Source organism: Acinonyx jubatus, chromosome D4 (genome assembly GCF_027475565.1).
Source record: "Acinonyx jubatus isolate Ajub_Pintada_27869175 chromosome D4, VMU_Ajub_asm_v1.0, whole genome shotgun sequence".
NCBI classification, from domain to species: domain Eukaryota; kingdom Metazoa; phylum Chordata; class Mammalia; order Carnivora; family Felidae; genus Acinonyx; species Acinonyx jubatus.
Window position 1 is genome coordinate 65,214,689 of NC_069391.1, and position 288,358 is coordinate 65,503,046.

At 44.5% G+C, this 288,358-nt stretch overlaps 1 protein-coding gene across 8 annotated transcripts; it reads right to left on the minus strand.

The window, feature by feature from the left end:
* Positions 1 to 4,563: 4,563 nt before the first annotated feature.
* Positions 4,564 to 191,377, minus strand: DAPK1 (death associated protein kinase 1). 8 transcript variants are annotated; one of them, XM_053205185.1, is made up of 26 exons: positions 191,262 to 191,377; positions 189,829 to 189,998; positions 92,340 to 92,561; positions 64,217 to 64,355; positions 62,147 to 62,276; positions 61,917 to 61,965; positions 61,803 to 61,829; positions 60,953 to 61,105; positions 60,541 to 60,586; positions 59,275 to 59,364; positions 57,816 to 57,908; positions 55,445 to 55,564; positions 54,901 to 54,999; positions 54,050 to 54,148; positions 52,620 to 52,718; positions 51,434 to 51,631; positions 49,405 to 49,602; positions 45,046 to 45,144; positions 37,798 to 37,875; positions 25,384 to 25,606; positions 17,907 to 18,095; positions 15,821 to 16,018; positions 14,506 to 14,644; positions 12,972 to 13,092; positions 9,977 to 10,165; positions 4,564 to 7,053 (listed from the first exon to the last, which is right to left on the minus strand). In XM_053205185.1, the coding sequence occupies exons 2-26, from the start codon at positions 189,888 to 189,890 to the stop codon at positions 5,821 to 5,823; spliced, it is 4,293 nt and encodes a 1,430-aa protein (XP_053061160.1). In that variant the 5' UTR covers positions 189,891 to 189,998; positions 191,262 to 191,377; the 3' UTR covers positions 4,564 to 5,820. The 8 variants fall into 8 exon arrangements, with proteins under 8 accessions (XP_053061160.1, XP_026903970.1, XP_026903969.1 ...); XM_027048169.2 differs by having other exon boundaries at positions 191,127 to 191,264; XM_027048168.2 differs by lacking the exon at positions 191,262 to 191,377 and adding an exon at positions 190,852 to 191,008.
* Positions 191,378 to 288,358: the final 96,981 nt, after the last annotated feature.

Here is a 288,358-nt window from a genome sequence, read left to right on the forward strand (position 1 = left end):
GACAGTCCTCACCCTGCTCTGTGAGTCTCCCTAACTGTGGGGAACAGGCACTCGTGGATGAATCGGTGAGGGTCATGGCTCTTGGCCAGGAGAACAGGTCACCAGAGCCAGAGAATCCTATATCTCATGAAACACAGACACAAATATACACACACTTAAACACAACACACACATACACACACATTTATAGACAAATGCACATGTATGCATACACACTTTCATGCTACACATATATACATGCACAGTCATCACACACACACTCAACACACACACACACACACACACACACACACACACACACTACATTACCATACAAATAGCACAGAAGAATAATGGATCCCCAGGTGTGGGCAGATGTCCTGGCACTTAGTCTGAATTGTTAGTAATAGATGGCACAATTTTATCTAAATCACTAAACCCTCTGTTTCTAGATCTTAAATGTGAGGTTGAAGCAGACCATCTGTAAGTCTCTTTCAGTTGTAAAACTGATTTCAGAGGGATAAGACACATCATCCACCAAAAGCTGACCTCAGTCCCCTCTGTGCCCCTGACAGGAGTCCCGCAGGCTGGAGTCACAGCCTTGGGCACCCAGCCAGGCCCCCTCACCCAATATCAGCCCCAAGAGGGAGGGCCCATCTCAGGGGAACCTCTGCTGTAGAAACTTGTGCAACTTCTTTCCTGCCCCTCCTCCCCACGCCCACACTCTTCACCCTTTTGGAGCAAAGACTTGGCCCTGTGAGCAATAGTCATGACCAGTAAGCATCCGAGGCTGGGGTTCTGGGAGATTAGCAGCTGTCCCCTGGGCCATTTCTCGCTCTTGCCACACACATTTCCAGAGGTGCCCATGAGAGGGGACTGACCACTCCTTAAAACCCCTTCCAGGGGCTCCTCCCTGGCCATCCCTCCTCCAGGGTGTTCAGAGGGGAATTGCGCTCCCGTCCTTGTCCTGGCTCATGTCTGGAAGCTGCTGAGTCCCCAGCCTGAGGGGGTTGTGGCTCCAGCCTCTCAGCAGCATGCAACTTTCGGTTGCAAAGCTAAAGTCTGCTCTGACCCTCAGGTGGCCAGCCAAAGCACAGGTACAATCCTTGAAAGTAGCCCCCAGAGCCAACTTTTCAGGCACTGTTGACTTGAGCCTGGTGACCCCCCTGGGTGACCAGGCACATGGGTGAACCTGTCTCTGTGCCCTCTTGTGAGCCTGGGCTGGCACTCACGATACCTGCTCAGCCATGGTCTGGAGACAATGAGTATGATAACCGCGCACCTAATAAACAGTTTGGCTCAGTTAAGTCCCCAAGAATCCAGAGTCCGGACAAGACTATGGTGCCATCCCACATATGGATTCAAACTGGAAAAAAAAAAATTGAAAAACAAAATAGAAAAGTGGCCAAATCAAATTCTTACCTTTTTCCTATAATAAGCACTTTAAAGATTTTTTTTTGAAGTAACAAATACCAAACTCTTCCAAACAGCAATCTGTCATTTTTTCTATCCCCTCACTCCACCGCACTTCAGAGCCCTGTCTTCTGGACGAACTAAACACAGTAGGTAATCATACGTGTTCCTCCGCAAGCTTAACTGTTAGGGAATATTGTTAGGTTTCAGCTTCATGTTTTTAAATCTCCGTTTCTTAAAATTGTGGTAAGAGAGGGGCGCCTGGGTGGCTCAGTCGGTTAAGCGTCCGACTTCGGCTCAGGTCATGATCTCGCGGTCTGTGAGTTCGAGCCCCGCGTCGGGCTCTGGGCTGACAGCTCAGAGCCTGGAGCCTGTTTCGGATTCTGCATCTCCCTCTCTCTGACCCTCCCCTGTTCATGCTCTGTCTCTCTCTGTCTCAAAAATAAATAAACGTTAAAAAAATTTTTAAAAAATTGTGGTAAGAGAGACAGAACATAAAATCACTCACTTTAACGATACCTCCCTGCAGCGTGCAGGGGTGGTGACTATACGCACAGCATCCGTCTCCGGAACAGTTTTCACCTTGGAAAACTGGAAATACATTCGACTCGTCAGGAAGACATTCCATTTCCAGGCTCAGCTCTCCTGATGTCCCTGTGGGTTTTATAGCCTGGCTGCCATCTAGGGGCTGTTTATGCAGGAACAGCCAAGCTGGCCCTTCATCTTGGAGGGGCTTTTCCAAGGTCACACCATGACCAAGGGCAGGCCACCCCAAAATGTGCCACTTTGGTGTATTGGTTACAATAAATAAAAGTTACGCAAGAGACAGCCTGTACAACAAGGGCACTCAGGGCCTCCCCGTGCCCCTGAGAATGGGAAAGGACTCTGGCTGTGAGAGACACCCTCCCTGTGCCAGGAAATAGAGATATTCTCGTCACCAGAGCCCAGAAGGCTGTATCCACAACCCTGCTACTTTTTCCCAAATCTCAACCAGCCCAAATTCCGTTCAGAATTCCTTACTAACTGAAGCTCCCGGAGTTAGCTTTTCCTGATTCTGTCAGTTCCTCACAGATCCACTCTCTCTCTCAAAAGTAAAAAAAGTAGAGAAGTAGAAAAACTGCACCTCGGTCATTTCCGTAGGTCCCGGTCTCAGGATTGGGCCTCAGTGTGCACATAATTGAACTTTGGTTTTCTCTCTTGTTAATCTGTCTGGTGTAAATTTAATTCTTAGTCCACCCTGGTGAACTTGAGGGTGGAGAAGAATTTTTCCTTCTCTTCAAGGGTTCAGTAAGACCAGGGTAGACTCAGGACACTAGGGGGAGCCGATCAGTTTCGACATTTCAGTGAATCCTGTAGTTGTAATGATACCCCTTTCCGCAAACTGTCCGCCAGAATTCCCACCCACAGTTCTGATTCGTTTTGTGAAAGGTGGGGAATCCAGGTTTCTGAACAAATCAGAGCCACAAAAGTCTGTCACCACTCCATAAAAGCTTGGGGTCCCTGGGAAGCTCCTGTCCATAAGGAGACCTCAGGCACCGCAGGGCAGCCCAAGGTGGACTTTGTACCAACAGGCAGCACAGCACAGAGAACACGTTCCCTGTGCATCTCACATCCACGCTCAGAGCAATGGTTCCATGAGAGGCTTTTCTTTCTGGCCCTCATGCAGGGGGTGGAGCCGGCTACCCACAATGGGACTTCACCAGACAGTTCCAGTCTCACCAGAATTCATGTCCCTGAAGACCCCAAAAGTCCCCAGGAATGCCGGCCACCACCTAATCCCAGGATGTGGCACTGAGCTCAGTCGCCCATAATCTCTTCAGATCTGGGTCGTAATGATTCTTACTATGGCTTCAACATTTCCGGAGCCCAGGTGGCCCAGATCCTTAAGAACACTGGCACCTGCATTAAACAAGAGTATAAAGATTTGCAGCACTTTGTGTTTTTTTAATGTTTATTTATTTTTGAGAGGGAGAGAGCACGAGCGGGGGAGGGACAAAGAGAGAGGGGGACAGAGGATCCAAAGCGAGATTCAAACTCACGAACTGTGAGATCATGACCTGAGCCAATGTTGAATGCTCAACTGACTGAGCCCCCCAGGTGCCCCGGTACTTTGTTTTTATTTGTTCAGCATCCTGCCTCTGCCTATTCCTCCTATTAACACAACTCCCTTCTCGGGGAGAATGGCTACTTTCCTCACTTTGACCCAGGGTCCCCGGGGCCAGGCCCTTGCAGAACTCCACCTCCCTTCCCTCCGTGTTTTGTGTAGGGCTGCTCTGGGACCCAAGGTTGCCCCAGTCACATCCTTCTCTGAGATTTTACATACAGGTGATACCAGAGACTTACTCTGTGCCTGGGGGTTTCAGTGGCCTGGTGTCATGTCACTCCCCTGTGACACTCTTTGAAGCAGGAGAGAGTGAAGTGGCCACTCAGGACAGAGGTGACACAGGATAAACGCGTCTACTTTTGTAAGGTGACCACAGCTTCGATCTCAGTGCCATCCTTTTCAGGCGTGTCTATGTAGCTTTTAGTTTTATTTCATTCATTTATTTTCCTAATGTAACTAGACCGTGTTTATTGTGGACAATTTGGAAAAATGGAAATGAGCCCCACAGAGAAAATCATTACCATTTTAATCTTTTTCCTTCCAAACTTTTTTCTTTGTCAATGTATTTTTAAAAAGTCTTGAGGTTTTACTAAATGCAGGTTTTGTCACTGAGTGCTTCCATGCAGGTCAAAGCTGGCATTTCCAATACATGGCCTGGGCCACGGGCTCTGTCCGGAAGGACAGAAGATATGCGTCTTTGGCAGTAGGTTTATCTCTTACTCCTGTGGGTTGGTCCCCGCACCTCTATACAGACAGAGAAAGCTCCCCACAGGCCTGGGGCGGCACTCAAGGACTCCAGTGGTGTTTGGGTCACCCAAGGACAACAGAAGGGATTCCCTGTTTCAAGTGACAACAGTGTGAAAACCATCTGGGCTCCTCCTGCTTCCCCCTACCATCCCCAATGTTAGTACTAATGCCCCCCCAATGAGCCAGCTGTTTCCACACGGGAGTTTAGGTTAACTGACTTTCTGGACTTCAGTTTGGTTTGCCCCGCCATGTGGGGTTTTGGTGACTGAAGAAAAAACAGAGAAAAAGGATTCCTTTTGAATTAAAGACCAACAATCAAATGCAACAAGCAATAGTTTATTTATATTTTTAAAAAAAGAAAAGAAAAAAAACAACAGAAAAGAAAAACCAACATCTTTTTACTACATTGTATAGATTAAGTAAAAATACCTGTATTCATATATATGTATATACATAATGCATATATATATATATATATATACACACATATACACACATGTAATGTAACATTAAAATTACACGCTTCTCAGGACAGAAGAATTAGGACATGTTCCCTCACTTCAACTTAAAACTCCATCACTACTTAAAACCACTGCAGGAAATCTTGCTTCCTCGCCTTTGTTGGACTTCACAGACAGGAAGTCATCGAACCAGGATCTACATGTGAAAACCATCTGCTCCACGCAAATGACAGCAGACTGCCACTGAGCAGGAGTCAGGGGTCTGCTGAGTCCTCCCGCAGACCTTCCTTTCCTGCAGCTGTGTCACCTTCTACCTGAGATGAGCGGGAATGATCAGCGGACACTCTGCGGATTCCGCGTGGACGTGCAACGTTGACGTTTACACAAGAGCAGCAAGGACGTGTCTTACCATGAAAACAACACTGTGTGTGAAATCACTCTAGAAGAGGATTCCTTCCTCCCCTTTCCGTGTGAAATGAAACACAAAAATTTCTGGAAAAACCACAACTCAGGGGGGGAGCACCTCAGGCGGTGATCAGCAGACAGCAGGGGACAGAGAGGGAGCGTTCCCTGGATGGTCTCAGACACAGCCTCTTCTGCAAAGGCCTCACATGTTGTCTGTTTGTCAGTCAGACAGTGGGATTCCACACATGGGAGTCTGTCCTACAAGTATCAAAGGGATAAGACGAGGACATGGTCTGACAAGGAAAAGACTATAAGAAACACATTTGGGATACATGTGCTTTTTTTTTAGGACAATTCATACGGTAGTTAAAAAAATTTCATTGAAAAGTTAGGAATTCCAGTAAAATTATCAGTAAGAAGCAAGGTGCTGGCGGATGAGAGATGATCTAGGACACAGGGAGGAGGGATACTGGCTTCTCAATTGGCCAAAGGACAGGCTGTGGTCTGCTCTGTAACTACAAAGACCATTCACACACAGTGGAATGTGTGGGAGGAGGGAGGTAGTGGCAGAGAAACTGGTGAAGCAGGAGGGAGGGCGGGGACCTTCAGGATGTGGGCACAGGGAGGGATGCCGGAATTTCTGCCGGGACTATGGGCTGCATCCCCCTGCTCTGCAGTCCGAAGACACCCTGCCCAAGCCAAAGGCTGCCCTCACCGGGACACGACGGAGCTGATGGAATTATAAGATGTGCCACTGTTACAGCTGGAGTCATAGGCCTCCTGGCCATTGCCATCGAGGTTGATTTTGAACACTGAGGACGCCTTCAGTAGAAAGTCTGCTGCGTCCCGACGCCCCAGCTCCCGCAGTTTGGACATGAGGACGCCGACCGTGCTCTCGGGGTAGGAGGCCCATTCCCGGAGCAGAGCGTGGACCGGGCTTGGGAGGAACTCCTTGGAAGCCCCGTTATTGGTGTTGTACTTTGCCACAAGGTCAGGGAGACCCAAGTTCATGGCCAGAAGGCACCAGTCCTTCCCCATGGGGTCGGGAGGGTCCAGCAGACGACACAGTTTCCTCCGGGTCAGGAGGTTCAGATCTGATGCATGGATGTCCATCCCTAGGCTGGCCTGTGAGTACACGTCGTGACACCCAAAGCACATGATGCTGCTGAAGCTTTCCTTGTACCCACCCATGGTATTAGTCAGCGAGGTCTCCTTCAAGGTCTGCGCCCGGAAGAAGTCCCGTGGCTGGTAGATCATGACAGGCTCATGGTGCTCCCTCAGCTGCTGGGGGCTCAGGTAATGCTTCACTGTCAGCAACCCTGGGAGAGTGGTGGCCATGACGTTCTCCATGGTGCTGCACACGGAGTCCAGGAGGAGGCAGCACTTTATCTTTTCCGTCTCCAGCCCTCGCACCTGCACCTCAATGCCCTGGCCGTGGTTGACCAGGAGCACCAGCAGCTCAGCCCCGCGATTGCTAATCTTGCAGCCATTCACCCAAAGGCGGATGTCCGCATCTCCCTCGGTGCTCTGCTGGTGGATCCACCGACAGAGGTTCACCTGGACCTTGTGAAAGATGCCACATGGGAAGGGGGTGAGGTGCTCCACGGGGACGATACGCACGCCCCCGTAGACCCTCCCTTCATCCTCCTCATCTGTCCAGGAGCGGTGGAGGTTGTCAGTCTTGATGAGGGCAGGGATGTCCACCATGGTCCCGCTGCTCAGGTCCCGGGCACAAATGTCCATGGCATCTAGGATCTGCAGCAGCTCCTCCACATCGCTGTCAGGCACCAGGCGCTGAACGTCCTCCACAGTGTAGCGGCCCCGGTAATGGTGCAGGGCCCGTGGGGTCTCCACGGACAGCAGCTTCCCCAGGACATTGGTGCAGAGCCAGCGGGGGTCCAGGAGTAACACGTCCTGGACCGTTTCACTCTGCATGATGTTGATCTGCCAGAAGGGACAACAGGAGGTCACACACGGGAACACAGAGGGCCAGAGGCACCAGCTGTTCAGAGCACTGAAGGAGGCAAGCAATGATAAAATCTGTGCACATGTTGCAAAAAACGACCCAGGGCATTCATGGATCTCAGAAATCACTGAGCCAAAACGCCAGCTTGAGAAGGTCATAAGAGAGATTCTGAAAGGACTACCTTCGACTTTTTAAAAAAAGGTCAAGGTAATAAATTCAAAGACAAAAAAGAGAGAGAGATGGCAGGTAAATGCAAGGAGTAAATTTTGACGGGGCTCTACATCCCGAAATACACGAATAAAAGAGAAATTATTGGGACAAGTGGCAAACACTGGAGAGCGAACTATACATTCAATAACAAGGTCACATCTATGTGCTTCTGGGATGTGATCATTGTATGGTTATCCTCAGCACTCCATCTTGTTCACGTCCACTCGCTGACGCCCTCGGCTATGTGTTCCTGGGGCTCTTGGAGACTGATATACATACCTTAGACGTGCCCGCCACCGCCAGGAGGGTGAGAAGCTGGCTTTGCCCCGCCCCAACCCCGGTAGATTTGTTAAAGATAACAAAGTCTCTCCCTTTCCTGACACACAGGTGGAGCCAGGAGATCTAATTTGATGTTAGAGGTCAGTAAGTTGCACACGGACTCTTTGATCTCACCGCACTGCCCTTCTGTGCAACCCTCGCTCTATCACATCTGTAGACTAAGGTCCAGACTTTGTGGAGAATAGCAGCACAGCAGGATCATTGCCTGCCATATCTCCCCAGTTAGGAAGTTACCCCAATTAAAACTGTGTAAACTATAAGGAGTCACCTGCTCTGTTTTTCTGGTCTCAATGTGGGGGATACTTGACTGTCCATCCTCCACCCTGTAACAGTGGGAAAACACCCCGCTGCTTAGGAGATCCAGGCTAAACTACTGAGGGGTGAAATGTCAGGATATTTGCAAAATAAATAAGTAAATAAATAGAAGAGAAAGAGACAAAGCCCATGGAGCAAAATGTAAACAACTGGTTAATTTAAGTGTGAAGTAGATGAAGATTCTTTGAGCTACTCCTGCAACTTCCCTAAAGGCTTGAGATTTTTCAAAGAGAGATTCAAACTGTTACATGAGTCCACGATATAAAATTTTAACACGCATAAGAGAAAAGGTCTGGAAAGCACCCTGGAGAGGGCAGAGAGGAAGGAGACTATAGTAGATGGCCAGAGGAGACTTGGAGCTTACCTGACCCCTTTATTTCTTTAGAAAGCAAAAGTCTGAAAGAAAGAAATATGACAAAAAGTAGAGACAGCTTTGGTCTCTTTGCAACACTCACCCTCCTCTCCTCCCTCCCTGCTCAGGGCCAGGTCTACACACAGTGCTGACCCAAGGGACACTCTGTTCTCACACGGAGTCTGAGGCTCTTCACTGTTTGTACCAAGAGTACTTTCTGGTCCACACTCCGGTGACAGCTTTGAAACACCCTCTGCATATGATTCTGTTCAAACCGGTCCCTAGGTTGACAGTTCCTAGAGGGTAGAGCATCTATTTCTTGATAAGGCATTTGGTGGGGACATCATCTGCAGTTCAACCCTGGGCACTGCTGTCCCCTCAGGATCACGGGAGACAGGCTGAGACACTGGCCACACTGGAGGAGGTTAAGGGGACAGATGACCAAGGGCAGTGAGGGATCCGGGAGCAGAAACAGGCATCATGAGGATAAGTGGTGAGATGTGCATAGGACTCGGGCCTTCCTCACTAGCGGGCAGTAATAGCACTGGGGGAGAGGCTGGTGGCCAAGCAGAGGGGGCCACCTGACCGATATCTCCCTTCCTTACTCCTACCATCAAGTCTTCACTTCATCACTCACTGAAGTCTCAAGGGCGGGGAAATCTACCAGGCAGAGAGAGAAGGAGACACAGAATCCGAAGCGGGCTGCAGGCTCAGAGCTGTCAACACGGATCCCCACTTGGGGCTTGAACTCACAAACCGTGATCTCGACCTGGGCCAAAGTCAGACGCTAAACCGACAGAGCCACCCAGGCGCCCCAAATTCAATGACTTTAAAGTACTGCTGGAGAGGTCTATAGATTACTGGTAGTTTCAGTGAAGTTCAGAGGCTCATGCTGTCACTGCATGACACTCTAGTTCAGTTGTAATTTCAGTTGTAATTTCAAGTCTCTATGATTTACACGCACTGGCCTCAAGTCAGAGATGGGACTGAGATTGCACAGGAAAGAAGCTCCTGGGGTCTAAAAATCTCAGAACTGCTTCTGGGCTTTCACGTTCAGAACTGCCTTTCATGGCCCGGACTAGCCTAAACTGTCCCCGGATGTCACAGGACAGAGGGATACAAAGGCCAGCTCCCCTCTCCCGGGATGCAAACAGAACAGCGATCTGGATGCCACATGAGTGGGAGCAAAGATTCCCATTTCTGGGAAAGGCTGTCATTTCTGGGGACACTGCTTGCTGGGCCTTAGTGTCTCTGGACAGGCTCTTGTCAATGCCTTTTTTGGACCATCTGTGAACCCAGGAGTCTGTGTGGAGCAGATAACAGCCCAGGCCAGAGGCTGCAGGAATCACAGCTAAGCAACAGACGCCCCCGGAGGAGAGGAGAGGCCCAGATGCCCAGTGTGGTAGAAACTGTGCTCCCTGACACAAGCTGGAAAACAAACGCATCAGAAGAAAACCAAACACCAGCTCTTAGGGTGCATGGGAGAGCAGAGAACCGCAGTTCAGAAGATCACCGAAGCCTCTGTGATCGCCACATGTCTGGATATATTATGGGTCATCGGGCAGTCTCCACTCTGCCTCTCCCGGCTCAAACCACCTTCACAGTGGGGACAGAAACCAATCTCCCGAGCCCCTCCCGGACCCCTGCCTGGTCTCCGGACCCCTGCCTAGTCTCCAGCCCCCTACCTCGCCAGCACTGTGGAGCTGCTGGGCTATGCGCCTGAGATCCCCCTCTCTGGCCAGGGGGTTCAGCTGGTCTTGCACATCGTACACGAACTGCTGCAGTGACATCAGTTGGTTGGGCCCGTTGAGCTTCCTCCAGGAAGGCAGCGTGGAGATGATCTTCTCACACAGGTGGGTCATCGGAGGGCAGACCTAGGACATGCAGCACAAGACAGGTCAATTTGCAGCTGAGGGGACTCCTTTGGAGATGGTAGAAAGCTTGGCGCTCTTTCCTGCACTATTGCAAAAATACTTCGGATGAGTTAGTGCTTTTTGGTTGGGTACCGGGCGGTTCTTTTGTTAAAGTGTTGCCTCTAAGCAAAATCCATTTGCAAGGGTAAAATGGTATGGATGCTTTCATTTCTTCTTCCTTTTTTTTTTAACATTTGTTTATTTTTGAGAGACAGACACAGTGTGCATGGGGGAGGGGCAGAGAGAGAGCAAGACACAGAATCCAAAGCAGGCTGCAGGCTCAGAGCTATCAGCACAGAGCCCGACGCGGGGCTCGAACTCATGAACTGGGAGATCACTACCTGAGCCGAAGTCGGACGCTTAACCTACTGAGCCACCCGAGCACCCCATGGATGCTTTCATTTCTATTGCTAATGATTAAACAGGTGGCAAGGCTTCACAATAATGCTCTTGGACTCAATCACAGTGTTCCCCAACTCCGAAAGTTGTGCGCCCCCTCCCCCCTCCTCGGGAGTGACTGTTTCAGCCAGATGATGGTTAATTTTATGAGCAAAGGAAGAGGAAAAGAGATGAACTGTCATCAGCAATACTGTAGTGGGTTTTTACCAGTATATTAAGTATTTGTGGGATTGCTGTGGAAATACTATTTCAAATTAGACTAATTCTTGGTAATTGGCTTGAAACAGCTTTCTTTTTTCGTAATTTGTTAAAATTCTTATTTGAGTATAGTTGACATGCAAGGTTACATGCGTTTCAGGCATGCAACACAGTGATTGGACAAGTCCGTAGGCTATGCTGGGCTCACCACAAGTGTAGCTATGGCACCTCCCACTATTACAATGCCATTGACTAGATTCCCTATGCTGTGCCTTTTATCCCTGTGACCTATTCATTTCACAACTGGAAGGCTGTATCTCCCACCCGCCTTCACCCATTTTGCCCATCCCCTCACCCCCCTTGAAATAGGTTTTTAATCTTTTAATTTGATGAAATAAATCATCTATGTGACAGGCCCATATAATCCGCACACCATCCTAATTAAAAACAAAAACAAAAACAAAACCAACCGCTGCTCTCCATCATTAACCAGGCAGTCTCTTCTCGAATCCCACCTTTATGTCAGCTAAATTCCACTCCCTGTTTCTAAAACAAAGTTCCCAAGGATAAAGGCAGTCTGTGGTGGGTTCTGCCTGCTTGGCCCAGGAATTGAGGGTTGGGGTTGGGAAGCAGACAATCTCACCACACCTCAGCTCAAAACTTCAGGGAACCCCTACAGCCTATCATAGAGGCCCTAACGCCACCACCACCAGGTGGGGAGGTGCTGGTCCTTCACAGACCTCTGTCTCAGATCACTGGCCACTACTCTCTGCGACTGGCTTCCTCTGAGCTCCCCCAGACTACTCCCCACTCACCCTCTATGCCATAGTGGGGCCCCCATCAGAAGGCAGGGGCCAGGCAGGCTTCAGGAGAGCCCAGAGTTTTCTTGAAGATTCCAAAAGCACGTCTGGAACTGGAGCCTGGTGCTGTGAATGGGGGCACTTCCCAGCAGAGAAGGAGTAAGCTGTAACTGGAGGGGCCACGCCCCACCCAGGGAAGGATGGACACAGCCTCCTCATCTACACGCAGGCTGGGGCAGCAGGAACTTTCCAGGGAACATTTTGCCCTTGGAGGTGTTTATCCTTTCTCATCAGTTGGGGAGAATTTTTGAATATTATAGATTAGAAACTTACGTGTCAGAGGCACTGAGAGTCATTTTTCCAGCCGATTTCTCCTTTTAACTTTGTTTATGGAGTTTATTTGCCGGAAAAGAAATTTTAGCTTTTGTAATGTCAAATAGGTATATTTTCTGCGAAAACTTCTAGGGTCCTCGATATTGCCGAAAGGGTTTTCCAAAGCACAATCAAGTTATTTTAAATACACATTCAAGATACTGCTGTTTTTTGTTTTTTTTTTCTTTTTTACATTTATATGTTTGAATCCACCCACAATCTATTCTGGGATTTGTAGTGAAAAGAATTCAATCTCACTTCATTCTAGACTAATAGCCAGTCGTGTCAGATCACTGATGAAATAAACATCTTCCCCAAACTGAAATAACACCTTTGTTTTCTATTAAATTTCTGTAGATGTTGTGCTTTACTTCTGTATTCACTAATTTATTCCATCTATTGGTTTCTTGATTTTGGATTTATTAGTTACACAGCCTTTACAATATGCCTTATTTATCCTTCCGCTGAAATTTTAAGACAAAACACCCAATTTCCTCATTCCCATGAGTTGCTGGCCGGTACCGGACTAAGTTTAGATAACTTGCGAAAACGAAACGTTGAGTAAGATCTTGCCCTCCACGAGCATATTTCAGTTCGTTTGAGTATCTATTACTTTATGTCCTTCAACAAATCTTGCTGGTGACGGTTCTTCTATTGTTCTGCATTTTCTAAGCATTTCACAGTAACTCACTTCTGGGCAGTTTTTATGATTTGTAAAAGGCAATGTCACTTATAAACTAACCATTAACACCGTCAGAATCCCATATGCTCTAAGGTGGGGCCCTCGCTCCTAACTTCCCTCATCTCCCAGCCACATCCTTGCTTCTCACTTTTCATTCCTTGCTGTAGACCAGTGGGACACAAACACAGCCATGCATCCGCCTTGTGCTGGGTCCCCTGAGAACCAAATCTAACCAAGAGGAGCACGAAGAGGCCAGCTCCGGGGTGACTGGATGGTCTGGGCAAAGGTGGAGCTACCGGCTCTCCAGCACACTCACCGAGACAATCTGGCTCCGAATGTCTTGCAGGTGACTTCGCAGTACCTTCATGTCCTTAGAGCCCGATGCGCCGGCATCCAGAACAAACAGCTTGTTTGAAATGTGAAGATCGTTCCCAAACCTAAGGGAAGGGCAGTGGCCTCATCAGGGTGATGCGGTCTCACCAGGTGTCACCATGGACACCAGGCTCCTGTATAGTGGACCTGAAGCCAGAATGTCCTGGTGACTTTGCAGAGGCTGCCCCCTCCCCACTGTCCACTGGCTGGTCATATTATGGTGGTGTGAGGCCTGGGACCCCTGAGCTCCTAGTCCTGTGGATGGGGGGGGTGGCTCAGGTTGCACAAATTGGCAGGGACACAGTATGGGAAGACTTCAGGTCCCCTGATGCAGCACAGGTGAGGCCCATGCTCTCACCTCGGATGCTGGGAGGACGGAGGCCACTACAGAGGGACGGGTAAGAGCAGAGGGTAGGCAAGAAGGCCACTCCCTCAATGGAAAATACTAGCATGAGCCTTCTTTTTCGTATCAGGAGGACAACAGGGAAGTGTCTGCATTAGATAAACCAATAGTTTGTGTTACTGGAGGATTATACAGAGATGCAGCTTCAACGTTTTTTGGCCAAACACGAAGTAAACCCACACGTTTCTACACCGTGACCCATGCACATTCATACTGCTCAGTGAAACAAAAGTTTTCCATAAATGCTTGCCGGGAAAGGCACTCTGGTATTTTCCCCTCCTGTCCATCCCACTTTCATGACCAGGTCAGGACCCCCAGGTGACTGTCACGAGGCCCTGGTGAGTGGCAACTTAGACTTTGAGAAGTACTGCTCGGTGGTAAGATGACAGTCATCAGAGGAACTGAGAGCCAACCCAACAAAAAGAACCGCGCATCTGTGTCAGGCATGGTGACAACAGTTGAAGCCACTGCATTATTCGACTAACACTTGCTAAGGGCTGAACTTAAACATTCTCACCCAGAATTCAAACTTCTGCCACGCCTGTGGAAATTTCTTACCATTTTCCAGGGGGTGGGGGACGGATTTATTGCCTACTTTTAGTGACTCAATACATGATCAGTTCTGAAGCCTCAAAAAAACAAAAAACAAAAACCATTCTCACCAAAAAATAAATAAAAGGCAAAGACAGAGAAACATGTGAGGTGACAGATGTGCTAACTAACTAGACGGGCGCGTCCTCTCATAACGTGCATCAGATCGCCGCGACACGCACTTCAAGTATCTTAAAATACGATTTGTCGATTATAATTGCCTCCACAAAGCTGAGGACTGACGCATGCAACTCCTAACAGAAGGTTCCCCGGGCAGTGGTACCGGGAGGTGAGGAAGGAGGTGATAAGTCTGTTGTTTTACATCCCGTGGCTTTTACTTTGGTTGCATTTGTTGTGTTTTCAGCGTTTTGATAAAAAATGAAATCTACGCCACAAAGCCAACCAAGCAAAGGAGGCCTTTGATTCCTTCCTCCGGTGTCCGTGAGCTCTGTGAGATGGCCCCTGTCCCCAGCGGCACCCTCACCTGTTCCTGATCTCCTTCAGCAAGGACGTGTCCTTGTCGTACCCGAACTCGCCTCCAGCCGGCCGAGGCACGTTCATGATGTCGGCGTGGGTGGCCACCAGCACGACGTGGAGCGGGTTCTTCAGCTTGCCACCAAAGGCTGAGGGCAGAGAACAGACGTTTCACAGGCGGGTTGTCCTTCCTGGTTGTCTCCAAGGCGGGTAAGACAGGGCGTGCTGGCCAGCCCGTGTGCAGGGTCACCTCAAGAAGGCCCTGGCCCAGCCAAGAGTGGGTTTCCTGGTCCTCGGGGAGGGCAGCTCAGAAGTGGACCAGCACCAGAACTCAAGACAGCTTCTCAGATGTCCCCCCAAGTGGCCCTGCTTGCCCAGTGAGAGGAAATCTGGCTCTGAGCAAAGGCACCTTTCTAAGACCTAGAAAGCTGTGTGAGTACAGCTACACCCAGAAATGTCCAAAACAGGGACTGTGGCGGTGCACACAGATAGCCTCTGGTGGGGAGAGTGTTTTGGAAAGAAAACACCAGAAAGAATGAGAAAGAGAGGCAGAGTGGATGTACCCTGAGGGGGTTAAGTCCACTTATTTGACTTTTATAGGAAATCAAAAAAAAAAAAATTGATAGCCCAGTTGTGTTTCCACCATGAAAGGCTGCCCAATTCTGTTTTTTTAAAAAAAATTTTAATGTTTATTTATTTTTGACAGGGGGAGGTGGGAGAGGCAGAGAAAGAGGGAGACACAGAATCCTAAGCAGGCTCCAGGCTCTGAGCTGTCAGCACAGAGCCAGATGCAGGGTTCGAACTCACGAACCAGGACATCATGACCTGAGCCAAAGTCAGACTCTCAACTGACTGAGCCACCCAGGCACCCCTCTGTTTTGTACAAAGGAACAAAAGCGTATTCCGCGCTATTTTCTGCTCTAGGAATAAAGTTAAGATAATGCCTTCAGTCAATATGGACCCTTCCGTTCTGGATGGAACCACAGAATGAAGGGGGTTCATTCTGCTTATTAATTACGTATCATTAGGTAGAGAGACACAGAGGCCATCTCTGGGAGGAGTCCACCTCTACCCAACAAAAGTGACCACAGCTCTAAAGTATAGGAAGAAAGCGAGAAACAGCTCTCTAGAAATCCCTCAGACTTGGTCTCTGAGGCAGGAGAATGCAATCATGTAACAATTCCCTGCGGAAACATCCAGAGTGGGAATCTTGTCACAGGAAGCAACGACCAAGGAAGCCTCACTGTTAGCCCTGAGCTGTAGATCCCCCAAGTGGCTGAGTGGCCCACGGGAAGGGCACTCTCCACCAGGACGTGCTGGCTTACCTATGGGTTCTTCAACCGGCACAAGAGACTTCAGGAAATTCAGCCAGAAAATCACTTGGTTCAACTGGATCTCGTAGGGTTCTTCCAGACTGAAAACGATGACGTGGATGGACGTGGGATCATTTGCAGCGAAATAGTCATAACAGCAGAAGTACACTGGATTTCCAGAGAATTCCCACACACTGAAATCACCAACTCCTACAGACAGAATGAAGATTACTATCTGAAACAGCACCAACAAGTGCCAATCACCATTTTGCTTGCACCTTAGTGACCACCAAGGGAAAGAGTGATGTCCGTAGCATCGACCTGTTTATCTTTGCATCTTCGGAGACACATGCATTCCATCTCTCCCCCCAGGGATTCCTCCTCACAGGGAAGGAGTCAGGGCAAGATGCCGCCTTGGGTTCCCCGTCAACAAACTCACACAGAGAACGTACATGATAAGATTCCGTATCCTCACATACGTATAAATTCTTTTTGGAACATGACAGGGTATACGACGTTGAACATAAAAGTCACTACGACATGTAACTTAATTCTGGCTTAGTGATGACCACATTCACCTTCCACAGGTGAGTTAGTGACCTATTCAGGTGGGTCAGGAGCCAGCAGGCTGCCTGCACAGGGGAAAGACACAACAGTTGATTCGCAGTTCCGCACCTGAAGGATGTGGGTGAAAGCGTGAGGAGGTGAGGGTCCGTGAGGTCACCCAGCGTGGGGGGCAGCTGCTCCCACATACCTGAGTGTGGGTGCAGAAGGTTTTTGTAGAAGTGTCTGTGGGTGAGACTCTGACTGCACTTCCTGAGGCACCTGGCACCTTGCAGTGACCATCCAGACACAGGACCGCCCCACCCCTACATGGCCACACCCCAGCAAGACAGTGACCACCCACCCACCAGCCTCTGGGGGGACATGGCAGGACCACTTACGTTGTAGGATTTCAGGCTCTCTTTCCCTAATTCTACCCTCAGTGCTTATTTTGGGCCAGAAATTCTGTAGTCAACAATTTGGAAGATCCGTGGCTCTTCTGGAGCCCCCTCTAGGAGCACACACACTCCTGGGGATAGGACTCTCTAAGTCTGGCAGCTGAGACCTTGGAGTGAGGGGTTCTGGAACATGGTCTTGAGTCCTCTGAGAATGGGGAGCACTCAGAGCCAGACCTGGGGCAGGAGGGAGTTATGGAGGAGCTGGGTGAAGGCTTGTGGGGTGCTGAGGACACACTTCTCCTCTCCCTATGAAGCATGCCAACTCAGCTCCAGGACCTCGGAGAGTACTCAGCTTTTAGGATAGCACAATGCCCATGGACTTCAATGCCACCTCACTGGGGCCAGCAGAACCTCCATGAAGATGCTCCCGATTGCCATTTTCTGAGCGCCTCTCCTGTGCCACTCTACCAGGCACTCGAATGAACATCGGCTCATACACTCTTCACAGATGAGTCTCGAAGTAAATGCTTGATCCCTGCTTTAAACTGCGTCTCAACAGGGCAGAAGCTGGTGTTCAAGTGACATGGGCCCAACTGGGGTTCCTGGGAGCTCGGAAGGTGCAGCACCAAGGATTCAGTGGTTGATGGAGATAGTAAACCTTCCCTGGTAACATTTAAAGCTTCACCCCTTGGAAATGATTGAGAACACTTGAAATTTTGCCTGTGGGAAAAAACTGCCTGTGCCAGTATCATAGCATCAGCCATGAGTGGAGATGTATTCAAGAATCACTCTTCTCATATTTGCATTTGTCAAACTGCTAATGGGATTTTATTTTATAAGTTTTCTCATCCAAGTGGATGTTTGGCTCTGCCTAGAAAATGTATTGATTTACTCAGCAGTCATTTATTAAGCACCTACTGTGTGCCTGGGGCTTTGCTAGGTGCCCAGGACAGCAGGGTGTCTGGTTTCACTAGGGGTATTGACCAGCCACGCTTCACTGGGTCATCGCAAGGTCACTTTGTGCGGCTCTTCCTCTGTCCTTCATGGGGCTGTGACACATGCAGCGGGAGAGGCCCCCTGGCGGGGGGGGGCGGATTTACAGTCCGGGCAAAGGGACTCTGGGCCCGCTCCCCGGTGCAGTGGGCGGGCTACTGTACCATTCAGATAGGCGTTCTGGATGTCGATGGCCTTGGTGGACTGGTCATCGGCCGCGCAGTGCGGGTGCTGGGGCGGGGCCACCACCACCTCTAGGGTCCCCCTGGTGAGACCCGGCTCGAACATCATGCTGCGGCTCCTGACGCTCACGTGCTCGCAGCCCGGGTACAGGTTACTGATGCTCACGGAGCCTGCAGGAGGAGAGGAGGCAGTGAGACCCCGCCCAGGGCGGCGTGTGTGCGTGAGCCCGTCCCACCTCACCATGTCTTGCCCCTTCCCACGACACTCTCTCGTCCCCACCCCCTGCTGGGCTGTGTGGACCCCTCCCGTGTGCTATGCGGCAGCGGTTCAGGGATGTTGCCTGGATTCTTTCTGGCTGCTGCACCTCCCACATCCCTTTCCTGAGCTGCTCTGGGCCCCAGAGACGGATCCCATGGGCTGCATCTCTGGGGTCCCCCGGCCACTTGGCTTCTGGTTGGGGTCAACCAATGGGAGGCCCTGGACAGGCTGCAGGGAGAGAAGGCCCAGGCGTCCTCCCCAACCCCCATCACTCCAGGCTGCTTCTCTGATTCCAGTTGTGTGTCTGTGACTCTAGACACCCGAGCGGCTTCACCCCTGGGGTCCAGCTTTCCCAGGAACACGATTTCTTCCTCTTGTCTTTACAGCCCGAAGGGAGGAACGGCTTCCTTCTGTTCCAGGCCTTGGATGCTTCACCGTCTCTAGAATGAGCCCCTGACTTTTGCCCAGGACACTGTCCTTCCATTAATGTCCCCACCTGGCCCCTGACAGATGCAGGTAAAGCGGTACCACTTGGTACATGAGATGGTGTTAGGTTGACTGCAAATAGATTCTACACAGTGGCAGGCTAGGATTGTCCAGGGAGAGCTGACAGGATTTGGTAAAAGGTAGGCATTCCTACACCTCGGTGAGTTTTCATTAGGAAAAAGTTTTTATACAATATTTTTAAAATAATAATTTCATGGTGGGGGGTGCCTGGGTCGTTCAGTTGGTTAAGCGACCCACTCTTGACTTGGGCTCAGGTAATGGTCTCACTATTCCTGGTATCAAGCCCCACATCTGGCTCTATGCTGACAGCATGGAGCCTGCTTGGATTCTCTGTACCTCCCTGTTTGCCCTTCCCCTGCTCTCTCTTCTCTCTCTCAAAATAAATAAATAAACTTAAAAAAATAATTTCACGGGGATTGAAATCATAGAAAGAAAACATGATTTTTTGCTAACTGCTGACCTCTAGTGGTGAAAAGTGGCAGGGCAGGCCTGACGGAGAAGGTACCTTTGCACCCTGGACAGAAGACCCATATAAGCTACCAAAACTGAAACAGGAAGAAATAGAAAATTTGAACAGACCCACAACCAGTAAAGAATTGAATCAGTAATCAGAAATCTCCCAGAAAACAAGAGTCCAGGGCCAGATGGCTTCCCAGGGGAATTCTACCTAACATTTTAATGCCTATTCTTTTGAAACTACACCAAAAAATAGAAATGGAAGGAAAACTTCCAAACTCATTCTATGAGGCCTGCATTACCTTGGTTCCAAAACCAAAGGCCCCACTACAAAGGAGAATTACAGACCAATTTCCCTGATGAACGCGGTCGCAAAAATTCTCAACAAGATACTAGCAAATCAAATCCAACAATACATTTAAAGAATTCACCACAATCAAGTGGATTTATTCCTGGGATGCAGGGCTTCTTCAATATCCCCAAATCAATCAACGTGATACACCACAGATTAATAAAAGAAAGGATAAGAACCACATGAGCCTCTCAACAGATGTAGAAAAAGCATTTGAGAAAATATGGCATCCTTTCTTGATAAAAACTCTCAAAGGGGCATCTGGGTGGCTCAGCTGGTTAAGCACTGGACTCTTGATTTCAGCTCAGGTCATGATCTTACAGTTCATAAGGTTGAGCCCTGTGTTGGGCTCTTCACTGGCAGTGCAAAGCCTGCTTGGGATTCTCTCTCCCCCTCTCTCTGCCCCTCCCTGGCTCGCTCTCTCAAGATAAATAAATATACATTAAAAAAAATTTTTTAAACCCTCAAGAAAGTAAGGATAGAAGGAACATACCTCAACATCATAAAGGCCATATAAGAAAGACCCACAGCTAATATCATCCTCAATGGGGAAAAGCTGAGAGCTTTCTCCTTAAGGTCAGGAACATGACAGGGATGTCCACTCTCATCACTGTCATTGAACATAGTATTGGAAGTCCTAGCCTCAACAATCAGACAACAAAAAGAAATAAGGAGCATCCAAATCAGCAAGGAAGAAGTCAAACTTACATTCTTCACAGAGGACATGATACTCTATGTGGAAAACCCTAAAAGACTCCACAAACTGCTTGAATTGATACACGAATTTAGCCAAGTTGCAGGATATAAGATCGATGTACAGAAATCTGTTACATTTCTACACACCAATAATGAATCATCAGAAGAAGAAATCAAGGAATCAATCTCATTTACAATTGCATCAAAAACTATAAGATACTAGGAATAAAACTAATCAAAGGGGTAAAAAGTCTGTACACTGAAAACTAAAGAAAGTTTATGAAAGAAATTGAAGAAGACACAAAGAAATGGAAGAACATTCCATGTTCATGGGTTGAAAGAATAAATATTGTTAAAATGTCAATACCACCCAAAGCAATCTACATATTCAATGGACCCCCTATCAAAATAACACCAGCATTCTTCACAGAGCTAGAACAAATAATTCTAAAATTTGTATGGAACCAGAAAAGACCCCCAATAATCAAAGTAATCTTAAAAAATAAAACCAAAGCTGGAGGCACCACAATTCCAGACTTCAAAATGCATTACAAAGCTGTAATCATCCAGACAGTACGATACTGGCACAAAAACAGACACGTAGATCAATGGAACAGAATAGAGAACCCAGAAATAGACCCACAAATGTATGGCCAACTAATCCTCAACAAAGCAGGAAAGAATATCCAATGGAAGAAGGACAGCCTCTTCAGCAAATGGTGTTTGGAGAACTGGACAGCAACATGCAGAAGAATGAACCTGGACCACTTTCTTACACCATACACAAAAATAAACTCAAAAGGGAAGAACGACCTAAATGTAAGACAGGAAGCCATCAAAATCCCTGAGGAGAAAACAGGAAGCAACCTCTTTGACCTCAGCCGCAGCAACTTCTTACTAGATGTGTCTCGAGAGGCAAGGGAAACAAAAGCAAAAATGAACTACTGGGACCTCATCAAGATAAAAAGCTTCTGCGAAGGACTGGGACCTCATCAAGATAAAAAGCTTTTGCGAAGGAAACAATCAACAAAACTAAAAAACAACCAATGGAATGGGAGAAGATATTTGCAAATGACAGATCACATAAAGGGTTAGTATCCAAAATATAAAGAACTTATCAAAATCAACACCCCAAAAAACCAAATAATCCACTGAAGAAAAGGGCAGAAGACATGAATAGACACTTCCCAAATAACACATCCAGATGGCTCACGAACACATGAAAGATGCTCAACATTACCCATCATCAGGGAAATACAAATCACCACAATGAGATACCACCTCACACCTGTCAGAATGGCTAACATGAACAACACAGGAAACAACAGGTGTTGGCGAGGATGCAGAGAAAGGGGAACACTTTTGCCCTGTTGGTGGGAATGCAAACTTGTGCAGCCGCTCTGGAAAATGGTATGGAGGTTCCTCAAAAAATTAAAAATAGAATTACTTCATGACCCACCAATTGCATTACTAGGTATTTATCCAAAGGATTTAAAAATGCTGATTTGAAGGGGCACATGTACCCCAATGTTTACAGCAGCACTATCAACAACAGCCAAATTATGGAAACAGCCCAAATGTCCATCAACTGACGAATGGATAAAGAAGATGTGGTTTATATATACAATGGAATACTACTTGGCGATGACAAAGAATGAAGTCTTGCAATTTGCAAGTATGTGAATAGAACTACAGTGTATTATGCTCAGCAAAATAAGTCAAAAAGAGAAAGACAAATATATGATTTCCCTCATATATGGAATTTAAGAAACAAAACAAATGAGCATAGGGGAAAGGAAGAAAAAATAAAATAAGAAAAACAAAGAAGGAAGCAAACCCTGAGAGTTTGTTCTTTGTAAAAATTTTTTTATGTTTATTCATTTTTGAAAGACAGAGACAGAGTACAACCAGGGGTGGGGCAGAGAGAGAGGGGGACACAGAATCTGAAGCAGGCTCCAGGCTCTGAGCTGTCAGCACAGAGCCCGATGCGGGGCTCGAACCCACAAACTGTGAGATCATGACCTGAGCCGAAGTCAGACGTCAACTGACTGAGCCACCCAGGCGCCCCTGGAGTTTGTTCTTAAATACAGAGAACACACTGAGGATTATGGAGGGGAGGTGGGTGGGGGGATGGACTAAATGGGGGATGGGCTTTAAGGAGGACACTTGTTGGGATGAGCAGTGAGTGTTATACGTAAGTGATGAATCACTAAGTTCTACTCCTGGAACCAATACTACACAGTATGTTAAGTAACTTGAATCTAATTTAAAAAGGAAATGAAAAAGACACTTCTTCCCACTTGTTCTTCTCTGGGGATAGCAGGCAGCAGCCCCTGCAGGGTGGCTCCTGGACACTCGCTCCCCCTCTGCTCTGGGTCATCTCCTTTCTCCTGCAGCCCCACATGCCACAGCTGTGATACTCAGCTGGCCACAGAGTGAGTGTATGTGTGGTGGCCAGACCACGCAGCGTGGGGTAGGGACCAAGTGACCTGAGTGCCTGCAGACACGGGTGGCAGACATGTCGCCTGGTCTTGGCTTTCTGGCTGGTGTCAGCCCCCAACCTCCAGCATGTTCAGGAGATGACCTCGGAAAGGGCCAAGTTGTTAACACGAACCAGCTCCCTGCTGTCTGCCAGGTATAAATGCACTTGCGTGGAACATTTATATCCGATATCGGGGATGTGAATCAGTGTACCCAGAGCTTCTAATTTTCCACAAAGAGCCCCGTATCCAAATTTCTTGGTGAATGAGTTCTGAATGTCAGCAGTAAATCCAATTTTCCTCCTCCCCATCTCTTGTATCACATATAGCTGGGTTTCAGCCTCTGCTTTAGACACACGTTATGTCTCTGAGGCCTGGGTTACTTCTCTCTAAAGTAGGTTCAAGAGAATCCAGTGAGATGACACATGTGCGGCACCTGAACCCAGGTCAGCACAGAGGAGGTCAACCACAGGCCGCTCTCCACTCTTTCTTGCTTCTAGGTTTTACTGTGGTCTCTCCAAGGGGCAGCCACTTTGCCAGCTGGATCTCCTTGTGGTGTTCCCTTGGCCTGCTCTTGTGTCTTTCCAGCATCTGCCACTTTCTTCACTCTTGCGAATCCCCAAGGGGACTTTCTTTCACACGAGTGACCAGGGAGAGCAGACCTGTGCCTCCTGAGAGAACAAAGCCGCCCGCTCCCAGGAGAAGGGACTACCACGTGATGGTCCCTCCCTTCAGCTGCTTCTGGTGGCAAAACCAGCATCGACGCCAGGGCACCAGGAAGATTCTAAAGAACTGAGTCACGTGGGACACAAGAGCGAGCAGTGATTACCTCCTAGCAGCCCTGTGGGGGAAGCCCGACCCCACTAACCTGTTATCTTGACAGAAATTTGAGGGTTCAGACTGGAGAGACAGCTCTGAACAATTCTAAACAGAGGAAGACCCTCTGTGTCTCTGCCGACTGCGGCCAAGTGGCTTCTCTGGTCCAGAGCAGACTTCGTCCTCCACAGAACCTTCTGTGACCGAGCCCCACGACCAAGTCTCCCTCAGCGCTGCCTGGAGGACGCTGCTATAACACCGTGACCCTGGCTGATAATGCAGCTTTCCTGAGGTGCGTTTTATCAAGGATCTACTTCCAGATTCTTCCAGATGTGGAAGATGAGTGGAGAGAGGTGAGGGATGCGCAGGAGATAGAATCTGTGGCTGGTTCAGTTCAGCTCATGGGCTTATAGGGCATAATCTTCATACCCAAAGAGGACTCACAGACATTGCAGACCCCAGGTCTAAATAGAGGTCTTTGTCTTTGTCTCTGTCCCTCCCCCTTTCCCTCTCTCACACACAGATACACACTCACAAACAAGGGCGTGGTTCACACACAGAGGCTGAACCTAATCATTAAATCTGGAAAACTAGTGGCTTCAGACAAGGTGAAACCCATCTTACAAACTGAGCCCAAATTATGGGAGACAATGGGAAAATGTGTGTCTGAAATGCCCTTATACTCCAGACGGAGTTGTAAGCATCGTCCCTAAGCACTGGCTCAGGAGTCAGACACATCAAGAATGCCAGCTGTGTGACACCGGGCAGCCCATTTGACCCCTCAGGGCTTCAGTGAAATACCCTGCAGGCTGTCGTGTGGATCAAAGGAGGTGTCACACGTACCACATTTTGTCCAGTGCCTGGCACACACTCAGTGCTCAGAAAGCACAAGCAATAGGTGTGAGCGACTCTGTAGTCATACTAATTATAAATCCATTGTGGTTATTATCTCAGCGCCTGCTTGTAACTCCACTGCTGTTCAGAGTAAAGAAGTTGAAAGGGCGTGCAAATCTCAGTCAACTGTCCCCCAGCCCTGATGAATGCTCCCCAGACGCTCCTCCTCATGGACAGAGAGACTGCGTAGAAACAAAACGGTAAAACTGCTGTTTTCAATGTGGGGGGACCGGTAAGACACCTTGTAATATCACGTGTAGAAACTGAATCCCTGCACAAAATGGAGAGTGAGGAAACTCTGTGAAGGGTTATATTCTTACCTTTGCAAAACGGGACTCCCCCAATCAGGCTGCGTGTGAGTGGATGGACCAACCGCAAAATCCTTAGGGAGCCTTTCGAAACCACCAACCTACTTGGAGTCGCACAGGGATGGAACCGAATTTTGTTGCTGTGTTCCTGAGTCACTGGGTGTGCCCAGCATTCCAAAAAAAAAGCCTAAGGGGGAGAACCCATCTTGGGGCCAATATTCGACGTGTACAATCTGGAACCTGTATTTGTTCATGTGACTTGTGTCTTCAAGGGCCGGGTACCCTGGTCTGTATTTTTACCCATGTAGCAGATATGTTCTATTCTGTCCCATTGCATTTAAAATACATTCACATAAACTGCACATAGCATACAATTCACCGCATTACCCATTTTAGAGTAGAACACGACACCATTCTGTGATCCGCGCATTTGCAGTCTGGATCTTTGCGTCTGTGACCATGACTTTGGTGAGGCCCTGTCCTTGCTATTACTGGGGCATCTGCACGAGCAGGCCAACACATGGCCCACAGCCGGGGCAGACTAACACCTAAAGCCACCAAGACAGTGAGATCTGGTCACCCCAGGCCAGGTAACCAACACAAAGCTAGCACTCCTCCTAGACCGTGACAGGAGACAAGCACAAAAGCAAGCACCTAGTGGAGAGGCAGGGGCAGGGGAGGAAGCGCCTACCTGCTGGTTTGGATGCCAGGGGTGAGGGCGGGAACCTGGTGGAGCTGGCGGAGGAAAGTCTGGGCCGGCGTCTTCTGAAGAAGCTTCTCAGCAGCCCACACTTGAGAGACTCCACCAGGGTGGTCTTCCCCGAGCCTGAGTGGCCGAACAGCTTCAGTTTGATTCTGGATTGGAGGTTCTGCGTGGGCCGCAGCTGCTGGATGAAGAGTCCTCGGTGCGTATCCTGCACACGGATGAAAAGGGGTGCATTAGCCACAGAGAAAGAGAAGGCTCTGAGCAAACAGCCAATGCCGACTCTTACAGTTAGGAACTCTCGCCGTGTCCTTCCTCAGAGTTCTCTGGTGATGAGAAGGTTTAAGAGCTACTCGCTTGGGAACTTTTAAATATGCAATACAGTATTATGAATTGTGGTCCCATCCTGTACAGCACATCCTGGCATTTACTTATTCTACCCCTGGAAGTTTGTACCCTGGTCTGTGACGCTTACCTGTGTTGCAGACATTTTATTCTGTCCCATGGTATCTATAAAAATGATTCATGTACAGTGCACATAACATATAATTGACCATTTCCGAGTGACCAAAGTTCTGAGGCTTTACTGCATGTACAATGTGTACAACCAGCACTGCATTGGGATCCAGAGCATTTCCACCCACTAAGGAAGCTCCGTAGCTATAACCAGTCACCGCCTTTCCCTGCCTGGGCCCTGGCAACCACCGGTGAGCTCTGTCACCAGGGAGGTGCCCGTGTCCATGGCATTTTGGTGCACAAGAAATGGGGTGGAGTAACTCCTGTGAAGCCATCAATTTAAAGGGGAACCAGGGCCAGCCCATCAAGAGTGGCGAGGGACCCCTGCTCCTCTGTGTGGAGGGGCCCCGTTCCCTCACGACACCATGATGGCGCCAGATGCTGAGAAGGGGCATCAGGAAGTACATACATGATGCTGTGGTGGGGCCGGGGACCCCGTAAACTTCCCACTGTCCTCTCTCAGCCCTGCAGAGAGAAGCAGGATAATTCACACATTCACTCACTCGCTCATCAGCACACATTTATGGAGGCCCCCATGGGCTGAGCAAAGTGCAGGGAACAGGAAGGTGTAGACCCGACCCAGATCCGTGTCCTGGGGACACAGAGACACGTGAACACTGACACCAAAGACAATAAGAGCACTTTGATAGGACAGTGTGGGCAGGTGTTCTGTGCACCCAGAGAGCCCACCTGGACACCTGCACAGTCAGGCACGGCTCTCGCCGCCCTGGCTCCATCCACCCTCACAGCCAGCCTGCTTTCCCACCCCCAGCCTGATCCTGGCCCCAGAACAGGGGCCTGTTGGAGTGTGGAGTGCAGGCTCAGGGTCCTTCCCCGACCCAGGATGGTCCCTCCGCTTTAACCTGTTAACTTCCATACATCCGGGGGACCGCTTTTACTGGGTTCTCTTCCAGAACGTTCCTCCCCAGGAGGCTCCAGCCCAGGTGGGGCTCTCCATCATGACCCCGCTAGACTGTAGGGTGTGGTGGGATGATCTTCCCCCTCAACTGGGAGCCAACTTGAGGAGAAAGTCGTGTCCCCAGCGCCTGGCAGAGAGGTGCTCAATAAAGGGGTGTGTAGAAATGACAGGACTCAGGGGGACCTGCAGGAGCCTCTCAGAGGGAACTGCCTGCTTTTAGTCTCCTGTGATCTCAGGCCTGGCAGACTCTGCTTCCACCTCTCACCCCGGGAGGGGGGGTGTCCTGCTGGCCTCTTCCCGCTGAGCCACGGTGGCTTCTTCCACTGACCACCCAGCAGGCTCACCTGTCAGACTCCACTCCTTCCCCATTTTCTCTGTGTGACCCTGACCTTCCTTCTCCACATGGCAACACTGCCTCCTAGTGGGCACGGTGGGAATGGGCGCTACGTTTTCAGTTCTTGATGTTGGGGGTGCTCGTGGATGTGGGTGCTAGGTGTCCACACACGTTTACACATGTCCTGGACGGTAACAACTCCCTGGGTCCACCTGAGCGCTGAGTGTCTGCTGAGCATTTATTTAAGAGAAAAACTTGCTTATGATTACATGACCTTAGGCTTAACTGCATGCCACATATGACCCAGCCTGTTTTGGAGAGTGTGTTATCTCAATAGTTGAGATTTCCAAGAATGCAAATGCTTAATAAATGGGTAAAAAAAAAAAAAAAATATATATATATATATAAAACCCTTCACGAGCTCCTACCCTCACTTGCGAAAATCAGGTCAACAAGCTGCTTCAGTGTCCACGTGCCATCCCAGCACTCCAGGATGCACGGGTGTCTGCAGGCACTTCATAGTGACTGTGCACGGGCCCCCATACCTGCCAATTTCACTACAACCCTCATGCCCTGGGCCCCAGCATTTATACACTGCAACACATTATATTTCACTATAGATATTCCCTTTGATGTCTTTGGTATGTCACAGGGAGGCCATTCCATTCACATTTAACATAATCTGTGCAGGTACTTGTCACCCCGCCCAGTGCTCTGTAGAACTTGACGCTGTCCTTATTCTAGCTTCTCCCTTAGCCGCAAATTCCAATAGGTTCAGACACAAAGCCCTGCAGGGGAGGGAAAGGGCTGGGGGACCCCTGAATTGTGACCCAAGTCAGTGCAGAGGCTGAAGATGTTCTGTTGTGACACAGTCACTCATCCCAGAGCTGCCCACCAGGCGGGAAGAGATAGGGCGCTCCCTGGATCTCTCCCTGATGCCATGTAGTGTTACAGATAAGCCCTTGACCCCAGAAGCAAATCTGCCTCCCAACCCTCTAATTTATCCTTCAAAGCCTGCCCTTTCCCCTTCCTTTCCAATCAGTCCCTGGCACTCCCTTCCCCTGCACAGGAAGCATCTAAACTGCAGTCACCATGTCCTGTGAGCATCACCATCCACTAGGAGTATCTCACCAAGTGGAATAGAACATTCTCCACCTATTTTGTAACACACAGCTTACTAACATATTGATTCTTTTGAGGACACCAGTGTCCTCTTCTCCTGTGACAGGGGAAAGGCAGAAAACCTGCTTCTGGCTGTAATCCAACCACCAGCTCCCAGGGACAGTGTGCAATTAGTTGGTTTGTGGCCCTTTTCTGCTTTGTGCACTTCTGATCTTGGCACCTTGACTTTGGCCATCACGTGCCCTGTGTGCCAGATTGAGGGTATGTGTGTCCCCTCTGCCTGAGTCCCTCAGGCCCTTGCAGTCTGAAGACCTAGAGGCTTGGTAACCATGGCACACTGCTGCAGCCCCAGCAAACTTCCAAAAGTTTCTTTGGCTTGCTCCAGGGCAGCTGAGGGAAGTCATGTATATGCTTTGCTCAGTGCTGCCCTCAAATGACTACAGTTCACTCCTTTAAATTCCATGCAGGGTATTGGGGGCTAGAAGCTGCAGGCAATGTGTTTGCTGCTTCCCCGGCCAGACCGAGAACAGAGGCAGGCAGGGATGAAAACTCTCGCTTGGTCTTAACTCTAGTCAAGGTTCTCTGTGTCTTGCCCTGTCCTTGGCCAAGTTAGCTTAGTTTAGCAAGAATCCTGTTCGGTCAGTTTAGTAAAAATCCCACTCCTTCCTATGTGATGAAATTTCTCACCTCTCCCCTGTATCTGACCACCTGGCCTGCTTTGGCAAGAATCCTGTTGAGTACGTCCCTACACACAGGCTCTGGGATGCCAGTGTGATAAGGTGAGCCATGCCTCACGTTTTCCTTCTAACCCCCAAATCTGACCCAGGGACACTCAAATGCTCCCAATGACATTCCTTGTATACCCCACGCTGCTCCCCCATGATGCCCTTGCCAGGGGTTCTCCCTGCTTCCCCACCTGCTGGCTGTGCTGGGACTGACTCATCCACCCTTCACCTTCTCTTTGGAAAGAAGACAAGTTTGGAAAGAGCTCCCCATCAAGATGGACAGATCTGCCATAAGGCAAGAAAGCAAAATATGAGTCTTCTCCTTTCTAAGGAGACCCAACCTGGTCCTGCAGGATAATCCCTCCTCTTGCTCACTAAGAGCCTTGGAGAATCTGAACACAACCGATTTTGATGCAGAAGTACAACAGAAGATGCTGAAATTTCTCCCGGACTGCAGGTGGGTGGCACATTTTCTCTTGTCACCAGTAGGCGGTGGCACAAAGACTGTTGGGGCCTAGAGCAGTGTCCCAGGGAAGGCAGCTGCCATCACCAGACAGGCGTGCTCTCCAAGGCTGACTGTGGTTCTGACGCAGAGAGGGCCTGAGGAAGACAGTGAGTTTGCCCCCCCTCCCCCCGCCCCACAGCTCTGAAGGTGGGAGAACACCGATTTCTTTGGAGGGAGCACACAAGTCCCTCTGTGGTCTCTACCTACCAGGAGATCCAAGGCCACCTGTGCCCTGGTGGCCACAAAGCCCCGCCTCATCAGACCTTCCTGCATTAACACCAAGGACTACCGTGTTTCCTAAATTCTGGCTTCTGCCTTGGAATATTCTCCTGTGGTTAGTGCAGAGGTGAGGGCTGGGGTGGCCATGGCGGTGAGCCTCTAGCAGGTGAGTCTGCCAGGCTTGGGGAGAGGTGGGGAAAGCAGCAGGGAACGTGAGGATCAGAATTCTGAACCAGTCCTGCCTTCCAGGTGGTCAGAAGGTGTATTTGTGTAAGTGGGAGGCACAACATGGACTATTTCCCCATTTGCTTTTGTTAACTTTACACTTTAAATATTTACCCAGGGATGGGCACCCTCCATCTGCACTCCTGCCCATGGGTCACAGTGTAACTGAGCCTGGAAAACCCCATCCAAGTGCCATCATATCTCACCTGGCTTCCAAGACCACTTCCTACCTGGTCTCTGTCAGGGCAGTCAGAGGGCAATTCCCAAAATGAGAGTCAGATTTTGCTGCCACCTGCTGAACACAACTGGACCAAACCCAGTCTCCTGACCTAGGTCTGTAAAGCCGCCTACCTCTCTGATCAGTCACCATTCTCTCCCAGACCACCAAGCTCAAGTCCTGGTGCAGGCCCATCCCCCTCCTTTTTGTTTTCTAGGACACACCCACCCAGCTTTTTACTGCCCCAGGCCCTTTGCACTCACTTTTCTCTCTGCTTCCTCCCCACCACCTTCTCTGGTTGCCTTCCCTCTCCAATCTTTCATGTGTTGGTTTAAATGTCACCAGCAGAGTGGGTGGAAAGTAACTCCCCTCCCTTCTCTAATTTCACCCTGTTTGAATCCCTGCACATACAGCAGGGGCAACCATCCTTCTATAAAGGGCCAGGTGGTCTCTCCTATGATTGTCATGTACGCAGAAACCGGCCATAGATAGTAGAAAGTCAATGGGTGTGGCTGTGTTCCAATAAAGCTTTATTTACAAAAACAGGTGGTGGACCCACTTTGGCTGGGAGGCCATTGTTTGCCAACCCCTGACTTACCCCATCTGGTATTTTTCTTTATTCGTTTTTTGGCTGAGTTTTGCTTCTTTTGTTCACTGTGGTCTCTCCTGTGCCTAGAATAGTTCTTAGCATATCTAGACATTGTGAATATCTTTTAAATGAATATTATTTGGTAACTACATTGCTCTTTGATGCCCTGGGGAATCCTGGTTTCTAGCTAACTTTCTTCCTGCACCTTTACCCCTGGCAATTTAGCTCCACTTTCCCATCAGCAAAGATGACTAAACATCAGCAGATTGACAGGGAAGACCATCTGAAATCTGGGAAAGCCAGATAAGAGCATAGGGAGGTGATGTGGCTTTCCCCACATGGCAGGATGCAATTAGACCCAGCAGGGAAGGAGCAGCAAGTCTTAATTATGCAAATGTAGTTTCCTTGTGCTGAATTTTAAATTCTGGGTAAATTCTACACTTTATCCTATTTTCCAAAATATTCCCAGGCACCTTTCTTCACTGTCTCATCTTAGGTGTAAGAACAGCAACTATTTTAATGTCAGCTTATTAAAATCTAATTGGAAGGACAATCAAGCCCCCCAGTGTGAGGGCACTGAACACGCAGGTGGGAAGAGACACGTGTGGTGGGCTCTGCGGGGGGCACCAGAGGCTCCAGCACACGGCTGCCCCCCAATCACTTCGTGGTGAACTGGGTCACAGCCCACCTCGCCCAGCTCAGGCCTGTCCCGGGTTCTTCCTTTCCCCACAAGCTCTGGCCTGGCCACCCCCACCCCCACCCTGCCCAGATGCACTGGCTGCAAGGTCTCATCTCTCCAGGGTCAGCCCCCCTGAGCTGTCTAAGGACCCAAGTAGACTCTCGCTGTGCTCTGGCCAGTCCTCTGCTGCCCCCTGCAGGTCAACAAGATGACTTAGATTTTATTTCTGGAACAGGAAGCCCCTGGCTTCCCCAGCAAACCTTTAAAAATCTGTTCCTAGGCTTGTCAACTGATTAGACGTGAATTCAAGGGGGCATTTCTGTTGCTAATTTGGTCCACTTGGAAACCTATTTCAAGGCCACCCCCCTGCTGTGCAGATACAGACTTATCCCCATGAATGTGTTTAGGATCCACAGGGAGGGGGATCTTACAGAGGATGGTTCTCTCCCAGGGGTGTCAGGAAATGTGCAGTTTTTGATTTCACAATGAATGCGGGAGGGGCCAAGATGACTGGAGCTGCTTGGGGGTCCTCTTATCTTGTAAGGACAGGAAGTCCCACCACCCCAAACTGCCCACTGCACCCTGCTGAGAAAGACTGGGAACATCAAGAAGAAATGACATGGAAAGGAAATTGGTGACATGATGCTCCTATGTAGAGACTGCCCTCTTCCTTTCCCTTATCCGCGGATCCTGGTGTGATCACTCTCCTCCAGGTGACCCGACTTATAACTGCAAATACATCTACTGTCTTGGCTTCTCTGTAGGTATCACCTGCTCCTCCTGACAACCTACCACAAGTCCTTGCTGACGTCTTCTCCAGGGTCACTCCTGTGACGCCTCAACCACTTTCAAGAACCAGATTCCGGGACCGGGTGTCCCCAACTCCAGGCAGTTACTTATTTGAAAATATATTTATTTTAAAAGACACGAATGTGGTTAGAAATACAGGGCAGCCAACCTCTCCCTTTCTGCCTCATCAGGAAGCTGAGTCTAGAGCCTTCTGAGGGAATGACTGCGGCAAACAAATCATGCATCTCAGTGAACACGGAGTCCAGGAGACTCCACTGAGGGGAGCAGGCCATGGGGACCCCTGGAAGGAGATCGGGGCTCACCGCACAGCAGGTGAGCTCAACACGGGGAAAGACCCCCGTCCCGCGGCTGGTGAGGAGTTGGCACTGAAGCCCGAAGCCCACTGAAGGCCAAAGGACATTCTTATTTCAGGACTGACTCTGGGTGCTGCACTGATGAGCGTGTGCGTAGCCTCACTGAGCCCCGCTTTCCTGCAGGAACGTCTCCATCTTTGGGATGTTGTAAAATCACAGCACCTGCCACACATGGACGGTTGAATGATGGCTGTTGTAACGCTGGCTCTCAAGGGGGCCCACTTGCCTTGCTGACACTCCCACATCTGCTCCTGGGTGCTCGGTCACAGGAGGGGCCACCACAGGGAAATCCTTATGTTTCCCCGGGACTCAGAGAGTGGTTTGCGGGCTACCAGCAACAAGAGCAAACACACGGTGCTTACTGTGTGCAGACACTGGTGTAAAGACAACATTTACGTCATCACCATACTGTCAGGCAGCTCTACAATTACCCCATTTGACAAACAGGAAACTGAAGCTAAGCAGCTTTCTATTTCCCGAGCCAGAAAACAGCAGTGTTGGGATTTGAACCCAGGCCATCTGACTCCTGAGTCTGTGCACCCAGCCATCACTTTATATTTTTGCTTCTCAAAGCAAACGGAGAGAGGAATCTTTCTGTGGACTCTGGGCACTAACAGGGATGATGTCCTTTGATCACAGGTATTAAAATGACTTTTTTTGCTCTGACCTCTCCTTAGAGAAAAATCCCAGGATAATGGCAAAATATCAGACATTGGAATATTCTCTCTCCCATCCGTCTTTTAAAAAGCTAGGCACCCTTCTCACTGCCACGTAGTACTCCATTGTGTATATAAACCACCATTTCTTTATCCATTCATCAGTTGATGGACATTTAGGCTCTTTCCATAATTTGGCTATTGTTGAGAGTGCTGCTATAAACATTGGGGTACAAGTGCCCCTATGCATCAGTACTCCTGATCAGTATCCCTTGGGTAAATTCCTAGCAGTGCTATTGCTGGGTCATAGGGTAGATCTATTTTTAATTTTTTTGAGGAACCTCCACACTGTTGTCCAGAGCGGCTGCACCAGTTTGCATTCCCGCCAACAGTGCAAGAGGGTTCCCGTTTCTCCACATCCTCTCCAGCATCTATAGTCTCCTGATTTGTTCATTTTGGCCACTCTGTCTGGCATGAGGTGGTATCTCAGTGTGGTTTTGATTTGTATTTCCCTGATGAGGAGCGACGTTGAGCATCTTTTCATGTGCCTGTTGGCCATCCGGATGTCTTCTTTAGAGAAGTGTCTATTCATGTTTTCTGCCCATTTGTTCACTGGGTTGTTTTTCGGGTGTGGAGTTGGAAATATGGCCCTTTGTAGCAACGTGGATGGAACTGGAGAGTGTCATGGTAAGTGAAATAAGCCATACAGAGAAAGACAAATACCATATGTTTTCACTCTTAGGTGGATCCTGAGAAACTTAACAGGAACCCATGGGGGAGAGGTAGGAAAAAAAAAAAAAGAGGTTAGAGTAGGAGAGAGCCAAAGCATAAGAGACTCTTAAAAACTGAGAACAAACTGAGGGTTGATGGGGGGTGGGAGGGAGGGGAGGGTGGGTGATGGGCACTGAGGAGGGCACCTGTTGGGATGAGCACTGGGTGTTGTATGGAAACCAATTTGACAATAAATTTCACATATTGAAAAAAAAATAAAAAAAACAAAAAGCAAAAATATATATGTAATAAATAAATAAATAAATAAATAAATAGCTGGGCACCAAAACACAAGGGCGCCAATTGGTGGGAGAAAATAAAGGAAATCCGAAACCGGGACAGTTCAAGAACGCACCTACTGTGATTTAAAGATTCTAGACTGGAAGACAGCCTACCGCCTCCCCTGGGCACACAGGTTGGCAGGATCACCATACGAGCTTCCCTGTATTTGTATTTCCAATCATAAAAGCAACGTAAGCACATGGCAGGAAATCTGGGATCAGATTAAGGGAGAAAATACTTTTAAGCCCCTCAGTCTGATCCCTCTCTGCTGTCACTGGAGAGCCTGTCCTTCATGTACTCCGGTCTGGGCTTTACTCACTGTTTCAGACCTGTCACCACAATAACTTCCGGCTTTGCACCCAGTGTGGCCATCCACTTTAAAACAAAAGAATGGGCCTTTCCTGTGTGTTAAACACGGCACAGCCCAAGGAAAAGCTGTGTCACCTTGTCCGAAGAGGATGTCTCCACGGGTGATCCACCAGACAGGAGGGGATCATGGTTTGCCACTGATTTCTGCTTAAAAATGAGTGTCTGTCCCATCCCAGGGTCGCAGCTCTGCGAGAAGTCTCTGAGATGGTGAGCAGCACTCCAGGTCCAGAAAGATTCGCCAGAGGCTTCATTGTGAGGAACGCGGCCCACCGTGACCGCTGAGCCCTCTACATGCGGCAGGGACGTCATTAGGGCTCAGATTCGGGTGGTGGCACCCCGCATGGGTGAGAACCCTCCTCCGTGGAATGTGGGAAGCCTGAGAATCCCTGATCCGTGAGGTGTTCAGCCTAATGAAACCTTCCTCTCCACCAGTGGACTCTAAGAGAGATCTAACAATTCACAGTAAAACTGTGTCCTCATCAAGTGAGTTGGGAAGGCCAGATTTCAGGTCAGTTTCTTTTTGCTGTTGATGGATACTACAATGAGTGATCGACTTACAACCACCCTTCTCTTGTGACATGTCACCTATAAACATAGGCTCTGCACTCAAATGCAGGGCACCTTGCTATAAAGTCCACCCAGAGTCAAAGGTTGCAAACACTGAGCCAATCCGGCTGGTTGTTGTGTTCCAGACTGTTCCATTCTTCCATGTGCTGACTGACACACTGCTTTAGAGACTTTGTGGGCAAGTTCCTGGTTGGTCTGCTGATAGTGACTCCCAGGCTCCACCCCCTCTCTTTCTGCTTGTAAACAAAACACTTTCCCTTGTTTTTCTAGTCCAAATTCTCCTCCACAGTGAGACAGTGCACAGCAGTGCAGAGTGGGAGAAAACAATGTCTACATTTAACGCATGCATTTCCTGTAAGAACATGTGAGTAAGGCTAGGGGTGCCTGGGTGACTCAGTCAGTTGGGCCTCTGACTCTTTTCATTTCAGCTCAGGTCATGATCTCACAATTTGTGAGTTCAAGCCCCACGCTGGGCTCTGTACTGACAATGTGGAGCCTGCTTGGGATTCGCTCTCTCCCCCTCTCTCTCTCTGCTCCGGCCCTGCTTGCATTCTCTCTCTCAAAACAAATATATAAACAAAAAACATTTTTTAAAGATTTAAAAAAAAGAACATCTGAGTAAGGCTAAGGACATTTTTCCAGACTCCTCTTTCTGGAATTTCCAGAAGGAAGGGCACATTGAATCCCTGCCGTGGCCGGGGACATCTGTTTTCACGGGTCGTCTTCCTACTGCCTTTGCAGCCAGGTCACAGACTCCAAAGCACAAAGGTGTGAAGAAGAATGATCTCCCCCAGCTCAACTCCAAGGCTGGGAAGGAAATTACTGCACCCATGTCCTCTCCCCCACCCCACGGCCAGGACCCTGGGACCATATGAAAATTCAGACTCTCAGTAGCTGTGGAGGGTAAGAGGTGATCATCCCTCCCAGGACACTTCCAATTTGTTTTTTTTTAAATATATATTTATTTAAGAGAGAGAGACTGAGGAAAGGGCAGAGAGAGAGGGAGACACAATCCCAAGCAAGCTCCAAGCTGCCAGCTCAAAGCCTGATCAGGGCTTGATCCCATAAACTGTGAGATCATGAGCTGAGCCATAACCAAGAGTCAGTTGCTTAATCAACCAAGCCACCCAGGCGCCCCCTCACTTTCCAATTCATATGGCAGGACATCTATGGGATACCCCAAGCTTATTTTCGATAATCCCTTTCCACTGAGCACTTAAATCAACTGAATTATTATTTATTTCTAGAAAGTCTGTCTTTGAAAAATTACTACATGATTATAGTCGGCCCTTGAATAACACAGGGATTAGGGGTGCTGGACCCCCACACAGTTGAAAATCTAGATATATTTTTGACCCCCCCCCCCAAACTTAACTACTAATAACACTCTACTGTTGACTGGAAGTCTTACTGATAACATAAACAGGTGATTAACACATATTTTGTATGTTTATATGGACCATGGACTATATTCTTACAATAAAGTAAGTTAAAGAAAAGGAAATGTAAGTAAGAAAATCATAAGGAAGAGAAAATAGATTTACAGCACTGTACTGTCTTTAAAAAACGTGCATAGAGGTGGACTTTGCACGGTTCAAATCTGTATTATTCAAGGTCACCTATATTATAAGGAATTTGGAAAAAATACAGTAGTGTTTACAAAAGGAAATGTTAGTTACCAAAACACCACTGTTAATATTTTCTATGTATTTCTATGTATACAGGAGAGATTATAATGTGCATATGTATAATTTATCTTCTGCTTTGAAACCCTGCAATATCCTAAGCACTGAACTTTTGTTACTAAAACCTCTTCAGAAATATTTTAGTGTTCAAAATGGTTCTACCCTGTAGCTGTATAACAATTTACTAGACATTATTGTTGGTCATCTGTTTCTGATTTTTATTATTGTATCATATATAACTATATAACTATATATATATATATATATGTATAACTATATATAACTGCAATGAAACCTGCATGCATAAAACACTTTTTCCTGCATTTCTTTCATTTCTTTAGGATAGAGTCTCAGACACAGAATTCCTTCCTTAAAGGGTGTGACTAATTCTGAGGACTCCTGATACACATTGTTATGATCTGGGCTGGAAAGACACACCTGCCATTTACTTCATTTTGTCCTGTGTCCTTAAACCTTAGAGCAACAGTGTTTCCTGGATCAGAGCGTATCATGTGATATCTGGGAGCTCAACACATTAAGAAGGAAAGAAGCAGTCAGCCTTCTCATTTCCTGTCTACTTTGTGGGGACGGTTATTACAGAGAGGGCGGGAGGAGGGAAACCAGGCATAGCAACTGTAAAGAGATCAAATGATTTCCCAGTCCAAACACAGAAGAGGAAACTGATAGGTAGCTGATGCATTGACGCTAACTGTATGCAAACCACAGGACAGGGACAGACACCTTTCAAATAACCCGTGTGCCCAAAGCCTCATTTTGTTCATCTCATTCTTTACAAAGAAAAAGGCAGACCTTTTCATATAAAACAGAGAATTTCAGACCAATAAACAGCATTTCTCACCTTCCGGAGCCTTGCAAGCAGACCTGCTACGTGCTCGTGCTGTTCTGATTTAGCCAGCTCTTCTGCTGTCTTCCCATCCTGTTGGAGAAAAAGGATTAGTTTCTTTCCTTCGCACAAGAGCTGTTTGTTCCATACATTAGCTCTGCCTTCGGAGGCAGAAACAGGCGTAACAGGCGTCAGAAACAAAGAAGGTGGATAAACAGTGTGTCCTAGATTCTTTCTCTTCTGTAGAATCCTTATTTCACTGGGCTGCCCAGGAAAAGAAGAGGAGAATTAGGAAAAAATTGTGCACTGGTGCCTTGAAGTCCATCGGTGCGATGTTTCAGACCCACAAGCTTTCATCACACTTGGCACCTCGCTGGCGAGCAGATTACCCCAAATCCTGAACCCCTCTCCAATAAAGCAGACACTGAAGACTTTCACAGATGCCAAATTCTAGTTAGTGCTAGCTAATGACTTAAATTCCTTCCAAGAACAAACCTCAGCACTCATAGGATGCTAGTTACTGGTAATAACTGTGCATTTCAAAGAAAAGGCTTAGTTTTATGGACCATTTTGACCTAAAGAGTTTCAGTGAACATAAAAGAAGGACATCAGAGTCTGCAGCACCTTTCAATTAGAGAATTTTCATAGGGCTGCAGTTTCGTAGCGAGCAAATTCACTTCCATTTCTGTGCCATGAATAAGCACGACACCGGCTAACACGTACGGAGCACCTCCTGATATCATGCGTCTGGCCCAGCTCTCAGGGCTGTGCCTGCACTGACCCTCGGAGTCGCCTGGGAGAGGCAGGCATGGAGGCTGTTCACGTGCCCGCAAGGAGGAAATGGAGGCTTTGGGACTGTTCTGCTGCAGTTTTAAAGACATTACAAATTCGAAAGTAGAAAATTGCAATTTCCATGCAAATACAAGCAGTATCTTTTCAACAAGAAGAGTTAGAAGCATCTCGGCCCCTCTCTCAATGTCTATCAGTAACCGCTAAAGTTCCATTCCCACGGAAGCTCACGGACGCCCGAATCTGATTCACAGCACATCTTTGAATTTCTCAACTCGAGTCATAATCTGAGCCATGCGCGGGGTTTCATGAGACCAGCGTTTCTCAGCCTCAGCACTGTTGACGTCTGGAACCAGATCAATCTCTACTGTGCGGGCGGGGCTGTCCTGCGCATGCGGGATGTTTAGCGCATCTCTGGTTTCTGCATCAGATGCCAGCAGCATCGCCTTCCCAAACACGTGACAACCCAAAGTGTCTTCATGAGACAGTATAGGGAAAGCAAAAGGGACTTAACTCCTATAAAGCCACTGGTCTAAGGCAAGGGTTAAATGTTTCCATAGGCTTAGAGACAAAAATCTCCTTCTGGAAGGGAGAACAAGGGAGAGATAAGAGCCATTAGGGAGTAACGGTGGTCTGGGCAAAATTAGAAGTAGCAATTTAAAGCCTCCTTGCACAAGTATTTCTGTTTTCCAGGAGTTCCAAAGGAACGTTGAACAAGGGGAAAGGCATCCTGTGATTGTCTTGTATCCACTAAAAAGTAACAACCACAAGATAATGACTGTGGGACTGAAGGATGCTTCCCCACTGCTTGCTCTCACCCTTTGGAAACGTGCCTTTATAAGCCTTGCATGCTGTCTCTTCTGGGAGCAACATTCCTCCTGCTTGTTGGCTCCCTTGTACACAGGCTATCTCTAATAAGTTCTGCCTGCCTACTTTCTCTCAAGTTTAGGGTTGAGACTCAAAAACCTGGTCTTGGGGGTCCAGTAACAACATTCAGACATTGCCAAGCGTTCCCTGGGTGGTGCGAGATGGCCCCGGTTGAGAACCACTGCCTTGGGCCGAAGCTGGAAGCTCACGTGGGTGCTCCGGGGAGGCAGTCTCCAACCCATCTCTCGCTCTCCCTTAAAGTCCCCAGGTGTCTCCAATGGGCAGGTGAGGGCTTCTCATTTGCTTTGGGGTCAATTAGGGACCTTGTCGGACACCACAGCCCAGCCAGGAATTCATGCCCAACTGCCCAGATCCTTACTGACATAACAAAAGGCTTCAGGTTAGTGGTTCCCAAATCTGACCGCACACTGGAATCGCTGGGGTCCTTAGCACCTCCTGGTGCCTGCACATGTCCACTCCCTCTGGACACTCTGCTTCCCTAGGTCTGGATGCCACCTGGACACTGTGGTTGTGAGTGCTCCCAGGTGATTCCATCGTGTGGCAAACTTTGGGAACCACTGTCCCCACTGGAAAAAACTGAGCCTTGACTGAAGTTGTGTGCCTTCTGGCCACAGCACTTCTCTCAGAGACCCCAGGTCTGCACATGACACAGGCAGAGGACCTTCACTGGCAAAAGTCAGTGTCCATCGCAGAGCCTTTCAAACAACAGAAAAACCCCCATCAACCACATGTCCTACATTTATACAGCACTTTACAGTTTGCAAAATGCTTTGCCCTAAGAGACACTATTCAGGCTCCCAAAACAAAAGCCTATCAGTGTAGTAGAAAGAACTTTGGAGTCAGGTAGACCAGGTTGAAGTCCTGAATGTGTCCCTCACCAGCTACGTGGCCAGTCACTCGGCCTCCTGGAAAATTCTTCATCCGTATGGCGGAAACAGACACCCTCACCACTTGAGCAGATTAGAGAAAACCAAATAGAAAGAACAGACTATCAGTCGTGGAAAAGGAAGCAGCAATAATTATTAATTAAAGAGCTGAGAATTCAGCCTTTCTCGGAGGGAATGGGGTAGGAGCTGGAAGTTTGCATTCTTGGCCTTGCTCTACCGTGGGCCCTTGCTGACTCCCACAAGCAATTCTAACCCTTAGTGTCTTCTTGGTTACAAACAGTGGTCTGGGAGGGCCTCATTGAGAAGGTGATGTTTTGAGTTGAAACCTGAAGGAGATGAGAGGGCAAGCCATTTGGATACCTGAAGAAAGTCCTGTGAAGAGGAGCAAGTGCAAAGGCCCTGAGGCAGCAGCATGGCTATCATGTTCGAAGAATTTCAAAGAAGCTCATATGACTCATGTGGTGCAGGGGGGTCAAAGGGAAGAGATGGAGCAAGAGATGGGTGTCAGGGAGGCAATGCGAGGGGCTGATATTTAAGGGAACCCCCAACATAAGGACTTCTAAATTGATGGAGGGTCTGAACAGAGAAGACTCTATATTTGAATAGAGTCACACAAGCTGCTGCCTGAGAAACAGACTGGACACGTGAGGGTAGAAGCAAGGAGATCAGTTAGGAGACCAGAACAAATAGCACATGATCATGGCCAAGGGTTCACAGCTTCATGGGGGACCAGCAGCCAATTCCAACAGAGCAAGAAAGGAGAGCAAATCACACCTGCCAGAGGGGGCTGGGAAAGAGGAGGCTGTCTGGGGCTCCAGTTTAATATCGAAAGATGGGAAGGAGTTAGTGTCCCAGAATCCTCCTGCCACTAATGTCATCTGCTACTATGTGCCTGGGTGCCTGCCACGAGGCATTAAAAGTCTCTTACTCTGGGGGCGCTTGGGTGGCTCAGTTGGTTAAGTGTCCAACTTCAGCTCAGGTCATGATCTTGTCGTTCCCAAGTTCAAGACCTGCATCAGGTTCTGTACTGACAGTTCAGAGCCTCAAGCCTGTTTCATATTCTGTGTCTCCCTCTCCCTCTCTGCCCCTCCTCTGCTCATGTTCTGTCTGTCTGTCTCTCTCAAAAATAATAAAATAAACACTAAAAAAGTCTCTTACTCTGAAAGAAGGAGCACATCATGTTACCTTATAGCAGGGAAGTGTGTGCACAGGCACCACATGCAGGGAAGGAGGGGGTGGAAACGCATGAGATTCCAGAGGGAAAAAAGAGCATGTGCCAATTCGATGAGGTGGGAGAGAGCGAGGGGATTCCCACGACCTGCAAAGAGCCCTGTTCTGCCAGGTCCAGCTGAGGGGGGACAGGGGTGAAGGGTGAGGCTGGGCAGTGGAGGTCGGAGTTCACTGGCTCTTTCCAGAACCATAGATGTGGCAATCCAGACCCAGATCTGAGGATGAGCTGGTCCTGGGGGAAGCACAGAGGTCCTTAACCAGACAGAGGCCAGAGAACACATTGCTAGCAGACCAAGAGGAACCCAAGATGTGGTCCCCAGGAGGATGCAGGGGAGGAGAGGCAAGCAGAGCTTCCCCTTCCCCGGACCGGGCGACATGCCACATGCTGACGCCCCCTGCAAAGGTCAGATACTGACAGAGACAGGCAGAGCCAGAGGGAGAGGACGAATGCGGGGGCTGGGACCCTGTGACGGTGGTGCCCCCCAGAAGGAGTCTGAGGGGGCGCTCTGGGACAAGCGGGGCTAGAGCCGGGGAGGTGGGCCTGAGCCCAGGAGCAGCTGCAGGCCTGGGTTGTGAGAAGGGGGGAGGCCACCGAGATGGACGCGTGGCTGGAAGAGGCGAGCAGAGGCAGGAAACGCTGCTGGCACGAAGACAGGCAGGGACACGGTTGCCCCAAAAGTCAGGGCAGGGTTATGCTGTGCGGAGGGTGATGCAGCGACTGAGACAGGCCCCAGGGTGGTGACCTTAAGGTTCTATTTCTTGACCTGAGTGCTTATAAAGGTGCTGATGTTATAATAACAATTCAGTAAGTTTTACTTTTGTTCATGTGCTTTGCAAAAAAAAAAAAAAAAAAAAAAAAAAAATCTGTGTTATATCTTACAATAAAAACGTTTTGAAGGAGAGAGAGACCAGGAGGTGATTGGGGACTGGACCTAGAGGCTGCAGTCCAGCAGGGACTGCACGGGGGGAGTGGGGGCCGGAGCCCCGGAAAAAGAGGTAAGGCGACCACTAGGGGGCGCTGCAGGGTCGAGAGCCGAGGTCAAGGACCGGAACTCTGGGGCTCAGGCAGCCGGGACAGAAGGAGAGGAAAGCCGCCCCCCCCCCCCCCCCGCACTGTTTTCTGCCAATAAGGAGGCGGCTGCTCTCCAGCCCTGACTACTCAGTGCTTGAAATGAGGCCCAGAAGAATGTGAAAGATCTCAATAGTTTTAAAATACGGATTGCAGATCGAAATGATAACATTTTGCATGTTTTGTGCTCAACAAAATATATTCCTGAAATTAATTTCTTCCATCGCTTTTGTTTTTGGATATGGCTTCTGGCACATTTAGGACGGCACCTACTACGCGTGTTAGGGCTCTGCTGGAGATGTCGTCAGCAGGGAGCACGGTCTCTCCATGATGATCCCCTCTCCTGCTGGACACCTAAGACAACTGGGAGAGGGAGACCTCAGTCTCCACTGCACGGCCTGGGAGGCAGGGCGCAATCCGGCCCTGTGCATCCCGGCCCGCCATGCTATACTACAGCCCACCGTCCTTCAGGCTCCTGGAAGGCCTTGTGGCTTCTCACAGGGTGCTCCCTACACTCTCCCTGAGGAGCACTCCCAACCCACGGAAACTCCCTCAGGGCCCTGGTACATAACCCTCTGGAGACCCCATTAACTGTACATTTACTGCTGTGGCTCGTGGGTCTGACTCTCTGTCAAGAGACTGGAAGTTTTCTGAGGGAGGAGAAATCACCTGCCTGTGCCCGTGTTCCTGGGTCCTAGCAGTGCTTGGTACACAGTACATGCCTAGTATTTGGGGAATGAAGAAAGGAGTAAGGCACGTGAGTGGACTCCTGGGTAGCAGGGAGGCCCAGTGGTGAGCAGAGAATGAGTGGGGAGATACAATTGAGGGCTCACTGGAGGGGGAGGCCACTCGCGGGAGGCAAGGAAATAGCTGCTGTGGGCAAGGGCTCACAGAGGTCGTGGGGCAGCACTGGGGACCCAGCAGAGGCCTAGGGCAGCACATGTTAGCGTCCCCAACCTGTGAGATGTGGCAGAATCAGCAGCTGGTATCTTCAGAGCCATCCCTGACAGTTTGTTTTTTATGAGGCAACATTTGTGACAACAAACAAATAAAAAAACTTCTCCTCATAAAAATGCACATAAATACTCTATTGTGGAGTAACTGAACTGAGTGCCGAGACATGGCTGGGCAGGGTTTGATAATGGCACACGAGGCCTAGAAGCCCATGCATGGCCATGCAGGGTTTTGTGATGGGCAAGGAGGTATCCTGAGAAAGGGACAATCCCATCTAGAGCACTGGCCTTCACTGGGCCTGCAGAAAAGCCCAGCACAGGGCTCGACACTTACAGAGAATGGGCCCACTACTTGTGAGGACAGAATGACATCAAAGGAACATCAGTACAGTCAGGGAGGCAATGTCTCCGACCAGAGGTCAGTAATTTTCTATAAGGGGCCAGAGAATAGATAACTTCGGGCTCTGTAGGCCATAGGGTCTTTGTCGTAACTGCTCAACTGTGCCCTTATAACGTGAAAGTGGCCACGAATACGTAAATAATGAGCCTGGGTGGGTCTCAATAAAGTTTGATTTATAGAAACAGCTGGTGGGCTGTAAACTATGAGCATGGCTGGGTCCCAGTAAAACTTTATTTACAGAAACCAGGCAGCGGGCTGGATTTGGCCTGCGGCCCGTGGTTTGCCAACCCCTACATGACTCTCCAAGAAATGAGGCCTTGATTTTCCCAAAGTTGGCTGCCATATTTTAAAATCCCAATGGATTTCCTCAGATGCACACTTTACATCAGCGAAGCATTAGTGAGGTTTAGCAGACTCAACCTACCATTAGGCCAGAAACAAGTCAAATGATAGAATTTCACTGTAGCAGTAAAATGACCATCTTATCGCATCAGTCCATGTATTTTCCCTCTTTGGTATTTCATGAACTGTAAATCAAAGGGCTCCTCCTGGAGGGTGGTGCCAGGCACAGAATGAGGGGTGGGGAGGCGCCGGGAACAAAATAAGAAAGGCAGACTTTTTAAACAAGAGAGAACAGCTCTTGTAAGCAGTTCCCCACCCTGAGACCTGAGACTCCTTCCTCCTTCCTCCCCCAGAGCCCAGGGCACCTCCAGAGCCGTTGTAGGGGAGGGGGAGCATTTAGAAAAGGAAAACACACATATCTAACAAAACACCCAAAGGCGCTGCTGTGTAGCATGGGAAAGAGCAGGCATTCCTGGCAGTGCGGGCCCCAGAGCGCCAAGGGCCCTGGCACCAATGAGCATAACCAGCTATCACCCTGGCTCTGTGTGGGCAACTGTCTACGGAACGGCACTGCAGGAGCAAAGCTTAAGAGCAGCTTGTCTGCTTGAGATGCAGTTGCCAAGCGATACCTTTCCCCGATGCCCTTGAGGCCCGAAACGTTCTCTACGGCTTTCCGTGGCTTTCTCCTGCCAGAAAGTGACTCACCGAGGTCAGCGCCTCCACGTTGGCGCCCGCCAGACAGAGGTAGCGGACCACGTCCAGAATCCCGTTGTTGGCTGCAAGGTGCAGAGGCGTTCGTCCATACTGGAAGACACACACAAAAAAAAAGCCCAAAGAGAGTCCTTCTCACAATGGCTGCTGAGGATGGCACTGACGGGAGTCTATCCCACGGGCCGGTACTGTGTGCGGGATCTGGGATCCCCCAGAAGAAATAGGACGTGTGGACTCCCTTCTCCAGAAACCCTCCCTCTCCTGGGGGGAGGCAAGCCAAGAGGAATGTGTTGAAGTATTTTCCAGTTAAAAGAGTCACTTTGAAAGAAAACTTCAAAGGATGAAAGAGTAGGAGGCTTATCATAAGATAACTAAATCGAGTCTCCTCCTGTGCTGGTAGAAAGGAGGCATGAATCAGGGTTCTTCTTAAGGGGCCCAAGGTTCCAGAAAGATCTGCACCACAGTTCAAATTAGACACTGCAAGGGACAAAGGGATGGAACAATAGCCAGTGAAGTCGTTCTAATGAGGTGACATTGCAAGGCCATGCCCACCATGCTCTCCACTGTTTATGTGTGTGGTTCCCAAACTGTGTGCCAAGGCACCTCAGGGCACTGCAGTGAATCCATGGGGTACTGAGGAATATTTTACATTGTTGATGGAACCAGCAGGTTCAGACATAAAGTGAACTACTCGCTCCAGGCAGCTTAGGGTCTCAGCATTAGATCACACTGCCTTCCTTTCAATGCCATCCTATCTGCACAGCGGGGGGTTGGTGATTACTGTGACAAGAAACAAGTACCCTGAGAACACGGGTGTAGAATAGGAATAATGCAGTGTCCAGCCTGGCTGGGTCCAAGGTCTGAGGAGCTGTGAGGTGACCAATCAGCACACACATCCCATCAGCATGCAAGTGTGGTTATGGAAGAATGAAATGAAAATATTCATTTTCTTTCCACTTGTGGGCATCGTTTTTTTCCCAATACCTACTGAGTCATTAGGACATAAATTCTTACTAGGTTGTTCGGACTGAACCGCTTAATAAACAGAACTGTTAGGTATTTCTTCTGCCCTGGGGGAACCACAAAAAAAAGTATCCTTGGTGGATACTGGAAGCAGAGGAAGCTCAGGTGTCTGTCTTATGCTGTTTATTTGCAAATGTAAGTTTTTGTTATGAAGTGAACACATGCTGACAGAGAAAGTGCAAAGGACGCCGCAGGACGCATAGGATCCGTGGTGGAGAAGAGAGGCGCTCCTTTCCTTCTGTCCCCTTCCCCAGGCTCCCCTCCTCAGAGCACTTCCGGCTCGACACCTTGGTGCCCGGCCTTCCAAGCTTTTAGCTATGAATCCACGAGAGGAAAGAAAAAATGTGAAAAGCCAAGACATATTCCACTTTCTAGGCTGTCACTTGCTACGTTCCCCTTAGTAATACATGGCACACACCTTGTGGGGCCTGTGACGATATCTAATTTGTCCTTTCGGCTACCTGAGTAACACTTGGCATGTGGATGTGCCACAATTCACTCCGCCAGCCCACTGAAGATGGACGCTTAAGGCGATTCCATTCCTGCCCCTTACAAATAATGCTGCAATGTGTGCACCAGCCTGTGCTAGTCTACTATCATCTAGAGTGATCTAGGGAGCAGAGATCAAATACCCTAGAGACACAGTGAGAAGGAAAAGAAGTTGTGAAGATGTAGCAAGGTGTTTGGATTTCTGTGTAAGGAAGAGGAGCCTGGCAATGGGAGGTATCGTTCATGCAAGGGAAAAAGGACAACAAAGAAAAAGGACTAGGAAGTTTACATGTTGAAGGCCCTGACTTCTGGCAGAACCAAATCCAAACTCCCAAGCCTTACGGTCAAGGTCTTGCACCTTCTGGACCCAATGTCCCCTTCCACCTGCATTTTCTCTCTCTGCCCCATTGCCGGCCTCCCTAAATGCCTACACTCCACGTCAGCTACAGGTGCAGCCAGACAGCGCCCAAACATACGCAAACACTTCCCCTGGTCTGAAACACACTTTCCTCTCTCCTTCATCCAAAAGCTCTCTCTGTTTCTTTCATGTGCAGATGTCCGCATCTCCATAGCACCTGGTGCCTCTTTCACAGCAGTGACTGCAACATGAGCCCGGCTACACCAAAAAACACCTGGGGGCACGAACCATTCACTATGCTATCCACAAGCCCCTCATCCTGCTCTGGCACAGTACTGTCAGAGAAAGGCACTAACACACACTTACTGGGCACGGAATTGTCACACATATGCCTGGATATGTACATGTGTGTGTGTCCGTGTACATGTCCACATGTGCGCGCGTGTGTGTGTATGTGTGCCCACTTGTAGATGTGAGTCTGTGCGTGTCTATGTGCATGTCCGTGTGCCCATGTGCACGTACACGCATCTGTGTGTTTGCGTGTGTGCGCATCTGTTTATGTGCGTGTGTCTGTGTATCTATGTGGGTGCACGTGTCTGTGTGCTGGTCTGCGTGCATGCATGCACAGGTGTCTGTGTGTGCATCTCTGTGTGTGTGTCTGTGTGTGCATGGACGCATGCATGAGTACAACATGCTTTCTGTCTTCACTGGGAAGAGGAAGAAAAAAACGAAGATGTCACCAACCCACTGAAGAAGGCGTGAGGCCCATGGAGTGATGGTGTGCCGAGTCCCTGAACACTGATGGCGGCCTGGGGACCTCGTCTCTGGCTCCACGTGGAGCTGCCAGTCACCTCGCTGCTGCACCAAGAGGGTCCCAAGTAACTGCACGAGGCTGCTGATTTTAGGAGGGTGACACTGTGGAGCTCCAGCTGAGCTCAACTCAGTGACAAAATCACCTACGGAATGCCCTCTCTGTGCTGCTGTGTGGCCCAATATGGTAAAAGCAAGTGTGTGTGGGTATGTATGAACTACCATCTGCAGCCTCAACAACGTAGAGGCCTTCCCGTTAAATAAGTCAGTTGTTTTCAAACATGAAGTCTAGGGTTATCTTGCTGGGTATTTTAAAGAGCAGACTTAGCAAGTGCACGGCTTGCACTTAGGCGCGGGGTGAACACCCATTCCCTTCTTTCACTTAGTGCCCAGTACCATGAGTCACCCGCTCTGCTCCTCCACCTTCCCAGGAGACAGTTCATCCCAGATTCTGTGCACACAGTAGGCCAGCTGTGTGGACTATGGCCAAGTCCAAAGGTATTCAAATAAGTACCATGATGTTCCCTGAAGCCATTTTTTATTCGTTTAAAGACTCCTAGAAGGAAAGCCAAGATCTTGATGCTGCTTAATATTACATTTGGCTTTCCCCTTAAGCCACTTTACCTAACAGACTTGGCAGGATTAGAATGGGATAAACAAAGAAAGCAACCAGCACAGCAGCTAATGCCTAAGACCTATGATCCTGCGTTTTCAAATTTGCAGAATGTGAAGACTGCCGATTTCAAGATTCATGAGAATTAATCACATAATAGGCAAGAGGAATAATTTTTTGTAGACGTGTAATTTTCCAGCTATTTTAGCTGTTAATTCTCTTACCTCAAACAAATCATGAGAAAATTCTGCTGGCATCGTGTCTGCCAATTATAAACAAACACTTCCCACAATCAAAATTTTAATTCAACTTGGACTTTGTCTTCAACACAATCGTGAAAGAGTAGTGCTTGCCTTTTGTACAATTACATGCCTGAAACCACATGAATATACAACTGTTCTGTCCTATTTGGTAATGAAAGTCTCTATAGTATTCAGGGAAAAGGAAAGGTGTTAGCTAACGTCTAGAAGTCAACATATGGGGTTTTTTTCATTTCATCGTGTGACTATTTTCATTTCTTTAATATTCACCAAATAGTAGCATTCCCTTGGTCTTACTAAATTTATTTAGCACAAAAAAGGTGTTCTGAATGTTTGACCATAAAAACTCTCAAGGGGGAAAGCCAAGAAGAGAAATCTGGTCCTAGGAATCTCAATGAGGTGTTTTCCTGGAGATTTAATACTGCAAAAAGATGTTCTAATTTGACTGATGTTCTGGGATTCTTCTACAAGAGGTCACACACACACACACACACACACACACACACACACACACTCCCCCTTTCTCTCTCTCCCTCTCTTGATGTTCATCAATAACAACCTGGCTAGGTAGGAAGTACTTAATAATGTAATGATTTTCTGTTATTTCACGAAGTTATTCAAAAGTCCAACGTAAAGTATGATTTAATGTAGACAGCTCTACAAGCCAGAACAGAACAGGTCCCTATGAGTAACACTGGCTTTGAATAATGAAGAGACGCGAAGAGAAACTTGGAGAAAACCCAGAAGCAGGTGGAGGGACATGCCCTGCTGGCCCCCGCAGGGATCCCCTCCAGCGTTACCTTGTTGGAGATATCCAAATTGCAGCTGGCTTCACAGAGGGCCACCACAATGGGCACATTGCCATCTTTGCAGGCCACGTGGAGGGGGGTGTTGCCGTGCCTATCTTGGAAATCGACAGAACACCCCTGGCTGATGAGAGCCTGGATGACCTCCATCTGACACCGTCTCACAGCAAGATGAAGAGCGATGTGTCCGTCCTGTAACAAACACCAGGGACCGTGAGCACTTTCCCTTATGCACGTGGGCCTGGCCACCTGCCTTTCCAGCCACCACTGGGCCAAGTTTACTTGGCCAATGGCATTGTTACTGCAGATCCTGAAGAAGGATTACAACACATTCTTTACTCCTGGCGAGTGGGGGAGAGGCTTCGTGTGCCCCACTCTGAACAACCACAGACTAAGCTGACCATCAGCCTGACTAATTCGGGCGTGGCCCGAACAGTCAGACAGAAAGACCCAACACTTCTTCTTGTCTCTAAATGTATAGAACTTACGTAATTGTTGGCTCTCCAACGGCCTGTTTTATCAAGCGCTTAAAAACCCCTTTTATTTTTTTAAAATCCTTGTTTGAGAGAAAGAGGGACAGAGAGAGCACGAGCAGGGGAGAGGCAGAGAGAGAATGAGAGAGAAAATCTTCACCAAGCTCCACACCCAGGGTGGAGCCTGACACGGGGCTCAATCTCAGGACCATGAGATCATGACCTGAGCCAAAATCAAGAGTCGGATGCTTAACCAACTGAACCACCGAGGTGCCTTGAAAACCACTTTTAAAAACATTTGCTCAGCAGTCTTCACTTACTTCCTAAGCAGAAAGCCTATCATTTAGGGCGCCTGGGGGCTCAGTCAGTTAAGTGTCTCTTATTTTGGCGTGGGTCATTACCTCAGAGTCATGAGATCAAGCCCCAAGTCAGGCTCCACGCTGAGTATGGAGCCTGCTTAAGATTCTCTCTCTCCCTCTACCCCTCCCCACTGCTGGCAATTGCTCTCTCTCTCTCTCAAAAAAAAAAAAGCCTGTTTTCTCTTACCCAGGGAGAAACTGGGAAAGCCACGGGAAGTGATGTGCTCAAGGGCTGTCATACATATCAAAGGCAAATAAAACATGCTGAATCGATGCATCCCAAAAAAGACCAGCCTGGGAATTCCCTCCACTTGTTACGGAACCCCTGGCGAATAGACAGGTTGAGTTTCGTGAGCTGCGTAGAGAGTTTGGGGACATGTCTGTAACTTATCTGTTCTAAGGGTTCTCTACCTCAGTATACTAACTGACATCTGGGGCCTGTGCTGGGAGTTGTAAGATGTGTAACAAAAGCACACGGATCTTCGTCCACTAGATGCCAGTAGTAACCCTCACTCCTGGCTGTGAAAACCAAAACCGGGCTCCAGCCACCACCAAATGCCCCCCGGGGGCAAGCTTGCTCCCAACTGAGAACCACTTCTCTGCACCAAGAAAACACTCCACAAATGGCAGTTCCTAACTTACCTACAGTATCCCAAATTTGACAATACGAGGAACACCACAGCCTCATTTAAGTACAAGCTCACAAACAAAAACAGATTATGCTGAATTTGCTTAATTAATAAAGGAGCACCTGGTCTAGAGTTGCAATTACCAGCCAACTAAGAGTGGTTTTTATCTTTTAACGAAACAGCGGGAGATAAAAGTAAATAAACCATCTATTTCTCTGTTTCGCTACAAAGTAATAGAGAGTTGCCAATTTTGGTCCTAACTGAAGATTGTCTTAGGCCCAGTGAACACTCCTATACCTGCTTCAAAGCTAAAAAGGCGGAACATAAAATAGACAGCTGAGCCATCTGACCATAAAGTGTTAACATGCCACAAATGAATATTAATTGTCAAACAGAATCTCATATTAATAGATTAATAATTATCAAACAGAGAAGAGAAAGGACCATTGTAATTTGCTACATTCGAGTTTGTTATTGTAGGTAATTAATGGAGGAGTCTTGTGGTCCCATCAGCCCCCCGGATCACCTGCCAGTGCGTGTGATACATCTACCCACAAACCACCTTGTCGGAGGCATTGAGGTCGGCTCCGTGTTCAGACAGACACTCCACGATGTCGTGGTAGCCCCTGGCAGAGGCTGTCAGGAGGGGCGTCTCTCCTTCTCGATTCTTAATGTTCACATTGCAGCCGGCTTCACAAAGGGCTTTGGCCACAGAATAATAGCCGTGCCAGGCAGCACAGTGCAGGGGGGTTTCTTCTTCCTGGCCAAAAAGACACACAGGTAAAGGAGGAGAACACAAGAGCACACCAGTACAGACGCAGTGAGTTCCAGCCAACATCAGCAGCCGAGTCAAGGCAGTACAGAAAAAAGAGCTCGTGGCAAAAAAAAAAAAAAAAAAAAAAAAGCAAATCTGAAATAATGGACGCAGGTCTGATGTCTCTCCTTCACTAATTTTCTTTCCTCAACACTTGGGTGTTGGATAAATTCAGTTTCCCCTGCAGTTTACTAACAACTGACTTTTAGGAGCCCCCTGGAACCACTGGTTCAGCTCTTCTACACAGGAGAACCCTGGGGTGGATGGATTTATAACATCTTTCTTATCAAAGTGCCTTCATTCAGTTCATCTGAGACTCCTCACAGGAGGAGAGCACTTATCTGAGCGGGAATTCTTGTAACAAGCTTAACACCTCAGGATTTCTGTCATGTGTATAACATAGAGATCACTCATATAATTTGTTATTGCTCTGGCAAAGACGTGCTGAGATAATTGTGCTTTAACAGGTCAGGGTGATGGCTGGCCACGAGATCTATAGGATTGTAAGGACTGTATATTCACAATGAACATCATTAGACACAGATGTCTGTCTACGAGAGGTTAGTACAGTGAAGTGTTTACAGGATGACTCTGGAACCAGACTGTTTGGGTTTGAGCCCCAGCTCCACCATTTACAGGCTGTGTGAGCTTCGGTATGTTACTGAACCTCTCTGTGCCTGGATGTTCTCTTCCGTAAAAGAAGGAGTGAAAATAATAGCAACTCACTCACAGGGTTGTCCAGAAGAGTGAATGAATGAATGAATGAATGAATGAATGAATGAATGGTTTGTGCTCCTGTTTGAGTCCCTGCCCTCAGAAATCTAAGCAGAAAACCTACCTTGGATAAAACCCCAAAGGACCCGACCATATCAAACGGCTACGGGTACAGCCACCCAGCAGGCGAAAGGAAGTGAGGTCGGCTACCGTGACCTACCTTGTCCTGGAAATTGGGGTTAGAGCCAAAGTTGCACAGTAACTGAACCACATCGGCATGGCCATAGCGAGCTGCCACATGAAGGGCTGTCTCTCCAGACTGTAAAAGAAACAGCCAAATTCAGAGCACTCTCCGGGAGCAGACTCTAGAAACTAAATGCACAGGACTGGAGGCCCACTCCCATGCACGCCTGGCTCCAGTCCTGCCCTGAAGGGGCCCCCACCACCCTCAGGCCACATGCCCCTTTGGTCCTGGGGTGGAGGGTCCACCACACAGCTAGCGTGAAACCCACATGTGTAGCCCCTCCTGCTTGTCCTAAAACCTCCTACATGAGAATGTTTTCCTTCTCTGTCATGGCGGTTCTCAATCTTCTTTATGTACGGATGCTTGTAGCCATGTGATTTTCTTTTCAAAACACAAAACTCCTGTTTTAATATTAAGTTACTTAAACACAGTTTTATTTATGAGCAAGTTTCTGATTTCATTGTCTATGTTGAGAATGTTATTTCTTACATTCTCAGAGATTAAAAAAAAACATCACTATTAGCCCACAGTGGCATTCTCTGAATTTGCAATAGGTGCAATTTCCCTATGATTTCCTTATGATATTTTACTTATACCTGTCCAAAAACTGTGAGTATAAACTGATTGATACAAAACAAGATGCTTGCTGCTACCTGACCGAAAACTGCCATCATACGTGTGTGTGTGCGTGCGTGTGTGTGTCTTTGACATGAATATCATCCCTTAGATACAGAGCAGTGCACAGTCCATACAACTGTATATGGCAGCTCCGATTAAACATGAAAAGTCAGTCTACAAGCACTAGGAGCAGACAGGAGTTGCACAGTAGAACGTATAATGAATGAGGAGGTAAGAATCCTTGGTACATGTTCAAGCCCTGCCAGTGAACTCACAGGGTTCTTGTGTGAACTGAATGAAACACAGATACATGAAAATAAGGTAACTTGCTAAATCAACAGCTTTTGTTATAATAACTTTGCTCCCCAAAGCCTTATTTTATATGCATTGTCTCATGAATTCTTCTAGTGCCAGGGACTGTAAGGTCAGCACTGGCAGCTACTTCAGAGGGGAGGAGAAGCGTAAAGAGATGTACACATGGCAATTCAATACAAGGGTCAGGACTCGGATCTGCTTCTGGTTGTCCTTCTAGTAGAACCTTGAGTGTCCAGGTTATGGGGCAGATAATTCACTGCTTGCATATTATGCCAACTAGCTGGCAGATTTCAGCTAAACGCAGATTTTAATATTAGACTCAGCCAGTAGCAGAAAGACACTTCTGAACTTCCCTGCAGGAAGATTTTGATCACAAACCCTTTTGCTTTGGATCCAGATGCAGGTGGCATGTCCACACTCAAACGTCGCCTCAAATTACTTCCCACTATCCCCAAGAAGAGAAGGAGCCTTACCTTGTCTTTAATATCCAAAGGGCATTTGTTCTCATTGAGAAATCTCAGGGTGTCCACGTGGCCATGCCGAGACGCCCAGTAGATGGCATTGGATCCCCCCTGCATAAAAACCAATGTGAAGTCACATTTCCAGATCCAAATGCACACGTCACTCAGACTCACTCCATTTCCCTTCCTGTGTGACAGCAAACTTCAAAGGAGCAACTTCCAAGAGGAACGAACTCTCATTTTATTCTTTAGTTTTGATAAAAAGACCAAGGTGATGTAAGATGTTAACATTCTGGGAAGTGGGGCGAAGGGGCTCCAGGAGCCCTCTGTCCTATCTTTGCACCTTTCTTTGGTAAATCTAGAATTACTTCAAAATCATGTTTTTGTTTTCTTAAAACCTTCATTTCAATCTCCGGTTCAAATTTCCTCCATAGTCAGGATCGGCTCTAGTCCATGTACAGTTCTGTAAAATCTATGGCCACATGGACCATCCTGACTTTGTTGCCCTAATACACATGCAGACAAATACATCTCTGATGAGATTAATCAGACGATGAAAATTTTCCCGGATGTGACATCTCATAACACTGTTGAGTACATGTGATGAGTAAGGAATAGATCTGGGGTAGCACGCAAGGAAAGGCTGATGCTGAGCAACCGAGCCAAGAGAAAGGGACGTATTTGCCTTTTTGTTTGTAACACGGGTCAGACTGGACCAGGCTATGGGACAGGTCATCTTCCTTTGTAGGAGACTGAGAAATGAAGTAAGGGGCACATGTGGTTTTCCTCTGTTATCTCTGTGATAGGAAGACATTTGGAAATACTTAGGAGGTAATTCAGTGGCAATAAAACAGAATTATGACCTTGTCCTGGACATCGATTCTTGAGCCTCTTTTAATGAGCAACTGTAGTATTTGAATATTCCCACAGCCAGCAGCGATCAGTAATGGAGGTGTCCCATGCTGGAAGAGACAAGAAAAACATTTTTTGAGGTTTGGTAGGCAAGGAAAAGCAACTGTCACCGTTGTCCAACACCACACAGCTTCTTAGGTCTCAACAGACGCACAACCACTGCTGTGTAACAGGAATGGGGACAGCCAGGGGAACACCCAGCCTTCCTCTGCTGGATTCACACTCAAAGGTGACAGTTTCATTTCCAGGATGAGCACATTCACAGTGTCGTGGGGAAAGGCTTTGCGTGGAGAAAGGCCCTCGGTGCATTCGACCTCATTTCTAACTCAATTCACTCTCTACGCAGAAGTGATTTCTCCACAGTATGGAGTTTGTAACAGCAAGGGGGGGATGGAGAAGCAGAAGGGATCTTTTTCACTGTGAACTTGGAGGTGTAAAGTCACGGTGACCACCCCCCACCCCCCGCCCACTACCCCTGGCAGAGCAGTAGCAGACCTTGTTGGGTTGGTTAACGTCATAGTTGGACAATGAGCCCAGGAGGTGCTGTAGGCCTGGGACGTTGTCATCATTGATGGCGTGGATGATGGCTTTCATCACAAAGGAGTCTTCCTCATCCTTGAGAGGGACAGTGAAGAGGGAAAAAGAGTTAGCTTGCTGGCCATGATCCTCTTATCAACATAAGAGAAATCAATGCTCATTTGTCAAGAGAAGCATCTAGAGGAAAGTAGGCCACTTAATCTACAAATCCACCGAGTCATGAAAGGAACCAGGAGGTTACTTTTTGCTCCTTCCATGTAGGAAACTAACACCACCTTCTTTTACCTGTGCCTTAATGTCACTTGCATTATAACCCAGATGGCAAACACCTTTCAAGATTCAGATTTAGAACAACTGATAACAAATTATCTTCTGTGTTTATCTTGGAAACCTTTCAAAATATATAGTCCCAGAAACCACTGCAGAAAATATCAGGCATAACTCAGAGTCTAAAAACCATAGAACCAAAGAAATGATACCTCTGAATTTTACAGCCTTAATTTGTAATTTGTCCAATTATAGAATTGTTATTTTTTGATCACTGGAATTTCTTCCTCCTCTAAGTATAGAATAACATGGCAAAATTCTCTGAAAGCTAGTCCCTATATATACATATATGTATATTTTAAAGATCCTAAAGGAGGAGTAATGTAAAAATAAAGGCCAGAAAAAGGAAAACAGATGCACTGCTAATTACAAAGAGAAAATAGAGAATGTCACACTAGTTAAATCCTTGCCAATTTGTCAACGTTTTCTTATAATAAGGTATTTACCAAATATGGTACATTAAAACTAAAGAATAAGCTAGAAAAGTCCCAAACAATATCTCTGGACTCACAGAGGTGTGGCTCCTCATATTTCAAATCTGGAAAAGCGTTATCACAGAGGCTGAGTCTCTGCTTGTGGGGTGGAATGGAAAAAGCATTTCTCTGATTTCTGCTTTCTCTTCTCTATGGGTCTGAATCCAAACCTCATGAGGGTTTTAATAATATTTGGACAGACTCCATGTTAAGAATGTCATAGGTTTTGCTTTTCCATTACAATTCCAATTGATGACTAAGAGACATTTGCATGAAAGGGACAGTCAAGAGAAACGAGGTGAATGGCGGGGGATAAGCAGATGGTTACGACAGGTCCTCATGATCAGTAGGACATCAGAATGATGAGGGAACATGAGTTCCAGGAGGGGTCATCCCACCTAGAACCCCCACGCACCCTGGGGCCCTCTCCCTCCCTAAACTTCGCACTGTGACACATGTTTTCCTCTAAGTGCTTATTCAAGATGATTTTAATTTATAACATTTAATTGTTCTCATCTTCCTTAGGTTAACAGATTTTGTCTTGTCCCTGGTTCCACTGTTACCCTCAAACAATTCCCAAACCTAGACTTTCTTTTCCATGTCCTCCTTCTCCGACCTTGCTTCTTTCCCATTCCTGTTTTCTCCTTAACATTTCTCCTTTGACTCTATAAGGCTACACCTGGAGGCTCAGTGAAGCAACTAGCTTCGGGGCGGGGATAGAGCTCGTGTCTGCTGATGTGTGATCCTGCCCATGGAGTCCCTGGAGTCATTCATGAAACACTGACTATGCAGTCACGGGAGCAGGTTGGTTCCCACAGAACCAACCTTTCTCCCTTCTCTGACATCCCCTTTACCACCAGGGCTCCCAAAGCCCTGTTGTCTGACTGTCAGGGGACAGTCTTATTGAATTCGGATGTGTCCAGTCATATCTGAAGAGTTAATCTTTGATTAGGTTTCAGTGTTCATTACGGGACAAAGTATGGAATTGTTCTCAAGGGTTTTAGGCACTCAATGCAATGTCAACAGAGCAAGTAGGTTTAGCCTTCTGGTCTACCACAAACTCCCCCAGCAAGCTCCACAGTATTTGCCTTGATTTTGGGGGGTGTGTGTTGGTAGGAGGAGTATTTGCCTCTTTTATGGTATTATGATCAAGTATTTTCCAAGGTCAGTGGCAATAGAGGACTCTCATTTTCTTCATGGAAATTAGAATAAACTCTTTCCTCTTCTGCTGGCCAGTCATTCTCTCACCAAACTGTGAGTGTGGGAGGAGTGGGGCAGGGCGTGGTAGTGTCAGAGGTAGTGGGTGTGACTGGGCATGGTGCCAATCCAAACAAAGAGAAAAAAGAACGAAAGAACCAATACCGTACATCAAATCAGCCACCTAACTCCCTACCTTGAGCAGAGGAAGAACAGGCCTGACACTTCCGTGACTTTAGGTTTTCTGGGTTGTTGAACAAATCAAACAACCTAAACATTGGAAATACACAGTTGTAAGAAAGAACTTCAGCAAGGCAAACAGGTGTGCTTACCAGAGTATCGTCGCTTCTGGCAACACTCATGTTACTCCTGGACAAGAACGACCTGGATAATCTTTGGCACAGTGATATCAAGCGAACGGATTGCTTTAAAAAAAAAAAAAAAAAAAAAAAGGCAGGGAGAGAGGAAGAGAGAGAGTTTACGTAAAGATATTCAAATTAGTACAAATGACAAAGTCTTTGAGACAGCGTTCACTGCTGACAGCATGTTCTTTAGGGGTGGGAGACCTTCCAAGCAGGTTGGATCATATACGCCTAAAGAAATTTCTAAAGGTCTTACAAATTAAGACAACAGGATAGAGATTCTCCTTCCGCATTTCATTATTAACTACACAACTGTATACTCTATACCCCTTCTCTCTTAATATTTTCTTCTCTACTTTTTGAGGAATGGAATCTTACCCTAACAAACCCCTTGCACATCCCCACTCAAGGGTCCTGTCCTGTGTCCTTGTGCCCAGGCAAGCTGGTATTAATAGTAATGTGACTATCAAAACTCATACAGTTGTTAGAAACAAACAGGTGGGGAACTCCTTAGCCTATAGGACAAACACCCCTGCATTTACTCTCAAAGGCAAGAACAACAATAGGTAAAAGAATGTGTGTGTTGGGGGTGGGGGGGTGAGTGTGGGTGTGTGAAAAAGAGAAAAAAAGAGAGAAACTTATGGTGTTCTCTCTACATTTTAAGCCTAGTCTAAGGGCTTCTTTCAGACTAAGTGTTAAGTCTTAAGTAACCCTAGTGCTGTGGTCCTCCTCATCCCTGTCATGGCACCCTAAACTTGATGGGTGTGAAAATGAGGTACACTTCTGGCCCAGTGCTCAGAGACATGGCAGGTATCTGCTTCCTCCGGGCTTCACATGATCCTGGGCATAAGAAGACATCCTGTCACCTTCTCAACCTTGAATTTCTATTTGTTCAAGGTTGACTGGAATGCCCTTTAGAGCCATGCCCCATACAGCCACTGCAGAAGCCATTCACATTGAAAAAGAACACGAGACCACAGTACAAATGTTCATGGCCCCACCCCAACCCCCATCCCAACCATTCATAGACCAAGGCTGGTTTCAGAGAACCATTTACACAAGTTCTACTATAAATGCACTCCCATGCTGCTTACCACAAAGAACAGAGTTATTCAAAATGTGGTTTGTTGAACTTAGGAAAAGATTACACTATAATTTTGTTGCACTGATTTAAAAATTTGCCTTGGGAATGGTCTTGATTTAAAACAAATGCAAAATTACATGCAAAAATAAGACTTAAAGAGGACCGAAATACTATTTTTGCTTATCTTTTGAAAATAGTGTTTAATGGTGCAGAAGACTATAGAGTCAATTGAAACAAACAAAAAGGATGCACTTTTGAAGGCCAATGTCAGAAGAGATGAGCCTGGCCACAGGGAGTGCCACGGAGAAAATAAATTAGTTATCCCTCCCTATCAAACAATCTTACTTTCCACTTTTTCCGGGCTGCGAACTTCTTAAACTTCTCCATGTTGACTGCCGACGCCTTTCTACTAAGCGCTTGTTGGGTATCTTTAGGCTAAAATCAAAGTCCAAGAAAGCGAATTTAGAACACTCCAAGATGGAAATGGGTTACATGACAACTTTTGGAAACCTGTAGTTAGTTAGGATGCTTACACACTCACCTTAGTAAAATAACAGAACAAGTTGGGATAACGTGCAAAAGCTAGGAACCTAGTCTCCGGAGGGCCACTCTTAGGGCTAAGGGTTTGATAAAATCCATAAAGACTGGGTCTTGGGAAAAGCTGAAGAGTTGGGCTCAGAACAGGCTAAATTTCAACTTTCTGGACTGAGAGTTTGGGAATGGCAAGATTCGTGGTGAGGTTATGTTATAAGGCATTTGAACTTAATATATCATCAAGTAATAATTTAGAGCTGGTAGGAACTCAGAGGTTAGCAAGTTTGGCCTGGCTGATAGCATTAGGATCCGTTGTACTGCATCTTTTTTGGGAGGCCATTAGTTCTACTGATGAGAGGAGACACCATTGCCTCCTCAGGGAACCCACGCAACTGCTAGGAGTTCATGCAGCAAAGCTCTCTGGATGCCCCAACCCTACTTCTGCGATGCAAGTTGTTGCATCATAATCCCCTCACCGGTTCCATGACTTTATTCTGTAATTGCCACATTCCCTCACCGTTGGTCCTTTCTGTTCTAGCTGGAGCACTTCAGTTCTTTAACCCAAATGGCAATGGGTGTTGCAGGTAATGTAAAGGTATATGTTGTGCCAGGGGGCGGCCGCTGGCGCTGGCCCTGGCCCAAAGGCAGCTGTGCAGGGTTTGGGTGGCCTTATGGAATGAGGGCTCAGTACTGGTAGACATTCAGATTTTTCAACAGACGCTGGAAATCCAGATTTGATACGGTATTTAAATGTTGGCAATTAATTCCAAAAAATTAAAATATTCTCTGGGCCAACATCCCACAGGTGAAACCAAACATGGCTGTTGAGTAGACCTGACCCATTTACAACTGACCTTCAACTCCCCGTTTACAATCCTGCATTGTGATAGCTTATTCTCCTCCATCTCCGTGATCATTAGGACACTCTCATCTGTGCACCATCTTAAAATAGGGCACCAATGTCAAAACCAATACTTCAGATGTGACCTGTGGTGAGACCCCCACAGTAACTAGGCCTAAGGCAAATGCATTCCGGGATGTCCTATAATACCAAACCAATCACAATATGCAACTTACCTTGATCCAGGGATGCTGCAAACTATCTTGAATTGTCATTCGCTTCCTTTGTAGGGGGAAGGGGAAAGAAAAAAAATGCTGTGACCATAGAAGCAAACACTGAGGTTGTTTCCATGCCAGTTGGGCCTACCAAGCAGATGCTCTGGAAAATGCAGTTCAGGGCCTGCTTCGTGGAAGAAAGCTGGAAAGAAGTCAGTCTTTCTGTGACTATCTTACTGTGTCTGCAGGGACTGACTGAACAGGTGCAAAGGCCCCGCCTGCATTTTCTGAAGCGTTCCACATGGCATGCTTTCCTTTGCCACGTGGAACCCACCAGGCTCTCATAAACGTGGTCCGCATGCACAATACAAGTGCTAGCCCTGGTCCTGCTGAAGCCATGGCCAAGTACCCCTCAGGAATAATGGACACTCACTTTGGATCCTTGACGAGGAGTCTTCTTATGAAATCTTTGGCTAGGGCACTGGTATTACTGAAGTATTCTTCCTCAAATTCGTAGTTGACGGCAGATACATTTGCTAACGTTTCTTGCTTAGTGTCTCCAAGAAATGGGGAGGCCCCACTGAGGCTGTTAATAAAGTGAGGCGCAGAACATGAATGATTACCTCTTGGGCTATCATGTCATTCCTAGCATATCTAATAAGGGGAGTGAGGAATAATATGATAATCTGTCCTTGGGCAGTCACTTCAGAATCCGATTACATTTTACAGGGTATTTAGTTGTCACGCACAACAGCTTCAGCTTAATGCATAGGATGCATTTAAAAAGTTAATCTGCAATAGCATCTCTTAGTTAAAAAAAAATAAAAAAGCTTCCGACTTTGGCTCAGGTCATGATCTCACGGTTTGTGGGTTCGAGCCCCGCATTGGGCTCTGTGCTGACAGCTCAGAGCCTAGAGCATGCTTCAGATTCTGTGTCTCCCTCTCTCTCTGCCCTCCTCTACTCATGTTCTGTCTCTCTGTCTCTCAAAAATGAATAAATGTTAAAAAAAATTTAAAAAAACGACTCTTTCCTATTTTCTCAGCAGTGATGGACAGCCACGCTTCCTTCAGTGATTAGGCTGTAGTTTCTGATGACTCATTGCGAATTAGGAGAAAATGTTTAATTAGTATAAACTACCCGTGTTCTGGGGGTGTGAAATGAATATGTTTACATAAAAAGCATGCATAAACTGAAGAGATCAACATGACATATAGATGGTTAATAAGACATATGGTCTCAAAGAAAGAGGAAAAGAATACAAGGCGTGGATTTTGGTACTTACAGAATATAGGTTATCACCCCAATACTCCTAGACACAAAACGAAAACAGAAACAAATGTCAGAAGAATAGTACACTAAAGCGGAAAGATGAAAGCATCAAGGACATGCTCCTTACCACATATCTGCCTCAAGACCAAGAGGTTCATAGTTGACTATCTCAGGAGCTAAGAGGAAATAAACGCATTTTAGTTTTCAGAGAAAGTGAATCAACAGATTCTATCTTCACGTATAAACCAGAAATATGTACCAGGGAAATAAATGATGTTACAGCAGGGGAGTTTCTGCCAGTATAATTCATATTATTGATGAGAAATAAATGAGCACAGGAGTAAAAAAAAAACTTACCAACAAACTCTGGTGTCCCAAATATGTTTTTGAATTCATTTCCAAAATCAATTTTATGGGCCAACCCAAAGTCAATGATCTTGATCCGAGGTTTAGGGACATTTCTATCCAAAAGCATTATGTTTTCAGGCTTCAAAAGAGAGAGAGAGAGAAAGAGAAATAGTACACTAGTGTTCAAAACAGCATATTCACAAAACCAAAAGGTGGAAACAACCCAATGTCCATCAACTCATCAAACATGCTACAACATGGATAAACCTTGGAAACATTAGGCTAAGTGAAACAAGTCAGACGAAAAAGGACACATATTGTATGATCCCACTTATCAGAAGTATCTAGAATAGGCAAATTCAGAGACACAGAAAGCCGAAGGGTGGTTGCCAGCAGCTGTGAGAGGAGGGATGAGGAGCTCGGGATTAATGGATACAGGGTTTCAGTTTGGGAGGATCCACTAGTTCCAGAGATGGACGGGGCGATGGTTTGCACCACAGTGTGAATATACTTAATGCCTCTGAACTGTACACTTAGAAATGGTTAAATAGGTAATTTTCATGCTATGTTTATTTCACCACAATAAAAACAAAGAGCTATGATATATTAATGCTGAAGACAAAGTGGTAGGATTGTCCCCTGCCCCCCACCCCACCCCGGAAAAACCACCAAAGCCTAGGGGTAAGAGGGTAGTTGTAAGAGAACACCAGGAAAAATAAATGTTGTGGTTTAGGTTCTCCCAGGAGCAGACTTGTTGACAGAGATTTGGGTGCAAGTGGCTTATGTGGGAGCAGGCTCCAGGGAATACTTGGTAGAGGATGGGGAGACAGGAAACAGAAGGAAGGAAACCCACACAAGGTGTCTTGTCAAGGTGAAGGTGACTGGAGTACAATCCCTTTGGGGAACTTAAGGAGGAGCAGCACTGAGTTTTCCAGCTGGAGCATGAGGGAGCCGGGGTATTTATCCGCCGACCCCCATCCTCCATTGCTAACAGCGGCCTCTGTGGGGCCTTACTCTGGCATTTCCAGCTCCCAGGGCCAGAAACCAGACATCAGGCAGGGAGCCGCAGGTGTGTGCAGCAGCGATATTCAGGGCGTGCGTTAGTGAGTGTTGGGGGGATCTGGATGGGGTGTTGACAGCATTGCTACAAGAAATATGGAGGAAGTCCTCCCTCCTCTGAAGCCTTGTCCTAGCTCCAACGATCTGAATCATTCACTTGTCAGTCGACCACATGCTTCTTTGTGACTACCTTCTCAATGCCTCAGATTGTACCTCGATTCTTCCGTTGTCACTGTATGTTGCTCCTGTGCATGCCTTTCCTTCCTAGAGAGACCATAGCTTTTCTGACAGTTAGAACTAGGACGTGCCTTTATATCCCCCACAGTGCTGTGCCTCCAGACAGGCAAAGACCCCAATTAGCCAATCTCCACGTCTGTCTTGATTGATTGCCGGTGACAAAATCAGGCCTTCGCATCAAGAGGGAGAGGAGAGATCAAGACATCTTCCACCTTACATGCCCTGCAGCCACAGGGGATGCAAACTGGACAGCCAGTGGCCACTCTAAGCTGAAAACATTCCATAACCAATAGCAGCTTAGAGATCTGGCTGGTAAACCCCTTTGATTCTTCCCCAGGGATTCTTGAATGTAATCATTTGTCCTATCCCACAAAAGGTTAGGAATCCTTGAGTAGGCATTCATTATATACCTGGTAATTTATCTTCATAATTCCATCTGTTAAGCTCATACAGGATAGGGGCACCTGGGTGGCTCAGTTACACATCTGAATCTTGATTTCGGCTCAGGTCATGATCTCATGGTTCATGGGTTCAAGCCCTACACCGGGCTCCACGTTGATAGTATGGAGCCTGCTTAGGATTCTCTCTCTACCTCTCTCTCTGCCCCTCCCTCCCTTTCTCTCTCTCTCAAAACAAATAAATAAACCTAAAAAAAAAAAAAAAAAACAAACCCATACAGGATTAAAAAAAATGTATCTCTTTCAGATGCTTCAATTTTTCATAGCCAACCACCAATGCTGGGATTTGCATAACCTTCTCTCCGGCTTACACTCAGCAACGTACCTTAAGATCAAAATGGGCAATCTGAAGGGAGTGTAGGTAGTAAACACCATTAAGAATTTGTTTCAGAAACTCAGTTGCTTCCTCTTCAGTCAAAGATTCTTTTTCAGCCAAGAAGTCGAATAGCTCGCCACCTGCCACTCTGAAAACCAGGAAGCAGAGGTTACTGAGGATGCTTGTTTCATACAGATTTGTTCTCTTGTAGACTATTGGTGTGCTCAAATTTCAGGCAAAAGAATGGCCTAAGGACAAGCCAAAACTGCCAAGCAAGGAATTAGAATTCATGCTTCTCACCACTGGGCTGACAATTCTGCCCATTTGTACTTGAAAGCACCTGGATACCATTCTCCTGATGTGCTATGTTCACACATGAAGGCAGGGAGCAGAGACGTGATGGGGGGGGGGGGGGGGGAGGGAAATGTATATTTAAAACATCTTCGTTACACATTCTTACAGGTGAAATCTTAATTCACTGATTAAAAAAAAACAAATTATAAGCCAACTTTGGGCAGCATTTATAGAATAGATCTTCCTAGCACAATCAGAAAGTACCTGGAAAGTTCATAATCCGTATGCTAATCAATTGTTTTAAACCCCAAATCACAATATATGGCCTACAAGGATTTTTTGTTGTTGTTTTATATCCATTTATATATAAATACTTACATATTTATTAAAAAATCACATTTCATAATGAATTTAACAAATACCTTCACTAATAAGAATACATGTACACTGGGGCACCTGGGCTTCAGTTAGGCATCCGACTTTGGCTCAGGTCATGATCTCACGGTCCATGAGTTTGAGCCCCGCGATGGGCTCTGTGCTGACAGCTCAGAGCCTGGAGCCTGCTTCGGATTCTGTGTCTCGCCCTCTCTCTGCCCCTCCCCCACTCTCTGCCCCTCCCCCACTCGCACTCTGTCTCTCAAAATGAATAAATGTTAAAAAAAAAAAATAGGGGCGCCTGGGTGGCTCAGTCGGTTAAGCGTCCGACTTCAGCTCAGGTCATGATCTTGCGGTTCGTGGATTAGAGCCCGGCGTCGGGCTCTGTGCTGACAGCTCGGAGCCTGGAACCTGCTTCAGATTCTGTGTCTCCCTCTCTCTCTGCCCCTCCCCCACTTGCATTCTGTCTCTCTCTGTCTCAAAAATAAATAAACATTAAAAAAAAATTTTAAAAAAAAGAATACATGTACACAAAATTGAAATGCATGAGGTTGTTTGGGGATTTATCAATCAGTCTCCCTGGCCAGACTGTAAATCTCTAAAGGACAGAGGTTGGCCCCCGGCCATCCACCAGGTTCTCCCACAGTCCCAGCCACAGAGCAAGAGCTCAAAACTTTGTTATCCAGTGGATAAATGAACAAACTCCCCAAAGAAATCTACAGCAGTAATTAATGGCAAATAACAGGGAACTTTTAATAAGAGTTTTTATAAGTTCATCTTTTCTCAAGTTTAACCATACATTCACAACATAATAATTAACTGTAATTACGCACATAACTGCTGTGTTCATTATCTTTCTTTCAGCAAGACAGCTCCATAAACATACATACCACTTCTACATCCAGAGGGGAAAAAAAAAAAAAAAACCAGTGCTTACGAGATTAAACTATAATGACAAAAGTCTGTGTCTTAAAGAATAGGGTCAGATCCTGCCCCTTCACCCTCTAAGTTGTTGTTTTTCTTAACCTGGCCCCAGCTCCACTAGCATTAGGATTGCTCGGAGTGTTTTAAACGTGTAGAGTCTGAGGCACCTGGTGACTCAGGTGGTTAAGGGTCTGACTTCGGCTGATCTCACGGCTCGTGAGTTTGAGCCCACGTAGGGCTCTGTGCTGACGGCTCAGAGACTGGAGCCTGCTTCAGATTCTGTGTCTTCTGTGTCTCTCCCTCTCTCTCTGCCCCTCCCCCATTCATGCTCTGTCTCTTTCTCTCTCTAGGCTCTAAAAAATAAATAAACATTAAGTTAAAGAAAAAAAATTAAAAATACAGGTTCTGGGCCTCCCTTCCAGCCTGCTACCTGAGAGTTTCCAAGATGGGCACCAAGAAACGCAGAATTTTTAACCAGTGCCCCCAGGGGATTCTTAGCACACTAAAAAGTAAGGGCCAGTTTTCAAACTTTTAACTGCATCCTCCTGCTGCATGGCCTCCCCCTGATATTTAAGGTCTGGATGTTTATCCTGAAGGCGAGGTGGCTCCTCCGCCCCTGGGACCCCAGCAGAGGGCTCGCACAGATATGCCACAAGCCACAGAGGCTGAGCCGGCCAGGGAGGCCTGGAGCCCGGCCCGGGGGACAGAGACCTGCAGGTGACAAGGACATTCCCGCAGCAGTGGCCTCCCTGCCTGCACCCTCCTAGCCTTACTGCCCTCTCCTCTCTATGGAGCCCTTGGCCGTGAACCCCACACTGGCTCCCCACCACTCCTCACTTTTCTGTCTCCTTACTCCTCTTAAAAACAACAAAACAGGGAGAGGGATTCCTTCAACTCCAGGGGAAAACAGGGAAACGAACCAACTAATTTTGAGCAAGATGGTCTATCACCTGGGTGCTTCCTTACTCTCTGGGCTGTATGGCGTCGTCGAGGTGCATTGCGCAGCCCTGGGCCGCGTGCTAGGGTGAGGTCCAGAGCTGGCACACCCAGTGCAAACCTTAATTCTGCAGCCACAAGGTTATGCCTTCTCTCTGGGCCTCACTTTCTCACCAAACAGGTATAACAGGACCTACTCCTTTGAGGATTTTGAGAATGAAAGGTAATAAATACACATGATGCGGATGGCAGGTCTGGCATGAGGCTGAGGTCCAGGAAGCGGAATGGATGCCATTTAAAGGAGGGACAGACCGTCCCTGTGGGCTGCCATGCCACCTGCCCCAGGGTTCCAAGAGGAAAGCCCCCTTCCTGCCCTGCTTTCCCTCAAACCCACTGACTGGCCTGACCAGTGCGCTCGCAAGGAGGGGGTGCAGCTTGATAGAGGTGGCTGGTCCCACCTTTCCTCCCTCTGCCCCACTATCAGGGGCGTCCCCACTCCCCCTCGCTCACACAGACCGCTCACGCTTCTCAACACATCAGAAGTTTCTTGACAGTGAGAAATGGCTGGGGGTTGGCTGCCTGGCAATGGGGAAAACCTTCTAGTATCGAAAGTGTCAGCACAGGGCAGAGGCCTGGGTCCTTCCTAGAAACCCCACTGCCACTTCAACCCAGGTCTTTGCTCCTTTTCCCTTTGGTAGCTTTCCCTGCCTCGTGTCTGACCTGAGCTTCCTTCTGGTCCTGGAGAAGCAGTTAATTTCATTCTCCTTGGGCTCCAGGCTCTGTGAAGCAGGACAGCAAGGGGTGAGAAGACACTAGTTCAAATTCTCTCCCATTACCCAACTTCCACTGAGCCTGGGATTCCTCTTCTGTAAAATAAGGGTCAATCACACCCCACAGAGTTGTTTGGAGATTTCAGGATATGTAGAGCCCCTTGGCGCTCAATAAACACTTAAACACTGTTTTTCTTGTCCTCTGGCTTCAAAGTAAAAGCCCTCCCACAGCGGCATGGTGTGCAGGTGCATGTTTAACAATGGACTCCCTGGGGTTGGGGGCAGGGACAAAGCCCATTCCTGAGCTGTCCTATTCCTCTCATGGTCATATCAAGCCACCCAAGTGATGATGGTGACCGTGTGGTTGGGAAGCATAAACAGCTCTGTGACCTGGGTGAGCCAGCTACCTGGCCCACCGACACATTCTGGTATTTTCCAAGGATGGCGCCACAGCATGTCATGCCACGTGCTCTTCTGCGCTGTGATTGTGGCTCTGTGGCTCCACCCCCTTGATTCTTTGACCAATAAGACATAGCAGAGTGACTCTGTGCCAGCTTCAATGTGGTCCTTCATAGACCTATGGCTACCACATCCCGAAGTCCTCATGTAAGAAGTGTGATGGTCCCGAAACCACCATGCAGTATGAAGAAGCCCTGTAAGATGAGACGCCCCATGAAGAGAGAAAGAAGCCAAGGGGCATTAAGCAAGAAAGAAATCTTGGGAGTGGATCCTTCTGTCCAGCAGAGGCCATGGAGGTCAGACTCTGAGCCCTTCTAGAATTCCTGACCCACAAAATCATGCACAAAATAAAACGGTCATTTTGATCCACTATGGAGGGCACCACGAATACCACCCATGCTCCCCATGGAGGAAGGACACACTATCCAACGACTAGAAGGATACCAGAGCTTCCTTCTGCTACAAGCTGCCGTTCAAGGTCACATCCAATGGCTGCTGAGCATAGGAACATAAAGCTGGGCTGAACAAATGTCTATAAAGAGCTAGATATAAATATTTCAGGCTTTGGGGGCCATATAGCTCTGCCACAACCACTGAACTCTGCCCAAGTAAGGTGAGAGCCTCCTTAGATAATTTGTAAATGAAGGGGTGTGGTGTGTTCCAATAAAACTTTATTTACAAAACCAGGTGACCACCTGGTTTTGGCTCATAGGCTGTAGTTTGCCTACCCTGACATAAAGGCCAGGACAACTCAGTCCAACCTGGAGCAATTCTAAAATTCCTTCAGAATTTTCTGTTGGGCCCTCTTGCAAGAGGTCCGTGCAAGGCAGCACGACCTCTTCTGTCCACTACTGTTCCTTCCCCTCTGTTCCAAGTCTTGATCCCAAGGGCAGTTCTTAATAATCATCCTCCACACGTCTGCTTCCCTGGGAACCTACCCTGCACCCCACTAAATTTGGGGGTAGTTTGTTACAGACCAGTAGATGACAGAACACTATCTTGAACTGGGTCTGTTCACTTGGTTCAGCCAACAGAAACCAGGTTTGTCTTTCTCTGGGCCCGGTCACCTTCTACCCTCTTCAGTCTTCCTTTCTCAAGCAACTTAACTCCAACAGTGCCTCCTGATCACAGAGATGAGAATCAGAACAACGCTGGAGCCCCCAGAGTGAAGGACAGTGAGGGACCAGCCTGCAACGTGGGGTGCCTGGTCAAGACTGAGAGGAAGGAGACCTGAATCATCTCTGGTTTCTCCATCATCCTTCTCCAGGCCCTGTTCAAATCTCATGGCATTCATGATGAGCTCCATGCTGTGGTTCGTCCAGGGAATTATTCAGCTGGATTTCAGGAGTGTTGGGAGAGACCCCACCTCACTGGGCCTGGACCCATCACTGGTTTCCTACTGCCCTGAAGGCCGTACATATATATTCATTCTCCTTCACATGGAAAGGCAGATGTTCTAGCCATCAATTTTAAATATGGCTTATCAAATATTAAATTTGATAAAACTCATCAATTATTTAGTCATTAACCAAGGAAATCAACACTACATGATTTTGGCAAAGATTTGGGGGCATTATAAGCATCACTGGATAATTTACCCCACTTAGCCCCCAAATCTCAGAAGGGCAAAAAGTAACCTGAGGACTTTTTCCATATACAGGCTTAGAACCAGAACTGAAAGGCTTACAATGTTGTTGGGGAGCAGCAGGGTAATGCTAACAAGATCAGCCAAAACCTTGGTATTTCCACTCTTCGTTCCAAATTTTACATTTTGCTTAAGAGAAAGAAGATTGATGGGGAGAGAGATGAGCAATCTGTGCAACAAATTTAGAAAGCAAGTCTAACCTCCTTTATTAGGTCTTTGACTCAGAGTGTTTTAAATTACAGCATTATCATGGAAATTGTGTGAAATGCATGCTAATAAGCATTGCTGTTTTCACCAAGAAAGCTGGAAAATAGGAAGGTTTCCTCTCCTCCCCATGCCTTCCTTTGCCACCAATGCCTCCCTTAAAAGGCTGCTGTCACAGAATGTAGAATTTTAAAAAAATTTGTTTATTTATTTCTGAGACAGAGAGAGACAGAGCATGAGCAGGGGAGGGGCAGAGAGAGACGGAGACCCAGAATCCGAAGCAGGCTCCAGGCTCTGAGCTGTCAGCACAGAGCCCAATGCAGGGATCGAACTCACAGACTGTGAGATCATGACCTGAGCCGAAGTTGGTCACTCAACCGACTGAACCACCCAGGCGCCCCACAGAATGTAGAATTTTAAAAACACAGTGCTTTCAGAGTGACACAGAGAAACTATTACAGAATTCCGATTTCTGAATTATAACACTATTCAGGGTCCCTGACTTTTGCTAAGAATTGTCCAAGATATAGTAGGACTTCTTCTGGAAGAGGACTGGTCGTAACCTAAACTGCAGGGGCTCTTGGCTACAAGATAACTATACCTGATGAGCATTTCAAGGTAAATGCTAGAATTCATCAGCATTGGGCTGGATTTCCTCATTTGGTGAAGAGGGGGCCACTGGAACAATTCAGGACACACACTCAGGTCTTGGCCTGCTAGGACTGGATAGGCCTCAGCACACAGGCCCCCAACCCCAGCTCTGGCCCTAGGTTGTGGATTTCAGGCCCAGGCCTGGCCCCTGAAATATCCTGCACTATTCTCCACTCACTCTTTCCCCTGTCTCTTTGGCTACCTGAACACCGATGGCCTGGCAGGGGACCCTGAGGAGAACCAGGGCAGCAGAGACATTAAGAAGAAAGAATATGGATCCCCGAGCCACTGTCTGGAGGCCACCCACCCAACCTGTAACATCCACACTGTACTTGAGTGAGAGATAAATCCTATTATGTTAAGCCACTGAGATTTTGCAGTTGTGTTCCCGCTTCTGTGAATACCAATCTATTTAACCAGAAGTAAGAATACAATCTATTTTTTAAATTTACATTAAAGGAAAGCAACCAATGCAAAGCACAGAGTACAGTAACTATTCTGGTTATCTAGTGTTGTGCAACGTATCTCCCTGAACTTAGTGGCTTTAAACATGACAATCATTTTGTTGTCTCCTTCGATTTCTGTGAATCAGGAATCCAAGAAGGCTTGGCTGGGTAGCTATGGCTTAGGGTCTGTCATCAAGGTGCAATCAGACAGTAGCTGCAGCTGAAAGCACAGGGATGATGGACCACCGGGGGGCTCTCTGGGCATTTCTCTCCATGTAAAGTCATGGCTCCATGCGGGCTGGTTTCGGCTTCCTGACAGCATGGCAGACTCAAAACAAGGAGACCATTTGCGTGGAAGTTCATGGCTTCAGGGCAAGTGTTCCAGGGTGGAAGCTGCCTCAGCAGTCACACAGCCTCAACAGCAAGTCGAAGTCTCCTCCAGATTCAAGAGGAGAGATGTAGAATTCATCTCTTGATGGGGGGAACTTCAACATTCTACACAACACGTAGGACAGGAGAGGACATTGCAATCTTCCTCAGAACACACGTCACATTACCTGTGACAGACAAACTGAAATTCTCAACCTTACTTCACCTGAAGGAGTATTTTACGAGGGTGAGTTAGAGGTAGTTGTATTAGTGTGCTAGGACCACACCAACAAATGGGGGAGGGGGACAGTTGGCTCAAACTAACTGAAATTTCTTGTCTCAAGTTCTGTAGGCTAGACCTCCGAAATTGAGGTGTCAGCAGTGTTGTGATCCCTTTGAACTCTCTAAGGGGACCTTCCTTGCTTCTCCTAGGTCTTAGCAGTTTGCTGGCAACCTCTCGTGTCCTTGGCTGGAGATGAACCACTCCAGGCCTCTGCCCTCATGCACAGGTCTGTGTGTGATGCCCAAATTTCCCCTCTTACAAGGACACGAATCTAACTGGATTAGCACCCACCCTAGTGGCTTCCTTTTCACTTGGTTACGTCCATTAAGGCTCTATTTTCAAAGAAGGTCACATTCTGAGGTACTGGGGGTTGGGACTTCAACATCTCTCTTTTTTGGGGGGGGGGGGGTGGATACAATTCAACCCATAACAGGTAGCAGCTGCTCACAGGCTGCAAGCAAAATGTCACAGGCTGGCTACAGCGTCTCAGGACCAGTGGAGGAAGTAAGAGGGAGGATAATCCGAATCTGCTCATGTCTTTTGTTAGCCTTGTTTTCAGATTCTCCTAGGACAGAAGGGTCCCTTCAAGCACCGTCATAAAAACTTTTAAATTCAGGTCAGGGGGCGACTGAGTGGCTCAGTCGGTTAAGTGTCCGACTTTGGCTCAGGTCATGATCTCGCAGTTCATGAGTTCAAGTCTCACATCAGGCTCCATGCTGATGGTGCAGAGCCTGCCTGGGATTCTCTCTCTCCCTCTTTCTCTGCCCCTCACCTGTGTGCTCGCGCGCGCGCACTCTTTCTCTCTCTCTCTCAAAATAAATATATAAACTTGAAAAATAATTCACATCAGACAAATGTGAATGAAAAATGCATATCTGGTCCTGTCCTGAAGTAACTTCCCCAACATTTTGCGATGATCCTTCTCTTACATCGTGCAGAAGGTGTTGAAGGCAAGTACCCGCCTTCTTCCTGGCTCTGCCTCTGAACAAAAATTAGAGCTCAGTGCTCTACTGTCATCATCAGGTTCCTTCTTGCTAATCTAGGGGGAAGCCCTGGAAGGCTTTCACACTGTCACCTCTCAGGGTCCAAAAGGAAACCCCCCAGGTAATTGAAGACTTTGAGGAACGCAAAGCTGGTAATCTGAAGGGAAAGAAACACAACACCCCCTCCTTGTGGAATTTGTGAAATAGGTGTGAATTTAAGGTCAGCAGTAGCCTAGGGGCTTGAGAACACATTCTCTGCTTAGATACTGTGTTATCCCCCAGGCACTTTATAAATAGCATCAAAGGCGTTCCTAACTTCACACCTCCTCTGAATTAGCCCTGCCTCCTTTGAATCCAAAACATAAACTATATCTGAAAATACATTTTCTGTCTGTTTCACCTCAAATTCAAGTTCAAGTAACAACTTAAGAGGAGTTCTGGGCATCCTCACAACACAGCATGCTTGGCACCCAAAATTCACAGTGGGGGTGGGGTGGGGTGGGGGAAGTGATCTTTCACTTTACCCAAAGAGGCTGTGCAGGAAACAGGGAGGAGCCTTCCCAGGGTTTCTAGAATGAAATCCCTATGGGAGGAACATCACCGAAAGGGTAAAAGGCATTGGAGGCAGACATTCTGGGTTTCAGTCTGCGCTCCATGACTTCAGATAGGTTAAGTTACTTTCAGAGGCAGTTTCTTTGTCTACCAAATGGAGATAATAAAACCTACTGTTCATTATTACTACCGGGGATGAAAGGAGAAAATGTGACTTCAGTTAAGAGCATCTGGCACTCGACAAGTGTTATCAATATTCCAGGCAGCCGTCCCTCGCCTTCACTCCACCTAACCATAGGTGTCCGGGTGAGGAAAACCCTTGAGCTGCCCTCTGTGTCTCACGTCCAGATGCGAGCCTACGGGGTGGGATTTGGACATGGCTGCCATGCCAAGGAGGGATGTGAGGCTGCTCACTGGTTATACACCAAGGCTTCCCTGAAATGAGTAGTCATTCCTGGGGCACAAACCTGGGGAAAAGGTGGGGGAAGGTGGGCTTTGCCTCTGTTTCCTTGGGTCTGGACAGAGAGGAATCTAGATGTGCCTGAGGGCAGCCAGGTGGGGGAGGGAATGGGAGAAAGTGGGTCCTGATGGGGCAGGCAGGCACCTGCAAGCAAGAGGAAGCGCTGGCAGTCCCAACACCATCCACTTAATGTGACTATTTCTCTCCTGTCAAATAAAGACGTAACATGGCCCTGTCTAGATTGTGCCACAGGAGATTAAAGACGTGATTTCTCGCTTAGTCAAGAGTGTGGAGAGAATACCAAGGCCTGTATGGAGCTGACAGAGGTGATGAGGGACAGTCCTCAAGGGAAGTTCAATCTCATGGGGCCAAAAGGACCACCACACCCAGCCACTCCCCCACCTCACCCATGAAGCCCCGAGATGGCCAACCCCACAGATCTGTGCTTACCCAGTTAGCTGGCACATTCTCTTACAGAAGTCACTCCATTTTTAACTTAAAAATATTATCCAAGAAATACATAAATATCTCTTAAAAATATTATCCAAGAAATACATCAATATACTCTCCTTAAGAAAACTTAACACACCCATACATAAGACTAAAGACCCTTCTGACTATCCCTCTCCTGCCGGGTCCCGGCCCTCTCTCTCTCCACCTATCGCCTCCTGTACCCCTCCAGAACTTTCTCAGTATGTTCTGTGAACTGCACAGCACTGTTTCATCTACATTTTAAGAACGGAAATGATACCGGACTGTATGCGTCATTGTGCAATTAGCGATCTCACCTTGGCAATGCTCGCTGGGAAACAGCTCTTGCGCCCTCCCTTTTCATTGCTGCCCAACGGCCATGGGGCTTTCCAGACCAAAGTTTTACTCAGCCATTCCCTGGCTGATGGACTTAACGCTGCTTCTGATTTTTCACTATCACAAACTATAACGCAATGATTTTTGTGTGTGTACTTGCCTCTTGAAGAGGTGAGAGTTTTTCTGGACTCTTGGATGTATAGCCCAATTTGGAATTTCTAGGTCATAGGCTAGGCTTGTCTTTAGTCTCAATTTATGCTCGTCAGCTGTGGCTGGTGAAAGTGCCATGGTTTCCCAGCTCATGTGCTTGGTATTATTACTTTGGGCCAATCCAATGGATGACATAAATGAATCACCATTGTATCCTACCTGTCCCTGCTAACAGAGAGACTGCTGCCCTTTCGGATCAAAAGACTGCTCATTTTCCACGTTTTTCCACCTTTTGTATCTGAATGGGTGTAAACTGTCTACACTCTACCCATATTCCTATTGGACTGTCAATTGTTTTTCCATTTTAATGGCTTATAAGTGCTACATCGTCCTCTCCACACAAAACCTTGATCTCTTCTATATTTCCAATGTGTTCTCCCGATCTGTGATTCGTCTTGTAACTTTGCTTCAAGTGATGCTTTGTTAGACCAATTCTAAATTTGGACGCAGTCACACTTGTCACTCTTTGAAGAAATCAAGATTTTTTGAACCAAATGTGGGGACAATGGAATAGCAGGTGGGGTGTAGCCGCTGTGAAGCCAGAGCAAGAACTTAGTCTTCCTGCGTTTGTAGATACTAATAGCGGTTCCCCGTGAGCCCAGAGAGGCAGGTAGAATTTCAAAGGTTTTCCAGCATTTTCGTTCCTCCCCAAACCCAGGTGTGTCCCTAGATTAGGAGCTACCTGAGGGGCAGTGTGACACACGGTCGGTCCCCTGAACCTGTCATGGTGGGAAACTGGGGCTCCAAGAGCAGATTATGTGCCTCTCTTCCCAACTCCTCCTGGAGTGACGTTATATCGGAACTGGAAATTGGCCACGGTGGGATTTGTACCATAGAAATAGACAAACTTTATAAATCAGGGCTCCTCTTGCCTGGAGAGCTAGATGTGACACACTTTTTTTCTCCAGCACACCACTGACCTATAGTATCCCAGGCACAGCCACCTGCCTGCATGACCTCCAGCTGTGGGCTGCTATTCCTCTTCAAGGCTAGTCGGAAAATGTCTTCTTACGTAGACCTGAAATGTAGCTCTGGTAACACAGGTCCTGATTCTGCCTTCTAGAACCAGGGTCAACAAACTTTTGTGCAAGAGGCTTCATGGACTATTTGGTCTTTGTTGCAACTTTTCGACTCTGCTCCACAGTCTTCTTGCCTTTTTCTTCAACCGCTTAAAAATGTAGAGCCATTTTCTTCTCAAGAGCTGTGCATGAACAGGCAGTAGGCTTTGGCTCCCCGGCTGTAGTTGGCCAAGCCCTGCTCAAGAACAACACGGCCAACAGAACACAAGGCACTCTGGGACCTACACACCATCCTTCCTGTATCCGAAAATGGTTCTCACACACCCCTGGGTCTTTTCTTCTCAGGTCTAGGATTCTTCCAAGTTTGCTCCTAAAGGCAATTCCAAAACCAAGTAAAGTGATTTAGTAATGTTTCTAGGATGTGCTTTACTGGGTTTCTGTAGCTGGGATTGACATAGAGGCCAAGTTAATGGCAGGAAAAGGTACAGAAACCTGGACTGAGGTCAGGCAGGTGTTCTGACCAACTCAGGAGTGTCACAGAATCCCTAAGAAGCAGAGCTCAGGGGGCCTCGCCACATGTTAGCTGTGTGATACAGGGTAAGGCACTTAACCTTTCTGGGCCTCTGGTAGAATGAAGATAGCTGCAAATTCTTACATGACCCACTGAGAGCCATGGTCTCTTTTTCCATATCTCGAACCTGAGTGAGCTCTGTGTCTGCTGGGCCAATAGCAGATGAGAAAAGTGATCCCATGTCAGTCTTAAGACACTGGCAGCTTCCATTTCCTGTTTGGAATACTTAGCCTGGGAACCCAGCTGCCATGCTGTGGGTGAACCCAAGCAGCACTATGAATGGTGCACATGGAGAAGAGCCAGCACCCCTGACTGAACTCCCAGCTACAGACAGCACCATCGTGCTGGTCAAGTGAGAGAGCCATATTCGAAGGGGCCATCCTGCCTCATGCAGTGGCCAGGCTGATGCTCCAGGGAACAGAGAGAAGCCAGAACAGCTAACCCTTGCCCACATCATAGATTCAAAATCAAAACAAATGATGGCTGTCATTAAGCTTCCGAGTAGTTTGTTACACAGCAGAAGACACCCAGAATGGGGCCTCAGAGTCCTAACTCCCTGGGCTTTTGTTAGGATTAAATGATATGCCAGGTACTTAGCTAAGTGCCTGACACATAAAATGTCCTCAATGAATGGCAATTGTTCTGAAAAAAATACAGACCCTTAAGTTACCTTCCACATACAGGGGAAATGTTTCACCTCCTTATCTTAGGGGTTTTGCTTCTAAGGCCAAGCTTTTGAAAGAGGCTGACATTTTTTATGGCTTTTCCATTAAATGAGATGAAATGAAAAGCACTTAGCACAGAGTAAGGCATATAGTAATTGCTCAGGAAATGTCAAAAATCCTTCTGCTTTGATGCCCAGAAACCTCCACAGAAGTTCTAACTCGTCTCAAAACTCCACTCCCAACCCGCCTCCGGCCCACCACATAAACCACTCCATCTGAGTGGCTCTGCCTGATCCCCCAAACTCTCCGAGAACTACCCATTTTATTTTAGTTCCTTTGCATCCAGGTGAACTCCTCAGATCCATGGGAACTCGATTCAAGGGGGACAGACTGTTGTGATTGGTAAGTAAACAGGACATGGTATTGAATAAATGGAGAGCTGGTCTATATGCTTTGGGGCATGCATGCTTTGTGTGTAAAGGACCAAACCCATGAGTTCTGCCAGCTATGGCAGGGAAAGCAAGATTCTGATCTGGAAAGATTCACATTTGGAAATAAGTTGAGATCCCCAAGATCCCCTTAACTCAAAAATCTTGTCTTCTACCATCATGAAGGACTCATCTGTGAAGCTGAATTAAAGCATAGCCACCGGGGCACCTGGGCGGCTCAGTCTGTTAAACATCAGGCTCAATACTGGCTCAGGTCATGATCTTGCAGTCATGAGACTGAGCCCTGCATCAGGCTCTGTGCTAAGAGTGGAGCCTGCTTGGGATTCTCTATCTCCTTCTCTTTTTGCCCCTCCCACACTCTCTCTCTGCCCCTCCCCCACTCACGCTCCCTCCCTCGCTCTCTCTCTCTCTGTCTCTCAAAAATAAATAAATAAAAATAAAGCATTGCCACCATGCCAAAATGAAGATTTTAAAGCAATCACTTTCATTCATAGATGAAAGAGCAGAATCATGACTTTTTTCCAGTATCAGATGGAAACAGAATGCTGGGTTGGTAACAAAAACAAAAACAAAAACAAAAACAAAAACAAAAACAAAAACACCACACCATGCCTTATCAATCCCAGCAGACATGAGCTGCCCACGTTACTCAGCTGTTAAGAAGATGGCAGCGGCTGTGGATGGTGTGTAATAGGCACCTGTGCTCCAGTCCAAGTGGTCCCTGATAAGATTATCCACCTCCTTCATTTAAATGACGGCATGCTAAATTCAAGGCCAGAAAACGGAGGCACAGTGTTCTGAGTCAGATTTTCAAACAAGAGGCTGCAGTTCCCAGTGAGACAAGGTACTGGGGGCGGGGGGGAAGTTTTGTTTTTTTTCCACGTTGAACATTCCCATTGAAGAAGACTTATGAGGAATATAATGAGACATTTATAACACAAGCCAATAAACCAAAACCGAAAACATTTTTGTTTCTCTCTTCCTGTTTCTGGGAATAGAATCTACTTGTCCTCTGCTCATGAACCAGATCAAAATGATTGCAACGCAGGAAAATATGCTAGTGGTTCAGAGACGTGGTTGGTTAGAACCAGCTCTCTGGAGAAGAAAATGCTGATGGTTGTTTTTTGCAGGATCAGGCACTGAGGTGACAGGTGACGCCTACAGCATGTCTTATGAGGGTGATCGTCACTCCTACAGTGGATTCCCATACACCATAGTGCCCCCCCAACTCTGAACACTTGCTTGTTTCCTGATTCCCTACTTGCATTTTTGTTTCCATACTGGATGGAGTGAGAAGAGACCTGGGAAAGAGGAATGGATGGTGTGAGGTAGCATAAAAATGTGCCAAAGTGATAAAAAGCAGTTTAAAGCATCCAGAAAACTTCTAGAGACAAACAAAAAGCAAACGATGGAGTCCATCAGTTCAAGAAGGTAAAGAGGAGAAAAGTGTAAGACTACAAGAATGGAAACCTTTGTGGAAGATGGCTCAATCTGCTTCCTAAATAATTCCACGAGACCAAAGGATACCCTTGAAGAGAGGTAGTAGTGTGCAAGAAAGGGCCGTGTTGGGAGCCAGTGTGGGCATTTGTAAACTCTTGGGTTTCTGGGTTAGAGCAATGAGGAGTCCTGGATCTGGAACCACCCAGATGGGGAAGAAGAAAGGGAAGGTAGAGAGGGAGTGTCAGAAATGTCTACATTCGATGAAATTAAGCAAATTCAGATGAGAAAAAGCAGATGCTAGCATGCCAGAGAGGGAACGCGGGGTCAGAGGAGATCCTTAACAGGTGTGCTGGGAATGCAGTGTGGATTTAGAGCCTGAGGCCCAAGGCCTGTTCTCCCCATCAGTCAACATCCTGAGGACTGCAGACAGTCATGGGCCCTATATTTCAAGAGAGATGTGGAGCCTGGAGAACATTCAGGAAACGCCACACCAACAATGAGAGAGATACACACGACGCTGACCATAAAGACTGTCCACTCCCTGGGATGTTTAGGGGGGCCAGGAGATGCAGGAATGCTGGGCACATGTGGCCCCAGGATCGGAGGACCCCCTGCCTAGCCTGGTTTCGGCAGGAAGCCCACTAGAAAGGCCGCATATGGCCTTGTGGGTATGGTGTCCCAGAGTTCAGTGGCCAAACCCGCCCACCTGGTTACCACGAACGGGGTACAAGTGTTCAGAGGCCCAGGGGCCCCAGCCCTTAGGTGTCTGGATGGAGGCCAGAGCTGCCTGGCTGGACCTTGAGGGTGGCCATCTCCAGCCACAAATAGCCTCAGCTGTTCCCCCCCCCCCCTTGCTCCAAACAAATGACCACATGCACCGCACACTGGCGTGATGTGACAAGAGATGAGGAGCACACCCACAGGCAATATGGTGGGGATGGGGGTGGTAGAGAAAGGGCTGAGAGAGAAACCAGCCCCACCTTCCAACTGATCCACACCAATTTCCTGAAGTACAGAAAGTACTCACATAAAGGGAAATACAGGCAACAGCAACAGCAAGACTGACCACAGCACACACCAAGTCTCTTTTTATTTTAATGGCTTCTGTCCAAGCTTTGGAGACCCACAGAAATAATGAGGCCAATGAAAATTGGAGCAAACGAAAAGCTGGGGCAGCCAGACATCGCTTCGGCCTGGGTCACCATAACAGGTGCTGGAACAAAAGGCCAGTGGGAAGTAAACCAAGCTAGCACAGCCATAGATGGAGGTTTATTCCAAAACCAATCAGTCTCATCTAGTTGAAAACAAGGGAAGGCTATTATTATCCAGGGAAACACAGGGACCCATCTCTCCTCCTGCTCCTTGACTGGGTCTATTCTCCCTGACAATCCAGCCCAAAGGGCTCAAATGAAAGCTTCTAATTGTTGTTGACAACTTGGAAATCCCAGGATGAAAGACCACTTGCCCATCAGATAGGGGATACTCGCCAATCTGAAGGATGGTGTTGCCCGTTCTTTTCTTTCTTTCTTTTTTTTTTTAAGTCTATTTATTTTTGAGAGAGAGAGGGAGAGAGAGAGAGAGAGAGAGAGAGGAGAAGGGGGAGGGGCGGAGGGAGAGAGAATCCCAAGCAGGCTTCGCGCTGTCAGTGCAGAGCCCGACGAAGGGCTGACACTCATGAACTGTGAGACCATGACCCAAGCTGAAATCAAGAGTCGAATGCATAACCAACTTAGCCGCCCAGGGGCCCCTGGAGCTGCCCATTCTTGAGCCAGCCCCCGAGAGGTGGAAAGCTGTGATTTAAAATGGGCTTAAAGCAGAGTGGTCCTACCCTTGAGTCTGAGGATGGATTTGAGGAGGAGGAAGAAGAGTGGGAAGAGGAAGAGGTGGGAAAGGTGAAAGAGATGACACTCATTCAGCAGAGGGAGATGCTATCAGACCATCTCCTGCCACGGTTTCCCTCCAGGAGCTCTAACAAACCCGGCCACTGGCAGAAGCCAGACATCAAGCCGAGCGCCTCCTAATGAACACCTTGGTGATGAGAAGGGGGGTGGGTGACCCGAGACCTCTAAGAAAGATAGAGATGAGACCTGGATCTCTTTTTCAACAGCATAGGCAGCCCGGGACCCTGCCAGAGTTTGAGCCGGGTCAGTGTGACACAGAATGGCACACTGGGCAAAGGTGACTTCTGATTGTCTGAAGAGCTCACCTTCTTTCTCTCCCTTCCTTCCTCCCTTTGTTCATTCCTTCTTTCCTTCCTTCCTTTTCTTCCTTCCCTCCCTCCTTCCTTTTCCTTTTGCATACATGTTGATTGAGTGCCTACCCTGTTACAGGCATTATTAGATTAGTATTAGATGCCAGTGACGATCAGCAGCTGGAATTTTAGGTGCCCACTTCTGACTGTCATTGATGTCCAGCATCATAATGCCAGGCGCATAGTAGTTTCTCAGTTCCTGTCCCTCAGAACCCCACCAGCTACCCCCATCCCAGGCACTTGGCTGACACATACAGCCCAGCCCTCTCAGGCCCAATGTGGAAATCAGCTACGGTGACAAACTGCTCTGTACTTTTGGCAGGTCACAAATGATGCAGAGCTTTAGCTTTGTCCCCTCTTGTCGTCCCCACTGTCCTTACTCTAGAAAGGCCCCTCACTGCTGTCCATCAGGATCTCCCAGCTGGTCTCCTTGACGGAATTCAACTTCAGCCATTCTTACCAGCCCCAGGTGCTTGTATTCACACCCTCTCCTACAGGGAGGGAGGCAGAGGCAGAAAGACAGATAAGTAAAATGCTGGCACATCTCCTGGAAAGTTCACAGTCCCTTGCAAGAGAAATGTACATAAACATTTAAAATACAGTATGGTAAACATTATAATCAACACACTTCTATGAGGTGATGAAAACACACATTAAGGAAGCAATGAAATCTAATGGGGTAGGTAGGAAAGCCAAAGAGAGAGAGGAGGATGTGTGAGCTGGACTTTAAGAGAGGAGCAGGAGTTCTACAGGTGGGCAAGGTTTGGCATGTCAGGCAGAGGGTGGAGCATAAACAATGGGTTGCGGGTAAGAACATGGAATAATGTGGTAAAGGCAAGAGCTTCTCTGCAGCGTGAGCATCAGGGGCAAAGGCAAAAGGTGTAAAGGAGAAGTGGTTGTCCATAAGGAGGGTGCTGGACACCCTCAAAGATCCTATATACTCTATGGATCATGACCTCATTCTACAGGAAGGAGGGAGCCATCAGAGATATTTTCTAAAGTTTTATTGAGCTATAACTCATGTACCAAACAAGTGACTCTTTTAAAGTGTACAGTACAATGGTTTTTAGTGCACTCACAGAGGTGTGCAACCATCACCACAATCTAATTTTAGAATATTTTCATCACCCCAAAAGAAACCTTGTGCCCAACAGTAGCCACCACTAGTACCTCATCTGGCCTAGGCAAGCACGAATCTACTCTCTGTCTCTACAGATTTGCCTATTCTGGACATTTCATATAAATCCAATCATATGATATACAGTCTTTTGAGACTGGCTTCTTTCACTTAACACAACACTTTCAAGGTTCATCCGTCCATGTTGTGCCATGTATTTGCACCTTATTCTTTTTTTTATGGCCAAGTAACAGTCCATCATACAAACAGACCACATTTTGTTTATCCATTCATCAGGAGATACACATCGGGTTGTTTCTACTCTTTTGGCTATTGTATTCAAGCTTTTATTCCTTACCCTCTAGAAGACTTAGTCAAGAGTATGTTTCCTGAAGCCCAAGCAAGTAGATCAGCAACTCACAAAGAAAAAACGTCTACATCAATGGTCAACTGTTCTTGAGACACACATGACCCATCCCTTACATCATGATATTCTTCTCGCTCTATTTGGACTCTCCACACATTTACTGGACCACAGTGTTAAGTTCTGTGGGCGCCAGAGCAGGTCACGGTCTTGCCCTCAAAGAAACATATTGAGGGTGGGGAGAAAATGCACGTGGAGCTATAATACCAAAGCCGTCACAACGCCATCCTACCTCCTGAACTTCACCATTCCCATAGCTACAGTAGAACGTGCTCTGCCCTCTCCTAGCATCACAGAAATGCTAAGAAATCAGGGGGAGGAACAACATGGCTGCTGGAGAAGCAGCAGAGAAACAGAAAGGTCCTGAAAGTCCAAGTTCACTTCCAAAAGTTGATAAATTACTGTTTGGAAATTAAAGAGGAGCAAATACAGCTCTAGATTCACAGAAGATGAGAATTGGTGCCCTGGGGGGTAACTGGCCTGCCCTGGCCAGAGATGACTGGCCAAGCCCCAGATGAGGAGGACAGTGAGTGGGGTAGGCTTGGAGAGTCCTCGGTGCTCCAAGGGGGTCTTCTTTATTTCATTTGCCTCCCTCACAACCTCCAAAGACAGCAGCGTTTAAAAGATGGGCAAGGGGGAGGGGGCGCCTGGGTGGCTCTGTCAGTTAAGCACCTGACTTCAGCTCAGGTCATGATCTCACGGTTCACGAGTTCAAGCCCCAGGCCAGGCTCTGAGCTGATTCTCTGCCCCTCCCCCACTTTCTCTCTCTCTCTCGCTCTCTCTCTCTCTCTCTCTCCCCCCACTCAAAAATAAATAAACATTAAATTTTTTTTTTTATAAGAGATGGGCAATGGGCCTTGTAGGTTAAATCCTACATGGGCTTAGCAGAATTTCAGGATGCAAACAAAAAAATCCCCTCCCCCAAAAGCTACTGTCTGAGAATCAGAATCCCCGGCTCCTATATCCGGAGACACTGGGCCAGCTTTCTGAACCTGCAGGGTGGTGACCATACCCTGGAGTTGCACCCAAATATTAAATGACATGACGTATGGAAGGCAGGGGCCCCACGGTGGCTAACCCGGAGAGTCAGATGAAGTGCAGCTTCCCTCCCTTCTCCACGAAAAGCCTGTCTCGTCCTTCACCTACATCCTCTTTCTCAAGACAGTTTGCGAAGATCCTCAGCAAACTGAAGTACCTCGGGAGAAGTGAACATGCTACCCCCTGTTTCCGAAACAACCAATTTCTACTTCGATTTCCCCCTCAGCATATCAGGCGATTAAAATCACTGACGCTGCTGTCACCAAGGGAAGGGTCTTTGAGCCCATGTCTGACAGCTGACTTTGTCAACACGGCACTCGGGTGGCGTTGCGGCCATACCTGGTAACTGTGCTGGTTCACAGACCAGAGATGCAAGTGGCCTCTGAGCACACGGAACATGCAAATACTGACTGCCACCCTGCTAGCCTGGCATCCCTCACCTGCATTACAGTGACAAACAAGTGACACACATGGAAGGAAAAGGGGTGGGGCAAACATGGGAAGGTCAGGTAATATTCAGTTACTTCGAAACACAAATTAGGAGAAAAAAAGCAATAGAAGGCTGCCTTAGAAGTGTTCCATTCACTTTTAAGCAACATTTTGCAATGATGTGAGGCAGAAGGGAGGTTCTAAGAGACTGGAGGATGGTTGGTCGGGAGTGGTTCCTACTGACCTGCCTTAGACACTGGCCTAAGAAGGGAATCCCACCCACGTCCTGGGGTCTGGGTGCTCTCTCTTTTGGGGGTGAGTCCCCCCAGGCTCCTGTCTCCAAGCTGAACCACCATCCCACCAACCACGCTCCCAGAAACCTGAATGCACTGTGCCTCGATGTGGGCACCACAGGATCAGCATGGAGGAAAGCCAGATGGCAGGTCTGGGCCGAGCCTGGAGCACCAAAATGGCAGCCCCTGACCTGGGAGGGACCTGGGCTCTGGATGCAGAGGGGAAGCCAAGCAGTACAGGGAGACCGGGACCTGTGACTGGGATGGCCAAGCCATGCATAAAAGAAACTGGGGCAGCAAGAAGAGGGAATGGGGCAAGAGAGGAAATCAGAACATCTGAAGGGCCAGTTAAGCCACAATCCAACAGAATTCTCCTGTCATATCCTCCCTAAGTGTTGGTTAGGACAGTGGGTGACCAAGACAGGAAGAATAAAGAGATATTGCGACATGGCTTCCAAGAGGAAGCGTGAACGGTTCCCAGGGATTTGGATTACCCCAAAGTGTCCTAAAGTAGTCTGCGGTCCCTGGGGAGGGGCTCAAGAATCGCCTGTCACTGGAGCCACGGATGTCCCGAAGGCCGGCTGGCAGGCAGCAATGGTACCCGTTCACCAGACCACGGCAACCACAGGTCCTTCTTGGAGGTAAGAAAGATTGCAAATACCAACAACTCATGTAGACAGCACAGGGAACACCAAGCCAGATATTGAGACAATGCATATCTGGTTAAAAAACAAAAAACAAAAAAACAAAAAAACCCACGATCTATGAGTTCAGATGCCACATCTGGTTTGTTTCAATCATTGCCATTTTCCCAAGTTTTCTAAGACCATCCAGCAACCAAATAATCCACATAAGTGAGTGAACATGCCCACTGAATAAACAGTAAGGAAATGCTTTTCGACTGAACTGGCAAGAAGCGAGGGTGTGGGGGAAGACATAACACTCAGGGTTTTGTCTCTCAAGAGAGTGCCTGAACGGGAAAATAACCAATTTTGTGTGATTTAGTTCTGTTGTGAAAGGGGAAGCCGCTGCCAAATGCACTTCGGTTCTCCGCTCTTGCCTAATAGCAGATACCTGAGAAGCAAGGTGCCAAAACTGTAAACCAGAACAGATCTTGAAATTACCTTTCTGAATAAAACCAAAAGTTCAAAAAGTCAGAAGAGCTGGCACAAGCTCAAAAAGAAGGAACAAATGTAGCTAGGGAAAAAAAATAGCACTGAAGCAATCTGAGTGTGCTTTTGTGTCTTGCGAGGACCAGGAGAGGAGTGGAGCAGAGAGCAGGGGGCGGGGGGGACAGGCAGGGGTGAGGCTTGGGGGCTGACAGGTCTCCAGCATCAGATACGCCTCACCTACCAGCATCGCCTACATCCCTACAACTCATTCAGCTTGATACAACTTTGCCCCTTTGAAGGTATCTTGAGACCGTCACTCCAACCACTGCGTTTTTTTTTCTTGAAAAGCTCTTGTGATTCTTCTAGGCTTGAGCTGACGTCAGTGTGGCGTGAGCTCATCTGCATACCCTGTGCTGGTGTACAATGAAAAAAATTCATCTTGGCTTGGTGGTGAAAGAGAGAGGGAGCCAACTTAACAGTGATCCTGCCTAAAGTAATCTAATATTGCACAAAGGTTTGACTATAACTCAGGGGCTGTTTGCAACGGGCATGCTGAATCCCAGCAATTATTAACCTGGCCAAAGTCAAAAAGTAAGCTAATCAGGGGAGCTATTATTCCAAAAGCATAGGGTTTCAGTTTTGCAAGAGAAAAAAATTCTGGAGATCTACTGTACAACAAGGTGCACACAATTAACATTACTGCGTGCCTAAAAATGGCCAAGGTGGTCCATTTCATGTGTTTTTGTTACAATAAAAATAAATAAAATTTAAATTTCTAAATTAAAAGAAATATATAACAATGTATATAGGCACTAATATTTAATGTACTAATTAAACTGAATTTCCTATCACAAAAAGAGAGAGAGAAAGTGAACACGCTAGCTAGCTGATTTCAAGCTCCTCTTTAAGTTCCAAACAAAACAGATAAGGAGAAAAAATTAAGGCTGGAAAACCCAAACTGGTTTACTTTCTGCTACAATCCACTGATACTTACATGGCAGTGTCAGCATTTTCACTTCATAAATCTTCTTGGTAACTTCCAGAAAGGTGATTCAAAGCTACCAGGATGACTACCCCAGAGCAGGCGGGGATGGGATGACGTCTGCCCCTGCCTTGAGTTAGACCCTTATCACCTCCTCTGCCCAGGCCTTCTGCAGAGAGTAAGACTGATGCATCCCATCGTGGCTCAGGTGCCCGATGGAGCCACCACAGTAATTAGGCGTTGTGTTCTGGTTTTGACTAGCTTACAGAACTTTAGACTAGCATGTGAGTGGGCTCCCAGTCTAGGAATTACCATTTTCTGTTCAACCAGCCCTTCTGTATTAGTTGCTGGGGCTGCCTTAACAAAGTACACATAATGAGTGGTTTAAAACAACAGACTCTTATTGCCTTGCCGAGGTTCTGACGGCCAGAAGTCCAAAATCAGGGCATCGGTGGACTCCGTTCCTCCCGAAGGCTCATTCCAATACTCCAGTTTCTGTGTTCACACGGCCTCCTTCTTATAACAGTACCAGTCACCGTACGTCATACATGAGGGACGCACCTTACTGCAAAATGACCTCATCTTAACTAAATACATCTGTACAGACCTGTTTCCAAATAAGATCACATTTTGAGGTACTGGGGGTTAGGATTTCAACATTTCACGATTCAACCTGAAACAGCTTCTCAAAAGATGACCACCAACCAGCAGAATCAGCATCACCTGGGAATTTGTTTAAAATGACAATTTTCAGAGCCACTAAATCAGAAACTCTGGAAGTACACCCAAAAAACGTATATTTTAACAGGCTTTCCAGAAGATTCTGATGCACGCTGAGGTTTCAGAACCACTGTGTTAAACCACATTGCCCATTTTTTAAAAAATCATTTTCGAGGCTCCTGGTGGCTCGGTTGGTTAGCCATCCGGCTTCAGTTCAGGTCATGATCTCACAGTTCGTGAGTTTGAGCCCCGCATCAGGCTCTGTGCTGACAGCTCAGAGCCTGGGGCCTGCTTCGGATTCTGTGTCTCCCTCTCTCTCTGCTCCTCCCCTGCTCATGCTCTGTCTCTGTCTCCATCTTTGTCTCTCTCTCTCAAATAAATAAACATTTAAAAAAATTTTTAAAATAAATCATTTTCAATGATTTTGCGTGTGACGTTCGATGACACCAAGTGTGCATCTTGCCTTTCTGGGCTGCCTCTGACTATACCTATCACACACTGCTTCCCCCACAGTGGTGACCAACTAATACTGCTGTGATAAAACAGACTGGAGTCTCAGGTCATAGGTCACATGTGGCCCTCAGACAGGTTTTATTTTTGTTTGTTATGACTACTGTGAGCTGCCAACATTAAAAGCCTAGGTTACAGACTTTTCTTGGAAAAAAAGTTGCAAGATTTGGCAACACAAGATCCAACATTCCACGTGGCAACAATCAACTGATTGGTGGCTGCCCACAGAGGTGAGGCATCAGGGTTCTGGCTGAGTCACAGTCCCCACTATTCCCGATGCCTGACCAACCGCGAGGCTCCATGCACATGATACCTGCTCACATATCCCCCCTCCCTGGCCTCTGCGATTGGGCTTGAACCATATCTGGCCAGAGGAGAGTTAGGGAGAAAAATGCATCACCATCCACAGCCTGAAATACTTAGCTGTTTCTAAGCGGCAAGTTTAGGAATGAAATTCTAGAAGCTGGTGGCTCTGATCAGCACTGACTTTAAGTTTTGAGAGCTTAGCTTCCCTTTCTACCAGGTAACAGAAGTTATGAAGTGACTCAAACACTGATGATCAAAGTTTTAAAGTGGCTTGCCCATGCAACAATGCAGGGTGAGTAACAGCACAGTAAGAAGAGAGTTTCGTATTGGCATGGCTTCATTAGGGGACAGTGGGACACAGAGGACATGAAACCTAGATGAGACATCACTTAACGCCTTTGTGTGCCTGCTGTGCTGAGCAGATCAGCTATGAAACAAATGATTCTTCCCCAGTAAAACAACTGGAGAAGCTATTATTTAAAGCTACTTTCAAGGCTTATAAAATTCTTTTATATATATACAAACACACACACACACACACACATTTTAGAGGGGGAGTGGCAGAGGGGGAGAGGGAGACAGGGAGAGAGAGAGAGAGAGAGAGACAAAGAGAGAGAGAGAGAGAGAGAGAGAGAGAGAGAGAATCTCAAGTAGGCTCCGCTCTCAGTGTGGATGGAGCCCGATGTGGGGCTCAATCCTATGACGCTGGGATCATGACCTGAGCCAAAACTCAATCGAATCAGCCACCCAGGCGTCCCATGGCTTACAAAATTGTTTAAGAGCAGATCCTGGGCTAGGATTTGACAACTTTGCCTTTGACACAGACACCAAATAGTTTCTTTACAAAGGACAGAAAAGATGCCATTTCTGTACCTCACCCAGGTCATGGGAGGCAGTTTGCGAAAAGGGGAACTGAGTGGTGGTTTGGGGTCTCTTCACCCCAGCTGTACAGATGGGCCTGGAGTTTGCAAGTGACAACTCACACATACAAGTGGAGTCAGGGACAAGTTTTCAAGGAGGGAGCAAGCTTCACAGAAAGCCTGAACGGAAGGGCTACTTACCTGGGAGATCATCCCAAAGCAATCAATCGGATAAATACATTCACCGAAAGACTATTGAAGCAGAAGATTCAGCCAAGTAGCCACTATCATGTCACACGGCTCTTTTCTCACAAATTCTTAAAGTTGATTCTCTCCTAAGCCACCCTATACCTCAGCATTCTTAAGAAAGAAAAGAGGGGCTGTAATATGTCACTGATGGCTAATCTTCCCTTAAAGTTATTAGAATTTAGAACAACGATAATTTCCTCAAAGACAAAGATGGCTGTGTCTTCCGGGCGGACCTAATGTTTTGAAGAATCTATTAAAAATTAAAATACTTCTTCACAGCAAAGTACATATACAAATGGGGCAGGCTTGTGATACTTAAACATGGGTTACACTTTCCCTCTGACTGTGTCAGTCAGGGTTCTCCAGAGAAACAAAACCAGTAGGAGACACATATGAGTACATGGAGAGAGAAGGGATTCGTTCTAAGGAATTGGCTCACATAATCATGGAGACTGACAAGTCTTCAGATCTGCAGGGTGAGTGGACGGGACCCAGCTAGGGACCCAGGACAGCCAATGGTTCAATCCACTCCTAAGGCAGGAAAAAGCCAATGTCCTAGGCTCCAAGGAATGCCCTCTTACTCAGGGTAAGGTTCCATTTAGTTCTATTGAGGCCCTCAACTGATTGGATGAGGCCCACCCACCCAGGAGAAGGCAACTGGTTTCATTCAGTCTACAGATTCAAATGGTAATCTTATCCAGCACCACCCTCACAGACACAACCCAGAATTATACTGGATCAAATGTCTCCCGACACCCCAACTGACACATAAAAGTCACTGACACTTGCCAGTGCGGGCAGAGCAACTGGGACTCCCATCCTTTGCTGAAGGGACTGCTATCCGGTGCAGCTGCTTCAGGAAACAGCTCAGCACTTTCTTAGAAAGTTAAACACGCAGTTATGTGTGACACAGCAATCCCACTCACGGCTCGTGGGTATTTACCCAAAAGAAATGAAAACTTAAGTTCGTACAGCAGCTTGCAAGTGAATTTTTATAGCAGCTCTGTTCACCATCACCAAATACCAGCAACAACCCAAATGTTTTTCCGGGGGTAAATGGACAGACAAGCATCCACGCAGAATACCACTCAGCAGTAAAAGAGAGCAAAGCACCCATGTATGAAACTGAAAAGTAATGTGCTGAGTGAAAGAAGTCTCAAAAGACTGAATATTGTCCAATTCTATTTATGGGACACGTTTGAGAAGACAGAACAGCTCAGCGGTGGCCAGGAGGTAGGGGGGCGGAAGGTGTGTGTGACTCTATAGGAGTAAGACAAGGAAGACTGCGGGGTAATGGGACTGTGTTGAATCCTGATTTGGGTGGTGGTTACACAAATCTAAACATGTGTTAACTTCCACAACCCTCCCCCGACATCAAATTTACCGTTACGAGATTTTTTAAATTGTGAAAATCAAATGGTAAAAAAAACAAAAAAAACAAAAAAAACCTATATATCACCCAATTTATGCATAGGATAAATGCCTAACGGGAAATGTCTACGGGATGGGGTCAAGCTGAATCCAGAATGTGCACGGGCAGGTGGGAGCCAGAAGGGTTCAGCCAGCAGCCAACAGTTCAGTGTATAGAGAAGATAAGACACATTCCTGAGTCACTGCATACAACCTTGGAATTCTCTGAAAAGGCAAAACAGCTGTGATTTGTAATGTTTTTTTCCCCCCAGGAATTTTGTATTCATGGTCTCTTACAACAGCCTAAAGAGAGGAAATGCAGGCTTATGGATGGTCAAGGACTGGCCTGGATTTTGATCTCAGTTCCATCTGGTTCTCGAGAGTCACCACATGAAACTGCAGCGAGGATTACACTCTGACTCCTCTCTTTTCTCTGCTGTCCCCAGCAGGGCCCCTTAATCCCCTATGTTCTTAAGGCCCTGCTCTTCCTTAAAGCAGGAGTTTTCCATGGAGAGAAGGGGGATATTTTGTCCCCTAGGAGACATGTGGCATTGTGCGCAGGTGGGTTTAGTTGTCACAGACAGTGGGCAGGGTGCTACTGGCATCTACTGGGCAGATGCCAGAGATGCGGCTAAACACCTTACAATGCACAGGGCAAGCCCCTGAAACAGAATTATCCAGCCCCAAATGTCTCTAGGGCAGAGGTTGGGATCTTCTGTTTGAACAGAAGGAAGGAAACATGTTCACGGCTCACTGTGCTAAGTATTGTCAAATTCTTAACTCTCATATTTCCTCAAGACCCTGCTGAGATAGCTATTATTAACCCCAATTTCTAGTTAAGAAGGTTGCTGCTCAGACCCACTAAAATACAGTGCCCCTACACCAGAGACAGATGAGAATCTGTGGGCAGCCCCAGGCCCCTCTGATGGCAAAGCCCAGGGAGCCTAGAGTATGATGCCCTCAGGGCTAGGCTGGGCCCTCCATAAACCTCTTTCCTTCCATCCCTTCTGGTCTAGAAATCGCCTCCTAGCCCTAACTGGTCTGCAAACAGGGGGAGCTGTTTGGCTGGCCCAGGGCAGATGTGAATTCGGGAGGACCCAGGAAACGAGTGGAACCTGGCATCACGGAGAACCACCCAGGACTGTTTGTCCCTTTGTCTTCTGCTCCATCCATGGCTCCTGCCCTCACCTCCATGGGAGCAGCCCAGAGACATCAGAGGCATTCCCAGCCAGGCTCTCTTAGGGAGCTTCCTACCCCCCACCCCTGCCTCCTCCAGCCTGTCTCTTCAGCAGGAGAGGAGTGGGGCCCTCAAGCAGGGGCCTGGGAACAGACAGATACAACACAGAACAACAGGCTGAGATCAGTTTCCCACAATAACATCCTACAGGCAGGGCCTGCCTAAGAAAATAAGCAAAATGCTTTAAAAACAAGTCCTATAATCACCTCCGGCTCAATTTTACCCTTTTATACAATCAGTGTTGACGATTCCAACAGCTGAAAATGGCGGTGGGGGGTTAAAATCAAGGGAGGTGGAAGAGAAGTAGAAAAACAGAGGGAAGGCAGAGGAACAGCGAGAGGAGAAAAAGAACATAAGCTTAAAGTTTATCATAAAACTCAGCAGACGGATGGCCTCATGACACAGGAAGAGGAGCCCCAAGATTTGGGGGCCTCTTTGCAAGTCGGGCAGGACCACATTCACGGCAGCTGCTCTTCAGCGTCATTCTAGGAAACCGCAGCCAGGCCTCAGGGCAGGCGGTTCACGCTTGTTCTCGAACTAGGCAAAGCGGAGTTATTTCCTGAGGCTCAGCGCTCGCCCCCGAGCTGTCCAGCTGCAGGGACGCCAAGGGCTGACCTCGACCCACTCTGATCCCCACCCCATGCCTCCTTGGCCCAGCCACAGCCACGAAGGCGGCACTCACAGTTCTAAAATGAGGATGACGTCCGTCTTATTCTCATAAACCTCATGGAGGGTGATGACGTTGGGGTGCTGGATCTCTTTCAGGATGCTGACCTCCCGCTCGATGTCCTCGCGGCTCACGCCCCGCCGGCTGGATTTCGTCCTCCTCTTCTTGATAAACTTGGCGGCATATTGCAGACCAGTGCTTTTCTCCCGGCATTTCTTCACGACTGCAAACTGCCCACTGGAGACAGAGGAGGAGAGGTTACAGGTCATTTCTTTATTGCTCACTGGAAAGGAGAGGATTTGAGCAAGGATGTGGCACGGGGGAGGAGGGGCTGTGGAACTGCGAGGAGGAAAGTCCACAGTGTGGGAAATTAACAAATTAAGCAGGCATATTTCTTATGACATTTTGGTTTCATTGAACCTGTTTCTTTATGAATAAAGTTGCAAGCAATACAAATTCTTTTCTTGAACTATATTTTATTGAATGGGTTAATAATGTGCTTTTCTGTGCTTCCTCCCTCCCTCCCGTTTCAGATTCTGGGATAGCAGGAAGGAGCTCCCCGACCTGACCTCCTTCTGACAAGCCTTCTCCTGTATGGCTACGAAAACAAGGGATCAAGACGGGGGAACTGAGAGAAAAATACATAGGGCCCTGCTTTCAATGACATATTTCTAGGACCAGTATTTATCAGTTGAAACATCCAGAACAACAACAATGAAAGCTATGTATTTGTTCACACTTCAGGGATTGATAAGCCATATATACTTAACATTTGTTGGTGGCTTTTCCAGCATCACACACTTCCCTCCTTTCCCAAAAATATCTATAACTAGGGACCCTGCACTTCTGGGGAAGCTGACTCTACCCCCATATATAGATATGCATAGGGTGACTGAGGTTAAGCCAATCAGTGTACTATATCTTCCTGACTCCACTGACAGGCACACGACCTAAGTAAGACCTTTTGGAGGATGCAGAGACAAAGACCTTTTCTGAGACTCTCTTCTGGATGTTAACACTTAACTATATGACCCCAAAAGCCACTTCCAGCCATCTCAGGACTTCAGGAGGAGGTCCACTCTTGGTTTAAAGCCAACCATTGCAGAGGCAGAGCCAGTAGAAGAAAAGAAACCAGATTTGTGGTAACACTGTGAAATGGCTGGATCAACCCTACCCTGAAAGCCATCTGCCCCTGGATTTTTCAGTAACAGAAGCCAATAAATTCTCTTTACTGCTAATGCCAGTTTGATCTGGGTTTTCAATTTCTTGCAGAGGAAAGCATCCTATCGATATATCCTATGCCACAGCATGTAACCAGAGCCTCCTGCCTATATATAAAAGAGTGCAATAACAGGGGCGCCTGGGTGGCTCAGTCGGTTAAGCGTCCAACTTTGATTCAGGTCATGATCTCTCAGTTCGTGAGTTCAAGCCCCGTGTCAGGCTTTGTGCTGACAGCTCAAAGCCTGGAGCCTGGTGCCTGCTTCAGATTCTGTGTCTCCCTCTCTCTCTGCCCCTCCCCTCCTCTCCCCCGTCTCTCTCTCTCAAACAAATAAACATTAAAAAAAAGAAAAACATAAAAAAAGAGTACAATAACAGAACTTAACATAAAATAATAAAATAAACACATAAGCAGGTAAAGTCTTGAGAGGTAAGTAAGCTACCCTGAAAGTAACACAAACACAATACGCACACACAACACAACACAAAACCCCTTCCCGTGTCAAAGCTGGCACCCACACTTCTTCCCCAGAGCCCACCCATGACAGGATCTGTGTATTTCTTGGCAGGTGCTGGTGAATTGATATGTAGAAAACTGTCACAGTTACTTTTCACTAGCTTTATTCTCACATGAAGACAAAAGAGAGAGAGAAAATCAAATTAACAGTAACATTTCAATGGTAAAGAAGGGACACTTTACGTTACTCATTTACTTTAGCAGCAGAGGTCAGCGAAGGAAAACACGTAGTAAAGGATTATTTTTATACCACTGCCAAATTTTTGCATGACAGGTTATTAATACTCTCTCTCCCCCCGCAGCAGAAGAGCAGAGAGGCTGAAGAATAAATCACACCAGAGAGCTAGCACCAACTGCCTGTAAACTCACGACCCTAAAGAGCCATGGGATCTATTATGACTTTATTACAACATTTTCTGGGTTTTCTGAAGAGTAAAGAATTGGGCCTCTCTCTCTTGGAGGGTGGAGGTGAGCAGCAGAGATGGGACTTATGAGGAAAAAAAAAAAAAAAACCAACAAAACAGCTTGACTATAAAACACCCCTCTCCCAACCGAGTACCCCCGAAGAGGTCCCCGGATGCAGGGCGGGACAGTGCCCTGGCCCAACCCAGGACCTCCAACCCACAGGCAGCTCGTGCTTCCTGGGGCTGGGCCTGTGCGTGCCTCTCACACGGTCACTGCGACTTTTCTCAGGGGCGGTCAAGATTCAAGGTGGACTCATTGGTCTGAATCATGGTGCTTTAAAAAACAAAACCAAAAAGCCAGGCAAGCCACAAAGAACTTAAATGCGAGCCTAAATTCAAAGACTATTCCAAATGTGTTTTTAGTGCCAAATGTTCATGGTGACCTTTTCCCCTTTTTAAAAAAAAAAAAACTTTCTTTTAACGTTTATTTATTATTGAGAGACAGACACAGAGTGCCAGCAGGGAAGAGGTAGAGAGAGGGGGCGACAGAGAATTTGAAGTAGGCTCCAGGCTCTGAACTCACAGAGCCTGACGCAGGGCTCGAACTCACAAACCGAGATCATCACCTGAGCCGAAGTTGGCCGCTTAACCAACTGAGCCACCCAGGCGCCCCGACCTTTCCCCTTTTAACTATGGGAAGGTGAAAACATCAAGGCCCGCCCACGCTAGTGACTGGGCCAAGGTGAGGCACTCAGAAATCCTCACGTCAAGGCCAGGAGTGTGTGAACAGGCCTAAGCTGACCGCGCTGCCCCCATCTGCAGCGACATATCTGGAACCTACTCCCTCACGGGACAATTGATCCCTCACTCACACTTCTGGGTCCCCTGAGGGGAAAGCAGGCAGAGATAAAGGCCAGAGGGTGGGAAAGGACCCCCACCCAAGAGAAGATGTGATTTTAGTGCCCACGGCCGCGGCCAGTGTCCTGACTAACCTTGGCTGCAGGTGGTTGAGAGGGTGTGAACTAATTTTGAGGACCACTCTTCTAGACTCATCTCAATGCTATCTCTTTAAAGACACTTTTCCTATTTATCTCCAACTACCCAACCTTTGCCCCCACCCACTCCCACCATGCTCCGAATGGTGATTTCTCCTGCACCTGAGTCCACGGAGCACCTCTGATGCTTTCTGCCTGTTTCTTGCCCATTTCCACCCTTCCCAAGAGGGCAATTCCATGAGAACAGAGGCCTGTCTGGCAGACATCTCGTCCCCCGAGGCAGGGGATGCAGAGCTCCTCCAGGAGTTCACGCAGGATGCTTATGTGCTGCTCTTGACCTCTGAGTCTAGAATCCTAAAAACCCGAGGCATTACCTGAAGACGCTTGCCTATAATTCGGCAGAATTGTGTGGGGCTGGGAGCACAGGCTGCCTGTCTGAGCTGGTTCCCCAACTACTAGTTGTATTAACTGTGGGCTTACATCTGACTTAACACTCTCTGCCTCAGTGTCCTTATCTGCCAACTGGGTAGAATAATAGCGCCTATCTGGGAGGGTTGTTGGGTGGAAAGGAAGGATTAAATGAGCCTATAGATCATGGAAAGTGGTTAGAACAGTGCCTGGCAGGGGTGCCTGGGTGGCTCAGTCAGTTAAGCATCTAACTTCGGCTCAGGTCATGATCTCACAGTCCGTGGGTTCGAGCCCCGCGTCGGGCTCTGTGCTGACAGCTCAGAGCCTGGAGCCTGCTTCGGATTCTGTGTCTCCCTCTCTCTGCCCCTCTCCCACTCATGCTCTCTCTCTCTCTCTCTCTCTCTCTCAAAAATAAATAAAAACATTAAAAAAAATTTTTTTTAAGAACACTATCAGGGAGCCTCAGTGGCTCATTTGGTTAAATGTACAACTTTGGTTCAGGTCATGATCTCCCAGTTCATGGATTTGAGCCCTGCATCGGGCTCTGTGCTGACAGCTCAGAGCCTGGAGCCTGCTTCAGATTCTGTGTCTCCCTCTCTCTCTGCCCCTCCACTCATGCTCTGTCTCTCTCTCGCTCTCTCTCAAAAATACATAAACATTAAAAAAAAAAATTAAGAACAGCGCCTGGCAGTATTAAGTCTTCAATAACTGTTTTCTATTATTAACCTTCGACAACTGGTGCTACTGTCATGGGCTTACGGTTTGTGCTTAAAAGCCCAAAGTGTCACTGGTGCTGCCTTCAAAGTATCACCTCTCATGGTGCCTTGGCTAGCCCGAGACCCTCTCAGAGGTGAAACATTCTCTCCTTGACCAAACGCTAGCCAGGCTCCTCTAAGCCCTCTGCTCAGTGACACCCCCAGCTTGGCCTATAAAGACTTGAACAAACATTAACATACTCAAGGCTGCATCCCTGAGATGACTCTAGCCCCCCCCTTAAAGTGCCTGCCGGAGAAAACGCAAGGCTTCCAAAAGAACTGACCATTTCTTCCAGAGGACATCTGACGATAGGGCTCCGGTCTCCAGCGTTGGTTTGGGGGGGGGGGGGAGGGGTTTCACATGGATCAACCCCCCTTCAGCTATTTGTAAGTTTTCACTGCCCTGACTGTCCTGAGCCCCTGCTCACCCCCTCTCCAACCCCTCATTCTCCCTTTAAAACACCCAGTCAGTCACCTCTGCACAAACCAAAGTTTGTGCACGTCACACTGGACCCTTCCCTTTTGTGACAGTACGTTACTGATTAAAATTGGTCCTTTCCACTTTACCCAGTGTCCGGCTTTGTTCATCTGTGACAAGAGGACACATTGGGGAAGTAGGCATGGTCTGGCCGGCCCTGGTCCTGGCTTACGTGGCTCTGAGGGCCACCCCCACCCCCAATCTCCAGGCTTCTCTCTGAAAGCTCAACCTTCTTACCCTCTGGGCTGAGGCAGTGTTCCCTATTTTAATGATTTGCAATTCACCATGAAAATGTATGTTTTAAAAAACAAAAGAAACAAACACGACAAAGTATCGCCTCTCAAAACTGCTGAGGGAAGAGAGCCCTAAAAAGAAAATGAACAGCACAACAGGGCCGTACTGTGTTTAAGTGTGTAAAACTATGGGCAAACCTGGCACCTGGCTTCATCCTCCAAACACAGCATCCCTGCTGTCCCCACCCCCGCCCCACGTGGAGGGCGAGCTGCTGCCCACAGCAGCCTGGGAAACTGAGTCACAGCTGAGCGAGGGCAGGCAGGAGGCCCACGCGAGGCTACTGCGCCTTAGTGTGTGCTCGGTAACTCGTGCCCGGAGCTTTCACAGATCTCCTCCGGCAGGGAGCAAACGGAAGCCAGACCTCTCGGAGAAGAAATTCTTTTCTAAACACTGTAATTTGCTTCATGAGGACTAATTCGAACTGGACTGGCAGTTAACGGCTGCTCCTGACCTCTCTCCTTCCTGGGCAGCTGGCCTGAGGGCTGTGGCAGCCCTCAGCAGGGCAGCACACCAGCTGCCACACCCACTCTGGGCGGGGGGGGGGGGGGGGGGGGACAGTTTCTCTTCTCCAATCCCCCTCCCCCAATAAAACAACTGAAAAAAAGGACTCATTTGGGCTTTTTTGGGCCAGGGCTTCTCAATCATGGGATCCCAGAGAAACAACCTGATAACAGCTGCCGGGGTGAGCTCTGGGCAGGGAGGAAAGTAAATGCACACAAAGGAGCAAGGCCACCTGCGTCGCCCGTCGGGGGTGGGTGTGGGGGTCCATGGCCTGAGCTCCAGCTTCCCTCCTGTTACAAACCCCGAAGGCTCCTCCGTGACTGACAGCCCCACAGACGGCTGCAGCGATGGTCAGTGGGTGGTAGAAAATCAGTGCGTACCTGCACATTTAAATTGACAAAACAGAATACGGGTTGATCCTCGCTTTTAGCGGGATCCATATTTGCAAATTCACCTACTTGCTAAAATGCACGCATAACTGCATAATCAACACTTGGCAGTGCGTTCACGGTCATTTGTGGATCTGAGGTGCCCGACGTGAACATTCCCAGCTGAGGCAGATCAAGGGGACATTCCGCCTTCCGTCTCAGCTTCTGTACCATGTACACATGTCCTCTTAACGGTCTGTTTAGTGCCATGTCTTTGCATTTCTGCTTATTGTTGGTGATATCGCTATTTAAAATCAGCCCCGAAGTGTGAAGTCCACTGTTCACAGGCACAGAGGCTGTGATGGCCTTACGGAGAAAACATGTGCCACATAGATAAGCTTTGTTTGGGCAGGAGTATCAGCGCTGTTGGCCATGAGTCCAATGTTAATGAATCAACAATACATATTACAGAAGTCCCTTTAGCAGAAACACATGGAAAACAAGGTTGTGCACTGATCTGATGACAGAAATGCTATGACCAGAGGCTCACAGAAACTTAACCCTGTATTTTCTCTAGAACAAATGGGTCAGTATTCGCTAATTCAGTGATTGTGGTAAAGTCGCAAAATATCACTACACCGCAAATAATGAGAATCCGACTGGATGTTGTTTTTAAAAAATGTATTGGGGTGCCTGGGTGGTTTAGTCAGTTGAGCATCCAACTCTTGATTTTTACTCATATCATGATCCCAGGGTTGTGAGATTGAACCTCGTGTCAGGCTCTGTGTTAAGTGTGGAACCTGCTTAGGATTCTCTCTCTCTCTCTCTCTCTCTCTCTCTCTCTCTCTCTCTCCTCCCTCTGCTCCTCTCCCCCCCATGCATGCTCTCTCTCTCTCCCAAAATAAATAAATAAATAAACAAATGGATAAAATAAAAATATACTAATATTCTCTGTCACCTAATAACAGAACAGCCATCCAAATTCATTTTGACATAAACACTTTCAATTAAATGTAATAAACATGTATTAACTACCAATGGCCAGACTATACAAAACCAATGAGACACATCCCTACTTTAAAGAGTTTGATACTAAAAAAAATTTTTTGATTCAAAAATAATCACAGATTTTATTAAAAGGAGACAACTTTGAATAAAAGGAGCAAAACTTCAGAAAGAACAACTTGACATCTAATGTCTTTGACTCACTGGTATATCTAATCGAATCACCTTGTAGTCACTCGAAGAACTACAACCAGAATTCTATGCAAGGAGCTTTACACATAATTACCTTATTCATTATCACAACCCTATGAGAGTCATATCATCATCAACTCTTCCGTCAAGGAAAGAACCAAGCCTTAGAGCGATTTTTTTTCTACTCCCCTCAAATCTTTCAAGCAAGTAAGTGCCACACTTGAGAGGTGAATCCCAAGCGTGTTTGCCTCCAACACTCTATCCCCTGAACCTCGCTGCTGCCCTGGGCTTGTGTCCATTTTGTTTGAAAGACAGGCCACCCCCCTGTGAAGTTACAGACAGGTCTAGAAATCATTCTAGGAAAGGGCTCTGGGAACGGGAGGCACAAGAAAGGAGGATTGTGGTTAAATACGTTTGGGGAGTGTGGCCTTCTCCTCCCCACTGAAAACTCATTAAGTGTTTTAACCAATGAAAACCACTATTTTAACATGCTCTGAAGTTCTCTGCAATAGAAAGCAACTCGTGTTTGTGTGTGTGCTTCAGAAGCACTATACTAACAATTAGCAAGAACCACAGAAGGTTCTCAAGGTCAGCACACAAGGATGGCAGGCACACATTTGTGAAGCAGGTGGGTTCTGATAGGTCCATGTAGTGCATTAAAAATAAAGCTGGTGAACTTTGTTTAATTGAGTCGGGTTTGATTTGCAAATTCATTTGTCCGTGGGAGTTTTGCTCACTTGGGGAAAGATGACATCAATGTACAATGACAGAAGCGTCACATTCAGAATGGAGAAAGAGCAACCCGGCCCCACGTGACGATGTGTTCTCTCCCCACAAACTGGGCACCTAGCCCAGGATCTAACATTTTCCTTGTTGACCTTGATCTAGATACCACATTAGAACAAGTTCCCACCTGGGAAGGGGGGCGCAGACTTTTTTTTTTAAGTGGCTAAAACAGGGGCACCTGGGTGGCTTAGTTAGGTCAGCAACCAACTCTTGATCTCGACTCAGGTCATGAACTCACAGTTTCTGGGACTGAGCCCCACATGGAGCTCTGCACTGACCGGGAGCCTCTTGAGATTCTCTCTCTCCCTCTCTCTCTCTCTCTGCCTCTCCCTCACTCCTGTGCGCACTCTCTCTCAAAGATAAATAAATATTTGAAAAAAAAATACAGTGGCTAAACCAGCATACAAATTTTTCTTTGATTTTAAATATGTTTCTTCCCAGTATATGTTATTTAAAACATTCTTTATGGTAACTATTGCTGTGAATTCCCTCTATTAATGCTGTAAATAGATCTGGTTTCAATACAACGGATGATAAGCTCCATCTCTCCCTCCTACCAAATCTTTGCAATAAGATTTCTTTTTTCTCTCTTTCTTTTTTTTAATGTTTATTTATTTTTGAGAGAGGAAGACAGAGTGCCAGTAGCGGGGGGGGGGGGGGGGGCCAGGGGGGGCGGGGCAGAGAGAGGGAGACACAGAATCCGAAGCAGGCTCCACGCTCCGAGCTGTCAGCACAGGGCCTGACACGGGGCTCAAACCCACAAACTATGAGATCACGACCTGAGCTGAAGTTGGATGCTTAACTGACTGAGCCACCCAGGCGCCCCTGCAACAAGGTTTCTAATTAAGGCAAAATATTTTCTACTTTTCAGTTCATGTATCAACCTCAGCACAATTTTAGTGCTGGCTTATGGGTCATTTGTTTTTCTTGAAGAGCTGTATTGAGAGAGTGGTAGTGGCTTGAATCCTGCCTGAACACTGGAATCACAGGTCTTAAATAAGAGATGAGGTGACAGAAATTATTTTTCAAGGATGAGTTAACATTTATGGCAGGAGAAAAGACCCCAAAGCGTTTACAGACTAATGGGAGAGACAAGCACGTAACACCAGAATACGGGAAGGGCCATAAAAAAGGACGTGGCCACTCTGAACCACCCCAGGGGAGAGTGTGAGGTCAGGAGGCCCAGGCTGTGTCCTGAAGGTTGAGCGCCAGCCAAGGGGTGAAGAAAGCATGTGTGGAGGAACAGTGTCCAGGAGGAGAAAACAGGAGCTGAGTCAGGGAGGCAGGAAAGAGCCTGCTTCGTATTTCTGAGAGATGAGGCAATGGTGGAGAAGTGGGCAGGCCCCACAAACTGGGCCATGCCCAGGATACAACAATGCCAGCCCTAACTTTGCCAACACCGTGGGAAAGCAGTGACCTCTCTGAGCCTCAGTTTCCCCATCTATGTGAGGGTAATGACAACACAAAATGAGGCCATGCATGTGAGTGTAAGCTGGGTTCTCGAACCACATCGTGCTGGTGTAAAGGATGAAAAGTAACAAGATGTCTCAGCTTCATACTTCTCAAAGGAGCCCAGAAGGCATTGTTTCAGCAGCTGAAAAGCAGCACCAAATTTCTTCTTGGCATTTTTCTATGCAACAACTGTGCAATCTAAGTACTAAATCTCTACGCCTTTTTTCTCCTGTTTAGGACTCAACCATTCTGGATGAGGCCTATTTGATTTGTTCCCTTTGGCCCCCAAAGGACCTTGTGGCTTTGCTTTGATGCTGAAGTTTTTGTCTGTGGCAAAGCAGTAGGAAGCAAACCACCCTTTGCGAACATGGCCTCGGTCAAACATGGCCGAAGATGGCCTTCCAGCTCACGTGCTCTCCCGCAGTGTGACCTTGTCTCTCCCTATCATGAGGTGGATTCTCATCCTTGTTCCCTGGAATCTGAGCCTTGTTTGACCAATAGAATGCAGGAGAAATGATTCTGGGACTTCTTCCTGGTTCTCAGAGCACACACTCTTGGGTGCTCCCACTTGGAACCCCGCCACGATACTGGGAGAAGCCCGGGCTGTGTGGAGAGGCCACGTGGAGGTGTTCCCATCAACAGCTCCCTCTGAGCTGACAGCAGCTTTAACAGGCTGGCCAAGTGAGTGGCTATTGAACATCTGGCTCATTGAGTCTTCAGATGGTAGGGCACCTGGGTGGCTCAGTCAGGTAAGCATCCGACTTCGGCTGAAGTCATGATCTTGCAGTTTGTGAGTTCAAGCCCTGCGTCGGGCTCTGTGCTGACAGCTCAGAGCCTGGAGCCTGCTTCAGATTCTGTGTCTCCCTCTTTCTCTGTTCCTCCCCTGATCATGCTCCGTTTCTCTGTCTCTCAAAAATGAATAAATATTTTAAAAAATTAAAAAAAAAAAGTCTTCAGATGGCTCCAGCCCCACCCCACCACTTAGTGCAACCTCATGAGAGACCCCAAGCAGGAATGCTCAGGCAAGCCACAGAAGCGTGAGAGATCATAGCGAATTGCTGGTTTATGCTTCCACGTTTTTTTTTTTTTTTTTGGGGGGGGGTTGTTACACAGCAACGGACAGGTGGAACAGCCAATAAAATATTTCGGATGGTGGGTTTGGCCCATGACCTGGAAAGCCATGTGGAGGAAGGATTCAATACTGGGGGTGAGAGGCCAGCAAGTGACCAGGATCCCAGACCAGCCTAACGGGAAGGCATGGGAAGGCACAAGAAGGCCCAGGCCATGCTGAGCGCAGGCCCCACCCTGAAACACAGAACCTACTGACCCGACAAGACTCAGTGCACACACCGCTCCCTCATGTCCACGTGCCCAGGGAATTCCCACGGTGACGCCACCTGGAGATGAGCGCATGTGAGGAGAAAGCACGCTGCCCTGCCCGGTGGAAGCCTCCCCTTCCATCCCAGCCCACCAGTGCCCAGATTTCAGCAGATGATGACAGCTAACCCATCCGGGGACCGCATACTTCCGCACCAAGTTCAATTCCCTTGGAAGGCTTCTGGGTGCAGCCCACACTCCGAACTGCCTCTTTCTGCCCTTTGAGAAGCTGCACACAACAGGCAGGCAAAACACTTTTTAGAAAAATTCAAAGCTGGTGATGATGCTGCTGATGAGGATGGTGAGGGTGATCAAAAACACACAACCCCTCAAAAACTATTTGACATTGCTACCGGGGCTCGGTCAAAATGGCACATGATTGGAAGAACGGGGTTCCCCCAGCCAATGAGAAAGCAGCGCAGGTTGCCAGGGTACCGACAGGGGAGGGGCAGAGTTTACCAAGGGCATAAACACCAGCATGTCGCCCCGGGAACCAGAGCAACACAGGAGTCAGGAGTGAGATGCAGAACGCAAGGTGACGCCTACGGGCGGCCAGGAGATGTAAAAGCAATGCAGCGGGAGGAGGCCCAGGGCAGAGAGTGGACCCCTTGGGAGAGCACCCTCCTGGAAGCCAGGACCACACAGAGAAACCCACGCCCAGGAGAAGACGGCAAAAGCCTGGACCCAAGGCAAGGGTGGCCAAGGATCTGGCTTCTAGCAGCACGGTGCTGCCGGTGGGTCAAAGAAGCCAGCGTATCGGGTGGCTCGAGCAGCCTCCTTATAATTAAGGAGTTAGCAACCCCAAGCGGGTGAGGACTCAGAAATAAGGAAGATTAGAAAGTCAGCAGTGCATGTTTTTACTCACCCCATTTGTCCCTAGGACACCTCTCTGGACAGGGAAGGTCTGAGATCCATCTGGAAGAGCGTTTCTCAAATCAAGAGATGCTACTCGGAGAAAGGGTTTCACAGCCAAGCAGGTGAGGGAAAACTGTGTGAAGACAGTCCCACAGGTCTGTACGAAAAGACTCAGCTGACTGCTGTCTCCAAGAGGGGGTATACAGCATTCAACGTTTCAGAGGCTTTCGGTCAATAACCACAAAACCCTTTTGTGATTGTTTTGTTTGTTTTTGTTGTTGTTTTTGTTTTGTTTTTTAATTTTTTTTTAATGTTTATTCGCTTTTGAGAGACAGAGTGTGAATGGGGGAGGGGCAGAGAGAGAGAGGGAGACACAGAATATGATGCAGGCTCCAGGCTCTGAGCTGTCAGCACAGAGCCCGACGTGGAGCCCGAACCCACCAACTGTGAGATCATGACCTGAGCCGATGTCGGACGCTCAACGGACTGAGCCACCCAGGCACCCCTTGCTTGTTTTTTGTCATGGAGCATTTTGAAGTCGCGTTTTCTTTGGAAAGTTTGCTTTAGTCTTCTCTCCCAGTTAGTTTCTTCATCAGAGCTGGGACTGGACTCTGTATGCACAGTTTCCCTTTAATTTTCAACACAGAGCCACACTCTGAGGTTATTTCCTAAGGCGTGGCCCCGGTCAGGCCGCTTCCTCCTCGGTGCCAGGCAGAGCTACGTGCAGAGATGGCACTGGGAGCGTTCAGACCCTCAGAAGGGTGGGGGCCCACTAAGTCAGGCCAGGGTGAGGAAGCCGCCCACTGCTTTGGGGTGGCTGTTCCTCTGCCTCCTTCAGGCTGTTGGTCTGGCAGCTTAGAGGAGACAGGCAAATGCACGATGGTCTCAGTCCTGACACAGGCCCAGTACCGTTTGAGACGAATTTTTCTGTTCTTTCAGGTGGTCCATTGGGTTGGGTAGTTTTGATAGGAACTGAGAGCTGGCAGGGGAGCTGTGGAGGGTAGAGGCCCCGAGGCAGAGTGCAGTACTATTTGCCGGTGGGTTTATAGGACAACTCCTGACCCTACTCCACTTTGGACCATGGGAGCCACCACCATAAGGGTGTGGCAATGACGAGAAGGAGCCCTGACCCTGAAAACCTCTTAGAGTGAGTCCTCAGCAGCCTCGTGGGCCCTTGATTTACACGCGCCTAGAAGCAACGCTGCCATCTTGTCCTGGGGGCCCTTCCTTTGGTTACTGTCACTTGTGGCCATACGTCATCTTGCCTGATTCAGATACGGTCTGTGACTTTTGGAATTTGTACCTCACAGTGACGAACAGGACATCTCCATATAACAGGGTTGCGAGTGCTCTGTATGATGGACGGAGGTGTGTAGAATGAGTGGGGGCCCCGCTCTAGCTGAGGGCTGAGGGAGAACGCCACCTAATCCATTCAGCACCACCCGGGCTACCAAACTCAGGGCTGGACACAGACATGTGCTTGGTGTTTGTTTTTTGTTTTTTTAAGCCGAAGGGAAAGGAAGGAAGAAAACAAGTATCAGGACAGTGCCATCTGATACAATCTAAAGAGAACCTTCACCAGACAAATAAAACAAACAACAAAACTCCAAACATTTGCTCCAAATATAGTTAAGTCCCACAGTGGGACCAGGATTGCCCTTCGAGTCCAGTATTCTGGAGAGTACAAGGCCCTTATAAGGAAAGGGTGTCATGCCAGGCCAGGATCAGGCCTCCCATTTAATCAATGGTGACCTCGACAGGTGACTGCAGACGTGGGCTTCCCGCCCCCAGAGTGTGTTCAAACCACAGTGGGGGTTTGGGTGCCCCGCTGAGACTCAGAGGGGTCAGTCCCTTATTTGCTCATTCTGACTTCGGCATGCTTCCCCTGGGATCAATCCCAGTGTTTGTTCACCCTGACTTTGTCATATCATCCCTATTCAGCTTCTGGGCTAAAGTGAACTGGGTCATAAGGTACGATCTGTCCTCCAGGCAGCAAGCTCCTCTCAGGGGGAAAGAGCTGAAAAAGAGAGCAGTAGGTTCACATAACTTTACGGGGAAAGAGAAGAAATACAGGAGCTGAGCTGAAGTCCCTTCTCCCGTGACCGAAGAAGAAAGTCAGTTTGATTCATGTGGAGATTCAAGATGGGGAAAGCCAGCCAAAGGTAACATGAAAAGTAAAGTTGAGCCGAGTCTAATGGGCACAGGTTGTAATTGTACAACCATGGCACCCAGTTGCATAGATTCAACGAAGCTTCCAGAAACTGTGATAATCCTCCCAGACATGGACTCTGCCCGGTTCTGGAGCATGTGAGACACTTCACAAAGATGTCTGGATGTTTGCACATCTTCCTTCTCAGCTTAGGTAGAAGTTCTATCTGCCTGTGTGCTTTCACGGACAGGTCTGGTAGACGTGCTGCCGAGGGGAGCACGTCACGGGCAGGTCTGGACCCCCTCCCTCCGCCATGCTTTGTCATCAGAAGAATTAGCTCCGCCTTATCCCCAAAAGCCAGGTCTATATTGAGGAATATGGACTTGAGTGACCTTGGAAGAGATTAAAATAAGCTTGGCATCATGTGGCTTTCGGCACAGCCTGAGGACCGATGTGCTTGGCCTGTCCTGGACACAGGCCTGTCTGGCTCAGGAGACTGACTACAGTGGAGGATAGTGGCTTCTTCATGGTGTTTCTTCCCAGGGCCTGCAAGAGTCCCGGACCCAGGTCTCTAAGAGGCACTTAGCAGTTGTCTGGCTCTCAGCCCGGCCGAGAGGAATCCTTTCCACAGCGCTCTTGGCCAAGTCCTTTCCCGTGATGCCTACAGATCCATCACCTTGGCTCTGAATCAGGTGGGGCCTCACCTCACAGGGGAAGTCTAGGGAGAGGAGAAAACAGGCACTGAGGGGGTCACTTCAGGCCAGCAAGGAGAGGCTGGCGGGGAAAGTCACTGCTGGAGTTACCTGAAGAGACAGCCACGAAGATAAAACTGAAAGATGATAAGTTAAGGAGAAACCAGAGCTCCCGGGAAGTCTGAGTCTCCCCTCAGGGGAAGCAGAACACCCTGGAAGCCTGCCACGTGGGCTGACCTCACCCCTGTGATCGGACCCGAGCAAGCACGAAGCTTATTATCAGAGGCAGGGGAGGGCTGTGAATCCCACGGCCAGGAGACCCAACACACAGATGACGTCACTTCTCCCAGGAAGTGGCGTTTCTGAGGCGCAGGTGACACTAACCAGGTCTTAGGTCAAACACTACAGAAAATGAACACACCTCGCGTGTAGGAGGTATGAAAGTGATACCTCCTGAAGCAGGGATTGCAAACCCATTCACCTTTCTGTGTGTGTGTGTGTGTGTGTGTGTGTGTGTGTGTGTGTGTTGGGGCGGGGGGGGCCGGGGGGAGGTGTCACTTCCTAAGAAAATGTGGAATCTGAATTCAGGGGGAGCTCTGTCTTACGAAAACACAAATTTCTGGCAGGCAGGGGAGGGAGGTATTGCAGAACTGAAGGGGGGCTGACCTCTGCAAAGACCTCTGTTGAGGTGTGGTGGGAAGTCCTTCCTTAGCTGCCTGTGGCATGGGGGGCTGCGGGTCCCTGCTCCCCTCCCCACACCCATGGCCTCTGACTCTGCAGAGCCTCCCCTGAGGGAGGCTGCATGGTCTCACCAGCTTGTGCCTATCTGCATTCCCATGAAAACAGTTTAAAGATCCAACCACAATTCCCAGGCAGGTAATGAGGCCCAAAGAAAACAAGGGCTACGGCCTGGAGCAACAAACAATCTAACGCATTCATGATTCCCTAAGGCCCTAAGGTAGGCGCACCACCCCGGGCCACTAGTTTAGGATTTCCACTCTAGGTGCTGGAGCTTCTAGCCCAACTCCAGAAGTGGCTTCTAGCCACTCTGGGGCTTCTAGATCAACTCCAGAAGTGAGGGCTGCCCGTCTCCGCTAAAGCTTGGGTGGCATCATGGCATCAGTGAGCTCTGGGAGGGAGTTGGTGCTGGCTAAAAAGCTGTAAAAGGCCAATACATACGATTTGAAGCTTATTTTCTGCTTAATAGGCAAGTGAATGGCACAAAAAAAGAACCCATGTTTCCAGCTAATCAGGAGTCATTAGGCATTTATGAGAGCTCTATCACCAGTTACTTTGTTTGGAACCACAAAGAAGTTACACTGGGCTTACCAGATGCACTTCTAGAAGTTACACTGGGCTTACCTACACTGCACTCTACCAATAGATGAGCTTTAAAAAAATGTTCATATCATATTTGTGCATACGATTCTTTATGAAAATTAACATCCCAGAACCTACTATGGTGCATTCGAAAAAATTTCTGAATTAATACAGTTGACCCTTGAATAACACAGGAATTGGCACAGCAACCCAACCCCCACAGAGCTGAAAATCTAAGTATTAACTTCGACTCCCCCAAAACGTAACTATCAATAGCCTACTGTTGACCAGAAGCCTTACACACAGTTGATTCACACGTTTGGGATATCATATACGGGATTCTTAAAGTAAGCTAGGGAAAAGAAAATGGTACTCAGAAAATCATCAGGAAGAGGCAATATATTTCTAGTACTGCATTGTATTTATTGGGGTGGGGGGGGAAGCTCACGCATAAATGGACCAACACAGTTCACACCTGTGTTGTACAAGGGTCGGCTGTGCCGGTTGACTCAATCGCCTTATCTGTCACCCTAAAACCATATGCTGACTACCTACCTATGGAAACATTTATTTCCACTGAACCTCTGGATGTGGTTGAACAGTTGCTCCAGTAACTAGAAGTATCACAAAAGATGTCCATTGTTTGTTTTAAGAACATTCTAGCTCTGGGCAGTCCCTGTGCATTCACTTTTCTCCAGCATTCACCAGGCTCCAGCCATGTGCTAGGTCCCGATAGGCCCCCTAGGAGTTGCCCACCTGCCTCAGAAGCTCGTCAAGGGGACAATCAGTGTATTTGATCTTGTACACTCATTTGAAAACCAAAGGTATATTATAGTCTTCATATGGGCTACTGATACCTAAGGGAATTCTCCCGGGCTCCTTGGAGCTAAGGTCTCCTCAGGGCTAAGTGCTTTGCATAAGCAGATGCCTTATGCCATAACTTTAGGTAAGTGGGCAAACTGAAGCACAACCTAAATATTTTTTAAATAAGAATTTTCCATAGTCATTAAGCAATCTGTAACTGGCCCTTGAGAAATCAATGCAATCTGCAAAGCCCATGAGGTCAGATTTCTAAAGAATGGAAAATGGGAAGGCAAGACTCATGACCTTGTATGAATACAATAAAACAGCGCACATTATTCAGGAAGCTCAAATAAACTAAGCTTTAAGAAAGAAAAAAAAACAACACAAAACAGAAGATGGACAGAAAGGACTAAGAGTGGCTGGTCAGAGTCGATGATGTAATAGACATGTAGGAAACAAAATGAATTCTTTTGAGCTTCCATTTTTTTCATGTGTGGGGTCAACGAACTTTACTTAGGAAAGGTGGAACTAACTAAAGCTTGAGTTTAGAACAAAAGATAATGAAAGATTGTCTGGTTGGGCATTTACAAGAAATTCAAGTCTGCAGGTCTGAGCAAGTCAAACCTGAGGGTGGCCGAAGCAGTCTCAAATCTTTGCTGGCAATCTTGGACAAATATTAAGGAATGACGCTATACTGATGTTCAAAAGACGACCAAACTGGCTCTGTTTCTAAGATCAATCAGCTTGTTCATTAGTCTCCAGCAAAAATTGAGAATCAATTATTGATCAGAGGAGTTAAAAACAGCAGGTGATCAACAGCACAATCAGCAAGAACATTCTCCCTGCCTCTGATTGGGTTGGTAACAACACAGGCAGGAATGGGAAATAATATAGGCCAAAAAATATTTTGATTTCCACAAGGCCTGTGACATAATTCTTCACGATATTTTTGTAGATGAAATGGTGAATCACCATGTGGCAGGCGAGAGGGCTCCTGAGTTTAGCACTGTCCTAGATAAGCTGTTTCTCAGTGTATTAGATGAAGCCATACTTACTGCATTTTTTAATAACCACTCTAAGAGGAATGGCTAGAGAACTGATAGAACCTAGGATCTAAATTATCCCAGCTGGCTGAATAACCAAACTCATAAGAGAGATAAACAGAAATCCCTATATCTAAGTTCAGAGAAATTCACCTCACATGACAGCAGCTCATCCAGAAAATACCTAACTAGTTGATCACAAATGACACAAGCCCCATCCCTGCTGACATCATGGGTACAGCACCAGCATGTTTTAGGGGTACCACACTCCTGCACTCAGCCTGTCTGGGCCCCACACTGGGCACTTCCACATGGTAAGAAAGATGGAAACAGTGTGTAGGTGGCAGTGGGAGGGGCAGGGACAGGGCAACAGGGAGGTTCTGCTTCTGGGCACAAGAACTGTAGCTATCTGAAAGGCTGTCAAAAGGAATTAGGCCATTAGCCAGGAATGAGTGGAAGGTGGGATAATGGTCTCTTAGGTCCCTCCCAACTTTAAGATGCGGTACAGAAATCAAGGCCCTGCCTTACCATTCTCCTCACTTAACTGAAGGGAAACATATCGTTCAGTAGTGTTGGAATCCTATGATGAATTACATTTCCTGAATCTCTATTATCCTAATGATCTTCCCAGATTGAAACTTGAAAATCCATATTGCCATCAACTTCTCTAGATTCGTTTTAGAAATAGATTTGATACACATGTGCCTTAAGATTAACTTTGCAGTGTCACAGAGAGTCCCCTTAACCTGAGCAGAAATGTATTGTGTGCAGGGTAGAGTGCTAGGCCACAAGACAGCAGTACCGGATGCTGACCTCACTCTGCCATCTATCAGTGGGAACACTGACCCTTCTGTACCTCTTCTGAGCCTCAGCATGGTCATTTAGGAAATTAAAAAAAAAAAACATTGAGATTAATAATGTTTAACTTACAGGACTGCTCTATGATGTAAAAAGATGTAATTGTGTCTTATGTACTCCATACTACCAAACAAATATAACATCAATATTTGGAAATATTGAATAACCTCACAGCTGGGAATAAAACCACTGTCTCCATTTCCAAAGATTCCTAAATGGGTTCCATCCAGTCAGTCTCTAATAAGGGATGATGAAGGAAGAAAAGGATTCTTTTAAATAGGATTTAGAAACAGCCAGTTCGAGTCTTCCAATACTAATTTAAATATCTAGATAGATAAAATTAATCTTCTGCATGACATTATGACTCATAAACTGTGGAGGCAGAGGGCCTGGTTTTGAATCCTGGCTTTGCCACTTACAAGCTGTGTGATCTTGGGCAAACTTTCAACCTCTCTGTGGCTCAGGTTTCTCATCAGTAAACTGAGCATAATAACTGTACCTACCTTAAACAGTTGTTGTAAGGGATTAAATCAGTTATACAAGTCAAGATCTTTCAATATGGCCTGACTCATAATAGAGACCACCTGCTTGCTACTGTTACTACAATTATTATTATTGTATGTGTTTGCTTAAAACCACCTACATCTCTTAGGCACATGCTGAGGCTCATATATTGTCCTTTTACAGAAAATTAGAGGAGGTAAAACCAATCCAGTTCTTCCCAATCCTGTTCTGGAGCAGCCATCTTGGGCACATGCTGCTGAGTCTATCTCCCACAAAGCCTGCTAGTTTCAGAGTATCTCAGCATGAGGGGATGGTGCTGGCTGCTTGGGTTAATGAAATACTGAAATATTCAGGGTACAGAGAAGGGAACCATGAATGTCAGATTTCTACACCCGGAGTCCTTCATTAATATTGTGAAGTCTTTCTGGCCTAACAGCCTCCCGAGTGAGTGGATGGTCAAATTCTATGAGGCAACCTTACCCCAGGAGGGTTATACGCTATTGATCTATCTCTTGGACAGCTTATGGAGCAGAGGTTCTAACTGAGGCCATCTGGGGCTGTTGCTAACTCAAGTTTGCATGTGTTGCAAGAAGACTCAAATTCCTCCAGTTAACTTTGCGACTTTGATCATTCAAGCCTAACATTTATCACGCACCAGAAAAATAAGATTAGCGTCCTCCAGAAATGCTCCCTGTTGGAAAACAAAGCGTTAAAAGGAAAATTTAAATCTGCAAAGAAAGTAGAGAATTACCTAATCTTGTTTTTTCTTCCATTATTATTTTGCACGCGTGTGTGTTTATTTTAATTCCAGGATGATTAACATATGTTGTATTACTTTCAGGTGTACAATACAGTGATTCAACATTTCTATACATTACTCATGCTCATCAAGGTAAGTGTAATCTCTTAATCCCCATCACCTATTTCACCCATCCCTCCACCCACCGTCCTTCCGTAACCAGCTATTTGTTCTCTATAGTTAAGAGCCTGGTTTTTTGGTTTGTCTCTCTTTTTCCCTTTGTTAGTTTGTTTTGTTTCTTAAATTCCACATATGAGTGAAATCATATGGTATTTGTCTTTCTCTGACTTATCTCGCTTGGCATTACACTCTTTAGCTCCATCCATGTTGTTGCAAATGGCAAGATTTCATTCTTTTTCATAGCTGGATAATATTCGTGGGTGTGGGTGTGGGTGTGTGTGTGTGCGCATGTGTGTGTATACACAGACACACGCAGACACACATGCACACATATATATACCACATCATCTTCATCCATTCATCTACCGTCATTATGAACCCCCTTGGGTTGCTTCCAAAATTTGGCTATTGTAAATATTGCTGCAATAAACATAGGGTGCATATATCCTTTCAAGTTATTGTTTTCCAAGAAATATATTAATTTATACAACTCAACACCAAGAAACCCAAAATCCAATTCTTCCATTATTATTAACGTAAATGTGAAATGCTACTATCTATTGACTATGAAGGCAGGAAACACCAAGGAAAGCTTCATGCCTGAGAGTTAGCTTTGAAACTGTCCACATGAGCCTGACAACGATGAATCAGGCAACATGTGCAGCTACTAGAACATCTCATATTTCCCAAATCCCTGCTTTTGGATCTGCCTACAAATCCATGGAACTCACATGGTGTGGGTGAGGAGGGAGTTCTGAACCTGCTAGAACTCATGCCTTCCCTCTCTCTTCCTCCAGTAAATGTTTACTGAAGGGATGGATGAATCGATTTGTTCAGCCCTGGAACTCCAAATTTTTCTGCTTAATTTTGATGCATTGGCCCAATCACTGTATTAACAAACTATAGAATGTAACTTTTAGGATGCTGAATTAACTTTAAACTCTTATCTCTAGGGACCCCTGGGGGTCTCAGTTCCTTGAGCATCCAACTCTTGGTTTCAGCTCAGGTCATCATCTCACAGTTCATGGGAACAAGCCCCGTGTCAGGCTCTGCACTAAACAGCAAATTAAATAAATAAATAACTTTTTAAAAATTTACTATGCCATATTTTACTTATCTCATGGGGGGGGGATGAGGCTTAAACCCCAGCGTGTGCTTTGCACCCACAGCCATCTCTGGTGGTTTTTTTTTTTAATTTTTTTTAATGTTTATTTATTTTTGAGACAGAGAGAGAGAGAGGCAGGGAGAGGGAGAGACAGAGGATCCCAAGCAGGTTCCATACTGTCAGCACAGAGCCCGACATGGGGCTTAAACTCACGAACCATGAGATCATCACCTGAGCCAAAGCTGGATGCTTAACCCACTGAGCCACCCAGGTGTCCCCCGTACATCTCAATTTGGACTCTCCATACTTTTTAAGTACTCCACATCCATAAGCGGCCTGTGACTATTGTGTCAAACAGCCCAGCTTCAGGCTAATTTTATAGCTATCATATAAAACTGGGACATAGCTTGATTATTTTATTTATAGAAGGAAAGTGGAAAGGATACTTGTGGAGTCACTGGGAGGTGAAACATTGCTAATTTAGCACATGAATCATTGAAAGATGAAAGATACTACCGCTGACCTTATTAGAATAATAATAGGGACCAAAAAGTATCCTGGCAACCCAGACTATGTATTCTAGGTATTTTTATCTTAAAAATATGTGATTATACTGGGGCGCCTGGGTGGCTCAGTTGGGTAAGCATCTGACTTTGGCTCAGGTCATGATCTCACGGTTCATGGGTTCACACCCCACATCATGCTCTCTGCTGTCAGCACACAGCCCACTTCAGATCCTCTGTCTCCCTCTCTCTGCTCTCTCGTAGGCACGCACACACGTGTGCTCTCTCTCTCTCAAAAATAAAAAATAAATAAACATTTTTAAAAATACATGATTACACTTTCAACTCTTCATTTATTTGTGCTAAAATGGTTTTCTTTTTAAACATACTCAGCCGTATGGAGCACGGAAGTCAATTGGACAACCCACATGCTCTAACAAGCATTCGTGTACTTGAAGGCATTTACCAAATCTCCTTTCAGCTTCTCTAGCAAATTCTTCTTCCTGCAGACAAGCTTATGGCTCCAGGAAGGATTTCTATGCAGCAAGATTTCCATGCAGATTTCTACGTAGTTCTTACCCCAGTGAGAAATACAGATTATGATCCAACTAACTTTAAAAGTTTGATCCTATTTGGTAAGTTGACTTTGTATGTGATCTTATTTTTTCAGTTTCCCCCTCCTCCTGCCCAAGGACTGAAGCAAAGGAAGGAGAGCGTGATAGTGAGAAAAAGGTGGATGGACTGGAAGTTTCCTGGGAGGCCAAGTTGGTCTGGGCAGAAAGGGTGGACAAGTCAGTGGGGGTGGAGGAGCCATGTGAGTGGCTGTTGTAAATGGAGATTTGGGTTATTCGGTTGATGGCTGTGGAGCAGAGGAAGAGTTATTGGTAATGAGGCAGCCCCAAACTAGGAAGCAGAGTAATGGTTACATCATCTGCAAGGAAATAAAAGTTGCTGACAGGATGGCAAGGGGGAGGTGAAAGAGAAGTCTGCATGCCCAGATTTTCACTGCTCACAGACATCTGCCCTCTCTCTGCACCATATTTTTTAAATACAGGGCTGATTCATTTCTCCCTCACTTGTGAGACATCACAGTACTGATGCCCATGACTTCTTGCTGCTGAAAGTCACAAGCATTAACAAACCCATGAGGTGAGATTCACAGGCACTTCTGCAGACAGCGCCTCACGTTCCACCCAAAGGGTAGGGTTAAATATGCTGAGGTACAATAGGGATCTCTACTCTCTACCTAAATCCAGGTGATTGCTACCCACATTCATTCCTGCTTTCATTCAGTGAACATTTCTTGAGCACTGGCTCTGTGTCAGACATAGCATGGTGTTTGGGGTTTATTCCCCCCTAAAATATTTCCTAAAATGTCTTAAAACACCCAAAATATCACCAAAAAAAGGGGGAATGCAGAACAACGAAATGTTGTTCTTCCCTCTCCCGGCTGAGAATCACAATCTCTAGGAGTCTTTCTCCCTGTTTACCATTCCTTTGCTTCCTTCCTTCTCCCTATTAAATAATAGAAGGATAAGTGTCATGCCATTCTAAAGGCGGCCAACTATTATGCACCACTGATCTGGAGAAGACAGTCCCAAGATCCTAGGGTTGGGCTACTTCTTGACAGAGCAGGAACATTCTATGCGGCTATAGCTCTGATCAACAATATTCCTTATGACACAGAGACCCCATTAGAGGTGGGGGCAGTCAGCATAGTAGGGAGAAAATAGTCCCATGGTAGGGGAAAAAATGGTCCCATGGTAGGGAGAAAATCTTCATGGTCATGAACATGGCAGAAGGAACAGAAGTGGAGTGTCAGTCTCAACAAACGTGCCAGCCACTCCTGGCCACATTTTTTAGGATTTGTCCTCTCTACTGAAGAGCAGTGAAGAGTGTCACGGAACGTCAACCATTACTGGGCCCCAAAAAGCTAGATGCTACAGTCCTGGAGCCTCTAATGATTGCCATTTCTCTCCTGGTGTTTTTATGACACATCCAGCCTTTTAACTCACTCCACCTTGTTATCGACTGAACTGTGTCCCCCACCCCCCAAAATTCATGTATGAAAGCCCTAACCCCAGTGTGATGGCATTTGGAGGTGGGGCCTCTGAGAGGTAGAGTCTGGGATTAGGGCCTGTAGTAGGAAAGAGATCTGCTCTCTCTCTCTCCCTCCCCTTGTCTCTGCCACGTGAGAGGACTTAGCAGGAAGGTGGCCATCTGCAGTCCAGAAAGAAAACTCTCGCCAGAACCTGACCACCCTGCACGCTGATCTCAGACTTACAGCCTCCCCAGCTGTGAGAAAACACACTTCTGTTCTTCCAGCCGCCCAGTCTGTGGTATTTTGTTATGGCAGCCCAAGCTGACTGACATTCATGTCGAACCTCACTCTCCTCTGCTTTAAATCACTTCTTGGTACAATGAGAAAGGGCGCCAAGATTCTAACAATTCCTTCACTATGACTTTACATCCGCCGAATTCGGATCTCACTAGGTCATCTAGGTCACTGACAAAGGAACCCGAGGAGAAGGGTGTACCTGGTATGGGGCCACATTCCAGCAGGGCACAACATCCATCTTCATGGAAAACATAAAGTTGATCATCTTAAGTGGTATAGCTTTGAAGGGCTCCTAGATTTGTTTTCTTATGGAGTGCAGTTGTTTTTTGTGGAGTACCAAACTCTACATGACACCCTGTCCAAATTAAATTTCAGTTGAAATTTCTTATTACATCAAGCCCAAGAGTTTCAAATGAAAGAAAATGAGGGGGAATGAACGTTTAAAAAATACACATGACTTCAGGGGAACGTGATTTCCTCCAGGTGAAGGGCAGAGAATGAAAGGCTGGCTTGTTCTTTTTGCCACAGACCCTCTCCCACCGGGAGAAGCTTCTCCAAGTTTGCAGGCTGGTTCAGACAGGCCGGTTTTAAGGCTGGCTCTGTTTTGCAGGCTGGTCATGTGAGCACATTGCTTCTGACCCACAGCAGCTTATTTTCCACATGGCCAAAGGGAATTGGGGTAGTTCAGGAAAAGAATCCAGTTCTAATTTACATCCCAACCTTGCCACAAGTACACCCAAAATACATGGGCCTCACCACTGTAATGGGCTTATCCGCCCCCGAAAACACAGGCTTCAGAGTCCACTTTCTCTATTACAGATAATGATAAGCGTGCGATTTTAAATCCATTTTGATTTCAGGATGTGGTCGTAAGTAAAATTAGCCATGTTCTTAAAAAGGTCACAGCATGCTTCTGTTATCATGGTTTGTGCTCAGGTGAGCCCGAATCTATCTGCCTACAGACACAAGAGCTCTAAGGATGCTAATCGGGACACATGGAGTAAACTCCAGGCCAGCCTGCCACTCATGGCTATTCCCAGCTCCTACGCCTTAGACAGTAAAAAGAAAACAGGCACAATCAAACGACCCAATTTGAGGCATACAGTTTGTGTCCAAGGAATTAATAAATATCTCCAAAAGCTATGTGTTTCTGAAGGCTGGTCTGAACAGCAGTGAGCACAGCTTGCCCCAGTGTTACATGAGGAGTCTGAAAGAGGTGGAGAGACAACTCAGCTAACTTTCCTGATTTTTATCTAACTGGGGCGCGCTCACCCTGCACCGACTCCATACATAGGGGAATAGGTGTAGCAGCCCCATACAGGGGTATGTTATCTACACTTAGTCCACAGCCAAGATATATAAAGGCCACATACCAAAATGATGGCCACGTATCAGATTAAATGTCTCACGGGCTGTCAGAACCACACTCTGACCCCAGCTTCTCCAGAAAACTCCAGAAAGCCTCTTTAGAAGTTTAACTTCTCGGGGCACCTGGGTCGCTCAGTTGGTGAAGCTTCCGACTCTTGGTTTTGGCTCAGGCCATGATCTCACAGTTTGTGGGTTCGAGCCCCGCATCGGGCTCTGTGCTGACAGTGTGGAGCCTGCTTGGGATTCTCTCTCTTCCTCTCCCTCTGCCCCTCCCCCCATTCTCTCTCATGTGTACATGCACCCTCTCTCTCTACCTCTCCCCTGTTTGTGCTCTCTCTCTCTCTCTCTCTCTCAAATTAAATTAAATAAACTTAAAAAAAAAAAGTTTAACTTCTCCATCCTACCTGGAAGATGCATCTGATCATGACTGGAATGCCACAGAGAGCCAAAAGGAAGTCTTAGATCAAGAGCAGATATCAGTCTGTGTGATCATGCTTACACTAGCCTTGTAGACAGCCTTGTACACAGTGAGTGCTCGATATTTGATGAACTAAACTCTGGAGTAAGAAATTCCTCAAAGGTAAAGGGATGAAGGATAGAATTCATAACTGTGTATGAACTATGGAGATTTCATTTGCCAAACCCAAACCAGGGCATGTAGCCTAAAAACTCAAATTATATTTACGAGGACAAAATCTTTGAGATTGCTTCTGCCCTGGACCTCCCACCCCATGTCAGTTTCTTCTTGCCATCTCTGCAAACTCCCTTTTGCCATATAAGGTCCCTATTTACAGGCATTATTAGGAGAAGGACATCACCAAGGGTCATTATCTAAGCCTACCACAGCCCTCAAATGAGCTAACCATAATCACAGACCTTTGTATTTATTTCCTTTTAAAGTTAGGAACTAAAAGGAGTTCTCTAAAAGGAAAAGCAGACTGGGCCATTTCTACCTATAACCATGAGGTAAATGTTTTCCCTGCCTGCTTCCTCAATAACTATTACCTGCTATTACCACTGTCTTTGAATGGAGAAGGGCTTATTATTAGCTAAATTCTCTATTTGTTTATCATCTCATCTGGTTTAAATGAAAACAAATTCTGCATATATGAGTGAGTCTACCCCAGGCCATCACTGGTCTCTGGATACTTAGCACACACTCACATGCACACACATTATCCCTATGCTTTAGAAAACCATGGACAACTTTCTAGTTGTAGGTGTTCAACACACGTTTACTGGAAGGATGGATGGATGGATGGACAGACGGACACATTTAAGAGCCTCTGGGATAAAAGTAAGACCATCAAGTTCATTCCTGAAGCATTAATTGATTTCCCCAAACTGAAAAAGAGGAATCACTCTGCAAAGAAACAGAAGAGAATGTGCAAATCTGTGGCTTCGACCCTGCAGTAGATGAGTTCAATCTTTCTTGCTGCCCTTGTACCTTCCAAACCTCCCCACCTCTCAAATAATGCCAACTTCTTGGAATTTACTAACAGCTGGGTTTCTGTTGTTATTCTCCCCAGACCCCAGGTCCTCTAAGCTAAGGCAGGAATCTAGGCTGGCAGGTAGACATCTACACTTGTGAAAGTAGAGCCCCCAGGATAAGAAGGTGCCAGAAAAAGTCTCATGGATTAGAACAATGATAATCCACTACTTCTCCACTGCCCTTCCCGCATGAAGTTTTCCCCAAACCTAGAGACATGTTATCTGGGCTTGATCAATATGGCTTAACCATCGTGACAGCCTGGGATGCTTATAAGATGTTAAATGTGGACAGTGGAAATGTTCTCAACTGCTTCATCTACCAAATTAAGGTGCATTCGGTTTGAAAGGAAAGTACAATCACAAGTCACTTGGTGCTTCACTCAAATATCATGTGTCAAGGAAAGCCAAGGCAACAGATTCTCTGATTATTTTAGTTGGGGGTCCAAAAAGACTTCCTTGCTTGATGCATTGAAGAAGCACCTTTGTGTGTGTGTGTGTGTGTGTGTGTGTGTGTGTTTTAGGTGGGGTGCAGTACCACTTCTTTAAGAGATAACATACACCTTGGGATCTAGGATAATTTAGCTTTGATTCTAATGCTATGCTTTGCTACAATATCCCAGAACATTTATTAAGGGTCTTGAGGGTGCACTAAGCGTCTTCCTGGTAAGTGCTGATGTGCATGACGTGAATGGGTTAAAAGATACAAAGGCATTAAAGATGAAGCCCAGATACAACAAGACAGAGTTACAAGACAGCAGAGTTGAAATCCCCAGGTAAGATGAAAATCCCTAAACCAGAGCTGTCGGATATTAAGACACAAACGTGATTCCAAAAGATGGATGAAAGAAAGATAAAGACACAGGGGTTTAGAAATCTCTGCTGCTAGAGAACAAGGACTTCACCACTTGGCTGGGCAAAATGATACATTTTATTTGTTTGTTTGTTAAGATAATAACCAATGCCAGCAAAAGTACAGGGAGACAGGCAGCTCTGAGAGCAGAAGTCAAAATGGCAGGCAGGGCTCCTCCAGAAATAAATGGAGCATGAGTAATGAGAGCCTCTGAAACATTTATAACTTTTGGCCCAGTGACCCTACTTCCAGGAATCTATCCTAAGGAAATAATCAGAAAAGCAAGGATTTATTTACAAAGATATCAGAACTTTTGGGGGGAAAAAAGACTGGAATTAAAGAGAGAGAAATGACTGAGCCAGTTACGACAAATCCACATAGTGCAATCTGATGCCAGCTTTGAAAATGGAATTCAAAAAATATCCTACAAAACTATCATCATATACTGTCAGTTTAAAAAGCAAGACATGCAACTATCGATGCGATCCTAATTTTATATTAAAAATGACATATAAGTGCAAGAGATGAGGCTAACACAGCAAAATGTTACCATTTCACGGATCTTTGGAGGAATGGGATTATGGGAGATTTCTATTTTCTCTTTCAAAGTTTCAGAGGTTTTTTTCAAACTTTTTACATAAGCATGTGTTACATTTAAAATTGGAAGACCGCCAGCTAAAGGTATCCGAGTGCTACAGGAATGAAGCAAAGGCAGTGGAACTTTTCTATGGCCTGTGGATAACATCTCACCTTGTCCCCAGGAGTCCCACTGAGATCATATCACAAGAGAACCGCTCCCCTATTTCTAAAACTGCACCCCAAAAGACTAGATGAAGAAGCAGAGGAAAGGAAGGAGGCAAGGAGGGTAACAAGGCAGGAGAAGGACAAAAAACAAAGGCACCTGAGTCGCTCAGTCAGTTAAGCATCTGACTCTTGATTTCAGCTCAGGTCATCATCTCGTGGTTTGTGAGTTCGAGCCCCACATCAGGCTCTGCACAGACAGTGCAGATTCTCTCTCTTCTTCTCTCTCTGCCCACCACCCCCCCACTCGAGTGTGCTCTCTCTCTCTCACAAGTCAATAAAATAATCATTTTAAAATATTATTTGTTAAAAAAGAAGACAAGACAGAAACACTTTAAAGCAGAATTTTTCATTCCTGGGTACACTGGGAATCACCCATGGAAATTTTTAAAAATCCCCATGCCTGGGCTCTATCCAAAACTTGCTGAGTTAAGAGTCTCTGGGAGCAGGGCCCTGACGGTATTTTAAAATGCTCTCTGGGGAAATCTAAGGTCTTAAGAACCCAGATGTAGACACTAGTGGTTGCCAAATGTTAGTATGCATTCAAATCATCCAGAAGTCTAGTTAAAACACAAATTCCTAGGCTCTGCTGTTGGTTTCCAATTGCTACATCTGGGGAGGGGCTTGAGAATTTGCATTTGTAACAAGTTCCCGAGTAATGATGTTACTACTGCTGGTCCAAGGACCACACTTTGTGAACTTGGATTTGCCCTGGTGACCTTGAGTTCCACAACAGGTTCCCAGATAAATTTTAGTGACAAACCAGATTATTATTTCTGCCCCTAAACAATGACTGCTTTACCAAAGAAGGCAAAGGGAAAATCAAGGCAGAGAGAGGAAATGAGCGTTCACTGAGCAGTTGTAGGGAACCAGGCGTTCCAGGAAGCCCTTCCCGTCTTCTACAGCTCATTCCATCCTTTTGTGAGGAGGGCATAGCCATTTCTATCATAGGAAAATGACAAGTGAGATCCAGAGTAATGGTAATCTGCCAGGGACAGGCAGCCCATGAGGGGTGGAGGCCAAGACTTACTTAACTAAAATAAAACCTTGCCTATTAGCAAATAGCATGCTGCCTGAAAAGACAGCACTTAAATAATACGGGGAAAACATAGGAGCAAATATCTGAGTTCATTATGCTTTTTGTTTTTTATTCTTACAACTCTTAGTACCGGTAAAGACACAGTGCCAGAAAACATTTGCTCAACCTGGCTTGATCACAAATTCAAACATACTTTCATTTGCCTCTGGCCTCTGTGTGTCCATGTGTGTGAAGAATGAACCCTTCAAACTCCGGTCAAGTTTAAAATACACTGAATGCTAACGCTGAAGAAGACTACATGGAAACAGACATCCTGAGCTAGTTACAGAAAGCAAAGCGCCCAAGCGTGGAAAGCTTCTGTACACTTGTGAGAGGCGGCTGCTTGGATTTCAGGACCTTATATTCTCGTCCTCCCTCCCAGAGCATGGCCAGGTCCGCCTCCACACCCACAGAATACACATCCCACCCACACCTTCTGTCCTGCCCCAGATTTCACTTCCCAGGGGAGCTCCTTAATGCCTGTGAATGTGAGCGTTGTTCTGTTCAAGTACGAGATGATTAGGTTGAAGAAAATTATTCTTATTCTTCTCCCTCTCTTGGCACATGCTCTTCTAAAGGGAGGACTCTGCTGTTAGGCCAAAAAGAGGGGGTCGGGCGGGGGAGGTGATAACCTTCAGCCCGCTTAGGAGTCTTCACCTGTACAAAAGTTATTCTAGGTATTTTCTAGGAACAAGGTGGAACGTTTCAGGAAAGAAAACACACACACACACACGCGCGCGCGCGCGCACACACACACACACACACACACACACACACAGAATAGCCCTATTAGCACTACACTAGCTCTAGAAATCTAGTTAACTATCATTGTTCAAACAATATGGATGCCACTCCTCAAATGGCTCCAGTACATCCAGAGAAAACTGACATGCCCGGTACCTCCAGTTCCTGGCTTTCTCTTACAAAGTAAGAGAATCTGAACACTCCTTAAGACACATAGGCTTCATCATGCCTCAGAAAGCCCTCAGTGCTGACTCAGAACCAACCATCCTTCTAGAGCTGAGAGACTTGGTCCATTTTTCTATTCTTGCCGTGGCCACGGTGGGCAATCTCTTTGCCTGGCTCAAAACACAGGTGTGAACACTGCAAGCTGAAGATGGTACCAGGTGAAATGCCATGAATCTATGAGTCTCTCCTTCTGCCTTTAAGCATTGATTATAGATAGCAGTTCTTTCCTTATATCTGCAATCCTCATCAGCCCTAGTTAATTAAATTATTAAACCATAATTAGTTGAGTGCAATCTATAACAGGCCTGCTCTGGCTCCTCTTGGAAGAATGCTTAAGAGATCCAGCATGACCCCAAACCTCCTGTGGCACATAAAGTGGCTTGAAAGCATCAGTCTGAAACATTCGGACTTAATCCAAACATTACCTGGGTTTGAAAATGACCTTAAGACCCAAGTGAGGCAGGAATTGTGTATTCCATATTTGATCTTTCCTTTGTCTTGAGTCCTAGAATTATCAATTTCTAGCTGTGGATCTGGCCACCTGATATAAAGACTACATTTTCTACACTTTCTTATGGCCATGTAACAACCTAGCTGCGGCCATATAACTATGTTCTGGCCAACAGGAAAAAAAGGAAAAGTATTGTGTGCAACATTCAAGGAATGTCCTTATAAGAGAGGGCATACCCTTCTTCCTCCTTTCTTCCTGAGTGGAATGAAGATGTGATGGCTGGAACACGAGCAGCCACATTAGACCACAAAATGAAGGACATATTCTCAGGAGTCACATCATAGAGGCAAAGTCCTTAATACCGCAGACCTGCCTCACCAGCTCAGGACTCCTTTACATGATAAAGAAACTCCTATTTTCTTTAAGCCATTATCATCTTGGGCTGTCACAAGTAGCCAAAACGAATCCTACCAAACAACCAGTAATGAAAATACTTCTAAAACCGTCCGAGTGCCTGGGTAGCTCAGTCGGTTAAGTGACCAACTCTAGGTTTCGGCCCATGTCATGATCTCACAGTTCATGGGTTCGAGCCCTGCATCAGGCTCCACACTGATGGTGCAGTGCCTGTCTGGGATTCTCTCCCTTTGTCTCTCTGCTCCTTCCCTGCTCTATCAAAAATAAATAAACTTTAAAAAAAAAGATTTTTAAAACATAAAGAAACCTTTAAAACTTCAAATGACCAGGGGACAGCTTAGGGTAGAATCACAGAGATTAGGGACACATGAAGTGAATACAGAAGTGACTACAGAAGGTCTGAGTCCTGCAGCCACAGGACATTGAGATGAAGTGCAGGCGAGGGGTGGGAGCACTTCTGGAAGCCTGAGCCTTCCCAGTCAGGCATGTGCAGCAACCACGAAGCTGGGTGGGGGGAAGCCCCCGGCTGCACTGCCCACCTCTGCAAACACACCGGGCCTCCTTCAGAGCCACGTATTCCCACCCCAGACTCCCTCGCCCCACTTTCACTTCCTCCTCCCCAAGGCTGTGTGCAAAGGACAGAACTCAAGAGTCACCAGCTCTTTGAGGAGCAGCGTTTCCATCCTGGAGAGACAGCATTAGCTGTACTGCCACTTGGGGAAAACGTGCAGCACACGATGGGCCTGCTGGAGTGGAGACCAGCTCGGGTTATTTGGCAGGGAGGGAGACTCCTTCCTCCCAGGCAGCCAGGGGGGTTTGTCAGCTGTGCAGGCTCCGAGAGGAGGACGGGTGTGAACTTCTGTGTACTTTTCAGCGTGTGATAGCAGGTAGTGCGAGGAAGGCGTGCGTTCCCAGCCCCTGGAGGCTGGGTTCTCACTGTGTGATCTCGTATAGGTCACAGATGCTCTCAGACTCTCGCAGGGCCCCCACTTGGCTGACTGTAAGAGCGAGGCTGATGTCTTAAGTATCGGCATCGTGAAGGTGGGAAGGGTTGTGTGTTTCAGAATCTCCAGGCGAAACCAACGATCGCCAGGTCTGGTGCTCTCTGACTTCGAAACTTGCCACCCAGCATATTCTGTGGACGCACAGCATCACACTCAATAGCAATGCAGACTTTGAGCCCCCACTCAGACCTACTCAATCAAAATCTGCATGGTAACAAGATCCCAGGTGATTCATGTGCACACTGGAGTTGGGAAAATGTTGGCTTACATGTACGATATCATGACTTCAAGAATATATGTGTCATCATCCTGGGACCCAATCTAAGCTGTACCTGCTTTTCATTTTGCTTCATTTTAAAAACAAAAACCACTTACTATGAGGCTATAAGTCTTAATGGTTATAAAAGGCCTGGTATGGAGGGCATGAAAGGTCAATAAATTCTAGCTTTGCTTTTGCTACCACTGTTATTATTAGCTGCCATATCCACTGGTCTCGATCTACCAAAACTCAAGAGAACCACTGTGGGGAATAGGAATTTCAAATTTTGAAGCAACTCTTTTTATTTAAGACATTTTATTTCCAACCCCTAGCAAGCCAACATTCTTCCCCAGTGAACAAAAAACACTTGAAATCTTGTCTTGACTGATACTCCAAAGGCAAAAGAAAACACAACAGCCTCGGACTCGGGGTCATCAACCAAAGCGCTGGATCAAGCCAATGGCAAAGCCAACTTCTTGGCCACTTCAGGAGAAAAGAGGCTTCCTACACCACAATTTGAGGAGCTACAGTGACATCATGTTCATGTGACAGAAAAATCAAGGGACTGCCCTTATGCACCTGAAACGCTGAATGCTCCCCTATTCTCACACTGGCATGCACCCATTGCCTGCAGACATCAGTGGGTAAATGCTTTTTTGAATGGATTTAACCAAAGCTGAACTGCGGGAAAGCAGATGGGTAGCCACATGACACAATCATCAGTCTGTGTCACTGGGGCCTCTGCAGAGAGGCAGATTGAGTGGGGGGAACCAAACTCCCTCTTTTCCCTTTCCAGTCTCCTCCTTCTGTTTGACACCTCGTGTTTGTCGGTGGGCGTAGGGTCTGGACTCTTGGTCTCTTCCAAGCAAGCCAAGCCCCGCTCTGCCAAGTTCATCTAATTTTCAAGTGCCAGGAGAAACTAGTCCATGGATTACAATTTCAAACACCAGCAACAGTTCAGGCATTTGCTCCAGGGTTCCCAGCAATGCAGCCTTTATAAAGAGTGAAACAGGGTAAGCTGAAGCCTAGGGTCTCCCATCTTGTCCCCAGGTAATAGCTTTTGTTCCCAGGGTACAATCAAGTCACTGTTCACTTTGTGTGTGTGTGTGTGTGTGTGTGTGTGTGTGTGTGTGTGTGTGTAGCAAATACACAATACCTTCCATTCTCAGGGACTAAAGAAAACAGGCGTTGGCATGAGGTGTCCACATTTTCCTTAATGAAATGAACAGCCCAACCCGAAATTCAAGTGCTAAACTTTCAACAGCAAACAAAAGGCTCGTGTTCCAGTCCAGTCCCCTGAAACCCAGTGACTTTTCTATCAGCCTCGAACGCTGAGAGTGTTTACTTACTTATTCTTCTGTTATCAGCATGTTTAGGGGTCAGTTGCCCATGTAAGCAAGGAAAACAAATTGAGCATATGACACTTTGGATGAAAAAACATCACTGAGATTCATACCCAAGACCCTGTGTGTTCCAGAATGGTCTCTCTTCCTCTCCTTTCCCCAGTATCTGGAGAATCGGGCATTTCGGACATTCGAACAGGAAATTCAGTCTTTGGAATCAAATCTCCTAGGTGGCTGCCATAAATGGGGACTGTTTTCCATCAAGAAACATGGGAGAAGTGGGTGTGTTCAGCAAGCTTTTCAATCCCCACACCGAAGCCCTCTGCTTACAGGGTCATGGCTCTACAGCATAAAACCTGTATTATTTATGCTATGTGCAATTGGCTATTTATTTGCATAACAAAACAACAACAAAGATGGAAAAGAGTATGGCGCATCTAAAGGATGTGATTATTGGCATTAAAGCAAAGTGTTTGACGATATATAAAAAGACACATATGGTAGGTTTACATCAAAGCCATTTTGAGATATAAAATCACTTCCTTAAACATAAGTTTTCTTTCCTTTTCTAACCACCAACTTGCAGTACTTCTCAGTGTTAATAATTAGACAAGGTTGGAATCAGAAGGGAAGTATCTAACAGAGAGCACTACACGGACAGGATAGAGTCTGTCTCCTTTAGACACAGGAGGAAAATGAGGTCAGGAGTCCATATGGACTTGGGTGATATTTGATCTGCAGTGTTTATACCTGCTCCTTCCTGGACTGCAACTCACAAAAATTCTTCTCTTATGACAAAGTCACAACAACAACAACAAATTCTAGCAAGTGAGTCAGTTATGTAAAGACCAACACTAAAAGTACAATGCAAGTTTCAAGATAAGGGGCAAAAGAATCAGATGCAGAAAAAACAAACTGCTTGCGTTTCATAAGCTTTTCTAACTCATTCAGACACAGAAACACAAACATGATATTGCCAGAACGGAACGCACAACTTTCAGAGGTCTCCAAGTTGTATTTTATGGTGATTTCTTCCATCAAAAAAGAATAATTAAAACATGATTGGTCAAAGTTGTCCAGAGTCTTAAAAAGAACAAAGCAAAGGAACAAACAGCTCTCAGTCTTGCATTTACAGCTGTTTGGCACCATTTCTATAAACCACCATTCCAGGCAGGAAGCAAGGACACGAGGTCAACGGATTGGAAAACCTCTCAGAGGGAAAGCCTAAGTTTAAACAGAAAGCCACTGCCTCACGCCCACCCTGATCCAAGCTGCGCCTGCCCTTCCACAAAACACAGCCTGTCCGACCCCACTCCCCAGAGGTAAAGAATTAGGGTGCCACAGCCTTTGTACCTTAACTGACATCTGTTTCGGGAAATCCGGCTTCTCCTCAAGTATGTGCCCAAAGTGGAACACTAAAGAATTTCTATTTACTAGCTGCCAATAGCAGGTATGTGTATTTGCAGATGGGTGCCCACTCTGGGGAGTAGGAAAGGCTGCCCACAACCTAAGCCAACAATCATTGGGGCAAGGCTGGAGGTGGAACCTTTAAAACATACAGATTCCAGGGCCTCCCTGAGGTGTTGATTCCGTGGATGGGATGGGGCCCAGCACTGGGCATTTTCACAACGTGCTCTGACCTGGAGTGGAGTTCTCAACCAGAGTTCTGGGGAGCCGCTGAGAACACAGGTGCTCAGGCAGACCTGGGCCCCATGAAATCCTTATCTCTGAGGCTAGACCCAGGAAGCAGTGGCTTTTCAAGCTCCCAGGGGCACCTGGGTGCTCGGTTGTGCATCCAACTCTTGATTTCAGCTCAGGCCATTATCCCAGGGTTGTGGGATTGAGCCTTGAGTCAGGCTCTGCACTGAGCAGGGAGCCTGCTTGGGATTCTCTATCTGTCCCTCCCCCTCACTCGTGAGCACACTCTCTCTCTGTCTCTCTCTCTCTCTCTCTGTCTCTCTCTCTCTCTCTCTGTCTCTCTCTCTCTCAAAATAAATAAAATGGAAAAAATGAAAAAAATAAAAAATATATAAACAAGTAACAAAATAAAAAAGAAAGCTCCCAGCAGATTGCCCCAGAGGACCCAGCTGAGACCTACTGAGGTAACACCAACCAGCACAGCACCGTTGATGCAAAAAACAAGAAGGGCCTAATGTGATCTCTCCACCAAAAGGAGAGCCCCTCTCCCCAAATGTTCTAATCACTTCCGCTAGGTGCCTCCTTTCAGGAGCTGACCTATAACCCTTTTCTCTGTATGAAGCCTGCCACAAGCAGTCCACAGTCACAGCCTAGGATCAGAAGGAGCCCCTTCCTGTGGAGAGCTCCCCCTTCAAACGCAGAGCATAGATCATGAACAAACCGCAGTTTGAAACCGCACCTGCTTTGTGACAACCCCAAAGTATAAACTATGGCTCAGACAGCTCTTTTCCCCCTTCCCAAGGAATTTTAGAAACTGGTTTTTTAACGAGTTCTGTGCATCACCCAAAGTATATTTAGATAGCCTCCCCTTCCGTATCCTGGCAGGTTGCCACCTTTGGGTCCAGACCTGTGCACAGACAGGATGGGGGAAGCATGGTTTAGCTGTGAGGCAACACCATGCAGGCTGTGCCTTGTTTTCCCACTTTCTTTAGCCAAGATTCATTGAAGCTGGGAGACCCAGAGCTGGCGCAAGAAGGTGCCACGGATGACAAAACTTCTCCCCCGAGGACTGGATTAATTAGAAACTAAACTGCCTCAACAAACTCTGACAATGCAAGCAACCCTCAAAAGCAGCTAAGCTTCCTTCACCAGGGAGTGTTATTTTAACCCACTGATCAAAACGGGAGGGTTCTGCGGATGGTTTTTGCTTTGAGCCACAGAGTATTTTGAAAAGAACTGAGCCCACTGTCCACGTTTTACAGTCCAATTCCCTGCACTGCCTAGACTTGGAAGAGCTGGCATAACCATCACACAATGCAAAATGGCTACCCGCTTTGGATGGTCCTGTGCTCTCCAGCTGGATGCATGCCTCACCGTTCCCCATTGCCTTTCACCAAGTCTACTTCACTACAGGCATCTGAGTTTGCAAACGCTGTTTTAATCAGTGGTCCTAAAAGGGCAGAACTGGTGACAGAATATGTAGCCACATTTTTGACCTTCTACTCATCAGCCACAAGATCTTGAAGGGCCACTATTTCCTCCTGGGATGGAGCCTCAGTTTCTTTCTATTCCATTTGAACAGTGATGGCTTCTTGGGCGTGTTTATGTGTATTAAAAGTAACTACATGTGAGTGTTCAAGTGTCTGGAAACTATAAAGCAGTACGCACGTGTAAAGGACAGTTGGCCAATCAGTTCAAGGCTGCCATTTTGAAAACGTGAGTCATGTTTGGGTGGGAAGACCATGAGGGCAGTCCCAGTGGAGTGGGTCATGGATTAATGAGAAGGCAACCTGGGCAATCTAGGTGGTAGCCCTATGAGGGCAGAGACTGTAGCCCCAAGAAGATGCTAGAAGAATGCAAATCTGTTGAGCACGGCAAGCCCACCAGTAGAAATCAAGAGGTTGCCCGTTCTTGAACTCAAACAAAGAAAACTAGTATGAGGCTCTGCAAAATGTATTCTCAAAACCAAGCCTCCTAATTCCCTCATGACTCCCGGACTTGACCCATCATCTCTGACTGAGACAGGGTCTCCTGATCCACACCTGGTCTTTCCCCAACAGAAACAAGAGAGGAAGAAAACACATAAAAGAGCTAAGAACATAGTCCCTTATTCCTTCCCCCTCCCCCTAACAGACCTTATCTTTCTCTATATTATCAGTTTAGTAGGTTATTTGCATTTTGGCAGGATTTCCCCTTCCCAGGGCCTATCCACCGCGTCTGGAGGAGACAGCAGATGGCCTGCTACACAGCTAATTTGAGTACATATTCAAGACAATAATCAGCTACAGATTGACTTGGCATGAGCAACCAGGGGAGGAGATACCAGGCATTTCTAAAGTCGCCATGTCCCTTCCACTCTGCCTTCACTTGCTTTGCCAATACAAAGAGTATATCTTAATCTCATAATAATTTGTCTTGGAAGGAACTCTGGACTTCGTAAGTAGTCCATCTGTATCTTCAGACAAACTACCAACATGAATTCTGGACACTTTGCACTGGTAAGCCATCACTGACCAGCTTTCTTGCTATCTGGCTTTTTAACCAGTCACCCAGATGTACCGGTATCAGCTCATGCTCTTTCCATGCAGATCACAAGGATCTGTCCCAGGAAGGGCATTGTCAGATACACTCCTGACACCCTCTGTGTGCCACAACTCCATGACTCTGTTCAGCAGTCCACTGATGTTTTCAAATAAGAAAATCAGGTTGGGGGCACCTGGCTGGCTCAGTCTACAGAGCATGTGATTCTTGATCTCAGGGTTGTTGAGTTCGAGCCCCACGATGGGTGTAGAGATTACTTAAAAAACAAAACAAACAAACAAACAAAAACCTGGGGGCACCTGGGCGGCTCAGTCAGTTAAGCATCTGACTCGATTTCAACTCAGGTCATGATCTCAGGGTTCATGAGAATGAGCCCCGCATCGGGCTCTGTGCCAATAGCACGGAGCCTACTTGGGATTCTCTTTCCCTCTTTCTCTGCCCCTCGCCTCACCAAAATAAATAAACTTGAAAAATAAATTAAAACTAAATAATCTCTTTAGGAAAAAAGAAAAGGAAAGAGTATCAGGTTGGCCTGATATGACCACTCCCTCATGTTCATTGCTTCCCTTTCATCCTTCTCCAACCCCAACCAGTGTGTGTCTATCCATCTTACCCTAGTTTTTCTTGTTCAGAACACAGGTCTGCGAACTGTTTTGTTTCTGTATTCCTCAAAATCAGCCAGGTATAGTCTAGGCTAATTGTGCAGTGAACAGTACTTATAGAATTGATTCTCCCCACTTTATTTTTGGTAGACCCTTGCACAATCTGAGCTTTTTGAGAGCACTCCTTTCCCCCAAGATATTCATCTCCTTCTACCCCTCAAAATGACCAGGCTCCCTCTAGTCGGCATCTTCTGTCCTCGGTGCCCAGGGCACTACTGCCAAGGCTCATCTCTATTATTTTTCTCCAAAAACCACTGAGGACCTATGTTACTACTGATCATCCTCCTCGGGCATATGAGTTATCTTCTGTGGCCTTGCTACTCAGAGTGTGAACTGTGGGAGTTTCCAGACATGTGGATTCTCAGGCCCCTCTCCAGATCTCCTAAATCAAAGCCTGCATTTTAACAAGATACGAGGTGACTTACGTGCACATTAGTAAAGTTTGGGAACACTGATGAGTGGTACCCATTTATATCCAGGACGTGACGGCCACGTCCCAACACCCAGGGCAGAGCTCACCCTCATGCAGTAGTTATCCCCCACACCTTGTCACCCGAAGGGCCACCATACCCACTCTGTGCCAGGATCTGCATAGGGGCCCAACAGTCAGTGAAGGATAGCAAACAGCCTCTTCCCCTATGAGGTTAGCATCCAATGGGAGATACTAACCTGTAAACAACCACAGGGCAATGGAGAAAGGGCCAGTGACAGAAATATGTATCGAGGGCTCTGGAGAATCAGGAGAGGCACCTGGGTCTGGAAGACAGGAAGAAGTTCCAAGGAAGGGAAACAGAGGCAGGCATTCTAGACTGCAGGAATAACACGTGCAAGAAGATGACAAAATCACGTCATACTGGGGGATAGTAAGAAGGTCTGTGTGGCCACCGTGGTCAATCACTGGGCACAAAAGCACTCAATTTAGTGGCCCAAATAACAGTGGCAAGAAGGTCTGTGTGGGCAGTGGCTGGCTCACAGTTCTCTGGGTTGCAGTATGGGCTGGGCTCAGCTGGGCAGGTCCTCCACCCCTCGAGATGCTGACCAGGCTCATCCACATGTCTACAATTCAGTGGGACTGGCTAGGGCTGGTGGTATAGGCTGGCTGTCAGGCAGGCCTCTCCTCCTCCAGGGAGGCTACTCAGATCATCTTTACGTGGTGGTGAAGTGTTCCAAGAGAGCAAGGCCTAGCCTTCACAGTCACACAACGTCCCTTCCATAGAACTCTCTGGTCAGAGTAAGTCATGATTCAAGGGTATTGAAGGACAACAAAATGGAACTGCCACAGTGTGTGGCCCAGGGATGCACGGTTCCTTGGGGACCGTGAATATTACAGCTCACCCACGTGGTAAGATATAGGATTAGTGCATGTGCTCACACTTTGTCCATGAAGTCCCTTAAATTCAGAAGCATTCAAGGAACTTAAAATCCGATTTCTCTTTATGCCCCCCCCCAATGGCAACTCCCACCATTTCCAGTGGGTGTTTAATAAACATATGTGGATTAATTAAATTCTCACAAATGCACATACTTCTAAATTTGGGAAGTGTTGTTTACCAAGCAAGAATGCTCAAAGATACAATTCATAAAGAATAAAAAGTCTCTCCTGCTTGCAAAACATGTCAAGAAGACTTAGAAGAAGAACAGGACCATTTCACAAAAAGCATCCGGCCTGAAATTCACCAGTAACAAGGCTCCAGGCAGACTGCTGCTCTCCTTCCGTTTTCCAATCTTCGGTCCAAATCCCATCGTCAGGAAGGACATAAAAAAAAGTTGAAGAGGTCAGCATCTGCTTTAGGTTCCAGAAGAAAGCAGCCCAAGTCATCGTGTCCAGGCAGAATCCTCTTTAAATCACTCTTTAAGCTTAATATAGACCAAACTGCCTTTGCTCTCCAACAGGAGCAGACCACTCTTTCAATCTGTCTTCCTCATTCGGGCAGCTGACAAGCTATCATTTCATGAGTTGGACTTGGCAAGATTTATCTCCTTCTGGACACTGTGCCTGAGATGAAGTGAAATAACATGGTAAGAGGCTATATGGGCAGTCCCAACTTTCTTCACATGTAAATAATGTGGGTTCCTGGGTTAGCAAATGACCCAGTTCCTATACACTTCTCCTGTAAAAATAGAAATCTTTACAAAAATAACTACTATGACAATGCTATTACCCATCACCAGTCAGAGTCCTTTCGTTCCAGCACATGGTAGGAGGGCACCTCCATGTTCTCCAAGTTAGGTGTGGCCAGGTGACTTCTTTCGGTCAATGAAATGGGAGCCAGAGTATCTGTGTTGACTCCCAATGAAAGCTTCGAGAGCCACTCCTCAGTGTGTCACATGCTGTCTCTTAACAACACAACTGCCATTTCCCACATGGCAAAGGTTTCATTTGCTGTGGTCCTGGAGTCACAACATGTGTGACAGAGCCTCCATCTAATTCACTTAAGCCATCGGTATTGTTTCCTACCCTGGCCTAACTTTGTCCATCCTAACTTACTACAACTACAGTAAACATGTAACTACCGTTAACTGCTATGTTGAATAAAGCGATGGTTCATTTTAAGCAAGATGGCTCCTGGTTTTAGAGTAGCTTAAATGCTAGTAACTACCCGACTTCTCACTTCCCTCTGGCTAGTCAGTCCTACTTCTCTCTTCTTGCTTGCCTTGAGGTTAGGAAACTCCTTTCTTTCCTTTCTTTGCAAGAAAACCACAGAAATTATTGGGTTAAGGGAGAGAGCTTGGGGCATATCTAAGTTCCTTACCTACCACAGGACCTTTGCCTTGACTCCTCTGATAGCCATCTCCAAGTCTGAGTCATGGGACCAGAGGATATTTATATTGCCCCTTGAGACCGTATCATTCATAATCCTGACCCTGAGGGACAAAGAGTGGGCCACTTGCCTAGAGTAAGTAGCAAACCCAGGTCCAAAACCATCACTGTTTTTCCAGGCAAAATCCTGTAGACTAGCCCGTCCCCTGACACTATTGCATGAACTGTCCCCTGACACTGTGCATGAACTCCTGCCTGCCTTCTTCCTCCCCTGGAATCTCAACTTGCCTTTTCTGCTTCTGTACAGCTGGTCTGTGGGCTCCTGGGCCTGAATCTCCTCTGCTCTCCCATGAGGTTTCTTTCTGCCGGTTCTACAGCTACATCTTCCCAAAGGCCAGCTCCTGGATGGCCAAAGCCTCTGCTTACAGACACCCAGAAATGAAACTGTGACTGGATTCTCCGGTGCTCCCACTGAGCACTCAGGGCCCCACCCAACCACCCAGCTCCTACTTCCCTCCTGTTAGGAACCAGGACGCTCTGTGGTCCCCACAAGCCCCGAGCCCCTTCTTTCACAGACCCACACTGAAGCATCTAGAAATACTGAGTTACGCATCTGCGCAAACCCTGGGTATCTGTGCTATCACAGGTTCTGCAAACCAGCTCCAGTTAACTCTCCCCCATCCTTTCTCATAAAGGTCTTAATCGCTATGAATAAACTGCAGTTTGATGAACTACCATCTGAAAGGGACTCCTTCAAGGGGCCAACCCTTTTTTCCCCTTTCACATTTTAAAACCCATTTAAATGGAAGAATTTTAAAACAAACCCAGGCAGAGGAGTCCTCACAGGCAGCGACTTTATCCCACACTTCTCCATGACCAGACACACAAAGAAACGGAGACCAGACAGAGATACAACACACCCCTTTCCTCTATTTTTGGAAGGAGTTAGAGCCTGCACTCACAAAGGGAAGCTGGCATGCTCTAGCAGCAAAAGAAAAGCAGCCAGATGCCTCTAAGTATCAAGGGCAAGCCATCGGAAAGGGGCTTGTGCCCCAAATTCTTGGAACCATCACCCAAACCCCGAGAGGGTGGATGGTGAAGACCACCAGGTGAATGTGGAGCTGCTGGCTGGCTGCCCCAGGCTCCCCTCCTTCTGTCTTCCTATCAGAATCAAATTGTATTCGGGGGGTGTTTTACTTCCCGTGCTCTGGGGTGGGGGCAGGGCGCATGGTGACACAGTCCGCTTTCGAGATGTGAACAGAGCTCTACTGGTACTTCCAAAAAGCCCATTAAGGGGGCCAGTGAAGCAGGCTCACACCCCTTCTTGCCCTTCACACTTCTCTTCCTCCGGCTGAAGCCATGGGCACGGTGGATGGAGCTCTGGTGGCCACATGGAGCCTCGCAGATGCCAGTGACCTCTAAGGATGGCAAGACAGAAACCCAGGAGGAGCCTGAGTCTCCCCAATGGCACTGAAGGGTCATGTCACACAGGGCCACGTGCCTCCCCACTTCCGTAGAGAAAAAAACTGATCCTTTAACTTGACTAAACCACCGCTACGTAACGCATACTCAAACATTACTGAAATACAATACCTGTCCAACCTACTGCTCAATCAGGGGCATCCCCTAGGCAAACCTGGGGAATTTCCTTTTTCTATGGAAAGTCAGTGACCCCGGGGAATTTCAAAGTCAATAGGTGGTTTCATTAGACTAAAAACCCATTCTGGGTAAACACATTTGGTATATTGTGGGGTGACAAGGGGAAAAAGCATAAAAGCTTAACTCCTGCTGCTCTTAAAATGTGAAATAGACACAAACTGCTCCTCATCAAATAAAATAGTTGTCCGGGTATTTTCATTACAGATTACACAGGGGAGAAAATGGGAGGAAAAGGGGGAAAAGACAGAAGGGTCCACCAAAGGTCCAAACGTCCACCAAAGGGCGAATGGGTAAAGAAAATGTGGTATATGGATGCGACAGAATATCAGTCAGCCTTAAAAAAGCACATCTTAGCCACTACGTGGGACAGCACAGAACATTTCCATAACCACATTAGTCCTACTGCACAGGACTAGTACAGACTCTACACTACATGCTGATTACTGTGCTGTAATGAAAGGAAGCTATCCCGGGCCACTGGGAAACCTGAGGAGCACTAGTAATGACATATGACCTCTCCCTGCCTCAGTTTCCTTATTTGTCAAATAAGGGCAGTATGAGCATCTAACTTACAGGGTAGTTGAATGGACTAAGTGAGATCATACTTGCAAAGCACATAGATCTGGCCCACCACAAGGCTTCAGTGCATCATTGCATCAAGGCTTCAGTGCTGGCTATCATTCTGGGGAAAGGGAAGGGGGACACAACTGGTGCACGCATGCACACAAACACATGTACACTTGTGACTCCTTACAGACAGTGAGTCACTTCCCTGTACCATCATTCATCCTCCCCACTCCCAGGAGGGGCAGAAGGTTCCGATCAAACAGCTGAAGCGGACAGCACCTCCAGGTAGCCCCACAGGCACTGTGACCAGGCTGGGGATGGTCTGGTCTCCCTTCTCTCCCACTGACCCAACAGAAATCCACCCATAGGAAGCATGGGAATAGGAACCACATGTGGGAACCCACTTGGGTGGGTAAAGCCCGGAACAGGCTCTGAATGAGCCCGCTCGTGGCTCTGGCAGGCCTCCGGTGAGTCCAGTGGGGGATTCACAGAAGGAAACTACTGTCAAAAGGAACCCCTACAATCCCCAGCCTTTCCCCACAAGGACTCTGCGGTAAGAGACAGCAGAAACCTAGGGACCGGTTAGGACCAGAAACTGTTCATTCCGATCTAAAGGATGTTTACATGTATATTTGTGTGTGGATGCTGACATGTGTGAGCATACTGGTCAGTGAATTTGTGTGCAGACACACGTGTGTTTACGTGTATGGAGCATATTCAAGTGATTCCAAGATCCTTCACTCATTAAAGACTTTTTGTGATTAATTAAAATATATCCCTTAATTTCTTTTTTAGGCTAGCTTTATTTGTTTTCTCCCATTGGTCTGTGGGTTGATCCTCAAATTTTGCTGCCCAGGACAAAAGGGCACGACCCAGGGTGCCCTGGTGGCTCAGTCGGTTAAGCGTCCAACTCTTGACTTCAGCTCAGGTCATGATCTCACAGTTGTGAGATCGAGCCCTGCATCAGGGTCTGCGCAGGGTATGAAGCCTGCTTGGGATTCTCTCTCTCCCTCTGTCTCTGCCCTCCACCACCTCCTACCCACTCTCTCTCTTCAAAAAAGTTTAAAAAAGGGACATGACCCACTTTGTTTCGGATCTTCCTGGTACAGACAGGCTGAGAAACCCAGTGTGCAGATAAGACATCAGCCACGGCAAATTCTGTGAACATGATGTGAAAAGCAGACAGATCGCCTGCCTCCTGCACTTGGTCTCCAAGGGACGGGGTACAGGATCAGCAGATGTAGGGAGGGCTAACTAGCAATTACCACGCTGGGCTCTTCCTCAAAATTCTGACTATTAAAATTACAATTAAAAATTGATGATAGCCGGGTAAGTGAAGGAAGGAAAACACTCACAGGATTGCTAACTGACTTTTCCAAGACACAGACTTGGCTAAAGGATTAGGTATTTTTAAAAACTTAAAACATGTTTCTTTTAATAGTTCCTTCTCAATGAGGAATGGTTTGAAAGTAATAAGTGGGGGACTCTGTGGGTGATAGGAAAAACAATCTAATGATTTTGTCCCCCAAATAATTTGTCAATAAGAACTATGGACAGGGGTGCTTGGGTGGCTCAGTCAGTTGAGCATCCGACTTGAGCTCAGGTCACGATCTCGTGATCTCGCGATCCGCGAGTTTGAGCCCCGCGTCGGGCTCTGGGCTGATGGCTCGGAGCCTGGAGCCTGCTTCCGATTCTGTGTCTCCCTCTCTCTCTGCTCCTCCCCCGTTCATGCTCTGTCTCTCTCTCTGTCTCAAAAATAAATAAAAACGTTAAAAAAATTTTTTTTAAAAAATACAAAATAAATAAACGTTAGCAAAAAGAATTTTTAAAAGAGAACTATGGACATTTGATGTTATCTTAAATTTACAATTTCTTAATCTGCATGGTTTTAGAGCTCCCAAAAGAGGATTGTTTGAATCACAGAAAGAAAACTGCACTTTTCTTCATGAGAGGAATGCAGCCTATAGTAAGTGGGGAGCAGGATGGGTGGGGAAGGGGCAAGGATCCTCCCCTGGCTCGGCCATGGTGGAAATGGCAGATGCTGGGTTTCCGGACTCTTCTCAGAGGACTCTTGCTTTCCTCAGAGGGCTGCCTGGCGGATGTGAGGCTGCCAGGTAATGGTCCCTTTGAATAAAGGGCTCTGGAACCAGAGAGGATTTGAAAACCACTGGTCTCAAAAAGCCAGACACGGAACTGGAGAAGCCACACAGCCGAGGAAGGCTTTGCAGTGGGGGAGGAGGGCGTGGGGAGAATGGGGGTAGAGACTAGCTAGGCCTTTGCCTTCCTCTTTTCTAACCCTAAGGGGCTGTGGGCAGCTGGACCCCAGAGAGGGAAACTGGAGATCATCCACCCACCTCCTCTACCAAGCTCCGAGAAGCTCTTCAGGCCTTGACCCCACCTCCCGGGCTGGTCCCTGACGGGACACCAACCCAGAAGTGGCCTGAGACTAAGCTCATGGGCCCTACCTTTGTGACTCAAGTCCACTGGAGTCATTTCCACTCCTCATCCCTTATTGGCAGCCATGACAAGGTAAAGCGATTCTGCCACCTCTTTAAGTAAAAACTTGAGCAGGCAATTCCTCCTCCTAAAGGGATGGGCTGTGGAGCCACACAGGCCAGGGCTGGGATCCTCCCCACGTGTTCTAAGGATCCTGGCCTCAGGCAAATGACTTCACTTCTCAGAGACCCAGGCTCCCCTCTGAGAAAAGTCAGGTGAGGCTACTTCCCAGGGTGTCAGCAGGCCTTACCTGCCTCATCCCCTGCCAACTACCTCTGCCCCACCAGACATGAGCACTGTGGGGTCAGACGGTCTCGTCGGCTGCTGTAACCCCAGCGGCTCCATCAACACACAGGGAATAAGTCAATGAGCCCAAGAACACACGGAAGCCCATTATGGCAGCATGAGAAGTGCGTTACCTGCATGGTGGGTACACTCAACCCGGCCCTGCCACCTTTAACAGAAGAAGCCGGGGCGGGTACTTCCCCTCTCCATGCCTCAGTTTCCTCAACCACAAAATGAACATTATCCTTTACTTTGACGGCTGTTTGAAGCAGTAAATGAGGGAACACAAGGAAAAGCACCTCACACCGCGCCCGGCCCACACAGGTGCTCAGCCAGCGTGGTCCTTGTTGACGAAGTGTCCACCCAAAATTGCCATCTCCTGTCTTAGGGCCTTGCATCCAAAAATCATGAGTCCCAGTGACCAAGATTTGAATGCAGATAAGCAGCACCTCGTCTGCTCCTCTCTTGTGATTACGACAATCACACTTGATCTTGCTTCCTCCCAAATAATACCTAATTTTCTTATTTGTCTTTGTAAGAATAAAACAGTATCTCCCACACTGGAGCACAGTGACGACCTCCATTCCGTTGAATAGTCATTTTCCCCGCGCATTGTTGAATTGTAGGGATGTGGCACTCACGTACCTTGTAGTTGCCAGCAATTTTTTAATAGTGTGCTGATTGCATATTTGTGCTTAACAGTAAGTTTTAAGGTGCTGCCGACGTTTGGTTTTTTTTAAGCTTGGGGTTAAAAAAATTTTAATTGCTTTTTATCGGTTTTTGTTTTCCATGTTACTAGTACTTCCTGAGGACCCCAGGGGGTCACTCCCATGTTCTCCCTGTGTCTGTGAGAGAGAAGACAGGGGACCAAAGGAAGGACAGATGCGTTGCATTAGAAGGCTAAGACCAGGCTTAGCTGTGACCCAAGTGCTTGCTGACCGAACGTCTCGTCAAGAACGCGTGCCGCGTTACGGAAATGCTCTCACGGGACAGGGAGATCAGGAACCGAGTCTTCTGGGACCTGAGATTCAGAAATAAGGAACTTGCTTTGCTGAGAAAAGGGGATGTCGTGGAACCCCCTCCAGGCCTTACAAGTCTAATAGTGAGGCTGCCTGAGCACCCAGCTCGCCCCCCATGCTCCGCTGTGCAGGAGTGGAACCACACACCAAGTCATAACAACCTGTCGGTTGTGGCAGAGAACTTGTCACCCGCTGAGCGTCTCTTTAAAGACCTCCTGGAGGGGCGCCTGAGTGGCTCCCTCAGTGAAGCATCCGACTTCAGCTCAGGTGATGATCTCAAGGCTTGTGATTTCAAGCCCCGGGTCAGGCTCTGTGCTGACAGCTCAGAGCCTGGGAGCCTGCTGGGGATTGATTCTGTGTTTCCCTCTCTCTCTCTTGCACTTGCCCCTCCCTTGCGGCTGTCTGTCTGTCTGTCTCTCTGCCCCCCAAAATAAACATTAAAAAAAAAATCTTTTTTAAATAAACAAAAAATAAAGACCTGGAGAAGCAGCTGAAGCCGAGAGCAGAAGCCTCTTGCTCTGGGCGTGCAGAGACGATGTGGCAGAGGAAGCCCCAGCAGGACCGCAGGACGGGCTCCCTCCAGTCCTCCCAGACAACTTGATGGGCTTTGCTGGCTTGAGCCCAGGTTGCCATGGAGATCAGCCGTGTCCCCAGATGCCCCCAACCGAGGCCCAACTGGCACTTTCTTGATGGGGGAGCTGAGTGGGCACCCCTAAGTCACACGGCAGTGGGGGGCTTGGTGTACAGAGTTGGTAGGCCGGGCCCCCCATCTTCCTGCTGGGTCAGACGGAGTGCTCCGCTTTCGTCAGGTCAGTTATGTCTAGAAGGGAAGGTTTTTTTTCCTTGAAATTAAATTTTCTAGCTGAAGTGAAGATGACCTTTTTTTTTTTTTTTTGGTATATTACATTTTCTTTTTACAGCTTCTTCCAGTATTTCACAATTGTTTAAATTAAAGATCGCTACTGAGCTAAAAAAAAAAAAAAAAAAAAAAAAAAAAAGGCTTTGAGGCATTGCAAAAACCGGGAATAATAATTTAAAAAACAGTAGTCAGCAACAAGAACCCTTAAAGCGTCAGCACAGCTGCATTCTGATTTTTTTACACTTGTTGAAGAGACTACTGATGGCAAACCCAAGTGCATGATTTCGATGAATCAGTAGCTGTTCATGAACTAAGCTACTCAGATGAAAATAAACATGTTGCCTACTTTTTGCGCCTTAGCACAGGATTTCTGACCTGAGGGCTATGTGTTTGAGGATCGGCGGTGAGTTTTCTGAGAAGGGGGTGTATAGCTCTAAACTATTCTTAAAGGCATTCCCCCCAAAATAAGTTTAGAGCTCACTTAATTCACAGCTAAATTTCCCAATCTGGTCCTTTTATCCCACTGACCATGACAAAGCTCAGTGGAAGGCACAAACTGGGGGGCGTTTTCCTGTCCCCTCTTTCCACCCACAGGCTCCATGTCTCATCCTTTCCCCTTCTCAACCTCTCCTTGTCACCCTCATCTATGAATATTTAGAAAAATAATTATTGAGCGACATATGTGCCAGGCATAGTGCTCACTGCTGGGTATATGAGGACAAATTAGACAAGGTCCGTGTTCTTAAGGAGCGCATAGTCAGGTGGAAGAAAAGGCCACACAGGTGGATAATCTGCCACGTGTTATAAGTACTGAGAGGCCAAAGGACAGAATGCTGGGGGAGGTCAGAGATTGCTGGGTAGGTATCAAATACTCCCAGTCACCCAACCCCACCCCACCCTATGTCACAGATAAAAAGTCAAGAAAGAAGATAACTTGAAGAGTCTGATGAACAGGGTTTTGCTTGGCTTCTTGCCTAGTTGACTGGAACTTAAATATCAAGAACAAGATGTATCTTCTCAAGAGTAGTCTTAAATTCATTTTTTTAAACATGTATTTATTTTTGAAAGAGAGACAGACAGAGCTCAATCAGGGGAGGGGCAGAGAGAGAGAGGGAGACACAGAATCGGAAACAGGCTCCAGGCTCTGAGATGTCAGCACAGAGCCCGATGCGGGGCTCAAACTCACGAACTGTGAGATCATGACCTGAGTCAAAGTAAGATGCTTAACCGACTGAGCCACCCGGGCACCCCTTAAATTCAGGGACCGAAAGCAGAATGGTGGTTACCAGGACCGAGAAGGAAGGACACGCATGGACAGTTAGTGTTTCGTGCGTACAGAGTTTCAGGTGGGAAAGATGAAAAGTTCCGGAGACAGATGGTGGTGATCGCTGCACAGCAAAGTGAATGTACTTAATGGCAATGAACTGGACCCATTAACAGGTGGTCAAAATGATAAATTTTATGGAATGTACATCTTCCTACAAATTTGTTTTAAAGTTCTCTTGATTTTTCTGTATGTATTTGGCAAAAGGAGATGTTTTCGGAGCCCATATCTGCCAGGCTACTAAGAAAGTTCTGCTGGGTGAAGAGTTTCACAAACTCTGACGGTGCACACAAGGTTTTTCCCTATTTGCCAGATAGTGGTGTTCCTGTCACTGCCCATCCAACACACTCTTATCCTGTCTCTTCTCTGGGATGGCAGCAGGGCCGGGAAGGAAGCCTTGGGGCTCCCTGGCCAGAGCTTTGGAGTTCCAGGCAGCCTCGTCGAACCAACTCCCCACAACTCAGTAGCGGCCACCAGCCTCAGCATCTCCTGCCCGTTCCCTGGGCTCCCTGCCGGTCCCAGAGAGTATGGGCCCCAGACGGTGTCACGTTTCCATGACTAGCAGCCTGAAAAGTGAGCCACTGGGTGGGGGGGCTTGGACAGAAGAGTTACAGGGCCTCTTGGTCAGACCAGAACTTGATCATGGTTATCACAGAGACTCCACAGAGGCCCCAGGCTTACCGGCAGCTGAGATTACCCGGAGTGCAGCGCGTCTAGATTCACCTGCAGATCGCAGTCCCACAGAGCAGAGGCACCTGAAACCCCGCGTCTGCTTGGGGCTCGCATGTCTACCTGCAGTGCACACCCCCCGCCCCCCACCGGGAGATGACAACACACGCTGATGCTTATCTTCCAGATCCTCCTTCAGGATCCTGTGGCTACACCTCTGGTTTGGTTACAGCTTCTCTGTGCCCATGTATCAGGACCTGAGCTGCCCCGAAGGGAGTTCCTGGAGCTGATCGCTTTCTCCTGCTGGCTGCAGGGGGTGTCCTGCTGGGCTAGCCCTCAAGGATGCCCGGGATCCCTCATGCTCCCCTCTTCTCCACAGCGCTGGGGGATCGCAGCTGCTTCCCTGTCCTTCATCAGATGGCACCACAGGCCTGGGGACCACAACAATCTCCCCAAATCCCTTCATCTTTGCTGTCCCAGGTAACAGGCCCTCAAACACTGGGTTTTTAAGGATTTCATCGCTAACCTTACAGGAGAACCAACAGGTCCTGGCTTAGGATCTAAATAAAGGGTCATGAAGGAGTGCCTGTGTAGCTCAGTCGGTTAAGTGTCTGACTCTTGATTTCGGCTCAGGTCACGATCTCCGGTTCATGAGTTCGAGCCCTGCGTCCAGCTCTTTGCTGACAGTGCAGAGCTTGCTTAGGATTCCGTCTCCCTCTCTCTGACCCTCCCTCGCTTGCTCTCTCTCTCTCTCTCCCAAGGTAAAATAAATAAATAAATAAATAAATAAATAAATAAATAAATAAATAAAGGGTCCTGAAGACAGTTTTAAGAAGTAGGATCTGTGGTTTGTAACGGCCATCTCCTGACTGGACTCTGCCTGACTGGACTCCGCCCTGGCCGTCTTTCAGCTGCTGCCCACGGGAGGTGGGACACCCACCCACTGGGCTCCTCTGACCTGGGAAGGAACACCCTTCCTCATCTACTCCCAGATAAGCCCTCACCCCTAGGGTCGGCTCCTCTGGCTTCCGTGTGGGTGGAGGACCTTCTCTCTCCCAGACTCCCTAAGATTTCTACCTTTGTCTCTGCCTTCCTAAACACTGCTGCTCTGGATGCTGGCACATCTCATCCTTGCTCCTGGTCCCAGATCTCTGCGATGACACAGGGGTTTAGACTCTCCTCTAAGGCTCTGGAAGTATGAAGCCCCTGGCAGCCCGCCCAGCCTTCTCCTCTGGCCCTGCTCCCTCGTCCCGTGTGGGTCCTGGGAGCGCCCAGTCATTCTCTGCTCAGATAAAGCTGAAAATCTTCAGCCCTCCTCAGGTTCTGCTTCCTTCACCCTTCAACTAAGGGGTCCCTTGTCACCACCACACCTAGCCCATTTTTGGGTCTCCTTTCCTTGGCTCAAAGGGCCCTCCCTTCCCTGCATTTCCATTTCAGAGGTGAGAAATAGCTTCAGTTCACAGCCCAGTGCCCCTGCATTTTCGGGCATTCATGCCAGCCCCTCCTCAGGATCTCGGGGGATCCAATACAAGGCTATTCCTCACCCTACCCCACACCCCTCAGAAAGAGCCTCTGCTTAGTCCAAAAGCAAGCACAACTTCAATCCAAAGTTTGCATTTAACATAAACAAATGCATTTAAGTTCTTTCACGGAAAGGACAAAGCAGGTCGTTTTGGCACACCTCCCCCCTTCCCGAACCCCCAAAGCTTTACCTACTGGCAAAATTAATCCTCACTAAGCACTACACCTTTCACCCACAGGCCCACCTCATCTGTTGAACACCCCCTCGCCCTGCAATATCAATCAAGTAGAAACTGACCCTTTCACTATGTTATTAAGAACTCCCCATGTTGTAAAGAAATATTTGTGGTCAAAGGTCAATCGTTCAGCAAATGTGAAATTCACTTGTTCTTCCATTTTTCCTTTGTGCTCACAGCAAACACTCAAGAATTACTGTGGAAATGACCAGTTGATAGGACCTGACATACTGGGAATTCTCCATCTTTTGGTTAGAATTATAGAAAAATGTACAAGTTTTGAGCTATTTTCTGAGCGATTATTTATTTGGTCTAATAATCTTCATCCCGCAGAGGTAGAACCAGAAGCACAGAAGCCCAGAGATTTACCACTGAATCTCGGGAAGTCACAGCCGTTCCACACCTAGGTGTGTATCTAAGAGAAACAAAAACACATGTCCACAAAAAGACTTGTTCTGGAATGTTTCTTAGCAGTTTTGTTCACAATAGCCGAAACGAGTGCCCACAAACAAGATAACAGTTAAACAAAACTGCAGATTATGGAAAAGCTACGTGTGAAAGAACGAAGCTGGACCGCCTTTTAACACCAAACACAAAAATAAACTCAAAATGGATTAAAGACCTAAATGTGAGACCTGAAACCATACAAATTCTAGAAGAGAGCACAGGCAGTAATTTCTCAGACATTGGTCGTAGTAATATTCTTTTAGATGTTTCCTAAGACAAGGGAAACAAAAGCAAAAATAAACTATTGGGATGACATCAAAATACAAAGCTTCTGCACTGCAAAGGAAACCATCCACAAAACTAGAGGACAACCTCCTAAATGGGAGAAGATATTTGCAAATAATACGTTCAATAAGGAGTTAACATATGAAATATATAAAGCATCTATGCAACTCAACACCAAAAAAAAAATCCAATTAAAAAACGGGCAGAGGATCTGAATTTTTTTGCAAAGAAGACACAGATGGCCACCAGATACATGAAAAGATGCTCAACATCACTAACCATCAGGGAAATGCAAATCAAAACCACAATGAGGTATCACCTTATACCTGATAGAATGGCTAAAATAAAAGCACATAATAACACACAAAAAAACACAGTAACAGACATTGGCAAGGATATGGAGAAAAAGGAACTTTTATGCACTGTTGATGGGAATGTAAACTGGTGCAGCCTCTCTGGAAAACAGTATGGAGTTTCCTTGAAAAGTTAAAAATAGAACTACCATGTGATTCAAGAATTCCACTCTTTGGTATTTACCCAAAGAAAGCAAGAACACTAATTCAAAAAGATACATTCAACAACAACAACAACAACAAAATGACATATGCACCCCTATGTTTACTGCAGCATTATTTACAGTAGCAATCTATGTGTCCATCAATAGATGAATAGATAAGGAAGATGTGGAATATTACACAGGCATTAAAAAAGGATGAGCTCATGTACAGCATGGATGGACCTACAGGGTATTAGGCTAAGTGAAACAACTCAGACTGAAGACAAACATGATATAATTTTACTCGTAGGTGGATTCTTCAAAAAATGAAATAAACAAAAAGCAAAATCAGACCAATAAATACAGAGAATAAACTCATGGTGGCCAAAACGGAGGGAGGTGGAGGGGTTGGGCTAAATGGATGAAGGGAAGAGGGAGTTACAAGCTTCCAGTTATGGAATGAGTAAGTCGTGGGCATAAAAGGCACAGCATAAGGATCATAGTCAGTGATATGCTAACAGTAAGGTATGGGGACAGATGGTAGGGACACTTGAGGTGAGTATAGCATAATGTATAAACCTGGTGAATCATCATGTTCGATACCTGAAATTAGTGTAAATTATGTATCAACTACACTCAAATCAAAGCACTTAAAAATTTTTTCAAGCATAAAAATTAAAATAAAAAACAAACTGGAGTTTCCTTCTACCATGAGAAAATACCCAGCAACAAGGAACAAATTATGGACACGTGCAATCACCTAGACCAATCTCAAAATCATCTGTTGGTGTTCTGGGCTGAATTTTAACCCACCAAATCCCTATGTTTAAAAGTCTTAACCCCCTGCACCCCAGAACGTGACCTCATTTGGGAATGAGGCCATTGCAGATGTAATTAGTTAAGATGAGGTCATAGTGTAGGAAGGTGGGCTCTAATCCAGTATGACTGGTGTCTGTATAAAAAGGGGAGCTGTGGACACAGGGACATAAGCACAGGGAGAATGCCAGGAGACTGAAGGTATGCGGTCACAAGCCAGGGACCACCAGAAGGTAGTAGAGAGGTCTGAAATACATCCTTCCCTAAAGCCTTCACAGGAGTATGGCTCTCCCATACCTTGATCTTGAACTTCTACCCTCTGGAACCGTAGGACAACAAATTTCTGTTATTTAAGCCTCCCAGTCGGGTACTTTTAGGGCAGCCCCAGCAAACTCACACAATGGACAACAGAGATCTCCCACAAAAGAATACACACTATATGAGTTCCCCTACACTGAGTTCTAGAACAGCTTAGACAAAAGTATGGTGAAAAAAAAAACAGGTTTCCTCTGGAGTGGGGGTGGGAATGCATCAGGGGCAGGAGGGAACTTTCGGGGGTGATGTTACTATTCTGACTATCTGGACAGGGGTTCAGGTTACACAGGGCTGTGCATTCTCAAAGCTCATCAAAAGGTGCACTAAGGATTAGTGTATTTCATTATACGTAAAATTTACCATCGTAAAAAGAACCATGAACAAATACTGAACTCTAGGGTATGATATGTACCTGGAAGTGTTTAAGGGATGAGGTAGGCAGATACCCATAATTTACAACTCTGAAAGTCATTAAAAAGGAAGACAGTGTGATAAGAGGGCTAGATGCATGAACAGATATGCGTAGATATGTGGTAAAGCAAACACAGCAAGATGTTAGTTGTGAACCCAGGTCACGCATACATAGGCGCTCGTGATAGTTTTTTTCAATTTTTGTCTATAGTTGAAAATTTTCAAAATAAAATGTGGAAGGGTTACCCTGCCCACAGTCTGATCTCTTTCAAGGTTCTGCTGACAGTATGATCACATGATGATGCTACCAAGGATCTAAAAGCCAACTTAATAAAAGGTGTTCTAAAAGGAAACTTAACTATGGGAGAGAGAGAACATGATGCTGAAATATTCACTGTCGAGGATGAGAAACGCTGTCCCACCCTCATCTATTGGTAAGACTAACTGAAGTTTTATGAAATGCCTGTTTAAAAACAGAAGAGGGTATGGAAAGTACCAAGAACTTTTTCTTCATTTCAGAGGTGTCTGTTCTTAAATACCCTGAGGAAAGTCCAAACCAACCACCTAGATAGAAACTAAATTTTCACTACACGGTGAGCTCCTAAGTACATTCTTTGCAACCCTGTGTGAAGGCTCAGCATGGACAGCAGCACCCCTACCCCCCAACCCCGGAGCAGAACCAGACTCTGAAACACACAGGGGAAAGAAAGCTCCGGCTGGAGCTCAGAGGCTGAGAAGCTCAGAGCAGGCGCGGCAAGTGGAAAATCAGCACCGTGCACCCCAGGATGAACACCAGATCCAGGGACCACCGGCTCAGAAATGGCTTCCCAAAAGGAAAAATGTACACAAATGAGAAACAATGCTATGCCTCCACTCTGGGTAAGCAAGGTAATTCTGAATATGCAACTTTAGTTGTTGCAAAATAGAAAAAGCAATTCCAGCATTTTAGGATAACTTCAAAAAACAAATGTGAATTGATTCAACTTCTCAATAACCGAATATCTTTTATTCACAATGTTACCAAGCTTATATTTTGCAGGAAAGACACAGGAATAGGAAAAACGTTCACAAAAGGGTGAGAGAGAAAACAAAATGCCAGGACCCTCTCACAGGTTCCCTCTGGAAAAAAAAAAAAAAAATCCATGGGGAGAAAATGATCATTCATGTATCGTAGATGATGATACTGAGGTTCAGAGAGGTCCACAGGCCTTTCTGGTCTCTTTGGCTCCTGTGAGGAAAAAAAAGTGTTTAGGAAAGAAGCCTGCCCCTCAAAGACAAGGGAGGCTCAACAGAACTGATGGTAAAGGGTAAGACCCGCAGCCAAGCTGCCCGGGTGAGATTCCTGATTTACTCGCTGCGTGAACTTCGGCAAGTGACTTACTCCATGTTTCATTAATGTTTTCTATAGAACTGATAACAACAGCTGTTATCTGATGGATCCCCAAGGAAAGTGCTTCGAATAATGTCTGGCACTCTATGGGCAGAGTATTTCTAAACCTGCGCTGTCCCCTCTGTGGCCACTAACCATAGGTGGCTACTTGAATTTAACTTTACATGAGTCAAAATTTAAAATTCATAGTAGTAGTCTCACTAGCTACAATTCAAATGCTCAACAGCCACATGTGGCTAGGGGCTACGGGACTGCACGGTGAAGACAGAGAACACTCCCGTCATCACAGAAAGTGCCACTGGACAGTCCTCGTCCACAAAAGGGAATGAACCTCTTCCCAAGGAAGCCAGCCAGTGGCTCATAAGTAAAAGGTTTGTTAGGACGCCAGTGTGGGTCTTGGCTTTATCATCATCATCATCATCATCATCATCATCATCATCATCATCACCATCATCGCAGTAGGTTTTTTAACGCCCTCTCTGAGGTTTTCACTTTGTAAAATGAAATGCGGATCGCTTTGGTCATTGCAGCCTTCTGCTGAGTCTTCCGTTAAAAGGAAGGGCAGGAAAACAAAGAGATGAGGAGGAAGGGAGGGAGAATGAGACAGGAAAAAGGAAAGGGAGGCGCAGAGACAAAGGGTGTGGGAAGAGAGAGGGGACACACATTTTGTCATCCAAAGTCAACATGCTGTCTGTACTACTAATGCCTTTTTAAATTTTATATTCTGATGCTTTGATCTCTGGGGCCTTGCTGACCTTTCCTAGAGATAAACAAGTCACCTGCCAGTGTACCTTTCCTATGCAAACCCATCAATCCAGAGCCCAGATCCCTCACCTCCTCTGTCAGGCTCTCAGCAGGTATCAGCCGGGACCTCCCCTCTGCCCCTGAGCCTTCAGAAACCATTCACACCAGCGGATCCCAAACCTTCTCACCCTGCTCGCCCACTCATTCTTTCCTGCAGAAACCATGAGAGGCTCATGCCCACAATTTCCCCTCACCTCCTCTGCCTCCAGACCCACCAGACCCAGGTGCTTCCGGGTGTGGCCCCCAGGGCAGGCTGTGCCCCTCCTCTCAGGGACTGTGAGTGACAAACTCTCTTGCCAAGGCAGTCGGCTCCCCACCTGCTGGCCTCACTACACCCGAATAATAATAAAATCTACATTTTATAAACATTTCCTTGACCACACCCAGTCTCACCAAAGGAAATCTCAATGGTTTTTAAATGCAAATCAATTTCCCAGCCAAGAAGCTGGATTGTGTTATCTGGCTCTGAGAGGTACCGAGGATGTGGAAATACCACAAAACAAAAACAAAAACAAAAAAACTCTTTTTTTACACTTTTTGGGAATGCGCCAGAATGGTCCCTCTTAGGGATAGAACTTAGCTGTCAGGTGATCAGATAAACAGCCTCACTTCACAGCTGAAATGCCTCAGCCAAGGTCACCTTCATGGGCAGGGGCAAAGCTAGGATTCAAACGTAAATATTCTGACATGTCCAGCTGGCATCTTTTCTTCAGCCGGTTGCACCTTCATCTAAAATTCAAAGAAACTGACAAATGACTTAGATTCTTGCTTGTGGTCTGCTGATCCTCCAGGATCATGTGTATTTTAATTACACCAGCCGTCAAGATCTCTTCACCCCAAATAACTGCGGGAGCTGACATTATTAATGCACAGTTCAGCGGTTGCTTCAGGAACCATTTCCAAAGTCAAGCACTTCCTCAGGCCTCACCAGAGAGGCCAAGAGAGGCAGGGAGGCCGGGCTACTGGAGGCCTCTGGTTTCTGAAGAAGAGGAGCTTGGCACGTCAGCGGCGGTCTGACCACTTCTGGTTGTGTCCTTGCATACAAAGTACGGAGATAGCTGATACCATCTTTCAGATAGCAAGGCAGATTGGAAAAGCAAGCAATGGAATGCTGAAAATAACCTAGAATGTGTGGGGACACCGCCCACAGCTCAAGAATGGGCTGCAAAGGTACACGAAACCATTTATCTGGAGAAGGCAAAGCTGTATTGCCTATTTCCCCTGGCGGGGGGGAGGCGGGGGGATTACATTCTTCAAATTAAAATATTCATTTTTCAATTTCATTCTATTGAAAAATGCCTTTCTTCCTGCATTTTGAATACTGGTGGGGAAATCCACTTTAATTCAATCTTAAACTCTGATTTAAAAGTTACCATTATCGGGGCGCCTGGGTGGCTCAGTCGGTTAAGTGTCCGACTTCGGCTCAGGTCATGATCTCGCAATTGGTGAGTTCGAGCCCCACATCGGGCTCTGTGCTGACAACTCAGAGCCTGAATGAAGCCTGCTTCAGATTCTGTGTCTCCCTCTCTCTCTGCCCCTCCCCTGCTCACGCTCTGTCTCTCTCTGTCTCAAAAATAAACATTAAAAAAAAAAATGACCATTATCCTCAGTAGGTTGTACGTGCCTCTTGATCTCAGGGTTGTGAGTTCGAGTCCCACGGTGGGTGTAGAGATTACTTCAAAATAAAATCTTTAGGGGTGCTTGGGTGACTCAGTCAGTTTAGCGTCCAACTTTGGCTCAAGTCATGATCTCACAGTTTGTGAGTTTGAGCCCCGTGTCAAGCTCTGTGCTAACAGTTCAGAGCCTGGATCCTGCTTCAGATTCTATGTCTCCCTCTCTCTCTCTGCCCCTCCCCTGCTTGCACACGCGTGCTCTTTCTCTCTCTCTCTCTCTCAAAAATAAACATTAAAAAGATTTTTTTAATAAAACAAAACCTTTAAAATAATAAAAGCTACCATTGCCCAGTCCTCCCGCTTTTCCTGTTTGAAGCAATACATACATAATCCATACCTGCAGGGACCACCCAAGTCCTACCATTGAAAATAAAGCTTTAATCACTAAATACATTGCACAAATCACTTACTTGCAAAAGGTCCAGATAGTGTTTTGGAAGGAACATCAGACAAATATTCTGAAATGTGTGTGTGTGTGAGATCGTGGATACACACACATACGTATATACACATATATCTCAGGTACCATATATCCTTGAGTATGATGGTACTCGCAAACCTTTTCCCCCCTCAAGCACACAATATTTAATGATGAAAAAGTGGTGAGCTCACTGGTTCATCTTCACTGTCAGAAAGCGTTTACTAACCCAAAATCATCCCAGAAATTTATTGGAATAGTGAAGCTATGGGTGATTTCTCCTGTTTTTCCAAAATTTGGATAATGAATTATGTAACTTCTATATTTTTTCCTGAAGCTAACATATTCATATACTTAATCATGTATATCCTATTGTGAAACTTGATCTTAAATAATTTTATGGACAGAATCCCTGCCTTCCAGGGGGATTATGTATTTATAACTTCCACTTTTATTATGTCAACTCGAACTTATTTTTAAATGTGGCATGAAATCTTCCAAGTCCTCAGTCCTTAAATCTACAATGTTATAACAAATAAAATCCAAACACACAACTCTACCAGGCATTTATTCTGGATATTTTAAAAAATGAGGCTTTTACATTGTTCCCAAGTTTGTAATCACTACATCCAGCTTATAACCTACACTACCAAACAATGCAATACTTAATAAAGCAACTTCAGAAAAACCCCAGCCAAGGATAAATGATGAAATTGCAGAAAGTTCCACAAAGTGAAAAGATAATCCTTGGCTGACTGTGTTGTTTTTGCACACTATGTCAGAATCCACTTATCTACGATCAGAAAACATTTATTAATAACAGCGCATTTTTTAAAAACTGGATTCTAAATGATTTAACGGTTACACTTAAATGGTGAGCAATATAAATTGTGAAAACCGATTTGTGCATGATGAGCATTGAGAAAGACTCAACTGTACGCCCACCATACGTATGGAGGCCACCATAATTTTATTTTTTTGTAAAGACTAACTTTCCCTGCTTCCACTTCAAAAACAAGACAGGTTCCCTATCAGATCAGTTGTTGTAGACAAGCAGACTTATGCCAGCCAAGAAGTACATATCTTATACACAAATGTGAAACCTTAAATAATACTTTTTAAACCTCTTTTATGCTAACATTCCCTGGCTTGTTGTCGGCAATCTACGCCATCAAGTACTTCATTATTAAAAGAACTCTTACAAAATGTCTACATTATATCTATTGTAGAAGCAATTAAAATTTATTTTCTAATCTGTCACCCCTACGGTCACATTAAGATATTTAATTATAAAAAGACGTGCTGGCAATGAACCAAGTGACTCGAGCATCTATTTATGACCACACTGATGTTTCACGTATTTCAGAGAGCTCTGGGGTGGGGACAGCAAGGAAATGTGTGTGCTGTGTCGAAATTGGAGGGCCTGGTGGAGAGGTTCCACCGTGACCCTGCAGCTAGGCCACCCTGAGCAACGACAAGGCTGTTAGTCTTGGCATCAGACGGACTTGGGTTGCACTTCTCGCCGGGCCATTTCTCTTTAGGCGACTGGACGCCCAGTCATGGTCTTTTCATCCTTAAAATGCGAAAGATCCTTCTCTCCCCATAGGGTTTGGTGAGGCTTCACCATGTCAGTGAGTATAAGCCATCCAACACAGTAGGCGCTTGATAAATATTGATTTCTCTTACAAAACAGGGAATGAACATGCACAGGAAAACCAAGCTGAAATCTCTACAGCACAGGGCGGCTCTGAGAAGGCGATCACGCACCCACTGCTCGCAGTTTCATATCGATTGACACCGACAGCAATGGTGGGTGGAGCAGGGGCCAGGGACCAGGGCGTCATGCACCCTGGGGCTCAGGGCCTGGCTTTATCCCTTATTCTGGGTGCCCACCCACAAATCCCTTTACCTCATCAAGCATCCGTGTTCTCATCTCTAAAACGGGCAAAACACCTCACACCCTCTGGGATTGTCGTGACGCCACGTGGGACAATCCGTAGAAAGCACAGCCACATACAAACGCTGTCTGACTTGTCTTACATGTTCAGGAAAGGTTACCTACTGCCATTACTAAGTAATTCCCAAACCTTAGAAAACTACACTACTAATTTTTTATTGTTAATCCATGAGTAAAGTGGGCTAAATCATTCTCAAGTCCTATAACTGCAGATGAGTATGAAACTTTGCTGACCAACCCTGCAAGTCATTTTTCTCTAAGCCCCTGACTCTTCCACATAAGAGCTGAGGGCTTACAATCGGTGCTGTTGTCCTTATGTCTGGGGCCTGAAAACATTCTGATTTCTGTTTCTCCCAGGAGTCATTTAATAATTAATTTAATAATAACTAATTTAAGTATCAATTTGAATGTATATTTAAATAAAACTTCATATGGAAATTCTGTAGAGCTATCAGCAGTATTTTGGAGGTGAGCAAAGACACTCTCAGACCTGAGACACAAACAGCAGCAGAAAATAACAATATCTAATTGTAACAAACAGGAAAAACATAAATAGGTAGGGACGGCACGGGTATGTGATGGAGACATAAGAGAAAAAGCAGCCAATCGCCTTAGTACCAGCAATGGTCACACAGATTATACTAACATCTACTGACTCATAATATGTAAATAGTAGTTCACGAGGGGCGCCTGGGTGGCTCAGTCCGTTGAATATCTGACTCTTCACTTCTGCTCGGGTCACGATCTCACGGTTCATGAGATCAAGCCCTGTGTGGGGCTCCACACTGACAGCGGATTGGATTCTCGCTCCCTCTCTCGGGATTTTTTTCCTCCCTCTCTCTCTGCCCCTCCCCCACTCCAAATATGTACTTAAAAATATATAGTAGTTCACAAAAGTGTATCCTGGAGAGGTTCTAACTCTTCCCACTTCTCCTTTCAATTTGAAAATAAATCTCACATTTCCTCTTCTGCTTTTCTTCAGTGGTTAACTGGAGTGTTTTGAGGAACTTTTCTGAAAGTCCTATGTTTCTTCTAGTGGGAAGCAGTCTACTCTGATGCCTTACAAGGTCTTTCTCCATCATTCTTTAAGTGCTGGAAGATCCCTTTATGCTTGAGCTGGATGTAGGACAGATAGATACACTCACCAGAAACTGCTGACCCAGGAATCAAAACAGTTACCAGTATTTAGCATTCAAGAAAGGGAGGTTCTATTTGAACTTCTTGACGTTGTCTTTTCTAAAAACATTTTGGATAATTTATACATGATACATATTATTACTTTTTGAAAATCTGGAGTGTTTTAATTAAAATACGGTAAAGTATGAGAGTGCTCCTGGGAAGTCTTTCAAATTACTCTCATTTCTGTATAAGGTTTAGGTTGGTATGGAACATGAAAACAGACTTTTGTGGTATCTCCATCATAGTCCAAAAGAATTTGGCTAAAGAGAGGATAGCTCAAGGAGAAGGCCTTTCGTTAATTCAACAATTACTGATATCTCAAGTACATGTTAGCCCTAGAGATTAAAAAATGACTAAGACACAGGTTCCCCTCAGAGGGTTAACAAACGGGAAGCCAGGTAAGTGAGTAACTACATTTGGGTATAATGTGTGTAATAAAAGAATTCTATACTGAAGTCTCACTGAATCTCCTATCATCGGGTACCATCCTCGTTAAACTGATTTAACAGCAGTCAAGAATACTTAGCTTTCACCAGCACACATAATCTATACAGTGGAAACTATGTATCCGTACATCTTAAATCTATGTATAATCTATGTATCTTAAATGTCAGTGACCATCCTAATACAAGCCTCATCACTTTTAGAAGACTGAATTTAAGCTAACACGCACAGAGTCCCCTAAAAGGCCTCCAAGTATATATACAATCCAATTCTGGTTTTACTCCTTCCTCAGAGTCCAAATGCATTATCTAACAAGTACAAAGATCTGTCACAGCTAAAGACTCAAAAACACCTAATTTTAGGGGCGCCTGGGTGGCTCAGTCAGTTGGGCATCCCACTTCAGCTCAGGTGGTGATCTCGCGGTCCGTGAGTTTGAGCCCCATGTTGGGCTCTGTGCTGACAGCTCAGAGCCTGGAGCCTGTTTCGGATTCTGTGTCTCCCTCTCTCTCTGCCCCTCCCCGGTTCAGGCTCTGTCTCTCTCACTCTGAAAAAATGAGTAAATGTTAAAAAAAAATTTTTAAAAAACACCTAATTTTAAAAGATGAGTTAAAATTTTAAAAAAAGAAAAAACAAAGCCAACAGTTTATAATTTGTTGTTTTGTGATTTAAGTTTTTAATACCACAGATAATGTTAAATTTTTAATTAACCAGATGGAGGTTTCTGGGTTTTTTAATCTCTCGCAATTTCTTTTTAGTTATGTGGGCAACTCCTATAGAACCAGCCAGCAAGAAAACAGCTGGGCAAAAAAGTCACTCTTGCTCAATACTGGGTCTTTCTTATTTCAGTGTTTTAAAAAGCATGTTGCTCAAATTTTTGTTCTAACAGCAGGTCTCTGAGACACGTGACATATCGAGGCTTTCACTGTGGACTTCAGATAAAGGCCCTTTAAACTGAGAAAATAATATAATCTTAAGGTGAATGAAAACATATTAGTCTTTATACAAACAACATGAACCCCAGATCTGCCAATTAAACCACCATGCCCACCCCCACCCACGCACCCACACATATTCAGACATCTACATACATGATTGGGAAACTGATATTTACAGTGATTCTTTTGAGTGGTGGGATTTCCTTCCTGCCTTCCTTCCTCCCTCCTTTCCTTTCAAGTTTATTTATTTATTTTTAAAAAGAGAGATAGAGGGGGCGGGGCAGATAGATTGGGAGAGCAAGAATCCCAAGCAGGCTCCACACTGTCATAGACAGTCTGCCATAACAGAGACCAATTTGGGCCTCATGAGATCATGACTTGAGCAGAAATCAAGAGACAGACCAACTGAGCCACCCAGGCGCCCTCTTTCTCCTGCCCTCCCCCCTCCCCCCTTCCCTCTCTTCCTTCCTTTTCTTTCTGGTTCTTTCTCTTTCTTTCTTGTTCTTTCTCTTTCTTTCTTTTTCTTTCTTTCTCTCTTTCTTTCTTTCTTTCTTTCTTTCTTTCTTTCTTTCTTTCTTTCTTTCCCTCTCTCTTTCTCTCTCTCTCTCTCTCTCTCTCTCTCTCTCTCTCTCCTTCAGTGAGCATGAATTACTTTTATAATGAGGGGGGAAAAAACCCTTCCTTTAAAAAACATGTACTCCGAGAAGGCAGATCCCTAAATCATTCTTCAGTGTCATTATTTGACTCAATTATTAGCACACCATACTTCCGTGGGCAATTAACATCTTAAATTGCCTCTAAAAAAATTCCACAATAGTCCTGGTGAATTCATTTAAACAATGGCATTGAGACTGTAGCTTTAGCTTTAATTAGAATCCCTTTGACCTTAAAGTAAAAACCGGGAAGACACTGAATTCCTCAAGCCATCTGCTGAATTACCAAGCGTCCTGGAGCAGTAAAACAACTGTAATTCCCGTGGGATTGTGGATGAAAGCTGGCAGCCACTAGTTTTGTGAATGAGCACACATTTCAGCTCCTCTCAACCCCCTGGGTGGCCCCTGGGCTCTCCTATCTGATTTTATAGTTTTCGGGCATTGATTTTATGAGGATACCCCTTCCTCGGCCTCAGAACCAATCTGGTCCCCGTGAAGATTTTCTTCTAACTTTACAGCTGCACATTTCATACCATCTGCTGCTTCCAGAAAACCTCCATTAAGAGCAGAGAGTGAGAAATGCCTCTTTTGTGGCTGCTTCCACTGCTCCTTCTGAACACACGCAAACATACACGCCCCATTTACATCACATACTACAGACACATCCACACGCTCCCACTCTCCACATGCACACACACCGCGTTCCACATAGACATGCACACATCATGCATGACAAATTCCACATGAATACACATACCACATCGACATATACACCACATTCTCCATACACACAAGCACCCACCATACAGATCACCCACTCTGCATACACACAACACACGTATGCTGCACATCACCTATTCGACACACAGCACATTCCACACGGCAGGTGCACACCCCTTGCACACCACATGCTACACACACTGCACGGCACACACATCCCATATACATCACATACAACACACGCACAAACATACACAATAGCCGACCCGAAAGCATTCCCTGGGCACCAGGCCTGCCAAGAGGAGTGAGCTAACACAGGGCAATGATGTACCACTTACAGAGGGCTTCCAAAACATTTTAAAACCTCCTTTCTCCAATATTAAGTTTTCCAAAGTAAAAATTAATTTAAAACAACCATATTGTCAGATAATAAAGCTAACACTGCTATTGCCTTACAAAAATATAAAATGATCAGGTTAATTAAAATTCTTTCCTAGCCTTGAATTTTGAATAAATCTATTGTTATTGTGCCTATTCAATACAATGCAGAATTTAAATAAGAATAAAATATTCACAAAGAGGATATCATTTGCCCTAAAGCCAAATGGCTCAGAAAGCATAGCTATAAATGCAGTAATTTGCAAAATGAGCTGAATGTAGCATAATATTAATTTCATCCAAACCTAACGCAAACCGGGAGCGACAGGAAGGTAGAGTGATAGGAAAAATCAGGTATTGATTATGTTTTTACAACTCCCACATGTCCTGCAGGGTTTCTTTAAACTAATTAAGCTGTCAAAATCTTACGCTCCTCGTTTTCAAAATCAGTACAGACGTACAAAAGCTTTAATTATTTAGCATTTCTCTGGAGAAAAGACTCTGTATTATTAAACAATCTTTGGGTCACATTCTCATTCCACATGGTAGGTGTCTTAAAAACAACTTTACTTGTAGGCATGTGCTCCGATGTGCATCACCGAGACTACTCTCAGTAACACCTTTGCTGGAGAACCGAAAGCCTGAGCTCTCTGCACGCTGTGGTTCCCAGAACAAACCAAAGCGGGTTTGTTGACTTAAAATCCAGTGAGCCTTGCAGCCTTCTCCACACTAGTGTCTCTGCCATCGGGGTCACTTTGGTGACACCATACTGCTGTTACTCCCAACCTCCCAGAGCACCTGGGGATGGATCTGAGCAGTAACCTAACCTAGAAGGACAATAAGGAAGGTAAGTTAACACCCATGTGGTGACTATGGTCGGTGACACTGTACTGTATAATTCACTTTCTCTAAGAGTAGAACCTATATGGTCTCACAAAAATAATAAAAGAAATGTGTGTGTGTGTGTGTGTGTGTGTAGTGATGAATGGAATTAACTAGATGGGAGAAATCCTTTCACAGTGTATATGTATAACAAATCATCACAGGGTACACTTTAAATATTTTATAACTTTGTCAATTATACTTCAACTAAGCTTAAAACACACACACACACAAATTTTCTTTTTAAATGGCAGCTGGGCAGCTCAGTTGGTTGAGCACCCAACTTTGGCTCGGGTCATGATCTCAAGGTTCGGGGGTTCGAGACCCGCCTCCGACTCTGTGCTGACAGCTCAGAGCCTGAAGCCTGTTTCAGATTCTCTGTCTCCCTCTCTCTCTGCCCCTCCCCTGCTCACGTTCTGTCTCTGTCTCTGTCTCTCTCTCAAAAATAAGTAAAGATTAAAAAAATAATAAAATAAACATTAAAATTAAAAAAAAACATATATTTTACCTAATAATTTTGTAAAGAATTGGTGAAGAAAGTTTATGGATCTGGACATACTCTTTCTAAGATACCTAGAATTATATTCCTATGATACAAAGAGAAATAAAACTCTAACAGACTACATATTAAAATATACTAGAACAGAATCTAATAACCTTTCCCAGAGGGGGGAAATCATATTTATAGACAGTGTTGTATTAAAAGAATATTATATATTTGACATCAAAGGGGACCTTCACACATGAGAACTTCAAGTTAGGAGCAACTGAACCCTGTGAGTTATTCTGAGTGCCTATAATTTATAATATAAAATGCTGATCCCATATAAATTTCAAAGATATGGGGGTTTTTTTAGCCACACTCAAAACTTAGTATGGCTTACAATTTTCATGTAATTCAGTATGAAAAACAGATTCATTTCACGTAAAATACTAAAATCAAAAACTACACTAAATCTTAAGAACACTGGTGATAGAGCACATGCACAAGCATCTCCGTGCTGGTTTTCTGCTTGACACTGCTGTGGGAACAATAATGCAGGGTCAAGTAAGCCCGGGAAAGGGGGGTTAATGGAAATGCAGTTCATATGCCCTGGTGACCACAGAACAGGGGCCATTATAAGAAGCCAAGCCCACAGCAGGATTTGCCTGCGGGTGGAAACACACAGAGAACACAAAAAAAAATGGCATGGTCTCTGGGTCATCTGTTTATCCATTTACATCATGTGGTTTCCAGAAGCTAAGAACTGATAAATAGGGTTTGTTTGGTTTTTGTTTTTCTTGTTCGTGTGTATGTGAGAACATTTAACTTCTACTCTCTTACCAAATGTCAATTACACAATACAGTGTTATCAACTATAGTCACCATGATATACATTAGATCCTCAGACCTTACTCATCTGATAGCTTAAAGTTTGTACCTTTTTACCAACCTCTCCCTATTTCCCTAAACCCCAGCCCTTGGCAGTCACTTTTCTACTCTCTGTTTCTATGAGTTTAACTTTTTTTTGTTAGATTCTGTATTTAAGCAATACCATACAGGTCTGTCTTTCTGTGTCTGGTTTATTTCATTCAGCATAATGACCTCAAGGTTCATCCATGTTGTTATAAATGTCAAGATTTCCTTCTTTCTCATGGCTGAGTAATATCTATTCATATGTGTGTGTGTATATATACACACACATACAATATTGTGTGTGTATATATACACACACACATACACACAATATTCATTCAAATATGTAAACAATACAAGTTTGAACTGTGTGGTCCACTTAGATAAGGATTTTTTTTTCCAGTAAATAACAGTTCAGTACTGTAAATATATTTTTTCTTCCTTATGATTTTAACATTTTCTTTTCTCTAGCTTACTTTAAGAATATACTGTATAGGGGCGCCTGGGTGGCTCAGTTGGTTAGGTGACCAACTTTGGCTCAGGTCATGATCTCACAGTTTGTGAGTTCAAGCCCAGTGTCGGGCTCTGTGCTGACAGCTCAGAGCCTGGAGGCTGCTTCAGATTCTGTGTCTCCCCCTCTCTCTACCCCTCCCCTGCTCATGCTCTGTGTCTCTGTGTCTCTCTGTCTCTCAATAATAAATAAACGTTAAAAAATTTTTTAAAAAATACTGTATAATACATACAGCATACAAAATATGTGTTCATCAACAATTCATGTCAGTAAGACCAACAGTAAGCTATTAAGAGTTACGTTTCAGGGCGCCTGGGTGGTTCAGTAGGTTTAGCATTTGACTCTTGATTTTGGCTCATTGTTGTGACAGCGAGACCCACATTGGGTTCCACATGGGTCATGGAGTCTACTTATTATTAATAATATTATTAATATTCTCTCTCTCCTTTTCCCTCTGCTCCTCTGCCCCCACTTACTTGTTCTCTCTTTAAAAAAAAAATAATAAAATAAAAATGTTTAAAAATAGTTAAGTTTTGGGGGAGCCAAAAGGTATATGGGGATTTCTGACTGCAAAAGAGGTCAGTGTCCCTAATCACTGCACTGCTCAAGGGTCAACTAGATATACCACTTCTTCATACCTTGGCTATCGTGAGTAATGCTGCAATAAACAAAAATAATAACAATCGTGCATATATCTCTCTGATTTCCTATTTTCGTTTCCTTTGGATACATACCCAGAAGTGGGAGTGCTGGATTCTAGGGTAGTCCTATTTTTAATTATTTGAGGAACCTCCATACTGTTTTCTAGTGGTGACACCAATTGACATTCCCACCAATAGTCCACAAGGGTTCCTTTTTCTCCACATCCTTGCCAACACTTGTTATTTCTTGTCTTTTGGATAACAGTCATTCTAATAGGTGTGAGGTGGTATCTCATGGTGCTTTGGATTTGAATTTTCCTGATGATGAGTGATGTTGGGCACTGTTTCGAGTATCTGTTGGCCATCTGGAGGTCTTCTCTACAAAAATGTCTATTCGGTTCCTCTGCCCATTTTTTAATTGGACTGTTTTTTGCTACTGAGTTATAGGAGTTCTTTGTATATTTTGGGCATTGGATATATGATTTGCAAATATTTCCTCTCATTCCTTAGATTGCCTTTTCTTTTTAGTTTGATACAGTCACTTATTTATTTTTGCTTTTGGTGTCAAATTAAAACAAAAAATCACTGTCAAGACCAATGTCAAGATGCTTACTACCCATGTTTTCTTCTGGGTGTGTTAGGTCTCAAGTCTTACATCCAAATCTTTAATTCATTTTTAGTTCATTTTCATGCATGGTATAAGACAGTGGTCTAGTTTCATTCTTTTGCATGTGGCTGTCCAGTTTTCCCAGCACCATTTATTGAAGAGACTGTCCTTTGTCTCATTTGTTGAAAATTGACCATAAATGTGAGGGCTTATGCTGTTCCACTGATTTGGGTATCTGGGTTTTTTTTTTTTTTAATTTTTTTTTAATGTTTATTTATTTTTGAGCGAGAGACAGAGCATGAGCGGGGGAGGGGCAGAGAAAGAGGGAGACACAGAATCCAAATAGACTCCAGGCTCTGAGCTGTCAGCACAGAGCCCAATGTGGGACTCAAACTCACGAACGGTGAGATCATGACCTGAGCTGAGGTCAGATGCTCAACCGACTGAGCCACCCAGGTGCTCCGATTCGTGTCTCTGTTTTTATGCCAGCACCATACTGTTGTCATTATGATAGCCTTATATTATAGTTTGAAATTGGCATGTATTTTTACTTATTCTTTACTCTTCCAAATAGCCTGCCTTCTAAAAAAGCTTTCTTTCATATTAATACATTTGCAAAAATTGAATCAATCATAGAAAATAAATCAAGAAAGAACACAACACACTTTTAAAATAAGGGTACCCAACAGGAAAGTATTTCACTTGTCCACAGCAGTGCCTGCTGATAAGAACACGGAGTTTGCCTGAAATCGCTTTTGCTGATCCTTGGGTCAGAAATGGAATCAAAGCTAAGGCATCCTACCAATAGCTCAAAATAAACTCACTGGAAAGTAAACATTTACCGAGTATCTGCATGGGGTTCAGTGCTGATTAAGGGCTTGGAAAATCCAGTGAAATGTCTGTTAAAAGGGAGACAGCAAGCCCAAAATGGAGTCACTTGTGCCAAGCCCCACATCGGCAAACCAAGACTTCAAACCTAACCTAACTGTAGGTTCACCCCTCAGGAATGTAATCTTTAACCAGTCCACGCAGAATTACCTGGTCAGCACCAGTGAGATCCTCTACCTGATAGACCCCTTCTACACCCGTTGCCCAAAACAATGTGTTCTTTGCTAATAATGTCTTGTTTCCACTCCCTGTCCTCTTTAAAAACCTTTCCTTCTCTAAGCTCAGCAGAGCGCCTTTCTATTGCTAGATGGAATGCTGCCCGATTGGTGAATTGGCTGAATAAAACCAATGTGATCTTTAAATCTGCCAACATGGTACCTTTGCCCTCAGGAGCAAGAACTCGGGGTGGGGGACTAGGGGGAGGAAATGCAGCAAAAACTGTCTATTTTATAACTTCCAAGCCAAACCGGCAGAGCAGCATCATTAAAACAAAACAAAAAGAAAAACAAGTACCAAAACAAGCAATCCGCATTTTGGCTACATATGACATACAGCAGAGAGCACATTTACTGATGAACAGGACCTGGTGTTTATTACCTATTTTTCGCCCCAAAATTCCAAGCAGTTTGCAAAATTTAAAAAAAAAAAATTCTCTTAAGAAATTGGGATCACAACACCCACGGGATCTTAGTGAAGGCCAATACTACCCATGAAAAATGCTTTAAAACTTGTAAAGTACTAGGCAAGTGTGCATTGAAACAAGCCTTAGCTTAGCACAGCTGGGAGAAACTGAATGAACACAATGGGTCAATGAAGGAGAAAGTGTTCCTGTCATAAAAGGACTGATAAGCAAAGGTTCTTCCCTGGCCCCTTTGGTAACAGGTTGCCTAATGCATTTCAAACATTTTTCCTAGGGACGGGGCTCTCTCACCCTCACACATTGGCCACTTTTCCTGCCCTTTCCCCCTCCTTCCTTGGACACTCCCCTGCAGGGGAGTCAAACAGGTTCAGGGAGCCACAGCACAACTGTCCTGAGCTCAAGCTTCCCTTGAGGATTTACCAGCAAAGGGCAAGAGAGTCAAGGCTGTACTGGTGAAGCCACGTAGCCTGGCCAGAAACGGGGTTGCACACGGACGTGACTATGGCATCTTTAATCTCACAACACTGCCCTGGTATCTGAGCACTGCCTGGTGCAGTTTTCTCCCAGCAGCTGCCTCTCAGTCTGCATCCCAAAGGCTCCATTACTTTATGGACAATTTTCTTCCTTTATTTGATATAAAGACACACACACACCCATATACAAACATACACATAGATGTATACATATACACATATAGATACAAAATTTTACAATGCCTGTGTGCAGATACATATGCACACACATGTATATTTTTTAATTACTTTGTATCTTATTTTTGGTTTTGGGTTTGTTTGTTTCTTTTCTACCAACTTCTTTTTAACACTTCCCTTTTATTCCATTCAGGGAGTACAAATATTCCACACCCTTTGGGCTATGCCTAATCAACAGTGGAAATAAAAGTAACCCATACTCCCTATCTCTCTGCCCCTCCCCGCTTGTGCTCGTGCTCCCTCTCTCTCTCAAAAATAAATAAATCGGGGTGCCTGGGTGGCTCAGTCAATTAAGTGTCTGACTTCGGCTCAGATCATGATCTCACAGATCATGAGTTCAAACCCTGTGTCAGGCTCTGTGCTGACAGCTTGGTGCCTGGAGCCTGCTTCAGATTTTGTGTCTCCCTCTCTCTCTGCCCCTCCCCAGCCCATGCCCTGTCTCCGTCTGTCTCTCAAAAATGAATAGATGTGAAAAATTAAAAACAAATAAATAAACATTTTTTTAAAGAGATACACTAAAAAAAAAAAAAAAAGGTAGGCACCTAGATGGTTCAGTAGGTTAAGCATCTGACCTCGGCTCAGGTCATGATCTCTCATGGTTCATGGGTTCAAGTCCCACATCCGGCTCTGTGCTGACAGCTCAGAGCCTGGAGCCTGCTTTGGATTCTGCGTCTCCCTCTCTCTCTATCCCTCCCCCGCTTGTGCTCTGTCTCTTTCTCTCAAAAATAAATACATAAACATTAAAAAAAACACATTTAGGGGCACCTGGGTGGCTCAGTCGGTAAAGCGTCTGACTTCAGCTCAGGTCATGATCTTGCAGTTTGTGAGTTCGAGCCCTGCGTCAGGCTCTGTGCTGACAGTCTGGAGCCTGCTTCAGATTCTGTGCCTCCTTCTCGCTCTGCCCCTCCTCCCCCACTTGTGCTCTATCTCTCTCTATCAAAAATAAATAAAATATTTTTTTTAAAACCACACATTTAAAAAAATAGGATAAAAAATAAAAGTAACCCATAGTTCATGTAGTAGCATCTGCAACTGATTTTGAAATGCATCAAAAATGAGGTGGAATGATGGATAGATATGTTACAGATAAAATAAAGCAAATGTTAATGATTGTAGAATGTAGGTGGTGGGTATATGGGTGTTCACTGAAAAGTTCTTCTCAACTATCAACTTCTCTGTATGTTTGGAAATCTTCATAACATGTTAGAAGAAAAGAAAGTAGTAAAGAGGGTAGTAAAGGAGACATGAGATTTTTTTTTCTCTTAAAGCATCAGATATTACAGATGCCTGGCTATGTATGTTCAATAAACATTCTTTCATCAGCTAGCATTTTCGCATTTATATCGGGGGGGGGGGGGGTGTGAGTGCTACCGAAATGACAACTGTTACATTACAATGTGAATGGGATTGATATAATATTAACAAGAGCAACATAGGCACCAGTAATGAACTCCAGCCAGCTACTGGCAGTGGGCTGAGGGGCACTGTCTTCCACTCGGAGGGGACCACGCACAAGAGGGGTGCTCGCAATCCAGCCCAGATCCGTCATGGTGTAAAAATGAAAAGCACACTGAACCTCACCCACAGCATACAATGGGAGAAAATCAGACCATTTGTTCCCCCAAATTATGTTTCTGCCAAAGTCTCTCTTTCTTTCCTCCCCACCCCCACTCTTCCCATGAATGCACCTCCTCCCCCTCTGTCTCTCTTCCTCTGTTGCTGCTCTCTTCCCTCCCTCTCTCTCTTTTTTGTCTTTGAGAGAGTGGGAGGGATGGATAGATAGATGCTTTCAAACATATCCATGACTCTACTTTACTTTCCAAAAGATAAGCAATTTCTCACATTCATTACTCTGTATTTTTAAAAGGCCTGATGCTAATCCGTGGCTCACAGCTGCTCTGGGCCCCCTGGGAAAGGAAATTACTTAAAAACCTCCTTTGAAGGGGAGACCTGCATGAATGTGAAGAGGTCACTGGTCTGGCCCCCATGACTACTTTGTTCCAGGGAGGCTGACCTTTAAAAGGGTCCCTTGGGGATTTCCCTGGATGTCTGCTCCCACCTACCACAAGAAGGTTTCCCTCTGCACACCCTTTTCATGGGGCTCCACCCAGAACCAGCTGACATAAAGGGAAACCAGTTCAATCAGTCTGTCCCAAGCCCACAAGATGCATATGAAGGTCTGTTTAAAAATTAAATAGCATGTTTATGTTTTTAAAGAGCCAAATTACTATGCCTCGGACAGAGCAGAACTATTCTGGAATTTTCAAAGAAGTGCCGTGGATGAAAGAACTTTTCATCCATTAATTGTTAAAGCTAAAATGGAGTGTATGCAGCTGAATACAGACTCTCTCTTCCAATTTCAAAATGGGCCCAGAAAAGCAGACAGTGTTTGACTCTCAGAGGGCCAGAGGTTGTTAATATGTTTCATATAAATGGTACAAACTTGAAGTAAATGTGCACATTTAAAATCAAGCTACCTTCCAGGGAGGACTGAAAGCAGGAACTGAGGATACAACCCGGACTGGAAACACAGTGTCTCTGGGGCTTATGTCAAGAGTTACAAGAGCTCTCCACTGCTTGCTCTGGACTTCCGACACTGCCTGAAAGTGACAGCCTCCGAGTTCAGCTTACTTCTCACATTCTGGAACACTCTATGTCACTATGGTGTAAGTTGTGGTAAATGTAATAACACCAACAGAACATGAGAAAAACCATATAGGTTCTTGTTGGGAAAAAAGGGAAGGGGGCCAAATTGGTGCTTTTTAATTCTAAATAGCAGACAGTAGTGGAAGGGTGGGGAAGAGCTTCAAAATTAAGAACAGCACTACAGTACCCCGAATAGCTAAAGCAATCTTGAAAAAGAAAACCAAAGCAGGAGGCATCACAATCCCAGACTTCAAGCTAAACTACAAAGCTGTAATCATCAAGACACAAGAGCCAATGGATGAATGGATAAAGAAAATGTGGTGTATATATATATAATGGAGTATTACTCGGCAATCAAAAATAATGAGATCTTGCCATTTGCGACTATGTGGATGGAACTAGAGGGTATTATGCTAAGTGAAAGTAGTCAGTCAGAGAAAGACAAAAATCATATGACTTCACTCATATGAGGACTTTAAGACACAAAACAGATGAACCTAAGGGAAGGGAAACAAAAATAACAGGGAGGGGGACAAAACAGAAGAGACTCATAAATAAGGAGAACAAAGCGAGGGTTGCTGGAGGGGTTGTGGGAGGGAGGATGGGCTAAATGGGTAAGGAGCACTAAGGAATCTACTCCGGAAATCATTGTTTCACTATATGCTAACTAATTTAGATGTAAATTAAAAAAAAAAGAACAGCACTACAGTAAGAAGTGATGTCCGGGGCACCCAGGTGGCTCCGCCGGTTGAGCGTCCGATTTCAGCTCAGGTCATGATCTCACGGTCTGTGAGTTCAAGCCCCGTGTCGGGCTCTGGGCTGTCACTCCAGAGCCTGGAGCCTGTCTCTTGCTCTGTCTCTCTTGATCAAAAAAATGTCTCGCACTCTGTCTCACACTCCCTCTCTATGAAAAAAACGAACAAGCATTAAAAAAAAATTCAAAAAAGAAGTGATGTCTGCTCTCTGATGTAATGTCTGAGGCAGTTCTCCTGATCTTTACTTTGCAGATGAGGAAGTAAGGGTTGTATGAAGTCAGGGAGCCACCAGAGACTCCCCCACACCAACATTTCTCACGAAAACCTAAATTTAAAGGGACAGAGGTGACAAGAAGGAGATTTATAGCAGGAGGCCAGATCCCAGCACCACAGAGCAAGCCTGACCTGCACTGAGGGGCAGGTGACCAGGAACTCTTTTCCTGGGCTCTCCTGGGCCAGCCTGAGCCCGATCAGGCAAGAGGCTTCTTTACTACCTCAAGGCAGTCAGTTGTGTTTGCGGGAAAAGGGATGAAGCCTTCCGTGCATGTGCTTAAAGCTCTGTCTCCTCCAATGCAACTGTCCCCCCACCTTTGCAGTCAAGAAATGAAAGCAAATGAATAAGCCAAAAACTATGCTATGCACCCCCTCATGCATACGTGCACTTTCTGCTGAGCACTACTGTGTGTGAGGCACTGTTCTAGGTGCCTGGGATAAAACAAACAAAGATCTCTGATGAAAGAGTCCCAGAATAGATAATACCCTTAACTTTTATAAAGACAAGATAGTTAGGTTCTGTTAGTAGCATGTTAGAAGTGCTAAGCACTAGGGAAACATGGGGCAGAAAACGGGGTACGATGTGGAGTGAGAGCTGATTTTTAGAGGGCAGTAAAGTTTGGCTTCACTGCGAAAGTGACATCTGAGCAAAGGTTGAAGGAGGTGAGGGCTGGTGCGTAGCTCTCTGCAGGAAGGGCACACGGAGAAGAAGGAACAGACAGTGTATTCTAACAATAAGCTTCCAAATGGACGAAGCGTTGTTATGCTTAAGCATGCTCAAGTTCTCGAAAAGTCTGATTGACGTAGGTGAGTGTTTAAGCAAGGATGCTAGTCTTACGCTGCACGTCAGTATGAGCTTCCAGTACATTCCATACAAACATGGCTCGATGTAACCATGTACGGAATTCAAACTATCTCTGCCTTTAGGTGCATGAAATAATGTGGGATGTATGAGTGCAACATACTTCTGAAATGTGACTTCCCATTTCAAAGTCACTAGGAATGTAGCAGCAAAGAAGGATTAATGATTTGCGTACTCCGGCTGGCAAATGATCACTTGCAGGTAAGGTCTTGGATAAAAGATCCCATTCCATTCTCAGATTTCCTCCTGGCCTAACATGCGTGCTTCAAAGGAGAAGTATTTTAAATGTCACTTGCAAGAAAAGAAGGATGTGAAATAACCACATAATGCAGCCAGTAACAGCTCAAAGGGAAGCTCGGTATTTGGTAACACAACCGTTGGGTTTGTGTTTTGGTAGATTTGCTAATGGAAGACAGCATTGCATGCACATTTACATGAAGGGCTTTTAAAGTTTACATGAGGGGTCTTTTGTGAGATCATCCTCCTCACAGGCCTGGATTCAGAGAGCATCAGAGAAGTTTCCCCAGAATCTCACCTCAGCGGGAGCAAGTGCATCTGTACTCCACTAGGGTGACTCAGCCAGCTAAGGCCTGGCCCACCACAGTGCACGGCCACCCTTGACGCTTGGTGACCAATGACGGCAGCCCAGCATCCCCGAGGTTCCAAGTTGCTGCTTCTAGATTCACGGACCCAGCAGATGTAAAGAGCAACCATATGCTGGGTTGGAGGCGGTGAGATCAGTATCAAAGACCCAAGAGGCCCATCCTCTCCAAGCCCCTCATCCCAACAAAGAGAAACTGAAGTACGCACAATGCTGAAGACGACACTGTCAAGGTCAAAATCCAAGTTTCCTCAACGCTACTCTAGGGACTTTTTTCAGCCCCTAGGAGATCAACGCTTAAGGAGGCAGAGGGTCGCTGGACATGATACAACCTATCAGTGAAGCATGCAGACATCAGTTCTCCCCCCTGGGATGTGCAACCTTGTAGCAGGCTTTGCTCTCACAGAATGTTTAGAGTTCTGTTTCTAACAGCTAAATAATTACAGACAACCAACATCTTTGGCCCTCCACCCTTTTAGGTGTCCGTGTGGTGAGGCTGCCCAAGACGGATGTCCTCAGGGGGTTCTTTCTTTCCCCTCCTCCTTGGCCCCACTGCTAAGACCCTGTTCTAAAGGGAAGAAATTGGGTCAAACTATCCTCCAGCTGTCTTTGAAGTAGAAAACAGCATATGGAAATGGTTTAGCTTGAGTTCTGAGTTTGCAGAGAAATGCTTTTGTAACGTTTCTAATTGGCCTGGACATCAAAGAAGGCATTGTCACTCACGAAAGAGAGCGGTAGAGAATAATTAAGGATGGCTGAGTTGGTGAGGTGTCAACCAGACTCGGGCACAGTGACACCACCACTACCACCGTCATCTTGAAGGACCCTCAGCACAATTATACTGGATGCCTTGAAGGACGTTGCCCAAAAGCTCTGCCCTGAAGAAAGATACCAAACATGCTTGCTTAGTACCATAGTGATTCTCTAGAATGCTTCCCGCCCACTAACAGATGGAAATAGTCAAAATATTAAAAATATCCTGGAAAACCCTGAATGCCCTTCCGTGGGTGAATGGATAAACTGTGGCATATTCATCCAAGGGAATACTGCTCAATGATAAAAAGGGATGAACTGACACCCCAACAACATGGATGAATCTCAAATGCATTACGCTCGCCAGACTTAAAAGGCACATACACTAGGACTCCATTCCTATATCATTCTCAAAAAGGAAACTATGAGAACAGAAGACCGAGCAGTGATTGCCAGATGCTGGGGGAGGCAGGGGCTAGCTACCAGGGGTACAAGGGAGTTTGGGGAGATAAGGGAACTGCTGTACATTCTGACCACACTAGAGGTCATAGGACACCATGCCTTTGTTAAAATTCACAGAACTACACGATAAAAAGTGTGATGCCTGGGGCGCCTGAGTGGCTCAGTCAGTTAAGCATCCGACTCTTGGTTTCGGCTCAAGTCGTGATCTTGCGGTTCGTGGGTTCGAGCCCTGCCTCGGGCTCCACGCTGACGGTGCAGAGTCTGCTTGGGATTATCTCTCTCTCTCCCTCTCTGCCCCTCCCCTGCTCCTGCGCTCTGTCTCTCTCTCAAAATAAATAAATAAACTTAAAAAAAAAAAGTGTAATGTCACTGTATGCAAATTATACCTGGGAGAAAAAGGCAAAAAACATCGAATCATCAGGAAAAAGAGCAAAACTCAACAAAGAATTGAAATATTTAACGTTTCTAGGTAAATTTCACTTCAATATTTCAAAACAAACTTCCATCTTTCTGTACAGCTATGGTTCAAATGACTGGTCATGTCCTTCAGAACAACTGACCTCTTACCCTGATGAGAGCAACAGGGACAGGGAACTCAGCTCCTCAAACATTGAACCTTCCAGGGACACCAGACACAGTGGGCAGGCAGCTGGGCAACCAGGGGAGCAGCCCCAGTGCCACATCTCAGAGAGCTCTTGGAGGGAAGAGACGAAAACACACAGAAAAGGAGGTAGACCAGAAGTCCCCAGCCTGGACACAGTTGCCCTGACAAAACGACTATCTCTGCTTATTTTTGGAACTTGACATTGTGTCATTCATTAATTCAACTCATTTTTGAGCTAAGCACGATGAAAAATAGAGATGCAGTAAGTCCTGGAACTCCCTGCCCACACTGGAAGACATATTCCTCCACCCCAACTGCATCCACAGGGCCACCCACAGGCTACCATGGGATAAAAGGGGACCCCGGGGAAACCACAGGATGTACCAGTCACACCGTTTGGGATGTGGACGGAAGGTGACAGGTGTCCCCTGGAATTCTTTGAGGGGGTGCTTCTGGCAGGGAACCCAACCCAGCTTCACCTCAGGCTTCTGAGAAAGATGCAAGTTCAAGGCTTCCCAACCTTTCCTACTCCACCTCACGGAACACACAGCAACAGCCCAGGGGTTCCAATGCCCCAGCCCTGCCAGCTACCCTGAGGGTGAGGGGCTCAGGGGTCAAGCACACCTGGAATGCAGGGTACTTCTGAAGCTCCTCTCAAGGAGCCTGGGAGGATAGATCCAGAAGGGTACTCGGTAGTGAATCTAGAGACTCGGGAAACAGGGTTCTAGTGTCAGGGCACCTCTGGCCTATTCGGAGCCTTTGGGTGAATCATGAACAAGTGCCCCTCTTCCTGGCAGAGGCCCCCGAGCATCAGCTGGATCTCAGCCCCGACGCCCACCCCCCTTCCTCGCCTCCTTTAGAGCCTCTGGCAGGGCACAGTATGCTCGTCCTTGCCTGAGAGACAGGAAGCTCTGTCCTGTGGGCTGTACAGATCCCATCCAACTGTGTCAGCAGGGATACAAATAGACCGTCTTTCAGCAAGTTCAGACAAAGTACTGACGAGCATGTCTGGGATTCTATTTGAGGTTAGCAAACATAAATACCCGGGAGCTTGTATTTTCCTAGAATGAGATTTCCTCAATCTAGGTCAAGCTTATTTCTGAGGTCCCCCCACCATTCACATAAACTGCTCAGAATGGCTTCTTTACCATTTCCCTATAGCTACTGAAATGCCAGACATGACCCCACCAATTGAATCCAGCTTGTCCCCACACCATGTTTGATGACCAACTGGCAATCAAAGGTCTCACTTTCTGGGAAAAATATATTTGGAACCATACCTCACATTTCATACTCAAATGAGTTCCAGATGGATCATAGACTTAAATTTAAGTAACATACCACAAACGTATTGCAAGAAACCATAGAGATTATTTATTAACAAAGTCAACATGGGAAAGGACTCTCTAACTGTGACATAAAACCCGCAACAAATGAAAAAAAAATTCGATAAATTTGACATGTTAAAAAAAACAGGTGTCTGAGTTGATGAAAATGTTCTGGAGCTGGATTAGTGGGATGGTTGTGCAACCAATGTGAATGCACTTAATGACCTGCATACTTGAAAATGGTTAAAATGGAAAATTTTATTTTATGTGTATTTTACCACAATACACAAACTTATCCATGGGACGGAAAACGCTAGAAACAAAGTCAAAAGACAAATGACAGCCTAGAAAAAAGATGCACAAATCATGTCACAGACATGAAGCTATTTGTAATATATGAAGAGCCCCCACAAATAGAGGTCTACAAAGCTACCGAAAAACGAGCAAACTATGAATTGAAAGCTCACAACAAACACAAAAAATTCTTAAACACATGAAAAGGAGTCTATACTCATTCATATTTAAAAATTAATGAAACTACACTCAACAAAGTGGCAAGAACCCAACCCTGCTGCAACAGCAGGGTTGGGTTCTTGCCACTTTGTTGACAGTAGGGTTGGGTTCTTGCCACTTTGTTGAATATAGTTATCCTACAGATGACCGTAACATTTTACACAAAGGAATTCTTTGCAGAATTATTTGTAACAAAAAAGTTAGGAAAGAACCCTACGAGCACATAGATCGGGAGAGAGTTAAATAAATTACGGCAGACAACCAGAACAGCAAGAGGCATTTCTTTTTGTACAGTAACAGAATGACTTTCGAGATAGGTTGCCAGGTGAAAAAAACAAAGCGCAAAACAAGATGAATAGCATTTCAGGAAAAATATGAAAATATTTATAAGTTTATTGACTTAAATGCACGTAGACTGTATCTGGATGGATCTCAAGAAGCTGAGTTGCTGGTGACTAGAAGACAGACAGAAGGAGGCTACCTCTCCCTGCACATCCCCTTTGACTTCCATGCCAATGTGAATATGTCACCTATTCCAGAAAACATAAAGGGATACGACTCTCTTGTTCCCTGTAACAGAACGGAACCTCAGAAGTCACCACACTGCTTGACACAAAAGCCTTCCCTTTCCTAGAAGATGGGGAAGAAAAATACCAGCTCAAATAAAGCTGGAAGAAAAACACAGAAGGAGATGCTGTCCTCTCCCTTCCTGTCTGCGTCACACTGCTCGAGGGCTGACGTCCCACCAGAAGGCAGCCCAGCCTCGAAGTTTCACACACCTATGCTACCACCAATTCCTGCGTCTGTCACCGACATTGAGCACCATCCTTGGGACTGAGTAAGACAAACAAGCACCTGCCTTTTCAGACCTTAACAGTGGCACAGGGGAAGGTTCCAGCCTGCCTGTGCCAGCTCACGAGAGAGTTCTGTTCATTTTGCAGGAATCTGAAGAGGCTGCTATACACAGCCACTGTTAAATAATATACAATCAAACAATGTCCCAAAACCTGCAACGACACCGAAAGCTTAAAAAAAGATAGTTACCACTACTGCAACTGGCAGTGAAGTTGAAAAACGGTTCAGTTTAATGAATATAATTTGTACGAGGCTGAGTCTAACAGCAGATCGCATGTCAGATTTAATGGTGATGTATTTATTGGGAAAAGAATTAGCAAATAGGGATGCAACTCCATTTGTCAAAATATTGTCAACCACAGGTCAGCCAAAGCAAAAACCAAGGAGAGCATTCTGTGAGACGCAAATGGCTATATGGAATTTACACACATCCTAGTATTTGTGAATTGTGTTATACATCCTTTATATCAGTAAAATCTCTAATGCACATGTGCACATGTACACAGATACATGTGTACCTATGTTGTACACACACGCATATAATATATGCATATGCACGCACGCTCACAGTTCAGTTACCACTAAATTGAACTCTCTGCTGCCATGAACTCTGGCTCCCCAGTCTGTAAAAGGAGCATTAAAAAAAAAAAAAAAAACATTTCCCACCACCTTCGTGGGACAGTAAGAAACTATAAAATTGAATTCCAGTTGTTACCAATGTCCTGATTCTTCCCTCACCCCACAGTGGCTGATTTTAAAATACCTGCTCTCAAAAACCTTCCCCTTGTCCTGTGGCTTTCCAGAACCTGTCTTCCGGCCTATGATCTCTTTATTACCACAGAAGGGAGTGCAACCCCAGGAACAAGAGCTAGGCACTGAAAACTGTCTCCAGCTGTCCCTGTCCTTATCTGCTCAGAGGTAATTCAGGGGTAATCAGCAGGTGCTTTCACAGCCCCGGCCCCCACCGTCCCCACACTTGCCCCAGGCAGGGGAGGCTCGTGCTGCCAATGCCTGTTTTCCCATCAACCCTTTTACACGACTCTACCGGAGGCACTGTTTCTTCACTCTGGGTATAATTCCACGCACTTCCTATAGAAGTAATTTTAATCCATAATTAAACCCTATCCTTTCAGAACACACGATACACCTTTCTACATGTACTAAGAATCGATTGAAATCTACTGGGGAAGAAGAAGTCGACTCTATGTTAAGATTTCCGTTTTCCTTTGTGAAACCTCCACTTTCAGGCATTATATAAAAATGAGAGCAAATTTAACAGAATTGCCTGACAGCCAGGGCAACTGCAGATTGCAAGAAGGTTTAACATGAGTCCCTTAGTTTCCACTTAGAAACTGCAAATATTCCAGGGCAAACGGCTGTGCCATAGAGGCTCTGTTCCCAGGCTCAGCACAGACACGCGCTGCTTTCTCGGAGAACCACACCAGCTGTGACACGGGACAGATCGGTACCAGGTACCTACTGCCTCTGCTATCCGTAATTGAAATGGGGTCAACCACATTTTATTCCCACTAGACTCCCCCCCGACCCCCATACTTTGAAATTCTTAAATATATATGACCCTGAGAATGTGTAACATGGTCAAAAGTACCAGCAGAGTTTGGGGAAATCCTCACTCTACTGCAATAGAAAAGACAAAGCTGTTCTGTCCACATCCTCCCCTGCAGATAGCACTGTGATATGGGGACCTTTGGGGGGCTGTCACCTCTCAGGGTTATCCCAAGGATGAGAACACACTATGCATCTTAAAGAACCCATTAATGATTATTTGTCCACATTTGAAACTCAGGAACTATGGCTACCGTCCTTCTGTGATGATGACCAGTTAAGGGAACTGATCATCAAACAACAGGTATTTCTGGAATACCTTCTTACAAGATGCTAGGAACAACAGAATTATGATGTCTCGAAGGGCTTACAATTCAGGGAAGACACACACACACACACACACACACACACACACACACACGGTAGTGAGCAAAGCAATGGTGGGGAATCTAAATGCTACATGAATGTTCCAAAGAGAAATTGCCCCAGAAGTTTGCAAGAGGAGGTCATCACTTTGAAGTGGGATGCCCAGGATGACCTCCTGAACAAAATGGAATATACACCCAGCATCCAGAGTAGAGAGGAAGGTCCCACATGTTGACAGGGCAGAGATTCTGATCACCTGCACAACAGAGGGTAACAGTAACATACAAACCCGGCCCCAGGTCACTATTGTCACCAATGGATGTCCCTTTCCTGATTATTCTTCATTGCCTCCATCTCCACCCCCCACCCCCAACGTGTTCTACACTCTTCTCTGCCCAGCCTGGAGGCTGTCCCCACACACGGCACCACTGTGTTTTCCTGTAGGTGGTTAACAGCAGGCACTGGCAGGAGGTCGGAGGGGAGGAGAGAGGGAGACAGAGGTCAGGGTGTTTCTTCCCTAAAATGACACATGCTGCTGGTAGGTCTCCTCCGTGGCTCCAGCTCAGCTGAGGCAGGTTATCAGATCCCCAGACGGTGGGTACCTGGCCGTCCTATAACCTTCACCTGAACGGCTAGAAGTGGACTCATTTCCTGCCATCACCCTGATGACACATTTCCCTTTTCTGCAACATCCCCCAAACCAGGGTCCTTTCACACCCTCCCCTACTGGCAAGCTTCCCCAGCTGACTTCCCCGAAAGCACCCTGTCTCCCTGTCCCCAGGGAGCTGGGAGACAGGGCAAAACACTCTTCACACCTCCTGCTAGGGCCACCCCACCCCCACCTGACTTTCTACCTTTCAAAGCCCCTGCCAGGAGGAAGGGATCTATGAGCAGTAACTAAGGCATGTGGGCTCCCAACTGTCACACAGCACGCTATACCATCCAGGCAGAAACCGGGGGCTAAAAGAAATGAAAAGAGAATAAAAAGTAGGAGTTACCTAGTTTTGACCTAAAATTAGCAATCAGTATAAAACAAACAAAACAAAACAAAACAAAACAAAAACACCTATTAAGCAGGTTAAAAACAGAGTCATCAAGACAGGAGCAGATGCCACCCTCGGGAGACAGTGGGGTGGAGAGAGGTCAGGCAGCAATGGGATCCCAGCTGTGACTCACAGCATCCTGCTCAGGAGGGAGGGGCACGGCAGAAACCAAGCTGTCAGCTGGGGGAGGCACCCACGCCCAGGGGAGTGACATCTGGAAGTCTGACCAGCAGCCTCTCCGGGTCTTACTCACTGCCAATCCCACCCCAGACCTCTGGGACACAGCAGACCCACCCACTCCTGGGACAGCACGTCAGACATCACCTGTCCCAGACTTCTGGACACCAATTTCAATAGCTTCCTTCAAGGGCATCGCCTCTGCCCACTGGGTGCAGGATCCTGGCTTGCCTACTGCAAGCACCAGCCCTCAGGCCCATTAGTCAACACTTCCTTGTCTTGACCCTACAGCCCACTCCTTCTCTATGGGCTGTGGGGAGGGTGGTGCCCCTCAAGAGACATGTAGCAACGTCTAGACACATTTTTGGTTGTCACAACTTGGTGGGGGCGGAGGTGCTACTGGCAGGGAGGAGGTCAGGGATACGGCTAAACATCCCACAGTGCCCCAGACAGCACTCACTGCAAGGAATTATCCCAACCAAACTGTCACAGGTGCCAAGGTTGAGAAGTGCCTGCACTGAACACATCACAGGAGCTGGCACTCTGCTAGATGTTCTAGAGTTCTTTAAACTTCTCCTCCAAAAAAAAAAAGTGACAAACAGGGAGGGAGACAAACCATAAGAGACTCTTAAATACTGAGAACAAACTGAGGGGGGGTGGGGGGATGGGGGAGAGGGGAAAATGGATGATGGGCATTGAGGAGGGCGCTTGCTGGGATGAGCACTGGGTATTGTATGGAAGTCAGTTTGACAATAAATTATATTTTTTAAAAAACCCTCAATAATAATAATTTAAAAAAAACATTAAAGAACAAAAAAATAAACAAATAAACTTCCCCTCCAGGACAGTGACCAAGGAACAGGACACAAAGTGAGCTACACCACCCACCACACAATTTGTAGACACAGATGAGCAGTTCGGGTCTCGAAGGGTTACCTCTGCCATTTTACACACATTATCCAAGGCCAGTGTCTTCCTGACCCTCAGTTTTCTCATCTGTAAAATGTGGATTACAATGCCTACCTCCAAACCCCGGTCTACATGGGTTCCCAGTCCATCTCGGTTTCCTTATTTTCTGCTTCATGTCTGATTCCCACTTTCTTCCAAGGGACATAAGGACAGAGATACATACACGTATCCCCCAGGTGCTCACCTGCTCTCATTTTTACATGCCCACAAGAATGTGAGTTAACGAATGAAGAGAAATCAATGACCCCTCCGGGTCAGAACAACCTCTCCCTGCCTGAACGCCAAAAACAGTTTCCATATTGGTTTCTCTCTCTTCTTACTTGGGCTTTCTATTACCATTGGCTGGGGAAAGTCCGTCTACTCTACAGGATTAGAGACCTATTGAGATAAACTGTCCTGCCGAACACGTCAGCAAGGGCTGGGCCATTCAGACGCGCAGCCCACCCTGGATGAAGGAAGAGATACTGAACAGATATTACGGTGCACAAGACTCTTTGGTTCAACGGTCTCTTCTCTGTATGCTGACTGCTTATAGTTAGCTGTGTCACTCCCTCATATTTTACCTCGACTCCCCACCCAGACTCAGCTTCCAAGTGTTTGCCCTTTCAAATTTGCGAGCATCTAATGTCGCTTTTATAAACTAAAGCTATCCACTCGATAAGGAAGCCTCCTTTTAAAGTGGCCTCTTGAACAGCAGCCATGCTCCCTGCACAAACGAGACCCTGGCCCAGGGGAACAGGGACGGGCACTCAAATGTGTAAGTGGGCATTTACCCACAGCAGCTGGCGGAGCCTCCTGGCCATTAAGTACCTCCTAACAATTCAGTCTTTCAGCCACCATCCTAATAGGCTTTTCTTGGCACGGGCGATTTGGGCTTGGCCAAACACTCATTTTCACATCTTAAATCAGTACGTGTCAGAACTGAATGGAGGCCCGGATCTGCCACAGGTCTTGTGTTCTGCAGCAAGCTCACTTTGGTCAGGAACTCGGGGGCCCACACACTCATTTCGGACCTCTTTTTCCATAAAGATCTGTAACAAAAATCAGTGATGTGTCTCTCTGATCAAATTCCTAGGGTCTTATCTGGCTGCTTGAGACAATTTTTAACTTAAAAAGAAGCTAGAAGAATGAAATAGGCTTTTCAAGTACCGAAGGACACCAAATGAAAACTGAATTTGCATGCTGACCTGCCTCGGGTTCCCGACAATGCCAGGAAGGCTACCCCTCTGAGCATTTTCGAGCAGCTGACACCTGGCCATCATGCAGCTTCAGCGGCCCTGGCTTCCCTGGACACATCTCTTTCCATCTAAATAGAACCTCCTTAACAGAAGCTCCCCCCTCCTTCTTCCCACGGCGTCTGGGTGGAGGTTCAAGTTGGCATCCTACCTCTAGCAGCCCAGCTAAACTTTTGAATGCCCAGCTAAACTGCTCATTTGTTTCTCAGGAACTCGAAGAACCATCTACCACACTTGAGGCAGACCCGCTGAGGGAGCCCAGCACACAAACCGAGTCCTGGGTGAGGGCCCACCAGCCCAGAGCAAGCACACTCACAAGGACGGATCAGATGAACAAAGTCGAATGTGGCAGAATGAGCCCCCCCCCCACCCCCGCCCCGCCACTGCAGACTGAGCCAAGGGCAGAGGAGAAAGGAGAAGAAAAGGAGGAAGGAAGTGACACATGAGCCCTCACCCCCACCCTCCCTAGGTGTCCAGACCAGAACCTGAGTAGGGAAATAAGGAATGGATGGAGAAGAGGTAGGGTTCTGATACATAGATTCAGAAGCATGTTATACAGTCCCCATACTCTCACCACGCCATTTCCTCTCATTCTGTCTTGTTAAGCAGCCATTGCTTCTCAAGCATTTAATATACGCGGGGTACTAGACCACTTTACGCTCACTATATACAACCTCACGATGAACGTATTTTTTTTTAAATGTTTATTTATTTTTGAGAGAGAGAAAGAGTGCATGCACACATGTGCAAGCCGGGGAGGGACAGAGAGATAGAGATAGGGAGGATCGAAGCAGGCTCCAAGCTGTCAGCACAGAGCTGGACGTGGGGCTCGAACCCACAAACCGTGAGATCATGAGCTGAGCCTAAATCGAACACTTAACCCACTAAGCCACCCAGGAGCCCCTCACAACGAACATATGAGGTAGGTATGATTTCTACTCCCATTTAACAGATGAAAACACCTGCATCTCATGGAAGTCAAGTGAGTTTCCCAAGGTAACAGCTAGTATATTGTGGAATGAGGGATCTGGGTCCAAAGCTCTGAGCCAAATTCTAATTTCTGCATATGTACCTGCATTAGGCAAATAAACAAGGCCAAATTCGTGCTTAATTCAATCCCATCCAATGTAAGAGACACAAAAAGCCATGTTCTCTACTCTCAGAAGAAACTTACCACCCAGAGGGAGAGCCAAGAATCGCATGCATAAACCAACTGCAAAAGTACACAAATGGTCATTTCTATATTCCAGATTGTTAAGGAACATAAAAACTAAGAAAGACAGTCTTCCTGGTGGAATAGCCAGGGACATGCTCTGGGGAAGGATGTGGACTGAAATGGCCAGGTTATTTCCTCCTTTCCTCTTTTTCTCCAGGTGATAACTTCTCTCTAGCATAAATAATTTTTTTTTTTATTATCTTCATCAAAGGAAGAACATGGCTCAGAAGATGAGACCTACAAAGGATGGTCCCTATTAACCAGCAATATTCATAAAAGAGGACACACTCATTCCACGCCTGCCTTGCATTTAGCAAAACCAAGGGACTTCATGTTTCAAAGCACCCCCAAGGCTCCCCTCGCCTGTCCACTGCTGTATTTTCCGAACACAGCTACCTCGTGCCAGAGGAGGGGTGGGGAGAGCACAGACTGACACAACTTCATCCTGGAAAAGATTCCATTTGTACTAATTCACTTCCTCTCCCAAACAACTGAACCAGTAGCCTGAAGCTCTACGTAAGGGAAAATATATGCCGGTGCTTGGGGCCAGCCCTCATCAATTCTAGATGGGAAAACTAAATATCTTCCAGCTCTCCCGAAGCTTGTTGGAATTACCGTGCAAAGAAATGCCAAGAACAGAATCCCAAGAAGTCATTTTATAGGCTCACGGCCAAACGGGATGACAGGTGAGGATTCCACTTCATTCCACTGGCACAATGTGGAAAACGTGACATTAGGGAGGAAAAGGAGCAGAAGCGCCGTTAAATCAGCCAGGCCTTGCCCTGAGCATGTTGGTGCCACCCCAATGACGGTCTTGCTGCGGCGTGCGCAAGCCAGGAGAGGGGCCATTCATACACCGCAGTGGGGAAGGAAAACGAACCTGTGCTCATCAGAAGCCAGAGGAGCTCCTGAGGACAAACTCACTAGAAGTTTCTGGCTTCACAAAAAGCTGTTCACATGCTAATTCAGTGCCCCAAATTTTTCATGTTTATTTATTTTTAAAAGAGAGAGAGAGAGAAAGGGAGAGAAACGGGGGGGCGGGGGGGGCAGAGAGAGGGGGAATGGGGGAGGGGCAGAGAGCAAGGGAGACACAGAATCTGAAACAGGCTCCAGGCTTCGAGCTGTCAGTCAGACTCTGACGCAGGGCTCAAACCCGGCTTGTCATGACCTGAGCCCAAGTCGGATGCTTAACCGACTGAGCCACGCAGGCTCCCCTGCATGCCGACTCTGGATACACTCAGAGGGGCAAAGACAACATTTAGAAAGACGACGCTGTATATTCATGTCCCAGGTGCACAGCAGAAACCCCGGGCAGGTGCTGCTTTCAATTATACTGATTTATATACCAATAAGATAGTGATTCGTCAGATAGCAAGTGACTTCTTGGCATTTTTGTTTTTGCTTACCAAATTTCTACAGACAGCTCCTCTGTGTATCATGTGCAACCCAGCATCCCGGACAGCAGCAGTTGGCTGTCAAAAGTCTATTCTCGAAGGTATTCCGTATACCTACAGTGCCCGTAGCTTAGTTTGTTGTTGTTTGTAAAGTGCAGCAGCTTGTAACTCCCAGTCTATTAAATCCTACACTCAAAAGGTTGCAGCCTTTCACCACTTTTCCAGAGACACACACACTGCTTACCCAGAAACCACAGATGGCAAAAGAAAAAAAAAAAAAAAGAAAAAAAAAAATGGGACTCCACACAGAAGCAAGGCAACGTCTCAAAGTAGGATGGGAACCTAAGAACTGAGTCAGCTCGAACTAGTGACCTCTTCTGTCTTCTGCCCCAAGCCACTCTCTCTCTGTCCCAACATATCCCTCCGTCACTGTTCCTTGCCTTGCCTCACCTAAGTCATACCTACCCTCTGCATACACAGCCTGCTCAAAGACAGACATGCGAGTTGTAGGCAGCTCAGTGGAAAAGCTAATCCTTTTCATGACAGATCAGAAAAAGGGGCACTGATATGTTCCCTACATTTATCTTTCAATGGGAGAATTCTACTTTTGGGGGCCTCAAACAAGAGCATGGAAGACTAAAAGTACCGTTTTTAAGTGACAAAGGAAAAGCGTGCGTGGTTTCAAAGGCAGAAAACAAGAAGCTGCAGAAAGAACAATGGGGAAGAATGGAAATCAGCTCCTTCCTTGCAGGTGAACCCTTACAGTATCAGCTGTATTTGAGCTACACCAGCCTTGTTCATCACATTAGATCTAAGTAAGAACGATTAGGCAGTTTTGACAGAAAATGTGTCCCAAAAGAGAGTCCACACTCGGAGTCAAATTGCCCAGCCGAAAACCACCAGGCTTACGAATATAAGGACCATCAATATAAATTTTTCAAACACCAGAGATCAGCAGGTTACAGCGTTCATCTTCTCAAACATTATGTTCCTCATCTGAAGTTGAACGTGTTTATAAAGGGAAAAAGATCAACAACATTCGCCCCACCTCCTCTCCTGACATCTCTCAATATACATTAGGTTGCTGAATAAAATTTCTCAAGCTCACGACGAAATGCCGTAGAACACAGAGGAAAGCCCCGCAGTCATTTCTCAGGGGGAGGTAACATTACTCAAATGGCCATAGTGTGATCCCTAAGCCACATGAGCTCATAACGTCACCTAAAAAAGGACAGAAGTGAGAAATAAAAGCCACCCAGGATCACAATGGTGACCTACACCAGAGGTTAGTTACAGGCACATGACCGATTTTGTTTTGTTTTTCTGTTTTGTTTGTTTTGTTTTGGGCTGGGGTCGAAAATAAGACGGGAACCATTTTAGGCTTTCCAACTTTTTCATTGTAACAACCCTCGTGGTGCATTGAACCTAGAGAGAGGTACAGCACTTTCTGGTTTACCTAAGAAAGATTCACTAGTTAGACACAGTTATTTTAATCCCATTTAGTTAGATGATATAGAAAAACCGAAGGGCAATTTTTTTCCCCTCCTCTCCCTCCTAACTGCACATTTAAAGGAATTCATTTAGAATGTTAACAAAGTGATAAATTGGATTTACTCTAAATAATTATACTATCATATCATCTCTTTCAAGGCTGAGAGATGATGCATTCTGTTGTGATAATTTACCTCAATAAACCGAAGCAAAACAATTCAGTATCACCTTCCACCTCAAGTCTCAAACAATCACATACCAGCCCCAAACCAGACAGACGAGTGCCACTTAATGAAACGAAAAACTTTGTCATGTAGGGGATGGCCCACTAGGCAGGGCCATGACTCTTAACACACTACCCTACTCAAAGGTTAAAAAGTAATAAGAGTGTTCTGTGAACTTTCTAAAAAGCTGAACTATTAACTTTCGGAATTGGGTCAAACTATGCCACACACTAACACCATTCATAACCGTGGGGCACAAGCCATTAGGAAAAGGAAAGAAGTTTCTGTGGGCAGGAAAGTGCCAAGGAAGAGTGCTGTGCCCAGAGTAAGCCCCTGGCTGGTGGGGGGCGAGGGGGGCATAAAACCTTCATTGAAGTGGCTACTAGCTCTTCTAACCACCCTCTCCAATGCAGGTATTAAAACAGATTAGCCTTAGCAGGCTGCCCAAATCACCTTTCTTAAATATCAGCTTCATCTGGCTTCCAAAAAAGGAAAATTGTCAAATCCTAAGTAGTGTGAAGAACACTAAGGAAGCCTGGCCAGGATTCGGGGCCCGCCTCCTGCTACCTACTAAGAGCTGCTTAACAAAGCCACTTGACCTAAGCACCCACTAGATGAAATAAGAAGGGAGGACCCAGCGATCACTCCAGCTTCTTCTAGGTCTGGGTGTCCAGGGGTCTCTGGGCTGAACTTCACCAATGCGAGCCCCTTCCCTCCCCCACCAGTAGGCTGCTTCTTTGTCTCACGATGAGTAGTAAGTTTCTACCAAAATTAGGCTTTGTTGCATTTATACCAAATGCCTGGTTAACTTAGGCACACACAGCAGATGGCTAGAATTACGGATTAAGGATGAAATTGCCTGCAGGAAGCCAGGGGGTCTTTGAAGAGGTCAGACTATGTAATTGACCTTGTAACTCACAGGTCACCTCCTGAGACAGAGAGCGAGACCCCAAAGGGCCTCCGAGAGCCCTGCCTCGGCACCACACCACTTTCAGGAGTATCCAGCAGCACACCCTCCCCTCGTGCCTCTCCACCCAGATGCCCTCCCTGCCTCTACCCCACCCGGAAGGAAATGGCCTTTGCCTTCAAGCAGTCACAACTTTGCTGGACTGTAAGAGGATATGTCGCCAATGTCACCTCTCCCGATAAAACCCCCATATGTAATTACTGAAATTAATCTGAGCATCCATTTCTGTAAGCTTACTGTGTGTTTTTCATGGCTTTGCAGGGGCAGCCAATGTTATGGGGCCTTAGGTTCCTAAGTGGATGGGCAAGATACAGGCTTAGCGTAACAGGGCACAGGGGACCCAAAAGTAGGCTTCAATGCTTCTTGGCTCCCCATCAACAAAACCTCAACCCCCTTTGTTCATGGCCCCATCCAACCTAAATTATGCCTAGTGATCCAGAGGTGCCTTCCCAGTGCATCAAGCAAGCATCTGGCCAATTGCCACTCATGACCATCACCACGCCTTCCCTCCACACCCTGGAAGACCATTATTAGACCTTCCTAAGAGGCACAGAATTCAAAATCACTGAATGCAGAATATAGTCAATGATATTAACATAGTGTTGTACAGTTGCAGAGGGAAGCTACACTTGGGAGCATTCTGTAACACACTGACTTGTCCAATTGCTACATTGCACACCTGAAACTAACATAACATTGTGTGTCAACTATACTTCAAAAAAAGTTGCTGAACATTACCTCCGCTACATATATTTGAACGTTCTCTCTCTTAAAACATTGCAGCCTCTCCTATCAAAGGAAACATCTGAGAAACACAAATAAAAAAAAAAAAATCACATTCAGCGCTGTCCTACGGGATGATCTCCTAGTCAACCCAGTGGGCCTGTGAGTCCCACTTCCAAAGAGGAAACGTCCCAAGAAGTCCTTCCTCCTTCCATCCACACAGGCCTGCCGTAATTCTAATTCACCCCTGAATTCTAATTCACCCCTGCAGTCCACAGTAAACCAAAGGAATGATGTACTCCGACTCTCGGAATTTAGGACAAAGCCTTACTTCAATTAAAATGCCTATGGATTTTATGCCAAAGGGAAAATGTTTTAAATTTGAATTATTAGCTTCCAGCTACCATCCAACCCGTGTAAACTCTCTAAGGCTCCACTTTGTTTTAAAACTGATCTTGTGCTTGTAAATTTTGGCTGCTGTGCATATTACTGTTCAGTCATAGACAATACAAAAGGAAAAGCAGCTTTGATGTTTATGAGCTGCAGACTTTAACATCCTAAGCTCATCTCCACCAGGGTCATCACTTATGGAGGGCTATATGTACGTACATGTTGTTGGGGTGGGGGAGGTGCGTGTGTGTGTTCATGGTGCTTTGCATATATCAATCCATTCATCCATCAGCAAGTATTTATTGAGCCCCTACTGACATGCACCTAATTAGGCATTAGAGATAAAAAATGATGAGCAAATCCAAGGTCGCAACCTTGTGACAACCTGTGGGGAAAGCAGATAATCAAAGAAGCAATGACTCTACAATATGGTAAACACCAGGATGGGGACAACAGGTTATTAAAAATAATACCTTAGGCAGTGACGGTGTGTCAGATGTTTACAGCCACTGTCTCCGACTCCCACAACACCCTATAAAGGCAGGTGTCTCCTCACTTTCCAAATGAGTATACTAAGGCTGGCCGACACCACACGCTGCATGCTTATCAGCATCAGCGTTCACATCATCATTTATGTCTCAAATCCCCATTCTGGTCTCGATATTGCACCTGCCAACCTGCATTAGTTTGTTCAGGCATGGGTCAAGCTTTCGCCTGGTGTTACACAGCGCACTCCGTGCCCTGGGGAGAAAAGACCACGGAACTCACCCAAAAAGAACGTTCAAGCTGGCTACAAGAGGCAACACAAGAATAACGACAACACAGATCAAGGACACAGCATGGCATGAAGCCGTCTGCGGTCACGTACCAACACAGAAGAATGATTCAGACGGCACATCTTTGGTTTCTAGAAGGGGCACATCATTGTGGTGGGATTTCTTTAGGAGGGAAGACCTAGGTCTTAAGATCGTGTAAGGTGAGACAGTGGAAGAGGAAAGAAGGCCTGCTCCCCGGGGAAGAGGTGCTCAGAGAAGTGTCTAGAAGGCTCACAGGTTAGGCTGAACCACTGCCAACCACATAACCAGAGCCCAAAGGTGGGACAAGCCAGCCTGTGGCCTTCCAAGTGCCAACTGATAAGAGTGGCTGCGGCACCCTGGGGCGTTAAAAGGACCCAAGCGGACCAGCAGATGGAGAAATCTGCATTTATAAGAACTCCTCCCAGAAACCATTCCATGGGATGGAAGCAGTGCTTTGCTCCACCTCCTGAGACAGAGAGTGAGACCCCAGAGGGCCTTGTAGAGTCAACACGGAAGGTCACCAAACAGTCTTCTAAGGACGGGGGTCCTGCTCATTACAGGAATTTGTTTCCACGTGGAGGCTGGGCCGCTTCACTCTAACTCAGATGGGGAGGCCAACGGCAACATCAATGTGTCTCCCCAAGGACCCTTTTCCCAGAAGGCCTCCCTTCCCCAAATTGGTAAACAGATACCTGGATGCACGTTGACTTGCAGGCCAAGTCAGCAGCCTGCCTGCAACACCCACAGGTCTCCGCCAGGCCTGCAGATGAGATCTGCATTTGTTTAACTCTATACCGCTGATGAAAATATGTTTACATGTGTTACACAACAGCCATGACACAAGCACTAAACCTCTCACTTCAAAAATGAAGGAGGGGAGCCTGGGTGGCTTAGTTGATTGAGCATCAGACACTTGATTTCGGCTCAGGTCACGATCTCATGGGGTCTTGAGATCGAGCCCCGCTTCGGGCTCTGTGCCGAGCGTGGAGCCTGCTTAAGGTTCTCCTTCTCCCTCCCCGTCTGCCCCTTCCCATGCATGAATGCTGTGTGTGTCTCTCTCTCAAAAAATAGATAGATAGATAGATAGATAGATAAATAAATAAAATAAAAATGAAGAATCCTAAGGGTCAGAAAGGGTGAGTGACTTATTTAAGGTCATAAAGCTAGCAAGTTGCAGAGGTAGATTTGGAAACCAGATATCTTTCCCATGGTCTGTCTGCTGGATCACCACTGCAATAACCAGAATACTTTATACAGTTCTTTACAGGGACAGAGAGCTTTTACAGCAGTCCTGGGTAGCACAGTCCTGGGTAGACACACACTAACATACACAGACCAACAGACATGTGCATGCACACATACTCATACATACACACGCTCCTGCTTTTCCTAAACGTAAAGTAGTCACAATAACACTACTGAGTGGACCCGTCTTCCCTTCTCTCGCTATGGACTTGGTCTCCGCGTATTCATAAGTTAGGAGAGTAGCTATCACTTAGGTGACTTCTAAAGACACCCAGGTCAAGTGCTGAATCGATACGCTGGTCCCTGTATCACTCACTGCTTAGATCAGCCTTGCATTGGTGCTAAAAAACTGCCCATTTTCATTTCTGTGACACACGAAGCAGCCTCTTTTCTTCGTGTCTGCCTCAGTCAGGACTTGTTTTCGGGAAGTGGCTATTTCCAAGGCAGATGTAAAAATCACAGCACTTGGAAAAAAACTTCCCCCTACAATCAACCATTTCCCCCATTTCTAGGCAAAGCAAAAGCAGCTGGTATTGGATGGATATAGGCATATGTGCTCTATTTAAAAAAAAAAAAACCAACTCCCAGTTTTTCACAGCCCTTCCTCCAAATTTGCAGGTCACATAAATTAAATTATTCAGCAAACAAGGTGTCAGTTAGTGTTGCACAGCGGGGAGAAAGTTATTCACGGAAACAAGACTGAGGCCAAATCAAAGCGAAATGCACTGATAAACGAACAGGCCACCTCCCAGCTCAGCTAAGAGGGCCTGTCATCTCGCCCACAAAATAAAGATTACAAACTCCCCCACCAGCCTCAGGGAGGCTTCACTTTTTTTTTCTTTCTCAGAACACATAATTCTAGCAAAAGATCTTACTGAAAATAAGGTCATATACTTAATCCATAAAGCAATCAGCTCGTCTAATTTTAATCACTCCTCTAAGAGAATTTCTGTAAGCAGGCCACACGACACAAATGGAATTAAAATATATTTTTCTACCCTTTTCCCCTACTCTCAAAGGAAAACTCCATATACCACTCATCTTGCTGAAAACCGCAGGAATAGAGTGATTTAATTCTAGTTAAACCAAGTACCTCAACCACACACCCTTAAACCTTAATCTTAAACATATCCAGGAAACATGACTTTTGAGAGCTTTCTTTCTAAAGTATTCACTCAGTAAATCTGCAATAGATGGGAAGCTCCTCTTAAGTGCAGGCTCTCAGTGATGTCCTGAGTTGGTACAAAACACACAGAGAAATATTCTATTACAGTAACTTTTTTCAAAATTGCTTTTATTCTGCACTATTACTTAAACTTGTAAAAAAATTTAGTTAAGCTCCACAGTGGAAATTCTCATTAGGTAACCTGGGGTGTGGGTATTTCTGAATTTCTTTCTAGTAAAGAAACTGCTTTGCATCAGAACATCCGGGGTACATGGAAAAATATATATTTTGATACAAATGTAAGTAAATACACACTTCCTGTTTGTTTCAAGATCCTTTAGTCAGTACAAACACACTACAATCAATCCTTAACGTTGAATTTAAATGTAGGTGTGAAAACAGCTTTCTGCTAGTTAGACCAGAGCTCAACCAACACACCCTGTCAAATACCCAGTCAAGGGGAAACTGAGCCAGCCCGGAGCCGCCTCAAAATAATCATTCTTTGTTTACCCAGAAACTGAACGACTTTACACACAGAGACACAGCTCCCAAAGCAATGCTCTGAATCCAGACAGCCCTATTAGACTCTCCGTCATTTATTTGTTAAAAATTTAACATTGTAAATGAAACCAAAGCAACCACTAACACCACGGGGGTAATTAAATTCCTGGTTAGAGGAAGTTTCAAAATCCAAACCCAACACCAGCATCTGGCAAGTCGCCAAATATGATCTACCAATACTTACTTGCTCATGTTACTTTGAAAATGCACACAGAAAGTATTAAGATTTTAAAAGCCAACTAATTAGTTTGTACCCTGTTTAAATCACATAGAAGACCTAACTCCAGCCGCAAACATACCTTAGCGTCTGCCTCATCTCGGAAGGGCAAACGCTGACAAGAGTTACTGCAGACAATTAAATCTGTTCCTGTCCAGGGGTCTTGATCAATACCCTCTGCAACGTAATCACTGAAATCGCCTCTCCATCCTAGCCCCTTGGATGAGGTGGTTTATTTCTGGTTTCCAGCCCGCGCTGGGCTAGTAACTCCTTTCTCTATAATTTGCACATCTCTTCGAAGGGAGAGGGAGCCGCCTGATTCAAATTGCATTTGTTTACCGCCCACTGCCCCAATATTATGCATTCCCGCGACCCAGTGGCAAGCGCTTCCGGCACCCCCTGTACCTGCCAAGTTCCTCGCCGGTGTCGTAGTAATCATCCACGTTTTCCTGCCTGAACACAGTCATGATAAACTGTCACACCTCAGCAAAGCCCAGCGCACTTCAGCTCCGCTTCCCACACCATCACCACCGTTCCTGCGCCTCCGTGGGCCCCTCATGCATCAGTCTCCAGCCCTTTAAAATAAGAGCAATAACAATAATAAAATGACAACCCGGAAAGGAAGAGGACCTCCCCATGCTAAGAGCCGCTCGCCTCGCCGAAGCCCACCTCTCCCCAGCTGCCCCTCCCCGCCCGGCGGAGAGGAGCACCCTTTGTTAAACCCGCGCCAGGGACGCCCCCGGCCCCGCAGCGCCCGCGCGCGCGTGGGGCCGGGCGCAACCGCACCCCAAGGTCCGCGTCCCCGAAAGCAAGGCGCTCTGAGCGGATCAGAACCGGCTCCGGAAGTGACTGGCCTCCCCGCCTCCCCTTTCTCCACACACACGCCCACCCAGCTCCCCACCTCCGGGGGCGCCGCGGAAGAATGAAGCCCGCGCCCGGGAGGAACGCGCCTCGCTGGAAGCATCCCCCTCCAGCCCGCCGAGGCTCGGCGGCCCCCGCGCCACCTCTCGGCTCCCGCACTCCCCGGCAGCAGCGGCCACCCTCTCCCCTCCCTCGAGCCAGGCAGTCCCCAGAGGCACATTCCTGGCGACTCCCGCTCCGTTACCCGGCCGACCCGGCGCGCGGCCGCCCGGGGGAGCAGGGGAGGAAAGGGAGCGGCCGAGGGAGGCGCGGCCGCCTGCTCCCGGTCTCCGCGCCCCGACACAAAGCGCCCGGCCCGGCCCGCGCCACCTGTTCCCACCCGGCCCGCGGGCCTGGGGGCGCCTCCTGGCTGCGATCCCACTTCTCCCCCTCAGTCCAGCCGCCCCTTCCTCGGCCTTCCCAGTTGCCCTGGGCGCTGCCCGGGCAAACCCCGCCGCGCCGCCGCCGCGAAAGCAAAAGCGGGCGGCGGGGCCCGGGAGGAGCCGGGGAGCGCGCGCGGCCACTCACCCGGGCGCCCAGGAGCTGCCCGAGTCCCTCCCGAGCTGTCGGAGGCCGACCGTGGGCGCCAGCGCCGGAGACGAGCGGGGCGGCGGCGGGAGCGCGGGGAGGGGGCGGGTGGGGGGCGCGAATCCCGCGCGTCCGCCCCGGCGTCTGCTCGGCCGGGCGCTCCCCCCTCCGGCTCGGGAGCAGCTCTTCGGCTCCTCGCCGCCTTCCTGGCGGAGGGCTGCCGGCGGGCGGCCAATGGGGACCCCGCGAGCGGGCTGGCGGCACGGCCCACCCACCTCCAAGCTGCCGGGCCCGGCCGGCGCTGCGGGCTCTGCACAGCGCTCTGGCTGCTCCTCCCTGCTCTGCGCTCCGGGCTCGCTGGCGCGCTCTACCGCGCACACCCCCGCGCACACCCACTCACCGACACCCACCCGGGAGCCGGGGGAGCGCAGCCGCGCGCGCCATGGGCGCTCCACCTGTGCACGCCGCTCGGCTGCCCCCCACGGCCGCCGCGTTCCAGAGATACGCGATTCCTCCGTCCTGCAAATGTAAAATGAGCGCCCCGCGTGTGCCAGGCACGGTGCTGGGCACCGGGAACTCGGAGACCAAAATAGATTTAAAAGAAAAAAAAAAAAAAAAAAACCGCAAGAACCCTGCCCTCATGAAACTTACATTCTGGTAGAGAAGACAGGGGGGGGAAAGCCGTAAGCAAATAAGATCACTTTGGAAGAAATCGGCTCAATGGAGACAGTAACAGAACAGGCTAGAGTAGGGCAGAGAGGGAACGGGTCGTACAGTCCCTCTCCGGAATAGGTATGTCTAGCTGAGATCTGAATGATAAGACATGCAACCAGAGAAGAAAGAGTTGACGTCTCACAGGTCCAATGAAGCAACAGAGAGGAAGGGTTTATATGTGCTCTTCAATATGTTTTTGGCTATTGATGACTTAAAATGTGGCTGGCTAGTCAAGAGTGAAGTGTTCAAAAAGTATCTCGGATTCCAAGACTTGGTATAGAAATAAGAATGAAAAGAGTCTTGTGAATATTTTTGTAATAACTACATGTTTGGATGATAGTTTTGGATATATTGAGTTAAATACAATCTATTATTAAAATTAATATCACCTTTTTTCTTTTTTGAAATGCAGCTACTAGAAAATATAACACTACCTTTGGGGCTTGCATCATGTTTCTGAAGACTGTGCTGGTCTACACAGAGACCCCATATTTCCTGGAGACTCTTCATCCATTCTATTTCTTACTCTGCTCCCACCACCCTTTTAGGTCTGGGGAACAGAAAGGATGGTTCCCCATAGGGACTTTCTGGGGATCCCCAAACAGAAGAAAGCTCCTACAGGGAAATTTATCTTACTTCTTAGAATGACAGAAAATATGTGAGCCCTCTGAGATTTCAGATTTACATCATTGTTCAAATAATCTAGATTTCCTAAAATGAGAAGGTTTAAACTCTCTTTGGTTCAACAGAAATATCAACTGTAGACATTTTGGCCTATTGGAAAGAAAGAAAGAAAAGAAAGAAAGAAAGAAAGAAAGAAAGAAAGAAAGAAAGAAAGAAAGAAAGAAAGAAAGAAAGAAAGAAAGAAAGAAAGAAAGAAAGAAGAAAGGAAGGAAGGAAGGAAGGAAGGAAGGAAGAAAAGAAAGGAAGACAGAGAGAAAGAAGGAGGGAGGGAGGAAGGGAAGGAAGGAAGAAGAGGGAGGGAGAAAGAAAGAAAGAAAAAGAAAAAGGAAGGAAGGAAAGAGAAAGAAAAAGGAAAGAAAGAAAGAGAAAGAAAGAAAGAGGGAGGGAAGGAAGGGAGGAAAGAAGAGGGAAGAAAGAAAGAGAAAAAGGAAGGAAGGAAAGAAGGAAGGAAGGAAAGAGAGAAGAGGGAGAGGCGAGACAGAGAAAGAAAAAGAGAGAGAGGGAGAGAAAGAAAGAAAGAAAGAAAGGGAGAGAGAGAGAAAGAAGGAAAGAAAAGAATACCCCTCAGACCTTATATCAGATGGTCCTCTTAAAGAACATTTCAATTCATGGTCCACAGGAAGGGCACACATTCATGATGACAGAAACAAGGGAAGGTTCCAAATCGGGAGATGGTACCTACCTTAGTGGTGGGTTTGAAAATTAATACAAAAAGATCTTGAGAGGTGAGCAATACAGTCAAAAAATAACAACAACAACAACAAAGTGATTCATCTGGGGGGGGAGGGAATGCAAATGAATACATCTGTTGGGGGTGGGGAATTTTAAACACGGATGTTTGGGAGAAACTTGGAAAGCACTCATGGATGACTGCTTTCTGGGTAATATTTTTCCTGCAAAATAAATGGAAGTATGTTTTTCAAGGCAATGAGGATTATCTCTGTTTGGGGAATAACATGTCTTACCTACCATATTTGGTGTGCTAATCACAGGAGATTTTCTGGGGGAGTGAAAAGGGCATGGAGGTAGGAGTCACAAAAATGGATCTAATATTGGTGGAACCATTTAACAGCTGACTCTGGATGTGTCTCTTACCCCCAGGCTTCATGTCTGTGTTAATTTAGGCGAGCATTTTCGAGAAGGAAAATGTGGTAGTTAGAAAAAAAAAAAACATGGCCAAAAATTCAGTCAAGAAGTGAAGTCTAATTTTTCCCCCCATGATTATGAGTTGGCCCTGATGTCTTGCTTCTGAAAAAAAATGTGAGGGAAGTGACACAGCATAACGTCCTTCTAAGGCTAGATCATAAGGCACAAAGAACTTCTGCTTCACCCTCTTTCTCCATATCTCACTCTGGCTCTCTCTTTCTCACTCTACTCTCTCATTCTCTCTAACACGGGAAGCCTTCAGCTGCCATGGTTACCCTGGGGCTGCCATGTGGAGAGACCATGTGGAGAGACCACAGAAAGAAAGAAGCCCAAGGAAGCCAGCTGTTCCAGCCCCACCCCCACCCCCAGCTATTCCTGTTTTCACAACCGGGTTCCGTGAACAGAATCAATGACTATTTCTGTTTTAAGTCATTATTTTGGAGGTGGTTTGTTACGCAGCAATAGACAACTTCTCAGGGACTCAGATAGAAAATAACACGTGCCAGATGCCAGGCCAACTAAATCATTCTCTTAATAAATCTTCAAATAACTCTGTATATCAGTTTTTTCCATTTTTTTCTCCGCTTTATTCTTAACCTTAGTGTCAATTTCATCACCGGCAAAATGGGGACGATAATAGACCCTCGAATGTTCCTCAGGTTTGGTGGGAGAATATAGAGAGATATTACATAATATAGGGCTTTGTACATTATAAGATACATCAGAATATTGTATATCATATTTTCTATCATGTTTCCAGCAAGAAGGGCTCCATGAGGCATCTTTCAAATGGAAGACAGCAATACAGTAATCCTCAGATTATGAGATTCAAGCTGGAAAGGGCTTCTCTGAAAATAACTGATTATGAATATGGACAGTGGATTATGATAATCATGGTGATAGCATTTAAAACAAGTTCAAATATAAAACTTAGAACATTGTTTTACTAAGGTAAAACAACTGCTGCTATAAAGCCCAACAAAACTTAAGAGTTTTAACAAATTAAAAGTCTATTTCTTGCTCTCAGCACAGAGGCCTGCAGGAGGTAGACAGAGAGCTTGGTCCCACATAATCACTCAAGGATCCAGGTTTCTGCCCTCTGATTGATCCATTGTTCCTCAGTGCACACGAGCTTTTTCGTCGGTCCTTTTCTTCTGCTGGCTGATAAGAGAAAAGAGAATCCAAAGAAGACTACACTGAAGGTTTATTTAGGGGGTCAGGTTTGAAGTCTAAGGCTTAACCATTTGGTGGCAAGATATTCTAAGATCTATCAGATTGGTCCACATTAGTTCAGTTCACCTTTGGATTACTCTTTAATAACAAGTCTTTGGCTTTTATCAAGGGCCTATTTTTTTTTAATGTTAATTCCAGCCTAGTTAACATACAGTGTTATGTTAGTTTCAGGTGTACAGGCACTTATATTTTTAAACAGCCCCGTGAAAAACGTTTCTGCACCCGTGGCTTTCCTTGGAGGGATTGCCCGTTATGCAGCTGAAGGCCTCTTATGTAGGAAGTCACATGACTGAATCCAGTCCCTCCCAGTACTGAGCACTAAGCTAACTCGTCTCTCTTGAACAAATTATGTTTCTTTTTCTCAGAAAGTGAAAATCATAAAGTTCATTCTGTTGTCCATTTTCCCTGGATTCCAAAAAGCATGCGGCAAGCTCAGAAAGTATAGTCCCCCTAGTAATGTCCAACTCACGATATTCTCTGAATCGATCAATAAGCATTTATTATCTAGTATATATTAGATACTGAGGATGCAGAGATGAAAGAAACATTCTCTGTCCTCAAGTAACTCAGTCTAATGAGCCTGATGAGTAAAGAGTTCTGTTACAGCGTGATTTTGCTGGATATCATCCATTCACTTCTCTAGAGCCAGTCTTGGTGCTTCTCCAACCTTACAGGTCGCAGACTTGGCTGTGAGATTATTTTAATTCACTTCCTTGTCCTCTGCCCGCTGGTTGGTTTGGCCGTTGGGAAACCCTGGCATGAAGTCAAGTAGAAGGGAGGAGAAATGAAGCCAGGAGAATCACTCTCCTATTTTCCTCGCAGAAAGGTTGCCTCAGTCACTGTAAAACAAAGGTCACTGCTCCTCATCAGATAACCTCTTCTACATGATATTCTCTGTTCAGACTGTTGGTAACCAGTCGCTCATCTTGTCTGTTTGGACTAGTTGGTACCAGATCAATTGTTACTAACCTGGGGTTCCTACCCCATCCCTTAGGGTTCCCACCCTATCCCTATGGTTCCCCCACACCTCCTTGAATCATCCTAATTACAGTGTGCCAACTCTTTCCTTGGAGACCCTGATTGCTAGTGTAATGAGAGCAGAATCTCAGGCTGCTGTGAAAACACAAAGGGAGGGCACTCAATTCTGATAAAGACCAAGAAAGGAGGATGATGATAGGGGTGAGCCTAGGGCTTTAGGGGAGTTTCCTGGAGGAGCTGACATCCTGATAAAGCAGATGAAAAAAAAATTAAGAGTTGGCAGAATAAAATGGTGGGCAATGGGGTGAAGGATTGGAGGGTGCCAGGGGCGAGAGAGGAGGGCATCTAGACAGAGGAAGACAGTGAGGGTAAAATCACAGATGCAGGCATCTCTAAGCAATAGAACTCAGGCAGTGAAATGGCAAAAAGTAGAAACAGGGAAAGAAGGGTCTTTTCCATCATGCCCAGGACTTAGATAACAGTGGAGAGATAAACCAACATAGCCTTTGACAAGCTTGTCCATTAGGGGTTGTCATTAATTTGGCACACGTTCAGAGATGGTAGGTAGAGAACAAGAATGAGATACCTTAAGGAGGTAGAAATCACAGGTCTTTGCATTTGAGGAAAAGGACAGAGTCAGGGTGATATCCAAATTTTTGGCTAAGTGATTAGATAGATATTGTTGACTTGTAGGCTGAAATATAGGTGGACAACTTGTTTGGGGGAAGAGAAGATGAGGTCAGTCTTGGAGATATGAAGTTTGAGGTGCCATGGGCATCTAGATGATGTCCAGGGGAGGTGGAGACCCATGAGATAGACAAGGGTGATTCTGGTATATACTAGAGGAACCAAGGCATGAAGTAGCTGAGACCACCTAGACACAGGACACAGGACTAGAAAGAGCATGAGAGGCAGAACTCTTGGGAACATAAGATGTTAACCCAAACAAATACAGAGGAGCAAGTATGCCTGGCCAGCAGCTATAGATTGACAACTAGCCTGATGAGCAGCTATGGGTTTTACCTGTGTTTCTTGGGGCCAGAATGGGTATCACCAGTGGGTAGTGAATTAAGACCTTGTGAATATTGAGTGCCTTACCTGCCTATATATATAGTGCATCATGAATATTTGCTGTCTTCCTTATCTATGCTTAATACATCTTGTGAATTTGATTCATCCCATTTATTTTCTTTTCTATAGTAGAATTAAATATTTACAAACACAAGAACAAACGCACATTATACATGTTCTTCTGCTCTGTGAGTTATTGGAGACAACTTTCTGACCCCTTTTCCCACCGTTGCTTCAGACTCACCTTTTTTGTAGTGCATGGGTTTAAAGATTGGGGCTTCACCTTACCACCCTGGTCCCCCGAGCTGGACTATGTGACCGCAGATTTAAGACCCATGGCATAGATTTTTGCCTATTCCTCTACCCCTACTTTCCCTCCGACTCAGTTTCTTTTCAATTTTCATTTATTGTACCCTGAGGTATTGAATGCATCTCTGACCTCATCAAATCCGTTGTGAAGACAACTGGGGCATAAATAAACACTTGCAAATCACTGACCAGTATCTGAAAGGCCACAGGACATTATACGCCTCTGAGGTTACAAGTTTACTCTTGCCCTCAGCAGGATTTCTTTTGTGCCCAGCCCAATTTCTTCTAGGTTCTGATGCTGCCTGAAACAAAGATTGGTAACACTTTACAACACTTATAAAAGTCATGGCCCAGAATGGCAGTCAGGTTCCTAACTAAAGGCACACGGAGCTGCCGCTAGGCAGTATACATTTCGCTCACTTGATCGTTTATATGCAAATGTGAAGTTCGTGTGACATGTACCCTTCTCTCCCCACAGGAGTTTACCTGCTAGTGGGTTTTTAGTGCAATTAGTTACCAGATTCTACATTTCCCTAAGAGAATGTGTGTCTATAATTGGGAAGAAGAGTAGAACATTCAAAGGAGTTTCTCTTTCGTCAAACAAATTTAAAGCAAGACTAAAAAAAAAAAGAAAAAGGTCATTCAGAAACACTCAAGATCAATCAACCAGTAGAACTGGATGTACCAATCATGACTGCAGATAAACTATAGGCACACTGATTTAGTGAATGTATTATATTTATTTTCTATTGCTTCTAATTTTTTTTCTCTGCCGGTGACTGATAAACCTCCTTAAAACCATCAGACTTAATGCCATTGATTTCTATTTATTTTTCCTTACAGCAAAACTTATGGTAAAAAATATTTTCAGTCAGTATCAGAATTCATCTTTTCAGGGGCAGATAAGTATTAAATATTATAGAAGATTCAATATCAATGAAAGCCTCTAGGTTTCTTGGCATGGTTTCATGAGACACAAGTCCCATTATTCAAGTCAGTGAAGTGATTTACAGCCTTATTCATAGCAGTTTGGTAGGATTTATAGAAACGTTGCTTTTTTAAAAAGACAAACTTGTCATAAATCTTTCCAGAAGATTCTGTCAGTTTGAAGATTTGCAAATAGAGCAGTAATCTTTGACCCGTTCAATGCTGTATTCTCCCAACAAGAACTCTAAATTGACACGCCTATAAAATTGGTATTTTCTGCTTATATAGATTTAGTAAGTCTAAATTTACTCTTTGGGAAAAAAAAACTATGTAAGAATAATGGGTATAATTTAATTTGCTGCTTAAGTATTTCTGCAATTTTCTCTCAATTTTAAGAAATTTTGAGATGATGAAAATTTCTGTGAAAATACCCTTCAAGAACACTGCACTGGGTTCATAAGATCTTAGAAATCCAGAATTACTTCTAATAGTATAATGTTCACCATTAATGTAATTATTTATTGCTTGATAAGGATCATGGTAAGATAGACTCAGGCAGTGATGATTCAGAAGGAGCCACATTTTCCATTTCTTTAGAATTCTCTTAAAGAAACATCTACTTGGGTTTCCTATTATTTCCTGCTGGTTTCCTAGAAGAAATCCTTGAATGTAGCTTTCCAACCACAATCAATAAAAATAGTCCCTAATCAAGGTTACCCAAAAAAGGCAAAATAGCTAAAAATGCATTTCCCACCTGTCCTGCACTCCACCCTACTCCCTCCCTTTAAGCACTCTTGAGGTTTAAAAAACATAGATTCCCCAGCCATGATGGGGGGTTTTTGCAGAAGTGATTACTTTTTCAAATATTAACTAAATAGATTCTTCCATATATTAAAAAATGCATTTTAATTGGCTTCAATACGTCTGAAGTGACATTAGCATGTCTTCGAAAATGGTGTTTGATGAGGTACTTGACTACAAGCCACATTTATATAAACTTTTAAAATAATTGGAGTCTCCTCGAGTGTTAGAAATCCAAGTTCTACATCTTTTAGAATATCTCAAAAAGCTCATACTAAAAAAGCATGGTGCTAGGCACATGGTAGAGCTCAGTGAACATTTTCTCCTGGATTGATTACCTTTTAGGGTAATGAATTAGCTACAATGTGTTCTGATAGACAGACAGTGTCTGCTTTTAGCCAAAATGCATCCCAGGGAACTAGAGCATCATACAGCCCATGGTAGAATGACACTTTTCCATGGGAAGAGCGAGGTAACTGGGGGTTGCATTCCGGACCGAGAATCAGGCATGAAATAAATAATGGCAGCAAACACAACTATGTCGTAAAAGCCAAGGCTCAGCATCTATAACGCTGAAAATACAAAACAGTAAAATTCTGCTCCAAGCCTAATAAAAATAGGCATAAATGCACTGCACATGTCTGCCACAGCACTCCATTTTTATAGGTTTTGTGCACATGTGTGCATATACATGTGTACAATATCACACAAACCGCAATGTTATAGTCAGATAAATTCTAGATAAAACTGTGTGTGAGTAAAATAAGCATTGCTTGCACGGTTCATCATTAACAATTGTGTGGAAGAGACAATAAGAGTCTGGAAGGACTTTTGGGGGTAACTGGCAAGGGCCAGGTTTCCAATATCTGCCTGAGGACGTTTGAGCTGATTCCCCTTTACCTTTTAGAAAAGTTCCTTAAAGCAACGAGAGTCTTTGTAATTCTTCAGTCCTGCTTCAAAGAACTGTATGAGGTACTCAACACATGTTATTTGTTGACATTGAGGGTTGCTGTGCAGAGAAGTTTTTTATAAAGGATCTCAAATTTGACCAAAAATATCTCCCTTTACTGTTTGCTGCTTCCTCAATTAATTTACAAGTGCTTTTTATTATGATATGTAAGAAAAGCTCCCAGAAAAGAATACACAACAGCTTTTCCGAGTTCATTGGAAAACTTTGAACTTAACAGTAGTTTTATGTATTCTCAGAGTTGCCAAGCAAGGCCTATACCAAAATCCAACCAACCTGAGCTGTTCCCTCAGTCTCTGACAGAAGTCATGCAGTGAAGGCCAAAAGGCATTGGAACCCGGCAGCATATGGAATAAGGAACCCCCAAACCCTCTAGCTGTGAGGTACTAGAAACACTAATAACATATAAGAAACACCATTTAAATGCACATCTGCACCCAAAAGAGAGTAAGGAAGATATAACCAAAGAAAAAAAATTAAGAAAATACAAGTGGATCTTGACAGCATTGGGGATGGGTGTCAGCTTCAGAAATATAAGGCATTGGATTTTCAATAGGAGCTGAGACTTTTGGCAATTCTGAATCAAACTCTCTCCAAGAGATCAAACTTTCAGTAAGAGCTGGACTGGATAAAAATCAACCATTTACATGGGCCAATGACAAAAGGCTGATCTACCATAAAGTGCATGAGAATTTGTAACTTCAGGCCTTCTTCTCAAATGGAATTGACTTTAAAATTGATACTTCATGTATCACCTATACCAGGAAAGTGGCCCTGTACCTCCTCTGGAGGGACTTGCTCTTGTCCCATGCCATGGAGAATACTAAGCCCCACTGAAGAAGAGCTCACAATTGAAAACTGTAATGCAGCATAATCACAAATCATCAGATTTCATAAATAACAGGGACAGCTTCCTTCCCAAGAACTTCAGATAACAGAACAATTGGATAGAGACAGTAAAACAATATTTAACATAAGTAAAGACATTAACAAAAAAATCAAACTTAAAAATGATCAAGGATGGGGTGCCTGGCTGGCTCAGTCAGTAAAACATGTGACTCTTAATCTCAGGGTTGTGAGTTCAAGCCCCACGTTGGGCATAGAGGTGACTTTAAAAAAAAAATGATCAAAGACGCACATTGAGAAGCATTGGTAGGTGACAGGCAATATGGAATGCAAGGACTTCGACAGAAGAAAAGGTGAAACACAGGAGCTGTACATCTTATATATGTTTGACTAAGTTGGATTTTTCTCCATATACTGTGTTCATTCAACCACAACTCTTTAATGTCTCTTATTTCAAGGTAAGAATTGGGTGAAAGTGTTACAATCTTTAAGGAGAAACAACAGATTTGTATGGTTAAAAAGTAGACTAGAAATCCTTACAGAATTGGTTAATGATTGCAAATTCCTATGGAACCATCTCTATGCCTTTGAGCAATATTGACATTTTTATAACCATAAAGCATTTTCCTTTCATCATTAAAAAAACCTTATTTCTATTTGGCCACATTTGAGTAGGTTAAACTTCAGGCTTCTATTTTTTTCCTCCCAAGGTCAGTTGTGACATTGGTTCAATCTGTTCATCAGTCTTCTGAGGGTTTCAGGTTGTAGATAAGGATGCTTTTGTAAGATAGAACTTTGTAGAACAAGCACAAGACTATAACTGAGCAGATTTGGGTTCAACTGCTCACTGGGCCATTAAAAAAGTCATATAATATCTCTCAATGCCAATTTTTCCTTTTTTTTTTTTTTTGGTTTTGTTTTGTTCTAAACAAAGTTTTGTATTAGACAGGCAAACTAGCAAAATGTGGGGGGGGGGGGGCGGCGGGGAGATCAGATTCCACTAGAATGTAATACCTGCCTGACTGAATTGCATGTTTTTAATAGATTTTATTTTTCAGAGTATTTTAAGGCTCATAGCAACATTGAGGCAAAGGTACAGAGATTTCCCAGACACCCCCTGTCCTCACCACATGTACAGCTTCCCCTATTATCAAACATCCCTCACCAGAGTGGTACATTTGTTACAATCAGTGACGCTGCGTTAACATATCATTGTCACCCAAAGTCCGTAGTTTACATTAGAGTTATTTCTTGGTGTTGTACATTCTATGGATTTGGGCAAATTTATGACATGTATCCACCATTATAATATCATACAGAATAGTTTTGTCGCCCAAAAATCTTCTGCGCTTCGTCTGTCCACCTTCCTGCCCTCACAGCCTCTGGCAACCACTGATCATTTTACTGTCTCCATAGATTTGCCTCTTTAGAATGTCATATAGTTGGAATCCTACAGTATGCAGCCTTTTCAGATGGGCATCTTTCACTTGGTAAGATGCATTTAAGTTTCCTTCATTTCTCTTCATAGCTTCTTAATTCATTTCATTTTATGCTGGATAATATTCTATTGCCTGGATACACAACAGTTTATCCATTCACCTACTGAGGGTCATTTGGTTTCTTCCTGGTTCTGGCAATTATGAATCAAACTGCTGTAAACATCTATGTGCAGGTATTTGTGTAGAGATAAGTTTTTAACAACTTGGGTAAATACCAGGGAGTACAGCTGCTCAATCTCTTTTAGATTTGTAAGAAACTATCTTCTAAAGTGGCTGTACCGTTTTGCACTCCCACCAGCAATGAATGAGAGTTCCTGTTTCTCCACATCCTCATCAGCATTTGATGTTGTCAGTTGTTTTCGGTTCTGGCCATTCTGATAGGTGTGTAACAGTATCTCCCTGTTGTTTTAACTTGTGTTTCCCTGATGACGTACGATGTGAAACATCTTTTCATATATTCCTTGTCATCCATACATCTTCTCTGGTGAGGTGTCTCTTAAGATCTTCAGCCCATTTTAAACATTGGATTGTTTGTTTTTTTGCTGTTGTGGATTACGATTTCCCAATCCATTTCCCATGGAGTTGAGTTCCTTGACATGTACATTCTGTGAGAAAGGGCATTGGTCAGGTGAGCTTGGGGAATTCTCTGTCTGTTTACAGAGCTAAAGAGTTTCTCTTCAGCACAACTTCTCAGAACTTTAATATCTTAATGTGTGGGGTGTGCTCCAAGTCAGGAATTTGTTGAGCCAGGAGTCCCTGAGTGATTGGACCCCCGTTTTTGCCCAGATCATCAGAACACCAGATGTTGTCAAACTACTTTTTATATCTTTCAGGTCCATTGTTGTGTTTATAACCATATGGATATATTTTTATTTATGTGCTATTTCTAAGTCAGTTGAGGTGGATATAAATATAGGTTATGACAATCTATCAAAGTTACGACCATATATACCAGAGTATTCCCAAATTTGGAAACATTCTGTTAAGAATATTAACCATTCTTTAGGTCTAGCTCATGGCTTGTTACCTCCATGAAACTTTCCTTGATATTGATGATCTACATTGATCTCTTTTCTCTAAGCTGCTTTGACCCTTTAAGCTTTTTCTATGCAATTTACCCCCAAATATGTGTTCCTTTGATAGCCTTCATTATCCCATGTTTGATGATCTCACCTCTCAGTAGGGTTCATGTCTTTAGGAATGTGCCTTGTATTACTGCTGAGTATTGTACACATGGCCCGCACATGGAGTTTTAATTAAAACTGTCCAGTAATTCTTTCTTAGGCCTGCCTTCCTTCCTTCCTTCCTTCCTTCCTTCCTTCCTTCCTTCCTTCCTTCCTTCCTTCCCTCTTTCTTCCTTCCCCTTTGGATAAAATATATGTTAATTGAAAGCATCACAGTTCCACCTATTTTCCAAGTGGATCACAGTAGTGTAAAATTAGATCAGCTGGATTCTAATACACATTGCAAGGTGTTTAAGCACACCAATGCACAGGTGTTCCTAAGGTGCAGACTTTAGAGAACCATTAAATTATGCATCATGGCATTCTTTCCCAATGATCGATAGGCTGTACAGCAGCCAAAATAGCAGAGAAAAATGTATTTAATGACAACTAAATGCACTGTATTTTGACAATGGGATAAACCATTTTAAAATATGATTGCAAGAGACAGACTTATACACAGCATTGCAAATGTTTAATATAACATGCCCTGCCCTTAGAGTGTTTTGTGATGTTAAATAGCATCAGCCAGGCAGATTTCTCAGTTTTCCCATTGCAATGCAGATATAACAAACCAGATATTTGTTTAAAATCTGTCATCAGGGAAACCCAGGCCTTTCCATCTCCTAGCCAGCAAGAACTGTGAGTTCTGTACAAATGAGTAACCTAGATACAGGAGCAACCAAAATACCTGAATTGGAAATGATTCACATGATTAGGAAAAACTCAATACATGCTTTTATGAGGGATAATCACTATTAAAAGGAATCATAAAATGTACTAAACATCATTGAATTGTACGCTGAAAACAAGGGAATTCCAATAAAGTTGCTTAAAAAAAAAATTGCATGATTTTATCCAGAGTGGTATGGAGAACACAGCTCTGATACGATAGAACATACCATCTTGCACTTAATTTAGAATAAAGCATTTTCTTCTCCTTTTTTTAAATTTACTTTAGAGGGGGAGAGAGCGTTCAAGTGGGGGAGAGGGGCAGAGGGAAAGAGAGAGAGAGAGAGAATGTTAAACAGGCTTCACACTCAGCACGGAGCCCGACTTGGGGCTCAATCCCACGATCCTGGGATCATGACCTGGGCCGAAATCAAGAGTCAGATGGTCAACCTAGTGAGCCACCCAGGTGCCCCTAAAGTACAAACATCTTCTTAAAATCTGCTAGGTATGGCTGAATTAGTCATCAGAGAATGTACAGAATTAACATCCTCATCAATTGTGACTACAATAGTTTTGTTAAAAATAATTGTTCACAATTTTCTGCTGAAGGACAATTTCAAGTATAATGGCATGCAAGACACATTTTTTTTTTTAAGAAACCTTCATCATTTTATTGAAAACACAATGTGTTTATCCCCGAGCAAGGCCATTAATTAAGTACCTAAAAATAGACAGCAGGAAGCTGCTGGGCAAGGACATTCCTCAATAGTTACAAGCATGAAATACCTGAATAAAGCATTTGTTAATTGGCACTGAAGGGTTATGTCCCTCCTGTTAAGATAATAGGGGTGTGAACCTCAAAGACCCACTCATGAGCAGCTAGCAATGGAAGTTCCCCATCCGTCGGTCAGGCCGTGTGGAGATGATTTTCCATCATCCTGCCTTCCCTGCAGGTGTTCAAACCACTCTGTAGTGACAGGGGTGTGGCAACCCCTTAATTTTAATAGGCAACCTATGAGTTGCCTTTTACTCTATGCTTTGGCCCCACAACAAGAGGACACAAGTAGCCATTCAGTTTCTTCTAGCCACACCTCTTGCAGAGTCAACATTTGATTAGCAGTGACAACTATTGAGGTCTCTTCTTTCCTTCTTTTATGTTTTCTCCCACGAAATGCTTATTTCAGTCCTACAGGCTGGACGCAAGGGGACACATTGGAGGGTTGTTCCAAGGGCCTTACCGCACTGTGCCAGTTCGGTTCAGCAGGAAAGCGGTATCATTGTTAAAATGGTGACATGGTCTTGTCATCTTCACAGTTTGGGTGAGTCTCCAAGAAATGGTGATGCCACTGTGAATGAAAAGGATGAAAAGAAAAGAAAGGCTACTGGGGGTGTCTTCCTGGACAAGAATGGGCACTCGGCCGAGGAGATCTACAGAGGCTCAGCCACCATGAAAACCACACGCTCCGGGGTGTTGCTTATACCCCTGGAGGCCTGAGAGAGGGAGTGAGGGGTGAGGTTGCTACATTCTGACTGGCTGTGATACAAGCACTTATCGCATTCATTCGCAGTGGTTCTTTAAACGTTCTCGGGGCAGAGCAAACTAGCAAAGCGGGGTCTCTCTCATACATAGAATTTTGTAAGCTGTAAAATACCCGGCATAGGTACAGTATTATCAATCCTTATTTTTCCACCCTGGCCAGATTTCTTCTGCTTTCCTGATTTCCCTTAAAGGTGATGAAACTGAGGTACCTGCCTCATTTTCCCCACTCACACCCCCGCCCCCACCCAGCTCACTGCACTCCTCATCCAATGGGTCAGTAAATCGCCTTGTACCTCTGGATTTAGCTGCACTCCCCAACCTGTGACTGTGTGGCCCAGACAGTCCTGCCAAGCTTCCAGGGACTTCTGTGTGTTTCCTTATCACCAAGCTGGCCTAAGAGAGAGGGCAGCAGGGCAGGGGACCCATGCTGCACCCCCAGCACTCACATAGCCTCCAGTTGGCACCCTCCTGTCTGGGTTGGCCCTATGCACAGGCCTGGCTTTGAGTCTAGCGTGTGCTTTTTTGTGAAACATGGGTTCATTTTCCAGTCCCCATGCAATGTGTACCACCTGCCCTGGCTTCCCTCTTGAGATAGAAGTTGTTACCTGACCTCTATCTCGGGAGAGCAGCCCTGATGCCCTTGCCTGGTCTTGCAAAGCCCTGCTCCTAGGAGAGGAGCTTGTTCATGGCCCTGGGATAGTGCAGTGATTCACCCCAGGTGTCCCTTTGAGGAGTGGGGGACGACCCTTCTCAGCTGCTGGGAGTGCCCAGGCAGCCCGCTGGGGGACTTTCCTAGGCTAAAGAGGGCCTCCTGACTCTAGCTGGAGTGGAACACACTCAGTGACCACTGGAGGTGGGGTACAGAGGCCCATTCTGCAACTCTAAACCTGTTACCCCAGCGTCAGATCTCCTAATGGGGTTGTCTGTGGCCCATGATCATCTCCCTCTCTGCCAATCCCATCTCCTACCCTTCCCTTCCTCAGATGTTGACCCCAAGAGCACCACTAACTGAACTCCTACAGGCCAATCTCCTCTGCTCAGAGTCCAGGGGGATCCGACCTGCCCCAGACCTTGTACCTGGGCCTCCAGGGCTCCTGTAATGACAACCTCCACTTATCTGGTTTCATGTTTTCCGAGCCGCCTAGATTCTCTTGCAAGGTTCTGGCCACCTCCTTTCCAAGTATTTCCTGAAATGGGACTGGGTTCTGCAGGTTTACATTTATAAAAGAAGGTAAGTTTGTTGAGGCTTCATGTAAAAGCTTAAGGAAGCTTTCCCCCTGCATGAAAGCAGAAATCATAATATTTCCTTTGCCTGAGAGATCTTGATGCTGTATTACAGCTATTTTCTCTCTGTTATTTTGCCCCAGTTTTCTTTCAGTTATACTTAGAACCCTCTGACTTTTCCGGAGCGACAAGATGACCCAGCTCTGTCGACTTTTTTTTTTTTTTTAATGTTTTTATTTATTTTTGAGAGAGAGAGAGAGCAGGGGAGGGGCAGAGAGAGAGAGGGATACACAGAATCCGAAGCAGGCTCCAGGCTCTGAGCTGTCAGTACAGAGCCTGACATGGGGCTCAAACCCACGAACCATGAGATCATGACCTGAGCCGAAGTCAGATACTTAACTGCTGAGCCATCCAGGCGCCCCAGCTCTGTCGACTTTTAACCGCTTCTGCTCAGTCTGACTGCTGTGGTTAATAAGTACATTCTGGAGTTTAGGAGATACAAAATAAAATGCCATATGGAGAGACAGAATAAAATAGATTGCATAACAGCAAAATGGCACTGACCACAATTTTATCTTTCCTGTAATGATCCAGAAAGCACCGTGAGATCTTGAAGAATTTATGAGCATCTTTTATAGAACTTCCAGTTAACAGGGGTGGCTGGGTGGCTCAGTCAGTTGGGCATCAGACTTCAGCTCAGGTCGTGATCTCGCGGTCTGTGAGTTCTAGCCCCGCCTGGATCCTGTTTTCAGATTCTGTGCCTCCCGCCCTCTCTCTGCCTCTTTCCCACTCATGCTCTGTCTTTCTCTCTCAAAAATAAATAAACATTAAAAAAAAAAAAAGAAGTTCCTGTTACCAGAGATTTAGAGGTGCTGAGATTTTGCTGAAACCTGCTTTAAAGCCATGTAGAAGGTGGACGCCTTGTACACTGATGTTCTTGTCGCTGTTGTCTAACTTGAGCTGCAAGATGCAGAGAAATTGGTTACATGGATAAGTGGTTCTAGTCTTGCCAAAAACGTTGTGATTCTGAATAAGCCGCTTCCCTACTTCAGCCCTTTGTTGTTACTTTGGTAAAAAGAGGGAATTGTGTGGAGTGTTGCTATGGACTCAAATTTGTGTCCTCTCCCCCAGATTTATACCATTGAGTCCTAATGCCTAAGGCGGTGGTATTGGGAGGAGGGGCCTTTGGGACGTGCTTAGGTCATGAGTGGGATTAGTGCCCTTGTACAAGGTCTGAGAAAGCTCCTCTCGTCCGCCATGTGAGGGCACAGCAAGAAGTTGGCATTCTGAAACCTGGAAGAGGGCTCTCACTAGAGCCCCACCATGCTGGTACCCTGACCTTGGACTTCCAGCCTCCAGGATTGGGAGAAACAAATTCCTGTTGTTTATAAGCCCCCTGGTCTTGGTATTTTGTTATAGCAGCCTGAATGGACTAAGACAGGTGTCAAATTCTGTGTGTATGATTTCTCATAAAGTTTGCTACATTAGAGAAATGTTGTTGGGGTCAATAAGGTTTGATGGTTTGAGTAAAGGGCCCCCCAAGTCTGCACCTCCCACCTTGCATCTTATTCTCAGGAGTAGATTCATGGCTAACCTTGTGGCTGGCATCTCCCCTGAGTGATGGACAAGGTCATGTACTTGATCTCAGCATTTCTCTTTGGAACATTTGTGTTTATTTGGTCTGTCTCCATAGAATGTTGTTTGAACTCCCAAGAAGGAAAAGTGAAACTGGAAAAGAAAACGTTACCATTTTTAGTGGGAATTGTTCACATCGTTAGAACCACAGATGGTCTCTGCAGCTTTAAATCTCAGCAATATCCCTGTGTAAACATGGGCAAGATACCCATGTTGAGTCCTTTGTACCTTAGATTTCTCCTTAGACAAATAGGGACAGCTATTAGCATCTAACTAATGGGGTTAATGTGAGTCTTAATGGTATGGATAGCCCACTCCTGGCACAGAGTAAGGCTTACTATATATAGCTTTTATCTTTATTATTTGCTCTGTGATGTCATGATCGCCACACAAAATTATGTGGGGTTAGATAATTACTCTTCCAGAGATATAATCAAAATAAAAAATGATATTTACAGTCACAGGGCATCATTTAGTCTTAGACAACAGCTAAATTTTTATGCTGTATCTCACGTTTTTGGTACAATCACAGGAAGAGGAAAGACCGGCCCTGACTCTGATATAAAGGTCTAGAGAAGAAATAACAATCGAATAGCTAACAATTTCTGAGCTCAAAACTCATTCCTCAGCAAAAATAGAACAGTACAGATTTCTCACATACTCTACGTTCTGTGGAGGGGAAAAAAAAATAAGTCACAGAGGGAAAGGATAAAATAGTGTGGGAGTGTTTCAAAGTGGGCTAGGAAAGAAAAGTCTTCCGGCTGCTCCTTTGAAGTTCAGTTGCGATGAGTCTATTCCCTACTCAAGAAACGAAGGCATGATTTGCAGTGTATGTTTAATTTTTGCTAAAAATATGTAGTTAAGAGGAAGCCAAGGAAATATTTTCATTTAAGGGAAGCCAACTTTGCTGTTGTTTTCTGTGTGGGTGCAAAGTGCTGTGTTTTTATTCTTGCCAATCAATAACCAAAATTCGGAGTCTCCATACACATTCCCATTAAATGAAATCTCTCTGGTCTTTGGGGAGTTTAATGTTGAAAGCAGCAGGATCTCCAAGGTAAACGTATCTTTCTCCAGCTGAGGTAGGCATTTTCCCTTGGGAAAATCAGGAAGTTACTTCCAATGTTCTCCTAACACTTTTTCTTACTTGAATTTAAAGCCCCATTTGCAGGTCACATTTGACCATAAACTAGACCCTCTGACACATTCTTCTTTGTATAGTTGGAGCTGAGGAGGGAGGTGTGCGGTGTGCTGGGGGTAGTGAGAGCCGAGCCCAAGGTCAGAACCAGATGCAGTGGGTTCCAACCCACTGCCAGGTGTACTCCAAGCCTCAGTTTCCCCATTCATAAAATGGAGAAAATAACAATACCTAGCTCATGGGGGTTTTGTGAGCATTAATGAGGTCGTGTCTGGGGTATGAGTTCACTGAAGAGGCAGTGTAAGTAGTGGTTAAGGCTCCAGAGATTTCAAACTGCCTGAATCTGAGCCCTATCTCCTTTACTTCTTAGTTGTGAGATATTGAAAACACTGAATTGGTGTCTTCATCTATAAAATGGAGGTAATTGGGGTACCTGGGTGGCTCAGTCTGCTGAGCATCCGACTTCGACTCGGGTCATGATCTCACAGTTGGTGGATTCAAGCCCCACGTTGGGCTCTGTGCTGACAGCTCAGAGCCTGGAACCTGCTTCCGATTCCATCTCTCCCTCTCTCTCTGCCCCTTCCCCGCTTGCAGTCTGCCTCTCTCTCTCTCTCGAAAATAAATAAACATTAAAAAAATTTCTTTTAAATAAACAAATAAAATGCAGGTAATAAGGGACACCTGGGTGGCTGTCAGTTAAGTGTCCAACTCTTGGTTTCACCTCAGGTCGGTCATGATCTCACCGTTTCATGGGTTCAAGCCCTGCACTGGGTTCTGCACTGGCAGTGCAGAGCCTGCTTGGGATTCTCTCTCTCCCTCTCTCTCTGCCCTTCCCCCAAGCACACTGTCTCTGTCTCACTCAAAATAAATAAATAAACTTGAAAATTTTTTTAAACAGAGGTAACAATTATTGCTACCCTCTTACAATGAGGGTACATAATAACAACATATTACATATGTTACATCCTGTTACATAATAACAATTTTTTAAAAAACATTTTTAATGCTTATTTTTTAGAGGGAGAGACAGAGCATGAGTTGGGGAGGGGCAGAGAGAGAAAGAGGGAGACACAGAATCTGGAACAGGCTCCAGGCTCCAAGCTGTCAGCACACAGTGCGATGTGGGGCTTGAACTAGGGAACAGCGAGCTCATGACCCGAGCTGAAGTCGGACACTTAATCAACTGAATCACCCAGGCGCCCCACAACTTGGCCACTATTGATTAATATTATTTCTTATTGGTCTTCCCTATTGAGAAGTCCATATTTTTTTAGTCTTTTACCATGGGGATTATTTTTCAACCGTCTATAGTTCTCTGATTTTTCATTCTTCTGAACTCGTATAGTAATTTTTTGTACCTTTCTTATTCCGTGGCATAGTTTTATGTGTGTCAGCTTGGCTAGGCTATGGTACCCAGTTTTTCAGTCCAACACTAGTCTAGGTGTTGCTCTGAATGTATTTTATAGAAGTGGCCGAGAGTTCCAATCAGTTGATTTAGGTAAAGATATTACCTTGGATAATATGGGTGGGCCTCAGCCAATCAGTTGAAGGCTTTAGGAGTGCAAACTAAAATTTCTTGGAAAAGAAGAAATTCTACATCAAGACTACAGTATCAACTCCTACCTGCATTTCCAATCTGCCAGAATGTCCTATAAATTTCAAGCTAACCAGTCCTTGCTCCAGCTGCTTGAAATAAAGCATAAAGCATAAATCTTAATCTCCCTCCCCTGCATCTATGCATGTGTCTGTGTGTGTGTTTGTTTCTCTGGAAAACCTTAATACATCCCACCCCACTCCTACCTTTTTAATCTTGTATAAACATTTTAGTTGTATGTGACATCCTTTCTCCTGGAGAGCAGATCTTTGTATCTGGCCCAGTCAGTTCCTAGGACTGTATCTGCTCCAATGTAGATCCAAAGTCACAGCTCTGCCCAGCCCTTTTCTTTTGGGTCTCTACAGTATTTACACATTCTAAAAAATTAGTTGTCAATGTTAAAAAAAAAAGACTTCCGATAAAAATTTGAGGGTTTGGCTTCTCTTGTAAAGTCAGTAGATTTGGGGGCTCATGTTTCCTCACGGCAACAATTGGGTAGAACTTCATGGGGGCTGTTTGCTCAGAAAGAGCTGTTATCCAACATACCCAGTTATGGACATCTGTGTTTGCCGCCCTTGGATGCTTCATATTGTGTTTGTTAAAACAAACAAACAAAAAAGGAGCGGGGGATTGATTTATTTTTGTGATATTTTTAATTTAATTAATTAATCTATGTATTGAGAGAATGAGAGAGTGAGGGCATGCCCAAGCAGGAGAGGGGCAGAAAGAGAGAGAGAGAAGAGAGAGAATCTCAAGCAGGCCACCCACGGTCAGGGCAGAGTCCGACCTGGAGCTCCGTCCCACGCCCATGAGATCACGACCCCAGCCGAAATCAGGAGTCAGATGCTTACCCAGCTGAGACACCTAGGAGCCCCTGTGATATTTTTATTGGAATATCCAGGTTTGCTTTTTTTAAAGTTGTGGTGGCCCGACTACAGGCAGAACTCTAAGATTATCTCTCCATCCATGTCTCTCTCTCTCTCTCCCTCCATCATCTATCTAAATTAAAGAACCTACTTATGTATAACCTAAATGCTTTCTTAAATAACCTAACTATTTGTATTATCCGAATTCCAGACAGAAAGTGAACACCAGAATCTTAGATTGGGGCAATGGCCTTGAATGTAGAACGCCAGCAATGACACGTTGTGACAGTGATTTGGCCCCACCGGCATGAAATCAAGGCCTTGAATTGCTGTAAAAACTCAGGACTACTTTGAGTCCAACAGCAACCATTTCTCAGTTACATTTTGTTTACTACCTCTTCAAGCTTATTAGCCTTGCTTCACTGTGCTTAATGAAATTATTCTGGAGCCTCTCCCGATTCCTTTCAAATTAGAACCAGACTGAATTAACCTCCCCAAACAGAACTGCTATGGTCTGGTTTCTGTGAAATGACTTAATATGAAGTTATATTTTCTGAAACTAGAAATTTGAGATGCTTTATTCAAACCCGCAGCTGCCGCCATTTCAGGCCTGCGTGCGAGTATTTTGGCCAATTCAAAGACAAGGGCCAGCCACACCCCTGGGTGAGTTTGCATCAAAATGGAGAAACCAGAAGAAAGAAAATTGCCTAGCAGCCTCCACCTAGGGTTAACAAACAGGCAATGAAGGGTAAAACTGTGACCTCGGTGTCAGAGGAGCTGGGGCCACCTTTAATCGATATGGGCAACTCTTTTTTTTTTTTTAATGTTTATTCATTTTTGAGAGAGAGAGAGAGCATGAAGCGGGGGAGGTGCAGAGAGAGGGAGACAGAGGATCTGAAGCAGGCTGTATGCTGACAGCATAGATGGTGACATGGGGCTCATACCCATGAACCGTGAGATCATGACCTGAGATGAGGCTGGACAGTCAACTAACTGAGGCATGCAGGTGTCAATATGGGAAAACTTTTTTTTTTCTTTTTTTAAATACTTATTTACTTCTGAGAAAGAGACAGAGCACCAGCAGAGGAGGAGCAGAGGGAGGGAGACAGAATCTGAAGCAGGCTCCAGGCTCTGAGCTGTCAGGATAGCTCTTGGAATGGGGCTCAAACCCACCCCACGAAACGTGAGATCATGACGTGAGCCAAAGCTGGGCACTCAACCAACTGAGCCACCCAAGATGCCCCATTTTGGGCAACTCTTAAGCCACCCTGGGCTCCTTGCTGGAAGATTCCTCCCCAATATGTTAGGCGCCTCTAGCATTGGGTAGGAGAGCAGGAAGTGGGGTCAACAAGGAAGAAGCTGGCTAATAATCCCAAAAGGGCTTTACTGACCACCTTGAGGGAGGGGTAGACCTGTGTGATGATGGTGCCAGTTTTAATTATTAGATGCTGCAATGAATAGGCTTGCTTATAAAGGAACCGTCATTAGCTGTGACTGGCTATGCCCCGGTCCCCGCAGCCATCGCATTTTAGCACGTGCCACCTACGACGAGCACTGACAGCTCTTTGCTGGCAGGCTTTCTCTGTCTGCTCCACACAGTGAGACAAGGGTGCCTGGGATTCACACATGCAGCCCTCCCCGCAGACTGCAATTAATGACTGATGGGAAGTGGAGCACAGAAACCCTGGCTCCCTCAGTCTGGTGGGGGAGACCACCCTGAGGCACAAATGCTGTCTTGCTCCCTAGAATTCTCCCTGCAGGACCAAGTTGCAGTCACCCACAGTGGTAACTGGCTCAAGAACATACTGCTCCTTCTTCCCAGTTCTTCATGGTGTTTCACCCCTTCTCGGGGTTTTGGAGATCCCTCCCCGAACAGATCACGTGTGCTGGAATCCTTGTCTCGGGGACTGCAGACTGCCCTTGTCTGGGGGAATCCAAATTAAAACAGCAACTATTCTCCCAAAGTTTCTCTTTGCGGAATCGCACTGTGAGTGCCTGGTCTGCCAAATGTCTGTGTTCATTCATTCACTCACTCATTCATTCATCCATCGACTCATTCTGTCTTTCAGAAATACAGTGATTGAGTGCCTATTTGATGCAACATCACTACATGAACTACATGCGGGAAAGACAGCGGGGAACAGACATAGATCCTGTCCCCTAGGGCAGCCTGTCCCACAGAAATAGACAGTGAGGGGCGCCTGGGTGGCTCAGTCTGTTGAGCATCTGACTTCGGCTCAGGTCATGATCTCACGGCATGTGAATTCCAGCCCTGTGTCGGGCTCTGTGCTGACAGCTCAGAGCCTGGACCTTGCTTCAGATTCTGGGTCTCCCTCCCTCTCTGCCCCTCTCCTGCTTGTGCGCGTGCTCACGCACGCGCTATCTCTTCCTCGCAAAATAAATAAACATTAAAAAAAAAAAGAAATATAAAGTGAGCCACATGTGTAATTTAAATTTCCTAGTGGCCACATTGAAAATAGAAATAAAAAGAAAGGAACCCAATGCAGCAAAAATACCGTGATTTCAATGTATGCTAAAGCTTTGCAATCCAGTGTTCTTTTTACATTGTCAGCACCTCTCAATGTGCACCAGCCACGGTTTCAAGTGTTCCATAGCCACACATGGGTAGAAGCTCCCACCATAGAGGAAAGCAGCTCCTGAAGTTTATAGTCCGGTGAGGAGGAGGAAGGAGCATGTCACCTATAAGGTAATCACACAATAGAAGATTGGTCACCTAAACCGATGGTTGTCCAAGTTGGTGTATATCTGAGTTGCCCAGAGGGCTAGTAAAGAACACAAGTCCAAGGCTCATGCCGGTGGGAGCTGGCCAGGGACTGCACATGCTCACCAGGTTCCCCAGGGGGCCGGATACACAGCAAAGTTTGACAACCACTGTCCTACCTTGCCCCAAACCTGATCTTCTCACTCCCAGCTCTTTGTGTGATTGTAGGGGAAGAAAAAGAATTCTCCCCAGATCCTTATAGGTTCTTGGCTGTGTACCCCCTGTAATAAAACACAGGTTAACAACAGATAAACAGACAAGTTTATTGACATGCATACCTCACATATACACGGGAGAGACCCATGAAATCTGAGTTACTCTCCCCACAGTGGCCCAAGCCACCACCTTCAATACCATCTTAAAGACAAAAGAAAGATGGGGTGGGGACAAGGGCCAGAAGGGAGCTGGTTATGGGGGGTTACCAGGAAAAGTTTAGTGAAGGGTCACTAGTGTTATGCAGATCTCAGGGGTGTTTTGTCCACTGATAAGAGTCATTCGGGTTAGTCAGCTCTTCCTGGTACAGTGAGGGGGTCACCCTTACAAAAGTAACATTTTTACTTTTCCTTTCTTAGTGAAAAGTAACTTCTACCCTGTTTGCAAAGCTTTTCCTGTGTCTGCACTTTCTCAAAATAATCCTTATGCCAGAGATACATATGGTACCAGGGGTGGTAAAGGCTGCTACCCTTCACAAGACGGTTGTTCTCAAACTTCTTTATACCTTGGATACACCTAGGGAGTTTTAAAAATACTGATGCCCAGGTCTCATTCCAGAAATTCTAATTTGGTGGTAAGAGTGAGGCCTATCTAGGCATTAAAAGATTCTCCGGAAGATTATAATGTGCAGCTAGGTTTGAGCACCACTGACCTAAATTGCGGTAACAAAACAGCACATAATTTAGGTGTTCAGTTTTGCAGAAAATATTATCTCTATATATGTGTGCCCACCAGGGAGAATCCCAGGAGACTCAAGTAATGAATACAAAGATGTTCTTTTTGCTTGTCTCTGTTTTCCGAATGTTTGGTGATACGAGTGCACAGCATTTGAAATGCAAGATAATAAAACAAAACGCAATTAACGAAAGAATGGAAGAGTTGGATCCAGGGGCACCTGGGTGGCTCAGTCAGTTAAATGTCTGACTTCGGCTCAGGCGATGAGGTCATGATTTGTGAGTTTGAGCCCCGCTTGGGATTCTCCCTCTCCCCTTCCCCACCCGTGCTCTCTCTTAAAATAAATATAAATAAACTTAAAAAAAAAAACAGTTGGATCTAGATTTGTTTGGATGTTTTGGGGGGGGGGTGGGCAGCAGGAGCACTTCCACTTTGGGTTTTCAACCAATTATGTCTGCTCTGCTTTTTGGCAATGTTTTCCTTGGTCTTTAACTTGGCCTTGAATTGAATGGTGGGTTGAGTGTTTCCTGTCTTTGCCAGGGGAAGGCTGGCCCCGTAGGCCCTCCTGAAGAGACCCCAGCCGGGAGGAGGGAAGCAGAGGAAACAATCAGCTGGCCCTGCCAGTGAGCAGGCTTTCCACGACCAGGTCAGATATGTGGGTGTGCCTTCCCACCCTGTTCCTGGGCCCCTCTGGTCAGGTGGGTCCTGTGCTTGAGGCCCCGACACCTTAGCACCTGGGAATTTGCATGATGCTTTTTGCTGGGTTGACCTATCAACATTGAAAAAAAAAACCCAAAAAACAAACAAACAAAAACCCCTGAAATATCAGGCTTTGGCTTCAGGCATTAACTAGCTTGCATTTAAATTCAATATTGAATGAATTTAAGGCTATAAACATTGATCTTCTCTGAGAACAGTTGCATTTATGTCTGAGTGGTCAAATTCAGCGGTGCTAAATTTTGTGTGTTTGCGTAGATGATCTCTGGTGCTTGAGATTGATCTGGGTGCGTTCGCTAGGGCCCAACCATACATCTTCTGAATGGAGCCTGGCCTTCTCTCTCAGCCGCCACTGGCCGTGCTCAGTGTTCCGTCCATTCACAGGAGCCCCAGAAGGCAGTTTTTAAGTTCACTTTGAAAATTGAAATAAAATTGAGCTTAAACTGCTGCTAAGTTTTTAAGAGTTGTCTAAACAGTGATTTGATTTGCTCTGACAACTGTGACAGATTGAAGCCAAAAGAGGAAATTAAGCAAAAAGGAAGGGATGTTTTCATTGTTTGGTTCTTAGGCCTTTCTTGGTTTTCACATTCCTGGGTGCGTGTTTTGCTTTGCGTTTCTTTCCCAATGAACTGTACTCGAACCAACAGACCTTTCTAGAGTAGTCGGATGCCAAAATTTTTTTAGCACCATGGAAACTGGTTTTATTTTCCCCAAACAGGTTTTTTGTTTTGCAGTCTAAAATGACAACAGAAGTGCATGTAGCCGAGGTCCCTTCTTGAGCCCATTACAAGATTCAGACCTTTCTGAAGATCAGAGGACTGGTCATTAAGAGGTGATTTGCATGAGGTGACCTGCACTGGGTCTGATTTTTATTTCGGGAGAGGTGAGGCAGATTCTGGTATGCCTAGGGGAGAGAGAGAAATGTAGGAAGGATGGTCTGGTGCCTGCCAGGCCTTCACCTTGCTGACCTGTGGAGTCATTGGTGAATGAACTGGCTCCCTTCAGCTCCTGGTGACAAAATGTGGCCCAGAGTCTGTGATGTTTTGTCCTCAATCTTCAGAGAATATGTCATCAGACTCCCAGTGAAGTTTGGTATAGTAGGCAACATCCAGAGGGAGCCAGAGAATGGACTTTGACCTTCCTCTGGTTGGCACTAACAGTAGGGGCAAGGGTCTCTGAGGCCAGAGAGCATCAGAGGAGAGACCAGGCAGAGAGGAAGAAGTGAAGGTGGTCCGCCTTGAGTGATGTAGCTGAGGGTCAGGTTTGGGAGCCCAGAAGAGACACCAAATGAAAATATGAGAAGGTGGGAAGAGTAGATTGCTATATGGAGAAGGTCAAGCCACTAGTCAAGGACACTCAAACATATCCTTTGAGAGTCTCTAGTTAGTATAGGTCAGGTCAAGAGTTGCAGAAATGTGGGCTTTTCTCATTAATATGACTCCATTTATACTCATCTCATGTGTTCAAGACAGCAAAATTGGAATCACTTGGATTCAGAAATGGTGATTTATACTAGCAATGGAAATGCTTCCTTAGCCAGATAGGTTCCTAATTGGGGCAGGTCAGTGGTGAGAGACTACACATCCTGTTAAGTCTTTGGCTCCTAGAAACATTCCTAGAAGTCTTGCACTAGAGCATAACAATAAACAAGCAATGTTTGGATTTTCAGGGAGGAAATGCTCTTGGCCAGCAGTCAGCCAAGGAAATCTTCAGAAATGCACATGATACCCAAAGAGGTGTTGTTTTGGGAATACCTTGCAATTAGATCCAAACTCTTACCAAACAGCAGCACAGCCTATAATTTCTATGTAAACTCAGCTCACTGAGTCATGCTGTGTATCTTTCTTTGTTCAAGATTTGTCATACTACTAAGAAAAAAAAATCATCTTTTGCTATGCAAAGTAGGCAGACACTTGAAATTAATGGAGGGCACATTCAGTTTATGTAGTGGGATTGGCATGTCCGGGTGGGAAAACCAAAAGACCCAGAAATGGGGAAAACCTGAGTTCCTCTCTCACTCATTGCATGACCTGGATGGAGACAGCACCTTCATGCTTCTGAGCCTGGGCTTCCTGCATTAGTTAAATGAGGGGCTAAATTCAGGTTCTAATTCGATAACTATTTGTTGAGTCACAGATTTGTGCCAGGCGTTTCCACAAACCTTCCCGAACCCAATCATCATTATTTCATTTCAGGGCCATCTCTATTTCCAAGGTCCATTTCAGTCCTAACTGCTTTCTGTGTCTGGGGACTTAGGTTTCAAAAATTCTGTAAGAAACTTACTTGGTGTGTAACGAAAGTAGAAACATCCCTATAGTTTTCTCCTGATTTAAACTTGCCAATTATAAATATTCACACAACACAGAAATTTAGAAAATAAAAATCACTTGAAAACATCTGTCTCAGCAATAATCACAATCCATATTTTGGTGTAGCAACATCTCAACCTGTTTTTGAGGAGACTCTTGCCTTTATTCTTCTTAGGGTATTTTCAGACATCTTCCAGGGGTGCCTGGGTAGTTCAGTCGGTTGAGCCTCCCAACTCTTGATTTCGGCTCAGGTCATGATCCCAGGCTCATGGGATCAAGCCCCACATTGGGCTCTGCACTGAGCATGGAGTCTGCTTCAGATTCTCTCTCTCTCCCTCTGCCCCTCTCCTGCTCTCTCATTCCAAAATAAAAAAAATAATTAAAAAAAATAGAGAAGGCCTCCAAATCCCCCCCTTTTTTTTCAGCACATAGTATGTGGATATCTTTTCATGTCAATATGAAAACTTTTCATGTCGGGACCCCTGGCTGGCTCAGTAGGTTAAGCATCCGACTTTGGCTCAGGTCATGATCTCGCAGTCCGTGAATTCGAGCCCCGCGTTGGGCTTTATGCTGACAGCTCAGAGCCTGGAGCCTCTTTCAGAGTCTTTGTCTCCCTCGATCTCTGCCCCTCCCCCACTCATTCTCTATCTCTCTCGGTCTCTCAGAAATAAATAAACGTTAAAAAAAAAACTTCATGTCAACAAATGCAGATCTGCATCATCATTTTCAATGGCTTCAGAACACTCCAGTACATAGTTAAATCATGCTTGGAATAACTACACCCTATTGATAGGCATGAGTTTGATTCCATTTATTGTATGAAAACAAAGCTAAGTATCATTGCCTATCTGTCTTTGTGAATATATTTCCTGTTTCTCCATTTTTCCCCTTTTAAGATCAACTCCTGGAAGTGGAAATCCTAATTCAAAAGATATTAAAGGGGCACCTGGGTGGGTCAGTCAGTTGAGCACCCGTCTTCGGCCCAAGTCATGATCTCACGGTTTGCGAGTTCAAGCCCTATGTCAGGCTCTGTGCTGACAGCTAAGAGCCTGGAGCCTGCTTCAGATTCTGTGTCTCCCTCTCACTCTGCCCTTCCACTGCTCCCTCTCTCTCTCTCTCTCAAAAATGTATAAAAACATTAAAAAAAATCAAAAGATATTCAGAAAGGCTACATTCTTACCATAGTGTAGACAAATGCCCAATTCTCCAATGAACTCCAGCTATACTGGCATTATCATCTTTTTAAATTTTTATCAATTGCTAGGCAAAAGATAACATTTTGTTTAATTTTTACTTGACTATTAGCAATACTTACTTGACTATAAAACATAGTTTTATGTGCTTATTCAGCATTTTATTATTTTCTTTTGTAAATTACCTATCTCTATCTTTCCCCTAATTTTCTATTGGAAAACATTTTCTTATTGCTTTGTAAAAACTCTTTCTATATTAAGGATAACCTATAAATTCTAATACAGACCATATACCTTTATTATCAAATTACTCTCATTTAAATTTAGGCTCCCTTCCTCTGTTGGTATATCATTTATAAAATGGAAATTTAAGAAAGTGGGAAGAGTAGATCACTATATGGAGAAGGTCAAACTTTATTTTATATGTTAAGTTCATTTATTTTCAAATCTCACTTTTTCTTTTCATTTTGTTCTCATTCTTCATACATAACCCTTTCCTAACCACCCCCACCCCCCAGCTCCACTTGAACTCCCCAAAAGTAAGGCTCTTAAGGTACTCAGAGATTAGAGGATTTGAACATTTTGAAAATGAAGTGGGTGGAGACAGCACGTTATTGAAACTTGAAAGAAAGCCAGTGTGATATAATTTCACTTTGGGAGCTGATCACTATGGCAACAAAGAACAAATTTTGAAAAATAAGGTTCTATATAATAGAATTAGGGGAGAAAAAAGTTGATTAGGATAAAAAAGACCGTCTTTTGTTTTAGTCTCAACTTATTTATTGTATGCATCAAAACTGTACTTGAGCACCCAAGAAACATATTTCTGCTTTCAAAAGCAAACACATTTTTTATTATGTTTACATGGTACAAAGCCACAAGATGGAAATGCTTTTGGTAATATTGCTTTTGTTTGTGATAATAGTGACAGTGTCTCTTTGGAATCTTTTATTTGAGAAGAAATAGTATGATCTACAATATACACATAGCTTTGAATTCTTCTCTCGTTTTGCACTTAATTATTTTCATCCATCTATTCATTCATCCAACAAATATTCATTGAGCCACTGTGCTAGGGATTGGGAATACAATATTGAGGAAATTCAGACTTGGTGTCTATTCTCATGGAGCTTATGTTCTATAGGAAATATCGTTTCATGTCCTTAAATATTCTTCCAAAGATGATTGCACAGCACCTAATATTCCAGTGTCTGTAAATGTGATAATATCATTATTATACTATAGTTTGACATTTAGACTGATTTTAATTTTTTATTATGATAGATGATTAAGTGATGAGTATATCTGTATATATGAATGTGAGTTTCTGGTTGTTGCCTTAGGATTGCTAGAAACATTATTACCTTCAAATACCTAAACTTCTTTCTTTAAAAAAAATAGAACTTGAAAAATGACAAAAATCACACAGCCTTTCCAGGGAAAAGATCATTCTCTTGATAACACTATTTCCAGAAATGTAGCAAGGATAGGACAGGGCAACAAATTCTTTTATTTTATTAGTGTCTCCTAAAGGAGGTGTTAAGTGTTGAATTTTGCTTTAGAAACCAAATCAAAGTTTAATGAAATGTCAAAAATCAATACCACTCGATGAATAAAAGCTTTGTAGAGAAGGTCAGCTTTTGATCAGAAAGCAAAAAGATTCTCTATCTACTCAAGAAGGTTGTATTTGAGGGGAAAACAAGGTCTGGTTTTGAAGTTAATTTGCTTCTTCAGGAGATCAGTCCAAAGGTCAACAGCCAACGTAGGGTTGTCAGAAACCAGTTAGGAGTTAACTGCCTTTTTGGTCTATCATTACTCATGACCATAATGATTGATTCTCTGTGACTAGGGATGGCTTCTTGCCATCCCATTTTTATTTCATGAAGTCTTCTCATTATGCCATTTACCAGAATACAGAGTATTCACACAGAATGTATTTTATTTGCTCAAAAGACATTTCAATTACATTTTACAAATCATTAGACCCACCAACTTAGTATTCTACAAAGCCAACATGATAAATGCTGCTTCCTTTTATTTGGTTTAAAACATATCTGTTCACATGAGTATTTCTCAATTACCCCCACTCCCCCCTGAGGATAAAATGAGAAGAAAAATGCACAAATATTGAATCTGGGAGGCTAGTCTTAGGTCCGAATTTGTGGGACCTCAGGCAAGAGTCACTTTGTCCTTCTGGGTCTGAGTTTCTGCAGCTATAAAGTAAGGAGGTGAGAGTCCGTGGTCTCCAATATGTCTGGCGGTTGTTCTTTTCCTTCTCATCTTCCTGGCACACCCCACCCCACACATGATTTATCGCAGTTTTCTTATCACCATTGGTTGCTTGTAAAAGATGTTGAGAATCAAACTTGCATGTATCCTATTTATGAATGTTGCCCATTCGGCTCTGAAGGTTAAGGTCCCTGCAGAAAGAGTACTGCCCTGGTTCCCTTCCTCTGCTCTCCCCACTCCTCTTTCTATTCCTACTTCTTGTTCTGCTCCTTGCCCTCTACTTCTTTCTTCTCCTCCTCTGTTTCTTCCTCTGCCTCTCTTCCTCTTTGTAGGGCTGTCTGTTCTCCACCATGGTTTTGCTGTGGTTTTGTTCAAAATCAGGTGCCTACAGGGGGACAGAGCTCAACAACCTGGGGTAGGTCATTTCATTTCTTCGGACTTTGCTGTTTCCTCTTGTCTCCCTTCTCAGGCTAAATTTGCCCAACAACCCCTTATACACACACAGACACACACACACACAGTGTACCAACTAAAATGAATCTCTTTACCCTCTCTGACATATGGTTTATGTGTTTCTTCCTCCAGATTGGAGCTCATGGCTCTTCCCAGTGTTGGGCTCTCGTCCTTCTTCATCACTGGCAATCCATTGTCTCAGGCCCAGTTCAGCGGACATCTCTAGGTTACCTTTCTTGGTACTCCTACAGGTAAATGTCACATTGTGATTTCAAACATCCACGATCCCCTGGCTTTCTGTCTCATTCTATCTCTAGCTTCAAATGCACACCAGTGATACATGAAAATATCAAACTATTAAGTATACAAATAAATGATAAAGACATGCCTCTCCCCGCAGACAAGACAAAGACTTCTCTAGATCTGAACACAGGACAGATATACAAACCAGTGAGGAGGGATGAAACTACAGGCCAACTGGTCTGTGGGTGTGAGAGAACAATTTGACGTTAGTGGAGTAATTGCAACCAAAATACCTAATGAAAAATGAATCAGGCACACTGCCTAGAACTGAGAAATTCTGTTAAATCCTTGGCCTGCAAACAGAGGTGAAGGAAGTGCTGATACTGTCTAGAAGGGCAGTGTGTATAAAGCTTTGCACCTTCGTGGTGGGAGGAAGCAGATTCAACTGCTTATAGGTGGCTCAGTCCATGCCTCTATAATACCCTCACTACCATATTAATTCAGGAGCCCTCAGAGTCTCCTACAAGATCTGGATCTCCCTGGGAGAACAGAGGTGGCTTGTGGAAGTTACCATAAAACTGCTAGTAAAGAAGGCAAACCAGAAAGAAGGAAAGACAAATATAAAAAAAAAATCTGGGGCGCCTGGGTGGCTCAGTCGGTTAAGTGTCCAACTTTAGCTCAGGTCATGATCTCACGGTTTGTGAGTTCGAGCCCCACATCGGGCTTTGTGCTGACAGCTCAGAGTCTGGAGCCTGCTTCGGATTCTGTGTCTCTCTCTCCCTCTGCCCCTCCCCTGCTTGCACTCTCTCTCTCTCTCTCTCTATGTGCTCCAAGGCACATTAAAAAAGCTGACACTAAAAAGGATGGGGGATACTCTCAACAATTGTGTGAGAAATTTGCTCCTAAGGACATGAAAATAATGGAGCAATCCAAAAACGACTTTAACGTAAGTATGTTTCAAATTAAGAGACAGAGGAAGGACAAGCATTTATCGAAACCTTACAATAACTGGGAAAGGAAGTGTCATTTTGTTCTTTTGTGAATTTAGGATCTGAGACTTAGACTTAAAAAGTAGCTCAGGGGCACCTGGGTGGCTCAGTCGGTTGAGCGGCTGACTTCGGCTCAGGTCATGATCTCGCGGTCCGTGGGTTCGAGTCCTGCATCGGGCTCTGTGCTGACAGCTCAGAGCCTGGAGCCTGTTTCCGATTCTGTGTCTCCCTCTTTCTCTGACCCTCCCCTGTTCATGCTCTCTCTCTCTCTCTCTCTCTGTCTCAAAAATAAATAAAATGTTAAAAAAAAAAATTAAAAAAAAAAAAAGTAGCTCAATGACCCATAGTTAGTAAGTAGGGGAGCCAGGTTTCACACTCAGGGCCATCTCCAACGCCAAGCACTCAAGCACTGTATTATTACTATCCTTGCCAATGTCTATAGGGCAAAATATCTTTGCATGTTTCAGATTATCTGGAAGTACAACAGAGCACGTCTTTAAAAATGATTTGGGTATGCATAGATTTGACTTCTCTTGTATGCGGCACTATAAAACAATAATTTCAGGACACCTGAGTGGTTTAGTTGGTTAAGCATCCAACTTCTGATTTGGCTCAGGTCATGATCTCAGGGTTCGTGGGATCCAGCCCTGCATTGGGCTTCCTTCTGAAGGCATGGAACCTGCTTGGGATTCTCTCTCTTCCCCTCTCTCTGCCTCCCCAACTTGTACTGTCTCTCTTTGTCTTAAAATAAATAAATAAATAAATAAATAAATAAATAATCTTAAAAAAAAAAGAACAATATTTTCAATGAATTCCAATTCAATAAGTATTTATTGAACATCTATATTTTGTCCAGCTCCCTGCTGGGTATTATGAGGGTGGGTGGTGATGGCGGGGCAGGGTTGGGAGGGTTGTTGCTGGAGAGGAAACACTAGAATTTGAAGTCTAACTGAGGGTAGGACTTGGAGCTGTGCTCGGGTTTCTGGAAATATTCACAAGATGTGCTTGTGTAAGAAAATGAATAGTGCAGCCAATAAGACAGTCAGGATGCCGGAGAAAGCAGGGGCCATTAGAGGCATTCCAGTAGGGTAAGGAAGCACATGCATGATTCAGATAGGGTGTTCTCAAGGAAAGAGAACTCCAGGGAACAGGAATAACCTACCTAAGGGAAGGAAGCAGGGGAAATGGAGCCATTTTGGGGAAGCCCATGAAAGATACCAGGTCAGGGATTAGACAGAAGAGGTTCCATTGAGGAGGTACAAGAATGCATTTATATAGACTCATTTAGTATCATTCATTCCTGAAAATCCCGCTGTTAAGTGAAAAACTATGAAGTGAAAAAAAAAATCCATTTGTTTCAATAGGAAAAATTAGAGTGTGTTCCAGGCCAGGGCCACGGTGCTCAAACAATATGCACAGGTAGAAAAGCATTTCATTTGAACAGTGATACTTTTATATGGGTTCTAAAGAAAAATGTCAAGGTTATTAATGCAGTTTATACATGGAGAGTAAAGCTTAATGGTTTTTCAAAAAGAAGAAAAGGTGATGGCTCCTAGTGGTTGATGGAGGAGAGACACCAGAAAGTTTTCTTTGGAATGCTGGAATATATATTTTTTATTCTGCCCATTTTCTTCACCAACTTTTCAACCTATTTGGGGCCCATGAGTATCTTGCATAAAGCAAACCATCAACAAAACAAAAAGGCAACCTACTGAATTGGAGAATATATTTGCAAATGATATATTCAATAAGGGGTTAATATCCAAAATATATAAAGAATTGATACAACTTACTGGGAAAAAAAAAACAAAAAACAACCCAATATAAAAATGGGCAGAAGACCTGAATTGACATTTTTCCAAAGAAGACATATAGATGGCCAATAGACACATGAAAAGAGGCTCAACATCGCTCATCATCAGGGAAATGTAAATCAAAACCACATTGAGATATTTTCTATGTCAGTGTGGCTAAAATAAAAAATACAAGAAATAACAAATGTTGGCAAGAATGTGGAGAGAAAGGAACCCTCGTGCACTGTTGATGGGAATGCAAAGTGGTGCAGCCAGTGTGGAAAACAGTACGGAGCTTCCTCAAAAAATTAAAAATAAAATTACCATACGATCTTGTAATTCCACTACTGGGTATTTACCCAAAGAAAATGAAAACATTAATTTGAAAGAGATATGCATTCTTATGTTTATTGCAGCATTATTTACAATAACCAAGATATGGAAGCAATCCAAGTGTCCATCCACAGATGGGTGGATAAAGAAGATGTGGTCTTACCCATAAAAAAAAAGAATGAAATCTTGCCCTTTGCAGGAACATAGATGGACTAAGAAGGTATAATGTTAAGTGAAATAGTCAAAGAAAGGCAAATACCATATGATTTCACTCATATGTGAAACAAATAAGAAAACAAAGACAAAAAAAGACCAAAAAACAAAACCAAAAACCAGGCTCTTAAATTCAGAGAACAAACTGCTGGTTGCCAGAGGGGAGGTGGGTGGGATCAAGATAAAGGGATTAAGATAAAGGGGATGAAGAGTACACTTATCTTCAGGAGCACTGAGCAACGTACAGAATTGTTGAATCATTAAATTGTACACCTGAAACTAATATAACACTATGTTAATTACACTTCAATTAAAAAAGCTGCAGGAGGGGCACCTGTACTCTTGATCTCAGCTCAGGTCATAATCTCACAGTTTGTGAGATCAAGCCCCGAGTTGGACTCTGCTAATGGTGGGGAGCCTGCTTGGGATTCTCTCTCCCTTCCTCAATCTCTCTCTCTCTCTCTCAAAATAAATAAATAAACTTTTAAAAAGAATGCACAGGAAAATAGAGGGATAGCTTAGAAAAACATCTTTTGGGCAAAACGGAGACTAATCCAAAATGCTATGGGGAAACACCTGGAGATAGCGGCTGTGCACCCCAGGTGGAGGAAGTATACCAAGTATTATCCCCTTCGTCCTTTGCTTGACATATCCAGGCAAAGCAAAATGTCTCAAGGTCACCCAAAGTGCTGCACGATCCTAAATCCTCCCACCTGTGAGTCTCTGGGTAAACTCACGAATGTGGCTTGGGCCGAGCTGTAATGTTGAGCGAATTTGTTAGGAAAAAGAGGAATTGCTTCTTTGCAAAGTGAGTCTTTTCAAGAGCCTTCACTGTAGGGAAAGGTCATTAGCTGAACACTAGTTAATCTCATGAGGTCAGTCTGTACTCGGAAGGGAGAAAGCCAGGCGGAGGTTTCCGGGGAGGGAACTCAGCTCCCCCTCGGAGACAGATGCCAACTCCTAGAAATACCTGCTTCCACCTGCGTGCAAATAATCACCCATTGTACTTGAAGGTAAACAGGCGCAGCGGCCTCAGTCCTTAGATACACTGTGGTTGTCTTTTTCTGTCGACACCTAAAGAATGGGATGTTTGGATTGCAGATTGTAATGCATCATGTACTCTTAATACTTGCGGTCTTATGAAAAGGGTATTACCTCTGTCTGTATATGATTTCTTTGGCAAATACCCTCTGGGGCCCTACCGACCCCTAACAAAATAGCGTAACAAAATTACCAAGACCAATTCACTTAATATAACAGGAGTTGTTTGCTTTGTTTTCCAGTTTGATGTGTAAACTAAGACAAATATTGACTTCATTGTTCAACTTGATACCTCCAGCATATATATTACTAACCTCCTAATGACAGAGCATCTGTTTTGAGTGGCCATTATGAATTATATTTGGGTAGCTGAAGGGACAGCTCCATTAATAATAATTAACATTCTCCTCCCTGCTTTGATTTAAGCAGCGTTCTGTTCACCAGAGAGATCTTTAGAATGAAGAGTGAGAAATCTCCAAATACCAGGCTGTGTATTGATTTGCGTTCCAAATCAGTGTGGCTTCATTTTGTAAAAAAAGAAAAAAAGAAAAAAAAAGAGAGAGAGAGAAACAAACAAAATGAGTACAGGAAATGAACTCCTGGCACAGTCTGTTCTCAATCGCTATTCAGAGGTGATCCCACTCAACCATCTATTTTAAGGTGAACATCCTGCCTGAGAGTCTTTTTCCAAAGGTGCTTTTAAGCACCACATGTGTCTTTGAGGAGGAGGAATCCAAGAAAATCCGAGTTACTCCCATGACTAAAGGAAATAGATAAGCTAGCCATTCATCTTTAGGAATCAATGTTTTCTTTTGGATCATTTTCAGTGTCTTTCCTCTCCAGTCTCTCAAATGCAGAAATAACCAGGTCAAGCCCCGTGCGGGCTTTACAACGGCTATTGCTCAGACGAAAAGGGCAGGAAGTCTGCAGGTCTTATCTCTAATTTCGGCGGAATTTTTTTCCTTTCATCTCTATCCAAATGAAAGCAGATGTATTGTGAGGTTGAACTTTATGTTCACTGCTGAATCAAATAATGTTTACTGACGCTCAACTACTCTATTAAGTAATTAGTTAGGTCTTTGTTATTTTATGGTTGATAATAGGGATGATGATAATAATTAGTCATGCAGGAGTGATACATGAAACTTAAGGCATAAGAGGTCACCCTTCCTGCTGAGATGTTAAATAGCTTTCAGGATTTATCTGAATTAAAGCTAATTTAGTCTGAAATAACTATAGACAGTGGAACAATTACATCAAAGCTATTTGTCCTCATACAAATTATAGCTCTCAGACCTAGGATCCCTTGAGATTTACATATTTTTCAATCTTAATATAGAACACAAATTTGGCCCAATTTATATTCAGGCCGATTCTGATTGAAGAATTCTTAATAATTAATGCATGAAAGCCAAGACCACACATGTATATTAATGGATAGACAATTAGGTTAATGGCTAAATAACATTCTATTACACATTTTAATTATGCATTTTATTGGCAGGTTGCTTTTAGAAGTGGCTTTCTCCATACAGGTTGAACTTGTTATCCCCATAATAAGGAGCAGAAGGTTCGTGGAAGGGGTTACTTGCTCTAGATCACAGAAGCAAAGTGAGAGGTGGAATCGACAGCCCTTGAGCTTGAGTTGTTTGCTTAGTTGTGTTGCTGCTGGTCTGTTGCCTAGAAACAGCGGTGCTATACTTCCTTACCCAATAGCGAGGTTATCTACAGAACCTACTATTATCAGCGCAGGGTTAGTAATTGGAAATCAAATTCTTCTTAAATCCGTTCTTTGAATTCCGTCAAGATTTGAAATAAGAATTTTTCTTCCAAGGACTTACTTAGTGTTACTTTTCTCATGGAGCCCTCCCTTCTGTGTGCTTTGGACCAAGTGTTCGTTTTTAAGAGGTGATCTCTGTATCCTGTAGCCAAAAGGAATCTGTTGCTCCTTTCTTAGGAAAGAATTTTGGGAGCAACAAGAATAACAGCTGATAATAATTGATTGTTTACTAAGTGCTGACACTGTTTCCCAAACTGTCTTTGTAAATGGTGATGTCAGAGTTTGAACCTAAGGCTCTGGCACTGACGCAACACCATCGGACTCATGACGCTCCCTTGGAATAGCGTAGTGGTTGTGAGCTCTGGGGTCAGCCTCAACGTCTAGTCCTGGTTGTAGTCTTCATTACTTTGGGCATATTATGCTAACATTCTGGTCTTTCTTTGATGCAGAACAGGGAGAGCTATCTTGTTCAAATTTCACATGTTAGTTAGGAGCAGTCGAATAGCAAAACGCTTGTCAAGCACTTAGCACCATGCCTGGTGCATAGCAGGTGCTCTGTACATGTCAGTTATTACTGTTATTATCAATAGTCTTAATCAGGAAGGATATTGGCACGTGAGAACCTGTGTACAAAGTACGGCAGGCTTTTAGAATTGGAAGGGATCTTTAAGTTCACTGTTCAACCCCATCATTTTTCTTTTCTTTTCTTTTCTTTTCTTTTCTTTTCTTTTCTTTTCTTTTCTTTTCTTTTCTTTTCTTTCCTTTCCTTTCCTTCTGTTTGCGTGCTAGTGGGGGAGGGGCAAATGTAGAGGTAGGGAAAGAATCCCAAGCAGGCTCCATGCCCAGCGTGGAGCCCAACACAGGGCTCAATCTCATGACCCTGAGATCATGACCTGAGCCCAAATCAAGAGACAGATGCTCAACCAACTGAGCCACCCATATGCCCCAGAACCCCATCATTTTCTGATGAAGAAACTGAGATGGGCGGTACTAAGGGATTCATTCAAGTTCCCCCAGTTGGACAACGCCAAAGTCAATACCGCTCAAAGTAGTCAGACCTTCAGGAGTGAGAGGGGGGTATGTGAGCAGAGGTAGAGACCCGAGGTAGAGGTGCAGAAATATAAGGCTAGATTCAGACAGGCCTTGAAAGCCAGAGCAGGGAGTTGGGCATTTGTGTTTGTGTGGTGGTGGGATACTGATTAGGTGCTATAGATGCAGAGGTGTAGAGAAAGACTGGAACATTTTGGGCATGAAGAGAGTCTTGTTTATGCACCCATCCGATGGACAATGAAGAATGCAAATAGAGCCCAGCCATGGAAACAAGACTGGCAAGCACACCAGAAAGGGGCCCTCTCATGGTGCCAGAGATGGGGACATTGAGGAACCCCACGTATCCAAGGGATTACATGACTATGCCTGCCAGTCCAGCTGCCACCCTGTCCATTTTCAGGGATATCTGCTCCTTGTGTAGATAGTATGATCTCTGGACCCTGCTGGTTGCGAGGTCAATGGCTGGGTTCTCATGAACATTTGAGAAGAGACTGGGACTTACAACTGTTAGCAACAGAATTATATCATTGATCACTTAACTCTTTAATGACTTAACTCTTTAATTTAAGTTTAATAACTTAACTCTTTAGTACTAAACCTCCGACCATCTTGGACATTTTCCTAACTGCCTCCTTCAGGATGTGACCTTGAGAAAGATACCTAAAAACATGTAAAACAAACAAAACAATGATCTCAAAAATACTGTTTTAACGTCAAGATCTTCACTTATAGAATCTAATTCCAGCTCTAAGCTTTTGAAGAGAATAAGTCAGCTCTGATCTGTGGCTCTTCATCCAGGACCACCCTCACTTTTTCTTGCTGAATATTGTCCAGGTCTTGTGCCACGAGTAGGTGGGAGGATGCCGGGCTGGGCAGGCACTCATGCAAAGCAGCATGAGTGGTTGAGAAGAACAGCCAGCCACACCTGGAATGACCTTCAGGAGCTCCAGGTCTGAGGGGACCAGTGAGAGTGGAGCAGGAAGGACCAGTGAGAGGGGAGATGAGTGCTGGCAAGGGATGGGTGACCTGCTGAGGTGAGTGTGGGTGCCTGTCCTATGCTGTGGGTTGGACATGCCACAAATAAGAGACCACAGGCTGCTTTTCCTTTCCACTTGATGGAAGTTTAAAATTCCTTTTTTATACATTAAGACTTTCAGAGCCTTCTTTTTTGAGAGCCTTTCCTGAAAATGTCTTCTTTGGGCATAGGACTACATTCCAGATTCTCTTCCAGGATTCAGTTACATGCATGTATGCAACTTAACAAACTAAGGGTATGTTTCTGCCTTACCTAAGAAGGTTCTGGAGGTAGCCAGCCTCCATCATTCCTTCTGCTCCTCCAATCTCAGCAAGCAGCCTCTATGCTCATTATTTCAGGGCTCTGAATGGGATCTAAGCTTCAGCCCCCATACCTGAGTTGAGTGTGGTCTCAAGAAGGAGAAGGGGATGGGTGGAAAGGGTACACCTCTCAACTGAGTCAGCCTCCCAGTGAAGGAGCATGGGAGCACCACTCAAGGACTCCCTGTATATCTCACAGGCCACCTCTAGTGACAAGGAAATCTAGGAAATGCAGTCTTTAGGCTATGATACCATTCTGTTAGTGAGGAGGAAGGGAAAATGGGATTGCATGGGCAACTAGTGATCTCTTCCACATGCCACCTCCACACTCGTTATTAGCTTTCATTCCTACGTCTCCCTACTCTGTATCAAAGGTTTCCTGACCTGACCTGTCTCTGATTTCCAGCTCTTTTTCTAGACTTTTTTTTTTTTTTTGGCTAACATGTTAGTGGTTTGAGGGCTTAGAATGAGAGGGTTACTTCTGCGAGAAACTACTAATGACAGAACGTCAGGTAACTGTGGTGATCTGAAGATGTGTGTAGGGGTGTAGGAGGAGAAATTATGAGGTAAATACGCTTCCAACAAAGAGCCCCATGCTGGATGTCACCTCCTCTCCCAAGTGTTGTGGATTTGTTAGCCTCCGTTCTCCCTTCCTGTGATTTTCAGAGCTGGGTCAAATGACAACTCCTCACCTCTAGGCTTCCGGCCGCTCTGATTTCCAAGTCAGTGAGTTTTAACTCTGACTGTGCTTGAGGATCAAAATATCTTTCTGTTCAAAATGTATGTATCTGGATTTCCTCACAATCTCTGAGGCTGTATTATGCTTGTGCATATTTTGAAACACCATCCTGGCTCATCCTGGGGAGCATTCGGTGTTATAAACTACTGCTTTTAGGCATTTCTGAGTAATGTGGGAAGTTTTTTTAATGCTTCGTTCTCATCTTACAAATAACCAAGGGAGACCTAGCATGGAGAATGCTACCCATCCCAACTCCCATTAACCCACCCAGGGTAGCAGTGCCTGCTGGAAGATGGAATACTGGAATATATGGAAGTCCACCAATGCCTGAATCCCAGAGCTCTGTCATTGAGGAGTCTCTGCTCAGAGAATGGGAAGATCTGTCTGAGTTGCTGGGAAGGGATGTACAGTTTGCTGAATTAGACTTTTCCTTGAACCCTGGTTCTAAACTGGGTGGCTACCTTGATATTACAATTGACTGTGGAGAACATCTGTTATTTGTGTCTGGGAGTGTCTCTTCCTTTGGGACATATTCCTCCTGATCCATGTGGCTCTGATACAGCTGCCCATCAGAAGAGCCTAGTACCATGCCCAGCAGAGGCTTGGTGTGTCACATCAAGCTGGGTCATCTAGACTCTCTTTGTCACAAATTTGAATCATTAGTAAATATGGTTGAAGGACAGAGTCTACACATTCATGAAACTGAGGTTCCTGAAGTTTACTGTTCTCACTTTCTCCAAAGTTTGGTTGTTATAAATTTTTTTTTTAATTTCCTGGTATTGAGTATGCTCTCAAAAAACGTTTTCTTTAGTTGATTCAGCCAGAGTTGATTTTCGTTATTTGCATTCCAAGAACCCTGATCATATGAACATTGACAGGAGAAAGAATGGTTTGCAGGATGTAGATCCTCAAGAAAATGTGATTTGTTAGAATTAGCTATTGAATGTGTATGGGGAAAAATATGGTGATGTTCCCATTTATGTGCCAAAATATATAGAGGCAAGGTATGGCCTGGAAAACTGCTAGTCTAATTATCACCTGTGTTCAGGTAGGGCACACAGCACCACTAAGGGAGAAGCTCTTCAGGAGTAGGTAGGTATGGTTGGGAATCAGTTTTTTTTTTTTTTTAAGATTTTAAGTATCTCTATGTTCAATGTGGGGTTCGAACTTACAACCCCGAGATCAAGAGTCACACGTTCCTCCAACTGAGCCAGGCTGACGCCCCTGGGAATCATTTTAAAGAGAATGAGAAGTACTGAGAGCCCAAGACGAGGATGGCTTCTTCTAATACCACTGGATATTTTAACAGCTGTATCAAACTTTGAAATAAATATAAAACTCAGAATTTTTATGAGATTGTGGCTGAAACCCATTATCATGTTGTTAAAACCAACAATTTGAAAATAACATAGAAGAGAAAAGAAAATATCAAAGTACATTCTATGTGGTCAGGGTAAGAAATGTTTCATATAATCTTTGATTCAATTGTATGCATATGTGAATTCATTTGTGATATAAAATTTACTTGATAATGTAGGTGATGTTCAAAAATGCTGGAAAAAACACTGACCATTTATACTTGCTTTGGGCTTATAGATGTGGAGCTAAAATAGCTAAAAGAAAATCACAGCCTGACTTTGCAGGTTGCTAAGTTATGCATCAGTTTAATTCACAATCTGACCAGGTCTCTAACTGAGGTCACAATCTAACCAGGTCTCTAATTAAGACTTTGACCAGGCCTAGTGACTGGAATGGGATATATGGCAAGATTTGATGGGCTTTTCAGATACTCAAAACTTTCTAAAATGCTGTCTGCAGATGAGGAAGCCACATCTCCAATGTAGAAGACAGAGCAATTTTCCACATGCTCTATATACTGTTGACGCTCTCAAGATAATCAGGATTTATACATAATATGCTCAGGAAGATGCAGAGCAAAATTCAGATGTCATGAACTTAAAAGGATTTGTGAATTTCTATCATTAAAAATCTAGAAAAATTAAAAAAAAATTTGTTTATTTTTTTGAGAGAGAGAGAGAGAGAGAGAGAGAGCGAGCATGAGTGGGTTAGGGGCAGAGGGAGAGGGAGACACAGGATCAGAAGCAGTCTCCAGGCTCTGAGCTGTCAGCACAGAGCCTGATGCAGGGCTTGGACTCACAAACAGGGAGATCATGACCTGAGTCGAAGTCAGACACTCAACTGACTGAGACACCCAGGCGCCCCTAGACAAATGTTTTGAGATGAACTTTGAGCATATTTCTCCAGGGATGGGACTCAAATTACTTACATGGGTATATTTACTAGAGATTCAGCATGAACTGGGCTAGGTTTAGCTAACCAGCTGTGATTCTAACATTTTTCTTGCTTAACTCACATAATTTTGGATTAAATTTTGACTCATACTAAATGACACAGAAAGACCAATAAAGTTTTTATTATAATGCAAGAGTAATAATTTCAAGAATTTTTTAACAGAGGCTGAACTGAATCTGTCATGTGTGCCTCACTGGCCCACTTATTATATCTTCAGAAATAACCAAGAAGAGAATGAGAAATACTGAGAGCACAAGTATACAATGGTTTCTCCTAATACCACTGGATATTTTAACAGCTGTATTGAACTTTGAAATGAACATAAAATTCAGAATTTTTAGGAGATTGTGGTTGAAACCCATTATTGTGTTGGTAAAATCAATAGTTTAGGGGCACCTGGCTGTCTCAGTTGGTTAAGTGTCTGCCTTCAGCTCAGGTCATGATCTCGTGTTTTGTGAGTTTGAGCCCTGTGTTGGGCTCTGTGCTGACAGAGCAGAGCCTGCTTGGAATCTTCTGTCTCCCCTTCTCTTTACCCCTCCCCACTCTCTGTCTCTCTGTCTCTCTGTCTCTCTCTCTCTCTCTCTCTCAAAAATAAAAATAAACATTAAAACAAAACCACTAGTGGGGTGCCTGGATGGCTCAGTTTGAGTTCTAGCTTTGGCTCAGGTCGTGATCTCATGGTTCATGGATTCAAGCCCCACATTGGGTTCTGTGATGACAGCTCAAAGCCTGGAGCCTGCTTCAGATTCTGTGTGTTCTCTATCGGTGCCCCTCTCCTGCTTGTGCACGCTCACTCTCTCTCTTTCTCTCAAAAATAAATAAACATTAAAAAATTAAAAGAAAACAATAGTTTAAAAATAACATATAATGGAATATCAAAGTACATTATATGTAAGCAGGGTAAGAAAAGGGAGAACTCTACTTTTGCTATGAAGACATGTTGATGAAAGAAGCAACACAATATTTAAAAAGAGCTTTACAGTTTGTTGCTGAAAGATCAAAAATGTTGATGTAAAGTGCTTATAGGGCTCCTTGATCTCAGTGTAGTTGAAAGAAGCCCAGAGTGCCTGCATCTAAATGACAGCAGAAACAAAGTGGTATAATCATTTCATTATGCAGCAGGGAAAACATGGTGTGAAGAATGTAAGAGATTATCAGACATGCATAAGTATCTGGCTGTGGTTTTTAAGTTATGGGGTCCTCAGAAATGAAATCCACAGACAGCCCATGAATGGAAGGAAAGAGAAATTTGACTCGAATTATTATATTAGGAATTAAGACTTCTTATACAACTCCACAATGTGAGTCAGTTAAAAAATCAAGAGCCTCTTGAATAAAGGGGAAACTGAGTACCATGGGTAAAAAGCTGTGCTATATTACTACATGTATCTAAGAAGTTTTCTGGAATCCCCTCAAAGTAACTGTGACTATTTTATTGAGGAAAATATTATAAACCAAAATTAAATAAATTCTTAGTGATATAGAATAACATTGTAGTTTGCTGATCACAGTAATTGGCCAAATCCATTGAAGAGTAAATGGAAAGCAAATTTCTGTTTCTGGGGGAAATTCAGAGATTATGATACAATGAAACATTTGAATATGAATGGCTAATGGTTCTTTATGGCTTTCTGATGGCGTTTTTCAGTTTGGCAAATTAAAAACAAAAACAAAAAACCAGAAACAGTCTGATCCTATATAATAACAGTTTAATTATAAACATAACTAGGTGGTAATTTCCATTGTGGATGCTCATTCACACAGACTTTTATTCCTGGAACAAATTAATAAATTTATGAAGATCTTTTACTGATGGACAGGTATTCATCTATTTCAATAAATGGAGAACACCAGAAATATTTTACTTTCACCTGACAGGGTCAGCAATATACATTTGCCATTTTGCCTCAGCGATGTATCGACTCTGACTCAGTGCCACAATCTGGCTCATAAAAATTGGAACCAAACCATCATTCTTTTTTTTTTTTAATGTTTATTTATTTTTGAGACAGAGAGAGACAGAGCATGAACGAGGGAGGGTCAGAGGGAGAGGGAGACACAGAATCTGAAGCAGGCTCCAGGCTCTGAGCTGTCAGCCCAGAGCCCGACGCAGGGCTCGAACTCATGGATTGTGAGATCATGACCTGAGCCGAAGTCGGCCGCTTAACCGACTGAGCCACCCAGGCGTCCCCAAACCATCATTCTATCGTATATCACTACTGCCTGCACTGATGACATCATGTTGATGGACGCTGGGGAATAGGAAGTAGCAGATTCTCTGGTTGTTCTGGTTGTTCTGAGATATAAGTTAAACATCATTTCTGGAGCTCCTATAATCTGGGGGATATCAGGTCATTATCTTTTTCAATAGGAAACACATGTTACTTAATATTATGTCTCCCATCACCCCAAAGCGGCAGGATACATAATGAGCCTCTTTGGGTATTGGGTGTCCTATTTGGGCCAATTTACCATGTGGCTTCCAAAGCTGTCAGCTTTGTATGGAGCTCAGAATAAGATATGACTTTACAATAAGCCTGATCCTGTTTTTCTCTTTTGGCTCAGAACATTCAACAGTTCTTGAAATATCTGTGGCGGAGCACAGATTCTCCATTGAGAAACAGCTCCTGACTTGCTACTGTGCTTTGATCTAAATGCATGATCATGACCTGGATATTATCTGATGCTACTGTGCTTTGATCTAAATGCATGATCATGACCTAGATACTGTCTGACTCACCCAGCCATGAAGTCGGGTCTTCAGTCTTCAAGCATAAGAAGCCATCATAGGAGTGGCCTGAGTAGTCCCTGAAGTCATAACTAGGTTGCATGATCATGTAATTCCACTCTCATTGTGCCTACTCCTGCCACTCGTCTGTCTTTCCTTCAGCCCACACTGGTAACCACATTGAAAGCTCCCATGACTGAAGATTCATTAAAAAAAGAACAAAACAAAACAAAACAGTTTGATCCTGTACACAGATGTTCCTCCCAGACTTGCCAACCTCCACCAGAAATGGACAATTAGAGCATTTCAACTGAGGGTAGTGAGGAAGGAAAATCTTCCTAGTGGGCAGAATTTTGAACAGTGTATCTCTTTGTCCACTTTCCTGGAAGGGAGGATTATCTGAAGTGATATGGGTCTATATGGCGATTCTGGCCAGATGATCAGCAGTTTGGAGAGAGAAAGATTAGATTTGGACAAGGAGGTCTAGAGAAGGCACAACCTTCTCTGAATGGGCCCAGAATGTGAGAAATTTTATTTCTCATTTGGATGGTTGGGGAGAACTAAGGGAAGTATCCTGAGCTTCTCTGGGTAAAGGATAAAGAGTACCCTCACTTGAGAAGGTCATAGGACACCCTCAACCTCAGGAAAGGGCATGGAGGTGGAGGTAATAATCAGTAAAGATGTTCTGGATATATGGAACTGCCAAAAGTTCCAGGAGAGAAGAAAAGAGTGAGATTTGCATTGGGAGAGCACAGTCTATTGTAGGGGACTCTAGGCTTAAGAGGGGACTTATATTCTGGGTTTTGACCAAAGCTAACAGAGAGGCAAGACATGGTGGGCTTATTTATCTGTGGGAGTACAGAATCAGATAAGAGTACCAGAAAAGGGTTACTTAATAACTAGGACTGTGGCTGGAGAAGGGAACTCTGACCTCTACAGAAGGGCTTTACAGCTGGTTAGGTCTGATGGTCGGGGCTCCAGAAGGGACTCCAATCTTCCACTATCCAATATCTATTTTCTTCTTTTTTCTTACTAACATAACTCAACTTTTGTTCAGAGTAACATGTGACCGTGTCCCAAATCACCTGATTTCTCAGGCTCCCTAGCAATAGCCATGGGACATAAATATGAAAATCCACTGGTAGTGTTTTCTGGAAAGCTATTCTTTTCCTGAAGAAAAGAAAGACTTCATAGGCATGCACTTTTTTGCCCATTGAGTGTCCCCCTTTCTCCTGCCTGAACACTATCACGATGTCATCTTGCAACTATAAGGATGAATACTTCATGCAAAGGATGGTGGAAGAGAAAGGGGGATCCTAGGTCTTTGATGGCTTTCCCAATTCACGACACCTACTCTAGACTTCCTACCTCTGGATGTCTTATTTAGTGAGAAAAATAAACCCCTTATTTGTTTAAGACACCATAGTTGAGTATTTGGTTCATGTAGCCCAATGCAACCCTAACTGAAAAACTTCTGTGGGGAAAGGTAGACATATGAATAGAAGCTTGAAGGATTAGAATCTTGTCTCCAAATGTCAAACCAATTTTCGTTCTAAGTGTTTCATTGCTGTACCTGGAACATGATGAGAAGGTGATATTATATGCATAAAGGAAAAAACACCAACTGGAATTATTTAGTGAGACACGGGCTTATTTCTTTTAATGTTTATATATTTATTTTGAGAGAGGGAGAGAGAAAGGGAGCAAGCATGAATGGGAGAGGAGCAGAGAGAGAGGGAGAGAGAGAGTCCAAAGCAGGCTCACACTGTCAGAATAGAGTCTGATGCGGGCCTTGATCTCATGAACTGTGATATCATAACCTGAGCCAAAATCAAGAGTGACACTTAACTGACTGAGCCACCCAGATGGGGACTTATTTTTATACAATCAGTACAACAAATAATTAAATGATAGCAAAGCCTCTTGGTAGCAAGCCGTCCAGAATCAGCCATAACTATATGTACATGCACATTCTGGACTCTGTACATGAGAGTCCCTCTAGGAAGACTTATAGCATGGAGAAACAAAGGAGAACCAATGCGAAGAACTACACATGCCCAGTATATCCAGTGAAGTCTCCTTCCTTCTCAGGGGCAGAGTGGTTGAGAGTCAGAGAGACACCTGTATTATGCTTTAAAGCAAGAAGAAACATTGAGTCCTGCTGCATTCATCTTAGACTTTCTAGAATTCTGCCAAATTCTTACTTATGACTTGGCCAACATGGTATAGACCTAGGCCCCTGGGAGTCCCTGGCTTACTCCATTCATCATGTTTATGAATGACAAAATGTATGTAACTCATTAAATATGCAGGGCTTGGCACATAGGAAATGTTCGATGTAGTAAGATGGCATAGTCATGTTTTTCTGTTGTTATTATTAGCAAAGTATGGGAGGCAGTATGGTGTATTCGAGAGACTGTGATCCAGAGGCCTGGTGTGCAATCCTGGTTCTGCTAGCAGCTAGCTAAGCAACTTGGAGAAGTCTTCTCTGAGGTCCTCGCTTTCTTATCTGTGGAGGGTTTGGTCATTTGTATGCAATGTATGCTTCCAAGTGTCACTGTTGACATGGGTGACAATGTAAAGTATATCCCCTAGAGTTGTGAAACGTGGGAGGCCTGCATTTGCTAACTTCCCACAATGGAGGGGCCCATGCCGAATCGGGACGTTCTCAGCTTGGAGTCAATGCTGTTTGATGGCCCCTCCCACTGTCAAGGTGCAATCCATTAGTCAATGGTACATGCTTTAAATCAGTGATGAAATGCATGTCAGGAATTAGCCAGCTCTGCTGTAATAAGCTTCATGCTCGTGAGTTTGTACTATTTGTCAAGTGGGAAGCAGCAAATGTAAATGTAAGAGGGAAGCAGAATGCCTACACATGTTCTGAAGTTCTAATCTCTACAGGGGGAGCCAATCAGGTTGACCACCAAGGTCCTGAACTCTGAACTTTGAGGAGTCCCAGGGATACTTTCTGGCAGGCTGTAGGAACATCAAAGGAGATTGGACAGAAACAGGGGGGCCAACCAATGCTGAGAAGAACTGGTGGCTCTCATATACAGGTATTCCCCACTTTGTGAAAGTTCATGCTATACCACTTGGCTTTTATGGAAGACCTACATTAGTACCTGATTTTGCTAACCAAAAGAAATCCAAAGAGGATTTTTGTTTTTACAAAGAAAGGCAAAAATTGAAAATAGTGTTCAGCATTTGTTTTGCAGTGAGCCATTACAGAGATGTACCCTGAGCAGCAGCAAGAGTGGTCCCACTAAGCATCTTCTCCAGGAACCACACTTAGCATCACAGCATCCAGCCAGACAAGATCTTTGAACTTGTCTGTGAGCATCTGTGCTTTATCTTCATTTTTTTGGTGTGTGCATCAGTTATCAAGATGTGCCTTAGGGTATCAGAAAAACCTAAGAGAGGTTATTTTGGAGGACTGGGAACACTCAAATTTTTTTTCCATATAAATCATTGGTAATTGCTTCTTTGGTTTGGCTTATGAAGGGTTTCATTATCCCCCTCCTGTTCCACACCATCTTGTTGATTGCCTTCTTGTGACATCCTCACTTTGTTCTTGATCTTAGCACAATATTTGGTCACTTATACAATATTTTAGCAGTTGTATGAAGCATAAAATGATAGAGAACAGATTGATTGATTTACTAGTGTGTTATTTGGAAAATATGTAATCCAGGTAGGTCTTTGAAAGGCTAACAGCCCATGTTTGGCCATTTAACAAAAGTTTTGATTGGAAGAAGAGTTTTCAAAAAGGAAATGCCTAAAAACCCTGCCCCTTAAGAAGGGCCCATTCTCTACCACACACTGTGATATCCTGTTTGCAGCAGGTGTTTAGGCAGACATTTCTGATTGTGCAGGGATCTGGTGATATGTTGCAGGTAGACTTTATTTTTTTTTAAGTTTTTATTTCAATTCCAGTTAGTTAACATACAGTGTAGTATTCGTTTCAGGTGTACAATATGGTGATTCAACACTTCCATTCCATCACCTGGTGCTCATCATACAAGTGCTCTCCTTCATCCCCATCACCTATTTCACCCATCCCTCACCCCCTCCCCTCTGGTAACCATCAGTTTGTTGTCTGCACTTAAGAGTCCATTTCTTCGTTTGCTTTTCTCACTCTTTTTCCCTTTGCTTGTTTGTTTTGTTTCTTAAATTCCACATAGGAGTGAAATCATATGGTATTTGTCTTTTTCAGATCGACTTATTTTGCTAAACATAATACTCTCTAGCTCCATCATTGCATATCATTGCAAATGGCAAGATTTCATTCTTTTTTATGGCTGAGTAATATTCCATTGTGTGTGTGTATGTGTGTATGTATGTATGTATGTATGTATGTATGTATAATCTATATATTATCTTCTTTATCCATTCATCTGTCTATAGAAACGTGGGCTGCTTCCATAATTTGGCTATTGTAGATAATGCTGCTATACACATTGGGGTGTGTGTGTCCCTCTGAATTAGCATTTTTGTATTCTTTGGGTAAATACAGAGTAGTGCAATTGCTGTATCATAGGGTATTTCTGTTTTCAACTTTTTGAGGAAACTCCATACTGTTTTCCAAAGTGGCCACACCAGTGTGCATTCCTACCAACAGCGCATAAGAGTTCCCCTTTCTCCACATCTTCACCAACACTTTTAAAATAAAGTTGAATACAGTTCTATTTTAGTAAATGTTTAATAACTGGTTCTCCAGAAAGAAAACAAATTGCCAATATCCATGGTGTGAATACTCTCATTGAGGCTGATTTCAAGCTACCAATGTGCTGTCCTTGAAGGCAGAGTTGGGAAGAGATGCATGTAACTCATGAGAGCTGACATGAACTGCTCTGTCACACCAGTGAAAGAGTTCTACAGCTTGATGTTTAAAGCAAAATTTCAGACATCTGCCAATAATCCTGCAAAATCCAAATCCCAAGAGGATTTACTTCAAAGGGTAAAGTGTTCAGGAAACAAAACCAAACCCAAGTGGGTTCGGTTTCACTCACCCACAGATAATACTAACTTGAGCATCTGAAGAAACAAGGGAGGGAAGAGAAGGCACAATCCTCCAGCAAATTGTCTGGAACAGAGTAAGTCCCAAATTATTACTTTTAAAACTTCAGCTGTATTTGAATACTGACTGTATGTATTCTTATTTATTAAAATATTTTAATTAGCTTTACTTAAATTATTCTAAAGACTTATCTTTACTCTAAGCAACTATATTCATTAAAGCATGGAGTTGGTAAACTGGTTATGTCTTCAAATACTTATTTAAACAAATAAATAATGTTTACAATAACAAATATTCATCTCTTAGAACCTAAAATCAATCTGTATACCACCTGTAGTATCTGAACAAGTATCTGTACCATACTTTGTGAAACAATACACCAAGTAAGTGATGGCCATTATTAATATTTATTTGTGGAGCCTGAGTATTGAAAGACCCCTTTTAATAATGCAGGTAGTAAAATTTCAGTACTATATTTAGATGAATCATCAGGAAACTTGGCTCCAAATATCCTGAAAAACCTTTAGGAAAAAATCTACTTGACCTTTCTGTAAAAGTCACTGCTGCTAAGCAACACCATTCTTCTGAAATGCTGACCACATTTCTTAGATTTTATTAAAGCACCTGTCTTGGTTGGGGTGGAGGTGGAAGAACACATTCTGTTCCTGTCTAACCTGTCAGTCGAGTCAGAGGCTCAAGGAAGACCACAGGATCAAACACAGAAGTATGCATGAATTTCCTCCCCTGCTCCCAAACACATGTGGGGGACAGCAAGCAATATTATAGACTGGAAAATGAGGAGCTCTATTTCAATATTGGGCCTGCCAACTACTCACCAGTGATTACTGGGCAACTGCCCAAACTTAGGTTCCCCCAACCTCAAACCAGTTAAAAAAGGTGTCTGTCTCCAAGTGGGGAAGATCAGATCTCAGAAATCGAGGTTACTTCACCCCATTCTCCCTCCTGAGCTGATCAATGACAATTGTTTACAACAATAACACATGGTGGCTAATTTTCTTTTAATTCATTGATTTTTTTAATCATGGCATAGAGAGCTCTCCCACTATAAATCTGAAAGAGATGTCTGTACTTTGAAATTATTCTTTTTCCTTGTTTTAAAGGAGATTATAGTGTTCAAATGCAAATCCAAATCAAAACCCAATTTCTTCAGGTGGTTAATTAAATCAGAAGAAGAGTTGCTTCTAATTACCAGCTGTCTCCTGATTGCAGGGTTATCTGTATTCATCCATGACTAGTAAATTCATAATTTATGAGTCCCTACATAGCCACTCTCCTTAATAGCCTTCATTTTAAAAAGCTGATGTCTTTGAGCCAAAGGAAGGTGAACACAATGTTTACTAATGTTGATACGCCTTGATCCACTATTCCCCAAGTGAATGTTTGTGGAAAAGGAAGTAGTTTCTAATTCATCTCTGTTTTTCCTCTGGGTCAATTCACCCCAGCTCCTTTCTCCCAACCACAGGAAGAGCATCAGGCTGGAAGGTACAGGAAAGCACCCAGTTGCTGAATCTGGCTTCACTGAAGAAGCTGACAGCTCAATGCATTCTCAGCCTCCCAAATCTCAGTTGGTGAGTGGCTGGTTCTCTATTATCTCACAGTTTAGTGCCCAATGATTCAGGCTTCTTTCTTGGCAACAAATACCTGAACTTCCAGTTTCTCAAGATACCAGTTGTGGGAAAGTGCCCATCAGGAAGAGGACTTTTGCCTCTGGCAAGATTTGACCACAAGTTCAGAGCATATTATAGTCATGGTTTCTATGAAGGAGGCTGTTTCTGGATCTGAGAGGAGGTCAGCCTCTGCAAATTTGAGCAAACAGGGCCAATAATGCCAACAGAGAGAGTCCAGCTTTGCAGAAAGGACTCCCAAGCAAAGTGGAATTAACTTGTAGGGAACTATGATCTAAGAAAAGGTATACAGTATCAAAGATTCTGTCTCAAAATCCTCTTTGAGTGGGAGGAAAAAGCCACAGTCTATGCAATGCATAGGGCTGGCTGTGACCTGGTTAGACTGATATTACCAATTAGCGTTGTGACATTAGGCAAGGCACTGAACTTTTCTGAATGTCACTTTTCTAAGAAGAAAACGAGTTGGACAAAATGGTTTCTAAGAAAATAGTTTTAGAAGCTATCTAATAGTCCTAAGATTTTATGGCTTATTTGTGTAATTTTGATTCTGGAACCTCACTTATTCCCCTGGGCAGTCAAGTCACATTTCCAACTGTGATTGGAGTGTGCAGAGATTAATGTACTAAGATTATGCGATTTAAGAGTTTCTAGACTCTGGTATTTCTTCCCCAAGGCATTGCAGTCCTACTTTTTATTTTTTCTTCTGGGCTTAAAGCCCACTGCCCAAGAATGCTACAGATCATGTCCTAACTTCCTTTTGCTTAGTCTCACCAATGAAAAATGGAAGATGTGTACTGGCATAAAAAGAACATAATAAACCTTGAAGCCACAAAGACTTATGGACAAATTCCAGCTCAATTACTTACTCTCTTGAGTAAAGTTAGGTAGTGATTCAAGGTATCTTTTTTTCTGTTAAGTGGGGATAGAAATGTCATGCCATGTGGAGTTGTTGAGAGGATTGAATGCTCTCCACATCCCAAAGGCATTTGATGGCTCAACTCTTCAAAACTCACCTTTTCACTCCATTCTCAGAGAATTCCACAACCACATAGATGATCCATGTTGCATGTTAGAGTTTTATTTTTTTCTACCTTCTCTCTTCATTATTTCCTTTAATGGCAACTGAATTATTGACTACTGTGCCCATAACATGAACTTTCCATCATCTACTTTTGTTCCCAGTATTTTTTCCCCATTTTTTACTTGGTTTCTGTAGTTTTTAAAATTCTATGAAGTAAAATTTATCTATTGCTTTATAATTTTGTGTTTTGTCTTGCACAAGAAAACCTTCCTTACCAAAGCATGCTCTTCCGTTTACTCATTTAACAACTGTTAACGGAGTGCCCACACTGAGTGTAGAATTGTTGTAGGCCCTGAACATATACGTAAGGTAATCTTTGGGTAACATGCAATTTTAGCTGGGGAAGGGAGACAGTATCATTTGGGCTAATACTAATTTCGGATTACCATAAAGGCCTTGAAGGGCATAAACAAAGTGACATGGTTGACACCACCCAGGGGAAGGGGTAAAAGGGCCACTTGAGATAGAACAGCTGAGACCTAAAAGATGAAGAGGAGTCAATTAGTGCATCACCTGCAGGGGAAAGGTACTTTGGCAGAGGGAATAGCAAGGACAATCAATAGCTCTAAAGCAAAGTGTGGTAGACAGCAGTTGCAAGAGCAGCTTAGAGCCGAGGGAGCTTTGTGAGCAAAGGGAAAGTTTGGTGAGATGAGTTTGTGGGGTAGATATGCTCGATCATGCAGGGACTTATGAATGCTGGATTGAGTTCTAAGACCAGTGGAACACTATGGAGGAGTTTTAAGTAGATGGGGCCACAAGAGAGCACCTGGTTCCCAACAGCTAAGAAGGCATCAGCCCTGCCTTAGTAGGAACTGGAGATAAGTTCACTTGATGAAAATCATCAAAAAGGGTCAGGACAATTTTCTAGAGTTTTTTGTTTTTTTGTTTGTTTGTTTGGGGATCCAGAGCCAAACCTTTTATTTCAGTACTTACTTTTTAGACCAGGAATAATTACACAAATGTGTGTTACATTGTTCGGCTCTCAACAGAGGGATATATTGAAGATAATACACTAGAGGTTCTAATTCAGGAAATGTTCTATTTTAAGTGTTTTAAAAAACATGTATTTATTTATTTTGAGAGAGCAAGCAGAAAGAAGGAGAAAACCCCAAGCAGACTTTGCGCTATCAGTGCAGAGCCCAATGCAGGGGTTGATCTCATGATCTATGAGATCATGACCTGAGCCGAAATCAAGAGTTGGACGGTTAACCGACTGAGTTATCCAGGTGGCTGCAAATGCTCTATTTTAAAAGTAAACTGCAATATTATTGATGTTTTATGAACTCAGAAGTAGGATTTTTTCAAACAAACACATGTAAGTGAATACTATTAGTAAGATGCTGTGTAGTAAGCATAGTTTTATAAGAAGCAGTCTTTGTCCTCAGGAGCCTAAAACTCATCAAGGAAGACAAGGGATGAATATGTCTACAGTACTTTAGAGAGAGCCTGATGAGACTCTTAAAAGAGCTAAAAACCGTCTTGTCCTGACTCAAGGGAAAGCTGTCCTTGAGTGCTGGGGTGGCCAGGAAAGACTTCCTGATTGGGACGGTATTTGAGCTTGATCTCAGGAAATTCTACAGTAGATGAACTGAGGGGAGGGTACCCTTGGCATAGGAAAAGGGATGCTATTAAGGGAGGAAAGGTTAAGATATTTGGTGTAAGCTGACAGTAAATTTGGATGAAGCATGAGGGAGGTTCAGGGGATTACTGAGAAACAGGGCTTAATGGTGGCTGCTTGATGACAGGACCCCATTGGCAAGGCTGTGGACCCAGGTTGGAGTGGTACTCACAGGAAGGTAGATTTGAAATTGAATACTAAATCCCTGATTCTTTTGGGTTCTGTTGGTCTTCTGTCCAGAAAACCTCAGGTTTCTTTTACCATGTCTGTGCATCTTTGTCCTGAAGGAACCTGTGTGCTTTGATCTCCAGTGGTCCAGGTCTGCTTCTTTTTTTTTTTTTCTCCTCAGAAGACTGTCCTAAGGCTACCATGGTCACATTACCTGCAAAATCAAGGAGCTAGTAGCTCCTATAGTTGGTGTCCCTCCCTGGCCCCTCTGGGGGTAAATTGTGAAAGCTCCCTGGTCTCAGGTCAAAACTCTGATCCCTGCAGGATCAAGCTGAATCTACTCCCTGGGACTTTGCCTGAAATTGTGCCCATATTTAGCTTCTTCCTCTTCCTCTTCCTCTTCCTCTTCCTCTTCTGTTTCCCCCACCTCTTAGCCAGTCTCCTTGGAGAAACTTCCTTAATAAACCACCTGGAAATGAGTTCTTGTTTCCATGTCCTCTTCTGGGGAACCTGTCCTAAGATACTAGCTAAGGGCTACTTTAACTTGCTCAACTAGTGCAGCACTGATCCAAGGGGAAGGTCCATTGAATGTCACTGAGGACCCCTGAGGAACAGCTTTAGTGGAAAACTGACACAGAAGCCAAATTGCAAGGATTAAAAGAAGTAGGTACTGTGGACACTTTGTCATTCTTTCTGGATGTCCTACACTTTTGGAAACTCTTGCAGTGTTTGGGTATTTCTGGCCTTTTTTCATCTTGCCTCATCAAAGCAGAACTTAGAAATTGAAATTCCCAGGCTTTCTCAAAGCTGGGATGCAAGAATGTGACCCACACAGCACTGACCAGACACACCCATGTTAAACATCTGTTCAGAAAAGCACAACTTGTGTAAGAGACCTACTTGAAGAATCCTTTATGTTTCTTTTGGTTGGGTGGCAGTAGAGGTTTTGGCTTTTTGAAGAGCAGTGGTTGTGAGGTTGTGGTCCTGACTGGAAAAAAAAAAGTGTCATTGTTGGGGTGGCATTGACGGTGGTAGTCCTCTATAGTGCTTAGTAGGGCAGCAGTAACAGCAGCTTCAGCAAAGGACTATTCTGTCATTGGGCCAGTTCTGTGACCAGACTTTGGGCACTGTTCCTAGAAATGTAACTTCAGCCACCCTGGGTCTCCAGCTCTCCCCCAAATATCCCTTAAGTAAATTCCTCTCTTGAATACTTGGAGTCAAGTTCAATTGCTTGCAAATAGGAACTCTGCCTGAGAGAGTAGAGGATAAGAAATTGTGACCAGTGTATACAACCTTTCCAAAGGCATGTGGAATGATAGGAGTATGAGAGTGTACTGGGGTAGCCTCTAACATGGCCCCTCTGATCATTATCTTGTGGTGTTCAAGTGCTCCTGCTGTCCCTTTCTATGTTGAATCAGGGCTGGTATGTGGGGCCAGCAGAATAAAGCAGAAATAAGTGTATGGCTTCCAAAGCTAGTTCAGACAGGGATTATAGCTTCTGCATTGGAAGGCGATCACACATCTAGGGATAGCCATGTCAGGGAGCAGGACCTTCTTTTGAGATAGGAAGAAGGAGGGAATAAGATTGTTAGAGTCAAGGATGAGCATAAAGGAAAGGATAGACTGAGAATTGCATCTTCTTGCAAAGTAAAAGTCAGGCAAGATCAACTGCAAAGATGAGGGGAGGATGGAGAGAGAGGGGTCTATGTTTTAAGCTTACATTTATTTAGTGTTGATTTAGGGCATTGTGTTAGCTCCTTTAATCTCATTTAACCATTCTACCAACTCCACAAGATAGGAACCATTATTTTCTTAATGTTACAGATGATGAAGCAGAAGCTAATGGAAGTTAAGGAACTGAACAGGTGAACCCCAGTTTGTTGGACACCAGAGGGCAAACCCCTCAAGACTCTCTATACCCCTTGGGTGGTTTACTTAATAACTGCTGTGAGAAATTTTAAAAGAGAGTCAATGTGAGATAAACCAAAAGGAAAAGGAAAAGATTTCTTCAGGAAAATAGAGGACACTTGGCCTTCACACTTTCAACCACAAAAATAACCACAAAGAGGAAAGACTTTTTCCCAGCTGTTTATAGTGGCTTTTAAATATGCCCAAACAGTCAGATATGTCAAGAAACAGAGAGTGGACATTGTTTTGCATGACAAAATATAATGAAACTTCAGACTTCACACCAGGAAGTTATGCATATTCCAGTTTCTTTTTTGGAAAGGCAAGGCTATCTTTGAGGAGATTACCTTTATTAATATCTAATGCTCTATGTTAAAACAACAAGAGATGACTGCTTCTTTGCTGAAAATTTGGACCTGCATATGAGCTCTTGGGTTGGAAATTTCATATATTCCATAGGAGGTCGAAGTTAGAAAGTAAAATTTTTAAAAAGTCACCTTTTCTTTCAGTTTGTAAACTGAGCTGATCAGATAAAATTTTCAGGATGTAATATAGTTAGAATCATATGATATCAGAGCAAGAATTGACAGATCAGTAAGATAGTTCAGCTGTCAAAAAGGCTCCTGAGTATGTTTTAGGAGATAACATGTGATTATGGAAACATCACAAAAAATGGGAAGGAATGAAGTATTCAGGAAGTGATCCAGCTAAAAGTCAACATCATACTTCATCAGGAATGAGGTTAGGATAGTCACTAGCAGCCCTGCTATTTTACCTTGTTCTGGAAAATATATATAGATTAACTATGCCCTCCTTAGTGGGGAGGATCTTTCTAACCATAAGCACTATGTAAGAAATCCGGAATAAAAGATTCATGATTTTTACAATATTCAATTTAAAATGTAAAACATTTATATGACTTTAAACACCATTAAATGGAAACTGGGAAAATAGAGCAAATGATTAGATAAAGAATTAACTATGTGAAAATACTTCAATCAACACACATATTGTTGAGGTAGCAGCCCAATAATAAAAAATGATCAAGATCAAGGAGTATAAAGAGTTCACAAATGAAACCACACTGCTTTATAAAAAAAAAAAAATTCAAAAGAAAACAGTGCAATAGTAATGGTTTTCTAGGGAGCTGAGGAGTCCAAAAGGCTGGTTAGGGTGTGGTCCACCTTTTGGGGCTCTAGAAGGGAGCCCCATATTATGATATGTGATACATTTCCACATTATGTATCAATACCTATAAAATTCACATCATTTGACCCAGGAAGTGGACTTCTGAAAATCTATACAGAAGAAATAATGAGAAAGTCAGAAAAAGAGGGTCATGAGACTCTTGATCTCAGAGTCATGGGTTCAAGCCCCACGTTGGGCATAGAGTCTACTTAAAAAAAAGTCAGAAAAATTTTTATGCACAAGAATCTTAATTACAATGTCATTTATAAGGGTTAACAAATGTTTAAAATATTCAAGAAAATGATAATATTTCAATACAATATGATATAATCACATAAGAATATAAGGTCATTAAAATCATGTTCTTGAAGAATTTTTAGCAATAAGAGAATAATCATGACATGTGGGGGAAAAAAAACCAGGATACAAACTCCATATACTTTATCCTCCCTGTTGTGTAGAATAAAGAATTCTACTGGAAATAGGATGTAACACCTGCATGTTAAAAAAAAAAAAAGTGCCAAAATATTAAGTGTTTAACACTCAGTGGTGGAAAGTCAGGTGATTTTAATTTGTTTTTCCATAGTTCTCTAGATTGTCTGTAATGAGCATATTAGTGTCTTTTACCAAAACTTGATTTGAAGTGAAACTATCCATGATCTCTGAAGATGGGCCATTGACATTTCTGCGGTCAGTAGGGTTCCAATCTGGGAAGAAAATAAGCCTCTTGTCTCAGCTCCAAAACTTGAGATGGGATGGGGATTCCCAAGACATCTAAGCTCTGGTGAGAGATCATTTGGATGAATGCCAAGTAAGTCTCAGCAAGTTCTTCCTTCACACAAATTCAAGACAGTGAGGTGAGAAAGCCATCAAAGGATCCACCACTGCTTTTCATCCAGTGCTTCTCAACATCACTGTGCATGTGAATCAGCTAGAGATGTTGATAAAATATAAATCAAACTCATTAAGTCTGAGTAGGGCCCGAGGCTCTGCATTTCTCACATCTCCCAGATAATGCTGCTGCTGCTGGTCCATGGGCCACACTTGGAGTTCAAAGCTTAAAGTGCCTTCCCTAGAGGACAGCACAGCTTTCCCTGCTTTTGCAAATATGAAAGATTTAGAAACAAGTTCAATCAGCAGGCATTAATTAGATAAGTAATATGCATCTGGTGTCTGGGAGCCCACATCTGGGGAGACAGTTTTGGGACTCGCAGGTCATTAGGACATTAACAAATGATCTCATGGTACAAGTGCTCTTGTGTGAATGTGCAATGCATATACATCTGTTGATACATGTGTATTGTTTTGCATTTGTGGTGAACTTCTTTGAGGAAATTCTTGGGCATTATATTTCCTCTTTCTTGATGGAGTTGCATTAGTGATCAAAAGAGCAAACCACCAATCCTTTCCCCTTGTCTTTTTCTTTTTCCCTTTCATAAAACCTCTGGTCTCTGCATGTGTGCTCAGTAATAAGAGAAGCCAAGGACTCCTGTGGGTCCTAGGAAATGCATTATCTAATCTAAAAATAGACAAGAGCCCATTGTCTCATGCAAAAGTAAATCCCATATACTAATCTGACAGAAAGTGATCTAGCCTTTTTAAAGATTTATTAACTCCTGATCTTTTCTCTACGCATGACTATTTTTCATCTCATTCTGTGATGGGTAAGTTGAATTAAGCAAGAGCTAGAATAACTTCTTTTTAAATGTATATAAATCTTTGTTATATAAACCTTGGGGTTTAGGAGGCCTCAAGGTACTTGAAGTATCAAAGCATTGAGTGGGGAAGAGAAAAGTAACTGTTATTATAGAAACAGATGGTTTCCCAACAGTGGCATATTGTGAATGTTTGAAAACTAGTTCTAAAGAAAGAAAGGAAGGAAGAAAGAAAAAAGGAAAGAAGGAAGGAAGGAAAGAAGAAACAAAGATTGATTGCCTGTGCTAGGGGAGGAAGAAATGGGGAATGATTGTTAAGGGGTATGGATGTTTCGGGGGATGATGAAAATATTCTGATATTGGATGTTTTGATAGTTGCACAAAGCAGTGAATACACTGAAGACCACAGAATTGTACAATGTAAAATGGAAACAACAACACAAGACCCACCTCCCCACAACACTATTCACACCATTTGCCAATTTCCATGGTGTAAACCACCCCATTATGGCTGATTCCAAACTGCCCACGTGGCTTCACTGAATGCAGCCTGGAAGGGCACAGGCTCTCACACAGCACTGGTTTCCTGTGTGGCAATTCGTTTCCTAACCACTGGGGTTTAGGGAGACATTCAGGATTATACAGCTTTCCCTGAGCGCTACCCCTAGAATTTCCATTTTTCTTGTTTTTCTGCTTACTGTTATTACTATTTCTTCCTCCTTTTTTTTTTTAAGGATTTTTAATGTTATTTTTAATTTGAGAGGGAGAGAGAGAGCTCATGAGTGGGGGGAGGGGCAAAAGGAGAGAGAGAGAGAATCTTAAGCAGGCTCCACACTCAGTGCAAAGTCCGATGTGGGGCTCGATCCCATCACCCTGGGATCATGACCTGAGCCCAAATTAAGAGTCGGATGTCCAACTGACTAAGCCACCCAGGCACCCCTGTTTCTTCTGTCTTAAAGTGACAGAATGTGGCAAAGAGTCTGAAATGGGACCTTCAAGTTCAACATATGTTCTTTTATTAATTCAGATTTTCAACAACACATTTGTTGAGGGACTCCTCATACTGGGTTTTGTGCTGTATGCTCAAATGTTAAGGTATGTGGAATGACCTTGGCCCATGAGGAGACTCCAGTCTAGCCAAGGGTACAAATATAAACACACCTGGTGTAGAATCTGTGTGTGTATATGCTTTAATAGAGGAACGTGCACCCTGAATGAATTATTTTTCTTGGTGAATGGGGAATGGTGGTGATATCAGTGAATGTCTCACAGAAGAGGAGATATCTGACCTGGAATCAGGGAAGGACATTTGTAATTCAAAAGTACAGCTTAAAGGGAAAGGCATGGAGGCCTGATGAGATGCTGTGGATACAGGCACTAATGTGCTGTGACTAGGTCATAGATTCATCAGTGGCTGCGATGAAGAATGACCAGAAAGATGAGCTGATATATTTTTAACATCTTTATGGGCCACACTATGGAGTTTGCACGTTATCCTACAGTAACTGTGGAGCCAGAGATTTGTTAAGCAAGGGAGGGACATGCATAGATCAGCAGTATTACTCATTGCAAATAAGAAGTGTACATGCTACGGTAGGAGAGAGAGATGAGAAGAAGCTAGAATTAGGGAGGCCAGAAAACAACATTGTGTTATTCCAGTGAACAGAGATGGATATGAGATGAATAAGCCAGTGTGTGGAGGCATAGAGTGTAAGGGATGCGGTGGAGAAATACATCAAAATAACATTCATAGAACTGAAAACACCACTGAATGTGCATGGGGGAGCAGATGGTAGAGTCAGGCTAATGTAGAAGTTTCTTTCTTGCATGACGAGATAAATGGTGTTGCTTAAAAAATGCCTTACACATAGTAGGCCCTGAGTGTATATGTGCAGAATGTTGGAATATAGAGGGGCAACATAGTGTGATGGAACATTCAGTATGTTGAGTCACATCAACTATGCATCAGATCATGGTTACGTAATAATTATTGGACTTTAAGCAAGTTTCTTAATTTCTTTGAGAAATTTCTTTGAGCCTTAATTTCTTCACTTGTAAAGTGGGAGAATTATTTGACCTTAAAAAGACTTTGATTAAGACTAGAATTAGTACAACCCCTTAAATTATTATTCCTTGAAAGAGCAAGCATATTGTAAGTGGCACGAACAGGTGAAGGGTCTCCAATCATAGTCCGCAGCCCATTTGTGAAGAAAGACCGGTTTCCTCCTACTATGTATTTTCTCACTCAATCTCTGAAGACTCCTTGATAGAAAAAGGGCTAGGGCACTCTTTTTGGCTCATAAATTTAACTTGAATTCATGTGCACCAAAGAGGAGATTCTGAGAACTGGCTAGTGCTGGGATTATTTCAGTTGGAAGGCTTAAAAAATCTACAACTATTTCTTGGGCTCCCGAAGGGGACTACAACAAATTTGTTATACAAATTGGGAATAAAAAAAAGCAGTGGGCCACATGCAGTCATCACAAATATGATTCAGTCCCTATTTCTTGGTATCTGAAGGGTCCCTGGATACCCAGCGACTTTTGTGTGTGGTTAAAAGGCAGAAGACTCATCCTGCATAAAGCTGATCTGAGGGAGAGCTCCATGTGGCCCACTGGCTGGTATCCATGGAAGCTTCATACAAAGGAGGACCCTATGATTTCTGGGTGGTCAGGAGCCCAGACTATGTCTTATCTGGGAATCCCAGGTAGTTACGAACTACCAGACATGGGAAGGGGACCCCCACCAGTTTATAGGGTAAAGCTGAAACTGAAGCTGTTAAGGGAAGCATATCAGTGTCTTCAAAGTGCCTTTGAAGTGAACAAAGCAGATGACTGGATGTCTTGATAGCACAATTTTTGTGATTATCTCTACAGTTTCCTTGTCTTTGAGTGATTTTATAACTCTGTAAATTATAGATAACTGATAGCAATAAAAATGATTCATGTCCATAGCCATGCAAATAAAACCTTGTCTGGTGGAGAGGTAATTGATCCCCTTACATCCTCATGAAAGGAGTATGGTTTGCATGTATTAAGCCAATTCATTTCAGCACTTTGTGGGACTTACATTGTTGTCTGTTCTTTGCTTTCTCCTTAAGTTGGCTACAATATTTTTCTGGATTCCTTATTAATTAATGAGTCAAATAACATCTCCAACACATTTATTTTATATGACAGTCATGATTTTACTCTTTAAAGCGATGCTCAATTGTTGATTATCACTATTACTTCTTGCACATTAAAAAAACTAGGGAAAAGAGGAGTCCCTCCATCCTCAAAGCATCATCAGAGTGTTGGTGGTGAGGAGATAGTGATCTAAGGAAAGGAAATCTAGTAAGGCTCTCTCTGGGGTGCAGGGGAAGTCCAACTTCTACTTCGCCAAAGCAAGGGGAGTATCTCCTCAGGTAGACCTTGGGATGGGTCATCAGAATTCTAGCCCACAGGAGATTTAGTAGATATGTCCAGGGTGGACTCTACATTGAGGAAGAAAGGGTAAACAAATACTTTTAAGGGGTGAAAAAATCTCAGTCAGGATTCAGAAAAGTTCTCTCTAAAAGGACATTAGAAAATCCATCTAATTTTTGATGACCTTAAAAAACACTGGTTGTGTGTTTCCTTATATGTAAAGCATAATGATGCATTAACAAAATGCAAAAGAGGTGGCTAATATTAGTAAGAGAAGGGTTTGTTTCTCATGGGTGACTAATTTAGAAAAATATGAGGAATCAGCTTTTCTCAGGATCAAGCAGAAAGGGTCTCAGTGACTCATAAGGGCAAGTAGCAGTATGGAGGCCACCCTATGGGAAACACAGAGAATTAGCAAAAGATGAGAAAGGTGGGTTGAAAAATGTGACTCTGGACATTCAGAGCAACCAGTGATCAGTCTTCAGTATGTCAGTATTTTCTTGATAGTGAACTGTAACTACCCAGTTCCAGATGTGGCAGGATGTAAAGGTGCTGAAGAAAGGGCATAGATATAAGGGATACCCTGTGGGGGAAGCAGATGTAGAGGAACAGACACGATTAACATTGGAGTCTCCAAATATAAATCATGTAAGAAGTTGTCAAAGGAGTACTTGAAGGACAGTGTGTAGTGTTACATGTACATATTACAAAACGAGGGGCACCTGGGTGGCTCAGTCGGTTGAGTGACCAACTTTGGCTCAGGTCATGATCTCACAGCTCATGAGTTCGAGCCCCACGTTGGGCTCTGTGCTGACAGCTCAGAGTCTGGAGCCTGCTTCGGATTCTGTGTCTCCCTCTCTTGCTGTGCCCCTCCCTCATTCATGCTCTCTCTTTCTCTCAAGAATAAATAAAACATTAAAAAAAATTAAAAAATGAGAAAGAAGCTGAAGAGTGAACAATAACAAGAAAAGAAATCCAAAGAAAGAATACAAAAAAAAAAAGGCAAGTAGGATTAATGAAATAGTAAACAAAAAAATCCCTATACTTGATTAAAAAAAAACAAAACACCAGTGAAAAAGGCACTCTTATAGCAAATTCAATCACAGTAAAAGCACAATATTAGAAACAAGAATTTGACATCACTGTAGATAGGCAGGAAATTTAAAAAATACATGAGAATAGTTTGTACAAGTCAAGCCAACATGTTTGAATAAAATGACTTTCTAGGAAAATGAAAATTGCCAAATCCAAAATCTATTCCCAGTTAAAATTCAGAAATAACCTCAAACATGTGTAAGAACTACATGAGAAATATTGCAAATTTTTTTTTTTTTTGAGAGAGAGAGAAAGAGCACAAGTCAGGGAGAGGCAGAGGGAAAGAGAGAGAGAATCTTAAGCAGGCTCCAAGCCCAGCATGGAACCCAACTTGAAGCTTGATCTCAAGACCAGGAGATCATGACCTGAACTGAAATCAAGAGTCAGATGCTTAACCAACTGAGCCACGCAGGTGCCCTAAAAACTGTAAATATTTACTGAAAGATACAAATAATAGTTACAAGTTGGACATATATAGTGTGTTCTTGATGGCAACGCTCACTATTATAAGGATTTTCACATCTGCCAAATTAATCTATAAATTCAGGACATTTCCCAATCAAATTCCAAGAGAATTTATGGGCAAAATAATTATAAAAGTCACTTTTAAAGAGAAAACAGAACAGTTATGGATACTGACACAGAAAACAAGAACAATGGGGAGAGAAGACCCTCAACACCCCAAAATGTAACATCAAGCTGGAGTAATTTAAAAATTTTTTTTAACGTTTTATTTATTTTTGAGACAGAGAGAGACAGCATGAATGGGGGAGGGGCAGAAAGAGAGGGAGACACAGAATCAGAAGCAGGCTCCAGGCTCTGAGCCATCAGCCCAGAGCCTGACGCGGGGCTCACCGTGAGATCGTGACCTGAGCTGAAGTCGGACGCTTAACCGACTGAGCCACCCAGGCGCCCCAAGCTGGAGTAATTTAAAATGTGCCATTAGATACAGAACACTCATGTGGACAATTTGATAAACATTGTTGGGACCTTAGGCTATTTGGAAATAGATAAAATCACACCCTTATTTCATCAGAAGCAGAAATAAAGAGCTAAGTTTCAAAAGCAGAGCCATACAAGTATCAGGAGGAAAATACTCTTAGTTTTTAAAATAATCTTGGGGATGTGAGAAGGACTTCCAAAACATACACAACTCAGAGCCCCAAAAGAAAATATTTGTAGATTTGACTACAAAGAAAATAACAAATGTCTTTATGACAAATGTCACTGTAAAAAGTTAAGATACTCGGCAGACAGGAAGAAAAATGATTAGTGACCAGCAAATATAAAAAGTTTCTAGAAATCAATATAAAAACAAACAAAATAGGCACGCCTGGGTGGCTCTGTCAGTTAAGTGACTGACTCTTGATCTGGGCTAAGGTCATGATCTCACAGATTGTGAAATGGAGCCCCAAGTCAGGGCTGTCACTCTGTGCTGTGGTGTGGAGACTGCTTGGGATTCTCTCTCTCCCTCTTTCTCTCTGCCTCTCTCCTGCTCTCAAAATAGATAAACATTTAAAAATATCTTAAAACAAACAAAACAGATATGAATAAGAAATTTATGAAATAAAAATTACGAATAATTGTTATGCCCAGAATTCGTGATCCCCAAAGACCACCAGGGAGCCGAGTCCGATGTAAAAGCAAAAGAGCCTTTATTCGAGCTAGCTCGAGCTCAATCCCCTACCTGCACCGAGGCAGTGGTGAGATACCAGGGAGCGAGAGTGAGTTTCAAAAGGACAAAGGTTTTATTGGGGCCTAGGGGCAGTTGGTGAGGTAATGGCTGTGGCCTCAGCCGATTGGCTGGGGAAGGGTCTGAGTCCTGTTAGGCAGGTGAGCGGGAGGTTACTCAAGGGGAGGAGGCGTGGTCAAGGTGAAGGACACAGAACAAGATGGAGTTGGCCTGCGTCGGCCCGCCCTTTCAATAATCAATAAACAAATGAAAATATACTTAACCTTGCTAGTAGCTGGGAAAGTATAAATTTTAATTGTCGTTCATAATTTGTGGGCCAGAATTAGAGGAGCAAGGGTTCACACTATTGACTGGAGTGTAAATTGTAAATCTTTTGAAGGCCAAATTATCATAATTTAATTCCTTTGATCTAGGGATTCTAAATCTAGGAGTTTGTCTGAAGAAATACTTGCCTATATACACAAATGTGTATACAAAGATGTTCACTGCAGCATTATTTGTAATAAAAATAATTAGGACTAATATAAAATGTCCACCAAGATGGAATGGGAATGGCAGATGTTGACACAGAAGGGGAAAAGGGCCATTCGTGTTTTACCTCTTATCCTTATCTTTAAAAAATCTTTTAGGGGCACCTGGGTAGCTCAGTCGGTTAAGCATTGACTTCGGCTCAGGTCATGACATGATGTCACAGCTCATGGGTTTGAGCCCTGCATCTGGCTCTGTGCTGATAGCTCAGAACCTGGAGCCTGTTTCAGATTCTGTGTCTCCCTCTCTCCCTGCCCCTCCCTTGCTTGTCCTTGCTCTCTCTCTCAAAAAAATAATAAATAAATAAATATTTAAAATTTCAAAAAAGTAAATGCATTAAAAAAATCTTCAAAAAAATTTCTTTTTTGAGAGAGAGAGAGAGAGAGATTGTGTGCATCTGTGCATGCATGCACTCATATGCATGCAGGGGAGGGGCAGAGAGAGAGAATATCCTAAGCAGGCTCCACGCGGAATGTGGAGCTGGACATGGGGCTCAATCCCACGACGCTGGGATCATGACCTGAGCTGAACTCAAGAGTCAGACGCTTTACTGAGCCATCCACATGCCCCCCAAAGAATCTTTTAAACAAGAATGTAGACATATTTAGTTGCTTAGGTTAAAAAAAAGAAAAAAATGTGAAGAATTATACCAACATATTTGAAAAGTTGTTTCCGGGTGGTGGCATTGTAGATGCATGATTTTCTATATTATTCAGATGATCTACAATAAGCAGGTATTATTTTTATAATTAGGAGAAGACTGAAAATCAGCATATAAAATCTTGAATACTTCATATGTTAAAATGTATGTGAAAAAAACTATGAATAGCAAAAATACTAAAGAAGATGAACCCATAGGAACCATGGTTGTTTCTAGATGGCATATATTTTGGCGCTTATCTTTTTTATTCTGTTTTTCTCTCTTTTTCAAGTATTCTGTGATGAGCTTTTCTTTCTTTTTGTTTTCTTTCTTTATTTTTACTTTTAGTTTTTGTTTCTGTGATGAGTTTCTAAACTTTTCTTTCAAGCTTTAAAAACACTCGTGTTTTTAAAGGATGCATTGCAAATGACATAATGTAAGTGCTATAAACACAAGTGCATTTTGTCAAATGATTATTCATAAGTTATTTCTATCTTTTCAACTATTTAAACTCAAGACGAAACCATAGGTGACCTTGTGTGTGTGTTCTAGAGTCATGATTTAAAGTAAAGCTGTAAGAAGTCTTTTCACATGTTGTGGGAATTGCCATGTATTTGATGCCTGGTCCACGGAAATCAACAATGCATCAGGGCTATTGTCTCATTGTTCAGTGGGTGCTGGCTTCCGGAGCCTGAGGGAGAGCGCTGGTTTTTTAATAACCATGGGTCAGGCACAGGCTTCAGAACAGAATTCTGACCTTCTGCTTTATAGAGGAAAATGCCCTTTAAGATGTGGTCTCTGGGCTGACCAGATCATTAACTTTAGTTTAGCAAGGTCATGGCAAAAAGAAAACAAAACAATCCAGAAAAAACAAGCGGTGACTTGAATTTTAATTTTAGTGTATTAATATTTCTTCAAGTTTTCTTTGGGAGGAATGGTGGTTTTCAAGGTGTTAATGAAAAGGAATTCTGATCTTGGTTTCTAATTAATTTTCTTCATTCTCATTTGCATTTTATTTGTGAAAGTCCCTGCTAGGCTGTATCTGAATTAAACAAAAATTCCCTGGGGACAGGCATACTTCTTATTTTAAAATCTTCTTATGGTGGAAAGCGTCACATAACAGGGAAACTTGCAATTAATGTGGCTGCACGTTTGCAATCTGTGTCCCGATGAACTCTTCTGGCTCATTTGTGAAAATTTTGATAGCTGAGTGCTTACCTCAGAGGCACAGGGTCACTTGAAACTTAAACCCCGGCATTACTGGATGGTTCCCGGCACCATTTTGCTACCTTCATTCAGTTTCTTTGTTGGTGTCCCGGAAATTGGAATCTTTTCATAAATCAAACTCTCCTTTTAAGAACTTGTGGACCATGTTTTCAAAGCTACACCAAAATTAACCTTTGAGATCTTAAGTCTCCCTCTGCATCTTTCACTAACTCCATTTGCAACCTGAGGCCCAGAGAATTCGTTCCCTTTAACTAAAGAGAGGCCATTACCCAAGTTCCCCTCAGGCTCCTGTGCCATAAAATGGCAGGACTTCCATGAAAATGTGTTCAGTGTTGCTGAAGCATTGCCTTTGGCTTTTTTAGTCACTGCCGCTCTGTGTTTGTTCAGCTGGAGAGGTCAAATGATTTGTTCTTCCAGAAGTTAATCATTTATGACAAATTTGCTTGGCTGATACGTGCACTGATACGTTGCAGATGGCTGGAGAGGCACAGACGAGCGCATTTGTCTTTTTAAAAACGCTCATATTTTTCAATGTACTTTTCCCTCATTGCATACACTAGCCTCAGGCCACTGGTATTTTGTCATCATTTTCCTTCCAGCATCTTCCATCCCTTCTACTCTCCCCTTTTCTTCAGTTGTCAATTAAAGGCGCGGAACTTAGCTTCACCTGCCAGGACCCATCAGGACTCAAAGTCAGCTTCTCCTGCTTGATTGGAGATGGATTTTCTGAGGAAGCTTAGCTTTGAGCCCAGTCTAGCTTGCACTGCCCTAGTGCTGTGTTCACATGGGCATGTACTGAAAATGCACAAATGTCAGATAGCTTAGCCTCCCTCTACTGCAACTTCTCAGGTATCTCTCCCCACCTATGGCTGGAGTTGGAGCGGCCATGGCCATTTCTGGGAAATCTCTGAGGAAAAGTTGAATGGCCCGGGGGGGGGGGGGTGCACATCTAATGTGGATTTGTATGGAATAGACTTACTTGGTTCAGACTCATGTGTCAGTGCTGGTTGTCCTCACGGTACAATGGCTCACTCTGCCAGCTCTCCTGGTGTGGAGACAGGAAGGGGATGGCCCAGGGTCCTGCCCACCCCCTTCTTATGGGGGAGGTGGGGTAGAAGCATAAGTCTAGAGGGTATGGAGCCTAAGGCTAGCCTGTGAAAGTCTCTTCCAATTTTTAAAGCTCATATGTGGAGAAAACTTGATAGAAATCTGCCCAGATTTGACAATACCTTAAAAACAATTGCTAAAACATTATTAATAACAGACATGTTGCTAAAAGAGTTTTCTAAACTATCAACTTAAAAACGTGGTCAACCATGTTAGAAAAAAGGTCTTTGACCTTGTATTTGATGTTACAACATCTCTGTCACATGAAGAACTGATCAGAGACCACAGCCAAAAACGTAGGAAGGAAAGCATTTTTGAGATGTGTTAGGACTTTAATTTTTTTAATGTTTTAGTTACTTTTATATTATTTTCCCGTCTTTTATGATACATGTGATATTTGTCAGCTTTCCAAAATTTGCATTTTATTGTGATTTCTGATTTCCCTTGCATTGTACCTAATTTTACATCCTTTTTAAGAAGATTCCTGAGACTGTTTAAGCTTTAGAGGTCTCAACACATAGATCAATCCCTGCTGTTAACTATTGGAAACCACTGTGACGGTTCCGAGAAAATAATTTGTTCATTAAGTCTTCTAAATCAGCAAATTTCAACTCATAAGTTAAAACCTCGAAGGCAAAATCCCTCCTGTTTATCTTTTTTAGTCTATTGTGTTCCAGGGCACTTGTAACCAATATGCATGAGCCTGGCGAGAAGTCTCTTAATATGGGACAGTGCTGCTCTGAATCTGCACTCAGACTTTTCTGGCTCCTATGAAATAGGATTGCAGCTTAGAGGACATCCATTACCACATGTTACACCAACACTCAGAAGTCTCTAAAAATACAAAGCAACATTCAGTAGGAAGGAAGCCATGTCATAAGAATCATTTGGCTGGTTCTTAAGAACAGTTAGTAACTGGGCACAGCCAAAATCGGTGTGTTTGTCTTCTAACAGATCATAATACCAGGTGGCATAGAAAAAGAAGGGAAGAAGACGCATGTAGCATGTTTCAAAGGGGATTGCTGTGTTATGCAAAAGGCATGGATCCCAGAAGAAGGCGTGTGCCGTCCCTGCTGTTCAGATGGGGCTTGTCTGGTGCTCGGCAGCAATGACTGAGGGAATAACAGACTGGTAGGATCTTCTCATGGGGAAGGAACCTTCTGGTGCCACTTATGAATAGACTCCAAAGGGTGAATGCCTTTGGGACAGAAGGTAATTCAGGTCTGATTATATTCTATGGGTCCTAAAGTTTAGCACCTGGAGACCTTGTTAAAACAGATTGTGTTAATAAGCCCTTTACAGGCTGTGTGAACTCTATCTCTTGGTAAGGAAGTGTTCCAGACCCAAGGCCCATTCTTGTGTGGCTGAATAGGGGTCAAAAGACTGTACATGAGACCTTTCCCCACACTTCAGGCATACTCTGGGGACTGTTGGTGTGGGGAAGCTATAGGTGTGGTAACTAGAAGTGGGTGTCCTATGTGGTTAGTTTGGGGTACATATTTGGCTTTCTCTTAGAAATGCTGGCAGTTATTAAGTCCTGGCTATTTGGGGTCTATCATTGTTATTGTTTGCCATACTGCTCTATTTGGTATAGACAATGGTCTGACATCCTATGATTCTAACACACAGATTTATAGACTGCCTGGTTTCTTGGGCTGGCTAGTGTAGATAATGGGTTGGTTTCCTGAACTGGTTGCTGCCAATTGGAGATCAGAGTGCTATTTTTATATCTTGTTTGGCCACTGTCCATTTGCATGTTAAGGCTCTTGGATGTTCAATAAAAGTTTTTGCCTCAATTAGCAGAATCATATTGAGATTTGCAATAGCTGAAAACCAAGTCCCTGTTCCTTCATTCACTCTCAGATATTGCTTAGGCACCTGCTCAATGTCATACACCATGTCAGCACTGGGGATACTAGTGGGAAACAATGTAAGCTGAGTCCCTTTGGAGCTTACAGTTTCTAGAGAAATAAAGAACTTTGAATAATTATAATGAAATATGATGAATGAATTCATTGAAGAAATATGAGATCTGCTGTGAGAGGGCAAGGTTCCTAGTGAGAGAAATTTAAAGAGGAGTAGACATTAGGTGAAAATTGATGGTAGAGGGAGGAATGGGTGGAAAAGTGAGGAGAGTGTTTTGTACGTTGAGAGGTCACTGGGTTCATCAGTGCTTGTTGCTGCAGTAAGAAACTCCCAAATCTCAGTGATGTAACATAATAAAGGGTTATTTCATTAAGGTCCTATTCAGTCCAAGGTTGGATGAGTTAGCTCTTCTGCATGACTTTCTTCCAGTGGTGATACCAGGACCCAGGCTATTCCATTTTGCAGCTGTGCAACCCTTCACTTCCAGGTGCATAGATGGGAGAGAGGGTGACTTGGGGTACAGGACTGGAGATGGCTCATCACTTTTGCCTACACATCATTGGCAAAAAAACCCAAAAAAACAGTCGTGTGACGCATTTAGATGCTTCGGGTCTGGGAAATAGGAAAACACAGATACACAGTGAGCACTAACAGTTGCTACAACAGAACAACGCATGCAAAGATTTAGACAGGAGGTCATGCTGTGTAGCTGGGCAAGAGCATGGGATATGAAGGGTCAAGGGACAGCTGTTATGAATAGAGGGGATGACAGGGAGCGAGATAATTTGGAAACTTGGGAGCCATGTTGGGGAATTTTTGTTTCACCCAAAGGACAGTGAGAGCCACTAAAGGGTTAAAAGGGGAACATGTTGAGATCAGATTTGTGGCTTCTATTTTTTTCTTTAATGTTTATTTTTGAGAGAGAGAGAGAGCGCGCACGCACGCGAGAGCCTGAGCAAGGGAAAGGGAAGCGCAGAGAGAAGGGAGACAGAGAATCTGAAGCAGGCTCCCGGCTCTGAGCTGCCAGCACAGAGTCTGACACAGATGGGGCTTGAACTCACTAACCGAGTGATCATGACCTGATCCAAACTCAGAAGCTTAACCGATTGAGCCACTCAGGCACCCCTGTGGCTTTGAGAAGATTGCTTTGGTTTTATCCTGGATAGTGTGTTGGAAGAGGGCAAGACTGGGTAGAAAGAACAATGCAACATGTTGACATTCTACAAAATACAGTGCTACTGAATTCTTGATCGTTAGTTGACAGCAAATACTTAAGAGTTCAACATGAACATGATACTAAGCACATTTGAAGTCATCTGCTTTATTTAATACTTCTTTTGAATGCTAACTTAATCACAGTTCAAGAAACAAAACTGAATCTTTACTTCAGACGTAAGCTATAGGAGCATGATCATTTTTTTCATAGGGAAACAGTACATTGCAGTTCCAATGTGATAGGGATCCATTTAATTTTGAGTGGAAGGGAAAAGGAGGCCGTAAACCTGTATTTAATTGATTTGGCACAGGATATCCTCACAATGGGAGAAATCAACATAAAAATTTGGAATTTGAGTGATAATTGGAACTCAGAGGAGATTCTAGCCGCCCTCTGGCTCTGACACTGTGTTGTATCTGTTTTTGAGTAATCACTTTCTACCTGCGTTCTCTCTCAACTGCAGGAAACGCAGCAAGACCCAACCTCAGATTTTCTCTGTAGGCCTAGAAGGAAAGTGGGGTGACGTAAATATCTTCCAGAAGATACCATTGGAAGTAAATGCATTCTTTTTTTTTTTAATTTTTCTTTTTACATTTATTTATTTTTTGATAAACAGAGACAGAGCACAGTGGGGGAGGGTCAGAGAGAGGGAGACACAGAATCTGAAGCAGGCTCCAGGCTCTGAGCTGTCAGCACAGAGCCCGATGCGGGGCTGGAACTCACAAACTGAGAGATGGTGACCTGAGCCGAAGTCAGACATTTAACCGACTGAGCCACCCAGGCGCCCCCAGAAGTAAATGCATTCCTCTAAGGCATGTTTGCTACATAGTCCAGGAAAAATAATCAGATTACTGGATGAGAGTTTAGGGAACCAGTCTTTTTTTTATCTGCCCCTTTCCCTACTCTCCCAACCTCTCTGAACCTTTTAACCTCTCATGCAGGGTAATGACTTACCTACCTGATTGGACCCCAGGGCATCCTATTCCATGGAAGGGTCTGGTATATTTTTATTTTTATCTTTACTTTTAAGAGTAATATAATACAGTTGGTCTGGAGAGCTTCACATATTGTAGTATGTCTTCTCCTGAAAGAATTCCTGTGGTTGTTTATTTTCAAATAGTCGGAGTCCTATGTGAAGACAACACATTGAAAACTTCTTTGGCAGACTCTTGCTCCCGGCATCTCCTTACCCTTTTTCAGGATGTAAAGGAAAGAGCTGGCGGGTGCCTGTGGGTCCTTTTGGTGTTGTTGTTTGTGTGCTTTTCTTTAAGTCAGGAGAGTCAGAGAAACACAACCCGTGGAAAAGATCCAGGCCTCAGCTCTGTTGCTCTCTGCTAAGGTCATGACGAGGTCTTGAGTGGAAAGGTTAAAGTTCCTAAAAAGTCTATTTTTTTTTTTTTGCATTCTCTTGAGATTTTTTAAAGCCCCAATTTATAAATTAAAGGATAAAGCGTATTGTTCTGCTAAATCCGAAGGCACTCAGCACTTTGTGATGTTCCATGTGGCAGGGTTGGAAGCCTGAGATAAAAATCATATATGATAGAACCCTTAAAACCCTTTTCATACCTGATTTCTACAAGTAGCATAGGCTCATGCTCACTGTCTTAGCCTGATCAGGCTGCCATAACAAAACACCACAGATTGGGAGGCTTATAAACAAGGAACATTTATATTTCACGGTCTGGCAGCTGGGAAATTCAGGATCAGGGCATCGGCAGATTCAGTGCTTGGCGAAGGCTTCTTGTTTCCTTTTCACTATGTTCTCACGTGGTAGGAGGGACTCGGGAGCTTTCAGGGGTCTGACGGCACTAATCCCATTCATGAAATCTCCCCGCTCATGACGTCCTCACCTCTCAAAGGCCTTACCTCCTAACACCATCACACTGGGCATTAGAATTTCAACATAGGGATTTGGCAGGGGTGGAGACAGACATTCAGACCACAGCACTCCCTGAATACCAACATTTCTAACAAGTAGAGTTAGTTTTTATGACATTTTTTCTAATATCGGCTGTGCTGTCTATAGTTTTTTCACTGATTTAAGCATAACCATTTCCCCCATGGCTTTCATATTTCTTCGCAAATATACTTTTAGTGACTGTATAATATTCTGTTATATGAAATTCCCATAATTTATTTACCAGGGGTCCACTGGTTGTTGTTTAGGCTATTTGTAGTTTCTATGGCTGTGTGTAACACTGTCACAAATACCATGGTGTGTACGCTTTTTGTCTTTATTTATAATTTCCATAGATTCTTAGAAGTAGACTGGGTCAAAAGGCATAAATATTTTCAAGGCTCTTTGTTTCTGTCACTACTAAGATGATTGTATGGTTCTTTCTTACTTGATGCAATAAATGGGACTCATGTAAAACAAAATACCATAGGGATAATTTGAAAGAAGTGCTACCCACTTAATTGTAGAGCAGGTTTATTCATAAAGTTAAATTAGGTAGGATATTGGCAACTCAATGTGGAGAAGCACGTGGATATTTCGTGAGCATTAACCATTTTGCCACAAGCCAGCATGGGCAGAGTTCTAAAGGCAGAAGAGAATGGAGGGCAGAGCATGGCAATTAAGGGTTGAAGGGCACACATGTTCCATGTTTATCTGTTTTCTAGTAACATCTAGGTTGCGTAGGGTCTTTTATCTGTCAGGATGACTCAAACCTTCAGTTGTGTGGGGTCTGAGCCCTTAGTTGTTTTGCCTTTACTGTATTGTCTCAGTTTTTCATTGACCAGAAGTATTGGGCCAGGAGGTGTTAAGAGGTGCCCAGACTTAGGCACCCCCTGGGTTCCAGACTTAGGATTCTTTGTATCTATTGATTGAATCACAGCATCCATGTCTCCCTGTCAGTTTGCCAGTACAGAGACCCTCTGGTCTGCTTGCTGGGTCAATTGTGTGAACAACCCAGAATGGCCATGGCATAGTCTCAGTTTCTTTCTTTCTTTCTTTTTTTAAATTTTTTAACGTTTATTTATTTTTGAGAGAGCAAGGGAGAGAGACAGAATGGGAATGGGGAAGGGGGAGAGAGAGAGGGAGACACAGAATCTGAAGCAGGGTCCAGGCTCCGAGCTGTCAGCACAGACCCTGATGCGGGGCTTGAACCCACAAAACATGAGATCATGACCTGAGCTGCAGTTGGACACTTAACTGACTGAGCCACCCAGGCACCCTAGTCTCAGCTTCTGTTGTAACAGAACCAAATCTGTGTTCTCTGGTAGAAAATTTCTCTTTTGATCATTTAGACTACTAAATCCCTTGATCTCAAGATTTGGGAGGGAAATAAATTTTCCCTGTCAAGTATTCTGGTATAAAATTCTAAGTGGCCTTTTCTACTCTTTTCTTTTGGTTCCCAAGCCCAAGCATACTGGCTATGAGGAAAAGAGAGTAAGAAGGCATAACCTTTTCTTAAACACTTCATCCAGAAGTGACACATTCTCTCTCACACTGAGTCAAAACCTAGCAGCATGCTGAAGCTAATTGCAAGGGAAGCTGGGAAATGTAGTCTGGCTGTCGGCTAAGCAGGAAAAGGAAATGAGTCTTGTGAACACGGAGAAATCTCCCTCACACCTCCTTTCCCTTCAATTCAGTTTTTGCTTTCAAAATGATGACATAGTTCTAGTTTTATTAAAAACATGTTTATTAAAAACATAGTTCTAGTTTTATTAAAAATGCATTAGATATATTTTCCCCTATTTACATGTAGCTTGTTTTTTTTTTAACTTTTTAAGTTTATTTATTTTTTGAGAGACAGAACATGGTTGGTGTGGGGGCGGGCAGAGAGAGAGGGAGTCACAGAGTCCGAAGCAGGCTCCAGGCTCTGAGCTGGCAGCACAGAGCCTGATGTGGGGCTTGAACTTGTGAGATCATGACCTGAGCCGAAGTCAGACGCTTAGCCGACTGAGCCACCCAGGCACCCAAATGTGTGGCTTGTTTAAGAGAAGTCAAGTCACCCTTCCATTTTTGACTGGAAACATAGACACCACTGACTGAGCTACCTATTCATTTTCAGTGGCCACATTCTCAGCTGCTGTCAATCCTTACATTTGAGTACTTAGATTTAGATTTAGATTTTAGATTTTTGTTCTTGGCACACAGAACACTTCTTTAGGTGATTAAATATAACTTGGTGCTTCCAGTTATGTTCGGAAAATACCTTAGAAATTATTTTCTTTGTATACAAAAGTATCCAGAAAAATCCAAGGTTAAACGTTAAATTCAGTATCCCAGGTTTTGAGTGCAAATCTTTTGCATTGATAACATGAGAAAAATCACGAGCAATTGTTCTTTGATGAATTCCTTGTATTATTTTATGTCAGAACTTCCAGATAAAGCCCCTTGGGTGGTGAGAAGTTCTCAGCCAAATCATAGCTGAGTCAGAAAACCTGGTGCAACCATTTCTTTGCCAGGTGGTTGAGCCCAAGACAGAGTGAGTAGGTACCTCACTCAGTACCTCTTTTACTTTTTTTAAAGTTTTATTTATTTATTTTGAGAGAAAGAGAGAATGAGTGTGAGCAGGGGAAGAGCAGGGAGAGAGGGAGGAGGAGAATCATAAGCAGGCTTCACGCTGTCAGCATAGAACCCGACATGGGGCTCGACCTCACGAATCCTGAGATCATGACCTGAGCGAAAATCAAGATTCAGAACTTAACTGACTGAGCCACCTAGGTACCCCACAATCAGTACCTCTTTATCAAGTGCTTCATATGGGCTCAGCACTTCCTGGGAGCCCAGAATCCCTTCTCCCTATAATGACAGCTGGTATTGAGGATGGGATTCAGAGTATGTGAAGGGCCTGCAGCCTTTGGTGTAGGCCATTTGAAAAGTTTCATAGGGGGCACCTGGGTGGCTCAGTCTGTTGACTTTGGCTCACGTCATGATCTTAACTGTTCGTGAGTTGGAGCCCCCTGTCAGGCTCTATGCTGACAGCTCAGAGCCTGGAGCCTGCTTTGGATTCTGTGTCTCCCTCTGTCTCTGCCCCTTCCCTGCTCACACAGTCTGTCTCTCTCTCTCAGAAGCAAGTAAACATTTAAAAAAAAATTAAAAAGTAAATAAATAAAAAGTTTCATAGAAACATCATAGAAAGACTTTACTATCAAATAAAGATTTTGGTATTTGTTCATCCAATTTATCCTTAATTTTGTAAATTTCAAATAACCCTGGATGCTATTTTGAAAGAGATCTTTCTGCATGTAATAAAAAGACTCTTGACATTAGAAATATGTTAAAGAAATGGCTTTATTTGACATATTTGAAATAAAATGATTCATGGGATACAAATACTATGATGTATAGAAATGCATATAAAAATAGATCCGAGAGAAAGGTTTTTGATTGTAGATTTTTGAGAAAGATTAAGAAATAAAATACGTATTTTTTCATAATTCACAGAAATGAACTCTTTTAAAAAATATTTATTTTGAGAAAGAGAGAGAGAGCAGGGAGGGGCAGAGGGAGAGGGAGAGAAGAATCCCAAGGAAGCTCCCAGCCTGATGAGGGGCTTGAGCCCACCAACCATTTGATCATGACCTGAGCAGAAATCAAGAGTCAGATGCTTAACCGACTTATCCACCCAGGCATCCCCAAATGAACTCTTTTTAACTGGGTAGCTGTCATTTAACCAAACGCATTTTTGTAGAGACAAAATTATAGTTACTCAGGCAAAATTGCTTGCCTTAGTTTGCACAGATACCAAAGATGTGATTGCTTTAATCATTGTAAGTGTTAGAGTTGAGATAATGTGTTTGGGGCCTGTGTTTGTGTAGTGCTGTGTTTTACATGTTCACACATTGTTTTTTGGTTTTTTAAGTTTTTTTTTAATGTTTATTTTTAAAAGAGAGAGAGAAAGAGAGAGACAGAGTGCGAGGGGGGAGGGGCAGAGAGAGAAGGAGACACAAAATCCAAAGCAGGATTCAGGCTCTGAGCTGTCAGCACAGAGCCCAACATGGGGCTTGAACTCGTGAACCACGAGATCATGACCTGGCCGAAGTAGGAGGCTTAACTGACTGAGCCACCCAGGTGGCCCAAAACACATTGTTGATTCAGAGACTTTTAGCCTTGCTTCATTTGCCTCTTGAGATACTTCGGTGATCTTGAACCATGTCCAGAGTATGCATTCATGTTGGCTCATTAAGAGATATAAGTTCCGAGATCCAAGGTTACATATCATGGGTTTGATATACGGTGTCTCTGTTCCATGTGGGTATTCCTCCTCTGCCTTTTTTCTTTTTCCTCCACCTTTTCTACTTGCTTTTCCATTTTTCCATTTTTCCATTTTTCTCCTTTTGTGAATCCATGAATCACCATTGTGGGTTCTGGCAGGATTTTAACTTGAGAAGAGAGTCAACTCTCCCTTCAGTTACTGGGAGAGTGAGTTAAACTCTTGCAGGAGACTCAGTCTTGGTATGGAGAGAAGTGGAATTCTCCATTGTTTTGAAACTTTGAGCTGCTAGTAGAAGGGGTTTGGGTGTAGGATGATTGTCAGCTATCTGACTCATACTTCCTTTAGGCCTTGGCTCAAAGAGTGCTGATGTTTGTTGAATGAATAAATGTTGACAGTGGGCCCATGACTATCTAAGCTGGCAGGATCCATCTGCAACTGTGGGGAGGGCCAGTTATGAAGCTGCACATCCAAGAAGATGCCTCTTCAGAACCTCTCCATGTTCTCAGAAGGTGGTTCTCAGGTAAGGCGTGAGATATGAGTTAATAAGGGGTGAGATATCAGTTAATAAGTAGGTGGGTATTTGTTATGTTTCTTAAGTTGATTATGACTCATGTGCTTTGGCACAGTTTCTCTCCACGACTATTATTGGACTTGGGGTCGGGTTGCGGAGTATCACCTGGCAGTGTGCAAACACAGAGTTTCTGAGGGAGGTTTGTGTGAGGTAGAAGAAAGCTGTAGATTGCAAGGTCAAGAAGAAAAGTGGAAAATCACGTAGGAGTGAGCAGTAATACCTGTTAACTTCCACTGTGCCTGTTGTCACACTGTTCTCTTTACACAATATATATTTTACCCTGTGAGCAAGATTCAAAGACTTTCAAAACCACTTTTCTTACTTTAAATAATGAATTTTATGTATCATTAAATTTGCAATTACATAAAAGTCACAGCTATTTTATAGCTGGTAGGGAACTCTTAGCAATACCTCAGGCACCAGCCGTGTCTTTTGAAGAAATAACTTTTTTTTTTTGGTTTCCTTAGAGAGGAAGGTTTGAGCATGAGTGAACTCCTCTAGAAAAACAGGGAAAGGGAAGGAGGATCACCTCTGCCAACAGGCTACATTCCCTGAGGAGAATCCTGGGAAGCTCAGAGAGGGGCCTGGAAGATGGCAGGACCTGGAGGGCTCTGTCCATCTGAAGAACGAGAGAGAACATTCCCTGGCCCCTGTCCTTCATCGTTCTCTGTTTTTCGGGAGGAGTGGAGGGCTGTCCGTGGTGTGGGTTAAGGAAGTCCACTCCTACTGATGGGTCAGAACGCCAGCTGTTGAAAAATATTGCTCAACCCCTTCTGTCTCTTTTTCATTCTCCTGGCATCATACTCTGGTCTCATCACTTACCACTTTTTAGGGTGATTTGCACCATTTCTTAGGAATGTCATAGCAGGGATTTGTCCATGCAACTAAATAAAAAATCATATAAGTTGACATTTACTGAGGCATTCTGGGTGAGGCACCATGTAAAGCTTTCTCTCAATATATTCTCATTTAATCATCATAAAAACCCTACTAAGAAACTTCTTTTATCCTTCTTTTACAGATGTGTCAAATAAGGCACAGAGAGGCTTGGTCACTTCCTCAAGTTCACACAGCTGGCACATGGAAGAGCCAGGATTTGGACCCAATTCCAGAGCCCACATTCTATATACTTCTGCTTCCAACTGAACACCAGTGTCCCTCCTAATCTTAATATTTAACAGATCAAGTAATGAACTCTCAGTTCAACTGACTCATTCTGAGCAAGCATGTTGTGTGTTTGAACCTTCCATCAATAGAGAGTCCCAGGTAGTGCTCAAGAACGTCTCTGGAGAAGGAAGCTGGGTGTTTCTTATGCACATGAGTCAGAGCCCTCAGTTTCTCAGAACTTGGAACAAAGGGCCAAATTGCACCCACTCTCAAATTCTTAGGACTTTGGATCTGTATCCTATTCTTTGTAGCTGATGATGGGATATGATTTGTTCTCAGATGCCTGTCAGGGTCATAGTCAAGCCAGAACCCTCACCTTTCCATGAGAATCTAAGCTAGTTTGGTCCTAACTGGATGCTGTACTTGAGAAAAAAAAAATGTAAGACAACCAAAATATGTACATTGGAAAGCAAAGATTTTCCAAATGTTCTGTCAGGAAGTGTTTAGCATTCAAATATCCCGAGCTACGAGAGAGAGAGAGAGAGAGAGAGAGAGAGAGAAAGAAAAAGAAAAAAGTTAGCAGACATCTGTGATAGGTAAAGTTTCTCTTCTAATTTTTTTTTCAGACTCACAGTCAAATTCATTCTCAAGGACTTTTCCATCCTCTGCATTTGTGTATGATTGCATAATATTATGAAATATTAACGAAAGTTTTCTTTGCCTGGTCCTTTCTGTCCTCTGAGCTTCCCCTTCATTGAGTGCTCAGGCTGAACAGGCACAAAGACCTAAATGTAAGTCATGAAACCATAACACTCCTAAGAGAAAGCACAGTCAGTAATGTCTTGAACGTTGCTCTAGCAATATTTTTCTAGATATGTCTCCTAAGCAAGGGAAACAAGAACAAAAATAAACTGTTGGGACTGCACCAAAATGAAAAGTTTTTGCACAACAAAGGAAATCATCAATAAAATAAGAAGGCAACCTACTGAATGGTAGAAGATAGTTGCAAATTATGTATCTGATAAGGGCTTTATACCCACAATATATAAAGAACATGTACAACTCAATGCTAATTAAAAAAATTTTTAATGGGCAGAGAATCTGAAAAGACATTTTTCCAAAGAAGACATGCAGATGGCCAACAGACCCATGAAAAGATGTTCAACATCACTCATCATCAGGGAAATGCAAATAGAAACCACAATGACGTATCACTTCATACCTATCGGAATGGCTGGTATCAAAAAGACAAGAAATAACAAGTGCTAGTGAGCATGTGGAGAAAAGGGAGCCCTCATGTACTCTTGGTGGAAATGCAAATTCGTACAGCCACTGTAGAAGACAGTATGGAGAGTCCTTAAAAAATCAAAAATAGAAATGCTGTATGATCTAGTAATTTCATTACAGGATATTTATCCAAAGAAAACAAAGACACTAACTCAAAAAGACACATGCACCTCTGTGTTTATTGTGTATTATTTACAATAGCCAAGATATGGAAGCAACCCAAGTGTGTCCACTGGTGGATGAATGAATAAGAGATGTGATTACATATATGTGTGTGTACATACACACACATATATGTAATGGAATATTACTCATCTGTAAAAAAAGAACGAGATCTTGCCATTTGTGACAACATGGATGGATCCAGAAAGTGTTATGCAAAGAGAAGTCAGACAAAGAAAGATACATACCATATACTTTCCCTTATATGTAGAATCTAAGATTTCCCTTACAGGTAGAATCTAAAACATAAAACTAAGGAACAAATAACAAATATACAACAAACAAACAGAAACAGAAACAGAATGGTAGTTGCCAGAAAGGAGGGGTTGGGGGATGGGCAAAATTGATGAAAGTGATTAAGGGGTACAAACTTCCAGTTATAAAGTAAATAAATCATGGAGATAAAAAGTACAGCATAGGGAATATGATCAATAATATTGCAATAGCGTCTTATGGTAACAGATGCTAACTATACTTATGGAGGTGAGCATTGAGTAATGGATACAATTGTTGAATCACTATGTTATACACCTGCACCTAATACAACATTGTATGCCAGTTATACTTTAATAATAATAAAAAAGAATCTCAAAAAAAGTTGGAAAAAATGAGAGTATATATTCTGAAAACAAAAACAAAAACAAAACCTGACCTTGCATAAGAAACACCTGAGATCTTTTACAGATTAACCCTGTTGGGGCTTTGCTGCCAGAATGAATAAATCAATATTTCTGGGGGCCCGGCCAGACATGGGTGTTTTTGAAAAGTTCTCCAGAGGATTCTTACGTGCACTCAAGTTTGAACAGCACTGGAGTGACTGAACTTCCTGCAAGGGATAAAAATTCAAAAAGAAAAAAAGAAATATATTCTTGGGGCACCTGGATGGCTCAGTCGGTTAAGTGTCTAAATCTTGATTTCAACTCAGATAATGATCTCATGGTTGTAGGACTGAGTCCCACATCAGGCTTCGTACTGAGTGTGGAGCCTGCTTAGGGTTCTCTCTCCCTCTCTCTCTGCACCTCTACCCACTTGCATACTCTCTCTCTCTCTCAACATAAATAAAAAAGCATTAAAAAAGAAAGAAGTATATTTTTGGCATTTGGGCTGCAGTTGACTAGTAGGGGAATGGAGAGGACAGGTGGCAAACAGAAGATCTGGCAGAAGATAGCATGAGTTGCAGCAAGGATTCCTTCTCCCCGGATAGAAAAGAGATTCTTTAGGCTGCAAGGAAGGTGAATGGGAGAACTAGAAGAAAAGTGATGAGACTTATTTATCTGGGGATAATTGAAGACCCTATTAGACACAAGGGATAGACCGTGATAGGGAACCAGGTAGGGTGATGGACATCTTAACAGACGCCTTCGTGCACAATCTGATGCTACCTTCCTCTCCTGCCCTAGTCTCTTGGCACAATGAAGGCTTCCTAGACCTTAGATTCCATTCTTGGGAAGGAAGGGGAGATATTACCCTTTGGCAGAGGGATCTCAGAACTGAAGTTTTAGGTTGAATTATGAAAATTTAGGAATGCTACATACCTTACATATCTGCTTCTAATGTGTACACTTTGTGTTTGGCTCTGTCTTCTGGCTGAAAGAATAAAGATTATCTCTAGTGGTGCTGTTGGCTCTGCTCAGTACCAATGGATTTGCCTGTTACCACCTGGTAACTGAGGGTTTTAGTGTTCTTAATAGGGGCCCTATTCACTAACAATAGGGTGTTAGTGAAGGTTGAGACCAATCACCATTTTACTATGAAGGTGCTCTACCAAATTAACCAGATTTCTTCAGCACTATCAGGTACTTCTGTCTGGATTTCATATACCGTAATTTGTCCATTTTTAAAGCAATTTAATGACTTGAAAAATTTTTAAATGTATTTTCTTTTTTCTTAATGTTTAGTTTTGAGAGAAAGAGAGAGAGTGAGCAGGGGAGGGTGAGAGAGAGAAAGAGAGAGAATGGGTTTTCTTCATATAAAGAATAGGTAGTACATTCACATGTTGTAATCCACAAGAAAAAAGGATCGAGGCACCTGGGTGGCTCAGTTCGTTAAGCATCCAACTTCAGCTCAGGTCATGATCTCACCATTCATGAGTTCAAGCCCCATGTGAGGCTCTGTGCTGACAGCTCAGAGCCTGGAGCCTGCTTCAGATTCTGTCTCTCTGTCTGTTCCCCCACCCCCCAACTCATACTTGGTCTCTCTCTGTCTCTCAAAAATAAAGAAGCATTAAAAAAAATTGTTAAAAAAAGAAAAAAGGATGTAGAGTAAAAACCACACTTTCTTTAGTCCTGCCCCCAGCTTCCCAAATCCCTTCAGAAGCAACGAGTGTTATCAGTTTCTGATACATCCTTTGAAGATAGTCACTGCACATGGCAGCAAATGTGCATTCTCTTATTTGTCTTTTTCCTCAAATGGTGGCTAAAATAAATTGATCTAGACCTTGATTTCTATACCAGGACATGATGGAGACCTTTATTCTTTTTTATGGCTGTGTGGTATGTCATTGAATGCATTCATCAGGATTTATTTAATCTGTTCTTATTGACAGGGAGTTTGGGATTGTTTCCATTCATTAAGCACTTTAAAAAAATGACTGGAGGGGTGCCTGGCTGGGTCAGTCGGAAGAGCATGTGACTCTTGATCTCACGGCCGCGAGATCAAGACCCACATGAGGGATAGAGATCACTTAAAAAAAAACAGATTGGAGAGCTAGGGTCCTCTGAAGAGCTTCGTCTCTAGAACTACCAGTTTGATAATAACATACAAACACTTGAACCTCAATTGGTATTGTTTTAACAGCATTTTAGTTTATTTAAAAAGGATTTTGATTTTACATGTTACAAGATACTTTATCACTGATTATTACATTTAGAGTTTCATGAGGTTTTATGAGTTTTTTTTCTCTCTCAGATAGCCTCCTAAAGTTTTTATATTCCCTCTTTTTGCTGTCTTAGATATTGTCTGTTTCGGTGCAATTAATAGTTTACTCTGATGTGCTCTCATGCTCTTTCACTACATCAAAATATAGAACTTAGAAATATCGTTAACAATGAGGTAATTTCCATTTGAAGATCCTTGTTTTGACTAGAATTACTTCCTTCAACTGCTCTGGGAGCCTGGTTCAAAGTGATGTTCCTTCTTGCTGGAGAAACATATTATGCGCTCCATTAGTTATAACTTTTCATACATAAGTTCAGTTTAGCCTCTTCAGGTGTTAAGATTTAAGCAATTTCTGGGTGAAAATGATAATGTATTTCTTTTATATAAGTGTCTGGTTGTGTTTTGAGATTCCATATTGGTGCTAAATAGATTTAGAATTACAGTTCTTATCATTGGTTATAAGATCTGGCCATTAGTGACACAATGCAGGATGTCTCTGCCTTGGTCAATAGCTACCTTTGCTTGGCAACTTTCGTGGGGAAGAAATCACCACCCTGCTAGGATAATCATTCTGGTTTGTTCTAGATTTTTATGATTTTTATGCTTAAATAGAATTATTTTTTTAAGAAAGAAAACATAACATACAACTCTTCTAATGATTGAGGGATTAAGCTAAAAAGAAATGATAGATGACATGAGTCCAAAGTCAACAGGAATCTGAAAGGCATAAAGAGAAATGTTCACAATACTGATTTCCCTCCAACCCACGGTCAGAAGTATCAGCAAAAATCATGTTCTTTTCTTTGCCTGCTCCTTGAAATTCACCCAAATGATCCTTTGGATGCTAGGAAGATTCACTAATGTTTGCAAGTATCATCTTATTTAGAAGATCGTGACACCACATTTGTTGCTATTTTCCTATTTTACATTGCTTTAAAACAGGGCTAATGATCAAGAGCCAGGCAGTTTTCAGGTGATACTTGAACATGACATTACTTACTACAGTTGATTTAACATTCAAAAATCTTACCTATTTCCATACAATAGTTATAGTGATGCTACATTTATGAACTGATGCTCCATTGTTTTTGAGTCAAGGATCCATCCTCTATCCTTTGAAATCACACCTCAATTTTCCTTTGGAAAACAATACCTCTTCTATTGGATAATGCTATTAGCCTGGTGTCAAGATGTCTCTCACTCACCTGCCACGGAGTGAGCTTGTGATCCCAAGTTTAATCACACTCTCCCCTCGGAATCTGAATGTTAGGAAGACATGGAAAACAATTAGCATTCATTCATTCATTCATTCATGGTTATTTCTCCAGAAAGACTAACATTTAACTTTTACTCACTCATGAAATCTGTTTCGTCAGCCCTACCTCTCACTCTGTAAGCCATTCAATAAATTTCATTTTTACTTAAATTAACTCGATCTGGTTTTGGTTGTTTGCAACCCAAGAACTCCAGTGGATACAATAATGAAGACAAGATATTGCTTATGAATAATTTAGATGTCCTCAGATGATAGCCATACTAGAAATTCATTTTTTTTTTTGCAAAGTTTTTAATTCCAACCAAAATGAATCACTGTTGAAGGTTAATTATGGGATCTTGCACAACTAATGGAGCTGGAAAAAACCATATTAATAAGTAGTTTGAAAGCGCTGGGCTAACACAAATATTTTGACAAGTATATTTTTTCTCTGGATTAACTTATACTCTCCTTTGAAGGAGGTATCCAAGCTGTTGGTATTGTCAATATAGCTTGGAATTGTAGAGTGTTATACGGGCCCCGGAAAATTTCACAGTGAAGGGGAGGGGTTGTCCACCCAGCCTGTGTGTTCTTTTCCTTAGGTCTGGATCATTTACGCTTTTACAGCACATCTCCAGAATCCATTCTAGACTTTTCCAAAGTCTCTCTTTGTCATCTTCATCAAGCTCCAGAGATGGACTCATTAGTCTTTGGAGGCAGCATGGATATCAATTTGTAATTTTAATTTTTGAAGTTAACTTTTTTATCATAAGGGAAAAGACTGACCTTACGTTACCCCATTTCTGTATCTCAAGGTTCTACCCATTCTTCAAGCATAGTGAAAATTCCAAATATTTTGTAACTTTTTTCCAATTAACCACATCTGAAGGAACCTCTCCCACTCTGACACTCTGTGATGTGGATTGCCTGTACCAATCTTCTTGGCATTGCTTTATAATCTGGCCCTTTATTTACTAACCTTATTTCTTTGCATTGTCCCTTACCTTCTGGAACATAGAGATTTGCATCTTCTGTGATGGTGCACATGGATGGATGACATCTTTTTGCAGCCCCCCCTCCACCCTCTGCCCCAAACCACTGAGGTCAACAGGTGTTGATAAACCTATTACTGATTGGCTGGCACCCATGGTGATGAGATTAGTGTCAGCAAGAACAGTAGAGAAATAAATGTTATGGCAGCATTTCAAAATCTGCGGTCTTGGGCTGTGGTCCACAGGCCATTGAAGTCTAGGGACATGTCTCAAAATACGTATTTAAAATAATACAAATTCGAAGAGTTACAGCAGAGCATGTGTTCTCCACCTTGCTGCAGGCCCTATTTCTCCCTGCTCTCATCCCCCATTTACATTACTTGATAAAATCTGAAGACATTTGAGTTTGGGATTCCAATTATGTTTTAAACCTGTTGCCATATCTTCAAGCACCCTGCATACCTGCCCATGCATCTCCATATTTCTCTAGTGTGTGTTTTTAAAACCCCTTGACAAGAGTGATGCTTAACTGCAGACCACTACACAGCTAGGCTCTCACTAAATATTACCAACTGTTGATCTTAAACTTGAGGTTGCCATGTGAGAAATCCATGCCAGACATCAATGTTTGGCTTTTAAGCTTTGAAGTCATGCTTCAGCCTCAGGATAAGCTCTTCTCTATAAACTTTGCAAACGTTTGCCCCCTCAGTCATGCTCTAGTTTCCCAGGAAAGCAAACAGCTTGGCCAAAAGTTATATTTGTAAAAGTGCCTGTGTAGTGAGCCTGGTGGCCAACAACAGAAGCATGATCATCTGGGTGTCTCTGTGGGTAAAGTATAAAGGTCTTAAGTTCTGATTTTTTCCAACCACTGAAGTAGAAAAGCAGATTAACTAGTCTACTAACTAGACATGCTAGCAAAGACTAGACTAACTAGCAAAACTTTGGTGACAGCTTTGAATGGTAGCCAGAGCTATGCTTCTCCAGGGGATGAACAAATGTAGGGGACACCCAGAGGCTTCTTGTGGCCTGAATTCCTTCCTTGGGTAGATCTTGTCCTAAGACACCAACTTTCTATCTTAAGTTAACCTTTTCTATCTTAAGTTAACCAGCTTCAGACTTGTTCTGAGACACGGCAAAAAGAGTAGAGGGAAAAGGTGAAGGGCCAACAAAGAAGTCAGATGTCTTGGAAATTCAATAGCAGGCATTCTCAGATCATTCAGTTCTTCAGAATGATTTTTGAGCAAGTAAAAATAGAAAAAGGAGAGAAGGAAGAGAGGAGAATGCAGAAAAACAAATAAGATGTTATATTATCTTAACACATATTAGGACTCAGTGTGTATGTGTTGGCTATTGATAAAGGAAAGCTTTTTCTATTTTTTAAAGTCACATGCTGCATTACATATATTTATTTGTTAGTGTTTTGCATTAACATACCATCTCCCAGATCATATTTTTCACTTATTACCCTGTAGAAAAAAAAACACAAAAAACAAGTAGGGAAGTGGTATATCCTTAAAGAGAGGGAGGGAAACCTGCTCTCGATGCCCTGTTGGTTGACAGCAGAGCAACGGCTCATGCTAAGGCTTCAGACAGTCCTTTTATAGCTCCTTGTCTCCGAAATAGGTTTCAGTGCATTTTGGAAATAGGAGTTAAAGATTAAATGGCAGTCTTCCTATGCACATTTTGTTTTATCTCTTTGCATTTTCCAGTTATGAGGGACAAAGGGAGGAGGCAAAATGCAAGGTTTGATCTGCCTGTGAAGAATGCACTTGGTGTAGGTGCTTGAGCAGCAGCGGTAATGGTCCTCGTTCACGCTCCCTGGTTGCATTAATAGCACTTGTGGGGAGTGTGCTGTTTGCACTTCTGTGGAGCAACAGCAGGTCACTCAGAGTTATATTTTATTCTGTGTTTCTTTTTTCTAAGGGCAACGTTATCTATTAACCACCTTCTCTTTGCCCACATTCCTGCTAGGTATTGTGAAAAGTAGAGATGTAGAATTTCTGAAAATTTTAAAGCAATGAAGGAAATTTTGTGTGTGTGTGTGGGAAGGGGAATTAAGGGAAAATGGGGAGAATTCTGAGCTCACTTCTCCCAATTCTGTTGGCTTATGAACATAAATATGTTAGCTCTAATTTAATTTGCTCATAAAATTCTCAGGCCAAGAATATTCCGGATGTGAAAACCATCAATATCTTTTGCCTGGATTATTATGGTAATTTTTGTATTGATTTCCTTACTTTCTGTCACTCCATATGTGACACTTTGTTCTCCATTTAAGTGCATGTGCCAGCTTTCTAAAACATGGAGATCGCACAGGTCAGAGAGCTTGGAGGCCTGAAGGTCCCCGATAGCCGATTCTACCCCCCAGCTTCTTCACCCAAATGTTTCAGTCTCACAGATCACTCTAGGCCTTTCCATGACCTTGAGTTTTTGATCGCATTGTTTGTCTCCCTTCAGTGTTCTTTCTTCCTCTAACCACTGAGTGGGTTCCCTTCTTCTAAAAAGTGTAGCTCATGGGGCACCTGGGTGGTTCAGTCGGTTAAGCATCCAACTTCGGCTCAGGTCATGATCTCACGGTTTGTGTGTTCAAGCCCCGCTTGGGTTCTGTGCTGACAGCTCAGAGCCTGGAGCCTGTTTCAGATTCTGTGTCTCCCTCTCTCTCTGCCCCTCCCCACTCATGCTCTGTCTCCCTCCGTCTCAAAAATAAACATTAAAAATTTTTTTTTAAAGTGTAGCTCTAATGACCCCCTCTTAGAAACTTCTCTGTCTCTCTTCCTTTCTCTAACAATTGATTTCTTCCTTGTCTGTTTCCCATCAACTTTCCCTGTATTAGTTTTAGAGATCTCCAATTACATTATAGGTAATTGTGTATCACTCATTTTTGCTAGTGTGTATGTGTGTGTGTGTGTGCGCACGCACATGCATACACATGTACGATTGTGGAAAAGAAAGAGAGAGTCAAAGGAAGAAAGCATGGAGCTTGGAGAATTGGAGAGTCATTTCAGAAGAGGAGAAATTCCAGTAAGATTCATCCTCAAAGCCCACACTAGGTTTTTCTGTTGATGTTTGCCACTTCATGCTGTCTTTCCTCTCACCAAGAAAAGGTGACTACATCACAGAGGGAACATTTCTTTCCTGGAACTTCCCTAACTTCCCCTGAAGGCAGGGACTGACTCTAGTTCATCTGTACCTCCATGAAGAGCACAGTGCCTGGCCCAGAGCAAGAGAATGGTCGGAATGGTTGGAAAAATGGATGGCTCAGAGGCTTTGCCTGCATGTGTAACTCTTCCACCAGCCTAACCCCTGTCCCTGACTTTGTTCCTGGGATGATCTGTCTCATCTGCCCCTCACTTATTCATGGACAACTTGATGCCAGTCACTTACGCTGAGTCAGACTTCATCTGTTCCTTCACATCTATCTATATGTAGCCTGGTTGGGTGAGTTGCAAACAACCAGGGGTCTAACACATGTGCCAGATCAGACTGTCCTCATCCTGCCGCTGCCTCAATAGAGACATGTGGTGGTCAGCTCTTCTCCCTTTCTCCTCCATATACCCTTTCTCTTCTTTAGCTGTGAGTTGCTTGGCTATGAATTCCTCCTTCAGGAATGTCCTCAATGTTGTTTTAACCTAATACCTTCTCCCCAAAATCAACAGAATCTAAACAAACCCAAAATGCAGCCAACATTGTATCCTCCTCGTTGTTATTCTGTGCCTTTAAAAAACAATTAAATTGATGTGAAGTTCTGGGCAGATTTCATCTCTTTGGCCCAATGCCTGATGGCCTGTCAATAAAGCCTTAGACGGCACTGATTAAAATCATAAGCTTCTCAAATTTCACTCTTATCGAATTTGTAGATGGGCAACAAAAAGGAAGCTTGTTTTTAGTCCATGTTAGTTGGGCACCAGTAATAGGTACAGGAGACAGAGCAGCAGAACCAATTAAAGGCAGGGATAGTGCCTTTCCTAAGAGCTGCAAATCCAAAAGATAATGATTGAATTTCCAATCCTCCCCTAAGCCGGCTCCTTACCTGCTTCTGAAAGGGTGAGAAGCATTTCTTTCTCAACAGTATTAAACTCACAAGATTTTAAGCATCAAGACAAAAGAAATAAAAGTATTTCTATTTCAAGGAAGTATTGTTACTGATTTATCTGTGTTTGAACTTTTTAACCATGGCATCTGTTAACAACCAAAAAAAGTGAAAAATAGCCCCCAAACTTTTAGTAAGCAAGGGTATTAAAACAGCTATTACAACAATATTTCATATATTCAAAAAGCTAGAAGAAACTGTGTACATGTTATATAGAAATATGGAAGAGAAAAAAAACACTCAAATTGAACCTCAAAAGTTGAAAACACAATGTCTGAAATGAGGAATACACTGGATAGGATTAATATTGGTTTTGGCATTGCCGAAGAATTAGTGAACTTGAACATAGCAATTGAAACTATGCAAGATACACTTAAAGAGTAAAGAAGAAGTGAAGAGAACATCAGTGAACCTTGGGACAAATTTAAGCAACCAAATACAACTGACACTTAAACAATGTGAAGACTGGAGTAACAACCCCCCATAAAGTTGAAAAATTTTTGTATGACTTTTGACTCCCCCCAAACTTAACTACCAATAACCTAGTATTCACCAAGAGCCTTACCAACAACATAAACAATTGATTAACACACATTTTGTATATGTATTATATACTAAAGAAAATGTTGTTAAAATCATAATGAAGGGAAAATACATTTACAGTATTGTCCTGTGTTTATTAAAACAACAACAAACAAAAAAAAACATGTATAAATGATCCAATGATCCTGTGTAGCTTAAACCTGTATTGTTCAAGCATAAACAGTATACATGTAATTGGAGTCCCCAAAAGAGAGAGGGATGCAAAATATTTGAATGACCAATATTTCTCCAAATTTGATAAAAACTATAAGCCCAGATCTAAGAGATTCATCAAACCTCAAGCATAAGACACTATGGCACATCATAAGCATGTTGCTTACAAGCAGTGAAACAGAAAATCTTAAATGCTGCCAGAGAAAAAAGATACATTATGCACAGAGGGTAAAATTAAAGAGCAATAGTTTTCTTGTCAGAACCTTACAAGCTAGAACCCAGTGTATTGAAATTAATAAAAAAACCTGTCAACCTAAAATTCATTAGCAATAAAAATATCTTTATGAAAACACAATAAGGACTTTTTCAGTTATACAAAAGCTGAACGCATTTATTTTATTGTCACCGAACCTGTACTACAAGAAATAGTAAAGCAAGTCCTTGAAACAGGAGAATTATGCCAGATTGAATCCTGGATCTATGCAATGGAATGAAGAGTGCTGGAAATAAAAATTGCAGGGGTAAATAAAAATATTTGTCTCTTTATATTTAAACCTCTTTAGAAAATAATTGACTGAAACAAAACAACAGGGGTGCCTGGGTGGCTCAAAGCGTCAGACTTTGGCTCAGGTCATGATCTCACTGTTCCAGGGTTTGAGCCCCACATCAGGCTCTGTGCTGACAGCTCAGAGCGTGGAGCCTGCTTTGGATTCTGTGACCCCCTCTCTCTCTCTGCCCCTCCCCCGCTCATGCTCTGTGTCTCTCTCAAAAATAAACATTTAAAAAAATTAAAATAAATAAAACAAAAACAACGAAACATATTTTGGTGTTTAAAAACATATGTAAAAAATATATATGATAATAATAGCAGAAAGACTAGGAGGGGAGAAATGGAAGCATATTGTTGCAAGCTTCTTGCAATATGTATAAAAATAGTATAATATCACTTGAAAGTAGACTGTAATAAGATCAAGATGTACGTTATGAACCATACTTCAACCACAAAAACCTCAGAAAAAAATAACTATAGGCTATCAGCCAGCACGAAAAAATAAAATGAAATCACAAATATGCTCAATTCATCCAAAGAAGGTGGAAAAAGAAAAAAGGAATAAAGAACCTGTGAGACTATGAGGAAATAGAAAACATACCTGTAATTAGCTATATAATTGCTAATGGTCAAAATATCCCAATTAAAAATAAAAGATTGTCAGACTGGATTTAAAAAAAAAAAAGACCTAACTTTATCCTGCCTACAATAAACTTTGAAAGTAAAGACACAAAAGAATGGTAAAGGATATCCCATGCTAACACTAGTCCAATCCCCCTCAAAACAAACAAACCCTATAGCAGCTAAATTAATATCCAAGTCGATTTTTTGCAGAAAAAAATTCATTGCTGTGGATAAAGAGGGTAAATTCATAATGATAAAAGTGTAAATTCATCAAGAAGATATAACCAGTTTAAACATTTAGGTGCACGTATGCACACACACACACCAGAGCTTCAGAAATACTTGAAGGTAAATCTGATTGAATTGTAAGAAGAAAAAAAGAAAAAGTCCACAGTCCCTTACTCAGTAATTGGTAGAAAGAGACAGAAAATCAGTTAAGGTTATAGAATACTAGAACCACATTATAAACCAACTTTATCTTTGTAACTCTTATAGAATACTTTACTCAATGACAGGAGACTATATTCTTTTCAAGTATAAAGAGAATGCTCACGAAGATAGACCACATTCTCAAGTCTCAAAAAATTTAAAAGGATTCGTGTCATCCAAAGTATGTCCCCTCACTGAAATGAAATTAAATTAGAAACCAAAACCAGGGGTGCCTGGGTGGCTCAGTCAGCCAAACGACCAACTCTTGATCTCAGCTCAGGTTATGATCTCATAGTTTGTGAGTTCGAGCCCTGCATCAGGTTCTGTGTTGATGGTGTGGAGCCTGCTTGGGATTCTCTCTCTCCTTTTCTGTGTCCCTCACCTGCTTGTGCTCTCTCTCTCTCTCCCTCTCTCAAAATAAATAAATAAACCTAAAAAAAAAAAGAAATCAAAATCAGGAAGATATCAGTATTATTTAACTTACAAGCACTTGGAAACTAAACAACATATTTCTAAATAATCTTTTGGTCAGGTGCACCCAGGTGGCTCAGTTGGCTAAGTGTCCCATGTTGGCTCAGGTCTTGATTTCACTGGTCAATCTCACCGTTCCTGAGTTCAAGCCCAGGGTCAGGCTCTGTGCTGACAGCTCAGAGCCTGCAGCCTTCTCCTGATTCTGTGTTTCCCGCTGTCTCTGCCCCCTCTTCCACTAGCACTCTGTCTCTTTCTCTCTCAAAAAATAAATAAACATTTAAAAATTTTGCTTAAATAATCCTTTTGTCAAAGAAGATATCAAAAGGGAAATTAGAAAGTATTTTGACCCAAGTGAAAATGGAAACAAAACGTTAAAATTTATGGAATGCAGCTAAAGCAGTACTTAGAGGGAAACTACAGCACTAAATACCTTCATTAGAAAAAAAGAAAGGTCTTAAATCAATGACCTCAGCTTCTATTTTAAGAATACAGAAAAAAAAGAACAAATTAGATCCAAATGAAGCAGAAAAAGGAAATAATAAAGATCAGAGCAGAAATCACTGAAATAAAAACTTGAAAATAAAGAGAGAGAGAGAGAGAGAGAGAGAGAGAGAATCAAAACCAAAAGCTAGTTCTTGATAAACCCCTGGCCAAAATGATCGGGGTGGTGTAGGGGGTGGAGGGAAGAAAAAACTTGAATTACCAATGATTTGACAAATTTTGTATATATTAAAGGCCTAGTAAAGAAATATCATAAATGATTTTGTGTCAAAAATAGTTGACAGCTTAGATGAAATGGACAAATTTCTTGAAAGACAGATACTAACATAGTTTACCCAAGAAAAAAAAATAAACATTTTGTTTGTTAAAGAAATAGAATAGATAGTTTAAAACCTTCCTCAAAAAAACTCCAGGCCAGAAATCTTTACTAGTGAAATCCACTAAATATTTCAGAAATAAATATTATCAGTTCTATATAAACTCTTGCAGAAAATTGAACAAGAAATAATACTTCCTAACTAATTCTTAAAAAACAGCATTAATCTGATGCCAAAGCCGAGACCAAAAAAAAAATACAAGACAGGAAAACTGAAGACCAATATTTCTTGGGAACATAGATGCAATAATCCTTAAAACTTTAGCAGATCCATTTCAACAATACATTAAAAAGATAATACATTGTGACCAAGGGTGGTTTACTTCAGGAATGCAGGGCTGGCTTAATATTAGAAACCAATGTAATCTCTACCATGTTTATAGGCTAAAAAAGAAAAACTGTATGATCATTTTAGTAAGTGTAAAAAAGGCATTCAGTTAACTCCAAAATCTACTCCTGACAAAAACTGTCAGCAAACTGAGAATCGAAGGGAACTTCATCAACCTGATAAAAGACATCCATGAAAAACCTCTATTTAACATACTCAAGGTTAAAGACTAATAATTTTCCTCTAGCAGGAACAAGTCAAGAATGTCTGCTTTCACCACTTCTATTAAACATTGTCCTGAAGAGTCTAGTCAGTCAATAAGACAAAAATGAGAAACAAATGGTATATAAATTATAAATGAAGAATTACAACAGTTATTATTAGCTAACAATATAATTGTCTACCCAGAAAATCGTAGTAAGTCTACAAAAAGCTGCTAGGATTTGTATGAGTTTAACCATGTTACACTAAATAAAATCAATATGAAAATGTCAATTGTATCCCTGTATATTAGCAACATAAATCAGAAACTGAAATTTTAAAAATGGCACAATTTATCATATTAAATATGCAAAATGTAAGGATAAATCTTACGCAAATATGCAAGTCTTGGAAACTACAAAACATGCGAGAGTAATTAAAGATGACTTAAATAAATAGGGAGCTATATTATGTTCATGAATTGGAATAGTTAAGATTGTTAAGATGTCAGTTCCCCCAAATTGATTTATAGATTCAATGCAATTTCTAAATAAATCTTGTCAACTTTTGTTTATTAGAAATTGACAAGCTGATTCTAAAATTCCTATAGAAATGCAGAGAATTTAGAACAGCTGAAATAACTTTAAAAAAAAAAGGAACAAAGTTGGAGAATTTGTACTATCTGACTTCAAGTCTTCTTATGAAGACACTGTGGTATTGTTGTCAAGATGGACACGTAAATCAACGGAATAGAACAGAAAGTCCAGGAAGAAATCCACACAAGTATGGTCAATCGATTTCTGGCAAAAATGGAAAAGACAATTCAGTGGAGAAATGATGGTGTTTTGAACAAATAAAGATGGAACAACTGAACATTTATATGCAAAGATATGAATTTTTATTCATAGCTCACACCACATTCAAAAAAAGTTAAGTTAAATGGATTGTAGACTGAAATGTAAAGCCAAAAACTACGAAATTTCTAGAAGAAAACACAGAAGAATATCTGTGGTTTCTTGAATAAGGCAAAATTTCTTATAAATAACATCAACAGAAGGATCTATAAAAGAAAAAAGTTCTAAATTAGACTTCAACAAAATTAAAACCTTTCATTCTTAGGGAAACAGTGTTAGGACATTGAAAAGACACGCTACAGACTAAGAGAAAATATGTGCATATCATATATCTGATAAAGCACTTGTATCCGGGGGCACCTGAGTGTCTCAGTCAGTTGAACATATGACTCTTGATTTCGGCTCAAGTCATGATCCCAGAGTCATGGGATTGAGTTGCACGTCAGACTCCGTCCTAAGTGTGAAGCCTGCTTAAGATTCTTTTTTTCTCTCTCTCTCTCTCTGCCCCTCTCCTCTGCTTGTACACATGATCTCTCTCTCTAAAAAAAAAAAAAAAATGCACTTTATCCATCATAAATAAAAGACTTTCAGAACTCA

What these genes read in the sequence shown, in the direction of transcription:
- DAPK1 (XM_053205185.1), bottom strand. Translation starts at nt 189,890, where the DNA reads ATGACTGTGTTCAGGCAGGAAAACGTGGATGATTACTACGACACCGGC. An exon ending in TGCTTGCAAGGCTCCGGAAG is followed by an intron (nt 25,607 to 37,797) that starts GTGAGAAATGCT and finishes ATCCGTGTGCAG; the next exon opens with GATACGCACCGAGGACTCTT. An exon ending in AGCTCCACAGTGCTGGCGAG is followed by an intron (nt 7,054 to 9,976) that starts GTAGGGGGCTGG and finishes CCCTTCTGGCAG; the next exon opens with ATCAACATCATGCAGAGTGA.